Genomic DNA, 288,358 nt, shown 5'->3' on the forward strand with positions numbered 1-288,358 from the left:
GTACGATACGCCTTAAACAAGTTGGTGTCAAGCAAAGTTGTGAAGATGGAGAAGATCCGCCGTGTTTAAACAGCCACGTTAAAAAGTTGCTTTGAAAGCAAAGGTAACTTTACTGAAGTGTCACAGAGAAACAGAAACTGAATAAAGCTGAATGGTGCGCAACGGGAGCCATGTATGGGACGTTCAGAAAATACGAAAGTAAAACTCTATCTAATGATTTGACCAATAGTTCTATGTAAGTTTGCTGTTGCTTGAAGTTAGTACACGGACGGACCAGAGCTGTGTATCCAGTCACTCAGTGACCTTACGGGCACGGAAACGAAGGATGAAAGATATGCGACCGAAATACGAATTTCAGTTTTCCGATCTTACTGCGGTTCCTGGATTCAGTTGTCGCGCGAACACTAAAAATGACTGATAATGATGCAAGTGCCCGACGCATAGAAAATCAACTACTAAGCTCAACGGGGGAAAGGCGTCTGAACGTAATTCTGTACCTCGCGGTTCTACAGAAATTTTGAGAAAGAACTTACTCTTCGTCTAGTAGCAGTTTATCGTATGTCGCTGGAAGAACGACGTTCCAAATGATTGTAAAAATGCGTAGTTTTGGTGTCAGTATGTAAATTCCTTTAAGACGAGGTATTTGATACATATATTCTCAGTCGTTTTAAATCTCGTAAAAATTTCACTTATTTTATTTTGTGAAGATGGCAGACAAATTGCAGAAAATAACAGTGGACTCCATACATCTGTCACACTGACATATATTCAAAGTAATTTAACATGCACAGAAAAACGCTTACGTTGATACTTACATAAAAGAATATAAAGGTAGCCTTCGGGCAGCTTAAATGTGAAGAAGGGACATCGAAAAGATGCACACAGCTGTAGGATTCTATCGCCGACGTCACTCAGACGCAGAATTTTGGAACACATTTTACGATCTACAAGAATCAAAATGGACTCCGCAAAGAACTGTCTTGTGCAACCCAGTTCGCTCTGTTCCTCAACGACACGAAGAAGGCTGTAGATATGTAGTTTGATATACTGTCAGCTAGTGAACAAAATACGAGCGAAAGGCACATTTGTTTCAGATTGAAGAGAACACAGCATTCCTACTTCATAGAAAGAAATCGGCAGATGTAAAAATAGTTTCAGGCCTGCCTCAAGAGAGTATCGTAGGACTATTTACTGTTCACAATACACACTGTTCAAAAAAAATTTAAATCACCTACGTATTTGCGTTCACTTGTAGAATTAGTTCAAAAAAATGTTCAAATGTGTGTGAAATCTTATGAGACTTAACTGTTAAGGTCATCAGTCCCTAAGCTTACACACTACTTAACTTAAATTATCCTAAGGACAAACACACACACCCATGCTCGAGGGAGGACTCGAACCTCCGACGGGACCAACCGCACAGTTCATGAGTGCAGCGCCCCAGACCGCTCGGATAATCCCGCGCGGCTTAGAATTAGTTTCAAGGAGAGAAGGAAATGAAAGCGTAAACCTTATGAAACAAACATAAACGTTACTTTACTGTGAAATACAAACAGAAACAATATCCGAAATAAAGCCAAGTCTGCTCCCTCAGAAAAGAAAAATACATACGGAAAAAATTGAAAGATACGGCTATATTGATGGTCCCACAAGCAAGTGAGGGAAGAAACCCTAACATAATTCTACAAAACAATGGCAGTACCATACATACTATACGGCAGTAAGACTCTGACAGTAACAGCTGGAAGTGAACGAAGGGTACAAGCTGCGGAAATGAAGTTTTTAAGAAGAGCAGCTGGCTACAAATTATAGATATGATTAGAATTACAGCAATTAGACAATAACTGGGATGAAAAGGCATAAATGAAATGATCAAGGAATACTGAAATAAATGGAGAGATCATGTCACAAGAATGGATAAAACAGAATGCCTAAAATAGTAATAAACTGTATGTCAGTAGGGAAAATGTCAATAACGAAAGCTCCTCGTCAGGCCGTGAAGGCCCATGGGATGTCTACGGCCGCCGTGTCGTCCTCCGCCTTGCCACATCATGCGGATGCCGTACAGAGGGGCATGTGGTGAGCACACCGCTCTCCCGGCTGTTTAGCAGGCTTTCCGGATAGTACAGCCGCTACTAATCGGTCAAGGAGCCCCTCAATTGGCATCACAAGGCTGAGTGCTCCCCGTACCAGTCGATCCAGCAAGGAAAAAATCCTTGGCAGTACCGGGACTCGAACACAGGCCCTCCACATGGCAGTCATCTAGACTGACCAGCTACGGAAGCGTACCTCAAAAGGATAGTAGGTAGACGAAAAAAGAGGTGGAGTAAATCACCAACAATAGAGGCACTGAACAAGAGGACGTAAGAGGTAGATGCCTAACACCAGAAGAAAGAAGAATAAGAAGAAAGTCAATCAATTCGACTGTGCATCTCTTTGCACACTTGTGAGATCAAAATGTCCTGCTGGGTGACGTTCCATGCTGTGTTGCTTAGCTTCGTGCATTGTAACGTGTTTGACTCCACCTTGGCACGCTATCGACAAGGTGTGTCCCTAGAAGAGACAACCGAAGTGCTGCTTGCTGCTACACGTAGCTCGGGAAATGATCATTACAGTAAACTAAGAGATTCGAGACAATACAGATCGCTCATCCGGCGCTCTATTCGCGACTGGAACGGGAAAAAGGGAATAGTGACGCTGCCGCACGAAGCACCTTCGCCACACACAGTAAGTATAGACGTAGCAATTATAGATTAGTTTGTCCTAGTTTTTACGCACACATTACAGTAAGATCCGCCTGACGGTGTTTCAAACTATTTTAAAATAGTGCACATGCTTTTAGTATGAAGACGCAAGCATACTAGAGTACAGTCGCAAAGGCGACACGAAATAGACCAGGGAGCCTTTAAGACATCGAAAGAATATTTTCAATTTGAGTAGGTAATCTCGCTAAAGAACGTTTTGCTCTTACTTAATCTTCAAATGGTTCAAATGGCTCTGAGCACTAGTGGACTTAACAGCTGAGGTCATCAGTCCCCTATAACTTAGAACTACTTAAACCTAACTAACCTAAGGACATCACACACATTCATGCCCGAGGCAGGATTCGAACCTGCGACCGTAGCGGTCGCGCGGCTCCTGACTGTAGTGCCTAGAACCGCTCGGCCACACCGGCCGGCACCAAAAATGTAATGGCTGTCAAAAGGCTGTTAGAGACCCATGTTAGTGTCCCAGAATTCAGAATAGCATAGCAAAATCGTAAATGTTGAACTACAATCTCAAGTACTGCTTTACTAAAGAAGATACCGAAATACTGCTCCAGTTTACTTCTCGTACAACTACAATGATGACTGATATGGATATCAGTGGCGTTGAGAAACAACTCAAGCCTCTAAAGTTAAACAAGGCTCCAGTGCCCAATAAAATTCTGTCAAAATTTGCAGCTGACCCATCTACAAGAAGAGTAACAAAGGTAACCCACAGAACTATCGCCCAGTCAAATCGACGTCCATCTCTCGCAGAATACTAGAACATTTCGAAGCTCAAGAGTAATGAAATATCTGGGACAGAATTACCTCCTCCATGCCAACCGGCATAGATTACGAAAATATCGATGCGAAACCCAACTTGCCTTTTCTTCTCACATAACGTACTAATACCCCTAGATCAAGGCAATCAGGGGGCTGCCATACTTCTAGACTTCCTAAAAGCATTTGCCACGGTACCACAAAAACGTTTGTTAACAAAAGTACGACTATGTTGGGTAGGGTTAGGCCACATATATCGCCTACCATTACTTCTCTTTTTATCAACCTCCTGGTTTGTGAAATCAAGTTTGAAACCAAATAAATATCACTAGAAACTATCTGCTTTGGATTCCATAGGCCAAATCGCTGCTTAAGCTATGCTGATTTGCGTTATGAGAAGAAATTTTCCAACAGTGGGTTCCTAATATCGCCTACTGCTCATCCTATTATCGCCCACCAGGCGAAATTAGGAGCATGTATTTAAAAATGGAACAACACATATTGGCTTAGCTTTTGTAAGTGGATTTTAATCTGGTGCTCTAAAAAAAGGATTTAAATTAAAGTAAGACAAAACTAAACACTTTAGAATTTATTGGAAAACAACACATTGTACAATTAAGTGGGAGCATTTACATCAGAAGTATGTAAAACAAGTTTATGAGTTAGTTATTCAGACAGAACGGTCATATGTACCTTTTCCCCTCACCACTCACCGCATCACAAAATTAATGATTCCAGTTGAAATGCGAAGAGCACATCAGCCATTGTTCTCCACTGAAATCGTCAGAAAACTTATTAAAAAATGGACACGCGGTATCCGCGGAATCGTCATCTAGATCCAGATCGAGGTCATCCTCGGTGTCTACTAGTGAAAGTTCACTAGCAACATCACCGTCAGAAGAACGTGAAGTTTTAGACGTTCTTTCAACTTCAGTTTTAGTGCAGGTGGCAGGATCCCTCTTTCGTGTTGCTCCACTTGTTGAAGCCTCATGTTTGTGCCTTTATAAGCTTACGAGTTTTCCAGCTTTTTCTTATAAGACGAACTGATCAACGTCACGCCCCCTCCACGCTTTAGTTTGAGAGACACTGATTGTAGTTTTGGTACAGCTTTTATATCCTTGGGCGAGACTGCAGGATGAAGTGAGATGGAACCAGATGAGGAATGCGACTCGAATTGAGGTCCATCTTCAGCAGCAGACTGAATATGGCTGTCAACACTGTTTGAAATAGGCCTACGTGCTAGATCAACTGTGGCCGTATTTGCAAGTGGTTGACACCCACACTGAGCTTCAGAAATGGGCTTTGGACGGTTATCGTTCCCTTCGTCAATAAAATCCGCTTCAGTAAATTAAGTCGTTACAAGGATAGATACTAGTGACACGAAAATTACTTAGCGCATAACTCATGGTTGCTGCTCAAATATTGCGACTTTCTACATTGTATCACAGTTCTTCCCTCGTTACTGGAAATCCACTTCTCAGTATCTTGATTGTAGAAAGTTTGAAATGGCTACATGAAAATAATATCCAGTGATTACATTCTATGCGTGGTATGAGGTGGAAGAGAGACTGTTATGATGTGATTTTTTTCTGGCAAAGATTATAACTTCAAGGCTCCTTCGTGTGAATAGTGTCCATCCAGGATTGAAACAACTGGGTCTCCTGCAGAAGGCTTCACAAAAGAGGAAAATGCTTCATCCACTTACCAAACAAATCATACTGAATCCAGTCTGATGAGTGAAATCCTGGAATAGTTCCAAGAGGAGCTCCATTAATTAGCGTCAAATCCTGCTTTTTTCCTGGAGAAAATTATCATCGGAAGGACATACTGGCCGGCAGATAACATACAGATCACAACGGTGTTCAGCTTTCCCCTCTCTGTCCACGACATTTTGAAGGTTGCCAATTTTTCCTTCGTACAAATCACTTTCACATTTTTATTTTAGCCAGTTGTGATTTTAGTTTCGTATACATTAACTGTTCTGGCAAGGTTGAACTTATTTCATCAAGTTCCGCTCCGAGAATACAAAAAAAGACCTGAAACCGTCTTAAGTAAAACCTAAGATTCTAGCTCTTCTCAGCGAGTGTGGTGTTCTTATCGTTAGCTGGGAACAATTTCTTTTCAAAAAGAAGTTCAACCACTTTCGACCTGTCGTGTTGGCTGTTTTAGAAAAGGGATGGGCAGGTTGTTCCCCAAGGCAAGCTGGAAAGCCATCTGCTTTACATAATTTCGAGTCAAACCAAAAAAATTCTCTTCGATTTCCGCGCAGTATTCGACCAGCTCTTTCTCTAACTCAGGTTTCTTTCCAAGTTTCCGTGTTACAACCGCAGCTTCCTCTTCATTGACTCCTTTCCACATCTTTTAATGTACTCTAGAATCATTAATATGGGTGCATCAAACGTCTTTGACACGCACAGACGTCCATTTCATTTTTCTGGACAGCCTGACATGCACCCTCAAGATTTGACATGCTCTAAGTCTGTCTCTTCTTTTCTCTTGGCATCTTGTGTACAAGCCCTACAACAACAAAAATGAGGAATTTAATAAAATAAAATCAATCTTAAGAAGAAAACAGGTTTGGGATAATGGAGAGATAAATTGGTTAACGAATTAAAATAGGTACTTCCAATATCGCCTTGGGGCGATATTAGGACCCAGTTGAAGGGCGATATTGGGAACGCAGTTCAGTCAACCAACATACACACGACAGTTTTTCACAACTTTTCTCACACAGTTGGAGTCCTTATTTAACATACTTTCTAATGGTATAAACGAAATTGTTACGTGTAAATCCTTACCCGGTAGTTCCCTCGATTCACTGCAGGCAGTAAAAATGTTCGAGACAGCCTGAAACACTTCAGATGCCGTACTGCTTCTCAGGAAGGTTGCAAATAGCGCTGTCTGTGACAAAACCAAGCTCCAAATTATTACAGAAACTCGCAGATGGCAGCTAGAAAATACTAGTAGGCGATAATAGGCACAGGAGCGATATTTGGGGCGCTTACACCATAAAACAAAATTTGTGACTCTACTGAGGTTTTGGTGGCAGGGAGGACGCAGCACGTTGTCTTGGATGGATAGTCCAAACAGATGTAGAAGTAACTTCAGGCGAGCCCCTAGTAAGTATGCTGGGACGTTTGTTGTTCATACTGTATATTAGTGATCTGGCACACAATATTAATAATAATCTGAATCTTTTTGCAGATGAGACAGTGGTCTACTAGCAAGCACTGTGTAAAAAATAAATGCTGCCCAAATTTCCAGTCAGATTTTGAGACGTTATGAAAACTTTGCAATTTGGTTTAAATGTTCAAAAATTTAAAAGCGTGCAATTACAGACGCCTAATGGTGGTGTTGTGTGAATACAATATCATTGAGCACAACTGGAATCCGTCAACTCATACATATACGTAGTTGTAACTGTTTGTGGGGATATTAAATGCATTGATCACATAGACTTACTCTAGATAAAGCAGGTGGTACTCTTCTGTTCATCGGTAAGCTACAGGGAAAGTGCAGTCTGCCTACAAGTAAGACTCCTTACAAGTCACTTGTGCGTCATATCTTACAACATTACTCAAGCGTGTGGAGCCCATGCCAGTTATGACTAACGGAAAATGTTGAATGTTGACAAACAGGGACGGCAGGAATGTTGCTACATTTCTTTGAACCACGAAGAGCGTCACAGAACGCTGAAAAACTTGAATTGGCAGACGGCTGAAGGAAGGAAGATTAGAGTTTTACGTCCCGTCGACATCAGGGTCATTAGAGACGGAACCAAACGCCTCAAGATACGTGCATAGTATCTCAGTGAAGCCTATTTTCAAAGTTTCAAGAACCAGTATTAATCGGAAAACCTAGAAATATATTTCAGTACCCTAGGCACCTCTCCCGTAGGGATCACGAAAACAAGGTTAGACTAATTACAGAGTGGACAGGGGCATCTAAGCAATCATTCTCCCGCGTCCCATACGCACTTGTAACGGGAAGAAACTTAACGTGTGCTACAACGGTAAGTACCTTCCGTCATGCGCTTCACAGTAGTGTGCAGAGCGGATATGTGGATGTAGAACTAACTACACTACTGACCATTAAAATTGCTACACCACGAAGATGACGTGCTACAGGCGCGAAATTTAACCGACAGGAAGAAGATGCTGTGATATGCAAATGATTAGCTTTTTAGAGCATCACACAAAGTTGGCGCCAGTGGCGACACCTACAACGTGCTGACATGAGGAAAGTTTCCAACCGATTTCTCACACACAAACAGCAGTTGACCGGCGTTGCCTGGTGAAACGTTGTTGTGATGCCTCGTGTAAGGAGGAGAAATGCGTACCATCACGTTTCCGACTTTGACAAAGGTCGGATTGTAGCCTATCGCGATTGTGGTTTATCGTTTCGCGTCATTGCTGCTCGCGTTGGTCGAGACCCAGTCACAGCAGAATATGGAATTGGTGCGTTCAGGAGGGTAATACGGAACGCCGTACTGGATCCCAACGTCCTCGTATCACTAGCAGTCGATATGACAGGCATTTTATCCGCATGGCTGTAACGGATCGTGCAGCCACGTCTCGATACCTGAGTCAACAGATGGGGAGGTTTGCAAGACAACAATCATCTGCACGAACAGGTCGACGACGTTTGCAGCAGCATGAACTATCAGCTCGGAGACCATGGCTGCGGTTACCCTTGACGCTGTATCACAGACAGGATCTCCTGCGATGGTGTACTCAACGACGAACCTGGGAGCACGAATGGCAAACCGTCATTTTTTCGGATGAATCCAGGTTCTGTTTACAGCATCATGATGGTCGCATCCGTGTTTGGCGACATCGTGGTGAACGCATATTGGAAGTGTGTATTCGTCATCGCCATACTGGCGTATCACCCGGCATGATGGTATGGAGTGCCATTGGTTACACGTCTCGGTCACCTCTTGTTTGCATTGACGGCACTTTGACCAGTGGACGTTACATTTCAGATTTGTTAAAACCCGTGCCTCTACCCTTCATTCGATCCCTGCAAAACGCTACATTTCAGCAGGATAATGCACGACCGCATGTTGCAGATCCCGTACGGGCCTTTCTGGATACAGAAAATGTTCGACTTCTGCCCTGGCCAGCACATTTCCAGATCTCTCACCGTTTGAGAACGTCTGGTCAATGGTGGCCGAGCAACTGGCTCGTCACAATACGCCAGTCACTACTCTTGATGAACTGTGGTGTCGTGTTGAAGCTGCATGGGCAGCTGTACCTGTACCTGTACACGCCATCCAAGCTCTGTTTGACTCAATGCCCAGGCGTATCAAGGCCGCTATTACCGCCAGAGGTGGTTGTTCTGGGTACTGATTTCTCAGGATCTATGCACCCAAATTGCGTGAAAATGTAATCACATGTCAGTTCTAGTATAATATATTTGTCCAATGAATACCCGTTTATCATCTGCATTTCTTCTTGGTGTAGCGATTTTAATGACTAGTAGTGTAACTTCATGGAGCGTGGCTCGCGACTTGACTGTACGTATGCGCCCGCAGCCGCGGTGTACGGCAACCCGCTGTAGTCTTCTGTATGGTGGTTTCTCTGGCAGAAGGGGCCGTAGCGTCCTAGAATGAGTTTGTAAAACAATTTTAAGTCTCATTGGCTAGCACCAGAATTGTGGCAAAAGAGAATAATTTCTGGGACAGTGTGACTAAGGAGGCAATCGATATTAGATTGACGGATAATTTATGAATAGTGGCACAGGCTTTAGTCTGAGTAAAGCGTGAAAAACCAGCACTTAGTTTTCATTTCAATGATATCTTCCTCTCTTTGTCTACATCTACATCGACATACACTGAAGCGCCAAAGAAACTAGTATTGGCATGCGTATTCAAATGTAGCCATATGTAAACAGGCAGAATACGGCACTGCGGTCGGCAAGGCCTACATTAAGAAAACAAGTGTCTGGTGAGATCGGTTATAGCCACTACAATGGTACGTTATCAAGATTTAAGTGAGTTTGAAAGTGCTGTTATAATCGGCGCACGAGCGATGGGATACGGCATCTCCGAGGTAGCGATGAAGTGAGGATCTTCCCGTGCGACCATTTCATGAGTGTACCGTGAATATCAGGAATCCGGTAAAACATATCCGACATCGCTGCGGCCGAATAAAGATCCTGCAACAACGGAACCAAAGACGACTGAAGAGAATCGTTCAACATGGCAGATTTTTTTATTTATTTACAGCCGGACGCTGGTGTCCGAGCGGTTCTAGGCGCTCCAGTCTGGAACCGCACGACCGCTATGGTCGCAGGTTCGAATCCTGCCTCGGGCATGGATGTGTGTGATGTCCTTAGGTTAGTTAGGTTTAAGCAGTTCTAAGTTCTAGGGGACTGATGACTTGAGATGTTAAGTCCCATAGTGCTCAGAGCCATTTGAACCATTCTTTTTTATTTATTTATTTACACGTCACGTTCCGTAGGACCAAATTGAGGAGCAAATCTAGAAGGTCATGGAACGTGTCAGTATATGAAATTACAACATAAAAGTAATAACAGATAAAAATAAATGTTCATGAACCTGAATAAAGTCAGTCCATAAGTTTAAGTAAACGCTATCAGCAATACAATAAGAATCAGCTGTAAGGGATCCGTGATCCCACAGGCATAGATGCTGGTACCCGACACCCAAGTCGATAGTAGACAGGAGTCGATTCTCGAGCGCTGCAGTAGGCAGTGAGATGAGTGTCGCGTGAGCAGTAGTATGGGAGAGTGACGAGTGAGTGGTAGTGCTGGAGAGACGGGCAAGAATGGTGGTCGAGTAAATTTACCGAAGTGTGACAGATGAGCGCGTCCCCCTAATCGTCGTGGGGTGGACCCTCGTCGATACCGATTCGCGAGTGATGTGACACCAGAAGTGACAAGTGCGGAATTTCGTGTTCGCGTCAACCGCGTCGGCCAGCAACAACCATGGATTGCAGTGAGGATTGTTGTGGATGTTAACCATCATCATTGCGTGTGACGAAATACCTAAAGTCAGCAACCAATAAGAGATGTAATTGTAATTAGATGTGTAAGGCCAAGGTAGCAACTGCCTCAGAATTTGTGTGTTAGTAGGAAATATATATCAGTTTGTACATCGCTACCTTTGTGGTCCTTAATAATAGACAAACTTTCAATCATTCCACTATTCAGTCGCAAAACAGCCGCACTCGGTTGAAATACCCCCAAAACCACAGCAGGAAAACCGATAGCCTTTCTTCCATTAAGCACACGGTCATATAATGATAATAATTAACTGTCTGGTGGCTTCGATAAATTACGCAAAATCCAGTAAAGGAATTTAATCGGGGGTGTTTCACAGCTTAATTTTTCAAGTCTTCCGTAAACTGCTACAGATTTCAATGCAGGGCCATCAACAAGTATCAGCGTGCGACCCATGCAACGAAATATCATCAATATGAGCTTTCGGAGCCGAAGGACCACTCACATACCCTTGATGACAGCACGACACAAAGCTTTACGACTCGCTTGGGCCCGTCAACACCGAGATTGCACTGTTCATGACTGGAAATATGTTGCCTGGTCGGAAGAGTCTCCTGGTCGGACGAGACTCGTTTCAACGTGTACGGGTATGGGGACAACCCCATGAATCCATGGACCCTGCATGTCAGCAGGGGACTGATCCAAGCTGGTGGAGGCCCTGCTGGGGCTTGTGCAGTTGGAGTGATACGGGACCCCTGATACGTGTAGATGCGACTCTGACAGCTGACATGTAAGTAAACATCCTGTCTGATCACCTGCATCCATTCATGTCCGTTGTGCATTCCGACGGACTCGGGCAATTACAACTGGACCATGCGACACCCCACAGATCCAGAACTGCCACAGAGTGGCTCCAGGTACACTCTTCTGAGTTTAGACTCTTCCGCTGGCTACCAAACTCTCCAGACATGAACATTATTGAGCAAATCTGGTATGTCTTGCAACGTGCTATTCAGAAGGGGTCTCCAACCCCTCATACTCTTACGAGTCTATGAATATTCCAGGAGAATTCATGGTGTCAGTTCCTTCCAGCACTACTTCAGACATTAGACGAGTCCATGTCACATCATGTTGCCGCCCTTCTGCATGCTCACTGGGGCCCTACACGATATTTCGCAGGTGTACCAGTTTCGTTGCCTCTTCAGCGTAGATACTCCGCAAGCCACCGTACGGTGCATAGTGTAGGGTACCCTGTACCACTACTAGTCATTTCCTTTCCTTTTCCACTCGCAAATAGAGCGAGGGAAAAACGACTATCTACGAGGGTTGGAACTTTAATAGTAGCAACTATTTATTTACAGCTCGCACAAAATAGATACGTGTTTCAAAGTTTTGCTGATCTTCAAAGTAGTCACCAGCATTGTGTATAGCCCGCATCTCGTGGTCGTGCGGTGGCGTTCTCGCTTCCCACGCCCGGGTTCCCGGGTTCGATTCCCAGCGGGGTCAGGCATTTTCTCTGCCTCGTGATGGCTGGGCGTTGTGTGATGTCCTTAGGTTAGTTAGGTTTAAGTAGTTCTAAGTTCTAGGGGACTGATGACCATAGAAGTTTAGTCCCATAGTGCTCAGAGCCATTTGAACCATTGTGTATAACTCGTTGCCAGTGATGTGGAAGTCGTAGGATACTCTTAGCAGTGCCAGTTGTGTTGACAATTCGAGCGGCGCGGTCTATTGCCCGACGAATTTGTAGCAGCTGAAGCGAATGCCGTGGAGTGTTTCCTTAAGTTTAGGAATCGAGTTGAACTCACGAGGGCTTAAGTCAGTGGAGTGCAGTAAGTGATATAGCACTTAGCAGCCCCACCAGTCAAACAAACTAGTAGCAGCTTGCACTCTACGTGCTTGAGCATTGCCCTGCAAATGATGGTCAGCTCCTGCAGAAAGTGCCGTCACTTCTGTCTCGATGCTGTTCATTTTTGGAACACAATCTACGAACAGCTTAGAGACAGAAGTGATGACACTTTCTGCAGGTTCAAAAAATGGTTCAAATGGCTCTGAGCACTATGGGACTTAACTTCTGTGGTCATCAGTCCCCTAGAACTTAGAACTACTTAAACCTAGCCAACCTAAGGACATCACACACATCCATGCCCGAGGCAGGATTCGAACTTGCGACCGTAGCAGTCGCGCAGTTCCGGACTGAGCGCCTAAAACCGCGAAACCACCGCGGCCGGCCACTTTCTGCAGGACCTGACCATCATTTTGCATGGCAATGCTCAAGCACGTAGAGTGCAAGCTGTTACTGATTTGTTTGACTGATAGGGCTGCACTCCCCTGACTTAAGCCCTCGTGAGTTCATCTCGATTTCTAAACTTAAGGAAGCACTCACGGCACTCGCTTCAGAACTGCTACAGATGCATCGGGCAATAGACCGCGCCGATCGAACTGTCAACACAACTGGCACTGCTAAGAGTATCCTACGACTTCCACATGGCTGGCAGAGGGTTATTCACAATGCTGGTGACTACTTTGAAGGTCAGTAAAACTTTGAAACACGTATCTATTTTGTACGAGCTGTAAATAAATAGTTGCCACTATTAAAGTTCCAATCCTCGTATATACCTCCGTACGAGTGCTAATTTTTCGTATCTTATCTTTGTGGTTAGCTTCGAATGCCGGTTCTCTAAATTTTCTCAATAGTGTTTCTCTCTCTCTCTCTCTCTCTCTCTCTCTCTCTCTCTCTCTCTCTCTCTGCTCATAGATAAATGTGTACTAACTCTTTGCAACCCAAATTTTTTGTTGCATTAGAAAAAAAGTAAAACATTGTTTTTGACTTGTAAATTCTTCTATCAACACAGTAAACATGAAGTTCCATTTTTTTTAACTAAATCTGTTATGGATCCATACTGACTCGACACTCATTATTCTTTTGGTGCTGCCATCTTGTGACATAGTTTACACAGTGGAATGCAATGGTACCATGTGGAACCAGTGGGATTTCGTCGACATATCTGAAAACATTATTGGCTCCAAATGGACACAATGGGCTGGAAAAGGTTGATACCTTTTTGGTAAAGGCTATTGCCTTCGTCTACAACAGTTACCTTACTTAAGACTACTTTACGTTTTTGCATAGCCTTTCTGTTGGTTTTGAATTTCTGTTGGACAAAAATTTTGTTGTTTTACGGCGCTGGGAAGCAGTCATTAGGAAGGCGCACAGCGAGTAGTGATCACGCATTGGTTGGAGTCCGAACTGGGAGCAGCGAAATCTGACGACAATTAGCGAAGATGACGAAATGTTGTGCACAGAGAAAATGACGATTTGGCTGCAAACCCAAAAACCTGTAAACCATTGTGAGCATGTGGGTGCTATTCTGTCGTTCTGCGCAACGGATTAATCTGAGATGTACCCTTTACCCAGTAGCTCCTGCAAGATGCAATTTCCACCCCCACACTACTACAGAAGTCAGACAGACGCTCCTAACGTTCTAAAGAGAAATGCCTGAAAAACTTTCAGCAGTAAACATCTTCTGGAGTCGTCCGCTGTAAGGAAATGACACAAAAATTCACAAAATTTCTTACATAACTAGTGGGATACTTGGGTACTGGCGTAGTGCTAGTTAGTGTAAGAAGAACATGAAACTAACGAAAATTATTATTTTATTTTGCAAAAATTCTGAGAAATCACAATGGCACTTTTAGTTATGAACTGAACAATTTATTTCCAGGTTCTTTTCGGAATGTGAAGCTACCTCTTAAGGATAGGATTCGCTAATGAAATTTCTATACAAAGTTTAAGATTGTTATTGACTTGGTAGAATGGCTGAGAGCCGCACCTACTCAACTTGAATAATTATCCGTTAGAATGTTGCTAGGTACAGTCGAGGCTGTTGCGTGTGAAATGCAGTGAAGTGTACTGTTGCGGAGGAAATATGGGGCTGGCAAGAGCTGTAGCACACAATACTGTAAGCTGCGATGACTGCTGTCTGCGTGGCTCGCTGCTGACAAATAAGATAACTCTCGTTCTATCTAGAATTACCCTCGCCAATCAAACTCTCCCAACGCCTTGATGAAGTCAAGGACTCCTATTCGTCCCTAGTCTAACTATTGGCATGGTACACTGGTCAGATAACCAGTCCACCACGATGCTACTCAAAAATTCGCTCACAGGCGTTTAACTATAACTCTGTCCGTTCACACCGCACAGTAAGTGTGGCGGCCAACACAGTGAACAATGCTTAATCGCAAGGACTCAATATAGAGTCGCACTCTGATTCACTCTCGACAGAGGTGCTCTCCCAGTGAAGTACTGAGGAGAGACTTGTTCCTTGGTCTTTGAGTAGAAGTACGAGCGCACACGCTCTCATTACGTTTTCTCACTCCAAGAGTGACAACGGAACGGCCCCTCTCCACGCCAGACGTGAAGGGGTATATCTTTCGGTCTCTTCCATTGCTCCTTCAGCTCAAGGCGTCAGGAATATCATCTGGCAGTCAGCATTGCTCTTCTAAAGCATCGGCGTTTGGCGTTTGCTGTCTCCCTGTGAAAACCTCTCAAACTGCATGCTATGTTTGTAAAGAATGCATAGGCTGGACGCTCCCACACAATGTAGCAGAATTTACTTTTACGCCGAACGCAGGGCCGTTCTGCCTTTCACTCGGGCAAATAAGGCTTTGGGCCTTCTGTCTTTTGAAAAATTATTGGTATTTTTCAATCATGGGCCTTCATCCGTCTTAAAATTTAAATTCCTTACTTGTTAAATCTTACATTTTTTGGGCCTTCAGCCTCATTAAAAAAAATATTTAAGGATAAAGCCTTGCGCTTTCTGCCTTGTAAAAATTTATTGTAGTTGTGTTTTGAGTCATAGGCCTTCAGCCATTTTAAAAGTAAAATTCCTTATTGTTAAGTGTTGGATTGTTTGGGTCTTTAGCCTCATTTGAAATATTATTTAAGGATAAAACCTCGCGCTTTCTGGCTTTTGAAAATGTAGTTGTATTTTAATTCATGGGCCTTCAGCCGTTTTAAAAATTAAAGAGGTTGTGTCCTTAAGCCATAAGATTGTGTTACATATTCAGTCAATAGTTAAGCTCGGAAATTTACGCTGTAATGTTCGGGCAACTAAATAAAGTTATATGTGTTCATGTGTAACTGACAGCCGCTCATTTTTGGCCCCTTTCCACAATTCCAACTACCTGTTCTGTCCTGCGAATCTAACCAGGCGTTTCACACGCTCTATGAGACGTGAGCTGATCATTTCGTCTCCCAGTGGGATAAATGTCTTAAGGCGTGTAGTGAGTTACTTCTGAATGAAACCATTCCATGGTCCTGTTGTGGTGGGTGTTCGCTTTTCACCAACTGTCTGCCCCTCATATAATTCTATGACCTTGTTTTCTGCGAGCGACGTAAAAGTGGCACAAATTACATTCGCAATATTCTTGCTTTTATTAAATGGCCGTCTTATCATTTTGTTTCTGGAGATATAATAAACGTTCGAATTCACAAAATCTTCGAAAGAATAAGTTGCGCAATAACTACAGTTTCCCTTGCAATTAAAAATTTTCAGTTAATACTGACTTAAAAATGTGAACTACGCAATTCCTTTGTAGAATTTGGTACATTGTGGGATTAGGGGAAAAGCTCAAAAACAGTTCCCTTCACATCTGGAAAGTAGCAAGCATAAGGTTATCGTCCACCGTCAACAAATAGGAAAGAGGTTCGAATCTGACTGGGGTCTTATGAAGTGGGGGATGCCACAGGGTTCTGTCATGGGACTCAGATTAACTCAACTTTCTTTCTCAAAAGTGTTATCGTGAAAGACGTGGGACGTAATAGCAATGATGTAACTTCAACACGAGGCTTCCGGAGAACAAATTAACGTGCAACTTTAGAAAAAGTAATCAGTACACATGCGACAGCATGTGCTACCAGTATGTTCCAAAACGCCATGCATAAAAACCGGATTTTTCTGGGGCTCATACTTTGGGTTCTATTCATGATAGAAAGATAGGGTCACGTGTTTTGGATAGCTCATGGGCTATGGAGCGTTTGTATGCCAACAGAAGGATCGTCTTACTGTTAACTACCTTACAGTACAGGGTCAAATTGGAATATTGCACATTTCCTTCATCTTAGGCTAATCTTTTTATTCTTTTTGCATTAGATGTGGTCTACAATGCGCCTTAAGGTGATTATGGAGGCATGAGTGGTTCCTGAGAAACCTCGAAAAAATAGTTTTCCATCACTTTTTCCCCATCAGCAGCGCATTTCTAAACAACTAACCGCAGAAAATTGCTCAATTTTAACGGTATATTCTCTAGGTATTTATTTAGAAATGCCACCTTCTCGTTTTCAAAAATGTTTACCGCTATCGAGAAACGCCTCAAAAATATGGTTCTTAGGTGGCAAACAAAATATGGTTCTTAGGTGGCAAAAATACTGCCACCACCTATCAGCCATCTATGTGGAAACTTACCAATATACAGCAGTTCCACTAGCTACAGTTACGCTCCCCAAATGTTTTATTTTTCTTTTCTATCTTCTGTTACAAATGTAATGCATGTATCTGAGTGTATGAAATTGTTAAGTACTTGTCCGTACTGTATTTCACAAAACTTTATTATTCAGTGTATACTTTTCAGACCATTAGTATGATAGCATAATTGTGTGTGGTCATCAGTCAAACTAACCAGACTACCTGAAAGTTCAAAGGAATTTTTCAAAAATTTTGTTCTATTTTTGGTTCTGGTATTGTCCTATATCAAAACAGTGGCTGAATGTGGGATGGTGACATATCGGATGTTATCGATTTGCACCTTTCCGCGCTCAGTTCACGTGGGTAGCTTTCCCAACAGCAGGTACTGCTGAGAAGGGACACTATCCCAAAAACATTGCTGACTGTGGGATGCCCTAGGGTGTCCCTCTGCTATCTGATAATGAAGCTGTAAACCGCCACGTGGGGACGTGTAGCAGACCAGTGAGGAGTGCACCAGCCACACAGCTGCATTCTCACCTACCGGCTCTCTTCCCACCTAGACGTGTTTCCTAACTCCTCTCATCCTCTCCTAGGGCATCAGGCCCTCAGTCTGGCTGCGGCAGCCTCCTGATGCCCTGGAGCACACCACTTGTATCATTCAATTTCAGGACTTAGGGACAATAAACTCTGAATGTGACAGTAAATTTTCTGGTTATGGTTTTCATTTCAAGAAATGTCCTGACTCACCTCCATCCTACATTGGCCGTCACTGCACAGCTGCTGGACAGAATGTACCACTCGGCTGGGTTGACACATACTTTTCAGATATAGTTATCACTTAAGGATTCTAAGACAGAAAGAGACAGCTGGTATACTGCGCCATTTCCATCACTTAGCACTCGACACACTCTTTTGCATGTGTCCGCAAGGGGTGATACATGCCGCCGGTGCTGCAAGATGTTCGACTGCATCCGGCCCTTCCTTGTCATAGCAGCAGTCTCTTAGGTCCAGCAGTCACTGTCTGCACGCTGCTCACGCCACAAGACATGCTGCTGTGCTGACCAGCCCAGCACAGCTCTTGCCAACTTCACTGGCATTGGGGGCCAACGGCATGTCTCACCACCACCTTGCCGTCCGTCAAGAGTCCATACCGGCGGCACCCACTCCATCATTGCCGATGCCTCGTGCCATGCTGCTGACCTTGCCAACACCAACGATGCCACATCTCTCCATCCAACACGGGAAAGACGGATATTATTCCCACTGCCATGTGCTGCCACCACTGGACATTGGCGGAATTAGGATTTTCTGTTAGTTAAAAGCTGAGACATTCTTTTCTTTTGTAACACCTTTGGTCTCTAGAAGTTTCGGCCTGACATGCGCTCTGGGGCGAATTGATCGCAGGCTCGACACGAAGCCACCGCTCCCAGTAATGCTGACAGAGACACTGCTGTCATCATCCAAGAACAAGTAAATAAATTGTATGTACAGAAAATATAATTATAGGAACACATAGATAATGTAGTATACCAGCATGAATGCAAAATTAGATATGAAGACAAAATACTGCAGGCACTTCTAGAGCCACTGCGGTGGAAACGACGGCAAACGTACCAAATGTTGCCAGTACCATGCACTTTCATTTGTTCCTTCCTTCTCGGGAAAACACCGCGAAAGTGTCAACGCCTTTCTGCACAACGTCTGTGAGGTGGAGCACATCTGCTGCTGACCAGACAGTTTTCCATTACATATAACCAAATTCAAACTATCGAGCAACACTCACTCTGTAGATGCAGTGCGTTATTCAACAGGCTTTGATGTCCTGTTGAAGAGGTTATTTGAGTGCTACTCAAATTCATGGCTTTTGCAGACAGAATACAAATTGTGTCCTGCTGTACATACACGCTGGACAAAGATGCCACGCACAATGAGGGTCTAACCGTATAAGCTGAGGCAAGGTCCACAGACCGGGACTGAATTTAAGGCAGCATTTCCCATCTCAATACATGAAGCCGTGAGATTGTCTGAGTTACATGTGGAAGCATGTCGATTTATTTCAGTCCCTGCGTGCAGCCCCTGTGCTGCATCTTTGTAAATGACACACACTGTCAGCAGTGTGGAAAACTGAACCACATAACTGAGTGCTGTCACGCTCCTTGTTGTACGAAATATCATATGATAGCACATACCAGTGATAGCTGCCCAAAAAATTGGAGACGGAGCTTTCCACAGCAAAATGCGCTGCAAAGCAATAGGCAAAATGACAGGCTGCAATGGGGAAATGCAAATGTACAGTGGAGAAACGAGTGTAGGGCTCGCCCTACCACTCACTCTCACCCCCTACAAGAACCATGAATCCAGCGAGAAAGGGAGAAATCAAAGTGGTGTTAAGTAGTCTTAGAAGGCAAACTCAAAGGAAGGACTGCATAATGTCGATACATGTGCTGGGGTTAGTGTTTTATTTATTTTTTTTTTTTTTTTCATAAAATGACAAGTGTGCACTTGAACTGATAATCATTTCTGTAGCATCTACTTTGGTTGTTGCTGCGGTCTTCAATCCAAAGACTGTTTTGATGCAGCTCTCCAAGCTACTATATCCTATGCAAGCCATTTCATCTCCGAATAACTGCTGTGACCTACATCCTTCTGGATATGCTTACTGTACAAATCTCTTTGTCTCCCTTTATGATTTTTAACCCCCCCCCCCCCCTCCACTTCCCTCCAAGTACTAAATTGGTGATCCCTTGATGTCTCAGAATATGTCCTACCAACTGATTTCATCTAGTCAGGTTGTGCCACAAATTACTTTGCTCCTCAATTCTGTTCAGTACTGCCTCATTAGTTATGTGAACTACCCACCTAATCTTCAGCGTTCTTCTGTAGCACCATATTACAAAAGCTTCTAACCTCTTCTTGTCGAAACTGTTTATTGTCCATGTTCTGCTTCTGCATATGGCTACACTCCATACAAATACTGTCAGAAAAGACTTCCTGATGCTTAAATCTATACCCGATGATAAATTTCTCTTCTTCAGAAATGCTTTCCTTGCCATTGCCAGTTTACACTTTATATCCTCTCTACTTCAGCCATTATCAATTTCGCTGCCCAAATAGCAAACCTCACGTACTACTATAAATGTATCATTTCCTAATCTAACTGCCTCAGCATCACCTGATTTACTTCGACTACATTCCATTATCCTTATTTTGCGTTTTCTGTTGTCCATCTTATATTTTCCATTCTGTTCAACTGCTCTTTCAAATCCTTTGCTGTCTCTGAGAGAATTACAATGTCACTGGCAAACCTCAAAGTTTTTATTTGTTCTCCCTGAACTTCAATTCCTACTCCAAATTTTTCTTTGGTTTCCTTTACTGCTTCTTCATTGCACATATTCAACAGCATCAGGGATAGGCTACAAGTCTGTCTCGTTCCCTTCTCAACCACTGCTTCCCTTTCGTGTCCCTCAACTCTCAGAACTCCCGTCTGGTTTCTGTACAAGTTGTAAATAGCTTCTTCCTCCAAGTACATTACCCCTGCTACCCTCAGAATTTGAAAGGGAGTATTCCGGTCAACATTGTCAAAAGCTTTCTCTGTCTACAAATGCTATAAACCTAGGTTTTCTCTTCATTAACCTGTCTTCTATAATAAGTCCTAGGGTTAGTATTGCCTCACATGTTGCTGAATTTCTCCAGAATCCAAACTTAGCTTCCCTAAGCTCAGCTTCTACCAGTTTTTCCATCCTTCCTTAAGGCATTAATTTTAGTATTTTGCAACCATAACTTATTAGGCTAATATTTCGGTAATTTTCACACCTGTAACCACCTGCTTTCTTTGGAATTTGAATAATTACATTCTTTTTTAAGTCTGTGGCTATTTCGCCAATTTTGTACATCTTGCTCTCCAGATGGAAGAATTTTGTCATGGCTGACTCTCCCAAAGCTATCAGTAGTTCTAATGGAATGTTAGTTTAGGTATTTCAGTCCTCTGTCATATTCTTCTCACAGTATAATATCTCCCATCTCATCTTCATCTGTGTCTTCTTCCATTTCTATAATATTGCCCTTAAGCACATCTCCCTTGTATAGACACACTATGTACCTTTCAGCTTTCCCTTCTTTGCTTAGGACTGCTTTTCCATCAGTGCTCTCGAAATTCATACAGGTGGTTATATTTCCTCCAAAGGCCTCCTTAATTTTCATATAGACTGTATCTATATTTCCCCTAGTGATATATGCCCTTTAGTCATTCCTGTTTAGCCATTTTGCACTTCCTGTCAGTATCACTTTTTGACATTTGTATTCCCTTTCACCTGCTTCATTTACTGCATTTTTATATTTTCTCCTGTCACCAGTTAAATTCAATATCTCTTGTATTACCCAAGGATTACTACTCGGCCTTGTCTGTTTACCTATTTGATCCTCTCCTGCGTTCACTATTTCATCTCTCAAAGCTACCCATCCTTCTTTTACTGTGTTCCTTTCCTCTGCTCTTGTCAATCATTTCTTAATGCACCCCCACCCCCTTGAAACTTTCAACCACTTCTGGTTCTTTCAGTTTAGCCAGGTCCATCTCCTTAATATCCAACATTTTTGCAATTTCTTCATTTTTAACCTACAGTTCATAACCAATAAATTGTGGTCAGAGTTCACATCTGTTCCTGAAAATGTCTTCCAACTTAAAATCTGGTTCCTAAATCTCTGCCTTTCATTAAATAATAAATCTGAAACCTTCCGCATATGCAGCCTTCTTTCAGGATTCTTAAACTAAGTGATAGTAATGATAAAATTATGCTCTTCTCAGAATTCTATCATGCAGCTTCCTCTTTCATTCCTTTCCAGTCCTCCATCACTATTAAATTTTTGTCTCCTTTAACTATCTGCATAATTTCTTTTATCTTGTCAAACATTTCTTCAATCTCTTCATCATCTGCGGAACTAGTTAGCTAGTTGGCACATAAACTTGTACTACTATAGTGGGTGTGGACTGTGTCTATCTGGGCTACAATAATGTGTTCACTATGCAGTTCATAGTAGCTTACCTGCACTCCTATTTCTCATTCATTATTAAACCTACACCTGACTGATGACCTCAGATGGTAGGTCCCTTAGTGCTCAGAGCCAAACCTACACCTGAATTACCACTATTGATTCTGTATTTACAACCGTATGTTCATCTGTCCAGAAGTCCTGTTCCACCCGCCACTGAACTTTGCTAATTCCCACTGTATCTGACTTTAAGCTATCCATTTCCCTTTTCAAAATCTCTAATGCCTGAGTAAGGGTTGGGACATTCCACACTCTGATCCTCAGAACACCAATTTTGTATCTTCTGATAACAGCATCCTCATGAGTAGTCCCCACCCAGAGATCCAAATGGGGGACTATTTTACCTCCAGAATATTTCATCCAAGAGGATGCCATCACGATTTAACCATACAACAGAACTGTTTGCTCTTGGGAAAAATTACGGCTATATTTTCCCCTTGCTTTCAGCCATTCACAGCACCAGCACAGCAAAGCCATTCTGGTTGATGTTACAATGCCAGATCAATCAATCATCCAGGCTGTTGCCTCTGCAACTACTGAAAAGACTGCTGCACCTCTTCAGGAACCACAAGTTTGTCTGGCCTCTCAACAGATACCCCTTTGTCATGTTTGCATCTAAGGTACAGGTATCAGTATTGCTGAGTCATGCAAGATTCCCCACCAATGGAAAGGTCCATATTAGGAGATTGTTGGTATTTTACCACCCTTGACACGTGCTCTCGCTACCATCAATTGCCGACTGCACCGTATGATTGACTGAAGACCACTTTTGTGGTTTCTTCTGGATTGCATGAGGTTTTCTGTATGCCTTTTGGTCTAAGGAATTTGCCTCCCACTTTATAAAGATTCTCTGACACACTGTAGACAGGTTTGTCATCCACTGTGTGTCCCATGTACGTAGATCATATAGTTTTTACAAGAACAATTGAGGAACACGTGTTGTCTATGTTGCAAATTGCCCCATTAGGCTTGAAAAGAGAGAAGTGTTCTGCAAAACCACAAGTTCAATAACTGGGACATATCACCAACAGAAAAATTCTACTGTCAGAGCACAAAAAATGCAAATACATTCCTGTTTATTTACAATACTGACTGAAAAGTGGGGTACCAACTACCTCATTCTACCACCCTCAGAACATTTAAAAAGTTTAATAAAAATTTTCATATGATTTGATAAATGCCTGGAGAATATACCATTAAAATTTGAGCAATTTGTTGCAGTTATTTATCATTTGGATTTTTGCCTCATACAGGATTTTACATGCAGAAGTGGGGTAATTTTGGACCTCTTCGTCTTGGAAATGGATAAAGATATAAGCAAATTTTCAAGTTTCTTCGAGATTTGGATTGTAGAAACGTATCCCAAAAATTTCAACCATTTGCTGTGCATATCCATCTTGGAAACCTTGACTGGGTTTTGGTCTGCTGGTGACAGTGAAAATACGAGTACAGTAAAGAAATCCTATTTTGGGTGGTTTTCCAAGGAATCGCCCATTAACTAATGGTGCCTTCATAACTCCTATCAAGCGTGGAAAGAATAATGTGAGGTACCTATGAAGCAAATTAAGGATGTTTTGCAAGTTTGCCTTTGCTGATCCACCCAAATTTTGTAAAGCCCCTTGTTCTTCCAACAGATGCTTCAGATTATGCCTCAGAGTTGTCCATAGTCTGGTGAATAATGGAGAAGGAAGGTCAACCATAACCCATATTTTATGCTTCTTGACAGATAAACTCAGCAGAAAAACTACAATACTGCTGAAAATGAGTTGTTAGCCCCTGTTTATGGAGTAAACTATTTCAAATGCTATTATATGAGTGAAAATTCCCTGTGGTCACTAATCACACTGCCCACATGTTGTTGTTAAGTTTAAAGCGCCACCCCCCCCCCCCCCCCCCAATCTGCTTGACTTAGTGAGAATTGAAACTGTCGGAATACGATTATGATGTACAGCACAAGCCATGTTGTTTATACCAGCTTGCTAATTGAAAGATGTAGAATGTCACTAGTATTCTTTCCATTCAGATTTCATCGCAGAGGATGTTATCACCACTAGCATTCGGAATCATCTTTTTCTATTTGTATCACTGCCGCCTTTTCAGATTAATACCATTGTTTTTCACCAATTGGGTGTAGCCTGATTTAATCAGTACTGACACATACAAAGTAGGTCCCTGAGTAATTGTAAAACTAGACACTTTAAAAAATAAATAAATAAAATAAAATAGAATGTGGTGTAGATGCACAATATACTGCACTGCCAGAACCACTACAAGCTTGGACAGTTGATCCTGATTGCTTTCTTAGTCCACCTCAGATCCTTATTGCATCCTTCTAAAAATCCCAAACTGCATTACTGGTAATATATTTCATTAATTTAATGAATATACCCATTATGACACCCCTTTATTACAAATCTATACCAACTTTTTTGTAATCGTGTAACAAATTTGTAAACTTGGTCAAAGTTCAGAATTACTAGTCTCTGCCAATACCCTGTTACCTCTGCCTAATTCTGCAATTTTAATCCATCTTCTCCTACTGATTTAATTCACTATAACCATATTACGAACATAGTTTAACTTACAAACATTCAGTCACTAATCAATTTCTTCACATGCTGTAGCATAATGTTTTGTTTTAGGACTGACATATGTTAACTGAAAGGTAATGTTTGCAATGAACATCTTATGTTTTCCAAAAGCTGTGCATTTAAATTTTTGTTAGCATTCAAATCTAGCATATACTGGAATGTTCAAATCTTAAAATGTAATCCTGATAAAATTCCTATATTATAGTTTCATAGACACAATTTTTCTGATTACAAAAGCAGAAACTTCTTGCTGGAATTTGGGAACTCCACTGGCAATGAAACTTCCACAGCATAAAACAATACATATCACTTCGCCATTTTTTGATTATACAGGATCTAGTTAATCATGGTAACATCTCTAAAATATAAGTCTTTAATTTTACCATTTTGTCATATACATACTATGTGCATCTTGATATAAGCATTGCTTATAAATCGTGAGGCAGTCAGTATTATGCATTCAGTCAGTACAACACTATGGCATTCAGTTTGTCAGTGGTGTTTCATGCTGCCACCCGTAAAACTTTGTTGGACCATTTGTCGAATGTGTGAGTTGCTGACCTGTGATGTACTATCATACTACTTTTCAAGACAACTACTTCAAAGCAATGAAGGTAAATGATCTGAAAAATAAATTTGACAGTGTTGTTTTGAACCATTATTAATTATTTAATTCACCCAATAAGTTTTGGAAGAAGTGTGATGAACATATGCAAGACTTAAGAGGCCTCCAAAAATAAGATAGTAACTTCGAAAGTCCATTACTTCCATCGAGTATTCAAATTCTTCACACCAGGATACGATACACACTTGTACCGTACATGAAATGCGTATTCACATACAATTTATTACTGTGAAATCAGGGTTGCTTGTAACCACACATTCACTATTATCTTGCACACAGTTTGTTTGTAGACCCATGTTTACAGCAACATTCTTGCTTCTACTGCCCTGTACTTGCACCCATTTCCATTTTAGCTATGAATTATGATGCACCCCATATAATCACAGCAAACTGCATAAATAAGCTCAGGTAGACAGAGCGAACTCTGCTTGGTGGAGTGTGACGACAGCACGAATGGATGCATCCTGATGGCCTTTGCATGTGCATATCAGTACTGCAGCAGGTGTATGTATATCATCTTATGCGGATATTTTAATACTGATACATATAAACAGAAAATATATACTGTCTGATCAAAGCATTAGTCAATCACACACCAAACTGGTATGTTACTTGACTTGTGCAACATCTCATGCACAAGCTGCTTGTATAGATATGAAGACCCATAAAATACACTCCTGGAAATTGAAATAAGAACACCGTGAATTCATTGTCCCAGGAAGGGGAAACTTTATTGACACATTCCTGGGGTCAGATAAATCACATGATCACACTGACAGAACCACAGGCACATAGACACAGGCAACAGAGCATGCACAATGTCGGCACTAGTACAGTGTATATCCACCTTTCGCAGCAATGCAGGCTGCTATTCTCCCATGGAGACGATCGTAGAGATGCTGGATGTAGTCCTGTGGAACAGCTTGCCATGCTATTTCCACCTGGCGCCTCAGTTGGACCAGCGTTCGTGCTGGACGTGCAGACCGCGTGAGACGACGCTTCATCCAGTCCCAAACATGCTCAATGGGGGACAGATCCGGAGATCTTGCTGGCCAGGGTAGTTGACTTACACCTTCTAGAGCACGTTGGGTGGCACAGGATACATGCGGACGTGCATTGTCCTGTTGGAACAGCAAGTTCCCTTGCCGGTCTAGGAATGGTAGAACGATGGGTTCGATGACGGTTTGGATGTACCGTGCACTATTCAGTGTCCCCTCGACGATCACCAGTGGTGTACGGCCAGTGTAGGGGATCGCTCCCCACACCATGATGCCGGGTGTTGGCCCTGTGTGCCTCGGTCGTATGCAGTCCTGATTGTGGCGCTCACCTGCACGGTGCCAAACACGCATACGACCATCATTGGCACCAAGGCAGAAGCGACTCTCATCGCTGAAGACGACACGTCTCCATTCGTCCCTCCATTCACGCCTGTCGCGACACCACTGGAGGCGGGCTGCACGACGTTGGGGCGTGAGCGGAAGACGGCCTAACGGTGTGCGGGACCGTAGCCCAGCTTCATGGAGACGGTTGCGAATGGTCCTCGCCGATACCCCAGGAGCAACAGTGTCCCTAATTTGCTGGGAAGTGGCGGTGCGGTCCCCTACGGCACTGTTTAGGATCCTACGGTCTTGGCGTGCATCCGTGCGTCGCTGCGGTCCGGTCCCAGGTCGACGGGCACGTGCACCTTCCGCCGACCACTGGCGACAACATCGATGTACTGTGGAGACCTCACGCCCCACGTGTTGAGCAATCCGGCGGTACGTCCACCCGGCCTCCCGCATGCCCACTATACGCCCTCGCTCAAAGTCCGTCAACTGCACATACGGTTCACGTCCACGCTGTCGCTTAAAGACTGCGATGGAGCTCCGTATGCCACGGCAAACTGGCTGACACTGACGGCGGCGGTGCACAAATGCTGCGCAGCTAGCGCCATTCGACGGCCAACACCGCGGTTCCTGGTGTGTCCGCTGTGCCGTGCGTGTGATCATTGCTTGTACAGCCCTCTCGCAGTGTCCAGAGCAAGTATGGTGGGTCTGACACACCGGTGTCAATGTGTTCTTTTTTCCATTTCCAGGAGTGTAGAACTGACTTCAACATAGATGTAAGGACTGTAAGAACTGACTTCAACATAGATGTAAGGACTGTAAGAACTGACTTCAACATAGATGTAAGGACTGAGGACAAATTTTCTTCACACTTAAAGAATCTGGTAGCCACAAATGGGCTAAATCTCAATTTTGATCAATATACAAGAATTACAACAACCTCTGCAACATGTATTGACAATATTGTAAGTAGCTATAATCATTATGTAAAAGAAAAGTTTCTTCTAGATTTAGGAGTATCAGACCATAAAGCGCTATTTGTATCACTACCGAAGCAAAATTCAGTCTGCACAACAAAAAGATGTAGGAATTTCAGTCAAGAAAATGTGGAAGTATTTTGCAAAAAACTAAGCCAAACCAAGTGGACAGTCAGCAAACACACTTCCACAAGTGACAATTACAATAACTTTTTAACTGAATTCTTGGGTATATTTAATGAATGCTTCCCTTTTGTAACAGTGAGGACCAGGTCCCAAAAAATAGATCCTGGGTAACAAAAGGAATTAGAGTGTCTAGTGCTACTAAGAGGAAACTGCATATGGAGGCAAAAGTAAGTCGAAGCCCTCAATTTCTTAAGTATGTAAGCACATACAAAAAAACATTCGACAAAATAGTTAAACTAGCAAAATGTACTGCAAATAATAACTTCATTTCAAATGCAAAAAACAAATCAAAAGCTGTTTTGTCTGTTATAAGAAGTGAAGTTGGCAGTGAGGCAGAGAGAAAATGCCCTTCTAAAATAGTGATAAATGGTAGAGCTGTTAGAGAACCCAGTGCCATTTGTGAATCATTCAATGACTTTTTCAGAAACTGTAACAAATTTGGTGACTATGAAGGCTTTCACGACCGGATAGTACTGTTGTTGATAATTCTTCCAGGTTATATGGCCGTGGTCCATGGAATACTTCTGTTCCTAACGTTTCGTCCAACACTACATTGGACATCCTCAGAGGTATGTCTGGTCCTGTTGAGTCCTGCCGACTGGCAGGACTGGACAGGACCAGCCATACCTCCGAGGATGTCCAACATAGTATTGGACGAAACGTTAGGAATAGAAGTATTCCATGGACCACGGCCATATAACCCGGAAGAATTATCAACAAAAAATTTGGTGACTGTTCACCACCAAAAACAAAGCCCAATATGACAGACAGCAATTGCCCATGTTTTAAGTTCTCTCATGTTTCCATCTCAGATGTCATCAAAATCATAATGTCCCTAAAAAATTCAAAATCTGCAGGGTTGGATGAGGTCCCCACTGAAATAATAAAAATAGTCCGTCACAGTATTGCATATCCACTCTCTTTCATAATCAACCAATCTTTTGATGAACGATGTTTACCAGATCAATTAAAATATGCAGAAGTTTGGCCCATACATAAAAAAGGCAAACAAGATGAATTAGGCAACTATAGGCCAATCTCACTGTTACGAATTTTCTCAAAAATATTTGAAAGAGCTGCATGTGATCAGATTGAAAATCACAATTCATCTAACAGCATTATCTTAGGCAATCAATATGGTTCCAGAAAAGGCCGCAGCACAATCCATGCAATAAATGAATTAAGTCACAAAAGTCAGCGGATGTCTTGATGATAGAATGTGTGTGTCAGGCATCTTTTGTGACCTGTCCAAAGCCTTCGACACAGTAAATCATGACCCGCTTCTCCAAAAACTGGCACACTATGGTTTTCAAGGCAAATCTCTTAGCTGGATGTCATCATACTTGGCAAACAGAAAACAAAGAGTACTTATTAACATCAACGGCAAGAAATTTCTCTCTGGCTGGAACACACTCAATTAGGTGTTCCACAAGGTTCAATATTAGGGCCACTACTTTTTCTGTATTATATTAATGATATGCCATGTCAGGTCCAGTCTGATACTATCCTCTATGCAGATTACTCAACAGCTGTAGTCTGTTGTAAAAATGAGGTAGACCTAATTCGTCATATTGAGCAAACACTTGGGGAAGTGGAGGCATGGGTCAAAAACAATAATTTGACATTAAATTTTACAAAAACAGAAATTGTTCATTTCACCACAAAACAATCTGCACAGTCTATAAGTGAAATAAGGTATATGGACAAAAAATTAGAGACTGCAGACTGTGTCAAATTCCTTGGCATATTAGTCAATAAAAACCTGTTATGGAGTCACCATGTGGACAACATACTGGGTCAGCTGAATAGCCTTGTATATATTATATCATCTTGTATAGTATTACTGATTTAGCTGTTAGAAAAACTGTATATAATGCATATTTTGTTTCAGTCATTAGGTATAGTATAATTTTCTGGGGGTCTGAAAAAACTAATTTACTTAGAGCTTTTAGACTACAAACAAGAATCAACCGAGCAATGGTGGGAGCAAAACCAAAGCAACATTGTAAACCTGTATTTGTAAAACTAGATCTAATGAGCATTCCAAGCATATACATCTATGAAACTCTCACTTTCACGAAAAGCAATCCACAACTTTTTGAGGCCAACTTCTTCTTGCATCAATATGATACTAGATATAGAACGAGCTACATGTTACCTACCCACCGTTTAAAATCATATGAAAAAAACCCATACTATGTGGGCATGAAATTTGTAAATAAAATATGGAAAGATATGGATGACCCAAATGTAAAAGGTACCAAAAGAGACCTGGAAAAATATCTGAAAGATAAATGTTACTATAGTGTAGAAGATTTCGTGAATGGCAACAACACATTATAATTGTAATTAAAATACCTCTTTCAAGATGTTACACCATATTAGTTTATTGTCTATTTTTAGTATTATTATATATATAGTGTAAAACTGACAAGTCACCTATGTCAGAATCTTTGATTGTATAAGGCATGTTATGTGATAATAAAAATTGAATTGAACAGCTGCTGGAATGAAATGCAAAAGGAATTTTGTTAATGTGTTAGTACAGTTGAATATTGAATATACTTATGTAAAACTGGTATTTAAGAACTAACTGCCAAGAGGGCATTCTTTGTGCAAGTGCTGTAACCTTCTGGTGTCACACGCTCATATTATTATTATTCTTTCTTTCTTTCTTTTCTCAGATGTTAGGTCTGGTCAAAAATGGAAAGTGATGCGGACCTTGATCAAGCGTGACTTCCTTTTAACTGTACGGTATATGTTATATTGCATTTAGGAACTTTCGGGTGATTGAACATGTATCAATAATTACGGATTTCTGTAGTTTTGTGTGTGTGTGTCTATATATATATATATATATATATATATATATATATATATATATATAAGTTTGGATGTAGCTGTATTGCATTAATGTACTGGTGGATATTGTGTGGTATGACTCCTGTAGTTGATAGTATAATTGGTATAATGTCAACTTTATCCTGATGCCACATGTCCTTGACTTGCTCAGCCAGTTGGATGTATTTTTCAATTTTTTCTCCTGTTTTCTTCTGTATATTTGTTGTATTGGGTATGGATATTTCGATTAGTTGTGTTAATTTCTTCTTTTTATTGGTGAGTATGATGTCAGGTTTGTTATGTGATGTTTTATCTGTTATAATGGTTCTGTTCCAGTATAATTTGTATTCATCATTCTCCAGTACATTTTGTGGTGCATACTTGTATGTGGGAACGTGTTGTTTTATTAGTTTATGTTGTATGGCAAGTTGTTGATGTATTATTTTTGCTACATTGTCATGTCTTCTGGGGTATTCTGTATTTGCTAGTATTGCACATCTGCTTGTGATGTGATCTACTTTTATTATTATTATACATTGATGATTCAATTTCTTTCTTTAGCAGGGAAGTAACTGCTGGCCTTTACTTTCTCTTTACTTCACCTTACAATTGCATGCTTTCAGTGGTTTAGAATTTTGTTTCAGATCTTTAGTTCCAAAATACTCAGTACTTTAGTTGGAAACAGTTTTCTGCTCAATAAAATAACAACAAAAAACAATGTGATGCAGTCTGTAAAATATTTAATATTTTCTGTCCACAACATTACAGTAGTGAGTTGTTCTTTGATAAACCTATGTTAACTTCTACAGTTTTGGAAAATTATCATTAAAATTATTTGTATAGCTCAGCTTTTTGAACCTGTTAAAACAAATTAGATCTATTGTTCCATAATCTGAGAATATAAATACAAATAACTGCACTCAGCATTATCAAAACTTTTTCTTAATCTTAGATTTCATGATCTCTTTCACAAAGAAATTCAATATACTAAATAGCAAACTCAGATGCAGAAAAATTTAAGGTACAAAGTAAATGCTGTATATTTATAGCAAAACACGGAAAACATATAATAGAAAAATACTGTTCTCTCTTCACATTTTAAATAATGTGAGTAAACTTTATGTGCAGTACATTTCGTGCAAGTATATGTAATCACAATATCTCTTTGTGAATTCACAAAGTTCTTATATCCTACCCTTTGCTATATTTTCCTTTTTAACAAATAAAATCCTGATATTGGCTTTTTCCCCAAACATGAAAATTTTGTACCTACCTAAAATGGAAAGCAATCTACCACCAAAAACAAAGATGGAAGGAAAATGATAACAATGAAGCAATCAATGAAAAATAATTTTGCAACTTCTTTAAAATCAAAAATATTAAATATTTTTAAAAAATACTGTACAATGAAATGGTAGAAGATGCAATCTTCCATCAAACAGCTTTTTTAACTGCAAAAACATATTTACTTAACTTAGTCTCATACATATGTTTTTGGAATATAGATTAATCTTTTCTCTTACAACCTGAGATGTGATGATGTTTTCTACATTCTATAACATTCAGGATGATATGCGAGTATACTAGGCTACAATTGTTATATAGGACAACAAGCACCAAAGAATTATTGATAAATTACAATTTTAAAAAAATATGTAATAGTACTAGAACACAAACTGTTCAATGCTTTCTTCAACTACTAGACATGCAAATAAGCTAAAAAGGACAATTGGGGGGGGGGGGGGGCTTTATTTCACTGAGAAACATCAATGAATAGATCAATATTTACGTTTAAATGCTATGCCTTGTTACATTTTTCAGTATTATTTCCATATATGATTCAAAAATAAAACAGGACCACAAAAATCATGAAAATATTGTGATACAAATACTTATAATTTAGCTGCAGTGACTACTTTTGCCATCTGTTTTCTGAATTTTAAAATCATTCCATACAAAGAAATAACAAAGAAAGAGTATGACAAAACAACAAATATGGAAGACAGAACTAGTGTTGCCAGTTTTATGTCTTACAATTCTGTATACAATGTAATTCGAAAGGAAAAGGATATACGAGCTGAATTTAGTCACTTTCCCCCATCAACACCTGTTTACTAACTGATGAAAGTATAAGATCATAAAACTTTCCACATTTACATACATATTACAGGGAGCAAACAAGTGAAAGCACTTTCAAATGTCGTACGAAAAAGTTAATGTTTGAGAGCAATCCAAAACGGAAAAAGAACAATTGTTGCAATTTACCTGTAACACAATCAGTCAAGAACATTCAAAGCTCATGTCTTAATTATAGGACACAATTTATGGAAAGTACTCACTTTCAGGAGGTGAAATGTGCTGTACTGTCTAGAGACACATTTAAAAGAAAGATCTTTGCCCACCCTTGTCCTCACTGCAAGTGGGTCCCTCTCATCATGGGGTGAGTGTGACTTGCCCTCCCTTTTTAACCTTCCCAATTGTGTGACATTGTGTTGACATTTCTAGACATTCTGCCTCCTGGAGGTAAGTACTACCCTGCTGGTCATAATTTATTACTTTTCTTGATTTTCTTTGTGACAGAAAGAAAATGTATTTCGATGCATATTTATGATGGAGAACATGAAAAACAGCATTTGTTGTATCTCCTGTATCACTGTGAAGATCAATTTCAGACTTTTGTGTGAGCTACCATTAACACAGGCATGCCATGAACGTGAGTATTAGCACAAAGAATTACTCTACATTCACAGAGACACTGGCAGTCAACAAAAATTATACAGCAAGGCACGTGTGCAAACATTTGAATAATTTTTTTCCTCCACTGGTGCAACCTTGTGTTGTTTAGACATCAAATACATTACATGAACTTTCAAATTTTAAAGTTCATGCTCCAATGATGTAATGGTCAGCAAAACATTCATAAACTACTGGCATACAGAAAAATTTCCAACACACTTAAAACATATAAAATTTCCTCAAAAGTTACCATAGGTGTCCTTTGGTCCAATTTCTAATATCTAAAACACTCAAATGCAACTATGAACAATTTTCAAAGTTAAACAACCTCAAAATATTGATTACATTATCAAATTACTATAGTAACCCTGTTATATATGTACTCCATAAAAGTCAAAATGGAAACTAACAATTCATTAAAAAACTGCAACAGTTACATTTTCAACTAGAATTTAACCAGTCTAAACTTGCTCAATACAAAGTAACAGAATTTGCAGTTACAAAGAAAGTGATTACATTTTAGAAAATCTTAAGGATTTAGGAATGTGTTTTTCTTCCCATTTTCAAATCATTCTTTGGTGAAAAATTTTACTCTTTCTATCTAGCAGCTTCATTTCTTTGCAAGAAGTAATCAAAAAAAGGAATGAAGGAAGGAAAATAAAATTTACTTCTAGTGGCAGTGTCATGAAAGTGGAGTGAAGGATTCAATTTGGAATGGAAATCATTTGTTTCCTTTTTCAAGGATTTTGACCATCTTAAGCAATTTCAGGAAACTGTTGAAAATCAAAATTTGGTGGTTGCACCTCCCAAATAAGAGTCCTGTGCCCCATTTCTGTAGTAATCCATAGTGTCCCCCAGGAAGATATCACTTCCACAGTACACCATCACTTCTATGATATATACGAACAAAGCATGAAACTGTCAGATCACTCATTAACACGGAAAACTTGTGCCAATGGGGGATTTTTTAAAATTTTGAATAAAAAATTATATATACTCTGAGTGCTTAAGTTTATATTTCAAACACCTTTCTGAACAGTTACAAACATTTAAGTGCCACACTTTAATGAGCAATTTTTTTTCTATTTCAGGTAAGTTTTCACCTCTGACCAATATTATTTTAAAAAACAATAGACATAGAAAAAATTTAAGAATGCTCCTAGTTGCTTGCTAAGCTAGTTTCACAGCAAATTAAAAGGCATAATGAGAACAAATGCTTTCATTTAGGCTAAATACTAGATACAGTTAAATTATCTGTAACAAACCAAGCCTTTTTATGGGATTTAGCATCCCCAAACAATGGAGCCATGTGAAATCATAACGTAATTATTACATTCACCACACATGATTTGTATTTATTTTTATTTATCTTTAAACTATAATTTGATGTTACTGTAATGATTGAAAACCATCTCTACTCTCTACTGTTCAATGACATTCAATGCCTTTGTTTCAGTGTAGTGATTCCTCAGCAACTGGCCACCTTCCTCTCTCTCTCTCTCTCTCTCTCTCTCGCTTGTTGTCTTTATCTAAAACTTACGCACACATTTTTAAGCTTTTCATGATATTACAAGGCGATAATCATAACCATGAATTCTGAAGCCTTAATGGATGCATATTTGTAATATAGATGTCTACACTTAGTGATACAACAAACAAGGGTACACTATACACTATATCAGATAAAATTCCTTGAAGCAAATTACTGATGTATGTGGAATGTAGCTGCAAGCAACACCACACAAAGGAATCATCTCACTAAAAAAAAAAAAAAAAAAGAGAATCAAGCTCAAAAATATTTCAAATTCTGATTGTATCAGTACATATTGTTACAAGTGCCAGCAAAGGATTCCATGAAACTGGTGTAGCACATGACTCAGTTTCATCACATAACTGCCATTAATAAATATGTGTAGACCAATGGAAACTTTCTAGTGGGAACAATTCATTGTTCAAAAATAACAATGGCACAATTTTAACTGCTCACATGAATGCAACAATTTTTGCAAGTGAAATGTAATGTATATGGCCAGAAATGTTATCAGAAATTATTTTCAGGATAATTTACTGAAAAAACTGACAGTGAGATCAAATCTTCCTGTTTTTGTTCCTAAGATGAGACTGGCAATTGAGATCCAATACTTATGATGTTTTTGTACAATTCATTGATCCAGTTTTCCATCAGAATTCTCCATCATATATATCTGTTCCCTCTCCCTATTACTCACACCCTGTATGGTGTCCACAGAACGAGTGTTCTTACTACCTTCATTTTCTCAGTAAATTGAAATTGTTTCATCCTCACCTTTCTCACAATATGACATCAGTTTCTAACATTAGGTACCACATGAACACAGGTGCCAACTATACGAGAGCAAAAATTGCAGGATTTCCATGTACCATAATGAAAAGTTTTGTGTGTGCATGGATCTTTTCCATTAGTTTGTATTGTTAAATGGTACATATATTCTGATGGAAAAATTCTTATGGATATAAAGTAAAATCATACTTGCAAAGGATTATGGCCTTTTTAGTGGCAAACCACATGAGATACATTGTAAAAGAAACTCGTTGATTTGACTGACAAGTTTAGGCCAATGCAGAGAGAGACAGTCCGTTACCATACACTACATCTGAAATATGATACTGTGACGGTCACATTTTACACGATACAGCCTGTATAGTTAATTCAAAATGGTTCAAATGGCTCTAAGCACTATGGGATTTAACATCTGAGGTCATCAGTCCCTTATAGTTAATTACTAACAATACTTGAGCCACAGACTATTCAAAGAACAGAAGCCAGTCTGCAATGAGCTTTGTTTGACAGCCTCAACAGCATGTGCTTACCTGACAAAGAATTCACATTCACTAAATCTTCACAAGCTAGGCCATTTTGCAAAGAAGAGAGAGAGGAGGGGGAGGGAGAGAGAGAGAGAGAGAGAGAGAGAGAGAGAGAGAGAGAGAGTCAAATATACCACACAAAAAAAAAAACAAGAAATTTATAACTGCAACAGCCGTTTTTTGCAAAATTTTCCCTAGATGGAATCTAGAGATGTTCTTTATATCTTCCTTCAACATCCCAACTTAATTTCCAAAAAAACACGAGTTAGTTTACAGTGCACAATCTAAGGCTGTCAACAACTTATCCACAGATGCATTAAGATTTCCAATTTGCAGAAGGTACAACTTGTACACATTTTAGTTCCATTTTCACATGCTACATAATAAGCATTCAAATAAAAGTACCGCCATGTTTCTACTGTGAACATGTAAGTTATCTGTGAACCAGAAATAATCAGACAATTTTTTAATTTCTTTTTCAGCTGTGATGTATAATTTGAACATCACAATGCTTCATTTGGCACTATTCTGTAGGAACTGGTATGCTCCAGCTTTTCTCTGGCCTGTGATTGACTTAGCCAGTTATAGAAGAATCTGCAGTTTAATGTGGGCTCCAAGCCATTGCCATTATGAGTGACACTAGAAATGGAAGCTCCAATATCACTGGTAAAAAAACTGTAGTCCATACTGTAGTTCAATAAATAAAACAAAATTCAGAAACTTACAGGGGGGAGAGGGGGAGGGAGATTTGGGTTGAATGCAGAAGAAAAATTTATTTTCCTTGAATTGATGCAGTTGCACAGGACAATAAGTACTTTAACAGTAGAAAATAAATACTTGAACTCACATAGACAAAGGAGAATCTTCAGAAACAGAAACTACTTGGCAAGAGTCATGAAATTGTCTACTGAGAACAGAGAGCAATAGCAAACATATGATAGAGAGCGAAAGTTAGTAAAGAAATTTACAAGAAATACATGAAACATTGCTATAATAAGCAATAGAAAATCCAGGTTGGAATCTCAACAATATTATGAAGGATAGATTGCTACTCACTGTAAAGGTGACAGGTTGGGCTGCAAACAGGCACAACAAAAAGACTGTTATACCTTGAGCTTTTGGCCAAAGACTTCTTCAGAAAGGTGCATGCACCTGCACCCACCCACCCGCCCACTGTCTGCAACTCAACACACAATCTTTACAGTGAGTAACATTGCTATACTGTAACAAAAAGCTTCTACCCAGGTTCAAAGTGACTAAAATTCATGTACAACCTGATTCAGTGAATAAAATTTTTCAGATGAAAATTTTTATGATATAGCTTCTTGGGATGTAGACTTTGGAGCAGTTCACAGATGAATTACGTTGGCCAAGCAGAAATGAAATTTAGGTATTAAGAAAATTCCTGGTAATAAGTCTCAAATACACAAAAACTGACATAGCATGTAAACTAAGAACTTTGAAGTTTTTTATGATAAATGCATTAAATTAACACTCCTTGTATAGTGTAACACACAACATGCTAGCTTGCACAGTGGATTGATGATCTTGGGCTGGTACAGCCCGAGTGTGGTTTTTAGACAGTTCCCCACATTCATTTTGGCAAATGCTGGGCTGGTCCCAAAATTCTGCCAGAGAGTATTAATATACAAACAGTTAGAAGGCGACACACACAACAAATTTTACATGATTCAGACAGATGGCACGCAGAAATTCCCTCTATTATGTTACCCGACAGCTTGTGTCAGGAAGGTCACCCAACCACAAAGTTACATAGTAAAATAAAACTTACCAAACCATGGAAAAAGCAGACACTGTATTAGACAGGATAAGCACCAGGGTGAAGAAAGAAGATTATGGAAAAACATCATGGTTGTAATTTAATAGAGAGAAAGAATTTCTTTCTATAAAAGTAAGCCTCCTGGTTACATCTTTATGCACAGTAGATCGACCTCCACAGCACATCTGACTCCCCTCTAAGCAGGGCAGGGGGTTTGGGGGTGGGGGGAGGGGTGGTTTAGAGAGAACTGAAGAGGTGGTAGAACACCAGAAAACTTAGCAAACAATTGCTGCCTTCACATGAGTGTTCCTAGATTAATTTTGTATTAAAGATATTAATGTTGAATTTAACAAAGTTCTGTGTCCAATTATGAATGCCACAATTCATTGCCCAGCTTCCTGAAGCTGAAACATACTTGCACTCCACAAGACAGTAAGCAAAATTTTTCTACTTATCTGAAAGTCACAAACAAGCACTTACATGCAGCAAAAAAGGACATTTATCTGCGCATTTTCAAACTGTTACAGAATGTAAAGGTACTATGAAGAAGTAATTGATTTTAATGTAAGCAACAAGTGGCACTGCAGATTACATGAGCAGCTGTGATCAATTAATATTACACAATGACAAATCTTTAACAACACTGCTAAGCCACTTGCACCACAAAACTGGCTACAGTTAACTGTAACCAGTTATGTATGAACTGTTCTCAGTATGTACTATAACCAGTATATATGAAGTCTAATTGTGTTCAAAACTAAAAATAAATTATGTTAATCATGTACCATTTCTTGTTGTCCCTTGCAACCAAAATTTCATTTTAAAAAAGGTTTCGCATATGTATCTATCAAAACTAAAGCATGGGTGTATGTCATTTTGTACATGACGTGAAGTGGGCGGGGGGGGGGGGGGGGGGGGGGGGAGGAAGATAGGAGAAGAAGGTGGGAGGAGGGGTACGAAAGAAGGGCAGACAGTTAGAGCAACAGAAGGAAAAAAATCTGTGGAGCTGTAATTTTTGTTCATAAATCGACAATGTATGTTTCTGTAATGTTTAACGGACTTCTTACACTGCTCTAAAATGCCAAAAGAAATAAATTAAATTAGCTACTTTCTATTTTTATGTAAGTATTTAATAAAAACAACTACAAAATGACATTTTAGTTGGAGTACCTCTCACTTCAGGCAATTTTGACTAATCAGCTACTTAGTACTGATACAAGCAGTAACAACCCAGTTAGTCTTGTATCACAATCTTTAATTCTAGTAATGAATTATTGAAATATAATCTTCATTGACAAGCTGTCTTGTGGGAAATAGTTCTTAAGCATTGAAGTACAAAACTGACAAACACTGATATCTCACTGCAGATGTCCACGAAAAAGAGAGTAATAACTTACACTGATGTCACAAATGAGCAAATATATGTATTAAACAGCACTGGTAAAATGAACTATTATAAGATATATTCGACATTCCCTTATAAAATAAATTTATGCTGCCCACAAAACCTCTAGTAAAAATCAACACAATATGAGCACCAATATAAACACTGACATATCACTGCATAATATTTGTGTATTTATTATATCAGAAATCCAGCAAAATATGGATATTTAATTCTGATCATCATCTTATTCTCACCCCCACATACTAACACTTATATTTGAAAACAGTAAGTAGACAATTCACAAATCTCTGGAAAATTTTTGGAAGTAATACAGCAAACTATCTGGTGTAATCAGTGGCCATAAAATTGAGGCAAACAAAACACATCTCTAGTACCATTACAAAGTTGTTCATTTTCTACAGATAAAACTCATGATTAAATTATTACTTATGATCACTGTGATCTTCACAAACATTACAATCCCACCTCACATGAACTTCAGGTGTCAAGTTAACAATATGAACATGTACTGCTTGAAATTTTTCAAACTTTGGAGGAATGGGGCATAGCCGGTACTGAACCTCATCCCCTGGCAGTGGCACAAATTCCCCTTCAACACTGGAATATAAACAAAGAGAACATATTAAAAGCAATTTCTACTAAATTACATTCGTCAAAAATTAAAAGAAATTTTTAATGAAAGTTGCTTATTCTTGTACTTTGTGTGTGCTGAATACTAATACAACAAAAAGGCTATTTCATCCCCCATTGTTTACAAGCAGCACTCAATATCTTAAAAAATTTATTTTCAATAATTTTTGCTTCTTTGTTAGAAAAACCGTTTCAACTGATGATAATATGACATCGAATTTCAGTTGCAGAGATTGTGCTGTTTAATATATGTCATCACTGTTATGATAAACTCTCTGACTGCTCTTCTATTTCCACAACCACCTCCTAGAGCCCAACAGAATTCTAAACATCTGATCCTGGCTGGCATTGGCAGTAGTCTTAGCAAAATGCTCTGTCATCGTCTGAACAATGTCTCCGGGCGTAGTTTGAAAACACTTGTTTCCACACTGTTGCTACTGATAAATGACTGAGTTTACCGGAAGTCTTACTGATGGCTTCCTGTACTCTTGTGGAACAAGTTGAACAGTTGATGGTGTTCAGGAATGCTTGCCATGACCTTTTCTTGCTCACCTTAATTACACATTGAGCCTTGGCTCTCGTGATCCAAAAAGCTGAGAGGTTGCATACTGCTGGGCGGTACTTCAACAGTTGAAGAGCCACACACCTATCATGGACTGCTGAGCAGCACTCATCAGTCCACCAAGGTACAAGTTGCCTCCTAAGATGACCTGAGGATTTTGGAATGGATATGTCAGCAGTATGATGGATCACTCATGTAAAGTGGGCCACCCATTCTTGGAGACTTGTGGTGTTCAAACACAGTATCCAGTAAACCCTGCTGACCATCCACATTTTGGTGGCTTCTGTTCACGTAATGCTCCACTCAGTGGATCCACAATGGTAAGTGGTCACTGGAATGAAGGATCATCAATTGCTTCCAACTCAGCTGAGTATGGAACAGTGGGAGAGCAGAAAGAGAGATTGATGGCAGAGGACAATCCAGTAGCAGCTGGGAAATGAGTGGAGCTGCACACATAGAGAATGCACAGCTCCTAGGACATCATGAGGTTCTCTAAGACATGACCCCCAGTACAAGTATAGCTCGAGCCCCATAATGCACTATGGGCATTGGGACCTCTCAGTACGAGAAATGATCTTTAAGATCTGTTACAGCCTTAGAGTCAGTCACCTTGTGTGAGAGTAAATATAGCAAGCAAACAGTGGTCCTCCGACACACACGAATTTCAACAGCAACCACTTGCAGGTTAGTAGCTACGGGGAGAGCAGAGGAATGGGGTGCGTTATCGACAAACAACGTGACCCCTTCCTTGGCCCTTTCGCATCAGGTCAACCTTGTGATGGGATGTATAGCCCCAAAGCACAAGGGCGTCAGACACTTTAAAATGCATTTCCTGCAAATACAAGCAGAAGGGAAGTTCCTGTGCTACCAGTTTCAGTTTATCCACATGTGTCTTGAACCTGTTAATGTTCCACTGTAATATGGGAGCCATCTATTTTGGGAGTTGCACTTTCATCCTGTCTTTCAGTCATGTAGGTTAGTCCGTAGTGGGTGGGGCCAGATGTGTGCCCCAGGTCAATATCAAGGTCCATCAGCTCTGTAGATGAGTCATGACAGATGTCACAGACAGATGTTGATATTGTCAGACTGCTTGCTTCCTGTCTCCATTGGCAGCTGATTCTTTGTCTTAGACATTAGGTTTTTGCCTGTGGAGGTTTCAGAGCCACAGCCACAAGAGGTGGTAGTGGCAGCACTGGACAATGGACCAATCTGAACCTTTGGAGGAGCAGGGAGCTCTGCAATGCTGGCAACCATGGCCTAGTACAATGTTCTGGGAGGAGCTGGTACAGGTTTTGAAGGAACTACCACAGCACAAGTGCATTAACAAATGCAGGTTCTAGTGCTAACACAAACAACCACCTTCTGTGTAGCAGCATTGGTCATCTGAATTAGCTGTTTAAGAACAGACGCAAAAGAGGTAGCAAACTTCAGGGGTTGCATGGCCTTGTAGATCTTTTCGGCTTTGCCTTACGAAATACATTGTTTTTATCTTCTGTGTCTTCTTTTCTTTAATGAAGACACTGCAGACCCCAGACAGGGTGATCCTCAGAGCAGTTTACACACTTCAGAGAAGAACAACAACCAATTCCCTAACAGGCAGCCTTACCACATTTGCCACAAGTGGCTTCTCCCTCACAACCTAAGGTGCTGCCAAAAGAGCTGGAGTGTAAAACAGCACACTGGGTTGGAGAAATAAGGCTGCACACTGAGGCGAAGGAAACCGGCCTCAACCTGCTCTGGTAGCTTTGGACTGCTGAAAGTCAGTCTAAACAAGTCTGATTCCACCATCTATCCTTTTCATTATTTTTACACATCAGCAATGCCTTCTTGGGACCACTCAGCTTTCAGTTCTTTACAGAGAATGTCAATTACAACTCTTTGTTAGGAATTAGAGATTTCTACCAACAGGGTCTCCATTTTGCATGCATTTGACGAATTTTAACACATTGCATATGGCTCACGTAAATTTGCGTGTTTCCATGTCCAACTGTTGAGAACGGATCACGTAAATTAACATTTTTCGTTCTGCAGGGATTTTCTGAGAGCTGTTGCTCATGCCAGTAACTACTTCAATTTAACAAAAAGTTATACATGAATTGGAGGGTTCAATGTGGTGAACAACAGTATGAACTACTTTTTATCTTTTGTTTTACCGCCAACAATCAGTACCACAAAATAGACAGTACTGTAGTTGTTGCCTTGTGTGGTACGACACAAAAAGTTGACAGAAAGAGAGATTCTTGCTGAACTGTTTGTGGACAATTGTTCTGATGTTCCAAGTTATTCTTACGATCTTACTGACAGTGGTGGTAGAAGTGAAGAAGAAAACAACATAGCTATAATCGACCAAACTGTGATAAGTGTGAACGATTTAGGTGATGAAGCTTCTGACAGTGAAAGTTGGCTGACAAAGGACAAAATCATTATGTTAGAAACATTTAGAGGCATTCCAAGGGTAAAAACCCTTCCAATGATATCAATAGCCTTATAAGCACCATGGAACTATTTCCAGGGGATGAACTTTCGTCAGATGTTAGTACAATCAAACATGCATTAAAAACAAAACAAAAACCATTATAAAGGATCTCCCAAGTCTCCCAAAACTATAAATATCACTGCTACTGAACTTAAAAAATTTCTGGGCACGATTATCTTATGGGGCAAATAAAAAAAAAGATCATTTGAAGGACTATTGGTCAACAGATCCTCTAATAGATGTACTGATTTTTGGCAAGCTAATGAGCAGAGATCAATTTGAGCAGATATGAATTCCTTACAGAGCGGTCAGGAAACCAGACTCTACAAAGTTGAACCTGTGCCAAAGTATGTCTTAGATAAATTTCAGACCGTATACAAACCTGAATAGGAGCCTTCTCTTGATGACGCAATGATACCATGGAGAGGACAGCTTCTTTTCCGAACATATAAGTCCAGAAAACTTATCAGATTGGCTTGCTTGTTCACATAGTTTGCAAAAGTGTAAGTGGATATATATCCGATCTAGAAGGAAGAAAAATGCTATTCTCTCTGTACTTTCACCTCACCTTGGCGTGTGGCACCAATTTTATTAAGAGTCCATTTGTAGAATGAAAGTTCGAGTCTCGGCCCGACACACAGTTTTAATCTGCCAGGAAGTTTCAGAGTCCATTTGTTTTTTTTTCATCTGTTTCTCATCGAGCTTGTATAGCTGAGCTGAATTTGCACACAGAAAAGAATGTTCCAACAATAGTAGTACTTGGAAAATGGAAACTGCACACTGATCTTTTGATAATGGTCATTTGAAAGCATTAGCAGGACCACGAGGTGTCATAAAAGAGACAGTTATATCTTTCAACTCATGACACACACTTATCTGGCCCACCCATCACTGACTGTCATACACAAAAGAAACGAAGTGGCTCACTGTAAAGTCTTCTAAAGTATACTGTGGTCTCTACATTTCTCATACAGTAACAGGCTGCATTTCGTGAAGAATCATTCTTTCTATGTATGTGCCACTCCGGGATGCAACACAGTAGTGACTTGATTGAATTTGTACCACAGACTTCATAGCAGACCACTCCTTTGTCTTTTTCAAATGGAATTCCCTTAATGTATTTTCATTTAGAATTAAGAGTTTCATGTTCACTACTGTTGTTGATATGGTGTGTACAAATCCAGTAACATTTCTTATAGCATCAACAGCTTCGTGCTGTATATTAAATCTTGTTGCAAGATATTTACAGAGACCTCCTACCCAATCACGTGCACTTTTTGCATGACCTGTTGTAGAAAATATCCATTTTTTGTGTTAATTCCTGTACTACAGTGTTGACCAAGCTCATAGCTGAAAGCTGTTTTTAAAATGAGATGCTGCACCATCAGTCACATACACGTGTATAGGAAATGCATGGCCTCTCTAGATGCTGTGTCATCAATTTCATACTGACAGTTTAGCATGAATGTGCACTGTTGTGTATGAGATCATCACTGACAATAGCAAAACAGTGTGACGTTCCAAAGAAGTGAGCAACACTCGTGGATACTGATACCTGTGATGTGTGCCAGTGTTAACTTTGAATTTTGTTCTGAAAAGCAACAGGCTGGTTCTCAGCAAAGTTGAAATGAAGAACTAATGTGTCAGTATTCTGGGATATGGCTGATTTTATTTCTGCTATGGCCTGTGTCTGCATCCTCCGGGTATGGTGGTGAACTGTTCCTTTCATGACCCAATGCCTAACCTCTGTAACAAACTTCTGTGGCTCTGCTGTCTTCTTCACCAACTCTCCTCCTTCCCATAATGTGTATGTTGCGTCATCGTCTGTATCCTGGAGGTGTATTGCTTCCACAGTCATCAGCACCAGGACACATTGCACACACCCGAAACCAGCATTTATCTTGCAGCTCTTGACATACACACAAAAGCATCAGGTCCATCTCTGTGTACTTCTTTCTTGTGGCACTGCTTATGGCAAAACAAACAAGTTTCAAAGTAGTGCAGTAAATATATTTGCATGCTTCTTCCACTGGCTGACACTTTATCCATTTTGGTCATAAGGAGTAGAATTTTGGGAGACCAGTTTTTGAATTTGGGTTTTCCTTTTTCATTGGGATATATCCTTCTCTTATTGATCTTGTCATATATCTTTTTACCTTTTCACTTTTTCACCATTTTCACTAACAGAGATAACATAGCCTGATTAGGACTTTGCCTGCTACCATCATTGTCATCACTTAAGCAATATTCCTGATCAACAGTAGGCGTATCATCTTGCAACGAATGCCCACAGTAAAAATCTGGACATGCCCAAATACCTTTCTCATTCTTTATTTTAAGAGCTTTTGAAATCAAATCATGTGAGGAAATGGGTATGTATTCCTCTATCTGCTGCTTAGAGCTACCTGGTACCAGTATCACAGAGTAGCTACCTGGTATCAGTGTCAGTAACTGTACCTTCTCAGTATAGGTGGCTGCTGAGATAGGAGTATTTAGTTTTTGAAATGATACATCACATTTCAAGCACATATCACAGTTTTCGGGTTCTGCACCACACATGCATCTGCATTATACACTTCACAGAATTTTGAAGATGTTGCTTGTGTAAAACTTTTTTCTATTTCTCCCACTTTTCTTTTTACATACTGTTATCTTCTTGTGCTTGCCTTTCCTGGACATTTAAGGAGGGATGTAGTAGGGGCTACAGCAGAAATGCTAACATACAACCCATCAACTACTTCACACCCAGGAATATAAACATCTGCACTGTCTTCTGCAGTTTCACATTCGAGTGATTGTGATCATTCAGGTGGATTGTCACTAAATTTCATCTTGTAGTGAGTGCAGCAATTCTTGCACAATGGATGTGATGCTAATACCATTACTTGAGAACCAAGATAATTCTGCAATACCTCTGACAGATTTCCAACAACTGTGTTTTTCACTTTTCTTAAACACCATTTTCTTGTGTCTTTTTTCATAGTCCACACACCTCATTCTTTCACTATACTGTATTTCCTCCCTGACATTGCATCTGACAAAAAGTTCAAACTAAACACAAAACTCAATGCAGAATAGTGGATGTTCTCACTCATTTGTTACAAACAGAAGAGTGCTGGAAACAGTGTTGCTAACATGCATAGTTTACACTAGAAATTCAGTGATGTGAAATATGCAGAATGTTAAAAAAAATTTAACCCTTAACACAGAAAAATATTGCCCACTGTGTTTGCACTGACTACTAGCTTATTAACCAACCAATATTTTGTGTAACTCTAAAAGTTTTCAGATGGGTGTTTTTGAATAAATAATTCATAAAAACTTGTAAATATGCAATTTTTTACATTTTTAGTCATAAATATTTACATACTACAGATAGCTGGAACACAGAAGATACTGTTTATATTTAAATCAGTAGTATCTGGTAATATGACAGAAAAGACAGTGTTCTGTGACTTTCCAAATTAGAAAATAAAACATTTTTTTAATTGGAAAAATTAACCTAAATTTCATATTTTCATGTTGAATTTGTAAGTTAAAGGAAGCCCATAAATGGGCGGGTATCAACTAGATTTCAGCTCAGAGGGAGCTTTAATGCAAAACATCTGCCAGGTCTCCAGTACTTTTTGTTTGTTAGTTATATATTTTTTTGTTCTCTACTGTTCTAAGAGTTATTTAGAAAATATCCAGTTTTCAAAGGGCCTTACCATTTTCAAAAATTAAGATGAAATAAAAATACTTTCTGTATGATTTGAGATGAAGTCACCCTTTCCATTTCTGCAGCAAAATGGCACTGTGTCTTTGTAATATAGTGTCACCTTTCTTTAGAGATTTGCCTGTTGTTTTTAGACAGACACTGAGGGAGACCTCTATGATTCATACTGCACCACAAACTCTTGTTTTCCTTTCTAGAAGTGTTTTGGCAATATCTGTACTGTTGTAGCTCAGTTGGTAGAGCACTTGCCCGCAAAAGGTAAAGGTCTCAAGTTCGAGTCTCGGTCCGACACACAGTTTTAATCTGCCAGGAAGTTTCATATCAGTGCACACTCCGCTGTAGTGTGAAAATTTCATTCTACAAATGGACTCTTTTCAACACTATAGTGTTTCTTTGTATGTTTGTTTTTGTTTTAGGGCACAAAAACAACAACGATCATAAGTGCCCGTGTCAAAACTGTAAAACACAAAGACAGAGAGGAATTAAAAATGACTACAAGTCAATCCCAATCGATGGAAGACAAGACAGCTAAAAACAGGGACAGGAGTAAAGATCTATAAAATGTGCCATAGAGAAACTGAGGTCCAGAACTAAAAATTAAATGGCCTTTGTCATATTGCTACGACAGACAAAAAGTTAAATGTGGTCAACAGCCCACACATTGTTTGCTAAAATGGCCGATAATTCAGATGGCAAACACAAACGAGAATGTAAAGGAGTTAAAAAAAGGGCATTCCGTCTGGCAAAGGTTGGGCCCAATGCGAACAGAGTGGCAGGAGAGCACCACTTAACAAATGGTGATGGCTAAAAATTCAGTGCCCAATATGCAACCTAGTTAAAATGACCTCCTCATGGCAAGAGAGCCAAGGGGAGGTTGCCCAAGCTGCTGGGAGGGACTTAATAATCTGGAGCTTGTTCCCATGAAGAGAGGATCAGTGGTGATGCCAAAGTGACACCACCCGCTGACAGATGGTAACACAGAGATCATCGCAGGGAATGTAAAAACTAGCAGTCTTAGGAACAAGGACTGCTGCCTTGGCAGAAGTGTCAGCAGCATCGTTTCATGTCAGAACAATGTGACTAGGAACTCACATGAACATCACAGTGGCTACATCGACGGTGAGAAAGTGACAGCTTTCCTGGACCTGTTGCACTGAGAGACAGACGGTGTGCAGCACACAGAGGCCGAATGTACTGCATGCCTTTTATACAATGCAAAGAACTCTGCATAAATACTGAGCAGTGTTCTGAAAGCTGATACTGACAAACGTCGGCGCCGATGATGAAGGCACACCCGACACCACGGTTAGTCTGAGTGCCATCAGTGTACACGAAGGTACTATTGCAAAGTTCCATGTGAAGGTTATGAATCTGAAGGCCACAGAGCGAAGCTGGTGTACTGTCCTTGGGAAGCTAATGTAGGCCAAGGTGAACACAGGCTGCCACACGGCATTGTAACACTCACAATTCTGAGAAGAGAAGGGTATTGCCCAAGCCTCCCCCACTCATTTCCGATGGAGGAAGGCAGGGTGATAGTGGGAGGAGCTTGAAATTTCCACAAAATGGCCGCCCAAGATGCTGGAGATAGAAATAGGGTCCATGATGACATCATTTGCTGCTGTCAGGCCAGAAATTGGCAAATGGATCTGGGTCCCAGAGAGCCATTGGAGGTTGGCCCACATGACGGAGGAGGGAGTGGAACTGTTAAAAGAACTAGTGAATGAAAACCAGCTAGCTTTTTTGCTATCCTCAAGAACGCGACGTCATTGTGCACACATCTATTTATAATGAATGCAGTTTGCCACTGTAGGATGATGATTAAAAACACAGAAAGTATGTCTCTGGGAGCTAAATGCATCGCAGCAGGCCTCAGTCCACCAAGGGAACAGGACACGGCATGGTAAAGAAGAAGTACAAGGAATGGAATGTTCTGCAGCAGCAACTGGGGAAATCTTGTTCACTGAAGATCACCAGGGAGGAGTAAAGCCTCCGGTCAGTCTTAGTAAGCTGCCATTAAGGTGTGCATGTAGGTGGGGTAGGAGTCAGCAAACTAATAGCACACAGGACATGGTCACTCAAGTATGTGTTAGAGAGAGCAGACCACTTGAGACAATGTGCAAGTTGGGCAGTGCAGAAGGATAGGGCCAAATGGGAATAGGTGTGCGAAGAATCTGAAGGAACATGGGTGCTCCTCTGTTAAGGCAGGAGCTGTTAAGCTGATCAAATGATGAAGGGATGTAAACGGTACAAAGGGAGAAGGTCAAGTGAGGAAGGAAAGGGTGAACTGCAACAACCTGAAGACGGACAGTCAGAGAGATGGGTTGACTGTGACATCATCCCGTATGAGCAGCATGACTCTGCCATGACATGGAATGCCAATCTCAGGGGGAAGGTCAAAATGGACCAAGAAGAAACACAAAACCTCAAAGCATTTGTGAGGACGCAATTTTATTTCCTAAAGGCAGAGAACAAGTAAACATCGTGAGTCTAAAAGCTGCCGTAAATCCATTTTGTGGGATCAAAGGCCTCTGATGTTCCTTTGGAAAGTCATGATGAGGAAAAAATGAAGGGATGTCACCTCAGTGGCTGCTGAGTGCCAGCTCACTGCTACATGGCACACAGGATCCTGCTCCATGAGGTCCACAGAAGCATCGGTTTTCTTCTGCTGTCGGCCCTCGGAGTCCAACGCACCGGTGTCACGGGTGCCAGCCGGGCAAGGTTATCACGTGGTGACACCATCAAAGAGGATCTTCGAATCAGCAAAGGTGAAGATAATTTGCCTTTGTTTGACTTCTTCGAAGGCATTCCGGGTAGCAGAGGAAGACTGGATGGAGGGATGTTTGAAGTCTTCACAGGAGTATTCCTTCTGTCCTTTCTGGTCTGCCGGTTGTGTAGCTGGTGACTTCACCCTGTGAGACAAGTGTCTGGTGGCTCATTGCAAAGCAGGACGAAAAGACAGCAATGCTACCATGACATTGGGCGATTTCACAACCTCAGAGCTAAATTTGAGGTCGCATGTATGCGTCGCCATGTCCTTCATGGAGCGAGATGTAGCAAGAACAATACTGTAAATGCCAGATGGGAGAACACAGGGTTTGTGACTAGCCAATAACTCACGAGTGACCGGGTAAGGCACTTTTTGCTTTACCTGCATCTCCTGGACAGGCAGCGCATCAAGATACATGGGAAAATCTCAAAAGGAGGCAGCACGGTCACCACTGTAGTTGACAAAATGGGGTGAAGGAGGCAGAAAATTTCCCTCGTGCACATTGCTACCACAGCGTACACAGTTGGCTGGGTGTCAACAAGACATTCAACTGTTGTTGAAACGATTACACTGGTAGCAGCACATCAGGTTCGGAACATACAGTCGGACTGTGATAACTTCATAGCCTGCTTTGATCTTGGACAGAAGCATTGCTCTATCAAAGGTGAGAATAAGAGTGCGTATGGGCACTAAGGAGGCTTTTTTTTAATAGAGGTTTTTACCATCCTCAGGATCCAGGTGCTCAAGCCAAGATCCCCAGTCCCTGCGACACACAACACTGTACCACTGTGTCGCACAACGGTCGCTGAACCATGCTCAGAGCTTGCGGTGACAGAGGACTGGCATCGCTTACCAGGCCCTAGCTCAGCAATCCCTATGTCGCCAACTCCATACCTAACACACGAATACTAATCCTCTAAGGGCAAATGTGGTTCAATGAAGTAAGATTTTGATGAACATATTCGCAAAAGTTCAAAAGTTGGTTGGTTTGACTAAAAGAGGGGGGAAGGGACCAGACTACGAGGTCACCTGTCCCTTGTTCCAAATAAAACAAACAAGACTGACGACACAAAACGGAATGAAAGGAAAAATCACAAGAACGATGAAAGGCAACAATGTGTAAATGGACAAAAGGGGGACAAGAAAACCAAAGAAACACAAGAAATGGGATGAAGAGAGTAAAACAACTAAGCAGATTACCATGGCTGGCTGACCATGAGAATAAAAAGGAGAAGCCAGCCACTCTGCAACACATTAAAACCTCTACTCTAAAAGTACTAGGGTGGAGGACACAGAGGGGCAAAGGGCATGTGCTAAAACTCAGATTGAATGATAAAACCCATCCACATGAATAAAACAAACCTAAATCAGCCAATGAGGCATTGTCAGATAAAATTAGCGACAACGAGTCCCGTGACCCAAGATTCTGTCACTGGGCAGTCAATGTGGGACACTGTACCAGAAGGTGGGCCACTGTCAATTGGGTGCCGCACTGACACTGAGGTGAGTCTTGACGGCACAGGAGGTAACCATGGGTCGCCCAAGCATGGCCAATGCAGAGCCGGCAGAGGATAACTGATTCCCTGTGAGAGGCCTGCATGGAAGACTTCCACAAATTCATAATCTCCTTAATGATACACAGCTGGTTGTGCATACTGTTATGCCATTCCATCTCCCAAAGCTGAAAAACCCTGCGGCATAAGTCAGAACGCAGGTCAGGTTGAGAGATGGTTTCTGCGTAACCCATTTGGTCAGCCTGTCAACAAGTCATTGCCTGGGATTCCGATGTGACCTGGGCTCCAGACAAACACCACTGAATGACTGGACCATTCCAGGGCATAGACGGACTCCTGGATGGTCGCTACCAAAGGATGACGAGGATAGCACTGGTTGACAACTTGTAGGCCGCTCAAGGAGTCAGTACACATGAGAAATGACTCACCTGGGAATAAGCGGATGTGCTCAAGAGCGCAAAATATGGCCGCCAGCTCTGCAGTGAAAACACTGCAGCCATCGGGCAAGGAGTGCTGTTCTACGAGCTGCGACAATAAAGCAATGAGACTGATGTGAAAAAAAGTTGCTTACCAATTTAGTCAAGTTTAGTGTTGTCTCCTTCAAAGTAGTTCCCTTCTGATTGCACACACTTTATCCAGCACTTATACCATTGATGGTAACATTTCTGGAACTCATCTTCTGTGATATCCTCCAAGACCCTCGTCACAGCTTTTTGGACATCTTGGAAAATGGTGTCCTTTGACTGCCGTTTTGACTCTTGGAAACACAAAAAAATCGGACGGAGCGATATCTGGTGAATAAGGTGGCTGTGGTAGTACTGAAATTTGTTTTGAGGTTAAAAATTGCTGTACTGACAGAGCAGTATGGGATGACACATTATCATGATGCAGAATCCAATTATCAGCAATGTTGGCACAGACACGAAGAACTCTTTTACGAAGTCTTTCTAAAATTTCTTTGTAGTAATATTGGTTAACGGTCTGTCCAGGAGGCACTCACTCTTTATGATCAATTCCCTTGGAATCAAAGAAGCACACAAGCATGCATTTCACTTTTTACTTTGACATGAGAGCTTTTTTAAGATCTGGGTGATCCCTTTAAGCACCATTGTGAACTTTGGCGTTTTGTCTCTGGATCGTACTGAAAAAAACCAACTTTCATCACCAGTGATAACACGGCTCAACAATTCTGGATTCATTTACGTTTGCTCTAACAGATCAGCTGCCACATTTTTCCGTATTTCTCGCTGTTGTGGTGTGAGATTTTTGGTAACCATTTCTGCACAAATCTTTCTCAAACCAAGATCTTCACTTATTATTAGATGAACTGTTTCTCGACTGATTTTCAGTTCTTATGCAATCATTTTCACAGATAATCTTCGATAAGATCGTAGAGTTCACGCACCCTGGCCAAGTTGACATCCGTCTGTGAGGTTGATGGTCGTCCACTGCTGTCTTCATCTTCAGCATTTGTTCTGGCTTCACTAAACATTTTATGCCAATGAAAAACTTGAGCTCTTGACATAACCTCCTCTCCAAAAGCGTTCTGAAGCTTACCGTAAGTTGTCGTCGTGCTTTCACCCAATTTAACGCAAAAAGAAATGACATACCGTTGCGCAATACTATGCGGTTCCATTTCCGTGACGAGAGACACAAATACATGTTAACTTATTACAGCACACCTCACGACTGAGCAGTTGCATCGAAGTACCGCTTGTACTAGAAGCAACTTATAGACCAAGGTCAAAGATATTGTGCCTATGCAAGCCTGCAGGGTTGCCACATCTTGCAACAAAAATCAGTCTCATTACTTGATTGTCACACCTCTTATATGTCCGCCATGAGCATAGGCAAAGCCCAACGTGATCATCGGCCATTGAGCCATCAGTGTAAACCACTCCATGGCTCCAGTGTTGAGAATCCAGAGCGGAAAGTTGCAGGGTTAACTGAGGCCTTAGGGCCAAGTGAAAGGTCCAGGCGAAGCCACGGCCCAGGTGTACATAGTGGAGGTGTACGTGAATGGACCTCATGTATAGGAGGTAAAAGGAAGGACTCCAGTTCAGACAGAAAGGATGCACGCGAACCGCAATCGTTAGCCCTGACCCGGGCCGCCGACGTGGGACATGGGCTGCCACGGGTGGGAAAAGGAGTTGGTAATTCGGGTGCGCAGGAGAACTATGAATGTGTGCAACGTAACTGGTGAGCAGTTGTGAATGCCTAATCTTCAATGGAGGGATTCTGGCCTCCACAAAGACGCTGGTCATCGGACTCGTCCTAAAAGCTCCCGTCGCTAGGCGAACGCCACGGTGGTGCACTGGGTCAAGTAAATGCAACGCTGAGGGTGCCACCGAACCATAAACCAGAGTCCCATAGTCACGGAGGGATTGGACAAGGGCTCTGTAGAGCTGCAGCATCGTACAGCGATCTGCACCCCAATTGGTGATGCTCAGGCAGCAGAGGGCATTGAGGTGCTGCCAGCACTTCTGCATACGCTGACGAAGGTGAGGAAGCCAAGTCAATCAGGCATTGAAAACCAGTCCTAAGAATCAATATGTCTCCACTACAGTGAGTGGATTGCCATTAAGGTGAAGTTCTGGTTCTGGATGAACAGTATGGAGCCAACAGAAGTGCATGACACATGACTTTGTGGCTGAAAACTGGAAACCGTGGGCTAGAGCCCATGACTGCGCCTTGTGGATGGCACCCTGTAGGTGCCGCTCATCAACACCAGTACTGGTGGAGCAGCATGAAATGCAGAAGTCATCTGCATACAGAGAAGGTGAGACGGACGGCCCTACAGCTGCTGCTGCTAGACCATTAATGGCCACTAAAAATAGAGAGATACTCAATACAGAGCCTTGTGGGACCTCATTCTCCTGGATATGGGGGAACTATGGGAGGCACCTAGTTGGACATGGAAAGTACGACGCAACAGGAAATTTTGGATAAAAATCGGGAGCGGGCCTCTGAGACCCCACTCGTATAATGTGGCATGGATATGATGTTACCAGGTGGTGTCATACGCTTTTCGTAAATCGAAGAAGACGGCAACCAGGTGTTGTCGTCTGGAAAAGGCTGTTCGGATGGCAGACTCAAGGGACACTAGATTATCAATGGTAGAGCGGTCGTGGTGGAAGCCGCCCTAACATGGAGCCAGTAGGCCACGTGACTCCAGGACTACCCAACCACCAACACGCCGTATGTTCCAACAGCTTACACAAGAATGTCAGTGAGGCTGATGGGCCGATAGCCATCCATGTCAAGTGACAGCAGAGGTGAAAGTTTCCCAGTCTTCCTTGTTTAGAGCCCATGTGGGCAGGTGTCTGTGGGCCTGACGCCGGAGCAGTGACAGGAAGACGAGGAAGTGGTCACTACCACAAAGGTCATCATGTGCTCTCCAGTGGACAGATGGGAGAAGTCCTGGGCTGCAAATTGATAACTCCATGGCCGAATAACTACCATGAGCCACACTGAAATGTGTGGCAGCCCCAGTATTTAAGAGGCAGATGTCAAGTTGTGACAGTAAATTCTTGACATCTCTGCCTTCGCCAGTAAGCACGGTGCCACCCAACAAGGGGTTATGGGTGTTAAAATCTCCCAAGAGTAGGAAAGGTTTAGGGAGTTGGTCAATCAGTGCAAGTAATACATTCTGGGATACTGGACCATCTGGAGGAATATATACACTGCAGACAGTTATTTCCTGCTTCATCCTTATTCTGACAGCCACAGCTTCAAGAGGGGTTTGAAGGGGCACAGTTTCACTACAGACTGAATTTAGGACATAAACGCAAACTCCACCTGACACTCGATTATAGTCACTAGTTCCTGTAGTATCCCTTAAAGACACAGAGCGCAGGGGTCTGCAATGCCAGGAGCTAGGTTTCCTAGAGGGCAATGCAGAAAGCAGATGTAAAGCTTAACAGTTGCTGTAGCTCAGGCAGGCAGTGGAAAAAACTGCCGCAATTCCACTGGAGGATAACATCATCGTGAGACTGGGAAGGCATGGAACATTCAATGAGGCAGTTTATGCTCAGGGTCACCTGCTGCCACCGACTTTTTGCCTGAGCAGCCTATATCCATTGTGTCTGAGGGTCAGGCGAGATCTAGGTCCTCAGCATACATCAGAATCTCCACCTCATCCACAGACGCAGAGCTTGTAGGTAGCGGTAGTGTGGATGCCACCGCATTCCCTTGGTCTCGGGGATCTTCTTTTTGGATTTCTCTCACTGCTCCTTGGGTTTCCCGGGCTGGGAGGATTTCAATGATTCAGTCTCCGGGACTGAGGGTGGGCGTGAAGCCCTACGACCAACTGCTTTTGGGCTCTTTAGCCACTGGTGTTTGTCTTCTTTCCCACAAGCAGAAACCTGGGAAGGGAGGGACCCACGGGACCCCTTTCTTTCGTGCGAAGCCAAAGAAGATTTACGGTTCTCCGGCTCAGAAGTGGGAACTGATATCCCCGATGGTTGGGGGTGTGTTGCTCCCAAAGTAGTTGGTGCGGGAGCAATAGGGAGGGAAGTGCCCCCCCACCATCAAGGTGGCAGGTGTAGTCTTCTGGTTCTGAGAGGTGTCAGGAATGCGAGGAACTGATGGGGCGACACTTATTCTTGTAGCGGCAGCATAAGAGGTGGTCATAGCCACAGGATGTAGGCGCTCAAATTTCCTCTTAGGCTCAGTGTAGATCAGTCGGTCCAGGGTCTTATATTCCATGATTTTCCTCTCTTTCTGTAAAATCCTGCAGTCTGGAGATCAAGGTGAATGATGCTCTCCACAGTTGACACAGATGGGAGGCGGGACACATGGAGTATTGGGATGTGATGGACGTCCACAATCTCAACATGTGACGCTGGAAGTACAGTGGGAAGACATATGGCCAAACTTCCAGCACTTAAAGCACCGCATTGGGGGAGGGATATATGGCACGACGTCACAGCGGTAGACTATCACCTCGACCTTCTCGGGCAATGTGTCACCTTCGAAGACCAAGATGAAGGCACCGGTGGCAACCTGATTATCCCTCAGACCCCAATGGACATGCCAGACGAAATGAACACCTCACCACTCTAAATTGGCACGCAGCTTGTCATCAGACTGAAAAAGAAGGTTCCTCTGGAATATAATACCCTGGACTTTGTTTAAGCTCTTATGGGTGTGATGGTAACAGAAACATCACCCAACTTGTCACAAGTGAGCAATGCCCGTGACTGGGCAGAGGATGCTGTTTTTATCAGGACTGACCCAGAGCGCATTTTGGACAAGCTCTCCACCTTCCCAAACTTGTTCTCCAACTGCTCCACAAAAAACTGAGGCTTCATGGACACAAAAGATTCCCCATCAACTCTCGTACATACGAGGTACCGGGCTGAATAAGCTTCACTGCCATCCTTAGCCTGGCATTCCTCCCATGATGTGGCCAGGGAGGGAACGATTTGGCGTCATATGTCGTAGCACTGAAATTAGACTTTGCCCACTTAGAAACTACTGGCGGCGGACCACCAGCAAGAGATGACATACCATGCTTCAGAGCCACACAGCCACAGCAAAGGCCACTGCTGGGAGTCCCTATGCCCCAGGGTGACAGGCATCTACTCCTTGGTATACATGGGGAGTTAACGGCGCACACATCAGCAGATCCACAATGCTCATGAATATTCTATGAAAATATCCACATTGTCCACTTGCTCGGTGTTAGAACCTACATAATATCCACGACAGACACCAACATTTGATATTTCCTCTAGAAAGTTTTATCACAGAAAGTTAATTACTTTGCATGATAATTCTCAACAATGAAAGTATTTGTAACTGAAGGGAGACAGCAGTTATACATAACCTGAGCGTATAAACAAATTGGATATGCTACATTCCACACAACCTTCATCATTTTCAACCAGTTTTAAACAGATTTCTGATTATACAGTCTTAGTTTCTTCAAAGACGTATTGTTTCAGTTGCTGATGACAAAACCATGCATATGCACTTGTAAATAGTCTCTGGCTCATGTTCTCAGTACATCACTACAGTAAGCAGCATGACAAAGTCGACAGTCACATATTTTACACTGAATTAAAGTGACCTCCAGAGAAAAGTAAAGCAACTGTATGTATGAGTATGAAGAGCTTGGATGGCAAGCCAGTACTAACACCCATACTTCCAGATGTCAGACACTCAGATCAGCACCTTACTTTTTATGTCAATGGAGTATCAACCAGAATTCGAATTTAGTTCATACTACGAGCTATCGTCCAAGAGAATGGATGTAAACAATAAACCAAAGTAACACTAGGACTACGGACCACAGGAAAAGCTTCTGTGGCAAAGTTGGCAGAGTGCTAGGTCGTCATACCACGGTTCCTGGATTCATACCCCAAAGTGTTATTTTTTACTGTATCATGCTAGAAATGGGAGTACTGATACTTCTACATATGTGATGCAATTGTTTCTTTGTTCTACTGTTCCGAACGTTTATGTTTATTTCATGGTACTACAAATGCCTACCTGTTTCATCATGTGTGGTGTCTGTTCTGTTGCACACGTCCGACAGAACACCACTCTATAGGTTTCCTACTTTCAACTAACAAAGTGAAAGCAGCCTGAGAAAAGAGCATCACTATAAACTTGGAAAAAATGAGAGAAGAAACATGAAAGCTCAAAACAGTTGTGAGGATGCTATTTTGTTTCCTGAAGGCAGAGAACAAGTAGACACTGCGGGTCTAAAAGCAGTCATAAATCCATTTTGTCAGCAAAATGTCCTCCCATATAAGAGTTCCACGTGCAAACAGTAATAGCAAATTTTCATCAATTGGGTTTGAACATGGGACCTTTAGCACAATGACCTCACACTTATCTACTCTCTCACTTGAGATCTATGAAACTATCACTCATAGATATGCTCTTCCTTTGCTACAGAGTTCTAGTGTTACTTTTAATTACCGTTTACATATGTTCTACTGGATGACAGCACATAGCAAAAACTAAATCGGTGTTTTGGTTGATTCTCTATAGGCATAGAATATTTGGTACTGACCTGAGTGTCTGACATCAGAAGATTTGAGTGTAAGCAAAGGATGGAGAGTTAAAAAGAATATATAGGGTGTGTCTAAAAGGGAAATGAACTTTAAGGTAGTATTATAGAAAGGAAAAATACTGATGTAGATGTGATGAGAGATATGATACTGCAAGAACAATCTCACAGATAACTGAAAGACCTAACTTGAAACAATGTCCCTGGGGTCATGAAATTCCTTAAAATTACTGAGATACTTGTGAGACCCAGTCATGACAACTATTGCACCTAGTGCGCAAGCTATACGAGACACGCAAAATACACTCAGACTTCTAATAACGTAATAATTCTAATTCTAAAGAAATCGTGCTCAAAGGTATGAATATTCCAATGAAACACAGGAATGTGCAAGGCAATACTGACCCCATGTCTTATCTTCAAAGATAGGCAAACCTCCATTTATAGCAGTTGTAAATGTACTGAAAGATTTTTGCAATGTTGTTGAATGCACTCTGAAATTCTGAAAGCTATAGTGGCAAAATACAAGGAGCGAAAGGTTCTACACAGACTGTACAGAAACCAGATTGCAGTTTTTAAGAGGTTAAGGACTTGAAATGGAAGCAGTACCAGTAGCTGACAAGAGAGTGACACAGGGTTGTATCCTATCTCCGAAGTCATTCAATACATACGGCAAGCAATACAAGAAATCAAAGAGAAATTTGGAGACGGAATTAAAGCTCAGGGAGAAGAAATGAAAACTTTGAGTTTTGGTGATAACATTGTAATTCTGTGAAAATTATTTGAAAGGAGAGTTGAACAGAATGGATAATGTCGCGAAAAGAGATTATAACATGAGCTTCAACAAAAGTGTAACAAGGGTAATGGAGAGTAGTCAAATTAAATCAGATGATGCTGAGGGAATTAGAAAATGAAATACCAAAAGCAGTATATGAGTTTTGTTACTTGGGCAGCAAAATAACTGATGATGGCCACAGTAGAAAAGATGTAAAATGCAGGCTGGTTATAGCAAGGAATGCATTTCTGAAGAAAAAGAATTTGTCAACATTGAATATAAATTTAAGCATTAGGCAGCCTTTCTTGAAAGTATTTTCCTAAATGGATCAAATGGCTCTGAGCACTATGGGACTCAACTTCTGAGGTTATTAGTCCCCTAGAACTTAGAAACAGTTAAACCTAACTAACCTAAGGACAACACACACATCCATGCCCGAGGCAGGATTCGAACCTGCGACCGTAGTGGCCTCGTGGTTCCAGACTGCAGCGCCTAGAACCGCATGGCCACTTCGGCCGGCGTATTTTCCTAGAGTGTAGCCTTTTAGAAAATTGAAACGTGTACAAGAGGCAGTTCAGCCAAGAAGAAAATAGCAGCTTTTGTGAAGTGGTGCTATAAACGAATGCTTAGAGTTAGATCTTAGATCGATACATCACATAACTAATGAGGAGATACTGAATCAAACTGGTGACAAAAATTTATGGCAGAACTAAAAGAAGTGATCGGTTGATAGGACACATTTTGAGGCATCAAGCAATAGTCAATTTGTATTGAATGGGAGGAGGTGCAGGGGGAAAGGGGGTTAATACTGTACAGTGAGACCGAGGGATAAACATGGAATACAGGTTCAAACATGCACAGATTGCAGTAGTAGTCAACAGGTTTGCATAGGAGAGACTAATTTGGAGAACTTTATAAAACCCTATTCAAACCAAGAACCACAGCAACAGGTTACTTCTTAAACATATCTAGGAACAAGAAGATGCTTACCCATAAGGTGCAAAACAGTCATACTACACTGACAACAGATATGAAACTGCATTTATTGCTAAAGAATTATTGGATAGATTTAATATATTGTGAACTGGGGTAACTGTTTCTACAGCCAACAGCCCATTTCTTGACATCATACTGTACTCAAGCCCATCAGAAAGCACGAGCTTCTGAGCTGTGATGGCTTATCAAAAATACTGAGCAATCCAGTAATAAATACGAGCAGTATAAGCACTATTACTGTAGGTAATAATCGAGTAAGATCAAGCACTATGGCCAACCGAATGAGGCAGAGTGGCTGTTAAGGCACTACCCCCTTATTGGGGAAGGGATGGAGGGGGTTCGTCCATCCAGCTATCCTGATTTGGGTTTTCCCAAATTATTTCATGCAAATGCTAGAACGGGTCCATCAGCAAGCCACAGCTGGCCACCTGTCATATCCTTATAAAAACACACTTATATTCTATGTGCGTGCATATTGTGTGTTATTTATTTTCACTGTGTTATGATGACAACTCTTATCATCATTGTGAGATGATTCCGGGCTGAATAAATAAATGATTAACATCACGATCAATCCAGTTAATAAAAAGAAAGAAATATTATATTCAGAATTCTGTATGCTTACTCTGAAATATGTACAAAAATATCTTCTCCACCGTCATTGGGCGTAATGAAGCCATGACCCTTAGATCTGCAAAACATTTTCACTTTTCCCGACTCCTGCTTTTCTCCAGCCCTTGCCGATCTGCAAGACAAATATAGCCTATCGTGAATTATATTCTAAAACAAATACACAGTACACCAAGAACTTTGTTATTTTACACTTACGTTGAGTTCGTTCTGGTGCGTCTTGTAACAATTGGGCTGGGAATTTTCAAATTATCGAAATCTAATTTTATAGGAGAACGAAGCGTAGTTTCCGTAGATGTCTGGTTTGTTTTGGGTGCATTTAAAGATGCCATTGATTCTGAAACAAGAAATCGGCTGTAAGTCTAATATGTACGTGGTAACAAAACTGCTGATGCTCGTATTTCACAACTACATCATTAAAATAGCTTGCGAAATAAGTCGAAAGCTCTTTCTGCATTACTTGTCTCACAATAAACAACACACTCATACTCTAAATATGCAACCAGCTTAACTACTACACATTTATTATTAAGCCGCTGCATACATTTGTGCAGGAAGACAATGGATTAAAGTTCACTCCTGTACCAAATTTCAACTAAATAGTAGGCAAACGCACTACAGTATGCAGATCTTCAAAATAATTAACCTCTGACATATAACGTCAAACACACGCTTATAAACAATCACTCAAAGATATAATAGTTCCGCGAGCAAGGTAATGTAAATATCGCATGAAATGTAAACAGCTCATCAAGCGATCCAATGTAAAGTTCTCTAAAACCAATTGCACCAAACCATGAAGGTTTTACAACAGTATTTCTTTGTAATTCGATGGAAACTATAAGTCAGTATAAGCATAAAACTTTTTACCGTGAATGGTAACTCAATACGGATGCGGCTTAATTGGAAAACCAAATCTCTCGTTTATAAATTACATGTATTCTGCTGAGAGTGGAATAAAAGAATGTGAGTGGAAAGATTTAACCCACCGAAGAATTCCAACAGCCAACGAGAGGTGGAGCTTTCAGAAAGAAAAACATGTGACTTGATAACTGCGTATCTCACATCCCATACAACTTCATTGCGTAACAGTAGTGTTTAAGAGTTTACTTTTATTAGCTGTCCCAGTGTGAGTTGTTTGAATTGTCACAGAAAAGTTAATTCCGAGGTGCAGTGAAGCTGTTATTATTGATGCCTTCACCGGGTGGAGGGTGGGGGGAAATTGAGTAGCAAGGGAAGTGGTGATGCGAGTGAGAATCTTCCATGGTATTAGAGTGTCTGTGCGCTAGACAAAAAATTGCTGAACAGTAGGAAAGATACAGGGCCCATAAGACAGTGACTGACAGTATTAGAAAAAACTAGACACCTTAACGAGGAGGAGAAAGGTAACAAGATGTGAGAAGTGGTAGCAGGAAACAGGGCACATAGGATGAGAGCAGTATCAGAGAGCTTAGCCACTGGTTCAAAAAACAGGTTTGCTTCGCTACCTAAGAATGTCCCGAAAAGGTAGGAATGGCCAACGCAAAACATACTTTTCACAGGCATTTTACATATAGATGTAGAAACCAGTGGTTTCAAAAAAAGTAGGAAAGTATAGGAAAGTTTGCTGTCAGGTAGTAGGCCTAATGGTGGATCAGGGGTCGGCCAGTTGTTTCAGGAACTCTCTGTCCAAAGATTTTGGAAAAGCGGATCGCTTTGCTCTAGTGAATGGAATGCGAAAGATCATTCACAGGGACTATGGCTACAGTGTGGACATTTAGCTGGTAAAGATATCTTCAGCAACGAGCTGTACAACTGTTGAATTTATTCAGTTTTGAGATGTTACGATCGTCAGCTCAACAGAGTTGTGAGTTGGGTCAACGTGGAATTATATCACCTGCCTCTGTTAGGTGCTGGGTTGAACATAAGCTTGGTTCCTGTTGATGCTACTGAGAGGTAGGATTTTATAACTCATAATCTATGTCTCAAGAGGAATGAGAAAGAGAAATTCACTGGGTCAACACCATAATCTATGAGGGGCGACACTGACAACCATGGACTTATACCTCCAGTCAGTGGTACAATGGCAACACATTTTTTAGGGTAAATTCAGATTTCCAGCTACTAATATTAAAAGAAGTGAATATAACTGATTTTTTATGCCTAAACTATGTGAAGATTAAAAGGCAATTAAAATATATATTACATCCAAGTATGAGAGGTTTAAAAGATAAAATCATTTAACTTCCGAACTCTTTAGGTGAACTACAGCCTGCAAATCATGTAGATGTAATATGTTTCTGAACATCATTTGACCAATGATAAGTGGCAATTGAATATGAAAGGATCTGCAACAAAAATTATGGACTCCAGCAACACAGCTACTGACAACATTTCCATAGATGCATCGATACTGCAAAGTCATAGTGTAATTCCCATAGTCAATGGCCTATCAGACCACAGTGCTCAACTGTTGCTCTGTAAAAACAGAGAACATACAAAATAGAAAAATAACTGCAAAATTACTAGGGTAGTGAATCAACAAGGTACAGAGAAACTCAAGAGGAATTTGCAAAACACAGACTATAAAGACATACACAACACCCCTGGTGTAAATGAAAAATATAGTTATTCTGCAACATAGTCGTCGGTTACTTTCCTTACGAAATTATTCAGTGGAATCATATTGAATTCTCCTAAACCATGTATTGTAAATGGGGCCAGTACACCATGCAGACCAAGGAGAGAAGTCTCTACTTGGCATAAAAAGACATGGGTGGTGACAGGTTTAAATCACATTACAAATTGTTCTTTACAATTTTAAGCAACCTCGCCAGAGCATCAAAATGTATTATTTTCAAGAAAAAATAAGCTCCTACAGCAAAAAAAGTATTATTTGAAACAGAGTAAAAAATAAGACAGGAAACACAAATCAAGAAAAGGAAGATATTTCTTTAAAGGTTCATGACCAACCGACCAATGATAGTGCTAAAGTAGTAGTAACTTTTAATAACTTTTTTTATGTCAGAATGAGATTATTTAAGCGGTTAACATTTTCGTAGCAGACATCCTACAGTTTCTAACAAAAGTCTTACAAGACAAGTTTGACAAGATTCAATGACATCTAATATCTCCAAAAGAAGATTTCAATTTTATCAATGCTCTTAAAAATAAATGTTCAAGTAGCTATAACGAATCGATAGTAAGATAAAGAAATGTTGTCCAGCTGAACTTGGTAATTTATTGAGTTAGTTGTGTAAGGAATATTTTTCAGCAGTATTTTCTCAGAGATATTTAACATGCTGTTATCAAACCACTTTACAAAAAGAAAACAATATGTCAGTTATGAACTACCAGCCTATATAAATACTGTCTGTATTTGCCAATAGTTTGAGAAGATAACGTATGATAGCCATTATACACACTTAACACAAGGAAACATGTTCAATAGGAACTCGTAATTGTAAAACAACAATGGAGTGGTATAAAACAATGTTATTTGTGGTTGTCAGACACATACGTGCACCCACTTGAGTATTAAATTAAATGTACATGCTTGGCGTCTTTTCACATCGAAGAGACCACTCTCCATGGGATCCATGGAGTAAGACTAATGTTATGCAATGCAGTAACATGATTTAATCCAACCAAGTATTATAGTTTATGTATTTTCGAAAAGTAGGCACTTAAATGTACTAAATTAATGTTTGTAGAGTAAAATTACAAAATCAGAGTGCTAAACTGCAGTTGATTACATAATTTACTTATTTGAAGACTTCTTGTTTTGAACTTGAGCTTACCTTTCTCTGCTATATTGAGATTTAAATTAATTGAAGAGGTCAGTGGAAAAAAATTGTAACTCTCAAGAGCTTGATTTAAGATATTGCATATTATGTGTTTGTTTAAATTCAAAAACAGGAATTTAAATTAAATAACACAAAGGAAATTATGTAACAGACATATCTTTCTAGTGGTTCTTACAGAACTTCTTGTTACAAGCATGTGATACATTCAAAAACACAATGTATAAAGAAACCACACGAATCCTTTCACAACTGGCGGTTAGCACTATCTTGCATTGAATCTTTCAACTGTTACAGTGTTGAACTTTACACATTTTCCAGCCAGAGCCCAGTACCACAAAGAAATTAGACTAAGACAATTGATATGTGATTGCATGCTTCTCATCAGTGTATCTATACCTCCTAAATCTCTTTCTTTCACACAGGTACAGTCAATAAGAAGAGTTAATTATGATGTTCTGTGTCTCAATGGACACTAGCTCCCTAGCCAGTAGTTCCACAATTGGCAGGGCACTTATGGTGAGAGCAGTAATGGGGAAGGGGGGAGGGAGGTTATGGGCAGGTACTGCAGAGGAAATTTCGTGGGCTGTTCTAAACTGAAGCCTACACTCACAATTTTTGAAATATTCGATGGAGCCCATATGTGTATGGTGACCATTCAGAAAGATCTGTTACTTTTCCTTAGTATCTAAAAAATAATTATCCTGAATTTGTTTTCGCCTAGCTTATTAACCATTTGCAACTTTCAGAGACTTTGAGTAAAACTACACATTTAACTTTTTACCCTGTTAAAATTTGTTTCTTTTGCCGAACTACAGCGGAGTTTACACAGTTTCAATCACTAACATATGCAGACACAGTTGTCTGAGACTTCTGAAATGGTGGTTTATTAAGTTAATTAAGGTAGGAACTGAGGAGAAGTATGGACAATAGCTTATGAAACAAATCCTTGATACAAAAACGAACATGTAATGTCTTCACTTATGCTGTTCGAAAAGCTGCAGCATTTCTTGTTCCATCAGCTATTTATGGCACTTAAAAATTACATTATTTCATTGAAAAAGTCTGTAGTTAGTGGAATAGCACTGTAGATGGTGATGATTTGCATAATAACCGTATGTAGTTTAGCATATCATTTTACAAAATCTTGTTTCGATGTCTCAGACCGTTTAGGAAATATTAGGAATGTTGTGGTTATTTCACTCTGGCTTTATTACTGGAATGAGCGATCGCAAATGAGTGTGCTACATCATATTAATTTTCTCGAGATCGATGACAGATAGAGACCACCTCCCAATCTAAAGAAAAATTCGATATGTCAGCTAAATTTAATATGCAACAACTTATAATGTAATATGCACCAAATTCAAAATAATAGCGCCCTCTACTTTTCCATTGCAAACATTTTCGTATTTTGTGCAGCTGTCTTACTTCCATACAAATATCACAATAACTGTGACCATTAACAAAATGATAGGCACATCGTCATAAAGTTGACATATAAAGCTGCAAGTAACCCAAAAATGAATTTTTTTACCTAATCGTTTTTGTATTTGGAAAAGATTGCAAGGCTTGCCTCTCGATTCTGTCATCACCAAGCGAAAAGGGGCAAATACCGTCAGCCTCCCTAATAAATGCATGAGCTCATCCAGCGCTTTGGACGAAAATTGGCTACCTTATCCTACCCATACTCTGCCAAAGCCCCGCCTCAATTCCATAATACGCTAACATTTAGAAAACTTTTGTATCTTCCACGTCAATAACACCACACAGACAGTTTGGGGACACATTCCACCCCAGAGGGTAATGAGGTGACGACAGGAAAGGTATATAGCCGCCCCTAAAATGAACCATGAGAAATCTGTTCATAAACATACGGAAACTAGGCAGATGCAGGACAAAAGCACAAGAGGAATGAAAGGTTTCTTTCTTCCTGTTATAGATTCCCCAGAGATTTAAATATGTACGCCTTCTGTATGGTGTCTTCTCGTGTTTACAGGCTCCAATGGTATTCAATGCCTTTGCCTTTTTGTGGGGGATCCTCTGCCCCACCCTTCTCACTGGCTTGCTTAGGTTGTGGAGTACCTTTGCATATTATTCTTTCTCACTTAGTATGACTTCTGCAAAGGCTAGTTAGTGCACATGGCTCTATTTTCCTTTTATCCCCAGGTATGTCCTTGGGGTACCCATTTTCTCATTTATTGCCCTCCACTGGCTGATCACTTTGTCCAGTACTATGCTGAACAGAATGGGTGACAATCCATATCACTGTTTGACGCTGGTCTTAATCCCAAACACTTCCAATAGTACTCTTCTGAATCTCATTCTTGCCTGAATCTGTCAAAATTCCCATTATTATTTCTCATGTAGCCCTGACTAGTCCTCTGCTCTTGAGTATCTCTCAAAGAGTGTGCTTGACTACGACTACGGAGTCATATGCTTTCATTAATTCCATGAGGGTTTCAATTGTCTTTTCGTTCTGTAAGGTTCTGTGTTCTATCTGTTGTTTAAAGGTAAATATTTGTTCAATGGATCCTCTATCCCTCCAAAATTCAGCTTGGTAATATCCAATTATACTTTCAATATCTTCTTCTAATATCTTCAGCAAGTGTTTTGACAGCCCTCAGAGCTGATCTCTAGTAGTAATATTCCTCTGTAGTTGTTTACATTCCTCTTTTTCCCATTCTGATGTATTTGTACCATGATCACATTCTTCAATCCTTGTAATGACTTCAAGTCTGAACCTGGCAGATAACCTTGATCACACTGCCTACCTCCTTGTTGCCTCCCCACTTTATCATCTTGGCTGCTGTTCTGTTTACTGTAGTTGCCTCATTATTCTTTAGATATGTTATGTCTTGTGTGGCACACCATTATTCCTGAGTGGTCAACGTGGCTGACTACCATGTGGCGGGGGGGCAGGTTCAGTTCCCTGCCACATCAGAGATTTTATACACTCGAGCACTTGGTGTTGTGTTATCATCATTTCATCATCACTGAAGGCAAGTTACCGAAAAAGCATCAAACAAAAAGACTTGCATTAAGTGGCTGAACAACCCCAGATCGGGTTTCCTGGTAAATATGCCAAATGATCATTTTATTTTTTTATTGCATGTGCAATATCATCCCATGTTGGAAGGTGTGACTCGCCTTTCTTCTGTGTCTATCCCCAATTCCAGCTCATCTTCAGGTGGTCTGCAATACAGCAGGTCCTGAAATTACTGTGTAAGTATCCCATAGTTCTCCATTCACCAATGGCCAGTTCCTTTATCTTGTCACTGACATCATATACAGTCAGACTCTTTGAAATTCCCGACAAAATTTGTTCTGTTGTTTTCCCTAAAGTTTTTCTCTCACTCGTCCATTTACTGTTTCATCCGCTGTCTTCTGACCCATCATATTATTCTGGTGGCTTTCTTCAAAACTCCTAGCGAAACATCCAATTTTTCTGTGTCCTTCTTGCTGCTACAATCTCTCCAGGCACAAGACTATCAAAAACGAAGAGTTTTGCCCACACTGGCTCAGCGTCTCTTTGCAGAGTCCATTAGATTGTAAAAAAAATTGACAAGAAAGAAACTAAAAATAATAATAGACACTAGCCTAAAAGGAAACACATTTTCTAACCTTGAGGAGGCATTCAAAGTTTTACAGTAGACATATAACATGGATCCTATAGAAAGGGGTCTTTTGGATATGGAATGCCAGAGACATACATTGCTGCACTTCCTCCTATGTTTGTGTGGCGACATAGCTGTAACACCGTGAGTAGGGAACACTGCATGCCGGATCTGTCAGTGTCGTGTGGTTCTTCTTCCTTTTACATTTATTTCAGTGGTCTGGCTACACCATACCATGGCCTTGTATTCAGTTCATTGTTCTAATTTTATTGTACCTTGACACTGTCTGTCCAGCCATGGCTGGTTAATGACACAGAATTCGTAATGGTACAGTGAAATATTTTGAATGTTCTGATGCGTGAAGCAATTTTATGAGGTTGGAAATTTTAACTGACTACATTTAATGCAATGCTTATAATTCATAAATTTAGCAATCATATAGAAGCTGTTGACTGTCACATGGTTTTTAGTTGTTTTTATCTCTGCAGTTGTGAAATCTGTAAGTTTCTTTCAGGTAAAGCAATGAATAAAAGTATGAGTTGATACAACACTATATATTACCACATGAAAATCGTCATAGATATAGGCATTACCGTTTAATGCTGATCAGATCTTATGTGATTTCTGGAAGCATATTCATGCAGCTTAGTTTACATGACAACACTGGCTTACATGCAACTGCACTACAAGCCACTGTGCATTTGTGTAAATTGTTGGTGAAACTAAACAGTTTCACCTTGTTCCACTTTTGGTGACAGTATGCAACGTCTCCAGAGCAGAACATTGAAGACTGTATGATTTTTACTAAAATGAAGTGTATAGTACTTATTGCTCATTAGGCACGTAGACTGAACAATGTAGCTACCATCCCTGACAACTCCAATTACAGATAATAATATTTTTCTTGTTCTATAGAAGAAGTGATCGTAATAGCTGCTACATCTTCTGTCTGTCTTATTTTTGTTTTCACTGTTCTTGGAGACAGAGTCATTTAGATTGAGGCAGTGTGTATGTTGTAATGGTTAACATATGTATGAAATGTTAGCCATGTTATTATTGAAAGTAACCTCCTGATCCCTTGTGTCAATGTTTTGGACATTTGAATAATTTCTAACCATTTATAGCTGCCACACACCCAGAAAACAGGACATCGTTGGTGTGCGACAATCAGCCGCCATTATGCAGCAATTTCAAATAATACAAAATATTTCTAGTGTTTTTCCACAGCAGCAACCAAAAAGTGGTTTACAGCGTTTCATTTAGTAATAGTTACATGTTGTTGTTGTTGTTGTTGTTGTGGTCTTCAGTCCTGAGACTGGTTTGATGCAGCTCTCCGTGCTACTCTATCCTTTGCAAGCTTCTTCATCTCCCAGTACCTACTGCAGCCTACATCCTTCTGAATCTGCTTAGTGTGTTGAATTTTTACCTTCCACACTGCCCTCTAGTACTAAATTGGTGATCCCTTGATGCCTCAGAACACGTCCTACCAACCGATCCCTTCTTCTAGTCAAGTTGTGCCCCAAACTCCTCTTCTCCCCAATTCTATTCAATACCTCATCATTAGTTATGTGACCACCCATCTAATCTTCAGCATTCTTCTGTAGCACCACATTTCAAAAGCTTCTATTCTCTTCTTGTGTAAACTATTTATCGTCCATGTTTCACTTCCATAGTTACATAGGAAAGAGTTTATTATATTACAGTGTCAGTATATGCAATATTTTAGATTCACGTTAGATACAGCTTTGGCCTTGATTAAAAACGACAGAATCTTAAAATATAAAAATTGTTTGGGCGCCTTGTATGATAAAAGTGAACCCACCAACAAACAGTAACATCAAATCCAGTATTTTATTCTTTTTACATCCTCTTATTTCATTGGCATACATACAGATGTCTGACTTCTATTATATGCAAGTTTGCGTAATTTTTAGGCAGGATTAGTGTCAGAATATCAGTTAACGAACCTGTCAGACAGAATAAAATGAAATAACTAGTTATGCGAGTATTAAGGTTAGGTGTGTTGGTAAAGTGTGAACAAAGTGGAATGTTGTGTTGGGAATGGAGAAAAGTGTTCGATTTTTGGAAGTTGCTAAATGTGCAACACCATGTGCTATCTAATATATGTTCCAAAATGCTACACATAGAAATGATATTTTTATAGGGCTCGTATCTCGAGTTCTGATGGTGATAAAAATGTAGAGTCTAGTGTTTTTACAATGAAATGAATACCCTTAGCTGCTTACAGATGTTGACATACGTCAACGTGGACATATAAAAATGTGTGCCCCGACCGGGACTCGAACCCGGGATCTCCTGCTTGCATGGCAGACGTTCTATCCATCTGAGCCACCGAGAACACAGAGGATAGCGCGACTGCAGGTATTTATCTCTGGCACGCATCCCGCGAAACCCACATCTTCAATGTATTGTCCCGCACTACATTGCTAGTGCCCCCGCCCATTATACTCATTACTTGCGGCGCGTAGCCGGACCCCCTAAAAGTTTGGGCACTATTTGTGCATTCGCACAGAAGAAGAAGATGGTCAAGTGGCCGGTGAGTCTTAACTATATATATACTAAGATGGTATCTGTTCTTTCGGACATGTCCGAATATACAAGTGTTTTTGGTAGCTTTGGGCTACAGACCATTTGTATACCCAACAAAAGATCGTCTTGCTGTCACTATCCTACAGTATAGTGTCACAGTTCGAAAATTACATACTTCCTCCTGCTTAGACAAATGGAGCACATCGTTTTGTTCTGTTTGTATTTGGTGTGGTCTACGATGTGTCTTAAGGAGTTTCTGGAGGCACCATTAGTTTCTGGACGGTTCCTTGGAAAACCAAATAAGGGTTGTTTTACTTGTTTTTGCACAAGAATAGAGCTGCAGGGTTCCAAGATTGTTTTTCACAGCAGATACCTGAAATTTTTGGAATATGTTTTGAAGATCCAGCTCTCGAACAACCTTCAAAATTTTATTCATATTTCCATCCTCTTCTGAGATATGGAGGTCCAAAGTTACCGTACATATACACATAAACTACATAAGTAAAATCCAATGTGAGGCGAAATTTAAATAATAAATATCCCTAGAAAATAACTCAAGTTTTAGCGTTATATTTTCTAAATATCTTTCTAGAAGTGATATCTTCACTGTTAAAGAACTCTTTGTCTGTTATGGAGAAACACCCTGAAACCACGACTGTTGGGTAACAACACTGAGTCGCAGATTCCAAGACAGACAGAAAATAAGAGTAATTTTTACGATATATACAAATTTTGAAAGCTGAAGTCTTTATTCAACATTCGTTTATTAAGAATGTCACATCAGTGTTTCCATTCAGAAACAGTAGTACACACATTTAAACTGTACAGATCACCCTTCAACAAAGTAGTTTGCAAACCATTACCTACATAATATGGTGTGCTCAAAATAATTATGACTTCTGGACTGCAGTCTTGAATCTGTCCGCCACCCAGCATTTATGCTTCTCCATGTTCCTGGCTGGTAAACTCCACTATTGGCATGCTCCATGTATATTAACTGTTGTTATGTATGTCACTGGGATAGCTTAGTAGGTCTGGCAGTTTTGTCACATATTTGTGTGCATAATGGAATTGGCTTTTCATAGAAGTGCAATTCGGAAACCAGAACTACTAATGCATTTTCCACAAAACAGTGAGCTATATTCCTTCTTTGAAACTCTGTGGATCATGCCATAACAATGGCTTTGTTAAATATTGTGTTAATAGAAATGTGTCATCACCAACTAAAACACAATCTTCTAGCAGACTGAGGCTTCTGGACTCTACTGCATTCAGTATGATTTCTAATTTCAGTTCTGGCGACAATGCTTTGTGCATTATGCCTTCTTTCTTCCTTATTATATCATTGACTCTGTTTAGAAGAAAATGAAACTGGTGGTATTCTAAGATGATTAAAATAACTTACAGCATCTTCCACTGCAATTTCTTCCAGCAAAGTCACTGAGCAACCGAACTGTTTATCCACTCATGTACCCAAACACATTTCACATTTCTTTTCTTATGCAAAAATTACACACAAAAAAACCATTAACTCTACCACAACTTGTGCAGCTGCCACGTGACTGCAACACACACAAATCGATGAAACTGAACAGTGTACAGTGCTGACACTGAGTCTGCCGTCATATATGAAACCATTTACTTTCAACTCCATTTATGCAACTAAGTGTTGTCACGTTACTAGTCTGAAATTCACAACAGAGGTCATTCTACTATGGTGCTACCCTCTGTTAACAAGTAATATGATCTGACCTTTAAATTGCATAACTAATGATGTGAAAATGGCTTCAATATTATCAATATGTTATTGGTTTTGCTTTCCTGGAATAAATAATTCACTGATCTAGTATATCATTGTTGCAGAAATTTTGTTTGATTTAGCGTTTGGTGGAATGCTACCATGCTGCCATAAATACTACAAATGATGACTACACAAAAAGAAGGGGTTAAGTCCATTTTGTAGACTTTTTAGTGGTAGCAATTTTAATTTTTGAAATGTTACAGTGTAAGTTAAAAACTGCAGTAAATGACCATGCCCTACTATTTCTTAAACGTTTTTAAAAATATTTTTAAAAACCACACTCTTATGTCTCTTTGTCTGAATGTCTACTTCTGAAATCAGATTAAGAATTTCAAAATCTAATGTGATACTGAGAACATGTTTCACTTTATAACCTCCATGCAGCTCCTACAACAAAGTTCAATTCATCTGTGTCTCCAGTCATCTATCATATGTAATAGTCATGACATTTGGATTTTAGGATCAGCACTGTGTATCAATTTACTGTTCTTGTTTCCAATGAATTTGTATAAATCATAATGATGATACCGCAGTCTAACGTAACAGTCGCGACACTCACTGCTGTAAAAGTTGTTGCCGTTTGACAGATGTAGCGACACTAGCGCTCCAAGTAGCAGGTAAGGTGAACGTCAGACGCGTCGTAAGCATAATGTTTGTTTGCATCCATTTCCTACGTAATTTCCGAATTATCTGAGTTATTTTCTTGCCTCCAAGGGTTTGTGCAGTACCAGAAGGCATATATGTTTCTAAAAATGGTTCTAAAATACGCGCAACTGTGGACAAAAGCCATGAATAGAGTGGCAAGCTACAACACATTCGTGAAGAAACACTTGTGACATTGGACAGAATTGCAGCTTACCACGTTGATATCAAAAGTATATAAACACACAGATTCACATGTAAGAAGCAGATACATGTACCTGTACATGCAAAAGCGATCGACAACTCGTTTATCGTTCTGTAGGCCTACTGTGTTTGTCATTGTCGCCTGTTGCCACAAGTGCGACCTTCATCTTTATATTATTTTAGGTGGGACAAGCAATTGCCAAATAGTGGGAGAAATATGCTGAAAACATTATAATGAGCTTATTTGAATTACATTTCATGAAAAAGCAAATATTTGAATAATTTTCAAACAATCTGTCAGTGAACAAGGTGCTAACAAAATAATGTCATCACACGAAAGAAGCAAGGAAAATTAAGTGACTAACAACAGAAGTGAATGAAATACATACCAAAGAAATCAACAGCCCAAATGAGCCAACTTCTTCAGTTTCTTATTTGCCTTCTTGTTGTTAGAAACTAAGTCTTGATTCCAATATTTGAGCCGGTAAACGAGTCTCACTTTAACAAATATCTTGATCAACAGCAGCTTAGTTTCTTCACAAGAGCCAGGAGGAACACTTAGGATAGTCATCAACAAGTCCACATATAATTCACCACAGTTTTACTTGTGAGAATGTTCATCAAAAACTGAAGCCATCTGATTTTCACAATCCCTCAAAAATAAACAAATATTTTCACTGCAAATAACCAAGCTTCCAAATTTGTCTTCATAACTTTTGAAATGACAATAAGAACTGTCGAATCCTTGTGGCAGTGTCCTCTTCATCGTCAGTTGAGGTGGCTTATTTGGAATGTCAAACAGCGTGGGTACTGCATTCCACACGAGTTTGTTATTGTCTGCGTTCATGAACTGGGTCTTTCTTCATAAGGTCTTCTCGTCTGCTATTAACTAGCCATTTTCTGCTCCTAAAACGAAACATTCATCATTTATACACATATAGTTTGCAAGTGAATCCTGACAATACAGTTTAGTAACATGATGGTATATACGTCTCAGGATCCTTAGGAAACCCAAAAAAGACAGCTGCGGTGTCTTCTTCCTGTTGTTCCTGCAATTTATTGCGCTACAAACGCTCCCGATGGTAAAAACCATTGTATAAATCAAAATAAACAATCACTATTCGCTTTCACAATCGCGCCGAACTCACAGTTTAACCTACCGGCCGCTTGGGGCGCTGCTGGCGCTGTAGGCAACAAAATCGAGGCGAAGTGTCGCGACTATTATGTTAGATTGTGATGTTACTTCCAATAATTATTCACCCCATGGTTACCAACACATCAATAAAGGTATATTTAATCATAGTTTTTATTTACCACATTCTACATATTTTACTTCAATCTTATACAAAACACTTAATACAAAATGGGATCGATAAAACAATAAGTTCACTTCCAGAAATAGACTTTGTTAAGTACTCTTGGGGTGCTGTATCACAGAACACCTTCAGTTCCTGCAACTCATGATGCTTTTCTTCAGCAATGGGTAGCAATTCTGAAACATTGAACATGTGATTTCCTGTTAGCATAGTATCTCAATAGGTTTATCGCTATAAAATAGAAACTGCTATTTTATTAATTTGTCCATCACTACATTCTTTAATACATTAACTTTATAACAGGACAATGGGAACAAAAACTCTCCATCTGCAAGATCTGCTTCCTCTGCCATTTGTCCAGCAGGAGCAGTGAAAGCTGATGTAGTGCAAGGTCCATTGTAAGTTCACAATGTGAGATAAGCCTTGTTTGATGATGTTCTCCCTCTATCTCCTTAGTAATTCGTGATCGAAATGGGCATTGTAGTTGGTATCCTGGTTGCAATAAAACATTCCATTCACATATCAATGAGCCATCAACTTCAACACTGTAAAAAGGTATGGGTTTTGCACATGCACCTTTAAATATGTCCATTGAGTCCTTTGGAAGCTCAGCTTTTCCAGTAGTTCGCAATCTCAGCTTTATGTCTAATGAGAGCTATTCCTTTGTCACTTTCATGATATGTACGTCTTCTGACTGGAAATGACACATACATAGATTCAAAAGGCTTTGCATGATGGGCAAAATAAAGGATGATCCTGAAAACGTTGTGGTGTAGTTTTTGTTTGACCCCCACATGAGTCAAAAAAGATTTCTGTTTTTTTAACCTCTGGATCCAGACTCATAGTGAGGTAACTGTGCAGGAAAGAACCTACATCATTTGAAACTTTCAGATTCCGTATTAGTCACTGAGAATTTGTACCTGTCATAGAATTACTAATATTACGAACTACATATTTATATTATTTACACTGTTGTATATGGCATTTCTAAAAATTCTTCTAGAGAATAAAATGGCTTTGTTAGCAACAAATTGTGTAATTTTTCCTTGAATGATTTGACTGGGATGCTTTTGATACATTTACAGTTTGTTGTATATTTTGATTGCTACATCGATATGACTAATGTTTGAGATTGTGTTTCTGGTCTGTTTTGTGGTAAGAGCAAGTAGTACTCGGTCTAGTATTATAATCATGTTTTTCATTTTTACACTTAAATTTGGTAGTTCAGTGGGTGTGTGGTTAAGACATTATAGAATATATAAATGAATTACAGTTAAAATCTTATACGTAGTGAACAAAGGCTTGCAATGAGTTCTGCTACATGCTCATGCCATCGCTCTAACAGCTTTATTGCGAATTATAAGAATTTCATTTATTTATTTATTTATTTATTGCTATTTACTCGAAGTATGTATCTGAATTTTAAAATAAATTTTACGAAAGGCAAAATATGCTGTCAGTACATATTCGGAGGTGACACATGACATCAGTCTCTTCAGTAAGTATATCGCTCTTGATAACCTAACTGTTACATGTTCTACATGAGTGGTCCATATTAGTTTGTTGTCAAGTGTAATGCCTAAAAGTTTTACATTTTGTTTTTCTATACTTGTAGTCTTTGATAGACTGAAACACATACTCCACATTTTATTTACATTTAACAGTATACCATTTGCAATGAACCAGAATGTTGCACTTTCTATAGCTAAATTTATTCTTTTGATAAGGTGTTCAGATACAATGCTTACTGATGGAAAAGTAGTATCATCTACATACATAAGAAAGGTCTTTACATTTCTGTTATCCAGCTAACTCATTAATTTGGCACACTGGACTCGCATTCAGGAGGATGATGGTTCAATCCCACATCCAGCCATCCTGATTTAGGTTTTCCATGATTTCCCTAAATCGCTCAAGATAAATGCCAGGATGGTTCCTTTGAAAGGGCATGGCCGACTTCCTTCCCCTTCTTTCCCTAATCATATGAGACTGATGACCTCACTGTCTGGTCTCCTGCCCCAAACAACTCAACATCCAACCCCATTAATTTCTACCAGGAATATCAGAGGTCCTAATTTTGATCCCTGTGGTTCTCTGTGTTGAGAAACTGTGTTCGATAACTGACTCCTGAACTCACCACCTGCTTTATTTTATTGAGGTATGATTTCATTAGTTTTTAGACTTCTGCCACAAATTCTATAGTATTCTAGTTTGGAGAGCAAAATAGGGTGCTCAAGACAATCGATGACGTTACTAATCATGGAAGATTTCCTGTATATGAGCATGGTCCTCGAATGGTGAAAAAATGTCTCTAATTAAGGGTTCAACAGCTTGCATAAGTGATTTTTCTTTCCTGTAACTACACTATAGCATACATAACATCTTGTTCAGTTCTAGATATTCATACATTTGTTTCTACATGATGCTTCTAAAGTCTTTGGCTAGTACTAGGATGAAAGAAACTGGTCTGTAGTTCACAGGAACAGATTTTTTTTCCATTCGTAAATACTGGAGGCAGCTTGGTTAATTTGAGCGGACCAGGAAAAACACCTCTTGTAAGATCAAAGTTTATGGAACATCTTAATGGAGCTACAGCGTAATTTATGATTTCTTTCAGTAGGTTAATTGAGATATTAAAAACATGTCTACTGAATGAATTCTTCAAGTCTTTGATAATTTCAAGAATTTCATCTCGGTTTACCTCCCTAATGTTGCTTAATGAAAGGCTAGGTCAATTACAACTTAGGTTTGCGTTCTTAAGGTAAGCCCCACACACACACACACACACACACACACACACACACACACACATATATATATATATATATATATATATATATATATATATATATATATAGAGAGAGAGAGAGAGAGAGAGAGAGAGAGAGACAGAGAGAGAGATTTTTTTAACTTTTTCATTCCCTCTACAGACTTACAAACTATTGTGTAAATGTATCCTTTGTTGAAACTGCATTATCAAAGTTTCTGACTACATCTTTAATATTATTAGTAATTGACCAGTCTGCTCTGAATTGGTTTTTGACCAGGATGCTTTGGGCTGATTTGTACTTTTTTCATGAAATTAGAGTTGGATGTTTGTTTAGCCAACTATAACTCTTTCTTGTACAGTTGATTTCATAACAATTATTAACTATTCTTAGGCCTTTTAACAGCAGAGGTTCATTCTTAAACGCTTTCATCAATCTAACACAAAGGCACTACGATAAAATAGACTACCAGTATTTAATAACCTAAAAATTGTCTTAGATGATTTTGGAAGAGGGGTAGCTATAAAAATGGAAAAAGATGATGCAACAGACAGGTTGTAGGAATAGTGAAACCTAATGCAAGATTCAGCCAAGTCGTCGGCAGCATTGACGAAGAATCTGAAAACTTATCATCAAAAGACTATACAGTGATAATAAGAGGTGTAAATGATGTATATCATAATGAAACAGTTGCTGCAACAAAAGCATTGAAAGAGTCATTGGGTAAGCTAACATATAATAATGTAATAGTGGCCAAAACACTTCACTGGTATGATCGAATAGAACAGACATGTTTGAATAACGAAATAAAAGGAACAAACAAGCTCTATGATTCGATATGTAAGCATTTGAGAAATGTAATAGTGATTGACATCAATGATATTTTGGTCTGTAGCCATAATACTTTGTGCCCCTTAGTAAATCTTGTCGTCATAACCGTGCTTGCTGTACAAGACATGGTTGACACCTAAATGTCTTAGGAAAATCACTTCTAAGCAAAAAAGTACTTGAGACTGTAAATAACAGATTAAGCTGTGCACATAAACCAATACTTTGGCTTCAATTTAAAGAGTCAATACAGGAAAACTCCCAGCTGTGACCAAGCTCAACACAAGTTAGATTTTGTCACAACAGTTTGTAGTGAGCGGTAAAGAAAATACAGTAGAAGGAGCCATAAGTATCCCCTCCCCCTCCCCAACACCAAAAATGATTTAATGTCGTTACATGTTAATGTACAGTCCCTAAGAAATAAGCTTTATCAATTACAGTGCTGGTCAAATAAAATGCATTAATGAGCACTGGCTCCAAAACTAGATATAGACTATGCGTGTCATATGACTACACATTATTCAGAAATTAGTGTAGAGCCAATATTGCACAATGTGGAGTGGCAATTCACATGAAAGAAAATTTAAATTTGCAGTATTCAACAATAGACCTAAACAAGCACTGCTTTGAAGGTGTGTTTGAAGCAGCTGCTGTAATACTGCACACACACAAAATCATAATTGCTTCTGTGTACTATACACCAACTTCTTATAAGGAATTTCATATAGTTCAACTGAATGCGCTAATCAAAAGTTCACTAAACACCAAAAGTTATTGCAGGAAACTTCAGCACATTAGAAGAAGCATAAAAATGTAAATAACATGATTGACTGTGTAAAATCACTAAACTGCTACTGTGTGAATAAAAAAGCCTTCAGAGGGTAATTCATAATGAAAATAGGGGTTAAGTAAAGTATGGCATGATAAAGCTGGAATTATCTGATCATTATGGGATATGGATCAGAATAGGCAGTATGAAAGCTGAGATTACAGTTAGTCACATACAGAGTAATAAATGAGAGCAATACTGAGCAATTGAAACATGAACTGAAGGTAGTAGATTGGCCGAATATACTGTGTAATATAAAAAATTTTGGTTAATGTTTCTCTGTGTTTTGATCTATAATTAAGAATGCAGTAGATAGGCACTACCTGCTTCTCACAAAAAAATCCCCGCCCCCCCCCCCCCTTCCATCTCACAGCAACAAACAGAAAACTTAGCACTCTAATAAGTAGCACACTCCAAAGCTTGAGCAAATAGGGATACTGCTGCTTATTCACAAAAATAAGAGTGGCAAAAGTGAGGAAGCCAAGCAGCACTACATGTCCCTTAAGAGTTGTCAAGCAGCTTGGAAAATTATAAAAAGTGAGATCAATATAGGCAATGGGCAAACCACATACCCAGTAGATTGCAATATCCTTAATGAGAACTTTATAAACTGTGAGAGCTCCCATACTTCATTTAATACAAGCAGTCCTATTGATTGTTCAGTTGCTTAAGTGACAAATCCCAGCAACTAAAAAATTCTCTTAGTAAAAATCACCTCAAGTAATATCACCAAATCTGTAAACAAACTTAAAAACTCAAAAACAGAGGATGCTAAGGGATTAGTAACAGTGTTATTAAATATACAGCTTTTTCCACCATGATACCACTAACATATCTTGCAAATTGTATTCTTGATAAGGTGTATTCCCCAGATGTCTCAAAATGACAGTTACACTCCCACTCTATAAAAAAGGTGAAAGACAGAAAAGTTCTGAACAATCATAGACCCATATCAATAGTTCCCATTATATCAAAAGTCATAGAAAACAGTGCATATACGCAAATTTATAATTTAGAAAGTAATAAATTACTGAGTAATAGACAGTTTCGCTTTCGATCTCAGCTATCAACAACAAAAGCAGTAGATTCTCTCCTTGGTAACATTTATGAAGGATTTGAGAACAAGAAACTCACTTGTGCCACACTTTTAGATTTAAGAAAATCCTTTGACTCTATTAGATATGAGATAACGATAAAAAAAGCTAGTGCTGCAACATACAAACAGGCTACTTAAGTAGAACCAGGACAAAGCTGCCAAAACGCTTTAAAGAACAAAAGATAATGACACTGTCTAGTATATATATCTACAAATGTTTAATTTATGCTAAAGGAAACAAACAATTTTAACTTGAGATCCCAAGATCATGTCCATAATACTATAAATATTAGGAACTTATATCTTCTGTACTCAAGACTGACATTAACACGTAAGAGCCATAAGTACCTAAGTTGGGCAATCTATATCAAACTCCCAAAGACAGTGAGCGATCTGTCAATGAGTATTTGTACACATACGATACAAGTGTGCTTCAAATGTACGCCATACTACTCAACTGATGAGTTTCTAAATAGTGACACAAAAGAGATACGCAGTAAGCAGCCAATAACTACGTATGAAATATGCCTATATCTATGAGATTGTAATGTACAAGCACTTACACTTTTTTCTATATAGAACTATGGTACTTAAGGTAAAAAATAATTATAAATGACACTGTTGTATAACATGTGATTAATGTAACATATTATTACTATTATTGTTCCCATTATTATTATTATTATTATTATATTACCACTGTATAGTACCACTATGTGTATGAATATTTTATTATCACCATTATTTTAGCATATGTATCTACTTGTCTTGCATATTCATATTTATGTAATTATATTCGTTTTATGTATTGACTGAATTGATGAAGCCAATTGTATGGCAATCATGCCAAAAGGCAAATACAGATTGTGTACTATTCCATTCTATTCTTTAGATTCTCCAGTTTTTGGGTTTTCGTTTTCTAGTTAAATGGTTTTTGTTTGGGACAAGAAGAGCATTTATGATACTAATTACGTAATTGGTGAAAATTTCATAAACAAGATGGGCACTGGAGACATGCCTTAGAAATAATGTGCCCCACCCTGCTATGCTGAGAAGATGCACTAGTTTCTTCAGGTTGTATTTTCTTAGTATTAAAATATTTTTAGATTTATTTACGTTTGTTCCTGTCTACTTTTATAAAATTTGTTAACTCTATTGTTAACATGGTGATCCAAGAAAATAAATTCTTTCACATTGGTGAAATATATACCATGAGGACAGTCAATAAAGACATTATCTAAGCATTGTTTTAGCTTAGTAGGTTTTGAATTAACATAATGAAAATTGTGCTTGCGTTAGGATATTCAGTAACTTTTTTTACATTAGATTTGTTACAAGCTGTGTCAAAGCATGAATTTATACAGGGTGAATCACTAACTATTGCCACTTAGAATAACTCAGAAAGTATGATGGTAGCTGAAAAGTTTATGCGACAAATATTGCATGGGACAATGGGGGCCATAATATGTTGTTACTAGGTAGGGTCGCTTCAGACATATGAACTCAACTTTGCTTTTTTTAAAAATGGGATGCTATAATTTGGTACTTATTTTCTGATAGCTGCTATCGAGATGAATCCAATGGTAACAGTAAGGTCTTTGCAGATCAATGAAGGTAAAAAAAGGTGGCATGAACGTCCATTTACAGAAGGTGTTCGAAGTGATGACCATTGGTATCAATGCAGTGCTGCAATCTTCCTATCATGGATTGAGTGGTATTCCGTATCACTTCGGCACTTATCAAAACACATGCTCTGACAATTCTCTCTCACATATCTTAAGGAGTAGTTGGAATGTCTTTATAAACAATGTCTTTTACGAATCACCAGAGGCATCAAGTCTGGTGAACCAGCTGGCCACGACCATAGACTTACTAAATAAAAACGCCACGACACATCTCCGCTTCCAATCCAACAATTTGGGAATTGTCTCTGCAACTCATTTCTAGCCATCAGCGAAAAATGTGCCAGACACCCATTGTGTCGATACCACATTCTATTTAAGAGACCGCATATTGTCAATAACGCTTACAGAAATTATTAGCGTTGATGCAAGATAAAATACGGAACCAAAATACGTTAATGTGAAAGGCAATCGTATTTGACAAGAGATTAGGAATAACTTTGAATTTCTGGTGACTGGAAGGTCATAGTAATGCTTGAAGTTTATTTCTGTAATATCATCTAGCGCAATCAGTCAAATTCTGTAGATACCTGTGAAGCCGTTGTATCGACCTGGCAAGGATCTGTTCATGCAATTAATGTAAAATAGTTTTTTTACGCTTTGTGATAATTTGTAAAACTGGCATGTATTTTTAGACCTCTCATTATTCATTACACATACATGACATATTTTTTTGAAATGGTAGCGTTCCTCCAAACTGCTATGTAATGGACCAATATATACTATATTTTCAAATTAATGAAGTAAGCAGTGTCGTAGGGAATCCGCTGTTAACCATCCTAAAGTGGTACAGCCTATACAATGATTCTTTCGTGTTAAAAGACTCCTTAAAAACTGATCCTGAGGTATGTTATACGCACCTGCGTATCGAAAAATAAGCAATGCACACTAACGCCTTGTGGCTGGCTCCTGAAGCTCTGTCAACATTTGAATGGAGAATATTGTCCGACTGGCAATACTTGACATCAAACGTTCAGCAGCTATTGACAAACTGAGGTCCATCAATACTCCTTGTCATTATCCTTAGTATAGACGACACGTCAATAAGCGCCATCAGGCCGTCAATAATTGGCAATTTAACAATATTATTGAACATATGAGTGGCACCCTTAGGCCTACACGAAATTTAATTCCACAACACAGGAAAGAAGCTAATCTCAATTCTGCTCTGTGTTGGCACAAATCACGAACGTCGACAGTACAAATGAAAAATCAACAATGACACTACATTTGACAATGTCAACGATGAGACTTCCATAAAACCAAACAAAAAAATCAGTACATCTCAGAAATCCACACCTTGCAGGATTTCTCTCCCGTCCGCGATTTGATGAACTCGACACTTTTCCCCAGTGTTCACCATATTTTTATCTGGTTATAACTTTGAGACTAAACCTATAACATTTAGCTAACATGAAGTAACGGAAAGTATGTCTCATGAAGTACGTAATGACGCCAATAACTTAGTTTCGTCAAATTTGGTCTTAACCCGATCTTTCCATGTAGTCTTAAAATGCAGTTCATTGCAAATTGGTCAAGCTGTTGCTACAAATACATTCTCATATACTCATTTACGTAAAATCTATGGAGTTGCACATGTTTTCTCAAACCCACCAAAATTGTGAAATGCTTGATTGATGTGATAGTCTCTTTAACATAAATGCTTTGACTGCGCGGGAAGTCGTACAGTATTGTGAAAAAGAGTTGTTTATGTGTTGGCAGTATATATGTAAATATTTTCGCATACGAGTTTGAAAAGTAACAATGCCGGAGGTACAATTAGTGAAAGTGATCAGCTGTAATTTTCAGGTACTTACATGTATTATAATATTCCAAAACTGTTCATATTAATGTTTTCACTCCTACACAGCTGTTTAGTCAGTGCTATCACAGACTTATTTCCCGAAGGATTTGAACTTACTTTACATGACAAGATTCAGTTACTGTGAATGTGCCTTGGCAAAGTAGTTTTACACGTACGTAGTGCACATTTATTTTTATCCGATCTGCTATGTGTATATATTCAAGCTTGATGCCTCAAATTTCTTCGTAAAAATGTCATTCAGTAACTAGGAGTTTTTATACACCATCCATTGATGTTTGCCCCCCACCCCATCCTTTTCAGTTAATATTTTAATCAAATAATATTTACCTATTTGTGCATTTTACACGCTCTTGATGCAATGCAATAGATTATAGCTTACATGATAATTTATATATGTATGGAAATTTCAATTATTATTTACAAATTGATGGTGTGCCATTGTGAAAGCAACTTTTCCCTACCTAGACATTTCGTAATTTTTGGCATTTCCGTGAACACACATTACAGTTTGCCACTGGCTAACGCATTATGTTTTATAATTCCTTGTGTTTTATCTGCACTTTTCTCGTGAATAAAACTTTTACGCCATTGTTCCAAATAACAGGCATTATCTTGATTCTTTAACTCTCACCAAGTTCATTTCTTACTTTTGATGTTCTTACTATTGGTCTTATTATTCCTTAATGCGTGAATGGTTTTTTCGTCATATACACATATGTTGTTGATTTATCTACTCCTTCTGTCATTAATTCTTGAAGTGTCTATTTGATCTGAAGGTGGTTATTGTTTGGATTGGGTTGGACATGGTCCATAACGTCCGTTACATGGATGAACATTTCAGTGTTAAAGAAGTCTTGAAGTACCCGTACTTTGCCCTCTCCCCTTGCCAATCTGTGCAAAAAAGAAAATAACGTGATTTTCTGGAGACCTTGTGTTCACTTACAAAAGATACAATTTTACTTTGCATTTCCTTATGGCTTTGTTTGAAAATCATATTGTGATGACGGTAATAGGCTACAGAAATACAGCTGAAATTATGTATGTCATCAACAAGTATTTGTTATTCATGTAAACTTGATACAGTCAGATCAAAAAATCAGTAGGCTCTACAACTAAAGAGCATTTATTTTTAAAGTAGGCTAGTTGTGTTTCAGTAAGTTGACGTATTCATGTACGGTTAATTTTGACCATAAGTAGGATTTAGTTAATGTGAAAACATATGCTGGCTACCATTAATAATGATTGATTGGCTCTAATGAACAATATGATCCATCATTGTTTTCTTTAAAGTGGATGATTATGTGTTGTGTAATTGGCCTTGAAGATGTATTTGTATGGTTGTAGTTGTCATGTCGTTCGTATTATTTAACAATACGTTGACAATATTAAGTAAAGGATAGATTGCTACTCACTGTAAAGATGACTCGTTGAGCTGCAGACAGGTACAATGAAAAGACATTATAAGTTTTGGCCAAAGCCTTCTTCAACAAAGAAAACACACACATTCACACAAGCAAGCACACTTCATGCAGACATGATCACTACCACTGGTAGCTCTGACTGGAATGTGTCTATCACCTGAATAGCTATCTAGAGTGGTGCAGGGAAATGGGGAGGTATGCAGGGTATGGGTCGGGGGAGAGAAAATGGTGCTGTCTGGTGGGATGGCAGAGTCTAAATTGCGACCTGATGAGACTTCCAGGCGCAGCGTCAGGAGGTGGGGTGTGAGGGGAAAACAGGAACTGGAAAGGAGAGGAGCAGGGAAGGGGAAAGGACAGGTGGATGCATTGCCAGAGGATGACGCACAAGGGTGGGGGAACAACAGAGGGAGTGGAAACTGTTCAGTGGAGGGTGTGGGGACAGTAGGCTACTGTAGGTTGAGGCCAGGATAATTTTTGGAGTGGAGAACATGTAAGGGTAATGCTCATCTGCACAATTCAGAAAAGCTGTTGAGGCACAGTTCAGAAAAACTGGTGGCGGAGGGGAGGATCTAAGTGGACTGGACTGTGAAGCAGCTGTTGGTTTCAAGCATCCATCCTCTAGGTGGCCCATGGCATTAGATTGTGCCATGCAGATGCCGATTGCTTTATCCCAGATTTGTTTGTAGGTGATGCCTTCAAAGGAGAAGTAATTTGCTCCACTATCTCTCTGCAGTTCCGGTTCTTGTACCACACAGTGCCATGCTCGCACTATTGATGCTAACTTCCTTTACACTAACATCCCTAATGCTAATGGCCTTGCCACTATTGAACACTATATTTCTTAACGCCTGACTGATTACCAAACCTACAACCTGCTTCCTGCTCACTGGGACCAACTCTATCCACACCCACAATACTTTTCCTTTGGAGGCATTGCATACAAACAAATCTGGAGTATGGCAGTGGGCACACACATGTAGCATTCTATGTCAACCTATTTGTAGGCCATCTGAAGGAATCCTTCTAACCATCCAGAAATCCCCTTACCTGGTTCAGGTTCGTTGATGACATCTTTGTGATCTGGATCGAGGGAATGTACCTCCTATCTACATTCCTCCTCAACATCTTCTCCCCCATTCACTTCACCTAGTCCTCCTCAATCTGACAAGCCACCTTGAAGATGTCTACATTTGTACCTCCATCCTTGTCAAACCAACTAACCACCAGCAATACCTCCACTTCGACTGCTACCACCCATTCCGTACCAAGAAGTTACTTCCAAACAGCCTAGCCACCTGTGGCCGTCGCATCTTCTGTGAGAAGTATTCCCTCTCAAAATATACCAAGTGCCTCGCTGAGGCCTTCACAGACCATAATTACCATCCCAAAATGGTACAGAAACAGATGTCACATGCCTTTTGTCTCCAGTCACCCACTACCTCCCACAGTCCCACTTCACAGCCTGTGCTGTCTTGATCTTTCCCACCAACACCAGCTTTTCTGAACTGTGCAGGTAGGAACTCTCCCTGCAATATATCCTATTTACAATAAACCTTCTTCACTCAACCTTTGTTAATCACCATCCTTCACCCACCTGTCACTTTCCCTGTTCCCATTGCAGCACTACGTAGCTTTCTATTCCACCGGTGTACCCACTGTCACTTCTCTTCCGCCCCGCTCTTGACCTAAACTTCCGACTGCAACTTCCGACTGCACCTAGCTGCCATACCCTCTCCCTACCTCGTGTTTGTATGCTCCCACAATTAGCTGTTTACTGTCTCCTGTCCTACTATCCCTCTCCCTCCCCATCTCAGCCTTCTCTTTATCCCCACCATCCAGACTGCTCCTCCAATCGCGCATTGTTGCTTGCAGTATGGCCTTAGCAGCCAGAGACAGTGTGTGTGTGTGTGTGTGTGTGTGTGTGTGTGTGTGTGTGTGTGTGGTGTAACCCAAAAAAGGCCTTTTGGCCGAGAGCTTACTTGGTTAGCAACCTTTTTGTTGTGTCTGTAAGCGACCAGCATCTCCAGTGTATGTTGAGTAGCTATCTATCCTTTTCACAATGTTGTAGTTAGTTTTATGTTCCATGATAAATTGTAATGTTGTGGAGTGAGTCATTTTACATTCATATAACAAATTAATTTGTAAATATGGCTACATGCTGACTTTTACAAGGTGGTGGTGTTCTTTCTTTCTCTCTGTTTTTCTTCTTGTTCTTGTAACTATACAGGAATGAGTTAGTAATTTCTACCCGCTAACTTTCACACATTACAACAATAGAAATTCTTCTGTGGAATAGAAAGAGTTGTCAAGGAGAAACTTTTTCAGTTTATTTTCAGATTGTATGTTGCTGTCTGTCACACATTTTATGTCAGTGTGTAAGTGAGCAAAGATTTTATGTGCAACATTATGCACCCCTTTCTCCCCTCAAGACAAAAATACTGCGGAATAATGAATGTCATTTTTCCTTCTGGCATTGTAATGCATCATTGTTCCATTTGAGATGTAGTGGATTATTTGCAACAAACTTCATAAGGGAATAAATATGCTGTGAAGCAGTAGTCAGAATGCCCAGCTCCGTGAACAGATGTCTACAAGATGATCATGGATGAGCACCACATATTATTCATGCAGCACATTTTTGAGCAATGAAGAATTTCTTTCTTAAGGATGAGTGGGAATACAGAAGTGTTGGATTCCAACTGCTTTGACCCATGACGTCACCAGAATGGTGGAAACGACCATTCTCAACGTCTCCAATATGGCGCCCATGATGTCATTACATAAACGACAGCAAACACGAAAATACATATAAAACCCACACACCCATCTTGGGATTACGGAAGTGTCCGATTCCACCTGTCTGCTTTGACCCATGATGTCATCAGTATGGCGGAAATGGATATTCTACGCGTCTCCAGTGTGGTGCCTATGATGTCACAACATACACACGGCAAAAAACATGAAAATACGTATAAATAAGACAATAACATCTCCCTCCAAAAATACAATCAAACTAATGGGACAACCACAGGAAACTGGGGGTTTTAGGGAGGGGATAAGCTAAACATAGCATCAGACACTTCCCTTGACCTATATAGGTCAAAAGCAGCTGACGATGCCACAACCAACGCATACTGCAAAAACTACGGAAATTGGAATCGGACATTTCCCTTGACCACAGCTGACAATACCAGAACACCAATACCTACATACAAAACTTCAAAAATTGTAATCGGTCATTTCCCTTGACCTAATATAGGTCAACCATAACTATTGATACAAAACAACAAACACCTACAACTACGAAAAACAGAACCAAAAGCACAACGCCTCAAAAATTCAGAAGTCAAACATCCCTACGTAAATGAAAACACATTCGATACACAAGAAGTACATGAAACATTACAACTCGAGAAAAAGAGAACCAAATAAACAATTACTGCCCACCAACAACTTTCAGCGCTGCAGAGTAGCTCGTCCATCACACACACGCACACACACAGGGTGCCATCAAACACAAGATGACATGTACAAACACAACCAACTCAAACTCTTAAGCTCCGCACCGTAATGGCATCACACACCACAACACTCTTTCGTCATGGGCCAAAGCAGACGGGTGGAATCGGATGCTAGAACGTTATTCTGTATATTATTATTTAACGAAAATATGCAAAGTATGTCATCATACGGATTTGTCTTTCTCCAAGATTTGCAATGATTCTAAGTGGAAATGTAGCTGAGCTAAGTTGGTTTATGAGTTCCAAAATGTGCTTTTTCCAGTTTAAATGCTCTTCAATATGGACACCTAATAATTCACCTTCTCAAGAATGTTGGAAAATGATGTCAACAGTGTATCAGGTCAGCAGTTATTGGCATCTCTCCTATCATCTTTCTTAATTAGGGATTTGACAGTGATATATTTCAGTCATTCTGGAAAAATGCCTTGAGTTAGCGATGCAGTACGTATTTCAAATAAGACCAGCCAAATTGTATGGGAACAAATCTTTAGCACTCCATTGGAAACTCCATCAGTTAAGGCCTTTGTCAGCAGTACACACACACACACACACACACACACACACACACACACACACACACACACACACGTCTGCAGTCTCAGAGAGTTGAAACTACGCTGCAAGCAGCAGCACCAGTGCATGATGGAAGTGGCGACTGGGTGGGGGTAAGGAGGAGGCTGGGGCGGGGAGGGGGAGGGATAGTGTGGTGGGAGTGGCGGACAGTGAAGTGTTGCAGTTTAGACGGAGGGCAGGAGAGAAGGTGGGGAGGGAGTAAGTAGCAGAAAGGAGAGAAATTAAAAGACTGGGTGTGGCGGTGAAATGACGGCTCTGTAGTGCTTGAATGGGAACAGGGAGGGGGCTGGATGGGTGAGGACAGTGACTTACAAAGTTTGAGGCCAGGAGGGTTACGGGAACATAGGATGCATTGCAGGGAAAGTTCCACCTGCGCAATTCAGAATAGCTGGTGTTGGTGGGAAGGGTCCATATGCCACAGGCTGTGAAGCAGTTATTGAGATGAGGGATATCATGTTTGGCAGCGTGTTCAGCAACAGGGTGGTCCACTTGTTTTTTGGCCACAATTTTTCGGTGGCCGTTCATGCGGACAGACAGCTTGTTGGTTTTCGTGCCTACATAGAATGCAGCACAATGATTGCAGCTTAGCTTGTAAATCACATGACTGGTTTCACAGGTAGCCCTGCCTGTAATGGGATAGGTGATGTTAGTAACCGGACTGGAGTAGGTGGTGGTAGGAGGATGTATGGTACAGGTCTTGCATCTAGGTCTATTACAGGGGTATGAAGTAAGGGATTGGGAGCAGGGGTTGTGTAAGGATGGACGAGTATATTGTGTAGCTTCGGTGGATGGCGGAATACCACGATAGGAGGGATGGGAAGGATAGTGGTAGAACATTCCTCATTTCAGGGCACGGCAAGAGGTATTCGAAACCCTGGCGGAGAATGTAATTCAGTTGCTCCAGTCCCGGATGGTACTGAGTTACGAGGAGAATGCTCCTCTGTGGCCAGACTGTGGGACTTTGGGAGGTGGTGGGAGACTGGAAAGATAAGGCATGGGAGATATGTTTTAATACAAGGCTGGGAGGATAATTACGGTCAGTGAAGGCTTCAGTGAGACCCTCGGTATATTTTGAGAGGGAGTGCTCGTCACTGCAGATGCGACGGCCACGGGTGGCTTGGCTGTACGGAAGGGTCTTCTTGGAATGGAATGGGTGGCAGGTGTCGAAGTGGAGGTATTGCTGGTGGGGTTAGTTGGTTTGATATGGACGGATGTACTGATGTAGCCATCTTTGAGGTGAAGGTCAACATCTAGGAAGGTGGCTTGTTGGGTTGAGTAAGACCAGGTGAAGCAAACAGGGGAAAAGTGAATAAGGTGTCCTCACCTTTAATCCAGATAGCAAAGATGTCATCAGTGAATCTGAACCAGGTGAGGGGTTTAGGATTCTGGGTTTTTAGGAAGGATTCCTCTAGATGCCCCATAAATCGGCTAGCATATGATGGTGCCATGTAGGTGCCCATAGCTGTACCGCGGATTTGTTTGTAGGTAATGCCTTCAAAGGAGAAGTAATTGTGGGTGAGGATGTAGTTGGTCATGGAGACTAGGAAGGAGGTTGTTGGTTTGGAATCCATAGGGCGTCTGGAAAGGTAGTGTTCGATAGCAGTAAGGCCATGGGCATTAGGAATGTTAGTGTACAGGGAGGACAAAGTTGATGCAAGGAACGCACTACCACAACAGCTTCCGATTCCTCGGGTGTCGAATGCTTTCCTACATCCACCGTTGTTCCCCCCATTTAATGACGCTAAAGAAGACTGGGAAACATACTTACATCGACTGAAACAACATTTCACGCCTTTTCATGTCACGGATGACTTGTTTTTTGTCTTTCGTCTCCCCAGACACTTTCTTTCTTCTCCACAAATTGGCACCGTTGTCCGATCCTGTGACTCACTCTTTCCAGGATATATGCCTTTTGCTGACAAACTATTATTCACAATGCTACCATGTGGTTGCCTTTTGGCTGGAGTTCCTCCAGTACCATAAACAGCCTGGTCAATCGTATCATTCCTGTGTCACGGACTTGGAGGGTCTCAGCCGTCGATGTGGTTTTATGTGCACCAGTCAGCAGTGTAAGGCTTCGTATGTGGACTCCCTGATCTGCGATGTGGTGGTTTAGCTAGCTCCCGATCCTGAGGTCTGCACTGCGGTGTTGAGACTTGATAACCCATCCTTGGAAGAGATTCTCGGCATTGCCCACTCATTTGAAATTGCTCAGGCGGCTAACAAGCATCTCATGGTGCGGCCGCAAGTGGCAGCGATCAATGCGTCTCGGTGGGTTCTGCCCTTGCGACGTCGATGTGGCCCAGCCATCAGAGGCCAGCCCGTCAGGACACCTCTTTGTCTGACGTCTCTATGGCATCGGCGCTTCTGCTCGCTGGTTGCGCGTCCCACTTCCATCTTGCCCACAGTGCTTTACCGTATATTCTCGAGTTGATTGTCCCCACTGCTGGAAAACGTGCACGCTCTTTGACAAGGAGGGCCACATGCGAATGGTTTGCCGTAGTCACTCGACACGCTCTAGTCCTTCCCCTCCTGCGCCTCAAGATACCGTACATGCTCTACAATCGGTCATCCCACTGGATGACCCATCAGTGCGGAAGCTTTTCTTCACACTCCGCCTTTTCACTGAGGATGTCAATTTCCAGGTCGACGCTGGGGCCACCGTCTCCCTGATTCGAGTATTTTTGGTCTGGATGCGTTTCAACTGTTTGGCTTTTCAATTTCCAATGAAGTTAAGGTCGTTTCCATGGCTGTTCCTTTTCAGGACTTGGACGATCTGTGCTCAGCTTTAGTGTCATTGCTTGGAACGGATCTCGGATGTGCTTCAGATTTTCAGGCACACATCACACTTCAGCTGGATGCGCACCCTCGCTTTTTCCGGGCCTGACCCCTTCCGGTGGCCTTACGGCCAACAGTAAAGCAGGAACTTGATCAGCTCCAGGCTGCTGGCTTTCTGGAGCCTGTGACATACAGTGCCTGGGCGACACCATTGGTGGTCATACGGAAACCCAGTGGGTCCCTTCTGCTGTGTGGGGACTTCGGCGCTACTGTCAATGCTCAGTAGACACTTACCCCATTCCTCGACAGGAAGACCTTCTCGCCAAGCTTGCCAGGGGAGAGTACTTTTCAAAGATCAACCTGGCTGAGGCACAACACAAGCTACCCATGGATGCCAATTCCCAGAATACCTTGGATATCAACACACCTTTCAGATTATTCATGTACAAGCGCCTTGCATTTGGTGTCTCTTCAGCGCCAGCTATTTTCCAACAGTTCCTGGAGCAGCTTACACATCCTATCCTTGCCTGCGTGAATTATCTGGATGACATCTTGGTCACCGGGTGTTCCCGCCAGGAACATTAGCAAAACCTTAGCGCCTTATTTCACACTCTACAGTCTGCAGGTTTACACTGTCAGCTGGACAAGTGTTGATTTTTTCAACCGGAAGTGGAATACTTAGGCCACTGGCTTAGCAAAGATGGCATTCCCCCTTCGGGCTGTAATGTTGCGGCCATTGAGGCTCTTCCTCGTCCTGAGGACTTATCTGAACTCCAGGTATTTTTGGGCAAGGTTACTTATTACTTGTAGTTCTTACCCCAGGCTGCCTCTGTAGCCCAACCCCTCAATCACTTGCGTCGCAAAGGGGTACCTTTTGATTGGACTCCTGCCTTTGACCAGGCTTTTCTCCGTTTAAAGGCGATGCTAAAGTGTGCCCCTTGCCTTACCCCCTTCTCTCCAGACCGCCCCTTGGTTGTGGCGTCTGATGCGTCAGCTCACTGCATTGGAGCCGTCCTCGCGCATCGGAATGCCGATGGCTCAGAACAGCCCATTACTTATGCATTTAAGACATTGACCCCAGCACTACAGAACTACTCCCAGATTGAAAAGGAAGCCCTGGCGATAGTGTTAGCCATCCAAAAATTTCATACCTATCTCTTTGGGGCAAAGTTCACCCTCCTGATGGACCATAAACCCTTAGTTATGCTTTTCGGACCCCACTCTCACCTTTCAGAGCGGATGGCTCAACATCTCTAGCACTGGGGGTTATTTTTACAGAATTACGCTTACACCATCCGGTATAAACCCACCACCCGCACTGCTAATGTGGACGTCTTATGGCTCCTCACATTTCCACGGCTACACGCCGAGACCCTATCTTGCCATAGGTTCTCTACTACGTGGTCCATGGGTGGCCTTCCTATGTTACTAGTTGGATGCAGACCGACTTCAGCCCGTGGCATCACCTGTCCCACAGGCTCTCCATGGTCGATGATGTCTATCTGTTGGCCACAGAGTCAGATGCACATCGGGTGGTCATTCCTCCATATTTGCGGCATCAAGTGCTCAGTTTGTTACACCTTCCAGAGCGGACGGCTCAACGTCTCCAGTGCTGGGAGTTATTTTTACAGAATTACGCTTGCCGCTGGGATGTGCTGAATGGTCTGCCTCTTATGGCTTCTCACATTGCCACAACTACACGCCGACACCCTATCTTGCCACAGGTTCTCCACAACATCGTCCATGGGTGGCCTTGCTATATTACTCATTGGATGCGGACAGACTTCAGTCCGTGGTGCCACCTGTCCCACAGGCCCTCTGTGGTCGATGATGTCCTTCTGTTGGCCACAGAGTCGGATGCCCATCGGGTGGTCATTCCTCCGGATTTGCGGCATCAAGTGCTCAGTTTGTTACACCGTGGGCACTGAGGTATGTCCCGCATGAAAGTTTTGGCTGTCCGGCACTTGTATTGCCACAGCATTGATGGTGGTATTGACCGCCTGGTTCACAGGTGCACTGTGTGTGCACATCACCAGGTAAGCCCCCTCAGTCATTTGCATCCTGGCCTGTGCTTCGCCATCCCTGGGATCACATCCGTCTCGATTTTGCGGGCCCATTTTTTGGGTCCATGTGGTTACTTATCATTGATGCCTACTCCAAATACCTATATGTCGTCCGCCATGGAGGCCACATTCATGGCCCTGGCTCAGGTTCTCGCCATTGAGGGCCTGCCTCACACATTGGTCTCTGATAATGGCCCCCAATTCACGGCATCCTCCTTCTACGACTTCTTTCAGGCCAACGGTATCAAACATATCCATAGCCCGCCTTTCCATCCTTTCTCCAAAGGCGCGGCAGAGAGGCTTGCGCGCACATTTAAACAGCAGTTGATGAAGGTGGTTGAAACATCTCCAACCATGTTGGCCCACACCCTGTTCTTGAGCACCTATTGCACCATGCCAATTGACGGACGTAGTCTGGCGGATCTCCTCCATGGGCGACAGCTGCAGACCCTGCCCCATTTGCTGATGCTGTCCCCATCCCGCCCCCACTCCCGGCCCTCTCAGCGTTATGCCCCCAGTGCGGCCGTGTGGGCCTGCATGTCTGTGAGCAATGCATGTTGGACGCTTGCCATGGTTGTCGCAGCCCATGGGCGGCTTGTGATGTCAGTGCAGACGGTGAAAGGGTTGGAGCGCCACTATCATAACCTAACCAGATCTGCCCGCGTACCCCCCCCCCCCCCTCCCGACACTTCCGCTGATGCCTCTTCCTCTGCTACCTCCTTCGGGTACAGACGTGGTCCTCAAGTCGCCGTCACTGCCCCCAGTTGACGCCTCCCTGCTGGGTTGGCGGCTCCCTCTGCCGCCATGGCCTCTGTGTTGGTCGTCATGGACACCTCAGACGTCTCTTCCTCCCTGCTAATGGCGGTTGACGAGCCCGGGTCTTCTCCCATCTGCCAACCGCCGTGGCTTTGTCTGGGGCGTTTCCGCCCCTACATGCAAGTTTCAGGGGGGAGGGATCTGGTACCGAGTGCCACGGGTTTTGAATCCACGCCAGACTGCTTGGACCTCGATTACCACTAGAGTTCTCTGCAGCCATCATGCCGTAAGCCGTGGCTGCACACGCTCCTGGTCCACATATAATGTGAGGGTGCCACTGTGGAGAAAATGCTCCCAGCAGCCAATAGCGATGTACCCTATCATGTATTTAAGCGCCTGCCTCTCACTCAGCGAGGCAGTCTGATATTCGCGTGAGTCTCTCGATATCTTGCTTACAGACATCACGTTTACTTTGTTTATTTCCGTGTATGAGTGGACAGTGTTGATTTCGTGAGGTTTTCGCGTGTGATCTCATTGCTTCTTGGGTGTTGTTGTTCTTGGTGTCTTACTCGGTCATCTGTCGTTATGTGTGTTCATCCTTTCCCATTCGGTCATTTTGTTTATTCGCGGGCCACTCCCGTTTGATCCCGCCATGCTTTTGTTCATAGCATGCCCGTGACTGTTCTGGTCGCGGTTACAACAATGTGGACTGTCAGTTCATTGAATTTTATTTTGCTACTTTTTGTTGTTGTTTGTGATGTATTCTGTTGATTGTTACTTGAGGTGTGTGTCTCTGCTATGTTTATGATGCCATTGCTCTTTCAGCACAGTATCACATTATTTACAAATCCCAATTGTTTATATTGTTTATAGACCTGTTCGAAATAGCTGCTTCTCTCTGCTTCTTTTTGCATCTCAGTAATCTGAAAAATGATGTTAAACCCAGGTACTGTGCCAGCCAAACTTATAAAAGACGAATTGAAAATCTCGTTATTTTCATTTGTAACACCCATACAAACAGTGATTTTATAATTGTGAACGGTTTCATAAAACAGTTTGTAATGTATGGCATAATTAATTTTCTGTATTTGAGTTTTTATAAATTCTTCCATTACTAATATTTAAAATTCAATTGTTACGCTGCAATTGAAACCTTTTAATGCAATCAAAAGAATGTTTTGTTGTCCCTTTCTTTGGTGTTGTGCGGTGAGTAGTTGGTACTTTCTCTAGAGTGTCTTGCTTCTCTCCTTCCCATTTAGCATTTTTCATAGTGTCTTTGAAACTTACTGAAATATGTTCATCATCACTTTTAGGATCCAAAGCATCAAGTAACAAATTTGCTCCGTGGGAATTTTGGAAAATGGCTGTGTCCTCTTCCAAGAAAAAATATGTCAATGGAGGCAGTGTTTATGATGGAAAGAGCTTGTGTTATAAGTGGAATAAACATAGGTAAGGTGTAAAAAAGTTTTGTTGAATGTCTAAATGATAAGCATCAACAAAAGGTAAGTGAGACTTATGCTTCTGTACTAGCCATTCCTCATGGCAAATATTATGAAAAGGGATGTGTGTGCATATTTTTGTAAGTGATTACTTCACAAATTAAAATATATGGTAATTCTTTTTTCATGATCTTGTAATTTATTTTTCCCGTAAGAAATTTATAGTGTTTTCGCAAAAAAATCAGTTGATAGTCAGTGTTGTCAATTTCATTTATGTTATTATTATTCCCATTCACTCAGAAAGAAAGTATTGAAAAGCAATACAGTGTTTAGATGACATTCTTGGTGCTACTGAGGTGTTTTCTCATTCTTAGAGTTCATGCGATGATTCAGAAACACAGCTAGATTAAATCATAAAACATTGCAGATTTCAGCATATCTGAGCAGTTAGTGGTTTCTATTTGTGGAGTGAGCTATCCCTGTTGAAGATTGTTGATGTATGCATATATAACAGAACTTCTTGTTATTTGATATATTTCACAATTGTGGTAGAAGTCAAAGTGCAGTTATGGTGTTTTGCATGCTGCAGTTGTGGACTGCACAAAGAATGATGATGAGAAGTGAACACAATGAATGCTGGGTGCAGTTGTCACATTCCAACCTAACCTCGGCTTTGCTGTAGGTCAGCCTGTCCGCTCATCTAGTTTTCTTCCATTCACATTCGTTGGCTTTGCCAACTTGCAACCAAATTGTCACATTCCAACCCAACCTTGGCCTCGGGCTTCACCCTGGGGCAGTCTGTCATCAAAGCAGTTTTCATCTTGCTCCCCATATCGAAAACAACTGCAGTCACTCACTCCCATCACCCAATTACCAATTGCAGCTTGAAACGGAAGAGACACGTACATCGTAACTGCATTTTAGCCATGCTGATTGGCCTATCACGCACACACACACACACACACACACACACACACACACACACACACACACACGACTGCAGTCGTGTATGTTAGTTATGTTTGTGTGTGTGTGTGTGTGTGTGTGTGTGTGTGTGTGTGTGTGTGTGTGCGTGCGTGCGTGTAGGTGTGTGCACACCCATGCCCACGTGCGTGTCTGTGTCTGGTGTCTATTTCTGACGAAGGCCTTACTGGCTGAAAGCTTTATTTGTGACAGTCTTTTTGTTGTGTCTATCTGTGACTCAGTGTCCCCACTATATGAACAACTTGTCTGTTGCATGGATTGATCACCATGGTCTCATTTCATCAACATGCTATCTGTGCCTCGTGAATAGCTGGCCACATGGTTGGATTTCCGTGATGGGCCAAAACCACAGGCAGTTTCTGAGGGTATCTGTAATGGATTGGGTTTGCCGATCTGAAGCCATTTGGTTCCCACTAATGTGAAGGCCCTGTCCGTCGAATCTAGTCTCACTGATCTGTCCGTAGGCCGGGTCTGTTTGTATGTGGTATAATGCAGCGGATTTTCAAGATTTATCCATGGACTCAGGTCTGTGGTGCTCCTCAGCAGGCCATGGGTGATGGATCTCAGAAATTGAGACTGTCTTACTGCAAGAACATTGTACAGTGTGGCATTTTATAGACATTTTATTTGTTCTAATACATTTTGGCACTTTAAAAGTAGTGTATACATAAGTATGGACAATAAGGAGAAAAAGAATGTGTCAGTCACTGGTGATTTGCACACTATGTACTCATATGTTTCTTGAAAGAAAAATCACACAATATATATAAAATAATAGATATAACACAATGAGTAATAGCCGAAAATAATGAACATAGTAGAACCAACATTTTATAGGTGGTCACCTACAGTGTTGGTTTACACAATTCTTGCCCGCCTTATACACTTCTTTCAGGAGGCCTACTTTTTTCTGAGTTTGTTTCTGAAATCAGTGAAGGTATTTTAAATCTGTTTTGCGACTCCAAGGCAATGAGTGTTTTTGTCACCAAATGTGTTTCGTTTTATTGAAATAAAAAAACATCATTGGTCTTAATGAAACACGTATACCATTTGGTTTGCTTTCTCCATCTAAAAGCAGTTCAATACAAAAGACGTGTTGATGTTAGCACTTAATATGGTGTTTCCTCACATGAGGAAACACCATATGCTTGCAAGTTTTTTTTAGATATTTCTTTTTTTGCACTATTGTTTCTGGTGCTGTAGCTGCAAAGACAGCTTGTTAATTTACCCTTGAGATTTCAAAATTTGTCAGGGAAAAATGCTAAAACTTTCTAAAATCAGGGATTTTCACTTGGAGAAACGTGTGGCAACACTGTCAAATCTCCACCAATTCTCGTTGATCCATTTGGCTTTATGTACAGTCACAGTTGATGTGCCCATTGACTGGTCTTCACTCACTTCCAATTTCGTTCTTTGATCAGTCTCTAAATTTCATCTTGGACTTTATCTATCGTCGCAAATGATACTGGTCTGGGCTTGAAAAAATTGAGTGTGGCCCTTGCCTTCAACTGCAGGACTGCTTTGTAAGTTTTGCAAGTGCTTAAGCCAGGCTGGAAAAGAGCTTCATGATCATGGCAAATTTCTTCTTGGCTTCTTTAAAGCTATTTTTTGCTAATATTTAAACTGGAAACATTTAACCAATTCATGTGTAACAGATTGGCTGTCCTTTGTGATTTGACAATTGTTAATATAACTTTTTGGAGTTCCATAGTATTTGACCACTATCATCATTTTTGTCTATATGTTAATCTGGCCTCCATTGAATGTTTTCAGTGTTGAATTTGAACTGAAGTATTCTGGAGATCCAAGAAATTAACAAGCATCCAGGTTTATTAGTGAGCATGTTGCATCAGTATCCAGCAGGAATTTCAGTGTGCAGCCTTTGCTTTACAGTGGTTTGTAGATTTTACGTGCATCTTCACTGCTACTGATTTCGTTATTGCAGGTTTCTTCACCCAGTGCAACTTCATTTGCTTCATTGTGTGGGTTTTTGGTCCATGAGTTTGAATGCCTTCTTGGCAGTGAATCTCCACAGACAGATGGTGGATATGTGGCTGGTATTCTTGCAGATATTGCAAACTGCATTTCTGAGTTTGCAAGACGCGATGTTTTACCAAAGCTCAAATTTAGTGTGGACTTCAATGCGAACGTTGTTTCGCAATCTGGCAGAATATCTAAAGAGATTCCGGTAGTATGGAAAGTACAGCAGTGGAAAGACACAAACAATACCTTCACTGTGTGATAGCAATGATAATGTTAGCAGTGATAGTGCCATTAAAGCAGAGTTACTGAACAGTGCCACAAAAGCGGAGTTACTAAACATGGTTTTGTGAAAGTCCTTCACCATAGAACACGAAGTAAATGTTCCAGAATTTGAATCAAGAACAGTGTCAAGACGAGTAACTTAGAAGTATACAGCCGCAGATAGCAAAGAAGTGTAAATCAGTTAATAAAGACAAGTACTCCAGTCTAGATTGTATACCATTTAGGTTCCTTTCAGAGTATGTTGATACAATAGCTCCTTACTTAGCAGTCATATGCAACTGCTCTACATAGGTGTTTCTCTTGTAGATTTATGCTTACCAATTAGTAATACTATGTCCAGTTGCCGTATCCACCTACAAAATCTTGACCGTTGTCCATGATATTGTAATTGGATCTTCGTAATAACTCCGAAGTAACAGAGAGCAAGTCCTTCCTCTTACCAAGGAACAGGAAAAACATCTTATTTTACATTTGAAAATCAAAAATACATGATGGTAGGAACAGGCTCTATGCTTGGCTACTGCTTCACCTTTCCTCTTTGCCTTTGAAGAAAATGAAAACACCGAGCGAGGTGAAGGAGTGGTTAGCACACTGGACTCACATTCGGAAGGATGACGGTTCAATCCCACGTCTGGCCATCCTGATTTAGGTTTTCCCTGATTTCCCTAAATCGCTCCAGGCAAATGCCGGGATAGTTCCTTTGAAAGGGCACGGCCGATTTCCTTTCCCATCCTTCCCTAATCCGTTGAGACCGATGACCTCGCTGTTTGGTCTCTTCCCCCCAAACAACCAACCACCAAAATGAAAACATAAAAGCAAGAAATGCAGAAGGTACATCACTGTATACTGTTGGAAATAAATCTCTTTATTTAGGGAGACAGTATACAGTAGCCTTATTTACATTGAGGCTCATAGTTCAGTCACTTGGTGCTAGTCAATCGAGTTTTAATACCCTTATGTTACTACAATTATATTAACAAAGCTTCATTTCTTTGTCCATTGGAAATTCATACACATAAATACGCTAATACGTGTACATAAAGTCTGGGAACACTTTCAATTATTTATTGCATAAGAACTAAACATTGTACAGATGTCATACATATTGCATTTTGAAGAGAAACTCGGAAAGTTTTTTTACAAATATTCTATAGGCAAACCATGAGTGACCCAGCAGACATCAATATGGTAATTGAGTTCTTGGGATACCCGTCCCAGCATCGCATTGTCGACTGTGGCAGTCGCTTCCCATATTCTCTCCCGGAGCTCTGCTACATCATGTGGTGGAGGCAGTACATACACCAGATCTTTAATGTGTCCCCACAGAAAAAAGTCACATGGAGTGAGATCTGGTGATCGGGATAGGCCATTTCGTGAAACAGCTGTGCCCTTCCGTAGCACGGCCGATCCATCGATGCGGCAGCTCCATGTTCAGGTACCCACGGACTTCCCGATGAAAATGGGGTGAAGCCCCATCCTTCTGAAAGATGAACAGAGAGTCTGATTGCTTTTGAGGCATCAGCCATTGCTGCAACATGTCCAAGTAGGAACTCAAACTCAAGTCAAGGAAGTCAAACTCCAACATACAGAAAGGTCGCTCCACACCTGAACTCGCCACGTTTGCGACTAGCGCTGACTGTCAGCAAATCACCAAACTACACTGTGGCAGTATACATAAAAAAAAAGAAACTTTCAGGGTTTCTCTTCAAAATGTCGTATATGTGATATCTGTACAATGTTTGGTTCTTGCACAATTAATAATTGAAAGTATTCTCAGACTTTATGTACACCCTGTATTTATATTACATAATTGCACATCCATATTGGGCTACCATCTTAGTTTGTTATTTATCTTTACATTTGTTAAGCTGTATGGTGTGAACAGGGGGAAGATTTAAATTTCTTAAATTGCTCTTCCACCCTGTTTTAAAAATTGTTTTTTCTCATTTGCTTTGGGTTCATTGGCAATTCTGAGAAGGTGTCCTATTGGCACACGCTATCTCATTGTTTGCTGTATTATCGCCAGCAGCAGCTCATTATTTAACGCGCCCGTCACAGTAACGCAAGTGCCACCTGAGTAGTAGCTCTGCCCGCAAATCCATTGTAATGTCGTTCCAGGCTTATGAAGTCGTTGTTTATGCCTTCCGGTCTGGAGACTGAATACAACGGATTCAGCTCCAGTGCTCAACTTGCAATACACCAGTACCTCCTCTCGCACCTGGACGAAGTTTTCTGCCAGTGAAATTGAAGGTAAGGGCCACACTGCAGGATTTGGCATTGTCTTCCGTTGTGCATTGTAGCTCTGTGGTACTCACACATCGGTTAGTGGTTATACGGATTTCCTTTGCTTTCTCCATCGCATACGCATTGCACTCACTGTATTCACTTTGCTACGCTGTGGCGTTTGCTCTTATCACGGCTCAGCCATTATTTTCACTATTAGCAGGACTTACTATTTTTATATCACTATACACATGTGAATGTTTTACTCACCCGTTGCGTTTCGCTTCACATACATACGTTAATGATTTCGCTTCAAGAAAAAAATTTCGCATAAAATTGACAGCAATACATACATTTTACATAGACATAGACAGTAATAAAGTTGACAAATAAATGTACAATTCACTTTCAAATTTCATATATGGACTTTATGGCAGGCACAATCTTATACACTAATATTTAAATTAGAAGGTATCTTTCATTTATTCTGAATATTTGCATTTTCTTTTCTCGTCTTGCAGAACCAACCTCCTGCTCATTTTTATCTTCACAACTACACATAGAAGCTAAGACTCGAAATAAGGCTTGCATATCTTCCCTTGTCACTTCTGGCCTATGCCTGTCAGCATCTGCATCTGTACTATGCATACTTACTTTCATTTAAAATATTCCTTTGCCTCGAGGTGTCATTAATTTCGTCTACTGTAATCAACGTATTACTTGTAATGAAATGTACTGTATTCACAGGCGTCCAATGCAACAATGGCACGTCATGCCCAGCATCCAAATAATCACCGCTTGATGGTTCCAAAACACTCCTTGTTACATTTTGCAAATTCAAGTCAACTACATTGGCATCTTGGTTTTGAAATGACATATCCTTATTGTTTTGTCCATCCATTATAGAAATCTTTACACCTCAGCAGTTTACTTCCGTGCTATTTCACGCACGACAGAATGCATATACAGCTATATGTAATTGTAATCTCAGTTGTTGTTCACTCAATATGCTTTTCGTACTGATAAAGAAATGTCATTCTCTCTACTTGATTGCAGTTGTGTTAACCTATGAAGCTTTAGGTTCTGGATTTTAGGAAATAGGGTCTTGGATTTTCTAATAGGTCAACTAGGAACACAGTTTCTACATGCATTGCACGGTCCTACCTTATTGTTGTTGTGTAACTGATACTTCCCTCTATTGTACTTTTAGTTGTCCACTCTTGGTATTGTAGTCTTCTTCCTTCTAATTTATTTATTATTTCTTTTCCTTTCAGTTAGTATTTTTCCAGTGTTACATCATCGTCTCCATCATGTCATCAGAGTACATGGAACATAAAGAAATTATTAACATACATGTATATTCATTGTCTTAACAATACTAGTACCCACAGTTTTGCCCACTACATACCGTACCTGTCACTTGTCACCACTTTATAATATAATAAGTAATAATAATAATAATAATAATAATAAATGTTTAGATACATGGAAATAATGAGATTAATTTTTCGGCATTTCATACAAGCACAATAAGCTGGGCTATGCCTGTAAATGTGTAAAGAATCTTTTCATATTAGTTCTACTTAGGCGAAATAGTCTTGCCCTTGTTGTAGATTTATGCTTACTAGTTAATAATACTACGTCCAGTCATCGTGTACCCTACAAAATCTTGACCGTGTCCATGATATTGTAATCAGATCATCGTGATAACACCAAAGTACACAAGTGGGCTTCATGGATTTTTATATATTACAGTACTACTTGGGATAATGAGTCATGCAACTCCACTGGTGAAATAATGCTATATTATTTTAAAAAAATAAACTTTTCACTCATCCTCTCAACCAAAATGGCTACCGCCAATTACACTCTAAAATAACGTGTGTCTGCCTTCATTCATTAACAGAGAGCAAGTCCTTCCTCTTACCGAGGAACAGGAAAAACTTCTTTTTTTTTAACATTTGAAAATAAAAAATACATGATGGTAGGCGCAGACTCTACGCTGGGCTACTGCTTCACCTTTTCTCTTTGCCTTTGAGAAAAAAGAAAAAATAAAAGCAAGAAATGCAAAAGATACATCACAGCTTGCTTCTGAGAAGAAAGGTTCTCAAGATGTGGAGTAATAGCAGAAACAGCCACCCAAATTTCGTTGCTTTCAATCAGCTGTGAATGGTAGATTGATTTCATAACTGCTGAAACTGAAAAGCCAATCTTGCACAGGTACATTGTTGCATTTTGGTTCAGCATTAGGAATTCCTTGCTAATATATATCTGAAACTCCAACAAAGACACCTGATTAAATTTACTCTCCTGTGAAGTATCTCAAGTGAGATCAGTAAGTTGTTCTTGGCCCTCAGTGTTTTGACAGGATGGTCCAGGAGCATTTTTGAATGAATTTTTAATCCAGTTAAATTTATCAAAGTCATTGCAGAAATATTTTCCAAAGTGAACTTAAAATGTTGCAAGATGATGCAGGAGGCAGGTTTTTATCTCCATTCTTCCTCTCTGGTGCACACCTGATGGCCGGCCCAGGCGTTTGACACATAGGAGATGACTGGATAACGCATAATTCCCAGCACCAGGTTGACAGGGTTTGCACGTACCCCCTGATACAGGCCACGCCCTGGAAGGGGTGACTGCCTGAGCTGTTACATACCCAATTGCCAATTGGTCCCACTTTTCTGAGTTCGGGAGGTGCAGACGGGGCCCACATTTGGAAGGAGTGCGTATTCGGAGACACTTGAAATTGTGGGGGATTTTTTCACAATGAGCCAGTCATCATCTCAGTCTACCTCTACTAAACATAAATGGAATGTGGCTAAAGATTCAAAGACTCTCTGGTGCACCTCCGTTCCTTATGGTATCAGTTACCAAAGAAAGTCAGTTCTGTGCTACAGTTAATTTGTTTATTATTCAGAACGGTGTTGATGCGGTTGCATGCCCTGTTAAATCCTGCTCTTGCTTACATAATGGGAGTTAGCTTCTGGATACAAATTGTGATTTTAAAGCCCAACAACTGCTTACAACTTTGCTCTTCCATGGCTGTTCTGTTCGTGTCGAGGCCCATCATACGCTGAATTCTTCGTGTAGTGTTATATACATTTGGATGCCTGATGGTCTGACCGAGGGAGAAATCTGAAATTATTTCTGTGAACAGGGCATCACTACAGTCCACTGGGTAATGAAAAAGGTTTATGCGAATTTAGTGTTTACACACACACTTTTTCTCACATTTGCGAAGATTAAGGCAGTCTGTGAACCCATCACTGTTTGACCATACATTTCAAACCCGATGCATTGCTACCGGTGTCAACATTATAACACACTCACGTGTCCTGTCGAAACACAGCCAGGTGTTTTACTTCTGGTAGAGATCCTCGTGAGGGTTGTATCAATTGCAATGGCATCCATGCCACCTCCTCCCGCGAGTGTCCTGTGTATCTTGATGATCAGGCCATTCAGGAGATCCGGGTGAAGGGAAAAGTACCCTATCCAGTCGCTTGCAAGTTTTAGGCTAGTTGGCGGCCCTCCATCTTGCCGTCCGGCACTTACAATAACGTTCTTGCTCCTCTATGAAGGACATGGCCATGCAGGCTTGTGACCTCCAATCCAGTATTGCAGTTTTGAAATTGCTCAGTATCACGGTAGCATCTCTATCTCCTTCTCCCACAGCTGCACATCAAGACATCAAATCTTCACCCCCAGTGGTGAAATCATATGCTACACTACGGACAGGCTGGAAAGGACAAAAGAAATACCCCTGCAAAGGTATTTTAGATTCCTCCAGACAACAAAATTGTTGGTCTGTGTAAGCCAACTGTAAAGGCCCTAAGGAATCGAACAAAGATGATTGGTCTTCTCCTTACCCAAGTCAAATATCATCTTCAATGGTGCGCCACATGAAAACCTCTCCTGGCCGACCGACTGAAAACCTCACCCAACCAACCGATGTCCATTTTGCTGGTGCACACCACGTACTTGTCTGCCCTTGAATCCATGGGCTGGCTCAGGGAGAATGCCGCTGCCTCTGTAGACTTCATGGAACAGGATCCTCCAGCCACTGCACCCTGTAGTAGTGAGTCTTTGAAGGGCGGCACTCAGCGCCCACTGAGGATCCTGGTTCCCTCCTCCACATTCTCCCTTATGACTCCGATGGAACATTTGTGGCATTACATACAACATGGAGGAATTACGGATGCTCTTGGAATCACAATGTCCAGTTGTTTTCTGCCTCCAAGAAACAAAATTGTGTTCTCTTGTGATCACTTTGATCTCTCGCATTCCCTTCCAATCTGTTTTGACCTTCCTCTGTAGGATGGAATTCTATCTCACTGGGGGGTAATGCGACTCATCCAGGATGAAGTCCATAGCTACATCATCTCATTGAAAACCCGGCTTCGAGTTGTTCCAGTCTGCATTTTCCTTCCTCACTTCGCCTTTTCACTTTGTAACATCTACATCCCTCCGTCGTTCGCTGTCACCCCTTTTTGCAGCCTTTTGGCCAACCTTTTCAGTCAACTCAATCTCATCTCTGTCAATGCTGGATCACCTGTGTTCCTTTCAGACTCCACACACACACACACCTATTCCCATTTTGGACGTCTCATTGTGCACTGCCCAGCGTGCCTGCCATTTCAAGTGGTCCGTTCTCTCTGACACATACTCGAGCAACCATTTCCCATGCGCTGTCCATTTGCTGGCTCCTACCACACTTGCGTGTAAACCCAATTGGCAGCTAAGACTGACTGGCAACTTTTGACGAAAAACATTTCCCCAGTTGTAATGACCAGGTAGGGTACCTTATGAATGTTGTCCTCACTGCTGCAGAATGTTCCATAAGTCACACTTCTTGTTTACCATGCTGTGTCCTGTTCCCCTGGTGGACTGAAGCATGCCGCAGCGTGATTCAGGTGGGGAGACATACTCTCCACATTTTTAATCGTCATCCTACGATGGCGAACTGTATTCATTACAAACAGTTGCAAGCACAGTGTCATCGCATTCCTCAGGATAGCAAAAAAGCTAGCTGGATTTCATTTACTAGTTCTTTTAACTCTTTCCCTCCTTCTTCCGTCATGTGGGACAATCTCCGTCAGCTTTCTGGGACAAATGTCCATTCTCCGATTTCCAGCGTAACTGTAGCAGATGATGTCACGGTTGACCCTGTTCTTATCTCCAACATGTAGGACTGTTATTTTGTGGAGATTTCAAGCTCCACCCACCTTCCCTCCTCAGACACAAGTGGAGGAGGTTTGGGTGATGTCCTTCTCCTCTGAGAATCGTGAATGCTACAGTGCTGTTTTTACTGTGAGGAAGATAGACCATACCCTCCCTTCATACCAAACCCAATCTTCCACAAACAACTGGACGATGTTCACATTCAGATATACCTTTCTCTTGTGGGCAAGTGTTTTCTAATTTGTACATACAATCGCATTTGGGGATCAGACCAACCTCCTCTGTTTATACTGATCCCTTGTCTGTTCGAAACTAGACTGTGGGTGTTTAGTTTATTCCTCTGCCCGTCCATCCATTTTATGCCGTCTTAACACAATCCACCATTGTGGAGAACATTTGGTCACTGGCACCTTATACACTAGCGTGGTTGAGTGTCTCTGTGCAGAAGCTACTGAGCTACCACTAGTCATACCAGCATGATGTCCTCCTCAGCAGAAACTCATGCCGTGTGTCTGCCATGCCCAGCCACCCATCCTATGCCCTCTTTATATATGACTCCCATGACCGCCAGTTTGGAGTGCGCCCTTCTTCTCTGTCACCTCTTGGAGTTCACTTTCGGCTACTGCTCCAGCAGCTTAACTTCATGCTACCTGTCATATTCCCAGTGGGTGTGAACCTTTCACCAGTTTGGCTTCGTATGGCGGCCCGTGTTCATCTTGGACTTCATTCACTTCCCAAGGACACTACTCCAGATTTGATCTATTGCTGTAAGTTTTTTGACCTTCACCCGCAACTGAGTGATGGCACCTTCATGATTGGCTATGGTGTCTGGTGTTCGCTCGTTATTGGCACCAACTATTTTTAGTACTGGCCTCTAGAACACTGCTCGATTTTTACAGCAAAACTCTTCACCCTCTATCAGGTCCCCCAGTACCTCTGATGACACATGCTTCTTAATTGTGTCATATGCTCTGATTCTCTCTGTGCTCTTCAGAGCCTCTGTGTGCTTTACACAGTAAATCCTGTAGTGCAATGGGTCCAGGAAAGCTTCCTCTTGCTCACTGCTGAGGGAGCCTGCGTGATGTTCATGTGACTTCCTCCTCACTTCGGTCTGACAGGAAATGAGGCTGCTGATGCTGCTGCCAGGGCTGTAGTCATCCTATCTCGGCCTACTTGTTCTCCCATTCTTTTGGTTGATCTCCGTGTTGCTGTCTGTTGGCGGATGGTGTCACTTTGGCATCACCACTGGTCTTCTCTTCACAGGAACAAGCTCCAGGGAGTTAAACCTCTCACCCAACGGCATGGCCAACCTCCCTTGGCCCTCTCATAGCAAGGTTATAGTTTGCATATTGGCCACTATTAGCCTCGCCATTTGGCACATAGCTATCCCCCACCCCCTTCTGCTCATTGTTATCCACCTTTGATGGATTGCCATTTCCTGACCCAATGTCCTTTTTTTTTAACTACTTACTTTCCAGTGTATGTTTGCCATCCGAGTTATTGGCCGTTTTAGCAAATGACGCATGAGCTGTTTATCCTTCATAGCAGTATGGCGAAGGACATTTAATCTTTGGTTTGGGAACTCTGCTGCCTCTATGGTGTTTTTTGTGGACCTTTCTCTAAGGCTAGGCCTTTGTTTTTAGCTATCTTTCCTTCCATCGATTGGGCTTAACATATAGTTGCTTTTGACTTTTTTTTTACTTCTTGATGTTCTAATGTTATGACATGGGCAGATATGACCTCAGTTGTCAAAATCTGTCTCGCACAGACTCTGGAGGCATAAAATTGGTGCATGATTGAAATACTGGATTTTCAGTCTGTCACACACTTTTCTTTAAAAAAGTGGGAAAATTAAAGTGAAATGAGAGTATTGGTGTATGCCTATAGTCCGATATTGTCATTTATTTCTTTGTCTATTGTTTCTTTTTCAGAAAAGTGTTTACACACACACACACACACACACACACACTCACTCACACACACATATGTACTTTTGTGGGAAGGAGCCACATGCAAACTGCGTACCAATCAGTCAGATGATGTATTTTGTAAATTATTCCAGGGCAATGCTATAATGTTGAGTCATTATCAGAACAGTTGGTGCTGACTTCTATGTCACATAAGCTGAATAACTGTCACCTTGACCTTAAGCAAAGAAATTTGTTATATTTCTTCATATAACATTTTTATGGTTATAAACGAATTTTTTAAAATTTTTATGTTGTAGGAAATTGTGGTTCAGCGTTTGTGACAGTTTCTGTATCACATTATGGATCATCAGAATTTGAAACACTTCTGCCATCATCAGTTTTAATGGATCGACAACAGACTAAAAGTGGGTCAGGAAAAACATCTGTGCTGATGTTTTCAAGAGGTTTGTGAATTGATAAACTTTAATTATCTAAATTCTCTGTTTGTCAAGAAAATATACTACTGTGAATTTGTAATAATAGCACCTTTAGGTTTGTGTGACAATATTTGTGTACATTTATACTTCAAATCAGCTGCAAGATGTATGACAGAATGTATACTATCACGTAGTACGATATTTGTCTATGTGCTCTCCTGATGATGAAGAGATTGAAACAGCATATTAGGAAATAAAATAAATTGTTCAGATTGTTAAGGGGGCAAAAACATAATTGTGGGTGGGGGCTTAAATTCATTTGTAGGAAAAGCAAGAGAAGGAAAAATAGTGGGAGAACATGGAGTGTGGGAAAGCAATGGAAGGGGAAACCACATGGTAGAATTTGGCACATAGCATAATTCAGTCCTTGCTGATACATAATTTAAAAATCGTGAAAGAAGGTTGAATATGTGGAAGATACCCAGAGACACGGGAATTTTAAGACAGAGATTTCAAAACTAGATTTTAATTTGCAAATCTTTTCCATGGGCAGAAAGGGACCATGACCATAGTTTATTTTTTATTAACTATAGATTAAAATTGAGTAATTGCAGGAAGGGAAGAAATTAAGGAGATGTGACCTCTATAAATTGAAAGAATCAGGTTAGGTAACGTCTGACTGAAACAGGCTTTTGAGAATGTTAACTAGATTACACTCTTTGAAATTCTTGAGGTAGCAGGGACAAAACACAGAATGCAAAATGTTATCAGTGGATTTGAAAGGGAAGCAGTAGTTGAGAAGGGAATGGGACAGGGTTGTAGCCTATCTGCAGTGTTGTCAGCATGTACATTGAGCAAGCAGTAAAACAAGTGAAAGAGAAATTTGGAATTGGAATTAAAATTCAGGGAGAAGCAATGGAGACTTTGAGGTTTGCCAATGACATTGTAATTCTCCCTGTGATGGGAAAGGACTTGGAAGATCAGTCGAATGAAATGAAAAACCTTTTGAAAAGTGGTTGTAACATGAATATTAACAAAATTGAAATATTGAAATGAGGGTAATGAAATTTTGTGAAATTAAATGAGATTATGCTGAGGGAGTTAGATTAAAAAATGAGATACTGAAAGTGGTAGATAAGTTATTTGGGTAGCACAGTGACTGATTGATGTTGCTCAAAGTAGAGATAATATAAAATGTGAGCTGACTATAGCAATAAAAATATTTCTGAAAGAGAGATATTTGTTGACATTGAATAAGTATTTATTTTCTGAAGGTACATGAATGGAGTATAGCATTGTATTGAAGCAAAGTGTGGATGACAATACATACCCACAAGAAGAGATTAGACGCTTTTGAAATGTAGCACTGCAGAAGAAAGCTGAAGCTTAGGTGGGTGGATTGAGTAGAAGATTAGATGGGTGGTACTGAATTGCTTTGAGGCGGAAACAAATTTATGGTACCACTTGACTAAAAGAAGAGGTTGGTTAACAGGAAACATCCTGAGGCGTCAAGTAATGGTCAGTTTATTAGTGGAAGGAAGCGATAGAGGGTGGAGGGAGAAATTGTAGGAAGAGACTAAGGCTTCAACACAGTAAGCAGGTTCAAATGGATGTAGTTTGTGGTTATATAGAGATGAAGAGGCTTGCACAGCATAGACTAGCATAGAGAGCTGCATCAAACCAGTCTTTTGACAAAAGGCCCAACAGTGACATATAATAAATACTTGTTAACTATGTATACATATTTTTTTTAACATGATAACAACACGTGTCTTAATCTGGCTCACTTCAAAGTTTTTAATTTAATATTGTGTCTTAAATTCTGTTGTAAAGTCATTATATTCCACAGACAATCCATCAGGCCTTTTATTTAAATTATGTGGAGTACATAAATAATTTTTTTCTCTTTTCAAATTGGTTTAGGGTAAAGAAGTGATTATTTCCCATATAATTTGTTTGTTTGAAAACTTGAGTAAAAACTACAAATAATACTTGCTTTCAAATTAAGTTGTTTCTATATCTAATTTTCTGCAATTTGATTATTGATTTCGCTCTAATGGGTCTCCTGTTTTTGGCTACCATTTTTGCTTAAGGCTGTTTACTCCAAACTTTTCATGTCTCTCTTCCTGATAAAGGAACATAAAATTCAAAATACAAATATTTTTGTGATCTTTTGTTGATGTGTAGACCTAAATTTGCAGCTTGATGATAAGTAGAAGTTTTTCTATGACTGCAACATACACATACAGATTCGTTGTCTTGCTACCAAACATTAAAGAAAAAAGTCAACACATTTTATGTCTGTTGGAAACCCTTTGGGTCACATCATTTAAAACTACCTTCTCTTAACCAATTTTCTAGGTTTACTATTTATGTGCCTGTTGATTGATCAATGCCTCAAAGATACAGTATTATTTATCTTTATTCCTTTGGTTATTGGTATTCGATCCAGAACTTTTCACTGTCAATTTAAAAAGGAAGAAAAGACATGCATAATGTTAGCAAGAAATCTTGATTTAGACAGAGAAATGGGCATGAGTTTCCACAAGTATTGAAGGTAAATTTCTCATCTTAGATCAACAGCAATGAATTTGGGATAGCTTTTTAGCTGGATGGAAGAAACAAATAAAACAACAAATTTACATTCATTATCTTTGATATACACAATCTTGTTTATAACTTAATTTGAAAAAGTCAGTTTGTAAAAGTCTGTTACGTCTTTTGAAGTTGATGTTAATCACAATGCAATACCTTGTATTCCCATTAGCAAGACAGTTTTATTTATTTAAAAATTTCATATAGTTTTAGCATCAGGGTATTCATTACTATCCAATGTGTGTTTTATTTTACAGATAAGTTCTGTGAAAATGTGAGAGAAAAGAAATGGGGTATCATAAAAATTACTTGTACACAACCATTTGATACTCATGTTCCATTTGGTTTGAGTTTTATCCACATAATAACATTTGAAAAAGATACTGTCTTTGCTGATACGAGTGGAAAAGAAAACAGGATTATGGCAAAAAGGAACATATACAATAAAGCAAGCATTTCCAGGTATTTTTTTTGTCATGTACATTATTTTAGTTTGCAAATTCAGTTGGTTCAAACTTTCTCAACTTGTCTGTTTAACACAAAAGGGATCTTTGTTTTATTGCACCTTTTCTTATTTGTTGCAGTTTAATGTGTGTTGTGGGGCAGTATAATTAAAATGACGTGTCTCGTTGACTTTTGTAATAGTGATTCATATTTTGCAATAAATGCTCTTTAATGTTTTGGTGTACTGCACTTGATAACTTGGAGTACAAATCAAGTCACTTGCATTGATTGCCAGTGAATTTTATCGTACTGTTTATCTTTCTCTGAAGATTGCAACGGTCTATTTGGAATTCTCCTTTTGTTATGTTGGCTGATAATTATAACGTGGACTTGTGTGTAATGTCAATGTGCAAAATATGTGTCAGGGTGGCTGTTCAGACGTTGAGGGGGGGGGGGGGGGAGAAAGAAAAACGTCCCTGAGAATTCCAGGTATGGGGAGGAAGATGGTGTCAAGAAGCTCCTTATAAATTAATGGTGATGGTGGAGGGGATCCTCATCCATGAAGTGGAGGGGGGGGGGAGGCATACCATGGTAATGACTCTTTTTCCTCTCAATTGACCTACACACCAGCCATAAGCAGTAGTTTAACCACAGTTTTTAAATATTGATAATTTGTTTGGATTAATATTCATATAATTAACACACTTTGAGACATTAAGGATTTTAAAATTTGTTACTTACAAAACTCAGTAAAATTCAGTTTCAATGTTTGCTTAAAAATACAGAATTTTGTGAGATGTTGTGAAATTCCTTGAGATTTCCCCAATTTTGTCAGGTAAAATGTTAGTCACTGAGAATTCTAGCTTTTGCCGAATAATCGTCGTCCTTTGTTAGTATTTATGTGATGAAAGTATCAACGAAAATAATTGATTTTTGAAAACACAGTGTAATTGGATAGTTTAAAAAAATCTGCACACCGAGCAGCAGGGGGAGAACACAAGTATAAAAGACATTATTCTTATGCAAGCTTTCGGAGCTAGCGGCTCCTTCTTCTGGCAGAAAGGTTGAAGGGGAAAGAAGACAGGTGAAGGAAAAGGGCTGGTGAGGTTTAGAAAAAGGGGTAGAGCTCAGAGAAGTCACCCGGAACCTTGGGTTAGGGGAGACTTACCAGACACCAGCACTCTATTGGAGCACAAGTGTGTGTGTGTGTGTGTGTGTGTGTGTGTGTGTGTGTGTGTGTGTGTGAGAGAGAGAGAGAGAGAGAGAGAGAGAGAGAGAGAGAGAGAGAGAGAGAGAGAGATTGTACAATTCAACGAGTCATTTTCCATTATTTGTTGGTCTTTTTATGTGCTGATTTAGTGTCCTACAATATTCCTATACTTTGTTTTCCATCCAACTTGTACATTGTAATCATGCAGTAAGATCCCTATGTAGTATTTCAGGATTTCCACCATTCTGGTACCCACTATTTTCCAGAAATTGTCTGTCTTTTCAGAATTCTTGTCTTTTTTTTTTATTTTTTATTTTTATTTTTTTTTTTGTATGTGTCAGTGGAATAAGATGAGGGAGTGAGCAACCACATAGGTTAATAGGTTATAACAGGAGGATTTGTTAGGTAAAACGCTTGATATAATTCATGATACAGGATGGATGAGGTGCACCTAGGAAAGTTGACCAGGCCATTAATGGCTAGGAAGAGCCATCACATCAGGTTGGAAGCTGCAGGCAGAGAGTGAGTGCCTTCTGAACCAACTTCGTGCTCATACCCCCAGGAATTCACATGTCTGTCTTTCCATACTCCTCATTGGTTGCTATAGATGATACTTGTAGAGTGGTAGTTTCTAGCTTGTGTGAACTATTTTAGGCCTGCAATATTCATCAATTCCAAGTCGTGGGAATGGTCCTGCAAGCATAAGCAAACACCGATCTTGAGCGAAGGGAAAGTTAATAATTTAAATCTCACTAAAAGGCACTCGAACTCTCCAAATAAAGTGATCGCCTGTTTGGCATGTACATTAATAAAAGTATTAATTTTGTTTCCACAGCACACACAGTCTGTCATCTATTGGTTCGAAATTTGAGATTTTGATATTGGCAGCAGAGGATGTGTCAAGAAATGGAATGCTCTGCATTGCTCTCTTTTTTGATTTGTTCTGAAAGAAGCAATATCCATCTGATTCAGAAATGTCATTTGAAGCAGGTTTCTTGCAATGGTTTTACTAGAATTTTATATTCTTCTGAGCATTAATCAATTGTTTCATCTTGTCAGATTGTATTAATGAGTTTAAGAGTACAGTTCCTAAGAAAGTCCTTGAATTGGGTTTAAGTTTGTGAGACCTTTTGGGATTTCCAAGATGTTCTGACTCACCATTAACATGGTGTCACATCTTCCCCAGAATCCAAATTGAATGCTTGTTTGGATCTTTGGTGACAGTGGTGTCTTTGGAAGAGTTGCTACTTAGGTTATTAATTAGATTTCATTGTGTTATCATGCTTGTATAGCTTTAGTGTGTTTTGGAGTAATTACTGTACTCCCATTACAACTAGGATTGTCAGTTCTGGTAGGCCTTAACTTTGGTCTTGATAATGGCAACCTTACTTTATCTGGGCTTTGGGATAGTGCACACACACACACACACACACACACACACACACACACACACACACACACACACAAGCAAATAATCCTAATAAACATCTGATATGACTTATTAGATTGAATACAAGAATACCTTATTACAGAGTTCCCAGGTATTCAGACTGCAGACATGCAACTGAGGTTATACACGTTACAGTGTGCCACATGGCCACCATTCATATGAAGGCAGGCTTCAGCTCAACTGTGTCCATTTATGTTCAAAACTGCCAGATGTGTTCCAAATGCACAGAAAAACTGACAGTTTCAGGTTGGAGGATCTAGGTGGCTATGGTATTGGCGACCCCAGACTGATGCTCTTTTTGTCGAAGATTCATGCTACATATTCCCAAACAGCAACATGAAAGTGTGCTGGTGCATCACATGCATGTACCACACATGCATTCTTTCATCCTAAGGAACATAATCCAAATAGTCTGTTAGCTTTTGCATAACTACACTTGTGCAGTCTCCAAAACTGTGTTTATTGGGATTATTTACTTGTTTCATTACACCTGTGACGGAGTGGCTGGGGAGAGGGAATGCACCGAGAACACATGCAAAAGAAATGTCAGTATATGAGCCTGGAGTCACTGCTTGCTAGTTAATACATTATGTTTAAAGACTAGCGGCTGAAACATTAAAAGCCTGATGCTTCTTTTGCTTATACTCTCACTAGTAAGGTGCAGCCCCACCATCATATGTTGTTGGAGTGTTGTTACCTTGTCAAATACATATTTTGGATTACAAAAAGCTCTGATATGAAATGACATCATTTATTATACACTGAGGTGACAAAAGTCATGGGATAGTGACATGCATATATACATCAGAGGATAGTGATATGCACATACACAGAGTGTAGTAGTAACACGTACACAAGGTATAAAAGGACAGTGCATTTGCAGACTGTCATTCATACTCAGGGGATCCATTTGAAAATGTGTGCGATATGATTATGGCTGCGCGATGGGAATTAACAGACTTTGAACGTGAAATGGTAGTTGGAGCTAGACACATAGGACATTCCATGTATCTTTCAAGACCTATAGTGTCAAGAATGTGCCAAGAATACCAAATTTCAGGCATTACCCCTCACCATGGGCAACACAATTTCCAACAGCCTTCACTTAACAACCAAGAGCAGCAGTGTTTGCATAGAGTTGTCAAAGTGCTAACAGACGTGCAATGCAGAAATCAGAGTGTGACATATGATGAACGTATCTGTTAGAACAGTGCGGCGCAATTTGGCGTTAATAGGTCATAGCAGCAGACAGTCAACATGAGTGCAGAGGGCATTTTATTATGGCACCATCTATCTGCAAATCATTGCGCGTGCATGATTTCCACGCCTGTGCATTCTTCATGTGCGTGTTCTTTATACAGGCGTCACTGTGCGGATATCATTATTTACACCTAGACACTAGTAAGGTTGAAACACCGAAGATGTTGGACAGTTGCTCAGAGGAAATGTTGTGTAAATTGCACGTCATCTGGTGGCAAGCCCGTGAAAACCATTTACAACGTATCTGCTGGGAAAGCTTGAAGAGTCACAAATAATGCGAATCATTTAAGATGAAATAAAAATGGTCTGGAATGGAATTGATCCTTTATTGCCAGTGTCATTGTTGGACCATTAGCTCCTTCAGGAGGTGAATCATTAAAAGCAATCTTGCTTACAACAGAGTGCCTGAAAAATATTAACAAGAGAACTATCGCACAGTTATTCACCTATTCATCACAGAAATTCAATATGGCAGTGTATTATCTTTCATCTCAGATGCTGTACTAAACATGAAAAAGCCTGAGCCAACTGTAAAAGTGCTTTGTCTAAATATGCTTGTTGTGTCTTGTTTAGCACATGGGTGTCACAGGGTGGCAGAAGAGATACGTAGCTTGTTTCAGAATGTCGACTAATTGATTTCCAGTATTAAGATCTTTGTGAAAACTCCATACAGGATTCAGATATTGAAAGACATTGCGCCAAATGTGTCTGTGTCCCCTGAACCTTTCATAACAAAATTGGGGACATGGATTTCAGCAGCAGTTTACTACCCTTTAAATTTTCAGAGTATAACTAAGTTGTTCATTGCTCTGTAGGATGAAGCGTCTTCAACTTTAGCAGCGAAGAAACTTCGCAAATGACTTGACTTCCATAGCAGCCAAGTTTGGTTTCCTATCACAAATGAACTGTCAGCTTCAAGAAACATAACAGTCTTACGAAATCAGTGAAAATTGTGGATGATTGTGTGCAAGGATTGGAGAATGTGCCAAGGAAACGGGGTTTGTTAGTTATGGAAAAGTGAAAATATTTTTTTCGAAAAATTCTGATCTTGACAAACTTGGAAATATTTCAAAAGTTCTGCTAGGTGACAGTTCTTTGCAGTAGAAGTAAACCCGGCAATAGTTTAATGTTTTAGATTTGCTCCAGTTACCTCTGTATATGTGGAGAAGTCTTTTTCTCAAATGAAAAATGTATTATCTGACAGGAGACTCAACTTTACTCCAGAAAATTTTTCTGTATTGCCTTCTATTCTCTATTGTAACTATTTGTAATGCCTTTTTTCATGCATATTTTAATGGTTTATAATGCCTAAACTTCCAGACCCATGTTTTGAGGGGTTAGAAAAGGTGTAGTTTAAGGAGGGACCAGGATGACACAGATTGGATGGGTAGTGTAACACTTCTGAAAATGTTGTAAGTACACACGATGTAGCCATACGTGTGTGTGCTCGCGTCCTTGTGTGTGTGTGTGTGTGTGTGTGTGTGTGTGCGTGTGTGTGTGCGTGTGTGTGTGTGTGTGTGTGTGTGTGTGTGTGTGTGTGTGTGCGCAAAAATTTTGCAATACTCTTAATCTACCGTAGATGCAACCACAACGGAGGGGTATCTGTTGAGAGGCCAGACAAACATGTGGTTCCTGAAGAGGGGCAGCAGCCTTTTCAGTAGTTGCAGGGGCAACAGTCTGGATGATTGACTGATCTGGCCTTGTAACATTAACCAAAACGGCCTTGCTGTTGTGGTACTGCGAACGGCTGAAAGCAAGGGGAAACTACGGCCGTAATTTTTCCCGAGGACATGCAGCTTTACTGTATGGTTAAATGATGATGGCGTCCTCTTGGATAAAATATTCCGGAGGTAAAATAGTCCCCCATTCGGATCTCCAGGCGGTGACTACTCAAGAGGGCGTCGTTATCCGGAGAAAGAAAACTGGCATTCTACAGATCTGAGCGTGGAATGTCAGATCCCTTAATCGGGCAGGTACGTTAGAAAATTTAAAAAGGGAAATGGATAGGTTAAAGTTAGATATAGTGGAAATTAGTGAAGTTCAGTGGCGGGAGGAACAAGATTTCTGGTCAGGTGAATACAGGGTTATAAATACAAAATCAAATAGGGGTAATGCAGGAGTAGGTTTAATAATGAATAAGAAAATAGGAGTGCGGGTAAGCTACTACAAACAGCTTAGTGAACGTATTATAGTGGCCAAGATAGACACGAAGCCCATGCCTACTACATTAGTACAAGTTTATATGCCAACTAGCTCTGCAGATGACGAAGAAATTGAAGAAATGTATGGTGAGATAAAAGAAATTATTCAGGTAGCGAAGGGAGATGAAAATTTAATAGTGATGGGTGACTGGAATTCGACAGTAGTAAAAGGGAGAGAAGGAAACATAGTAGGTGAATATGGTTTGGGGCTAAGAAATGAAAGAGGAAACTGTCCGTTAGAATTTTGCACAGAGCATAACTTAATCATAGCTAACACTTGGTTTAAGAATCATAAAAGAAGGTTGTATACGTGGAAGAATCCCAGAGATACTAAAACGTGTCAGATAGATTATATAATGGTAAGACAGAGATTTAGGAACCAGGTTTTAAATTGTAGGACATTTCCAGGGGCAGATGTGGACTCTGACCACAATCTATTGGTTATGAACTGTAGATTAAAACTGAAGAAATTGCAAAAAGGTGGAATTTAAGGAGATGGGCCCTGGATAAACTGACGAAACCAGAGGTTGTACAGAGTTTAAAGGACAGCATAAGGGAACTATTGACAGGAATGGGGGAAAGAAATACAGTAGAAGACGAATGGGTAGCTCTGAGGGATGAAGTAGTGAAGGCAGCAGAGGATCAAGTAGGCAAAAAGACAAGGGCTAGTAGAAATCCTTGGGTAACAGAAGAAATATTGAATTAAATTGATGAAAGGAGAAAATACAAAAATGCAGTAGATGAAGCAGGCAAAAAGGAATACAAACGTCTCAAAAATGAGATCAACAGGAAGTGCAAAATGGCTAAGCAGGCATGGCTGGAGGACATATGTACGGATGTAGAGGCTTATCTCACTAGGGGTAAGATAGATATAGCCTAGAGGAGAATTAAAGAGACCTTTGGAGAAAAGAGAGCCACTTGTATGAATATCAAGAGCTCAGATGGAAACCCAGTTCTAAGCAAAGAGGGGAAAGCAGAAAGGTGGAAGGAGTATATAGAGGGTCTATACAAGGGCGATGTACTTGAGGACAATATTATAGAAATGGAAGAGGATGTAGATGAAGATGAAATGGGAGATGCGATACTGCGTAAAGAGTTTGACAGAGCACTGAAAGACCTGAGTCGAAACAAGGCCCCGGGAGTAGACAACATTCCATTAGAACTGCTGACGGCCTTGGGAGTGCCAGTCCTGACAAAACTTTACCATCTGGTGAGCAAGATGTATGAGACAGGTGAAATACTCTCAGACCTCAAGAAGAATATAATAATTCCAATCCTAAAGAAAGCAGGTGTTGACAGATGTGAAAATTACCAAACTATCAGTTTAATAAGTCACAGCTGCAAAATACTAACGCGAATTATTCACAGACGAATGGAAAAACTGGTAGAGGCCGACCTCGGGGAAGATCAGTTCGGATCCCGTAGAAATGTTGGAACACGTGAGGCAATACTGACCTTACGACTTATCTTAGAAGAAAGATTAAGGAAAGGCAAACCTACGTTTCTAGCATTTGTAGACTGAGAGAAAGCTTTTGACAATGTTGACTGGAATACTCTCTTTCAAATTCTAAAGGTGGCAGGAGTAAAATACAGGGAGCGAAAGGCTATTTACAATTTGTACAGAAACCACATGGCAGTTATAAGAGTCGGGGGGCGTGAAAGGGAAGCAATGTTTAGGAAGGGAGTGAGACAGGGTTGTAGCCTATCCCCGATGTTATTCAATCTGTATATTGAGCAAGCGGTAAAGGAAACAAAAGAAAAATTTGGAGTAGGTATTAAAATCCAGGGCGAAGAAATAAAAACTTTGAGGTTCGCCGATGACATTGTAATTCTGTCAGAGACAGCAAAGGACTTGGAAGAGCAGTTGAACGGAATGGACAGTGTCTTGAAAGGATATAAGATGAACATCAACAAAAGCAAAACGAGGATAATGGAATGTAGTCGAACTAAGTCGGGAGATGCTCAGGGTAATAGATTAGGAAGTGAGACACTTAAAGTAATAAATGAGTTTTGCTATTTGGAGAGCAAAATAACTGATGATGGTCGAAGTAGAGAGGATATAAAATGTAGACTGGCAATGGCAAGGAAAGCGTTTCTGAAGAAGAGAAATTTGTTAACATCGAGTATAGATTTTAGTGTCAGGAAATCATTTTGTCAGGAAATCATTTCTGAAAGTATTTGTGTGGAGCGTAGCCATGTATAGAAGTGAAACATGGACGATAACTAGTTTGGACAAGAAGCAAATAGAAGCTTTCGAAATGTGGTGCTACAGAAGAATGCTGAAGATTAGATGGGTAGATCATGTAACTAATGAGGAGGTATTGAATAGGATTGGGGAGAAGAGAAGTTTGTGGCACAACTTGACTAGAAGAAGGGATTGGTTGGTAGGACATGTCCTGAGGCATCAATGGATCACAAATTTAGCATTGGAGGGCAGCGTGGAGGGTAAAAATCGTAGAGAGAGGCCAAGAGATGAATACACTAAGCAGATTCAGAAGGATGTAGGTTGCAGTAGGTACTGGGAGATGAAGAAGCTTGCACAGGATAGAGTAGCGTGGAGAGCTGCATCAAACCAGTCTCAGGACTGAAGACCACGACAACAACAACAACATTAAAAGTTGATCTGAAAGTATTAAATGTTGATCTGTACTTACATTTTTATAATATAAAAATCTTTTTCTTTGTGTTATTATGAATTGCCAGGTATGTAACAATTTCTCATGCACACATGAAACTCCATTAGACTCTCAATCACACAATGGGCAATGGATCTGGAGCTAGAGAACACACGCACAGTAATAAATATTTCTGATGTTGGTGAACATGCCAGAGGTAGTAGAAATAATTCATCAATTATTATATAAATCCACAACTGTTTCCATAGCAGTCTCTGGGTGAATTGTAGCAAAATGACTACATTTCTTTCTATCATCAAACAGTTCAACTTCCCAACAGAGTCCTTTCCATCATCAAACCGCTCGATTCTCCATCAGAGCTTCTCAGAATTTCACGTGATGTACCTGACTTTTTCAGTAAAATAAATTTTCTGAGAATTTATTATTTTTCCAGCTTTTCGAGACAAATCGCCACCTTGTTTACATTAGTTGACTTTTGTTGCTTGGCAATGTAGTCATTAAAACTTGTGCAATAGTACCCAGTACTGCTTAAAGTTTGCGTCAGCCGTTCTGGGCATCCCCCACCACTAACTGCTAGCAACCAATAAGATTCATTCTCTCTCTCTGAGCGGCTAGCTGCGAGTTACAAATTAGACTGCGAGAATCTCTCTCCTGCATGCTGTGCTGTTGTATTTTTCAGCAGTGCAGTTTCTGTCACAGAGTGACCGAATTATTCATTTTTTCCACTTACAGATTTGTGGCTGAACATGCAGCTGTAAGTGCTGTAAAATCAGAAGTGTCTAATAATAAAAGGATATTACAGCTGAAGTGGTTTTATTCCTCAACATCATTATATTTAATGTGCATATGGAAGAATGTTACGTTTATAACTCTGAGAGTTTAGGGATAATGTTAATTTCTCACAGAACTTTAAGATATGTTTGACATTGGTAGTGCTATCACCTAAAACAAGTCTAAATCATGCAACATCTTCAGCTCAGAGTACCAACCACAATCTGTCAAAATGTGGCAGCACAAGTATGGAACTCTAGTGGCTCTTCTTCTCCAAGGAGGAAGTTGTGGTACAAAGGGCAAACTGCATACAGGGCTGAGCTAGAATTACCTCATTTCGCCTGAGTGTCTGGAAAGGGGTACTTAACAGTCAAATGGTTGATTTGGCCAACAACAATGTAGAGTGTCAGAGACTATGGGGTCAACTTAAAAAAAAACCTCGGTTAGTGATGAGGAGTTAGTGTTGAATTGATCCTACAGTGCAATCTTTTGTGCCTGGTAGTGGCACCCTTAATGAGTCTTTTATGCATTAGATCATGGTCCAAGGCATATTTTTGTTTTTAATGTTTCATCTCATAATACTGGAGACCTCATCAAGGCTATAAAGACTCAGATATAAGTTTCAAACTTAAAAAGGCTCAGCAAGCTGAACTGTTTGTACGTATTCACACAGTTGGGAGATTGTGACATCATCAGATCACAGCTTGAAATTACGGAGTTGGGCTGTCGTGTTGTGTTATGAAGTTTGTAGTGGAGCTTTATTTTTCATTAGCTTTATTTTGCACTAAGGCCTGCAACGTGTCCAACTTCAATCCTTATTCTTTTATATTAAAGTTGTTTTTCTGCTTTTTGAATTTCTACGGCTTCTCTGTACACCCTAGCTTAATAATCATGAGATCTTGATAAGATCGTAGTATTGGAGAAACGAATTTGGTGGTTCCCTGGTCCCCTATGCACGATCTGCTACTACTGATCTATCTGTGTTTTCCAGATGACATTTGCTCTTGTGTTCCATGAGCTGGCTGTTAATGCTTTTCTTTTACACTAGATCTCATTTGCAAGGGTTTTTATGTATTTCAGCTCGGGCAGGCAGTGGGTGTGGATCTTTTGCTGTGTTCAAATATTCACGCACCTTTCTTGTTGGTTTAAGTACTGTGTTAATACTGTTCCTTCTTAGTACTCAGCTGATGTGATCTGTGACTGCTTCTAGAAATCAAAGCTAAAGCTTCCTAGTTGTTGGTTCTGTATCACCAGAAATTCTAGATCTTTTAGGATGTAGTTTCCTATTTATCTCCTTGTCAGAGTACTTTTTTTTCTGAAAGTAGTTTTTAAATGATTCAGCTATTCCTCAAAATATTGTTATTCACATATGCTTTTAGCCTGGTCCACCAATTGATTTGATCACTACTCTCTCCACTTGGGATGGTGATGTCACAGCCAGCCGCTGTGGCCGAGCGGTTCTAGGCACTTCAGTCTGGAACCGCGTGACTGCTATGATCACAGGTTCGAATTCTGCCTCGGGCATGGATGTGTGTTATGTCTTTAGGTTAGTTAGATTTAAGTAGTTCTAAGTTCTAGGGGACTAATGATCTCAGATGTTAAGTCCCATAGTGCTCAGAGCCATTTGAACCATTTGTGATGTCACAGTTGGAAGGTATTCTAGCAAATGATATGGTAAATCTTTTTGAACATTATCTGACATCAGTTTACTTTCAGTGGGACAGCAGATTGTATGATCAAGCTGATGACATGGCTATGTGGAGCCTAGTCAGTGCAGTCGTACAGAAAAATTTGGAGAAACAGTCCTTCAGATGGTCAGGAAGAAACCCTCTTGCTGGAGTCAGTGTATTGACGATTCTTTCATTATATGACCTCTTGGAGAAAAAGAACACTCTGAAATTCTAAATTTTCTGAGTGAAGTTAATTCCAGTGTAGAGTTTACTATGGAAAAAGAGAAGGGAAGTCTTATTTACTTTTTATGTGTACAGGTACTTACAAAAACACATGGATCTGAAGGGCACAAAGTCTAAAGAAAGCTCACTGACTTTGACAGACATGTTCACAAAAATGCGTCACCATCCTAAACAGACGAAAGGAGTGACAAAAATGTTGATGGAATGGCTAAAAGAATTTTTGAATGACAGTGGTGGAGGAAGAGCTTAATTATTTAAGAACTAATGGGTACTCTGACAAAGATATAAATAGGGCACTACACCCTTTTAGGGCGCTTCTAGTGGAAAAGAATCAATTACAGTGAAAAAGGACATACACTTCCTTAGGCAGTATACAGTCCCTTGCTGTATTCATGTTTACATATAAGAACTAAAAAGCAGCATAAACACCCAGTTTAAGGAGCACAATAGCAGTTGTTATCTGGGAATCACAAACAAATTGACAGTAGTAGATTGTGCACTAGAACTAAGTTTCTTTGATACTGTGGTTTTATCAGGGTCCTAACGTTTGTATTCTAGGATGTTCAGAGAGGCCACAGAAGTTCAAAAGCACAGAAACAACACAAGAAACAATTTTCGTCTGGGAAACACAGATAAACCAGCAGTAGTAGATCTTGCTCATGTACCAGCGAGTCACAAATCAATCGACAGTAGCAAATTTGTTTTTCCGATACTATGTTTTTCTTAAGATACAGTGCTACTATGCTAAAATGTACAGAGAGGCCATATAAATTTGTAGCAGATCTTGCTCATGTACCAGCGAGTCACAAATCAATCGACATTAGCAAATTTGTTTTTCCGATACGTTTTTCTCAAGATACAGTGCTACTATGCTAAAATGTACAGAGAGGCCATATAAATTTGAAAACACAGCTTTTAACAGAAAAGAAGAATTGAAATTAGACAAGTTAGGATCATATTGCTAAATAAAGCAAAAAGCACTAACTCTTCCGCGCTGACTATAACACGTCGGTGTGACTCAACAGGTCTTGTGCAGCCATCTGAATGATGTCACAACACGATGGTTGCCTGGACATGCACTAAAGATCTTGCTATCGTTTGCCTACACCACCATCATATCATTGATTGCATGCATTCGTATAACCAGTTTGTCATGTTGGGCTTGTTTGAGTTTATAACTGCTGTCTGTGTCTTAATAGCCTCTGAAGATGATAGCCGTTATCAGGAGAGAAAATGTTAGGTACAAAAATGAGCCTTAGATCACACCCTAATCTCCATAAAACAAAAATTGTAAAGGAACATTATTGGATTGTTGAAGGGTGTGCACCAGCTTTTGCCCTGGCTTCAGGAGTAGGGCTTGTTCTGTAAGCATCAGTCGCAAATGTTACTGCATTGTGATGCAGGGCTTTCCAAATTTCCAACTAATGTACAGTTCAGGCTAATTCATACTACACTCATAATAAGTTGCAACCAAATTCTAGCTCCCTAGTTTCTCCTGTTGAGGTGCTTGAAAACGTTCATGACCATGATTGCTTTTAGACAAGGTATTTCAGGCGTGGCAGCCAGATGAACTTTGCATTGATTGTGATACCCAGAAACTGTACAGAGTTGTCAAAATGGAGAATAGACATTAAGGTCAACTGTGTTGTGCTGGTTATGATAACAAAGAAGGTGACACTTAACATGATTCTTTGCGGGACACTGTTCTCTGGTTCAGATATATCTGAGGCAGTGTTCCAAACTCTAGCAACTGAAGGACTGCTCAGTAAAACAGCTCTGCCGTAAGGTGGTAGGCTGGCATAGAAATTCGCACTGTGAAGCTGATTCAGACTGTTTTACCATCACCTCGCCATACTAGTTTCACCTCACGCAAGATGTGTCATTGTGTGCTCATTGTACCAGCTTAAAATAGGCACTGTTTTAGCATAATGTATGTTTACAGAACTTTTACCAAGGTCAGCTATAATTAAGAAAGACTTAAGAAGTCTTTTCCTGAAAAACATATTTTTGCTTACATTTGTTTCTTCCTATCAGGCTATGCTTGTAGCAGTCAGCTACTGGTCAAAACGCAAAGTATGTCATATTGAACCATAATTCATTAGACAGCTCATTGCAAGTTTTTTTTCAACCTGCTCTGTGGGTAAATTGTAACTTCCTGTTACCCTCTTTGCAATTCTTTTAACACCTTCCCATATGCTCCTGTCTTCCTCTCTCTTCTTATCTCTTAATGAAAGGTTACCTCTAATATAGTTACTCTTTCTTCTGATCTCAAAGTGAAGAGTCTCACTGTAAGTGTTTTAGTAGTGCTGTCAGTTTTGTTAGAACTTGTTTCTGGAAAGTGCAGTTGTTCATCCACAATTATTAGTTGATATTTAATTTTTAACTTCGCCCCCCCTCCCCCCTCCCCTGCAGCAGTTTTTATATGAGCTTTATTTTCAAGTATTTTTGTCTTTGAACTTACATTGTAGTCTGTCACTCAAAAGCCTCATTACATGTGCTTATTGTAGCACCTGAATTTTTAAAAGTTTTTAAGTTAATTTCTCTCCTTTCAGGCCACAGTCAGATGTTATTCAAAAAGTAGCTGCAGCTTCACCACGTTCGCTGGAGCTCATGAAAGCTTGTATGAACCTTCATAATTCCGACAACAGAGAGAAGATATCAGAAACAGTCGATTGTGCTAAAGAAATGCCATTAAGAGAAAATGTTTCCAGAACTGAAAAGCTATCAAATGGTCTGTCTGGTACAGATTCAAGGCGCAGCAAATGCCCAATTTGTTGTGGTGAGTTATTTCCAATCATGTCTCGTTACTTAAGAATAATGGTATATAAGAATATTCTGCTGAAGCTGTTGAAATGATCAATAAATTTCGTGATACCGAGATTTTCTCCCCCACTTTTTATGTCTTCCTTCAATAAAGTCTCACATTATATTCTTGTGTTACTTTTTGAACCATATAAATCAGACAACTTGATGCTGTAAAGGGCACTTCTTATCTTAAAACAGAGTTTTGAATTTTGTCTTTATACTTGGTGCAAGGCCAATAAAATTCTCATTCACATATTGCTAGCTATTGATTTGCTATAGAGAAGTTATTTTGACATGGTTTGCTTTTATTTCTTTCAAGTATTACCCATAATGCATCTAGTTCACTTTGTTGAACACTGTCTTAGTGAACCACTTTCAAGAAGTAATAGATGATGATCTATTATGACTTATTTAGCAGAATTCGTGATCTTTGCACAAAGAAATAATTATTGCACTGTTTGCAAAATAAAAAGCTATGAAAACTATAGCTTATTATGCTCGAGAAACCATGAGAACAGGCTTGGAAAAAAGGATATGAAATGAAAGCTTATGTGATGTAATGAAAGTGAATGAAGTTATCATTCTGTTTATCTCAGCAGCTTGTAATTCAGTTAAATCTTGTTGTTTGTAGCTCTTCCATAATATAGGCTATAAAATGTATCCTTACTTTTGATATGTGTTCATTAATTTCTTTTGATTTGTAGGTTCATATGAGGTAACAGAAATTGAAGCCCATGCAGCACAGTGCACTGGTGTGTCAAACAGCAATTCAGCTATTGAAGAGAATGATGAAGTGGTAGGTTTTCATATGATTAATAATTTTATTAATCAAGTGATTGTAACATACAAATGAATGGTTCCTCTTTTAATCATAAAAGAAAAGATTCAAAGCATTAGGAAATGCAAATGAAGAAAATGTTGACTGTTATATAACAACGGGTAATGGATAGTATAAAGCTCAGTTTGTATGCTACCATGAACCATGGACCTTGGTGAAATGGGTGGCTTCCGTGTGTCAGTGAAACATGTAGTCATTGTGTAGGTACAATCCCACTGAAGGATTATCTGTGGAGAGGCCAGGCTAATATATGGTTCCTGAAGAGGGGCAGCAGTTGTTTCAGTAGTTACAGTTTAATAAGTTGTGGTAGCAGTACACTAATCTAAGTTATTTACAAACAAATGAGAATACTGGCAGAAGACAACTTGAGGGACGATCAGTTTAGATTCAGAAGTAATACTGACTTTACAGGTAGTCACAGGAGAAAAAAGCCAAACCTACATTTATCTGAAGGCGGCAGGGGTAAAATACTGGGGGGGGTGCTATGTACCACACTTGACAGAAACCAGGCTGCAGTTGAAAAGCACAAAGGGGGGCAAGTAGTTAAAACAGGGTTTTATAGCCTGTCCCCATGTTATTCAGTCTACATTGTTCAAGCAGCAAAGGAAACAGTGAGGGAATCTGGTACACAGTTATTTGCCTGGACCATGCTGAAAAGGTTTTCCAGGGCCGCTAGTAAAACATGCACAAGAAATCACAGTGGCGACATTTCATTCAGAAGATAATTCTGATTGTTAATTACTGTGATTGTTGCCATAACTACTACTGTTTCCCAGATACCTATTTTCTCAATTTGCAGACTGTGTAATAACACTCATGGTGTAGAGCATCACTGTTTTTGCATTCAACAGCTTTACCCTTTCTAGGTTTTTTTTTCCTGCAGGTCATCAGTTTAAACCATCAGAAAATTATGTCTGTAAAATATGCAATTGATGCAGGAGAATGTTGTTCTGCTGGATACTTAACTGCTGCTGAAACACAATGTATAGTAATTGCTCAACCACGACACACTTTCATTTTATCAAAATGTCCTGGTCCTATAACATTTCCTCATAAGTTCCAAGCAATTTTCAATTTTTTTCATTGTCAAAATCTCACAGCTTAACAACAGGCTTAGTGAAGACAGTTCAAGATGGCAAATTACTGTCTACAGCGACTTGTGTGGGAAGAATATTGTACTCGGAAATTGTTAAGTGGTTTCTAACATTCTTCAGAATAACAGTTATATCAGGCATGAAATACAGTTACTTAATGCCATCCTTATGATTATCTCAAATTTATCAGGTGTGAAATTGAGCTAATAAATGAAAATAGGGAAATAGCTATTAAAATGTAATATGATACAGAATTTAAAGCTTTTACGTAACTGTGTTACAAATCAAGTAAACTTAAGCAGTGATCAGGAACTTTCCTCTGAATGAGGATTAATCTTGTGAATGTTGCATTACATGTCCACCCCGCTACCTAATACACTACAAGCGACAAAGTGTTGACTTGAGATGTTCACTTACATCAAAATGATCCTTACAGAAGGAAACATATATACTGATCACTATCTCATTTAGATCTCTATGGGCAAGTTATGACGACATTTTACACATCTTCCCATTTTTTGAACTACTCATACACAATTTTTCAGGAGTTTTTATAGCTGTATTTGTACAGTGTGGTGCTACATTATTTGTAACTGTTTTCCAGAATGTAAATTCCAAAACAAGGTATCACTTTAAATGAGCTTTACAGCAGTAGGAGCAGCATACTAGTCAGTAATGTGACAGGCATCACAGGACTCAAACGGCAGTCTTAGCAGGCTTTCAGATTGTTTGAATATCGTCTTTTTATTTATATTTTTAATACTTAAATTAATGAGGGGGGAAAAGGATGTTATGAGCTTAAAATGACATAGTTAATTATTTAAGATGGTTTCCAGAATACAGTCAAATACCCTATTGAACAATCGGGATTTCAACATTATTGAAGCTGCTTGGATCAAGTTCTCTCTCATTGTCAACGCTCATAAAAGCAGGCTACCGATAACAGTTGAAAGCTTCAGCTGTGTTTATTGACCTTACAACAGCATATGACAGTTAGGAGACAGCATGATATTAAAACTCCTGACAGTGATTCTCTACAAAATTACCAGCAACATGGTAAATGCCATGCTTTCTAATAGATGCTTCCAAGTGATCTTGGATGATAGATTGAGCACTCAAATGAAGCTGAAGAATGGCCGCCCACAGGGATCTGTTCTGGCTCCACTAGTATTCAGCCTTTATATAGTTGGTATGCCTGATAACCATTTCATGAAAATTTGGATATGCTGATGCTTGGGCTCTGGTAATAAGTTGTAAATATATCTTAATGTAGGACCCAAAAATTGTTGGGAACTGTCTTTGCCATTGGGGATTATAACCCAGTGTCACAAAGACCGAAGTCTCTACATTTCACCTCAACGGCAAGTTAGCCAACAGAGAACTCAGTATTTACTTTGAAAACAAACTACTGGCCCACAATTGACACCAAAAATATCTAGGTTTCATAATAGATCACTGAAGCTTCAAGACTCATTTGTCAAACACAGCTGCCAAAATTAGAACTCGGAACAGTCCCTTACAGAAACTTGCCATAACTTCATGGGCGTCTTCAAGTGACACATTACGGACTTTAGCCTTAGGTCTAATCTATATGGTAGCAGAATTTTGTGCACCAGTGTGGCTCAACAGTACTTGCACTACTCACATCAGTGTTCAACTCAGTCAGACTGTGCACCTTACTTATAACAGGCAGAATAAAAGTATCCCCAAACTCTTGACTACCTGCACTAAGCATTGTAACTCCTCCTCCTCATCAGTGGCTATAGAAATTACTCATAAGAGAACTCCAAAAACTTAAGTTAAAGAAAGACGTAAAAAAACCTCTAAAAAGTAAAAACAAAGTATTTCTCCTTGAAGTTTAATATAAGTATTAATATTTTGATCCAAGTGTTGTCAAGTTGGGTGACCGCTAAGTAAATAAAAATAAATAAATAAATAAGAAGTTAACAGCAGTTGTCCTTTCTAGCATATTTTCATAATTGCTGGGTATAAGCCTCTTCTTTTAGGCATCATCTCTTCCAGTCCTGCGCTTCCCGCATCAACACCTCAAAATAGCTAGTGAAGTTATAATTACTTATTGTATAAAATATAAAAACCAATCTGTCATTAATTAGCCTAACATTGAGAGTTACCTTTTTATTTTACATCATATTTTTACATAACTATGTACGAGCTTAGTTTAATGCATTAATCTATCTTATGAGGCCGATGTCCTGCAATGGTTTGATGACGGTGTGCTATCTCATGCTTCATTAAACCACAAGCACGAGTTGCGCAATACATGCTATGTGGTGCACAGTGCATGATCAAGTATGGAAACCTGAATGGGCAGTCGTGTGAGGACAAGTGTCTTCCAACGGTTGTGTGTATTTTGGTGTAAGTTGATAAGACATAGACTCAACAATTTGATATTATTGTTTTGATATTTGCCTGTGTTGACTACGTAGCTTACTTGTATTTAAATTTCATACTTCATTATCTTTAGATGTATTCTGTATTTTATTTGTTAATTTATTTAGCAGTCCCATCTTTTTCGCTAAAGCAGTTGAGGTGTTTCTTCTTTTTAATTCACACATCTCTTCGTTGATTACATTTTAGTATATATTCAGCCAATTTAATTAACATAAGCAATAAGCAGTGGCAGTAATTCTACTTCAAATCAGAAGAAAGTGGGCTGCCATTGCGTTCTCTTGCCTTAGGCTCCATAAACTATCAGGCCAAAATCAAAGTTGAATCACACTCACCCTTTTTCTGCTTCGTAGATGCTGAAATGGGTGACTCCAAAAGACAAAAATCTTCATTGTTGGTTAACCACAAAAGATAAACATATGTTCTCATGGGATTTTATTTACATCATTTTGAGCTCTACAATTTGGTAATATGCAGGAACATAGCTAAGAACTGACCCGATTAAACCAGCTTCCAAATTAAAACAACTGCATTAAAATTGGATCTTTCATTTGGAAGCCACAATGCCACAGACAGATACACATGTTAAACTTACAATTCTCCTCTGTTTGCATCAGGGTTTCAAAAGATTGAGAACAACCCTCTTCTACAAATCTATCAAGACAATCTCAATAGGAGAGAACAAGACCACACTCTAAACATTCACCATCAAAGAGTCCAATAATTTGGATGAAAATAGACTCAGCCTAGTTGATCACCAAAAGAGGACTGGACTGGACCAAACAGGCACCCACCTGCCTCTCATTATATAAGCCTTACCACACCACCTGGATTTGACAAGCCTTGCAATATCTGGTCTACCCTAAATGGAATACAGACAGACTGTGGTATAGGTGCTGACTTGTTGTACAGAGGGGGAAAATAGCTTCTCCCAAGTTTGATTATGGAGCTGCATTACGTGCATTAAAACATACAGTTGAAGATTGTTCATTGATAGCCTTCACTGGTGACTGCTCTGAATTCTGCATGCTACCAAAAAGGCAGTGAAATCAACAACATGGATGTCTGGCTGTCATCGCATTCCCATATATTTTGTGGTTTTGTTGTTTTATATTTGTATTTGATGTATGTATTGTAGATTTAAAGTTGCAAAAATAAAACAATGATGCTATTTTTTAACATAATCACCCTTTATTTCAATACACTTTTCTCATCTGTGAATTAACAACCCTATGCCTTTCAAAAAGGAATCTGATTGTTTATCATTGAAATGTCCCATTACATCAGCTTTAATTTCATCATCAGCATCAAAGTTTCTTCCTCAGATCTTTCTTCGGCTTGGAGAGATACTAGTCACTTGGGGCTAGACCTGGACTATAGGGTGGGTGGTCAATCTCTTGGAAGCCACATTCCTTTACTGCAGCCTTTGCAATTGCCACCACGTGCACTGGCGCATTGCCGTGGAAATAAACACCATGCGACAACCTTTCTCACCTCTTTAGTTTGATGGCGTCACGTAATTTGTGCAGAAGCGAAGCATAGTATTGTGCGTTCACAATGGTATTCCTTTATTTGAAATTAATTAAGACATTTCCTCTGAAATCCAGAAGATTGTTACCTTGACCTCCTTTGTGGTTTGACTGACCTCCGCCTTTCTTGGTGGAGCTTCGCTGGTTCACACCATTCGAGAGATTCTCTTTTGGACAGAGTACTATAATAAAAGCCATAATTTCATCCCCTGTAACAATCGATTCCAATACTTCTGACTGGTTGCTACGGCAGAGTTCCGAAAGCCCGGTGCAAGAAGTCAGACACTACTTCTTCTGCCCTGCGGAGTGAAGTCGTGCACCCATCTTGCACTGATCTTTTTCATGTGCAAATGATCATGCATGATCCGGAAAACATTTGTTTTAGATAACCCTAACATTGCTGCAATTTCCTGAGTTTCAACTGCCTGTCACTTAGAATTTCACTTTCAGCTATAGCAGTGGTTTCCTCAGTCACCGCCTCTACAGGTCGACCAACTTGTGGATCTTCAGCAATGCTTTATGTGCCTAACCGAAACCTTTTAGACCATTCCTTCACTGTGGAGTCTGAAGTGGAAGCATAATCATAATCATAAATGCCTTACAAGCGAACATTGATTTCAGCTGGTGCAATTCCTTCTTTTGTCAAGGACTTTTATCACTACACTGTGTAGACTTTATTGATTGCAGCACGCAATGCCTTACTCAGACGAATGTCATCATTTGACTTAGGCTAGCAGCGAGCCGCAGTTTATGTGCACATCTACTGACAGGTGTAACTACATCCCTTCCAAATCATTTTAGACTTCACACTTGTATTCAAGGTCAGGCCAGAAACTTATGGGATATACCTGGTATATGTAATTCTTGTGTGATGCTACACCATATGCTAACTAAATAAATTACAAAGAGCTAAATTATTGTCTGAGCTCTGCTTGCCACCTAACACATTCAAGTTCTGGAATTTAGAGAAAGAAGTGGCTGCAGAAATTGACTTGCAGGGAGAGATAAGAAAGATTTTGTGCATATAAAAATAAAATGGGATTATAGCTGTCAAGGGAGTTGTGCAACCCATTTACAAATCTTGTTCAGGAAGCTTGCCCAAAGACATAAAAAATAACTGTTTTTTCCTTAAATCGGTCAGAAATTTTAATTAGTATGAGAGCAATAAAGTTGAACTATAAAATTACAGAATGAATATCTCAATGAGAACAGTAATAATGAAGATATATTTTTATAAATATTAACAATGAACAAGGCACAGATATGGTTTTGTTCAGAGCCTATTAATAGCTACCACATTGACATGCCGGAGACATCAGTGTAATAATAAAGATGTCATATTATTTTGTGAAATAAATTGAATTCAAAGTTTATGAGGTGTCTCAAGATGTCAGTGAGCTATTTTCTGTATCATGTCAATAATACTTACGATTGCCAAGTTAGGATCCTTCACTCACATTTTGTTGAACTTGTAAAAAAATAATAGTAAAAAGATAAGTTTATTTAAATTACTCTCTGTAATTTTCACTTTCAGATGTGTCCAGTATGCAAGTGTAAATTTAGTTCGGAATATATTGCATCACATGCTGATGCTTGTGCAGAGAAGCGACTTGACAGGTAGGTCGAGTGATGATATCTTAGTGTCCCCTAATGTGTAGTGATTGACAGTTTCCATTGATCAACAAATGTACTCATTTTTCACAAACCTTAAGAACAAACTTGTATCAGAGTGGTTGGTTCATCTTTTACTAGTTGTAGATCAGCCAGCCACAGCCATCTGATGTCTGTTGTTCTCATCGTCCATTGATTTGTACATTGTGATTTGTAAATCCCATCATGCATGATAGCTCTCAGGGATCTGGAATGAGTCAAGTTATACTTTAACAAGCAGAAACAGCCACTGAGGAGTAGTTCTGTGAAGTATACTAACAAATGACTCTGACTAGTGCTAAGCTTCTCACACTGTTAATTATGGAAATCATTTTTAATTTACTTTATATTTTAAAAAAATAATTTTTTGAGTACATAATGTAATTGAGAGAAAAAAACTGCTCAGAAGCAGTGACTGGAGAACACACGTATAAAAGGTATTACATATGAAGCTTTTGGAGTCAGTGGCTCCTTTTTCTGGGAGAAAGGTTGAAGGGGAAGGAAAAAGACTGGTGAGCTGAAGGAAAAGGGGTAGAACTTGGAAAAATCACCCATAGGCCCAGGTCAGGTGAGATTTACCCAACTGGATGAGAAGGAAAGACTTTACATTTACATATATGTACAGTTATATTAAGAGAAAAACATCTACTTGGAAAGAAAGCACTGCCCCACCCCCTTACACTCCGCAGCTGCTATTTCTTTTATCCAGTTTTTCAAACAAAGCATTTATGGAACCTTACACAGACAGCTATCAGGTGTCTATGTACTAACAAAAAAATTTGTGTAATATAAACACTACAAATACCATTAGGGGAGTATGCATTGGCCCATGTCCATGAAAAGGCTTTTTGCAAGATATTTCATTATCAACTTTACGTACTATTCTTTCTGCAACCTTGTGTAGAATAAATACTTTTTTAATCATAGCTGCATTGTCCCTACAGATACTGCAATAGTATTGATTGCACACTTTTGTTTGGCCTCTTAGCAGATAATGATTTGAGTGGAAGCTTGCGATCGGCTCGTAGCTCATTGGTTGCTGGGACACACACCGCTTCCTCCCAGAGCTGTCAGCTTGTAGCTTATAAAAGGAACAAATGTATAATGGATTAATGTGTCGCAGAAGTGACATGAAAGTTGATGGCAAGTCGCTAGAAGGACAATCAACACCCTCTCAGCTCATCTTTATAAGTATCGTAATACTAACAATCACTCGGCACACCATCACTCGTGGATCGACACTATATTCACAACGGTTACTTATTGTTCCAGCACACAATACCGCTACATAGCTAATACTGGCAATGAGGGTAAACATTCTGGAGCAGCACAAAGTCACCTGAGTTACACCGATCACAGACGGCAGAATAAAGCATGCAAATAATAGTGCAGTACATTGTAAAAATATACCAGCAACTACTTGTGCTGGTCAAAATAATTTTAAATGTTGGACCTCTTCTCCTTTAATATAAGTTTTAACAAAATCCCAAGATTCTGTATAGGTCTACACTTTTTCAAGTTCTACATGTGGACTGGTATAAGTTTATATCTTAACTGATGTGAAAAAATTACAGACAGTAACAAACAAGTTGCTGTGCACCCTAAACACAAAATCATGACCACAATTTATCTTAAACACACACACACACACACACACACACACACACACACACACACACACACACACACACACACACACACACACCTACCTCTGAACTGATCATAACATCCTTCTTCAGTCTAGGGCCACAGCTAGGAATACAGTACATTAAATGACTGGCACATTTTTCCACTTTGACTGTTATTTATTCAAACTTTTTCTTTGTTTCATACTAGGTTTGGCCTTTTTAGGTCATTAACCAGTGTTTACAGTATGTGAGAGCCTTTACCTGTGGCAGAGTTTGTGTAGTGCTATCTAATTACAGGGTGTATATGACCCGGGAATTTTTTCATCTGGGAGGAAACCGGGAAAAACCCGAGAATTTTTCGGAATTTTGGGAATTTTTCATTGTTTTAGTTTTCAGTTAAATTTTTGTAATTTTTACTGGTAAGAATTGATTCTGTAGCAAAGAGTGCTACTGTATCCTGCTACTGGAGAATGATACTGCAGCAATGAAACATAAATGAGAGGACAAAAATCTTTAGTTGCGAAGGAAATGCGTCATTTACAACAAGAAAACACCGTGCACACACAAGCATCTGCAAACAGCAAAAATATGTCAAAGGCGTTAGGGTGAAGACTCTGCAATACTTTATAACAGTAAACTCCTTTCTATGAACGGGATGTCACAACTGCTTACGTTAGGTTCATTTGAGCAGTTGCCAGTGGCCTCATGTGCATGTGCAGTTGACTTGCATATGAGCAATACCTTGAAGTGTGGCTGTTAGCTGTATTGGCAGTAGCAGCAAGCAGCCAAATGCTAATAAGAAAAATTTTTCTCGCACTAATATCTGCCAGATTCGCGCAAGTGCCGATTAAAATACATTCACATAATTACAGAAGGCAAAAATATATTATTAGTTTCAGTTTTTGGGATTTTACTTTATTTACAAGTTTTTAGCAGTCAAGCATTGCAGAACAATGAAGTTATTGTTGTCAGTTTGCTAAAGAAAATTGGCTTTATTAATCTTTCTCGCCGAGACAATCAATTTATTTGAAATGAAGTTTTTTATTTCACAGCGCATGTTTTCATCTTCTGCCATGTATGGTATTATGCCATAATAAAGAACCAAACATGAGATAGTACAGTACTGCTACTCCAAGAAAATTTACATCCCAAAAACCACACTGAAAAGCATGTATATATTAATTCATTGTGAATCTGGACAAACCAATATGCACTTCAGGCCGAATTATGAACTTTAGTATAGTTTACAAAATTTCGATGCTCTTGGAGTATCCTCTGATGTCCTGTTTCTTTTATGGCGTAATGTAAGATCTCTTTATGCTTTGTACATACAAACATGCAGACTTCCTACATCACTACAGCTGCGTACGCGCAATAATGCCTGTTTTCTGGCGCTCTCTGGCAACTGCTAAATCGAACCTATTTTTAACAGTCTTGGGATAGTATTGTGAATGATGGTTTGAAAAGCATTACTTTCAAAGTAAATTACCGTTTACGCAAGATGAATTATATTATGTGTGAGAAAGTGGGATGAATTTCTTAAATCACACAGTGTTTGACTCATGTTTTATACTGAACACTTTGAGGACGAACCACATTGAAGAATTTCGAGCTCGGAAGACCAGACATTTGTGTGGTTATTTGAAATTTATTGGCACATTTTTGTGATGTACCTTAAAGTATAACACACACAAAAAAGATCAATATTACATATGAAAGCTTAGCAACCATTAACTTTTCGTCTTTGTGTATTCGCGCTACGTAAGTGATCTTGCTGCTGGCTTACCACAGCACGTGTCCTATACTGTGAATATCTGCTGTCATTGACTGGCAAGATCACGTGCCATGAGATATGATTGGCTTACAAAAGGGTATCGCAATCTCAGATTTCAAAGCTCTGGAAACTAACGTGCTGTGTTCGGTGCAATTCGAATTTACACTTTTGTAATGCGAAAATATGCAGCGTATATGTTGCTGATATCAAAGATCTTTCCAAATCTCTCCTTTTTTTCATCAAAGGCCGTTCCAAAACTTCTCTCCTCATTCCCTCGTTAAGCATTCATAACCTTACTAAAACTGTTTCTAGCTGGTTTTTGAAGAATACTTCCTATTTGTGACCTGTAGGTCATCATCATCATCATCATCATTTGTGACATGTAAAATGTCAGTGTTATGAGCTTGTGTGTTGCCTTATTCACTGTTGTGGCACAGCATTCAGGAAGCTGTTCAACACAACATCCGCTAATATGAACAGCCTTGCACTTAACAGCACTCTTTACATAAACAGGCACTTTCCCTTTAATCCTGCTGGTTCTACTATGGTATCATATTAGCTTATATCTAAGTTTTTTTAACCCACAATAATTTTGTTTGCTAAATTAACCAATGTTCATTATTTAAGTTGATAATTATTCATTGTTCTTGTTGTTGCATACATAGGGATCAATTCTTTCACACAACAAAGGGCTTTCTGTTTTGGGAAAAAACACACACACACACACACACACACACACACACACACACACACATGTTACCAGAATTTTTGGTTTGAACAAGGTTTTTTGGGAACAAGACCACTTTGGTGTGGAGGTATGAAGAATGTCAAAAATGCGAGTACTACTGATGCATTGTGGGCTAGATACGAACAGAAGTATGGATGGAGTGATCAGAAGAGTGAAGGTCAACATCCACAAAGGTGGCACACTGGGCTGAGGAAGACCACATGAAACAAATTGGAGAGACTTAGATATAAGCTAATATGATACCATTGTAGAACCACCTTGGGTAACCAGAGGGTACTTGTGTAAGCATTATTCTTAACACTGCCTCTTCCAACATCTTTATGGCTCCAAACCCAATACCTCTTTCTTTATGTGTCCAACCTATTACAGTGATACCTTCCTGTGCCAGTCTGTTTATGAGCCATCTAGAGGAAGCCTTTCTAGCTTCCCAGACACTTTGTCTTGTTCAAGTTTATTGATGACGTCTTCATGATTTGGACCCAGGCCCAAGATACTGTATCCTCAATCCTCCACTGTCTCAACACCGTCTCTCCAATTTGTTTCATGTGGTCTTCCTCAGCCCAGTTTGCCACCTTTGTGGATGTTGACCTTCACTCTTCTGATCACTCCATCCATACTTCTGTTCATATCTAGCCCACAATTCATCAGTAGTACTCGCATTTTTGACATTCTTCATACTTCCACACCAAAAGATCACACCCATATAGTATGATCACTCATGGACAGCACACATTCAGTGGTGAGAATTCCCTTGCCCAGTATGCTAAAGGTCTCACTAAGATCTTCACAGATAGGCACTATCCCCCCAAGCTTAATCAGCACACAGATTTTCTGGGCCATATCCTCACATACCCCATGTCCCCCCACGACTCCCGAGAACCAGATGCAAAGGAGAACCTCCCAGTATCATCCAAGACTGGGACTACGGAACCTTGATCATTTACCAGGGCTGCAGTTATGTATTGTCACGCTCAGAAATGTGAAACACTACCGACAGTCCTTCACATCTCTCCTGAAGTGGGATTTTGCCACCCAACAAACCTATGCAATATCTAGGTCCATCCCTACGCCACAAGCACTCCCAACCCGATGTCACATGGGTCATATTCCTGTGTAATAATGTTTTTAATTCACCCACCCAGTTCCATCACAGACTTACCATATTCCTACCTGTGAAAGTAGCCTGTCATAAACCTGTTCTGCTGCTATTTTGGCACAGCATTAATTGTGGTAATGACAACTGTCCACATGAATGAATGACGACCGCCAGCTGTGGCCAACATCAGAGTTGACCACCCAGTGATGGAAAACAGTGCTGACCACATTCTCGATTTCAATGACAGATGCACATCCTGTGCCATTTGGATTCTTTTCCCCAACTACTGCATACAGACTGAAGATAACCTTGCAATGCATTATTCATTCCTGTGATCCTCCTCCACTCGAGTAACCATTGCCCTACATCAACCTTTACCCTGCCCCAGGGCTGTAACTTTGGTCATCCTGTACCCACACCCTCTTCCCAACAATCTCCCCTTCCACTGTTCTTCCCCCCCCCCCCCCCCCCCTCCAATCCCTAATCTCTGTCCTGCTTCATCATGTGCTGCATGAACTCACTAGTAGTAACCCATGTGTATCACATTCTTATTCAGTGCACCTGTTGCTTCTCCCTTCTGCATTTCTATCCCATGCATCTTCTGTCTCCGCCGAGCTGTCAGCCACCCTTCCCTAACCCTCCTTCTGCTTCCTCACTTCCTTTCTCTCCTCACTCACTCCACCCTATACAACCACTTAGCCCAGTCCACCTGTAGAACTACCATCCCAGCAATGCCATCCCAGTGCGCGCTCGCATCTGTGAGCAGTTGTGTGTGAGTCGTTACATGCACATGGATAGGTGTGCATGCGTGCAGTCTGTAGCTCAGAAGAGAATTCATCCGAAAGCTAGAAAAGTTTACAGTCTTGTCTGTCAATGACTCGATGCCTCTGTTATCAGTAAGCTAGTACTTTTACTCCTGAATTATTTACATTCTTTCCACCTTTTCCTTTCACTCTGTCTCATCTGTAATTTTTTAACTTAAGCTTACAACTTTTCCTCAATCTTTGTTTGCCCCCCTTCCTGGCCGTAACACATGATACATCTTAGCCTTGGTTTTGAAGACAAAGGCTGTAGAGTAGGAAGTGTTTAATCCTCAAGTAGGCACAACTGTGAATAAAGTGCATCAACAACAAATAACATTGTATTGTACTGCTCGATTGTTTTCGTACAACTGCAAGCCGATACTATTCCTTCATTAATGCCTCATCTAATGTAATGATAAGTTTTGTTGTCATAAGTTCAAGTGAGCAGTAGTAATATAAAATAACAGTGAACCAGGTGAGAAAATATTCATGGACCATCAAGAAAATGACCCAGCGTCCGAGCTAGCAGCACAATCCCACAGTGAGGCAGTTGTCTACAAGATAGTTAGTAATCAATCATTGTTGAATTAAACTTAGATTAAATTGTGCTGTTGCTCATATATGTTTACCTTCGTAACACAAAGACAACTATTCTTTACATGTGTATACAGTACGCCATGCTCCCATTTCTTTTACAAAAATCGGCGTACCCACTCCAGGGTTACTATGAAATTGATGGCAACAGTCAAAGACATAAATATGTCTCTTTGTTGGTTGGCTTGATGTGTACTGAGGTGTGGAGCAAGCCTAATGCTGAACCTTCAAAATTCTCCCTGCTGTTGTACTTTGAGCCATAACCAATCCCACAAAACATCCTTTTGCAAGATTGTCAAGACTGACATCCGGTACTGCTTCACCATCGTTTCTCAGATCCCTTAAATGTAAACCCCACCTGAGACCACTACTTAATCATAGACTCTTGCGTCTCTGAAATCTGATGACTCCATAATTATCACCCTGCCCTCAGGGGCTCAGCACTCATTTGCTGAGCAGAGGCTTGGCGACCCCAGAGTTCCTGACTGGGGACTGATAAATGCTGCCGATCCTGTGTTACATAAGCTCTGGGCATGCCTCAGGGACCACCATGTGGCATGGCTCTAGAACATTGTGTGTCACAAGGATCATAGATCTTGGCTTGCCTGGCCAGGTCATAAGAAGGGTAAAAAACTCAATCCTTAGGTGTGCTGCACCCCTTTGAGATGCATGGCTGTTGAGGTGGAACAGTAGTTAGGGGGGCAACCTATGGGGACTGTGCCGCATCTCAGTAGTAGTATAAGGCTTACCTGGGCATGTGGGGCTCTGTCTAGGTGGACTTCTGTTTCCCTAGTTGCTCATTGGACTGAGATGGAACCTTGAAATTTCCTCTTCTTCCTCCCAGTGAAATGGGTGGGCCATTCGTAGGTAGCAACACCTGTGACGAACCAAGCTGGGATAATTTTAATACCCCTCTTGTTTTGCCATCTACTTACTTAAATTCGTGTTTTCATTTTTGAACTAATTATCATTAACGTACATCAGTATAATCTGTATTTTCATAAAAGAGAAAGGTTGGCCCTCAGTTTTAAAGAATATAACACCAGATCTAATTTTGTTCAAGTGGCTCTGAGCACTATGGGACTTAACTTCTTAGGTCATCAGTCCCCTAGAACTTAGAACTACTTAAACCTAACTAACCTAAGGACATCACACAAATCCATGCCCAAGGCAGGATTCGAACCTGCGACCGTAGCGGTTGCGCGGTTCCAGGCTGTAGCCCCTAGAACTGCATGGCCACTCCGGCTGGCGATCTAATTTTGTGCTTAGTTTTATGTATGTAATTAATTTGCTAATTTATTTCAACTATTCCTAGTTAGTATCTTTCATTATAGGGTGAAATCAGTAATTGTTTCTTAACTTAAATTCTCTTGTTGGCGTATAAACAAATATAAATTCTGTAGTAATTATAAACATTTGGAAGACAAAATACTAGTAATCTTAAAGTATCTGTTTGGCTCTATCCGGAAACATGTTAGCAGAGCCAGCCCTTAATTAATTCCAGAGCAATTAACAGTTTTGTCAAAATTATTGTTTGCATAATGATATTTGTTAATTTCATGATTTAAACAAATAATTTGGCCTAACTCTTGCAGTAGAAGAAACTGTTAAAAAGAACCACTGTTTCGATGTATTCAGTTACCATATTTACTCGAATCTAAACCGCACTTTTTTTCTGGTTTTTGTTATCCAAAAAACTGCCCGCGGCTTAGAGTCGAGTGCAAAGTAAGCGGAAGTTCTGAAAAATTTTGGTAGGTGCCGCCACAACTAACTTCTGCTGTTGAATATATGTAGTGCTACACAGACATGCTTTGCAGGCACAAAGATAAATACTGGCGCAAAAACCTCTGCGTCAGTAAATAAATTATAAAAAAGGTGGAAGACGAACTTTTTTCTCCACCCCGAGTTTCGACCACTGCATTTTCATACATTATCCAACGAAGCAAATACAAATTCCGTATTGTTCATCTTCGAATGTAGCAGCATTTCAATGTACTATGGAAATCCAACTGGCAAGACTGTTTGGGATGTTTGTCAATATGACCAACTCTACGTTTTGAATTTTTTCCTATCTGTGAGAAGAGATGGTTGCTAATAGGAACTCTTATGAATTGTGAATCACTTGCAGTATTCTCTTCACTATAAGAATAATACAAATTTAAACATTTTGTCATGTATTCTTTCATATTTGCTGCTGTCTCATTTAAATCTTGTCTGCCTAATAAACTACGAAACTACAGTGAGACAACAGCAAACGCTGTATTATGTCATGTTTATATTCGTATTATTCTTATGCCTAATAGTGATACAGTCAGAAGTGAAGCATGGCAGTTGACTAGATTTTTAAATCTAAGATGACTAATTTATGTGCAGAATGTAATGTACTAAAGAGGCATCTGCAAAGATTTTCAAACGGAGAAAAATTTTCGCTAAACTGTCGTCTTCTATCATACTCAGTCTATTATTTGGTTCTTGTTGATCATTATCAAAGAAAGCAACAGTGTAACAACAAATAGCAGTCTCTTGCCATTGTTTCACTGCGAGCGGCGACATGTTGTTAACACTCATTATCAGAAAGCAACAAACAATGCATGACACAGTACAGTAATGCATTTTCAGCTTAGAGTGACGTAAACACCTACAACAAAGAGAACGGCACTTACCAGATCAAAGAAAAATAAGCAATCGATTCAAACTAGACGAAACACGTGAAAAAGGAAGGGTACCTGAATAAATACAGACGGAGTGCCTGACGCATAGCAGTGGCTATCTGGTAACGCTTAACTGCTAAGCTTATGACTCAAACCAAACTACTGTAGCTGTATCGTCATTCATTCGATCTAAATTGTGTCTCATATTACAATATACCAACTTTGTTTCGATTTGGATGTGCGTCCTAAAACTTTTCTCTCCCCTTGAATTTCGTGTCTCAAATTTCAGGTGCGTCTTAAATTCGAGAATCCCCCCACCCACCCATGATTTCGAGTCTCATTTTTCAGGTGCCGCTTAGATTCGAGTAAATACGGTAATTTAATGAGTTAAGTTTCAATTGTAATTTCTGTAAATTAAACTAAGAACAATGTGTAGTTTCAGCACGTATTTTTGTGAGGATATATAAGAGCACGATTTTTAGTCACGAGACAGTCAGTCCATGGCCGAGTTTCAGACTAGGAACCGGTTTTGCTTAGAATGACAACAATGCATCAACTTAACAGTGAAATAAGTGTTACACCAATAGGCCATGTGCTAAACCAGTGACAGTGACTGTTCAGTTTATTTGAAGGACTGTGAACTATGTGGTTTTTTTTACGCTCGCAGTATTCAACAGTAAACTATTGTAGCAGCATGTGGAGATTCACCTGCAAACTATTAATGAGGCATATGGAAAGTTCAAACAATAGTGCACTGGCAATACCTGTATAACTGTGTTTTTTTTTTGGGGGGGGGGGGGGGGGGGAGGAGGTTGTGCAAAGTGAAACTAAACTACGTAGAAATACAAATATGTAGCTGTCTTCTACATTGTTTACAGTTGTCAGTGTCCAAAATACAAACCTCATTTTTCAGCCAGTGTAGCAACACAGTACGTCGACACCAAGGACAACAAATGAATAAATAAAGCAGGTGGAACCGCTACACACCCTATCTAACAAGAGGGCTTGTATGCCAGTCCTCCTGGCTCAGTGATTTTTTCAGTATATTGTAACAGAATGCATGCTGCTGGCCAGTATATGTTTTCAATTGTGAAAGGAAAATAGGACAGCTTTGAGAAGGTTTCACCTTTTTATATTCAAAAAGGTTTAGATGATATCACAGGTACACTGAAATTAGTCAAGCATCTGCATAACAGAATGTTGTTGGTTGAAACTGTTAGTTCCCAATAAGCAGCCAACATCTGGAAAGCTAAATGCTTTGGGGAATATGCCATAGAAACAGAGCTAGAAAACTCCTTGAACTATAGCAAAGGTGTTGTATCATGTAGATATCTGGTTGACATTCTTGAGGGGGGAATTGAAAGATAGTGGGCTGAAGAAGGGATCATTGATGTACAAAATATATTAAAAAGAGTGGATGGGGACCTTGTAAAATCTGACTCCTTTATCATTATTTTCAATAGCACGAAACTCGGGGAACACATTAAGGCAGGTTTCCTTCGTCTAAGCATACTGCGTATGTCTCCACCCCATTGCACTGTTTTAAATGTCAGCGCTTTGAGTATGCCACTGTACGATGTAAGGGTGAAGCCACTTGTGGCAAGGGCGCCCCTGACAAAGTTGGTTGCTCCTCCTCCAAAGTGTGTAAATTGCTGTGGGGATCACCCTGTCTGAAGTAGGGGCTGCTGCAGTGTCTTCCTTGAAAGGATGATACAGGAGATTAAAACATTGAAACACATCACATATGGTGAGGCCAAGAAGATCTGTAAGACCATGCTGCCTCTCACTTGCACTACATCATTTGCTTTGACCCTTAAAGTCATTTTGATGGACAACTTCTACACAAATGGAGGTTGCTAGTGTCAGCACTAGTACCTGCATTTTTAAGTGCATTTGCCAAGATGCACTTGTTTCAGAGCTCATAACTTCCAGAGAACATCAAATGAAGTCACACTCACCACCACTGCGGAGCTCCCGGTACTTTCAAATGCAGAGCCAGGAGGGGGGGGAAAAAAAAAAAAAAAGGAATGCCTCCACCACTGCTTCTGCAGCTCCTACAAAACCCTCCCAAATCAAAAAAGCAAATGGGTAACTTCCACAGCAGATGAAAACAGGTGTTAGACCATCAGACCATGTCGATGTCATTCAACTTGCTGTTCTACTGCTCCTTCTTTGGCGCCCATGGACTGCGAGGTATGGCTGTGGTAACCATCTTGCCCCAAGGCTGAAACTCCACCTGTCCCGAGCTCCCCACCCTGGCAGAAAGACAAGGTGGAAGTGCAACCCATGTGATAAATGACTCCCATACTACAGGGTTCGGGACTTGTGGAGCAACTGATACTACTGGCACAGGCACACCCCCTGTTCTTGTGTCTACAGGAAATACACATCGATGCCCCTGCGCTATGGAGTTAGACCTTCCACCAAAAGGATGACCTGACAGGGCACAAAGAGCTAAGTTTGGGGCTGCTGTGCTTGTCAGTAATACACACCACTCCTCTACCCTCTCCTTGATTACTGACCTACAAGCAGTAGCTGTTGCAGTTCATGTGGGTCAGAAGATCACTGTCTGCTCCTGCAGGCCTCATTGCACAACTTCCCCACCTATTTCTTCTACCGGATTTCAGTGCCCGTAATGTATTTTGGAACTCAAACTATATTTGCCCCAGTGGTCTAGTCTTGGAGAATCGTGATAACTCAGGAGCTGTGCATCTTCATAACAGGTAGTTCCACCCATTTCCCAGCTGCTACTGGGCCGTCTGCAATCGTTAACCTCACTTTCTGCTCCCCAGCCCTTGCAGACTCAGCACAGTGGGAAGCAACTGACGACCTTCATTCCAGTGATGATTTCCCACTGTGGATTTACTACTGGATGGAGGATTGCTTAAACAGAAGCCACCGAAATTAATGGTCCACAGGGCTAACCGGACGCTGTTCATCCAGCTGGTTGTGGGTGAACACTGCGACAGTCTCCAAGAACTGGTGAATCGCATCACAGGAGTGATCTATCATGCCACTGGCTTAACCATTCCAAAGTCTTCAGGTCATCTTTGGAGGCAGCCTTTATCTTGATGGACTGATGAGTGCCATTCTGTGATCCAGGACAGGTGTGTGGCTCTACAATGGTTTAAATGCTGCAGATGACCTCTTAGCCTTTCGTGTCACAAGCTCCATGGCTCAACACATAATTAAGGAGAGCAAGAAAAGGTCGTGACACGTGTTTCTGGACTCTTATCAACCGGCCACTTGTTCCACAAAAGTAAAGGAAGCCATCTGGAGGATTTCCGGTAAACACAGCCACTTACCAATAGCAGGAGTGCCAAACAAAGCCCAGAGACATCACTCAGGTGATGACAGAGCAATTTGCAGCAACTACTGCCAATGCAGGGTTGCCACAGGTCTGGAAATCAGGGAATGTCAAACACATCAGGGAAATTTGGAAAGGAAAAAAAAAAGCTGGAAAAATCTCGTTTTTGTCTCATCAAATGAAATGGTTTGTTTACCAAGGTGTCATGCATTGTCGCTGGCTGGATGCAGCTGAGTACGTTTGCCACTTCCCTACTCCCTCTTTACTACTGCTTCTCCCCTTCCTACCAATCCCCCCAGCGTGCAGTCAGTGCTGCCACCACTTGTTGCTGCTGGCCTATCAGCTGCTGGTGAGAGGCAGGGAGGCATGACAAGTGGTTTGCTTATATCTGATCCTCAAAGACTGTAGACACAGTGGCCAAAAACAGCGGTCATGTGTGCATGAGTTGTATCTGAATGATTGTGAGTGTGCGTGTGCTCTCATTTTGTGACAAAAGCTATGGCTGAAAATTTAGTTGTGAGATTGCCTTTTCTACATGCCTGTCTGTGGCTCAGCAATCATCTTAACAGTGAATTGCTACCTATCCTCATTATTATTGATTCTCAGTGTATTTGAAAAAGTTATCTGTTGCATGGATTGATCACTGTGGTATCATTTCATCAGCATGCTGTATGTGGTTCATGTATAGCTGGCCACACAAGTAGATTTCTGCGACGGGTCAAAACTGCAGGCCCTTTCTGTGTGTATCTGTAATGGATCGGCCCTGCCAATCTGAAGCCATTCGGTTTCCACTAATATGCAGTCTCTGCCTGTTGGATCTAATCTCACCACTCAGCCTGCAGGCTAGGTCTGTTTGTGTGTGGCATAATGCAGCGGATTTTCATGGTTTATCCATGGACCCAGGATTGCGGTGCTCCTCAGCAGGCCAGAGGCCATGAACGATGAATTTCAGGAATTGCAACTGTTTCCCCACAAGCACATGTACATTGTGATGTTTTATAGATGTTTTATTTGTTCTAGTAGATTTTGACACTTCAAAAGTAGTTTATATGTTAGGAAGTATGGATGATAAGAAGATAAGTATACTATGTACTCATATATTTCTTGAAAGAAAAATCACACAATACCTGTGAAATAATAGATATAATACAGTTGATAATAACTGACAATAACAAACATAGTAAACAAACATTTTATTGGCAGGCACCTACAGTGTTGGTTTACACAATTCTTCCCCCACCTAATACACTTCTTTCAAGTGGTCTACTTTTTTCTGAGGTTATTTCTGAAATCAGTGAAGGTATTTCGAATCTGTCTTGCGACTCCAAGGAAATGCATATTTTCATCACCAAATGTGTTTCGTTTTATTGAAATAAAATAACCTCAGCAGTCTTAATGAAACACACATACCATTTGACTTGCTTTCTCCATCTAAAAACAGTTCATTACAAAACATGTTAATGTTAGTACTTAAGAGTTTTGCCGATGTCAGGAAACGCAATCTGCTTGCAAGCTTTTTTAGATATTTCCTCATTTGCACTATTGTTTCTTGTACCATAGCTACAGAGACAGAGTATCAACTTACGTAGTAACTTACCCTTGAGATCTCAAAATTTGTCGGAGAAAACTGCTAAAACTTGGGTGGAAATCAGGGAATGTCAATTGGGGAAACTTGTGGCAACCCTGCAATGTCATCCAGGATCCGGCATTTCTCCATTACCATGTGGCTGTGGAGATAGACAAGTTGAACTTAAGATCCCACAATTCTGAGTCTTGCAACTGGCATTTCTCCTTGTGGGAGCTGGTATTGGTACTGTCCGAAACTCATGATGCTACACCCGGTCACGACCACATAAGAGTACTGCATGCTTCAACATTTGCCACCAATATCAAAGGAAGTGCTCCTCAAATGTTTTAATTTGGTATTGCAGACAGGTCACTTTCCCAACTTGTGGAGAGAGGCAATTTTGATACCTCTGCTCGAACCAGGAAAGGATCTCATATGTCCCAGTAGTTACTGGAGTGTCACCTTAACTAGCTGTGTGGGAAAGACATTGGAGCAAAATGTTAACTGTCATCTGGTCCGGTTGTTAGAGATGAGGCAACTTCTTAGCCGCTCTCATTATGCATTCTGGAGATTTCGGTCAACTTTCGGCAACCAAACCCTGCTGGAGGCTGCTATTCAACAGGCTTTCCTACATCAACAACACCTCTCAATGTCTTCTTTGACATCAGTAAGGTGTAAGACACTACTTGACGACACAGTGTTCTAGAGCAACTTAATCAGTGTTGCTAACATGGCCACCTCTCCATCTTTATATCGTCTTTGTAAGCAGTTTTCAGGTTGTGTGTTGGTGACTCGTTGTCAGATCATTTTGTGCAGGAAAATGGTGTTCCTCAGGACAGTGTTATGAGTGTTACCCTCTTTGCCATAGCTGTGAACTGTATCACATCTACTGAATGGAGTCCTGTACAGTGCGCCTTATTTGTGGACAATTTTGTTGTTTTTTATTCCTCCTCCCATGGTGCAACAGTGACCGGTGAATTGCAATTTTAGGGTTGAAGAGTGGGCTGCAAAGACAGGTTTTCAATTTTAAGTGTGATGGTATTCTAAATATTTAGTATTTAGGTTTTTCGGTTTCATTTTTTTTTTTTACTCCAAACTGTTGTGGTTACCATACTTGCAAGGCCTGAAAACCAGAACCCAGGTGGCATTATCATAACTAGACTGTGTTTTATTTTTGGACCAAAGGACAGTAGCAGATTTGCCGACAGAACTGCCCTCTCTTTTAAGTGACACTGAAAATTTTTAAGGTGATCAGTCCACATTGTTTCTGGAAATTGTAGGGAGATGTTCTTAATGTGTTAACAAGGTGACTGGCTCACCCATGTTTTATGTAAGGGGTCAGCTATTCTTATTTCCCTGTGCCATTGTTTTACATCTTCTTTTACATGTGTTTTCATCCCATTTGTAGCACCTTTCAATGTATCTCCTTTATTTTGAGGCATGTTATGTGGAGCGATTGTATGGATCAATATGAGTGAGGTAGGAGTGAGTGGATGAGTGAGTGATTGTGCCAACAATTTTAGCTCTTTTTTTTCCTTTTTCATTTTGTTTAATATTTGTATGGGCACTGATAACCTTGCTGTTGAGGGGTCATACAGCCCAAAACAAGAACAAGAACAACAGTATACTGACTGGTTTGATGCGGTCCGCCACAAATTCCTTTCCTGTGCTAACCTCTTCATCTCGGAGTAGCACTAGCAACCTACGTCCTCAATTATTTGCTTGACGTATTCCAATCTCTGTCTTCCTCTACAGTTTTTGCCCTCTACAGCTCCCTCTAGTACCATGGAAGTCATTCCCTCATGTCTTAGCAGATGTCCTATCGTCCTGTCCCTTCTCCTTATCAGTGTTTTCCACATATTCCTTTCCTCTCCGATTCTGCATAGAACCTCCTCATTCCTTACCTTATCAGTCCACCTAATTTTCAACATTCATAGTACCTGATTAATAAAAGTATGTAAGGGTATGGCTGCATCAGCTCTGTGGTACCTTTCTTAAAGAATCTACCATCAAGGTTCGATTCCCCTGGTTCAAACCATCCAATAATTGTACTTTAAAAATGCATGCTCTTCCCAAAGACTCGCCTGAATGCAGGGATCTCCTTATTTTACTGAAACCACTCATACCATATTCTACCATCTTCTGAAAATCATAACCCAAACCACCCTGACCATCCCATAATTACTTTATTCATTGCACCCTCTTAATATGTATCTGGTGGATCAGCATCTGTGAACTGTTGTACAGAAAGATGTCTAATAGATTCAGACACAAACATCTTTCTAGTCATCATAAATTTTTGCTTGTCCCACTTCCACTGTACACAATCTTAGTAAGCATTAATGCCACTCCATCTCTTATCAGTGTTCCCCACATACTTTGTGTACTTTGCACTAAACACTGCCTTGACCAGTAATGACTGGGTATCAGATTGATGACTTCTATTCTGTGTACCATAATAAATGTCATACATTCCATCGATTACCTCACCACCCAATATACAAAGAGATACCGTGGATACCTCTGGTACTTACAATATCATTCAACACAAGTAAGGAGTGAACTAATCAATGTCTTCAACGTCGCTATGGTTTTCCAAAATCCTCATCCTCCCCTCCTTTGCATTACTATTCCAACACCATATATGTAGAATAGCTTTTATCACTTCTTCACTACAATATTTGCAACAATTCGGTCATACTGTACACTCATTCCATCCTTTTTCTTCCCATATGGTTAGGGACAATAAAATTATGGGCCAAAATATAATGAAAAAAGAAATGAAATTGATGGTCTCCATGAAATGTTGCAGTTTCTCTGATCACATATAAAAATATCATTAAACTGAGGACAGCAGATAATAACTGGTAGGTATTGTATGTTGAAACGATTTTGGCTTTTTTTCCAAGGTATATAATCTTAAAATGACAATTCTTTTCCCCATGTAAAGCACCACGGCTCTGTATGTGACATCGAACAAAAACACAGTACAGTACATTCAATGAACTTTATTTATGGTAACAGTTTCAGTTGCCAACATCACATTTCCAGATTATTTCATACATTAAATCCTACCGTAGTCGGTGCATATTGGAGAGATCTTTAATGCGGTGCATCACATAAACTCCATATTTTTGTAATGCTCAAATATAAATATGGAAACCACCAAATATGATACTCATCTGTTCCATTTGTTGCTATCAGCTGATCACAGCATAGAATATGTGACAACAGCCAAACATCAGTATCATCATATATGATAAAATAAACTAAATCACGTTCCATGAGGGGTATGATTACTTTTTATGTAATCATCTTGATTGGTTTCACCAACTTGTAACTAAATTATCTCTTGTTAACCTAATGTAAACCTCGGACTATGCAACAGATCAGGCTGTCACTGCAAACTTCGATCACAAAAAAATAAAAATAAAAAGAATAAACACTGAAACAAGCATTGTCAATGTTCTGTTTTACTACCAAAACACATTTGCGTAACACCATGTCCAGTGTGTGATTGGCTGATAGAATCAACCAAGCATATGTCATTTTGATTTGTATGCATTTGAAAGTGAAGTGTTGCATTTGGTAGTTTTCATTTTTGTACTTTGTATACCATGAAAACCAGCAGTTTAATTTATGCACCACATTAAACATCTCACCAAAATGCATTTTTCTTCTTTTCAAAAAATACTGGAAAATGTGATGACACCAGTTAAAACTTTGCTTCATTATTGTGGGAAAGGAATTTTTGGTGTTGAGATTACTAACACTTTTTAGAAATTTGTAGGCTCCAGTGAAGGACACACTGAAAAACATGGTTGTCCTCTCAAACTGGGCTAACAAGAACACAGAGCTCTGCAAGACTATGTTTACAGCTGTAGGTTCTTGTTTCAACCTTAGGATGACAATGATGACATGGCAGAGTCTGTTAAGTATACCTGGAATGGCAGGTCTCAACTGTGTAGATATTCTGAAGGGATACAAACCCCTTCACAATTTAGTGAAAAAACAATTTTTCGTGCCAGCAGAAAATGCGGACATTGTCAAATGTCTGGTGTTGTGCTGGAGTCAGTTAACCTTCCATGTCCAAATTTAGACTCCCAAGACAGTGTATGAACACTATAGTGAAGTATTGACAGATTTGCGACATAAGAGCACTTTGAAGTTAGGACAATACTGTCTTTTGAAAAACTTTCGAGTTTGGAGAGTTATTTTTTCTTTAATTGAGTAGATTTAATTGTTTTAATTGTATGTTTTCTTCTCTTTTCCCTTCTGCCAATGCCAGAAATAAACTTGATTTTGATGTCAAAAAGCATAATGTATTTGATAGGTATATTTTAATTTTCAATGTAACACTGTAAAATAATGGAATAAGGAAAAAATAAACAACTTGCTGTGCCTCAGAAATAAGCTGTGAGAAACCAGTACCAAAATTAGCAAAAAGTAAGACCGAAATAGGAAAAACTGAAATTGGTCATAGAATTTTTTCTCCCCTACATGAGGCTCTTATCCTATTCTTGTCCATCTTTTTTTTTTAATATATCCTTCCTTTTTCACTTCTTTTGTACTTATGTTTTTATGCTGCTCCTCCAACATTTTTCCTGCAGTTAAGGACCTCTTTTTGTCTTGTGTGAAATATTTCCAGTGATCTCTGACTCACCTGCTACCCTATCCACCAATTCCAAGTTCTCAGGTTTCCAGACCTAGCCTGGAATAGTAAGATATTTTCTCCCTCACATTGTCATTTCAACAAGTCATCCTTGTCCCAAGATCTTGGCTGACTTAACTTATATGGTTGACTTTACTTATATCTCTAAGCCTTACCACATGGTTTCAGAAGGTGTCAGTTTTGCATCTTTCTACATGTTTTTTGCATGCACTTGATAAGTATATTGTTTCTTTATGTGCGATAAAATAATATTTTACTTGACTATACCATAGTTGCTTTTATTTGCACACTATTCCAGAAATCAATTTTCATCTTAATGGTGTGTTTGTTTTATCTTCATGTGTATACCTTTTATTTTATGTAATTGAATATACCTGTAAAAATGTGCTCTTTTTCATTTTAGTACCACAAAAAGTGCAATCTCAAGCCCTCAGGCAGGACGACACAAATCACTGAAATTTGTAAATGCATATGAAGAGCAAGGCCAGAAAACACCTCCGAATAAGGAAGAAAAAGACTGTGATATTAAATTTAGACATCGAGTTATAGCTTTCCTTGACACTGAGAATGTGTTGGCAAAGTACATGAAACATATAACAATTGGTGGTAAGTTATTCAGTTTTTGATATACCAAATTTACTCAGCAGCAACATGTTCTCTGGAGTGCTTTCTGTTATATCTTAAAATTAGTTCAGATATAGTGATGTGAAACACTCCATGCAAAATATTTACTTTACTTAGCTATAGCCAAAAGGTGAATACAAGTAGTTTCCATGTAACAACTAATAAATACTCTATATAATGGAAGGAAACATTCCACGTGGGAAAAATTATATATAAAAACGAAGATGAGGTGACTTACCGAACAAAAGCGCTGGCAGGTCGATAGACACACAAACAAACAGTTTGTTGCGAAAGCTTGAATGTTGTGTTTGTTTGTGTGTCTATCGACCTGCCAGCGCTTTTGTTCGGTAAGTCACTAATAAATACTCTATGTGATCAAAAGTATCCAGACACCTGGCTGAAAATCACTTACAAGTTCGTGGCGCCCTACATCGGTAATGCTGGAATTAAATATGGTGTTGGCCCACCCTCAGCCTCGACGACAGCTCCCACTCTCTCAGGCATACGCTCAGTCAAGTGCTGGAAGGTTTCTTGGGGAATGGCAGCCCATTCTTCACAGAACACTGCACTGAGGAGAGGTATCAATGTCGGTTGGTGAGGCCTGGCATGAAGTCGGCATTCCAAAACATCCCAAAGGTGTTCTATAGGATTCAGGTCAGGGCTCTGTGCAGGCCAGTCCATTACAGGGATGTTATTATCGTGTAACCACTCCAACACAGGCTGTGCATTATGTACAGGTGCTCAATCATGTTGAAAGATGTGATCGCCATCCCCAAATTGCTCTTCAACAATGGGAAGCAAGAAGATGCTTAAAACATCAATGTAAGCCTTTGCTGTGATAGTGCCACGCAAAACAATAAGGGGTGCAAGCACCCTCCATGAAAAACCTGACCACACCATAACACCACCACCTCCAAATTTACTGTTGGCACTACACATGCTGACAGATGACGTTTACTAGGCATTCGTCATACCCACACCCTGCCATTGGATCGACACATTGTGTACCATGATTCATCACTCCACACAACTTTTTTCCACTGTTCAATCATCCAATGTCCACACTCCTTACACCAAGCGAGGCGTCGTCTGGCATTTACCGGTGCAATGTGTGGCTTATGAGCAGCCGCTCATCCATGAAATCCAAGTTTTCTCACCTCCCGTCTAACTGTCATTGTACTTGCAGTGAATCCTGATGCAGTTTGGAATTCCTGTGAGATGGTCTGGGATGATGTCTGCCTATTACACATTACAACCCTCTTCAACTGTTGGTGGTCTGTTAGTCATCAGGTGAGGTCAGCCTGTACGCTTTTGTGCTGTACATGTCCCTTCATGTTTCCTCTTCCGTATCACATCATAAATAGCAGACCTAAGGATGTTTAGGAGTGTGGAAATCTCACGTACAGACATATGACACAAATGACATCCAATCATCTGACCACGTTTGAAGTCTGTGAGTTTTGCAGAGCGCCCCATTCTGCTCTCTCATGATGTCTAATAACTACTGAGGTTGCTGATATGGAGTACCTGGCAGTGGGTGGCAGCACAATGCATCTAATATGAAAAACGTATATTTTTTGGTTGTCTGGATTCTTTTGATCACATAGTGTAAATAATGTGAAATCAGTACAGATTAGCTGTTGTTTTCCTTTGGGACTAACTGAAAATTGTAAATATTAGTGGACTCTCAACCGGGGAGTCTCGCTTTTAAAATAAACCTTTTAGTCTTGCATCCATGTAGTAAGCATAAAACAGGCATTATCACTAATATCTGATTTCTTGAAGACAGTAATGGCAATTGTCGACATGGGCAATTTGACTGTTATTTACTTGGTCATAAATAGTTAACAGAATGTGTTGATTAGGAGTTGTGGGCACTTTGGCTTTCATATGAAACAGCTACTGAGAGAAAGATGTGATTTCCACACAGTGGTATAAAAAAGAATAGGGTTATTTAACAGTTCTATTGTATAAGTACATTCTTCAAATTTTTCTCCAACTCTCTGATGTAAAGTGATCAGTCATCATGTTTGCTTGTATAGTGGTTCATTTACATTACATTATTTCCAGTATTTTATCTCTTTTCATAGTGTGTAATCATTTTTTCAACCCCATGCCTTCTCATTTACAGATGTTATCATGTCTCATTCCCATTCTGTTACAAACATAATCATGTACAGTATGGCAGTTATTGAACTATACAAAATGAAATCATCGTAACTTCTGAATGGTTTGCGTTACGACATTCAAACTGTATGGTTGGCAGCGGGGCATGATGGGAATTAGTTTGCGCAGTATGGTTTGGTTTAGTGATGAAGCTCACTTTGACTTGGATGGGTTCTTCAGTAAGCAAAATTGGCGCATTTTGTGGGACTGAGAATCCGCATTTCGCAATCAAGAAGTCACCCTCAACTGGTGACAGTGTGGTGTGCAATGTCCAGTCACGGAATAATCAGTGCAATATTCCTTGATGGCACAGTGACTACCGAACGGTATGTGAAGTTTTTGGAAGATGATTTCATCCCCCTTATCCAAAGTGGCCCTGATTTCGACAAGATGTGGTTCATGCAAGATGGAGCTCAACCCCACTCATTGATGTAGGAGAGTGTTTGATGTCCTGGAGGAGAACATTGGGGACCGCAATCTAGCTCTTGGAACCAAGAGGCCACTGGCTTGGGCCTCGATTGGCTGCCATATTCTCTGGATCTGAACACACAAGACTCCTTTTTGTGGGGCTATATTAAAGACAAGGTGTACAGCAATAACCCCAAAACCATTACTGACTAGAAAACAGCCATTCAGGTAATTCAGTATCGATGTTCCGACACTTCAACAGGTCATGCAGAAATTCAGTATTTGTCTGCGGCACATCATCGCCAAGGATGGCAGGCATATCAAACATGTCATAACCTACCTCTGAATATCTGTAGTAACGTTTACATGTTGAGTAAAGTGTGTGCACACTGTAGTTTGTAACAAATTTACGTTCAGTAATTGTCACTCTGTATTTTTCTTCTATCTTGTGGCAGCATAAAAACAGGCTTCCTGCAGAACAGTGTTATATGTTGGTAGACAGATGAAGAAAGTCCTCCTTGCTTTAATCAATTCTGGCATTATAAAAGAGAATTAATGTACAGTATAACAAACTAAGCAATGGAAAAAACTATGCATTATGAAAAGATAGATTGCTATGCATCATATAGTGGAGATGATGAGTCGCAGGCAGGCACATCAAAAAGACCATTCAAAAAGTAAGCTTTTGGCCAAAAAACCTTCTTCTGAAATAGTTAAAACACAAACACGTGAAGCGCGCGCGCCCACACACACACACACACACACACACACACACACACACACACATGTTTTGTCTATTTCAGAAGAAGGCATGTAGGCCAAAAGTTACTTGTTTAGTAGACTTTTTGTGTCTGTCTGCAACTTAACATCTTCATTATGTGGTAAATAACAAACCAATATTGCTGATGTTTTTCTGATATAGCTTCTTAGAGAATACTCTTAACACAAACATTAGGCTGTAACTAGAAGAAAAGAAGCATCTCTCAAAGTATCAGCATAGACTTCAGAAGAACCCTCAAGTGAAATATAAATTGCTTTATTCATACATGATGTCTTGCAGACAGTAGATGTAGGTGAAAAGGTACAATCACTCTTCGTAGACTTCCAAAGACTTTACAGACTATATCACATTGTCAACAGATACCCAAGATACAACATACACTATGTGATCAAAAGTATCAGGACACCCCCCAAAGACATATGTTTCTCATATTACATGCATTGTGCTCCCACTTAGTGCCAGGTACTCCATATTAGCAACCTCAGTAGTCATTAGACATCGTGAGAGAGCAGAATGGGGCACTCCGCAAAACTCACGGACTTCAAACGTGGTCAGGTGATTGGGTGTCATTTGTGTCATATGTCTGTACGTGAGATTTCCACACTCCTGAACATCTCTAGGTCCACTGTTTCTGATGTGATAGTGAAGTGGAAACGTGAAGGGAAGTGTACAGCACAAAAGCATACAGACTGACCTCATCTGTTTACTGACAGAGACCGCCAACAGTTGAAGAGGGTCGTAATGTGTAATAGGCAGACATCATTCCAGACCATCACACAGGAATTCCAAACTGCATCAGGATCAACTGCAAGTACAATGACAGTTTGACAGGAGGTGAGAAAACTTAGATTTCATGATTGAGCAGCTGCTCATAAGCCACAACATCATGCCAGTAAATGCCAGATGACGCCTCGCTTGGTGTAAGGAGTGTAAACATTGCATGATTGAACGGTGGAAAAGCGTTGTGTGGAGTGACAAATCATGGTACACAATGTGTCAATCCAACGGCAGGGTGTGGCTATGGCGAATGCCTGGTAAACATGATCTGCCAGCGTGTGTAGTGCCAAAAGTAAAATTCGAAGGTGGTGGTGTTATGGTGTGGTCATGTTTTTCATGGAGGGGCTTTGCAGCCCTTGTTGTTTTGCATGGCACTATCACAGCACAGGCCTACATTGACGTTTTAAGCACCTTCTTGCTTCCCACTGTTGAAGCGCAATTGGGGATGGCAATCACATCTTTCAACATGATCGAGCACCTGTTCATAATGCACGGCCTGTGGTGGAGTGGTTACACGACAATAACATCCCTGTAATGGAATGGCCTGCACAGAGTCCTGACCTGAATCTTATGGAACACCTTTGGAATGTTTTGGAACGCTGACTTCATGCCAGGCCTCACCAACCGACATCAATACCTCTCCTCAGTGCCACACTCCATGAAGAACGGGGTTGCCATTCCCCAAGAAACTTTCCGCACCTGATTGAACATATGCCTGCGAGAGTGGAAGCTGTCATCGAGGCTAAGGGTGGGTCAACACCATATTGAATTCCAGCATTACCAATGGAGGGTGCCATGAACTTGTAAATGATTTTCAGCCATGTGTCCAGATACTTTTGATCACATAGTGTGCAAAGTACCAAGTGTGCTCCAAGGAAGCATTATATTTTAGCCCATATCAAAGTGTAACAGAATTGTCTGGTAATGCAAAATGAGAATTTTTATAAGAAAAACAGTGATGTTTGCAAAACCCTGCTTGGTAAATTCAGAGAACCTGCATTCAAAAAACTCTGTGTGACCATTCTGCTGCCTGAGGTGACAAAAGTCATGGGATAGTGATATTCACATGTACAGGGGATGGTAGTACTGCATACACAAGGTGTAAAAGGAAAGTGAATTGGCAGATCTGTCATTTGTAAATGATTCATGTGAAGGAAGTTTTTTGACATGCTTATGGTCTCACGACCGGAGAACCCATCATTGACCAGAAATGGTTATGTTCATCTATCTGGAGACTATTTGCAGCCATATTGATAGACTCTGAAAGTGGAATTGGAACTAGAGACATGGGACATTCCATTTTGGAAATCGTTAGGAAATTTAATATTCTGAGACTGATAGTGTCAAGAGTGCCCTGAGAAAACCAAATTTCAGGCATTACCTCTCACCCTCACGCCATCAACAACACGGTGATAGACGATCTTCATTTAACTACTGAGAGCAGTGATGTTTGCATAGAGTTGTCAGTGCTAACAGACAAGCAACATGGAGTGAAATAGCTGCAGAAATCAATGTGGGATGTACGACAGTTCAGCGAAATTTGGCATTTATGGGCTGTGACAGCAGATGACCGACAGGAGTGCCTTTGTTAGCTGCACGACATCGCCTGCAATGCCTCTCCTGGGCTCGCGACCATATTGATTGGAGCCTAGATGGCTGGAGAACTGTGGCCCACTTAGATGAGTCCCGATTTCAGTTGGTAAGAGCTGATGGTAGGATTTAAGTGTGGTGCAGACCCCACAAAACCATGGACTCAAGTTGTCAACATGGCACTGTGCAATCTGGTAGTGGCTTCATAATAGTGTGGGCTGTGTTGACATGGAATGGACTGGGTTCTCTGGTCCAAGTGAACTAATCATTGACCAGAAATGGTTATGTTCGTCTACCTGGAAACCATTTGCAGCCATTCATGGACTTTGCATTCCCAAACCGCAATGTCATATCACCGGGCCACAGTTGCTCATAATGTGTCTGAAGAATATTATGGACAGTTTGAGTGGATGAATTGGCCATCCAGATCACCCAGTGTTAATCACTTTGAACATTTATAGGACATAATGGAGAGGTCAGTTCATGCTCGTCATAATGCACCACCAACACTTTCAGAATTATTGACAGATATTGAGGTAGTATGGCTCAGTGTTTCTACAAGGAGCTTCCAGTGACTTGTTGAATCCATGCCATGTCGAGTTCCTCCATTACGCCAGGCAAAAGGAAGTCTGCACAATATTAGGAGGTATCCCGTGACTTTCGTCACCTTAATGTATTTAATCCGATTTACTCTCTTAGTCTTTTGTAATACCACATTTCAAAATTTTCTATTCTATTCTTGTCCAAACTCAGATAACACTTACTTGCACCTTCATTTACATTCGATGTTATGAAATATGTTTCCATCAGAAACGCTTTTTTGCTATTGACAGTCTGCATTTTATATCTCGTCACTTATTTTGCTACCCAAATAGAGAAACTGTTCTCCTACATTCAGTGTCTCATTTCATAATCTAATTCCCTTAGCTTGCCTGATTTAATTTGACTACATTCCATCACTCTTGTTTTACTTTTGTTGATATTCATGTTATAACCTATTTTGAAGGCTCTGTCCATTTTATTCAACTGATATTCCAACTCATTTGCTGTCTCTGACAGACTTACAGTGTCATTGGCAAAACTAGAAGTTTTATTTCTTTCCCCCTGAACTTTAATTTTCTTTCCAAATTTCACCTTGGTTTCTGTTTTCTCGATGAACAAATTTAATCTATACTAATATTATAAATGCAGAAGTAAATGTCTATTACGTTTTCATGACCACACTGCTAAACTGATTCTGACGAAATTTTTTATGGCCATAGGAAGTGGTTGTACTATCTTTTTGAGTATTACTACTATTTTTGAATATAGTATACATGATTGGGATGCAGACAATACTTGGATGGATGATGGTGTATTGTAATGTTCATAATGTATTCCTTAACCATGCAAATCCTATGTTTGTTTGTGTGCATGGTTTCTGAAATTAAATTTTAAAAAGAATTGCTATAACACCTGTTGAAGCTGGACAGTTTTTATGGCGAAATATTGTGGAAATACAATAATAAACTTCAATTGTAAGTCCAAGAACCATATTTAAAATTATTACACTAGAAAAACCTTATTACATATATTATTATATACAATATATATTACATATATTATTTATTTTACAGTATACCTCATAAACATAAGTATGACTTAGTGCATAGTTCTAAGAGAGCTTGAGCTGTGAAAGTTACTAAAACCCAGCATCCCTCAGGGCAGTTTCATTTAGATGCAGAATGCCACACAGTCTTAACAGCTGGAGAGACATTAGAACAGCCACGAGCTTGTCACATTTTAGATGTTGCTCATCACACGTCTCTTAGAGCTTCTGAGGTAGTTGAATACTCAAAACGATAGCATCATTTAAATGGTGTATGACAAACACAGGCTGGTTGTGCCTTTGCTTATAGAACATGGGAGGCTTTGAGTGAGGCTGCATTTGATTATGATCCATTATTTGACTATGTTAATCATCAGCTAGCCATCTTAACCTGTTAAGTGGGTAGTTTACACGCGTGCGCATGCACCTCTTCCACAGTGGATAATATACGCCAGCGCACCTGTTCGCGGTGGTGCTGCGCACTGTTCTCACGTTTCCATTGTTGAATTTAAATTGATATTGGGTGGAAATGAATAAAATATATTGCAGAAGTTAACAAAACTGTATTTTCACAATATTACATATCGTTTTCAGTGTGAAACATTTTAAAACAAGGTGCTGCCCACAAGGAAACTTCACATTCTGCGCACCAGTATGAAGTCTCTTTGCGAAGGCCTTTTCTCGTACACACCACACACCTCCTTGTTGGTCTTTTCTTCGTTGTGGGTGGCAGAAGGTCTGGAAAATGCCTGGCTGTGAGGCGTGTTGCTTTTGGTGTTCGAGGTGGGCGTCCTACTGATGTCCCTTGATGTGATGAAGATATGGTCAGCTGTTCACCAAGACTAATCAGGAAGCTCATTCTACTTTCTTCACCACCATGCTTCTTGTACAGAATGTATGCATTGTAGCATGCAATGTCCAACAAGTGGCGGAAAAGCTTCTGATAGTATTTTTTCAGCCTGCTTCTGGCCATCTGGTAGCTTTGTAACTGAGAATCGCACCTATCCACGCCCCCCCCATATTCTTGTTGTAGTCAGCGACAACTTGTGGCTTTTGAACGACTCCCTTCTTCGATTTTACATTTACAGATGTATCGTCATGGAAGGTGCTGACCATAACAACGTCTCTTTTGTCTTTCCATTTCATTACCATCTGCTTGCCTTTGTACCCTGTTATGTACTCCCCTTTCTTCAGTTTTTCGTTTTTTACAAAGTCAGGGAACCCCTTCCTGTCTTGCTGCATTGTGCCGACAACATCGGTGTTATTGCTGGTTAATTTGTCCACCAAATCTGTATTGGTGTACCAGTTGTCAAGATAAATACAGTGGCCTTTCCCAAGTAGATCGTGTGTAAGCTCCAAAACAATTTGAGAGGTTATTTTTTCGTCTGGATAGTGGCTACCATAATTATTGTTCTTTCGAGTGTAAACAATAAAGTCCGATACATACCCGGAACTGCTTTCAGAGAGTTCGTACAATTTGATGCCAAATCTGCTACGCTTTGATGGAATATATTGCTTCCATCCAAGCCATCCTTTCCAGAGCAACAACGATTCATCAACGGTGATGTTCCTTTCTGGCATGTACACTGATCTGAATTTACGACACAGATGCTCCATAATGGGGTGAATTTTGAATAGTTTTCTGCTGATAGTGCCTAGTGGATCATATGAGGTATTGTCAGCAAAGTGGAGGAATTTCAATAGAAGATGAAACCACTTTTTACTCATCACTTTCCTGAAGAAAGGTGTGTCAACTGATTCCCTCTTTGAAAAGTACATTTTGTGGTCTGGTTTGTGAAGAATTCCTTGAAGTACAAGCATTCCAATAAGTGTTTTTACCTCGTCGCGTGTAGTATTCTGCCAACTGTGAACCCTGGAGCATGCTGCTAAATTGGGATGAGAAGCTATGAACTGTTCTGCATATAAGTTCGTCTGTTCAGCTATCATTGTGCACAAAGCATCATCCACAAAACACATAAAACAACTCATCACATCGTTTTGTTTTAGAGGCACAACTGTACCACTATTACCACTGAACAAATATTGAATACGATTTGAACTAGCACACACAAATTCACTAGGTACCGTCTGCTGCAGTAGTGTCTCGTAGTCAGATATTTCCGAATCGAAGTCACTTTCACTAGCCTCAACATCTGTATCGTGAAAACTTTCAGAACTGTCACTGAAATTATCGTCACTTTCTAAAAGCAGCTTCTCAATCTCCGAATCTGATAAACGACTTCTTTTCGCCATTGCAAAAGATCACTCACTAACGCTGCAGTAAACACAGACGACAAGGCGCGCTTTTGCGGCTGCTTCACAGGACGCATTTTCTCTACGCGTGCTCGGGTGGTCAATGTCATAACTAGCCTAGAACATGCTGTGTTGCGTGACAAGAGCTGCCATCTAGTGGACGAAGCTCAACTAATACCACAATGTAAACGGCAGGCCAATAACTCGTCATTCCCACTAGCTACTAGCCACAGAACGCAGTGGACGGATATATCCGTCGAACCCACTGTGTAATAGCAGAGCATGGACGGATATATCCGTCATGCCCACTTAAAAGGTTAACCAGAATGGATCAAAATGTAGACATTGAAATGTGTTGGAATGGAAGGAAGAAATGGTTGGCTGTAGTTGTCTGGTGGAAAAATCTCATTTCCATTACTAGTTGAGCCAGGGGAACCCCTAAAAATACTACTTCTGTACAAATTTAATGAATCAAGAGTTAGAAGAAAATATAATGCATGCTTTCAAGTGAATCATCATCATCATCATCTTTCATTGTAACAAAACTACTGATATGGGAGTGCAGCTGTGGATAACAGCTAGTAAATAATATGAAGATAGGCTACAGCCCTCTCTCACTCTCAACTCTATTGCTGCCTCGCTTTCATGTCCTTCAATTTATGCAACTGCAGTTTAGTTTTGGTCCAAATTGTAAATAATATTTCACTCTGTATTTTTATCCATGTGACCTTCAGAATTTCAAAGAGAGTATTCCAGTGAATGTTGCCAAAAACTTCCTGTAAATCTGCAGTTGCTGTAAATGTGTGTATCCCTTTCTTCAGTCCATATTCTGAGACAAGTCGTAAGGTCAGTTTTGTCTACATTTCCCCATTACCTAAGTTGATTTTTCCCAAGTTTTCCAGTTCTTCTGTGTATAATTTGTGTCAATATTTTGCAACTATGGCTTACTAAGCTAACAGTTCTGTAATAATCACAACTGCCTTGTTTTTAATTGGTTAATTATGGTGCGATTTCAGTACAGCAGCTGTGGCGATGAAAGTCGTGCACCTGCAGACACAGGATTGGAAAATGTTGCACTCAGTTAAATTAAAGGAGAGCTTTTGGACAAGTGCATGGCTATTGCCTTGCAGCTTGAAGTCTGAGAGTGTTTTGTCAGTTTCGTATACATGTATGCCAGGTGGAATAGTTTTGTGATGCTATGTTCTCTCAAGGATATCAATTATTCTGAGGGGCTGTCAGAGACATATAAAGTTATCTTCCCTCATTCAGTGCACGAATGGATTAGAATATAAGTTGCTGCTTTTGATAAAAAGTACCTTGTGCGAGGCACTGCACATTGGCTTGTGGCATATGTACAGAGTTAGTCATAAGTACCTCCAGGAGTTCAGAAGCAACTGTTCAGAAACTAGAAGACATTCAGAAAATAGATACAGCTCAGTGAATGGAGTATCTCTCCAATTTCTTAACTCACATTACAGATGCTCAGTATTGGCACCATTTGTGATATGGCAAACATCAATACAATAATCAATCTCGGATGTGTGATTTGAATGAATTTTTCATTCTGCAGCAGTGTGTGCAATGTTTTGAAATTTCCCGGCAGATTAGAACACTGTGCTGGACCAAGGACTCACACCCAGAACCTCGCCTTTTGGTGGGAATGCTCACAACAACCAAGCTATCCATGCATAACTTGTGATCCACCCTTAGAGTGTGTGAATGCTGCCACATCACTGCTCACTGTCATGGCACGGTTATAATGAATCAGACCCACTGCATCTTACTGGTCCATTTAACCAGTGCCATCACTGCTTACTATGAACTTTTCCCAGTAGTGATATCGAGCTGATTTGTTTTTCGCACTGCAACCATCGCCATGTCCTGAAATGTGAGGTGTGATTGGTTACTTTGTGGTCACTCCAGCAGTGCCACCTTTGATGCTGCTTGCACTGCACTTGATATGTGAACATCTGCAGGTAATTACTCCTGGCGGACAATGAACAGTGAGGCTGCTGTGTAAATGAACAAGGCACCCAATGAGCAGCAACATGTCATGTGCCAACAGCACCTGTCAGTGAACTTCCCATAATCCTCATAGCCTCACCTGGACTTGCATTTTGGGCAGAATGCATGTCATGAAGAAATGGGTTAGGCACCAACATAGAAAATTGTTTCCAGAATGAATCAGCCATTTTGATTATAAATCAGACATTCCCTTTAATTCCAGAAACAACATACTAGGATGTGGCTAAGCTGTATCTTTGTGGCATCCTTTCTTCCAGGAGGGCTAGTGCCACTAGCAATCTAACAGTGGTTCTGTGAAGTGTGGAATATACTCAAGTAGTACTGGCAGAATTGAGTGCGAATTATGAGGCACACATTGTCCACAGTGGCAAGCTATCGGGTTTGAGTCCCAGTCTGGCACACACTGATGCAGAGTGTAAATTATTCTGTAAGGTATTTTCAAGGCTCTACATAAGTCCTCTGTGGTATCATTTCCTCCAGAAGTGCGAGTGCAGCAAGATATGCAGAAGAGAGTGTGTGAAGTTTGGAAAGGTGGAAAATGGTAGTAGTGGCATATATGAAGCTGTGAGGATGGGCTATAAGTTGTGTCTGCCCACTAAAGACAAGACCTTCTGTTAATGTTCTAATGTTATACATAAAATTTTATAGTTAGGAATGTTATCTTTGGTGACTTTCATATCTTCATCAGTACTGTGTGTGTCACCATACAGTGTTGGGCGGAGGGTACTCTTCATACCCCTATTATTTTCCACCTTCTGTATTCCATCCATGTGGACAGTGCATGGGGAAAAACTTCAGAAAACTCTTGTATAAGGCTGAATTTCTCTAATTTTGGTGTCGTGATCATTGTGCAGATGTATGTTCAGTTAAATGGTAACAGGCTTCTCGACTCATTTTGGTGCGTCAGTTCCTGGAACTTTGTGAATAAGGCTCTGTGCATGTCGCAACACCTTTCTTGCAGTGTCTGCTGCTGTAGTTCATTGAACATTTCTGTGGCACTCTTACACCGACCTACCAGTTATTGCAACTCTTCTTTGAATCTTATCTTTTTCACTGATCGAACTCGGTTAGGATCCCAGGCTGATGAATAGTACTCCAGAATTGGACAGACAGGAGTTTTGCCAGTGAGCTCTTTCATTCATGACTTACACTTATTTTCAAGGATTCTTCCAATAAATGAAAGTCTGCTACATACCTTTCGCACAGTTAAATTTTATGTGAACATTTCGCCTTAAACCACTCCACGCAGAAACTCCTAGGTTGTGTCTGATTCCTGTGATTGATTGTCACTTGTGTAGTTGAATGATATTGAATTCTTTTTTTCTGTTTACACTTATTACATACATTTTTTATCTTGAAAACCAGCATCCATTCTTTGCATCACATACTGATTACCTACAAGTTTCTGCATTTTGTAATAAGTTTATAAGGTATTACTTAACTATACCACATCTGTGTTGTCTGCAAACAGCCTCACAGGACTGTAGACTTTGTCCACCATATCATTTATTCATTATACATATGTCATGAATGGTTGTGGCCCTGTCACACTATGTTAAGGTATGTTGGATGCTACCTTCAGTTCTGACAAGACCTCCCCATTAAGAATGATACGCTGAGTTCTGGTGGCAAGGTAGTCTGAATTAGAGTTCCATATCTATTTGGAATTTCTGTATGCACGTATTTTGTTTACTTTGTGACTGGGGAACTGTATCAAAAGATATCTGGAAATCGGGCAATGTGGCATCATCCAGAATGAGGCCATCTTGAACCTTCTGGGTCCCAAGAATGAAATGAGCAAGCTGAGTTTCTCGTGATCAGTCCTTTCTGCAAACCATACTGATTTCGTATGTAGAAGGTGTCTGGTCTCCAGGAATTACATTATACAAGCACACAGTATATGTTCTATAATTCTGCAAGAAATTGATGCCAGACTTGAAATTTTTATAAATGTGCCTGTATTCTTTGTAGCTATTTACATTTTATGTGTTTCTGTTGTTATTCCATTCTTTTTAGCAGTATAGTTTCATTTTAATTAATCTTCTGTGGTTATAAGCTAGTTTTCTCAGGTGGAGTGGATACTTTTGACACAAAAAAGTTATGAAAGACAACCTCTCAATATGTATAAGGGAAGCATTGTACAGTGTACTGGAATATAAACAAAGTGCTTATGATTGTAGCTCATATTTGAATTTTTCTTCTAACATCTTTCATATGAGAACATACAGACACTCAGCTACACATTGTCCTGATCTGCACTTTATTGAGACCTGTGATAGAACATGCGTAACAGATTATTTGGCACTAGAGGAATAGTACAGTCAACCTTTTAATTTTTGCACACACATTACACTCATGTCTACATTAATTTGTTACATAGTCCAATCTGTAATTAGTGCCTTTTTTGCCTTGTACTGCTGCTTCAATTCTTCGCTGATAATTAATTCTAATACTGTTATTGTCGAAGGAAACTTCCTTTGCTTGCACTACTCTGCTCCTTAATTTTGTCTTTTCTTTGGTGTGTTATGCAACCATGCTATTATTAGCAAACTTCTTATTCTTCTGCTGTGTCTTTCCCAATTTCAGTGTTTAACAAATATATATACCACTCATCACTTTCAGCTGCAAAGAAAGTACAAAGAAACTGGCGCATTACATTTAACGCTTGTCTTAAGTATTCGTTACTGCCAGATTTGCTATGTAATCTCTGTTCTCCTTTAACTTTTTTTAATTGTGCAGGTTTCTTTGATTCTATGATACATACATTAAAGTTGAGTGGCGATAGGCTGATCCCAAGCCCTAAATCATTTTTAGTATCAGCTTTTGTTAGTTTAACTTTTACTGTTTTTTTATTTATTTGTTTTCATCTTTGAGCATTTTGCATGCTACTGATGTCAGTAGTTTATACAAACTGAATAATATATAATGGGACATGTAATAATAAAGAAAGCAGTTGAATCATGTAGATTTGCAATCAAACATATGATTAGTATAAGTTAAAATTTTGCTCTTTCTTGGCACAATTAGAAAATTCCTCTGTGCCATAGAAAATCTTCTTCGTAAGCCAGTTTTGTAGAATATTTCTACAGGTATTTAATGAGGTAGTATGTACTTCTGGCGGCAGTGCATTGAACAGTTTTACTCCAATGTATGTATAGCAGTTGTGAGTCTTGCTTAGACTTGTAAAAGGTTGGTCAATCTTTTCTTTGTGAAGTGTGTTGTGACAATGGAATGATTGCCTTAATCTGTAGTGCTCTTGGTTTTCTTTTGTGTAGGCTAGACAACTAAGTATAAATAATGATGATGAGAACATGGAGATAAAAGTCTACAGTTCATGATTCACCCAGTGTGGTTCACATAAAATACAGATTTATTAAAGTAAAAATTAAACTTCCATGGCATCTTGCAGTCAAATGATGAAGTAGTGGCTCAAATAAGAGTATTTGTCTAATCTATAACTTGGCTGAAAGGCACAGAGAGTACTGACATTCCTTTACTGTGGGCTAACATTTGCTGGACGCACAAGGAGATAACCAACGTATCATGTGTAAACAAATGTCATTTTCAGAGTGAAATTTTCACTCTGCAGCAGTGTGTGCACTGATATGAAACTTTCTAGCAGGTTAAAACTGTGTACTGGACCGAGACTTGAACTCGGGACCTTTGCCTTTCGCAGACAAGTGCTGTACCAGCTGAGCTACCCATGTGTGACTCATGACTCATCCTCACAGCTTTACTTCTGCCAGTACTTTGTCTCCTACCTTCCGGTAGAGAACTTGCCCATGAAAGGCAAGGGCCCAAGTTCGAGTCTCGGTCCAGCTCAGAGTTTTAATCTGCCAGGAAGTTTCAAATGTCGTTTTGTAGTTGTTAGTGAATCTTCTCTTGTAATTTTTTTAAGTCAGTGTCTTGTATGAAAAACATTACTACATGGTTTAGCACGGCATCGTTTCTTTATTGCCTAACCATAGCTTTGTCTTCCTTTATTTCCAACTTGTATCTTTTGCTTCTTGTTGATTTCATGTCCATTGTTATTCTTCATATCAGTTGTAGTCAAGAGAAGTTCATATAACATCAATTAAATTGTAATTTTAAATTATGTGAAGGGCGGGGGTGGAAGTTCGTCCATAGTGAATATGGATATCTCATCCCATATCATTAAAAAACTCAACTTTCCCTGCTTATTGAGTTATTCACAGTCATTCCTCTGTCTTCATTTACATTGTTATTTATATGTAATTTTGTTTGTAGTATTTTCATGCTCTCAGGTTTTTAAATTTTATTTAAAAATGTTGACAATGATACCTGCACACACCTCTTGTGTTTTATTAGACCTTCACCAAAGCAACTGTGGCTTTTTCTCAATTGCAGTTGTTGGCAAAGTTGCTTAATTTCCCATCCAATCATCAGCATTCTGATCTCTTAATTTGACTCAGTACACATTACTGAGCTCTTTATCCAATGCTGTTGTATAATGTGTTGTTGCTGACTTGGAAAGTTGCTTGGGTTTTAAATTGTGGTTGTTTTTCTGTTCAGCTCCCTTTTTTTTCCCCCACATCTGCTTGACAATATAGAGTTTGTCATTCTTAATGAGAGACAAAAAGTTATGACTTTTCTAAAACACAAATTGATTTATAGTGTACTATTAATGAAAAAAGAGAATTATACTAAAGTAAAGTTAGTTGATTAATAAAAATAAAATTAAATTAAAGAAAATATTCATGGTAGACAGCAAGGTCGTATTAAGCACCTAATAAGTTCCAGATGAACCTAAAATTGTTGCACATAATTCAAGTTATCTTGGCAGGCAGGAAGTCAAAAACTAATTCTCTAGGATGTATCACCTATTTCTCTGAATTCAGACTAGGAGGCAGGCAAGGTAACTGTTCCTTCTAACACTTCTTGACAGTTTTCTCAGAAAGATCACACATGCCTGAATATTTAAGTCAACTGAAGCATGCTATTGTCCACTGATCACTTAAAGGGCTCACTGTAGACTTTCTACCTTTTATCAACATCACCTTTTTGTCAAATGATGTAAGAAGTGCCAACATCCAAATCAGATCTACTAAAAGATCACCTAACAGGCTTGTCTACTAACATTAAAAGTACAGCAGCAAAACTCCAAGCAAAATATGGGGGCATCAGTAATGTGAAGGGAAAAAAGGCACTTTGGGAATGAAAACAAAAACATCAAATAAATTACCAAATATAATGAGTTATCTATAATTAAAATACACATTATGTACAAAAGATAAATGGTAATGAACAATTTACAAAAGAAACACAAAATTTAAAACCACAACATTGGCAACAACTGCAAGCAGGACTTTTAAAGCAGCTGAAACTGTAGCACCGCAAACAAGAACACGTAAACACCCTTGGTGGACAGATGAGTGTGACCAACTGATAAATCTCAGACAACAGGCATGGCAATACTGGTTGTGCAACAAAAATCAAAAGACCCTGGAAGATCTCAAAGATACCAGGGAAACAGTCACAAAAGCAATACGAACAGTCCGTAAACAACACGAAGACAAAAAATTGCAAGACATAGAAAATGATTTCAAGAAAAACAATTCCCGAAATTTCTACAGAGTATTCAAACAAAAATGAACAAAGTACTCTCCTCCATCACTCCAATTCAAAAATGAACATGGGGAAATTGCCCATACCAACACCGAAAACTGTGAAATTCTTGCAAAATACTTTTCTAAATTACTGAATTGTGAAAAGCCTGCAGAAAAATTTGAGTTCCATCACACATAACGAAACCCAGACTCAAAGCCACCAAGTTTACAGGAGATTAAAGAGATAATTCAGTCACTGAAAAATAACAAAGCATCAGTAGAAGACCAAATCATCGCAGAATTATGGAAAAATGCAGGAGTAAATCTTATTGCAAAACTCAAAGAAATTATACATGAAATCTTGAAAACTGAAAAAATCCCCACAGATTGGAAGACAGCAATCATACATCCTCTGTACAAAAAAGGAAGTAAAACAGACCCCAACAACTATCGTGGAATCTCTTTATGGTCAATAACATACAAAATTCTGTCTAAAGCCCTACTAAACCAATCAGAACCTCAGCTGGATTCAGAATAGGTTGATCATGCGAAGAGCAAACCCTTAACTTAAAAAACTCAATGAAATATTTGCGTAGTACTTCAAACAAAAGTTATATCATCACGTTTGTCGACTTTAAAAAAGCATATGACAGTATAGACTGAGAATCCCTTTTTGAAGTATTAGTAGAATTTGGACTAGATCAAAAGACAACAAACATCATAAAAGAAACACTCACAGAGACCAAATCCAAAGTAAAATTTATGGGAGAATTGAGCACAGAATTTGAAATAGACGCAGGAGTATGACAAGGGGATGTACTGTCCCCAGTGCTCTTCAGTTGTGCTCTTGAAAAAGTTGTTAGCGAATGGAGAAAAGCAGGTGCACCAGCACACACACTGGGACCAAGACATAAGGGCATAGAATTAGACTGTTTAGCATTTGCTGATGACATGGCACTGATCGCACAAGACATTACTGATGCACAGAAACAGCTAGAATTATTACAAGAGCAGGCAGAAAAAATAGGATTACAAATTTCATTTGAAAAAACAAAATTTATGGCTTACATCAAAGATGCACCTTCTGATCGCAAAATTGGTAATAACTACATTTCTCGAGTTAAAGAATTTAAATATTTAGGTGAATGGATTGCAGAAAATTGTAATGAAAAGAAATCTGTCAGATCAAGAGTCCAGAAAATGGAGACGGCGTTTCAAGTAACAAAACACATTTACAACAAAAAGAGTCTCTCGTGGAACTGCAAAATACGACACTACACAACAGTAATTAAACCTGAAGCTCTCTACGCATCTGAGACACTAAACCTTCAACACAGAACACTAAAAGAGGAATTAGAAGTGAAAGAATGTAAAATAATGAGTAAAATCCTAGGACCAAGAACTAAAGATGGTGTGCATTACCCGAAACCCAATGCACAAATGTATAAAAATATCTCCAAAATAACAGACACAATGCGCATGAGAAGAATCCAATTCATGGGGAATTTAGAAAGAATGGACTCAAACATGTTAACGGACAAAATCCATACGTTTTTAAAGAACAAAACTACAAGACCGAACTGGTACAAACAGACGGAAAAAGACCTGAGAGAATTAGGGTCTTCAAATCTACATGATAGAAATGAAATCAGAAAAATCACAAACACACGGGGTTTTGAGGAAGAAGAGAGAAAAACGAACCGACATACATGGTCTACGCAACAAAAGCTAGTCCATTCGTTGTTTATGAAGGAATACTGGGTGAAAAGGAAGGCCAACAAATGTTGATTATGTGTGGTCCTAAGTGATCCATATGCGAAGAAGAAAGAAGAAGAAAATACATGTCCCAAAACAGTGTCCAGTGGCTGCATATGTAATTTAAAACCTGATGATCCAAGGTGGCCTGATAAATAGGATTTCTTTAGGCAGTTGAGGAAAACAGTTGCAAATCAGTACACTTACGTTAAAATCTAGTTACAAGAATATGTTGCCAAGACATAAATCCACAGAAACACAGAGGAAACAACAGAACCGAGCTGCAAAAAAAGGCAGAACTTTTTGATCACTTCAAACAAATTGATGGCAGAAGCCGTGGATGATATTTTTTTCCCAATGTAAAGCACAAAACCATAATGACTTAGCATATAAACATGAAACAAGACCTCTAAACAGTAGAAATCAAACCTGAAGAAGTTGACTTCAGCAGAGATTTCTTGGTAGGATGATAGTAGCCAATGGAATGAAGGATTACAAACAGCCAACAAGAAGGCCTAGCTGGCTGTACAGCCTTTTGTAAATAAGAGATGAGTGTAGCCTGCTAAGGGAATTTCTACTGCATAATTACAGTCTTTTCGCAGCAGTTTATTTTAGAAAAGGTCTAAAAATCATGAAAAGCTACAAATGTATGGGATTGTTGAACAGCCATAAAAAAGTTATGCTCTATTTTTAGAGTCAAAACTTAAGTCAGAAATACTTTCTCCGTTTTTAAGGTATTAAAAAAAAAGCTATACTACAGTATCAAAAGACACACATGTTCCACAGAGTTTTATCCCTGATTAATAAGTTTAACATTGTAGCTGAGCTTTCAAACTTTGTTTTTCTGTTTGAAGTTACTCCTAGTATCACATGAGTGAAGTAGTCATCAGCAATAATGTTATTTGACTGTTTTTCATGTAGTCATGTTCAAGATGTACTTGTTTTCACCCATCGTAAGAAGAGGCTTACCCATTCAAAACTAACAGGTTAACATGGAATCCAAACCATCACACAGTGATATTTGTGTACATAATAAATTGGTCAAAGCAAAAAACTTAGCAAAAAAATTTTCTTGGTAGTCTCTACTTTTCTAACTTTATTTATTTGTTCTTAAGTGAATTTTTACTGTCAAGTGAGTGTCTAGTGACTAAAATGCAATTTTAATTCCACTTATTTCATTCTTTTGCAGAACTACGAAGATTGTATGAACAAACAACAAAAGAGTCCCTTCAGAGTCACGAAATCAAAAAGTTTGCTGCAGTTGTAAGAAGTTATCTTAGAGCGTACACGGATTCAGAGGTAAAAAGCAGCAGCAGTAAGGTTTCAGATAATCAGGATGTTATAGGAAGGCATCCTGTATGTAGGAGAAATCTTCTAAGTTTAGAAGATTCCGCAAATGCACAAAACAGGGATGATTGTCAAGAAGATGATTTCATCAGCAGAAATGTTATAATCCATGCATCACCCACAACACCGACCAAAAGAATTGACTCTCTTCACACACCTAAAAGAAAGAATTTGGAGAGTGGACCTTTTAGGAGGAAACGATTGGCTAATGGTATGCACAGTTCAGATGCCACTTACGATGGTAGTAACTCTGAACCTAATACAGTGCACACTATATTGGAGGACGTCGCACACATGGTCCAGTGCCATCTGTGTGAAGGTAAAATAATTTTATTGCATTATCACAGTAGTAGTTACAATGTTGACATGTCTTTGGTTTTTCTTTTGCTTACTGAAGAAAGTTACAAAGCTGGGGAAAGAAAATTTCTTCAAGGGTTCGCAGACGTTGTTGATCTTCCATAGTCCTCACGTACTCAGGACAGCTCTGGTACCTTCCCAAAAAAATATATTAATTTGTCAATCTTCAAGTGAAAGAAATAATTGAATTTAAAAGAAACTGATAAGGCAAGAAGGTCACAGTGATAAATTAATGGATCGAATGAAACTTGAACACACTTCGTTGGATTTGTAAATGGTTTATTTAGTCATGGCGTAGTGGTTCAACGAGTTTAGTGTATGTGAAGCATTGGGATTGAAATAGTGCTCATCTTGCAAGAGATTAGTGTCTTAATTTCATAATTCTGTTGCTGAAGTCATAATTTTCGCATTAGACAGTCAGAAGAAGATAATGGAATTAAGGATGCATATAAAGATGTGTCTCATTTTTCTTAGGCTATGTGCAAATAGGACCGATTATGACAGAACTTGGCTGCTTGTTTTATTTAAATGTTTTGCATAGTTGTGTCTACTTCACAGTGGATACAGTAGCTGCTCTTTTGTTAAAAATATGTATAATTGAATGTTAATGTCTCTCATCAGTCATTTCATGCTGTGAACATCAATATCATTAGTGACATAACCACAATTTATGGCATAACAGAAATCATTGCCCTGTCATTATTGGTACCAATTGCTGCACTCCAGACTGAAAAGGGGGAGGGGGGAGTACATTCTGATTCTGGAGCCCCAGTTTACTGTAGCACTTACATTGTGGTAAATATTGCATATCAAAAAATTAATGCCCCAGAAGTGTACAGTACATTGGGATATCAGTCTTAATAGTAATCTGAAACACCATGTATATGCATAAAGAAAGTGGTGTTGAGTACAGCTTAAATTTAAATATACTGAAAATGCAATTTTTTGAGTTTGTGTTTCTCAGTCGTAAACAATAAACAGTTATTCGTATTTATTATTTTCATCTCATATTTATGAATTTTGTCTGACAGCCTAATAGTGCAGTGGAACAGATATGCTGCTTGTTACTTCAAATGAGATTACTGTTGGTTTCATTGATCGTGTAGGGGCCCTTCCGTATATAGAAGGTATCTTTGTGAAGAGTCATCAGATGCATTGTCTCTGGTATTTTGTTTTTGCACTGTGAAGCTGGAGTCAGCCCAAACAAATTTTGACCATTAAGTAGTCGTGAAGCCCATTGTCGACAGAAAGCATCAGTTTGTTTCCCGTTACAAACAAAATTATTTTTACATCAGAATTTTACATGCCCATTCAATTGAGCTGTCCCACATTAGTCTAGCGTGATATTTGGTTTAGTGTTACGTATTAACTGAGACAGTAAAACATGAAGAATACCCGCCATGATACCACAAGGCAGTAGCAGTCAGTGTAGGCGAGGACAGTGCTGTTGCTGCTGGAGTACCTTCTTGATATCCATGTGTTGTAAAATCTTAGGACATGTTCTGAGTGCAAACCTGATCAAGTATATTGAACAGAATTATGTCCACCATTCCAACCGGCATGGATTCTGAAAACATCTACATCTACATCTATACTCTGCAAATTACTTCAAAGTGCATGGCTGTACCAATAATTAGGGTTTTTCCTGTACCATTCAGTTATGGAATGTGAGAGGAATGATTGTTTGAATGCCTCCATGCATGCTGTAATAAATCTAATCTTATCCTCACTATCCCTCAATTGCCTCAGCATCTCTGTGGCTCTCTCCCACATATCAAACAAACCTGTTTCCATTCATGCTGCCCTTCTCCATATACATTCAGTATGACCTGTTAGTATTATTTGGTGTGGGTCCCACATATTTGGGCAATATTGTGGGATGTGTTGCACAAGTGATTTGTAAGTAATCACTTTTGTAGAACAGTTGCATTTCCCCAGTATTCTACCAATAAATCAAAAAGTCTGTCACCTTCTTTACCCACGACTCAGCCTGTGCGACCATTGCTTTTCATATCGCTGCAAAATGTTGTGGACTGGTATTTGTATGAGCTGACAAATTAAGACCGTGACTCACTAATACTATAGGCATAGGATCCTGCACTTTTTTGTTTTGTAAGGTGCACAATTTTATGTTTCTTTACATTTAAAGCAACTCACCAATCTTTGCACCACTTTGAAATCTTATCAAAATCTGACTGAATAGCTTCTTTCAGGCAAGCATTTCATTATAGATAACTGCATCATCAGCAAAAAGTCGGCAGTTGCTGGTAATATTGTCCATAAGGTTATTAATATTTAACATGAACAGCATGGGTCCCAATACATTTTAATGGGGCACACCTAAAGTTACTTCCACATCTGTCAATGACTCTCCATCCAAGAAATTCTCAATCTGGTCACAAATTTCCCTTGATACCCCACATAATTCTGCTTTGATAATAAGCATAGATGTGGTACTGAATCAAATGCTTTTCAGAAATCAAGAAATACTGCATCTACCAGATTGTCTTGATCCAAAGCCTTGGGATGTTTTGCGAGAAAAGTGTGAATTGGGTTTCACATGATCAATGTTTTCGGAATCCATGCTGGGTACCGTGGAGGAGCTCATTTTGGTCGAGATATCTCATTATGTTTGAGCTAGAATATATTCCAAGATTCGACGACAAATCGATGCCAAAGATACCAGAAAATAGTTTTGTGGATAACTCCTACTACCCTTGTTGTAGACAGGTGTTCCCTGTGCTTTCTTACAATTAGTGGGCACAGTTTGTTGGTCAAGACATCTACAATAGATTATAGCTTAGAAAGGTGCTAACTTGGCCGCAAATTCAATATAGAGTCCGATATGGATTGCATCGGGGCCTGATGCTTTATAAATTTTAACCAGTTCAGCTGTTTCTCAATGCCACTGACACTAATACTTATTTCATTCATCTTTTCAGCAGTGTAAGGATTGAATTAGGGCAGTTCTCCCGGGGTTTTCCTTTGGGAAGGAGCGTTTCAAAACAGAGTTAAGCATTTCAGCTTTTGCTTTGCTGTACCCAATTGCATTTCCATCTCGTCCACCAGTGTCTGGACACAAACCATAGTGTAACTAACAGCCTCTACATGCGACCAGAATGTCTTCTGATTTTGTGAAAGATCATGTGACACAATTCTGCTACGTTAGTCATTGAAGACTTCATGCATTACTCTCTTGATGGCCAAAAGCATTTCATTCCGCATCTCTGTAGCTCCTGTCTTGTATATTTTAATTAAAGTTCAGTCTTGATCCCAACGCTTATGTCTCAATAACATAGGTGACCGGTTTCGGTTATATTTATATAACCATCTTCAGACCCATGGCTTCCTTGGAGGATGGTAGAGGGAGGTCTCCTCAGCTACTACGAAGTCAACTGATCAGTTGATCCATGACAGGCAATCCAGAGTCCAGGGCGGGGGAGGGAGGCACGGATCCACCCAGAGGCAGAGAGGGCCGGCAGCAGGCCCTCGGGGAGACGGCAATTGGGGGCAGGGATGGTGACTCGAGGACCACGTCCTTACCTGAAGGAGGTAGGGACAGAGGCGGCGGCACGAGTCCTGTGGCGGCACGCAGGAGGAGCTGATTATGATGGCGGCGCTCCAAGCCTTTCGATGTCTGCACCGACGTCACATGCCGCCCATGGGCCATGACGACCGTGGCAGGTGTCCAACCTGCCTTGGGTATTTGGAGTAGGCATGAACAATGAGTAACCACATGGACCCCAAAAAATGGTCCGCAAAATCGATATGGATGCGATCCCAGGGCTGGCGAGGCACAGGCCAGGGTGCAAATGACTGAGGGGGACTCGCCTGGTGATGCGCACAGACAGTGCACCCATGGACTAGGTGCTCAATATAGCCATCGATGCCGGGCCAATACACATGCCGCGAGCCAAAACCTTAATACAGGACATACCCCAGTGCCCACGGTGTAACAAACTGAGCACCCGAAGCCGCAATGCCAGAGGGTTGACCACCCCATGGGCATCTGACTTCGTGGCCAACAGAAGGACATCATCGACCATGGAGAGCCTGTGGGACAGGTGGCACCAGGGGCTGAAATCAAACTGCATCCGACGAGTGACGTAGGACGGCCACCCGTGGACCACATAGTTGAGAACCTGCCGCAAGACAGGACTGCGGCGGGTAGCCACAGCAATGTAAGCAGCCATAAGAGGCAGACCATCCAGCACATCCCGGTGGGCAGAATCAATGTGAAAGCAGAGGACCTCCTGTTAGTCAAAGGCAGGGCCCGCTGGGACAAAGCGTCCGTGTTAGCATATTGGGCAGTGGGCTTATACCGGATGGTGTAAGCTTAATTACGTAAAAACAATGCCCAGCACTGGAGACGTTGAGCCATCCACTCTGGAAGGTGAGAGTGGGGTCCGAAAAGTGTAACCAAGCGTTTATGGTCCGTCAGGAGGGGAACTTTGCCCCAAAGAGATAGGTGTGAAATTTTTGGACAGCGAACACGAGATCGCCAGAGCCTCCTTTTCAATCTGGGAGGAGTTGCGTTGTGCTGGGGTCAACGTCTTAGAGGCATAAGCGATGGGCTGTGGAGCCATTGGCATCCCGGTGCACAAGGACGGCCCCAATGCCGTATGCCGACACATCAGCCGCCACAACCAAGGGGCGGTCCAGAGAAAAGGGAGTAAGACAAGGGGCAGACTAGAGCATTTCCTTTAAGTGGAGAAAATCGTGGTCACAGGCAGGGGTCCAATCAAAAGGTACCCCATTGTGACGCAAGTGATTGAAGGGTTGAGCAACGGAGGCAGCATGGGGCAAGAACTTTAAGTAATAAGTAACCTTGCCCAAAAACACCTGGAGTTCAGATAAGTCTTTGGGACGAGGAAGGGCCTCAATGGCCACGACATTACGACCCAAAGGGTGAATGCCATCTTTGCTAAGCCAGTCGCCTAAGTATTCCAATTCCAGTTGGAAAACAACACTTGTCCAGCCAACAGCGTAAACCAGCAGGCTGCAGAGCGTGAAATAAGGTGTTGAGGTTTTGCAAATGTTCCTGGCGGGAATACCCGGTTACCAAGATGTCATCCAGATAATTCACACAGGCAGGGATAGGTTGTGTAAGCTGCTCCAGGAATCGCTGGAAAATGGCCGGCACCGAAGACACACCAAAGGGAAGGCGCTTGTACTTATACAATCCGAAAGGCGTGTTGCTAACCATGAGGTTCTGAGATTCGGCAACTGGTGGTATGCCTCAGCCAGGTCGATCTTGGAAAAATACTCTCCTCCGGCAAGCTGGACAAGAAGGTCTTCCTGTCGGGGAATGGGGTGTCAACGAGGGACTGAGCATTGACTGTAGTGCCGAAGTCCCACACAGCTGAAGGGACCCATTGGGTTTCCGTATGACCACCAGTGGTGTCGCCCATGCACTGTAAGTGACAGGCTCCAGCACGCCAGTGGCCTGGAGCCGATCAAATTCCTGCTTGACCGCTGGCCATAAGGTCACCGGAAGGGGCTGGGCCCGGAAAAAGCGAGGCTGTGCATCCGGCCGTAGGGTGATGTGCGCCTGAAAGCCGGAAGCATATCCGAGATCCGGTGAAAACGACGACGCAAAAGCGGAGCACAGATCGTCCAAGTCCTGAAAGGGAACAGCCTTGGAAACGACCTTAACTTCATTGATAATTGAAAAGCCAAACAGTTGAAACGCATCCAGGCCAAATATATTTGAAGCCGACAGATGGTCGGCGACAAGGAGCCGGGGAACATGCTTGTATGTCGCCTGGACAACAAACTGCCCACGAAGGGGAGTAGAACCGTCTCCGTAGGCGACCAAATGGCGAGAGGGAGGCGACAACGCAGGAGAGCCCAGCCGGGTATATGTTGCCATATTAATCAGGGAGACTGGCCCCAGTGTCGACCTGAAAACTGACATCCTCAGTGAAAACGGAGTGTGAGGAAAACCTTCCGTGCTGACGGGTCGTTCTGTGGGACAACCGATTGCAGAGCATGGACTGTATCTTGAGGCCCAGGAGGGGCAGGACTGGAGCGAGTCGAGCGACTACGACAAACCAATCGTATGTGGCCCTCCTTGTTACACAGCGTGCACGTTTTCCAGCGGTGGGGACAATCAGCCCGCGAATGTGCAGTAAAGCACTGTGGGCAAGATGGAAGTGGGCCGTGCGACCAGCAACGAGGGGCAACCGAAGGCGCCGATGCCATAGAGACATCGGACAACGAGGAATCCCGATGGCGCTGGCCTCTGTCGGCCGGGCCACATCAACATCGCGAGAGTGGAACCTGCTGTGACGCCGCGTTCGCCGCCACCTGCGGTCACGCCATAAGACACTTGTTAGCCGTTTGAGCAATTTCAAAGGAGTGGGCAATGCGGAGAATCTCTTCCAAGGAGGGGTTGTCGAGTTTCAACGCCACAATACGGACCTCAGGATCGGGAGCCAGCTGAATCACCACATCTCAGTTCAGGGAGTCTGCATAGAAAGCCTTACACTGCTGATTGGTGCACGTAAAATCGCATCAATGGCTGAGACTCTGCAAGTCTGTGACTCAGGAACGATACGATTGACCAGGCTGTTTATGGTACTAGTGGAACTCCAGCCAAGAGGCGACCACATGGTAGCGTTGGGAATAATAGTTTGTCAGCAAAAGGCAGATCTCCTGGAAAGAGAGAGCCACAGGATCGGACAACGGTACCAACTTGTGAAAAAGAAAGAACGTGTGCGGGGAGGCCCTAGACAAAAACAACGACTGCTGCAAGATGTCGTCCGTGACTTGAAAAGCCGTGAAATGTTGTTTCAGCCGATGTAAGTAGGTTTCATAGTCACGTTAGTGTCATTAAAGGTTGGAAACGACGGCAGACGTGGGAAAGCATAGGACACCCGAGGACTCTGAAGCTGTTGTGGTAACGTGTCCCGGGCATCGACTTCGTCTGTTAGCAACTGCAGCGACTTTTGCAAGATGTCTAACTGGAGCTGCTGCTGCTGCTGCATGAGCTGCTGCTGCTGCTGCATGAGCTGCTGCTGTTGCTCCAGCAGACAGACCAACTTCGCCTCCATACCAACAGTGACCACCGTTTACTTTGTCGCCAAAATGTTGTAACTGCGGCCGGGATGCTCGCAAGGTAGCAATGACAGAAAGCGCGGCAGGACCCGCGGAGAGGCCCGCGAACAACAACACAACAGGAGAGGACGGACACGACCAACAAAGGACAGAACAAACAACAACTAGATCGAACAACGGAGTCACAAGGAAACCTAACAAACACGTCCACTCACACAGAACAAGAAAGTAAGCTGTCGTAACGCGAGGTGAGGTGTCAACAGACGTACGCAAGATTAGACTGGCAGGCTGAGTGACAGGCAGGCGCTTAAGTACTCTATCGGGGACGCCGATATTGGCCGCTGCAACCACGTGTTCCACTTTTTTTTTTTTTTATAATAAGAGGTGGAGCCCCTCCACGCCCACACCGGCATGATGGCCAACACAGAAGGTCTACTGCCATCTCTGCATAAGGGTTAGTATTCACTAAAGTGAGGTGTCGCAGGATGTGGGTACTGCGATGTTTGTGTACGTCTGGTTAGGATTAACCATTAATACGCGCTCATCTGGAGATAGATTGGTCGAAATCTGACGAAGGGTAGCGGTTTGAAGGGCAGAGGAAAAAAAGTGCCAAAGCAAGAGCCAAGGGAAAAAAACCTCTGCGAAAGTTAGGTCGGGCAGCAAGAGCAGTAGCGGTTGTCTTGCTGCCTGCGATAGGTTGTGCAAGGATAGGCTTTGTTAGTAGTGGGTATCATGCATGTCGATACCTTGACGTTGTGCGTTTGTGCTGCTCGGCGGCTGGCGCTGGGTGCTGGTACAGAGTCCTCGTTCAGCGTCCTGCAACCTGCAACAGTTAGGTTTGTTATCGGTCTTGTGTCCGATAGGTCATATACCGGAGGCACAGTGTGAGGGAGTGTTGGCAGATTGTTCGTGCGTCTGTGGGTGAGCTTGTCGGTGTCCCTGCTGTGGCCTGTTGGTCGGCTCTAATAGCAGCTGGTAGTTGCCAGTCAGTGTTGCTGATATGCAGGGGCTTACCGACGTTTGTCGCTGTTTGCGTATGTTAGTTTACCATAGGTGGTTATGCCCTAGCTAATGTGTTCCACTGTGGCGCCCTCACTCTAAATGCGGGCCAGGAGGCGCGCACCGCCACAGCTTACGGCGCGATGGTGCAGAGACCTCTATGGGTCTTCGACGTCCATGATGTCTGGCAGGGATTCAAATTCCGCGGCTCGCGGTACCAGAACCTTCATCGTTACTATTGAGTCACTTGCAAACACTGCTGCCATACATTTTTTACAGGTCTAATGATGTCATTGTTGTTGCAGTTGTCCTCAGTACCATAAAACCATTATATCACACAATCCTCCCAATCTTTATTCTCACTAGGAACATGCCATTGTCAAAAACCTCTGAAAGGATTTCAGATTTGTCCATTTTTCTGAACAGGACCATCTCTGAAAGCAAGAGGAACTTCCAGACAAAAAGATAACTATTTGAAATATCAGAATACAGTCAGAATGCTAAATAAGCAAAAAGTACATGAAGGCGATCAAGTTTGATACATTGACTACTCGTGTATGCACCTAAATACACTGCTGGCCACCAAATATGCAACGCCCTGAAGGGAGCATCTAAATCAGGTGAAATTTGCAGCATGCATTTGTGGCGACGAGAGGTGCACATGAATAGCACTCCAGTGCAGGCGCACGTCACGGAAGCCACTAGCGCCACCTGCAAACGCCGTACGCTTCATAGAAGAGAGTGAGCATCTTTTGAGCATGTTTTGGTATGCGACCGAGAAAGAACAGTTGCCTATAGGGATTGCAGATTATCCTTCAGAGAAATCAGTGATCGAAGGGACCGATTGCGCCCACCTCATAGCACCGCTACATGTGATGACAAGACATATTCTGCGTGTGGCAGTGATGGATCACGCTGCCACATCACAACAAATTTGGTCTCTTGCCGCAACAAGCATTGTCTGTACATACCATTCGCCATTGTTTGCAGCAGAATGGACTGTCTGCAAGGTGTCCATTACTGTGTTTACCACTGAGTCAATGCCACAGGCATTTTGCACCAGCAATGGTGCGATGAACGATGGACATGGACAACCGAGCGGTACCAACAGATCCCAATTCTGCCTGCACTACCACAATGGTTGAGTTAGCGTATGGAGACGTCATGGTGAGAGACTTCTGAACTGCTGCCTTATGCACCACCATACCGGTCCTGCACCCAATATTATGGTTTGGGTGGTATTGGATACCACTTCGGGATCCCCTTAGTACGCACTGCCTGTACACTAAACTGAAGTGTTGGAGCCTGTCGTCATCCTGTACCTTCAGAGCTTTCTGATGGCCCCACATTGGAACAAGATACATCTGGTCAATGATTGCATTACGACTGGCCCAGGATACACCAGATCAACTTTGGCAATATGTGGAAACAGACTGCTATATCCCAACGACACATCCAGAGCCTCTTTGATTCAATGCCAAGGTGGGTAGCAGCAGTTATAGCCAGCAAATACTGACTACATCATCTTCCTCACTTCACGTGGTGCTATATTTTCAGTCATATGTGATCTTTGCTCGGGTCCTTCTTGGTGTTACATTTTGAATGGCCACCAGTGTAGTAGAAGTAGTTAAAATATATCACAGCAGATGACATCCACAGACAGATTGTAGAAAATGATTTATCTTGAGATCCATCCGTAACAGATGGCATGCGAAACATGAGTAAACTCGGGGAGCCATCTGCAGTGTGTTAATTAATTCCATATGGTTCTTTGTAGTTTTTGTTTCCAGCATCACACATTATTGTTAACATGAGTGTAACTCTATACAAAGCATATATTTTTATATTGTATTTGTGAAAAATATTAGTGAGTGACGTATGACACATGTTTAGATAACAGCAATTATAATCGTGTTATATTCTCAGCATTGGATTCGGGGAAGTATGGTCAGAAAAATGAATGTATGTAATTATTCTTTCATTTATGCTTCCTGTTTAAAGCACTGACAAGTTGTAGTATTAAAAAACATGCATTTCTGCTTTTTCACAGAGTTCTTCAGTATAGCAGACATAGGAAATCATTCTTCAACCTGCATTGTTCCTGCTGATATTCATCAGCTGAATTCAGAAAGAGAGGTAAGACATCAGCCAATCGTTCTTTGATAACAACAAATTACAGAAACTCAAGCATCCATTTATTTTACTAGTAGGTAAAAAGCGAGTACACGCGACAATTGAACTAAATACAGAAATGCTGTTACCTCCAACAAGTATCACATGAATTAATGGAATAGTTTAGTAAGATGTTTAACTGTGATGCACTCATACATTGTACCAGCCGTCTGACTCATAGACACACACTGGATGAGCAGTGCACAAGGTCTCATTGCATTTGATCAGAGTATATCTTCAAAAAGACGTAGAAGCACAATACTTTTACAGATCACCGAGGAAAGGTCTATTAAGAAGTGTTGATTTGTTTTCACTGCCCCAGGCTTAATTGGTGTGGTTATCTACACATGTTTGACGTGGCTGTCAGAGTGCAGTAGCAGATAGGCCACAGTACAGTAGTCCACTTAGCAGTCTAATGCTACAAGTGCCATGCAGAACCTGGTCCTCCTATGGAGTAAAGATGCCACATTGAGAAACTCTGCTAACTGAATGTTGCAGGTCATGGAAATTAACAGTGCAGACACACCACTGTTGGTTGCCTAAAGCATGGAAAAATTCAGTTTGTCAGATTATTCATGGCAGAATATTGTATGTAAAGGCTGTTAGTGGCTTCAAAGTTAGTGCTCAGGCACTCATGGACAAGACAAACTAAAATTCAGGGTAGCAAAACAAAAGCAGAAGTGCTGAGCTTCATTCAAATTATCCTTTGCAAAGGTAAATCCCATTCAAGTCTCATGCCACTGGAAAGGTGAGTAATATAGATAACACCAGTGACGTTGAGAAACTGCTAAAATTAAAAAGGCTCAGTGGCCTGACGGAGACACTATCATTCTCTACAGAATGTGCAATTGCATCAACCCTTCTGTTAACCATAATCTATCATAGGTCCCTTGAAAAGAGAACTGTGCCCAATAATGGAAGAAAGTACAGGTCATGGCTGACTACATGAAGGGGGGCACAAGTGATCCTCAATATCCTTGACATACATTTGTTCTAGAATCCTAGAACATGTTCTGAGCTCAGATGTAATGTTAGAGTTGGACAAAATTCATTCAGATGACGGATAACCAGTGTAGGTAAAATTATTATTCATTTACACCAATAAAAATATTTGTTTTTTGTGAATAAAAGGATGCACAAATAAAATATAATAACATCAAATCCAGAAACATTTATTGCTCCATTTCTTTGTCACTTATTGGACAGATGTGCTTTTTATTGAATTTAGATTACTTTTTGGAACCTGTTTTCTTCTACCATTTCACCAGACAGTTTATTGCAATTTGGAAGATTTCCCATTGTGGCATTGAAAACAATCAATTAAAAATATCCACAGATGCCTAAGAGAATCTTTTGAAAATTGCCTTTATTTCAGAACGCACACACACACACACACACACACACACACACACACACACACACACACACACAAAGAACTACCTACTGGTTACCTTCCAAGAATTTATTACCTCCAACTTGACTTAATTACGTTTCCACAGGTCCGTTCCCAATAAACCTGTCAGTAGAAGAAAGAACGGCCATCCACAACCTCAAGACAGATCCTGGTATAATCATCCTCCCTGCACAGAAACCCTTCCCCATTGTCACGATGAATTACAGTGATTACGTGACAGAAGATATCCACCATCTGAGTCCCCCACTTACTAACCCCCCTCCTCCCAAACAAACTGTGATTCCATCCAAGAAATCTAGCATAACCCCTAGTCAAATCCTTTGGCTAATCCTAGAATCTCTCCCTCCCCCAAAATCAATCTCCCTCCTCCTGCTAATGGTAACCTCCCAAAACTGGTAAACCTAACAATCATGAACACCCAATTGTAGCTAGTTGCAGTGATCCCACTGAAAGAATTACTGCCCTTTTCGACCAATACCTCCATCCAATTTGGAGTAGCCTAACGTCTCATATTAGAAATACAAACATTTTCGTCATTGACTTTCAAACCATGCCCGCCCTAGTACCACCTAGGCCCCTACTCATCATTGTTGATGCTACATTCCTGTGCAACATCTCCCTCCTCCAAATTCCAAAACTACCACTTCATTCCGTATACATCCAGCTAATTACATACTCATATAATAGAGGGAAACATTCCACGTGGGAAAAATATATCTAAAAACACAGATGATGTGACTTACCGAACGAAAGTGCTGGCAGGTCGATAGACACACAAACAAACACATACACACACATGAAATTCAAGCTTTCGCAACAAACTGTTGCCTCATCAGGAAAGAGGGAAGGAGAGGGAAAGACGAAAGGATGTGGGTTTTAAGGGAGAGGGTCATTCCAATCCCGGGAGCGGAAAGACTTACCTCAGGGGGAAAAAAGGGGTATACACTCGCGCACACACACACACATCCATCCGCACGTACACAGACACAAGCAGACATTTGTAAAGGCAAAGAGTTTGGGCAGAGATGTCAGTCGAGGCGGAAGTACAGAGGCAAAGATGTTGTTGAAAGACAGGTGAGGTATGAGCGGCGGCAAATTGAAATTAGCGGAGATTGAGGCCTGGCGGGTAACGAGAAGAGAGGATATACTGAAGGGCAAGTTCCCATCTCCGGAGTTCTGACAGGTTGGTGTTAGTGGGAAGTATCCAGATAACCCGGACGGTGTAACACTGTGCCAAGATGTGCTGGCCATGCACCAAGGCATGTTTAGCCACAGGGTGATCCTCATTACCAACAAACACTGTCTGCCTGTGTCCATTCATGCGAATGGACAGTTTGTTGCTGGTCATTCCCACATAGAAAGCTTCACAGTGTAGGCAGGTCAGTTGGTAAATCACGTGGGTGCTTTCACACGTGGCTCTGCCTTTGATCGTGTACACCTTCCGGGTTACAGGACTGGAGTAGGTGGTGGTGGGAGGGTGCATGGGACAGGTTTTACACCGGGGGCGGTTAGAACTCCAGAATTTCCTCTCCAACCTCAGCTCCTTTGGTTCCATCAGATTCAACTGGTCCTACTCCAAATCCCATGCCACTTTCCTTGACGTTGACCTTCACTTGTCCAATGGCCAGCTTCACACGTCCGTCCACATCAAACCCACCAACAAGCAACAGTACCTCCATTATGACAGCTGCCACCCATTCCACATCAAACGGTCCCTTCCCTACAGCCTAGGTCTTTGTGGCAAACGAATCTGCTCCAGTCCGGAATCGCTGAACCATTACACCAACAACCTGAAAACAGCTTTCGCATCCCGCAACTACCCTCCCAACCTGGTACAGAAGCAAATAACCAGAGCCACTTCCTCATCTCCTCAAACCCAGAACCTCCCACAGAACCACCCCAAAAGTGCCCCACGTGTGACAGGATACTTTCCGGGACTGGATCAGACTCTGAATGTGGCTCTCCAGCAGGGATACGACTTCCTCAAATCCTGCCCTGAAATGAGATCCATCCTTCATGAAATCCTCCCCACTCCACCAAGAGTGTCTTTCCGCCGTCCACCTAACCTTCGTAACCTCTTAGTTCATCCCTATGAAATCCCCAAACCACCTTCCCTACCCTCTGGCTCCTACCCTTGTAACCGCCCCCAGTGTAAAACCTGTCCCATACACCCTCCCACCACCACCTACTCCAGTCCTGTAACCCGGAAGGTGTACACGATCAAAGGCGGAGCTACGTGTGAAAGCACCCACTTGATTTACCAACTGACCTGCCTACACTGTGAAGCTTTCTATGTGGGAATGACCAGCAACAAACTGTCCATTTGCATGAATGGACACAGGCAGACAGTGTTTGTTGGTAATGAGGATCACCCTGTGGCTAAACATGCCTTGGTGCACGGCCAGCACATCTTGGCACAGTGTTACACTGTCCGGGTTATCTGGATACTTCCCACTAACACCAACCTGTTAGAACTCCGGAGATGGGAACTTGTCCTTCAGTATATCCTCTCTTCTCGTTACCCGCCAGGCCTCAATCTCCGCTAATTTCAATTTGCCGCCGCTCATATCTCACCTGTCTTTCAACAACATCTTTGCCTCTGTACTTCCGCCTCGACTGACATCTCTGCCCAAACTCTTTGCCTTTACAAATGTCTGCTTGTGTCTGTGTATGTGCGGATGGATGTGTGTGTGTGTGTGTGTGTGTGTGTGTGTGTGTGTGTGTGTGTGTGCGCGCGAGTGTATACCCCTTTTTTACCCCTGAGGTAAGTCTTTCCGCTCTCAGGATTGGAATGACTCCTTACCCTCTCCCTTAAAACCCACATCCCTTCGTCTTTCCCTCTCCTTCCCTCTTTCCTGATGAGGCAACAGTTTGTTGCGAAAGCTTGAATTTCATGTGTATGTTTGTGTTTGTTTGTGTGTCTATCGACCTGCCAGCACTTTCGTTCGGTAAGTCACATCATCTGTGTTTTTAGATATAATTACATACTCACAAATAACTTCTTTTCTTTTGAGGGGAAAATATACATAAAAACCCGCAACACAGCCATGGGCACCTGCATGCCTCCCTCGTATGCACTATCTTCTTAGGATCTAAAAACCCCAAACACCAAGTTTGTTTCATTTTCACTGAAGATACTTCCCTGATATGGACCCCAGTGCAATCACACAATGTCCTCATTCCTCCACAACTTTAACACCTTCTCTCTCATTTGTTTCACATGGTCATCATCAGCCCAGTGTGCCATCTTCCTTGATGTTGATCTCCAGCTCATGATGGCACCATCCATACTTCTATCTATATCAGGTCCACTAAACATTAACAGTACCTGCATTTTGGCAGCTGTCATCCCTTCCAGACCAAAAAATCAATCCCATATAGTCTGGAAACTGGTGGCTAGGACTTCTCCAGTGATGATATTTCCTTTGCCCAGTATGCTGCAGGTCTCACTATGGCCTTCACAAACAGGCACTATCCACCAAATCTAAGTTGCATAGTTCTCCCACCCTATCCTCATATATCCCCCCCCCCCTTTTTTTCATTCTTCCACCATCAAGAACCTGGTGAAACGAGGCGACCCCTCCTCCATCACCTAGTATCATTCCGGAGTGGAACAACTTAATCATGTCCTTCACCAGGACTTTTACTATCTATCATTGTACCCAGAAATGAGAAATTTCTCACTCACAATTCTCTTCTAAAGTGTTCTGCCGCCCGCCCAACCTACACAATATTCCGTTCCATTCCTATGCCGCACTCATCCCCAACATCTTGCCACACGCATCATATCCCTGTGGAAGAACAACCTGAGTGCAAGATATGTCTGATTTACCCACCCATCACATCCTGCTTCAATCCTGTCACAGGCTTACCCTATCCCTTCAGAGGCAGGCCCGCATGTGAATGCAGCCATGTCACATACTAGCTCTGCTGCAATTTCTGCTCAGTAATTTATGTAGGTGTGGTCGTCAACCAACTGTTAGCCTGAATCAATGGCCACAGCCAACTTGGCCAAGAGCAGAGTTGACCACCCATTGAGAGAATACGCTGCTGAGCACAATGTGCTTGATTAAAATGGCTGCTTTGCAGGCTGTGCCATAGAAATCCTTCTCCCCAGCACCAGATTTTCTGTACTACCTAGAGGGGAGCTGTCCCTGAAATGCATCCGTTGTTTCTGTAATCCATCTGACCTTAGTCTCCAATAAACAACTGTCTCAGAACCCCAACTTCACTCAGACTGCACCTCATCCTCCAGATCCACTCTTCCACCTCAGGTCACTGTTCATTGCTCAAACTGATCGGTGGCTGTACCCGTGTGTTGCATTCCTATCCTTTGCATCTGTTGCGTCTCCCTCCCACATTTCTGTCCCATACACATGCTGTGTCTCCTTCCTGAATTTCTACATAGTGCATCTGCTGCTGCTCCACATGCATATCCTGTCCACCTGCTGTCCTCCCTCTCGTATTAATATTATCCTGTGTACTTGCTTCCTCTCCTTCTGAGCTGCCAATTACCCTCCCCCAAACTTCCCTCCTGCTGACCACCACCCTTCTCTCCTCACCCAGTCCACCTGGCACAACCCCTCTACCCCCAATCTATATTCAGAACTGCAGTCCCAGCATTGTGTATTCACTTGGCTCAATAGAGATGCGTGTGTGTCTGTGTGTGTGTGTGTGTGTGTGTGTGTGTGTGTGTGGACTGTAGCTTGAAAGGGGATTTGTCTGATAGTGAATTTTCAATCTTTTTTGTGTACATGTTGATGACTCAGTGCCCCTACTATTCAGTGAGTTGTTGCATTTACTGCTAAATTATTTAGCTTCAAATCATTATCTTCTTCGGCAAAAAATTGAGAAATCTTCAATTCTTCTCTAATGTTTGGTAAGTTCACTGCAGTTTCTTGTCAGTTCCACCTTCCAAATCTGATTCAGAATCAATAAGTGAATTTTCTCGTCCTATCACAACTTCATTTTCAGTCAGTTCCATTTTAAGTCGTTCTGGGTGGACACTTCCAGATGGTAGCCATTTCTTTGGCTACTATATATCAGACATTTATTATGGATCATGGACGGCAATCCAAATGTACCATTTATTTTTAAATTGAAGATAAGCTACAGTAGCTGCTTGCTCTCCATTTGGTGCAGAAAAGTTAAAAACAGTCTTCAAATTCTGTCACAGCCTTTATCCATAGGATGCTACCAGTGTTCTGCAATATTTGACGGGACTATCCTCCTGTTGTACAGTCCAAAATTCGTATACCAGTCAGGCAAAATCAGTGTGATTATTGAAGCAATCATCTCACCAACTCAACAAGCTGAAGATACCCATTTGGCAAAACATCATGTTCAGCTGCGCAAAGAAGTCTGTAACTTCCTGCTGAAAATCCTCATCCAACAAGAATCATCAACCCTTCAAGGCCTTTTTTAAGGGACAGAAGGCTTGATAACCACAAGGTCAGGACCATACAGCAGGTGCTACAGTATCTCCAACTTGACATTTTCCATATGGGGGGCTTGACTGGCAGATTGATTGACATCTCGTGTCAAATCATGACCAACATGGAGCTTGGCACACCATTCTACAGCACTGGTTTTCAGTAGACATTCTGCCCTCTACACATTCTTCATTCTTTGATGGGTGACTACCGGTGTTTGGTCTTCAGCAGACAAGAAAAGAATAACAGCACATTAGTCCTGTTTGGACACATTTGGTGATAATATTGCTATAATTAACGTTTCCACATTCACCGCATGTACATCGGAAAGACACAAATGCCACTCAAATCCCTTGCCTACAAGTCGGTGTGTATATAACCACATTGGGGTCTTGCTATGTTGCATATATGCTGCAGCAGTGCCCTCAGATCGAAACTTTCCGATTGCCCCTTAAATATTAACAGCATTGCAGGTAATGTTTGAAGTACTGTTTGAAAAATGCTGCACAGGTATTCAGTCAGATCCCAATAAGTTTTGAAAGTGGTGCAAAGATTGGCGGCTTGCTTCAAATGTACAGAAATGTAAAATTTTGCATTTTATAAAAGAAAAAAGTTTAGTACGGTGCAGCTACCAATCAGTGAGTTGCAGTTAGAACGATCAGCTTATACATATATCTTGGAGTAAAAATTTTTAGAGGTATGAAACTGAATAGTTACATAGGCTCTGTCATGGATAAAGCAGGTGGCAGACTTCAGTTTATTAGGAGAATACTTGGAAAAAACAATAAGTCTATGAATTAGATTCCTTATGAATACCTGTGCAACCCAAGCTAGAATATTGCTCAAATGTTTGGGGCCTGTACCACATAAAACTAAAAGCAGATAAAGAATGGCACTTGAATAGTCACTGATTCTTTTGACTCTTGGGAGAGCATCATGGAGATGTAAAACTTCGTTGGTAGGCACAAACTATCTTGTAAAAGCCTATTTACAATGTTTCAAGAATTGACTGTAGGTGATTATTAATACACTAAAACCTGCTACATATTGCACCCATAGAGCTCATGAAGATAAAATTAGACTAACCACTGTGTACACAAGTGCACGTAAGTGATCATTCCCCTAGTATGTGGTACAATGGGAAGTACCCTGTGAAATACACTTGACAATGGTTTTTAGAGTATGGGTGTAAGTGTAGGAGGTACATGCCAGTTGGAGGGCAAAGTTCAGACTGTCGGTGCTCTCATATTCAAATTTAATATGGGACAAAAATCACCTTCCTGGTATGTCTGACATTAATTCTTAGAGGTCAGCGATAGCTGCTATAAATTCAGCAAGGCACTGTCGCTCCCCACTGCTCCATTATGGTGCCAACACTTTGATAGCCTATTTAGGGACATGAATGTGCTGGACTGATCACCAGTCCTCTGAACTCATTTTCTGTTGAGAATATCTAGGATGTCAAAAGAAATGTGCATGTTTCAAACTCACTCTTTTCTTAATTACTAACTATTATTTACCCATCAGAATGTCCTGTGTGTTCTTCATATTTTCATTGTTTTCAGTTATTCCTTTTATCAGATTTTCATTGGACCACCACACACGTTGTCCTAAACAGATAGTTTTGTTTAGTGCAGTATATTTTATCAAATTCCCAGTAAAATTTCCTTGAAACTTTTGCCTTTTCTGCACTTGTTGCTTGATTTCATTTGACAACTCTTTTCTTTCGGGAATGTTGAGTATGAATATTTTTTTATGAATCAAGATGAGCATACCAGATTAAAGTAAACAGCAAGTTTGTTATAACATGACAGTTATACAGACAGGGACAGCAGTAATTTAGCAATGAACTTAGACGAACAGCAGGAGACGTTATGTATTGCTGATCATATACAAGTATGTTATTTGCTCAGGTATTGATATGCACAAAGAAATGTCTACTGCTCTTCTTATCAGTAGACAAAATTTGAAGAGGAATTGAATTAATAAACACAAACGTAATTTGGTGGTGTCTGAGGCAGTGCTATTCTGTCATCAGAGGGTTTTATATACATGTCACATCACTTCCATCTGGCGTTCTACGGATCAGAGCATGGGATGTCAGATCCCTTAATCGGGCAGGTAGGTTAGAAAATTTAAAAAGGGAAATGGATAGGTTAAAGTTAGACATAGTGGGAATTAGTGAAGTTCGGTGGCAGGAGGAACAAGACTTCTGGTCAGGTGAATACAGGGTTATAAATACAAAATCAAATAGGGGTAATGTAGGAGTAGGTTTAATAATGAATAAAAAAAATAGGAGTGCAGGTAAACTACTACAAACAGCATAGTGAACGTATTATTGTGGCCAAGATAGACACGAAGCCCACGCCTAATACAGTAGTACAAGTTTATATGCCAACTAGCTATGCAGGTGATGAAGAAATTGATGAAATGTATGATGAGATAAAAGAAATTATTCAGGTAGTGAAGGGAGACGAAAATTTAATAGTAATGGGTGACTGGAATTCGAGAGTAGGAAAAGGGAGAGAAGGAAACATAGTAGGTGAATATGGATTGGGGGTAAGAAATGAAAGAGGAAGCCATCTGGTAGAATTTTGCACAGAGCATAAATTAATCATAGCTAACACTTGGTTCAAGAATCATGAAAGGAGGTTGTATACATGGAAGAACCCTGGAGATACTAAAAGGTATCAGACAGATTATATAATGGTAAGACAGAGATTTAGGAACCAGGTTTTAAATTGTAAGACATTTCCAGGGGCAGACGTGGACTCTGACCACAATCTATTGGTTATGAACTGTAGATTAAAACTGAAGAAACTGCAAAAAGGTGGGAATTTAAGGAGATGGGACCTAGATAAACTGACTAAACCAGAGGTTGCAGAGAGTTTCAGGGAGAGCATAAGGGAACAATTGACGGGAATGGGAGAAAGAAATACAGTAGAAGAAGAATGGGTAGCTCTGAGGGATGAAGTAGTGAAGGCAGCAGACGAACAAGTAGGTAAAAAGACGAGGGCTAGTAGAAATCCTTGGGTAACAGAACAAATATTGAATTTAACTGATGAAAGGGGAAAATATAAAAATGCAGTAAATGAAGCGGGCAAAAAGGAATGCAAACGTCTCAAAAATGAGATTGACAGGAAGTGCAAAACTGCTAAGCAGGAATGGCTAGAGGACAAATGTAAGGATGTAGAGGCTTATCTCACAAGGGGTAAGATAGATACTGCCTACAGGAAAATTAAAGAGACCTTTGGAGAAAAGAGAAACACTTGTATGAATATCAAGAGCTCAGATGGAAACCCAGTTCTATGCAAAGAAGGGAAAGCAGAAAGGTGGAAGGAGTATTAGAGGGTCTATACAAGGGCGATGTACTTGAGGACAATATTATGGAAATGGAAGAGGATGTAGATGAAGATGAAATGGGAGATACGATACTGCGTGAAGAGTTTGACAGAGCACTGAAAGACCTGAGTCGAAATAAGGCCCCGGGAGTAGAACTACTGATGGCCTTGGGAGAGCCAGTCATGACAAAACTCTACCATCTGGTGAGCAAGATGTATGAGACAGGCGAAATACCCTCAGACTTCAAGAAGAATATAATAATACCAATCCCAAAGAAATAAGGTGTTGACAGATGTGAAAATTACCGAACTATCAGTTTAATAAGTCACAGCTGCAAAATACTAACGCAAAATTCTTTACAGAAGAATGGAAAAACTGGTAGAAGCCGACCTCGGGGAAGATCAGTTTGGATTCCGTAGAAATGTTGGAACACCTGAGGCAATACTGACCTTACGACTTATCTTAGAAGAAAGATTAAGGAAAGGCAAACGTACGTAGCATTTGTAGACTTGCAGAAAGCTTTTGACAATGTTGACTGGAATACTCTCTTTCAAATTCTAAAGGTGGCAGGGGTAAAATACAGGGAGCAAAGGGCTATTTACAATTTGTACAGAAACCAGATGGCAGTTATAAGAGTGGAGGGTCATGAAAGGGAAGCAGTGGTTGGGAAGGGAGTGAGACAGGGTTGTAGCCTCTCCCCGATGTTATTCAATCTGTATATTGAGCAAGCAGTAAAGGAAGCAAAAGAAAAATTCGGAGTAGGTGTTAAAATCCATGGAGAAGATATAAAAGCTTTGAGGTTCGCCAATGACATTGTAATTCTGTCAGAGACAGCAAAGGACTTGGAAGTGCAGTTGAACGGAATGGACAGTGTCTTGAAAGGAGGATATAAGATGAACATCAACAAAAGCAAAACGAGGATCATGGAATGTCATTGAATTAAGTCGGGTGATGCTGAGGGAATTAGATTAGGAAATGAGACGCTTAAAGTAGTAAATGTGTTTTGCTATTTGGGGAGCAAAATAACTGATGATGGTCAAAGTAGAGAGGATATAAAATGTAGACTGGCAATGGCAAGGAAAACGTTTCTGAAGAAGAGGAATTTGTTAACATCGAGTATAGATTTAAGTGTCAGGAAGTCGTTTCTGAAAGTATTTGTATGGAGTGTAGCCATGTATGGAAGTGACTACTATAAAAATGGACGATATATAGTTTGGACAGAAAGAGAATAGAAGCTTTCGAAATGTGGTGCTACATAAGAATGCTGAAGATTAGATGGGTAGATCACGTAACTAATGAGGAGGTATTGTATAGAATAGGGGAGAAGAGGAGTTTGTGGCACAACTTGACAAGAAGAAGGGACCAGTTGGTAGTGCATGTTTTGAGGCATCAAGGGATCACAAATTTAGCATTGGAGGGCAGTGTGGAGGGTAAAAATCGTATAGGGAGACAAAGAGATGAATACATTAAGCAGATTCAGAAGGATGTAGGTTGCAGTAAGTACTGGGAGATGAAGAAGCTTGCACAGGATAGAGTAGCATGGAGAGCTGCATCAGACCAGTCTCAGGACTGAAGACCACAACAACAAGAACAACAACTTACTTCGGTCATCACCCATGTCTTGCTTGGACTCAGAGCTGCCTCTAGAGTTCATCATTTTGCAAAATATGTTGTATTTCTCTCAGTTTGGTCATTGCAATAGGCCACACATTAGCAAACATAATACCAGAAGCTCATATTTTCTGTCGTTTGTGTTTTTTGTATACTGATAAAGTGTGCTAATGAGAGAAATTTTATAGTCAGCCAAGGATTACAGTCAAGTGGAATGAGCTTTAACTAACAGTATTGTAATGTCAGCAAGTCTGTAATTCATCATTCTCATTGCCTCAAGTTATAAAATGCTGCAGATAGATAAATTCATTAAGGGGGAACATACATGAAAGCAATAAATCTTGTGAAAAAATTTTGTTGGTTCGTCATTTACTACATAGTATTAAAATTTCAATTCCTGAATATTATGATACAGCGCCGCTCCTTAGTGTGATAAAAATAATAATTTGCCGAGGGTTACACGGTGCCACACCCCTTTCTTGTTCTGTATTTCTTCATATTATTTATTCCTGCTTGTTTAGAAGTGGTTGCAAAGGAGTAAAGTTTACAAAAGCTGTGTATAGATCTGTTATTACAATCTGCAACATGCCTCATTCCAGCAAAGTGTAATCGCTACATTTTAGTAATTTTGGTAGACTGCGAACTCTACAGAGGCTAAGATTTGATCAAGGAGCTTTCATACTGTTGACATTGAAGGATATTGATAGAAGGAGAATTGCTGCAGCTGATATTATTGCTACTCTGTTTTAAAATCAGATTAACCAAAGAAGACAAGCAAAGAAAAGAACGCTTGAGGAGAGGAGGAATATGCGTATGGTTTTCACTAGTTCACCAACTTAATGTAAAGCCTGATTACAAACACTATCCAACCTTTAATTCACGTTTCCCTTAACTCACATTTTGGAAACTTTATGTACCTTTTCCTTACAAATCACTGATTATTTAATACAATAGTGAGGTATTTATGTAAGAGATAACCCTTAAAATTTGTGCTTCCCCCTCCCCCCCCCCCCCCCTCCCGCGCTCTCTCTCTCTCTCTCTCTCTCTCTCTCTCTCTCTCTCACACACACACACACACACACACACACAGTGCGTGTGCATACGTATTTGGAGAGCTGTAAAAATTCAGCAAAAGAAGGTATCAAAATTCTGTTCTACAGATATTTGTAAAAATGGTGTATCAAATATTGTACAAAAAATGCTTTAATTTCTTTCTGATAGATTTTTCAAAAAAGGGACATTCGTACTCACTTTGTTAAAATAATTTAGTTGTTTATAATTAAAACTAAAATGCCAGTAAGCATCAGAACACGTGTGTATGCATATAACATTTCTCAACAACTGTGCCAAATGTAGTTACATTGCCGGCTGCGGTGGTCTCGCGGTTCTAGGCGCGCAGTCCGGAACCATGCGACTGCTACGGCCGCAGGTTCGAATCCTGCCTCGGGCATGGATGTGTGTGATGTCCTTAGGTTAGTTAGATTTAAGTAGTTCTAAGTTCTAGGGGACTGATGACCACAGCTGATAAGTCCCATAGTGCTCAGAGCCATTTTTTTTTTTGTAGTTACATTGCCCTGAGAACTTTGGGCTATAAGGGTTCCCCCCCCCCCCCCCCCCCCCCATCAGTACTGCAGTTCTGCATATGTCCCCTCTTAAACACTATAAGCAGGCCAAATAAATGAGTTAGACCAATTGAGACCAAGTCTAACCGTCCTCAGTTTTTGTATTTAGAAATTAGGACAACGATATTGTATTGCAGACCCTCTCAGTGTTCTAAGTGTATGTCTCTTAATATTAATATAAATTTGTTTTATTTTTTCAAAAGCAATATTTATTCTTTCTTTCTATCTATCTTTTTTTTTAGATCTGTCCAATATGTGATGAACTGATTGCGAAGGATTGTATTGAGCAACATGCTGCTCTCTGTGCGGAAAATAAATTTGGGTAGTGCCTGATTATTAATTGTAATTGTTTCCCGAATTACTATCATGTGAACGTCTTCCGGAGAAATTACCTGAACCTTGTGGCCTTGTGGTGCTCTACATACAACATGTTTAATGGAATTGTAATGATTTTTTTTGTGATAGTCTTAAATATTTTATGTACATGTCTGTGTGTGAGTTACTGTGCTCGCTGTCAGCATATTCACTAAACTTTTATGTATTTGTAATTATTTAGCACAAATAGTTGGGAATATATGATGTTGGAGTTCAGTCACGTAAAATTTTCTAAATGATATTATAGTCGTCTTTTGACAGTAAAATTATTTATTTGTACAATCCACTATTGCATTCAGTTCATGGGGCCACCATTATCAAGTGAAAACACTTTCCAAATTCTGAACAGTTTCCAAATTCTGTGTCTGTTAAAAAAAAAAAAAAAAAAAAAAAAAAAGAAAAAGAAATTGGAGACCTTGGTATTAAGCACTGAGTTGAGCTCTGTAAGGTCATTATCTCACAAGAGCTTTGTTGCCAGATTTTGTTATTCTTTTACTATCCATTTAGTAACATGTACAATTGGTTGTGGATGCTTCTGAATGGATAGTTTGGCACCAACTGTGGGCTAGGGATATGCTTTGTGCATGAAAGCCCACGAAGATGGTGAGAAGAAAAACAATCAGCGAAGTAGATGTGATGGCAATAGAAGTAGTACACCACAGACCAGCTGTAGTAGAGGACCAGTAACTCATAGCCAGTCGCAGAGCTGTCCTGAAACTGTAACAGAACCACCTGAACAAAGGTTCTCCAGAAGCAGCCACTCGCTGCAGTGTAGAAAAAGCTCAATCCTTGGGATGAGCAGGAAGAGAACGAAAAAAACACTGCGACAAAGCTTGTAGAGAGCTAAAGGCCCTGCAGAGCTCAGCTTCACTCATAATACCCAGGGCTCTGTTTGTCCGTGCGGTTCGAGAGAGTCTGTCATCTTTTTCAGGATATCCAGAAGCTGAAAGTATTTCCATTTGATAATTACCACACAGCCAAAATTGCAGTAGTGGGTGTACAGATAACAATTCTACAATCAAAACAGGACCATGATGTCATTTACAAAATGTCTCAATATAGCTTATCATAGTGTTTATAATCATGTGGAAAGTTTTACTTTGTTACAATACTATGACAACCAAAGAATTTATGTAGAGTATATATTGCACACTTTATAAAAGAAATGATGTAATATTTTGTAGTTTTCTTGTAAATAGCAAGGTATGAACCATAGTAAAATGCTTTATGACTTATATATATTCATTTGACCCCATTCGTGCTCACTTTTGTCATTACATTTTTCAACGTGTATGAAAGTTCAAAAGAACAGAAAAATAAAGCACATTTTTTCAGATTTAAAACTTTCTGATTTCAGTTACTAGATAGCAGCCTGTATATTAATGTTATGACCATGATGCATGTAAGAATTCAGTATAGTAAGATATTGGCTTTGTTTGACCCGTAATCATTGTTTGACCCATGATCAGAAGCATTCGGCAATGTTTGCAAACTGGTTTTACTGTGCATGTGCAGCAGTGAAGAGTTTCCAACTACTATTGGTTTTTACACTGCTTGTGTGCATATTCTGTATGTTTTGTTGTTTGATCCTGTGCAAAACTTCCTTTAACTCTGCATTAGATTTCATTATTCTGGAGCTAAAGTGCCATATTTGGTAAGTAACATATTTTAATTTGTGTGCTAAGAAAATCTCGTGTTTAGATGCTCTGATACATAAAAGGCCCATCAAAATCATGTCATTGTTGGTGCAACATGGTGGAGTACAACTCAGGAAATGTGACATCATTGTAGAATCCTGTTATCTTCCAACTATCAATGTTAACAATTCCAAATTAAGCTACTTTTCAAAGTTTTAAGGCACAAATTCCATGCTTGCACATGTATAATGCTCATAAACAGTGTAAGGAAAAGATATATTGCTACTCACAGTAAAGATGACCCTTTGAGTTGCAGACAGGCACAATGAATCTCATTCTGGTCCGAGCTGCTGGAGATGGCAGTTTTGTGTGTGTGTGTGTGTGTGTGTGTGTGTGTGTGTGTGTGTGTGTGTGTGTGTGTGTGTGTGCGTAAGAAGTGTGCTTGCTTGTGTCAATGAATGTGTGTGTGTGTGTGTGTGTGTGTGTGTGTTTCCTTTTCTGAAGGAGGCTTTGGTCAGAAGCTAATGTGTAAGTGTCTTCTCATTGTGCCTGTCCCCAGCTCAACATATCATCTTTATGGTGAGTAGCAACCTATCTTTTCCTTATATTGTTGACATTGCAGGGTGGAGTTTCCATTGCATAATGATCAAAAAATAGCTACAGAAAGCACGTAGAACTAGAGTACAGTTTTAACTGGGCGGAACAGTGCCCAAAACTGTGTGCACATCTTGACGTATATAATAGGTGCATTATGGGGTAACATATGTCATGATTGACAATGATTTGGTGTGATTAAAATCCTCCACCCACTCCACACACACACACACACACACATACACACACACACACACACACACACACACACACACACACACACACACCAGATTAAAACATTGGCATAGTTAGAAAAGCTATGTATAAAAAACATTCATTCAAATAGATTCTGCATGATGGGGTACCTCTTTTATTCTTGCATGTGGTTACGTTACATTTCTTTGAGACAGTATGTGAAAAAGATGACATTTTAAGAAGAGTTGTCAAGCAGCAAATCATTAGGATTCTTGTGAAACAATAAGAAGACAATGCATTTATTTTTGTTAACAAGTTGTACCTTGTTGAAAAGGTTTTTTTTAAAGGTACATGGAGATTCGTAGATTCATTTTTATGTTTTTTGCTTTACTATAAGCATTCACTTTATTACTATTATTTCTAACAGACTTTGATGTTCTCTGTATGTAAGCACTGTCATGATGTGAATATTGGAAGATCTTTCACATATGTCTATTGTATTGATCAATGCCTTCATGGTTCCTTTATAAGTGGGAACAGAGCCTGAGCTAGACAGAGAGTGAGTAACCAGAACATGAACTATTCTATTAGAACAGACATAGCACAGTGAACAGTCTCTGAGCTTGTGCTAAGTTATGGATGAGTGTAGCATACTTTGTTCAAGTTGTAATTTAATAATGTGTGTTTGTAGTTTTTTATTAATCTGGATCCACAAGTCTAAACATGTAATTTCTAACATTGAGTACATATCAGGAGTTTCAGTTTCCACATCATTCTCATATATGGTTTTTAGACATTAAAAGTTTAGGGATGTTATTCTCCATAATTTCAAGATGAGCTTAATCAGCATTTGTGTATGATGCCAGTCAGTTTTATAGAGGAACTGTAGCAAAATAACACTTACAATTTGTCATATAAACTTATCTGTTCTTTTTTAGTGTGTTTTAATGAAAACAAGATATCAGTGGTGTGGATAATTATATTAAAAAAACTGTTTTTAAAATATACTCACACTTCACACTTGAAAAATGTAGTATGATAAAACACTGTATGCTGCCAATCTATAATTTACCAAAGAATAACATTTTGTAAATTTAAGACATAAAGGGTTGTAATTGTGAAATAATGTGAGACCTAGAGAAGCTAACACACAGAAGTCGAAATATTTCTTGTGAATGAAATGTTTTAGTCCATGTTAGTGTAAAGAACAACCCAATTTATATGATGAATGAACCCAAACTTGGGAAGGAATCAGATTTGGAAAAGCAAAATTTGTTTAGCAAACCAGCAAAAATAACTTATATGTTCTGCAAGACAATTAATACTTGCATCACTAATAACGTTGAAATCAGATCCGAAAATTAAAACAGGTACATAACAAATTACTAACAGAGTGTGAATATATTTAAATTCTCTTGGCATATCCCGGTTACAAAAAGTTCATTTGTTTCCATTAGATGGGAAAATTGCCTGCCTATATACATTTAACTTTGCAGCTTTTGCTCATTTTGATGATGGAAGAATTTCCTGTGTCAGGGTTCTGACATTTGGAAACCACAATTGGCCATTTCTGATACAGCTTTCAGTAACTGATCACCGTTGGCCATTACTCACTCAGCTTTCAGCAACTCAGAAATGACTGGAATTGGGAGAATCCTCTGCCTGAACACAACTTCTGCTCTGTGCATTATCATGCCTGGTCCCAACATTTCCTCGAATGAACCAATTACTGTACCGCAGTTTCCAGTTGCAACAAAAAGCTTAAATAAGAGAAGTAAAATCTCAGACATTCAGGCATGGGTGTGTGTGTTGTCCTTAGCATAAGTTACTTTAAGTTAGATTAAGTAGTGTGTAAGCCTATGGACCAATGAACTCAGCAGTTTGGTCCCATAGGAACTTCACACAAATTTCCCAGACAATTAAGCAATTCGCTCAGTAGAATATACTCCAAGCTCCTTACCTTACATCCATCCACATGTCTTTTGGTTTCATTTCCTGTTTCTCCTGACAACGAATGCATATTAGTAACAAACAGTAGAGTTTCCCTATGTTACATTCTGTTCTGTTTTAAATACTTTATATATTGCATCTTTGGTTTAATGTGGAATATGAGCCAAAAGATTGCACTTCTTTCACGTGGCATTTTTAAGTTCAATGCAGTTCTCTTTCTCTGTGTTTAGTGAAAGATGCAAAATAAAAGCTCTCGACCAACGCCCCCCCTCCCCCTCCACCTATTTTTTACTTTGACTTAAAATCCTGAGTTCTCGGCAGACATTATGAATATTCCTAAAAATCTGAAACTTCATTTATGTCTTAAGTAACTCCATACCACCTGCAACTGTTAACTTTTTGGTTTATTTGTATGCTGCTGCATAATTTCAGTCTTACGTTAGGTTATTTTCAAGTACCATTTGTTGACTATTTGGTCATCAAAAATCTGCAATGGCAAATGTTGCCACACTGGTCTGTTGTATGTGTTGCATAGAAAGCACGCCACTTAGGCTAGTACTTCAGTGCCGATATCATATGTGTAAATAAAACATTCCAGGTAACACAGTTGGTATCACATACAATAGTACAAGACATAATCACACTTGAGGTACAGACATAATCACAATCGACTGAATAGCAGTTTATATGAACAGTCAATTCCTGCACCGTCAGTGTGACTGCGTTTTACTGTTATATGGGATTTTAACATTGTGACACAGTACCATGCCAGTAGTGTGAGTTGAAATGTTTTAATTACACATTTAAAAAAATGAAATGATTGTGTGGCATTGTTGGACAGGAGGTTCCATCCGAGGAAGTTCGGCCACTGGGTTGCAAGTCTTACTACAGGTGACACCACATTGGCCGAGTTGCATGTTGGTAATGATGAAATGATGATGAGGACAACACAACACCCAGTCCACAAGCTGAGAAAATCTCCACTCTGGCTGGGAACTGATCCTGGGACTGCTGCATTGTAGGCAAACACATTACCACTTAGCTAAGCAGGTGGACAGTTATACGTATAACAATATGAATTAGAATAGACAGTCTTATCTGAGTGAAATGTACCAATTGCAGTTATCATCACAGACTCAGTACTTGTCATTTAAGTTTTCAGTTTGTCAAGGGGGTGCGCCATTTCTGTAAAATAATAACCTATATTTTTACCTCTCTACTATTCATTTTAGGCACTCTCTGAACAATTTTATAATTAACTACTAAATTATCAAGTCCACACCTTAAATGTAACTGTTTATTATGACAAAGACATGCACAGATTTTGTTCCAGCATTCCCATCACAAAGACTGACCTTCACATGTTTTCAGCCAAGCCCATTATATAAAATCAGAATAATGAAAGTTATAAAAGTACATTGTTGATTCTCTGCATTTCGTAGTTTAGAATCAATGTTTTACATATCTGGATTCTTCGGTCATGGTTTAAACATGGTCTTGACAGATATTTCAACATAAAATAAATATATTGATGCTTTAGAGCCTGTAACTTTAGGTAAGTATGTGGTTTCAGTTGGGTTAATAGTTAATTATAAAAATTATTTAATAACTTTTGAATTCAGCAGATTCTAATGTTCTTAACAAGCTCTCAGTATTAAGAAGTTGTGTGCTTCATAATTCTGGGTGGTTACAATTAAACTTTCTCTACTTGAGAAGACACCATGAAAAACAAGTGATCATAGGACAGTGAAACTTTAGGGAAATCTTTGTAAGCACATGCGGGAAAGAAATAACGAAGAAACCACTGAAAGGAACATATGGTAATTACCACATGAGAGGGCAACATTTGTTAATTGCATACCATATTTACATTCCAGGTTACAAATGTTGCTCAATATGATAACCTTCTGCATCCATAACAGCCTGGAACCACACTACAGACTGCTTTACTGCTGCCTGAAACATCTCAGTTGGGATGTTGGCCACCTCACTCGCTATGCTTGTATTCAGCCTCCAACATGTATTAGTGTCCTATTGATAAACCCTGTCCTTCAGGTAACCCCTCAGCCAGAAATCACACGATTTCAAATCTGGTGATCTTGGTGACCACACAGTTTGGAATGATTGGCCAGTGGTTCGGTTTTCTCCGAATATGTTACGGAGTAATCGAACAACCTCACAAGGAATTTGGGGTACAGCTCCGTTGTGCATCAAAACAGTTGAGTCCAAAGCGTCTCTTTCCAATAGAGTTGGAATCACATATTGGTGAATCAGATTACAATAACATATGCCATTCATATTCCATACCCTTCATCCATAGTGTCAGAGTTCCTTCAAGAAGAATGGACCAATCATGAACTGGGCTGTGAAGTCACACCACATAATGATGTGTTCACTGTTCAGGGGAACTTCATGAATGTTCATTGGCAGTGACAATCCCCAAATGTGACAATTGTCATGCACTGGTTGACGATCACACAGTGAGTCCAGCATTCCCAGTCATGGCAACAGTTTGTGGTACAGTTGGTTGTTGACCTCGCCCAAGAGCAATTCCCAAATTGGAGGTTAATTTGAATTTCTGAAGCACATTCTTCAACCTCAGTGTGGAAAAAGGGCCTCTCCGTATTCCTTTGATGTGTCAGTACTCACAAACAGAAACAGCACTATTGCTGTTTTGATAAAACAGCTTTACAAGTGTAGCACTGCTCACCCTGTCCGGACCCAAGTTGACTGTCTGCAACTGTAATGTACATAGATGGACATGTTTCAAGCCTACATCGCCGTACCGGTACCAGCACCTAACAGCAAGTCATGACACTAACCCTACTAACAATGCAAATCCATCAGTGCACAGTTTGCAAGTCATTTCTATTAAGTCTGGTACCCATATAGTAAATAGCTTCGCATCTACACTGCCTCTAGTAGCAAAAGATTAATTATAACCACCCTGTACTTGTGTTTGTGTACGTTCTGAATTGGGCTACATGGGTAATGAATAATACATATTGAATTTATAATGAAAAATAACCAATTATGTGCCAAAGTTATTGTTTTGTACATCGAGATTCATGTATAAACCAGGTAATCAGCAGTAATGTAGCTTTAGTGTACTTTTACAATGGCCATTTTGTGATACAATAGTCTGCAATTGACATGTTATTGAAGTATTCTAAATATATTGTCCCATTCCAGCAGATTGACAAAGGCCTTGCCACATTGGTAACACCAGTTCCCATCGGATCACTGAAGTTAAGCACTGTTGGGATGGGCGACCATTCTGTCTGCCGGCTGCTTTTGGCAAGTGGGTGCCTTATATACAAACTAAGGAGCTACTTGATTGAGAAATAGCAGCTCTGATCTCGTAAACTGACATATGGCCGGCAGACCGATGTGCTGACCACATGCCGCTCCATATCCGCATCCAGTGACGCCTGTGGACTGCGGATGACACAGTGGGCGGTCGATACCGTTTGGGCCTTCATGGGCTATTTGAGCAGAGTTTAGTTTAGTTTATTGCAACAGATTACAACATCCCCCACACCCCCTCCCCCAAGTATTGCACATAACACTTATGGGCAAGACTCTGCCAGGCCGTGCATGGAATAGAAATGGGAAATACAACTTAGGGTTTCTCTCAATGAAATGCAAAGCAAATTTAGTAATATACAGTTATTGTGTGTTTACATCACAGAAAAAATTTTTAATTGGTAAACGATAATGATGAATTTATACAATCTGTCTTAACTGGTGTACAAGTGTTCTAGTCCACATGATTTAATATAATGTGGTATTAGTCATAAAAACTAGTGCCTGGTTATAGTTTTACTATTGAAATCTCTGTAAATATTTCACAGATGTCCCTCTTTCTTTACATAGCTTGCAAGCAGCTCGGGAACTTAAGTACACGAAGCTTCACCACCTTGAGTCCCACTTCTCACAACTTTGGTTAGGCACTTCACACCTCAACTCAGTCTCTGAAACTTTGCATTATCCTCATTAGTAAGTGTCTGGCTAGAGAACAATTAACCTTTTTATATGAACACTAACAAACAAACAAAGTGTAATGATAGGCTTACTACTTCTCTTTATAGGACAAAATTCAATATAATGAACTCCTGACAGCACGTAGTCACAAGAATTCAAATCAGTTGCTTTCCAGTTCACCTTTCTCTCTCCCCATATATTTTTATTTTCATTTTCATTTCAGCCTCATGTCACACTTTCCACCTTCTAATACCATGTCAACCTCACAACATCCTCACAACGACCCCATTAAGTTTTATTTACATTCCCTCCGCAAACATGCCTTCGCCCTAGCCAGATTACGCTCCCATATTTTATTTTCCCAGGCCTGTCTGACATTTGGCATTACCCCCAAAGGCCTCACACTTAAAGTTCCCATCTCTGGCTGTAACCCTTCTTTCCATCAGTCCCTATACCAGTTCCAAACTGAACAATCCATTGCCCTCACCCACCTAATCCTTCACCTACACATCAACTCAGCCAATGAACACACCCGTCAACTCCTATCCTTAATAAAAGTCCTCAATCTTTCCTCTCCCACATCCACACCGGCTGTTCAGAGCATCCTCCTACAGGCCAACTGCAAATTAGAACAGCATGCCACCCTCCACCTCAAAAAACTATCCAATCTCCTGGTTTCCCACCTCCGGAAAGGCAACTCACTCACCCTTCACAACCTTTCCAGCAAACCTCAACCTCCTCTAATTGCACACAGACCCAGTCTCTCCCATCTACTCAATCTCCCACTTCCAGCTCCACTCCCCCCAAAACCTCAAAATTCAAAACCTCAAAATTCAAATCAACACAATCTGGAACCACAACACCCTAATTCAGTAGTTAACCTTTCCTCCAAACCTCTCTCCCAATTCGAGACCTCTGTCCTATCAAAAGGCCTCACCTTCAGCCCCACTCCCAGATTCAACCAAACAGCCCTCGTCAAAGATTTACTGTCCTACACTCATACTCTCTGCTGGAAATATCACTTTGCCATGAAGAAAAATGATCCTAATCCTACTCCTAATGATCCAACTCCCCAAGACACTATCCAAATTGAACCCTGCCTGGAACAGTTCCGTCCTCCGTCACAGCGTGACCCACCTCCTCTTCCTCAAAATCACCCTCTCCAAACCTTCCAGGAATTTCTGACTTCCAGCCTTGCCTCTCAATCCTTCTTAAAAAACCTTAATCCTACTCCCAACATCACCACTGCTGAAGCCCAGGCTATCCGTGATCTGAAGGCTGACCGATCCATCGTCATTCTTCCAGCGGACAAGGGTTCCACGACTGTGGTACTTGATCGTTGGGAGTATGTGGCTGAGGGACTGCGTCAGCTTTCGGACAACACTACTTACAAAGTTTGCCAAGGTAATCCCATTCCTGATGTCCAGGCAGAGCTTTAAAACCTTTCACCTGACTCCATCAACCTCCTGACCCCACCGACACCCTGCACCCCTACCTTCTTCCTAAAATTCACAAACCCAATCATCCCGGCCGCCCCATTGTAGCTGGTTACCAAGCCCCCACAGAACGTATCTCTGCCTACGTAGATCAACACCTTCAATCCATTACATGCAGTCTCCCATCCTTCATCAAAGACACCAACCACTTTCTCGAACGCCTGGAATCCTTACCCAATCTGTTATCCCCAGAAACCATCCTTGTAACCATTGATGCCACTTACCTATACACAAATATTCCGCACGTCCAGGGCCTCGCTGTGATGGAGCACTTTTACGCCGATCACCTGCCACCCTACCTAAAACCTCTTTCCTCATTACCTTAGCCAGCTTCATCCTGACCCACAACTTCTTCACTTTCGAAGGCCAGGCATACCAACAACTAAAGGGAACAGCCATGGGTACCAGGATGGCCCCCTCGTACACCAACCAATTTTTGGGTCACTTAGAGGAAGCCTTCTTGGTTACCCAAGCCTGCCAACCCAAAGTTTGGTACAGATTTATTGATGACATCTTCATGATCTGGACCCACAGTGAAGAAGAACTCCAGAATTTCCTCTCCAACCTCAACTCCTTTGGTTCCATCAGATTCACCTGGTCCTACTCCAAATCCCATGCCACTTTCCTTGACGTTGACCTCCACCTGTCCAATGGCCAGCTTCACACGTCCGTCCACACCAAACCCACCAACAAACAACAGTACCTCCATTATGACAACCGCCACCCATTCCACATCAAACGGTCCCTTCCCTACAGCCTAGGTCTTTGTGGCAAACGAATCTGCTCCAGTCCGGAAGCCCTGAACCATTACACCAACAACCTGAAAACAGCTTTCGCATCCCGCAACTACTCTCCCAACCTGGTACAGAAGCAAATAACCAGAGCCACTTCCTCATCCCCTCAAACCCAGAACCTCCCACAGAAGAACCCCAAAAGTGCCACACTTGTGACAGGATACTTTCCGGGACTGGATCAGACTCTGAATGTGGCTCTCCAGCAGGGATACGACTTCCTCAAATCCTGCCCTGAAATGAGATCCATCCTTCATGAAATCCTCCCCACTCCACCAAGAGTGTCTTTCCGCCGTCCACCTAACCTTCGTAACCTGTTAGTTCATCCCTATGAAATCCCCAAACCACCTTCCCTACCCTCTGGCTCCTACCCTTGTAACTGCCCCCGGTGTAAAACCTGTCCCATGCACCCTCCCACCACCACCTACTCCAGTCCTGTAACCTGGAAGGTGTATACGATCAAAGGCAGAGCCACGAGTGAAAGCACCCACTTGATTTACCAACTGACCTGCCTACACTCTAATGCTTTCTATGTGGGAATGACCAGCAACAAACTGTCCATTTGCATGAATGGACACAGGCAGACAGTGTTTGTTGGTAATGAGGATCACCCTGTGGCTAAACATGCCTTGGTGCACAGCTATCACATCTTGGCACAGTGTTACACCGTCCGGGTTATCTGGATACTTCCCACTAACACCAACCTGTCAGAACTCCGGAGATGGGAACTTGCCCTTCAGTATATCCTCTCGTCTCGTTACCCGCCAGGCCTCAACGTCTGCTAATTTCAAGTTGCCGTCGCTCATACCTCACCTGTCATTCAACGACATCTTTGCCTATGTACTTCCGCCTCGACTGACATCTCTGCCCAAACTCTTTGCCTTTACAAATGTCTGCTTGTGTCTGCGTATGTGCGGATGGATATGTGTGTGTATGCGAGTGTATACCTGTCCTTTTTCCCCCCTAAGGTAAGTCTTTCCGCTCCCGGGATTGGAATGACTCCTTACCCTCTCCCTTAAAACCCACTTCCTTTCGTCTTCCCCTCTCCTTCCCTCTTTCCTGATGAGGCAACAGTTTGTTGCGAAAGCTTGAATTTTGTGTGTTTGTTTGTGTGTCTATCGACCTGCCAGCGCTTTTGTTCGGTAAGTCACCTCATCTTTGTTTTTATATATAATTTTTCCCACGTGGAATGTTTCCTATATATATATATATATATATATATATATATATATATACACACACACACACACACACACACACACACAAAGAAATTAGAACAAATTGTATTCTATCAGATTTTGTGTCAGCAAATTTGTAAGCATTGTCATATGCAACTCTGTCAGTTTTGAATGGACCATGGTATACATGCAAAAATTTCTTTAATTCATCGTTAACTTTACTAGACTTCTCATTTGTTTTCACCAAAACTAAGTCTCCAATCTTGAAATTGGATGGTTCTAAATTTCGGTTATGTGGCTCATTCTTCTTCATTTGTTTCGCTTGTTAAACCTTCACTTTCTGAACTAGTTCACTAACCACTGGAAACAGCTTCTTCTCTAACAATATTGGTGGGTTTTCCTTGAAATATAAGTCCATTGTCTCTATGTGTGCTGTGCACCTGAGTTCAAATAGCGACTTGCACTTTTCAGTTTGTGACATTGATTATTAGTATCTCGTGCAGTGCCATCTAAAACATACTAGAGCTACTTTTTGTTTTCTTATTTATTGGTTTAAGATGGACAGGGGCTATGCCTGTTGTATACAGATGCATGGGGACTTAGCCAGTGTCTGTAAAGAGCTGGATGCTGTGTTGGCCACTGTCGACAGGCTTCAGGCTGCTGCCCTGGGATGTGGTGGCACACTGGGGCATCTGAGGCGATTGCTTTGGCAACTCTGGAGCCTGTAGCATAGTCTGGGATGCCTGATGCCACTGCGCATCCCAATTTGCATGACTCGGCCAGTTGTCAGTTACACGACTGGCGAACAGTGGCAGGATCACAAAACTCTCTGGGCAGAAGGCAACAGTGAGTAACAGCCATAAATTTGCCCTTTCTGAAAGTATATCTGAGTTAGCGCAAGATATCATGCATGTTGGGACTGTGGCCGACCTTCCTGACATGTCCAGACAAGTATAGTGGGTGGAACTGCTTGTCTTTAAGAGTGCCAATGTTAGGTGGGGGACAGCGCCGTCATGGAAATAGAGGGTAGATCTGCAAAGAAGGCCAGTGATCACCCTGTTTGCTTGCTGCTGGTGGTGGTGGTGGTGGTGGTAGTGTGGGGGTGGGGGAAGGTGTGTCATCTGAGATAGGGAGTAGACACTGCTGGCAGTGACTGATATGATGGGGTGCCCACAGCTGCAGGTTGTGGCTCATGTTGGCATGAATGGTGCCTGCCACATGGGTTCTGAGACCGTCCTCAGTTCCTACACATGGTTGGCTAACTTTGTGAGGACAATTAGCCTCGGTTGCAGGGTTGAAGTAGAGCTATTGTTTTGTCATCATTCACGGAACAGTAATCTTGGATGCAGATTTCTTGATCTCCACTTTCAGGTAGAGAAATGAAGGACCCCCCCCTTTAATATATCAGGCATGCACTACACTCGGGAAGTGGCTACAATGGTAGTGAAGTATGTGCTGTGTGTATATTTAGGTTTTGTACGATAGAAGAATCCATTCACAGCCTGATACAACATTTTCTGAGTCTAGACAAGTAGCATTTGTCAAAGCCTATCAGAGAAATAAAATGTTGATATAGTATCAGTTAAGTGCATGAGCATATATGGAAAGGTTCAGGAGCTTATAAATGGTAACAATGAGCACACAGTATTTGGGACAGAAAGCTAGCTGGAACCAGAAGTTAATAGCAATGAAATTCTAAACTCCAACTGGAATGTTTATCACAAAGATAGGTCGAATGCGAGTGGTGGAGGTATGTTTACAGCAATAAAAAATACAATAATATCTAGTGAGATTAGAAAAATTCAGAAAGCAAAATCATTTGGGTTAATATAAGTGTTCAAGGTGGATCAAACATCCACTTTAATAGGCCATTCTGCCTCAGCAGCAGTAGTGGTGCAACAGTTGAAGGGAAACATGGAGAATATTTTGCATAAATTTCCTGGTGATGTTACAGTTTTAGATAGGAATTATAACATACCAACCATAGACTGGGAGACTCAAGTGATTAGGATGAGAAGTAGGGACAGTGAATCATGTGAAATTGTTCCAAGTGCCTTATCTGAAAATCACATTGAGGAGTTAATCAGAGAACTGACTCGTTAAGATACTAAAAGACACTGCATGTTACACGCTGATGATAGAATTCTAAGGGCACAACATGCTGATGACATTCTGTTTGCAAGAACCTTTGTGTGTTCACACCATTTCAACTGAGAATCAATATTCATTCCTAGAAATTTTGCATTTTTTTACACAGTCTATAGAGGTGCCATCTACAGTTAATTTAACATTGTCATTTTCCCTCTTCAAACTGAAATTCATGGCATCAGTTTTCTTTATGTTCAATGTCACTTTATTGCTTATTGACCAAGTGTAAACATCCTTGAGAGTTTCATTTGCTTACTCTGCAATCTCTTGTTTTCTCAGTGACTATAATATTGCTGTCATCAGCGAAGAGAATTTTTTCACCATGGGTAACACTAATATGCTACCTTGCGGAACCACTATATTAATGTATATTGGTTCTGATAAGTGTTTTACTAAATGTTTAGATCTGTTTGAAGTATGTACCCTTTGTACCCCATCTGCTAGATATGATCGAAACCAATCATCAGCTATCCCTCTTATTCCTAATAGTTCTAATTTATTTAATAGAATCTTGTGGTCGCCTGTATCAAAGGCCTTAGAAAGATCCAGAAATATGCCTGTGACACACTCATCTTTGTCAAGGGCATCAAGTACAACTTTTGTCATTTCACAAACCAAACTGTGACTTGCTTAAAAGGTTGTATTTATTCAGGTAATTCATTAATCTGTCTTTCATAATTGCTTCTATTATTTTTAACAATGGTGACAGCGGGAAAATGGGTCGCTAATTTTCCTTGTCTTCTGCATTATCTTTCTTAAGCAAAGGTACAACTCTTGCCTGTTTTAACTGCTCTGGAAATGTTCCGCATGTGTATAACCTCTATGCATTGTTTCAGTACACACATTGGTACTTCATCTAAGCCTGCTGACTTTATTTTTTATTTTTTGAATAGTTTTATTGTCTTCATTCTCTGTTGTTGGAAGTAACATCATTGTATTTAGTGCAACATTATTTACAGGTGTTATGCTAGGGTCAACTGAAAAGTAATGCCTCCACCTTCATAACTCTTCAACAGTTGGCAGCATTGGTATGCAGCAGGTACTGGCTTGTTTCATAGCCTTTTCTCTACAGCTCCATTTGGCAGGAAGCCTTAGCATTGAAAAGTTGTGTTGTTACAGTGTAAAGTATGAAACCCTGTGCAGAGGGTCGCTCAATGCAGTTTAAGAAACTTCCAGTAATTGAATTCTTGACAGCAGAAGGCATTACCCCAAAGGAGATTCATCAGAGAATGAAAGCAGTTTGTGATGATTGTGGTGATGTGAGTACTGTGCGTCATTGGGCGAGTAAGTTTAAAAATGTTGAGGCGGGAACATCTGACCTGCATGACAAACATAGAGTTGGATATCCTGTGACAGCAACCACTGAGTTTCACAAGCAAAATGTCGCTCGGATTGATTCAGGATGATCGTCGTATCACTCAGAGAGAAATTGCAAGCACAATTGGCTTTTCACAAGAACATGTGGGTCACATTATTGCTTTGCTTGGCTATCAGAAGATCTGTGCACGATGGGTACCCCGGATGCTGACTCCTGAAATGAAAGTGCACAGACTCGAAATTTGCCAGGAACTCCTCTTGCATTATGAGAATGAAGGTGACACCTTTCTCCATTCTGCTTTCATTCTCTGATGAATCTCCTTTGGGGTGACACCTTCTGCTATCAAGAATTCAATGACTGCACGTTGTTTAAATCACATTGACCGACCGTCTGTGCAGGGTTCCATACTTTACACTGTAACAACACAACCGTTCAATGCTAAGGCTTCCCGCCAACTGGAGCTGTAGAGAAGAGGCCACGGAACAAGCCAGTACCTGCCGCATACCAATGCTGCCAACTGTTGAAGAGTTACGAAGGTGGAGGCATTACTTTTCATTCAACCCTCATATTTGTTTTGGGGAATTTTTGTTGTAACTTCTCTGCAATACTTGAAAAATACTCATTTACATTTTTGCTAAGTGCTGTGGATCATTTATTATTTTATTCCCCTCCCATAGCATATGTTATTCTGTGTTTGTTTGCCTCTCCCTGTTTCCTTTTTTATAACATTCCAGACTACTTTGCTTTTATTCTCTGCATTATATATTATTTTGTCATTAAATGGCCTTTTTGCAGCAATCAGCACCTTCCTATAGATCTTTTTGTATCTATGATAGAAATGTAAGAATTCTGTATCATTGTGACTCTTTTCATGGAACTGAGGCATTTAAGTGTTTGAGAGGACTTCTTAAAACCTGCTGTTATCCATCCATTTTTGTGAGATGTCGATACGGATATGCATACTTTTGGAAATTCCTTTTCAAAGTTCAATTTAAATAATGTGGAGAATTTAGAGAACTTCATATTCACATTGGTTTCCTTATACACTTCATCCCAGCTTTGTTATGCTAGTTCTTTTGAAAAATCTTTTATTTTGATTTCTGATAGATGTCATTTATAGGCTTGAAGTTTAGGGAACGATTCGACACCTGATTTTACTGTTGTTATTTGACAGAGATGGTCTGATAGTCCAAGATCTTTTACATCTACATCACATTTTTCCCTGTCCATATTTGTCGCCACATGGTCAATTACTGATGCAGTCATTGTAGTAACCCTTGTTGCACTACTGACCAATAGAGGCATGTCAAAACTTTGAAGGATATTTATGAGCGTGCTGCTGGATTCATTTATGATATTAGTGTTGATGTTATTGTCCCCACACAGAATCATGTTGACCTTTGTATTTGAGACTTTATCTAGAATTTCTGTTAATTTATTGAAAAAAGTGTCCACACTACCACTGGGAGATCTACACACACAAAATGATTAATTTCTTGGTGATATCAAGTCCTGTTAATTCAATAACTGATATTTCAAAGTGTTTGTGTTCACTTTCTGTACTGAGGTCACATCTTGATTTGATCGTTTGAGTTTGAACTGCGTCATCTGTAGGCCACATGGGCAGTAGCTCTGACAAGTAATACACACCTGACACATATAGGAGAGGACCCTACCATTCTCAACCCTATGGTCCAAGTCCAGGAAGTTACAGCCTCGTTTTTCACAGAACCTTTAAAGTTTCTGGTTCAAGCTTTCTACTCAACTCACACCCAGAGGGTCCTTATCAGTTTGAGGGACAATGCTGCAGATTGTGAGCTTTGTTGAAACAATCCAAGTATAACCTCAGGGCCCAGACAACAGGTGTATCTAGACCAGAGTTTGCTCCACATACTGCAAATCATTGTCCCTCATTTTTACCTCTTTTCCTCTCATCAATGAATGATCTCATACCTCACCATGAGAGTGTAGCATGTAAATAAATGTGTATCATGAGAAAGTGCCTCCCATACAAGCATCCTCAGCTGTTCCGCCTAATGCCTCATTTCTCTGAATTCTCATGGCTCCTGGTACGCAGCAGACTGACACTGCTTACCCTAAATTTGTAGATGGATGTTAGCAACATTGTTGTTGAACAAAACTTGAATAGCGAGTGCAGACATCATCTGCTCCAATGATCTCAAAATTATATGTGCAAAACACTGTTAATTCTGCTCAGATATTTAGAGAATGCCATAGAGAAATCTTATTGTATTGCTGAATAATAATAGATGATTCAGTCACAGTGTTTAGACAGAAATGATGCGAAGAAACCACAGAAAATGTATAAAGCAGACAGCATAATGGTAAATGTTATTCTTTCTTAAACATACTCCTGCAGAACTTTGAGTCTCATTTTCTCTTAAAACAAATGAGCGCAAAATTGAACAGAAACAAGGATAAGGGATGTATAACTCCTGGGATTAAAACCTTGTGCTAGAAAGTGAGAGCTGTACTCAATTCAGAGAAAAAGCAACAGTCATGATTTGGAACTCTATTATCGCCAGTCTCGTTAAATTCTCCACTCTTTCATTAAGAAAACACCACTCACGTTCTATGCTCAAAAAATAAAACACTCCAAGAATAAAGAAAAAACTATTTGGAACATTATCACATAAGAAACAAGCACACAGTGCTACAAATGAAATAGAGACCACACAGAAGAGCTCTGGCAGGAATAGTGATACTTTCAGAACATCAGCCACCAAATCCAAAGAGTACCTCCTCTTGGTGGCCACAAACACTGCACCCAACAATAAACAAGCAAATATATATGGTAAGATTTACTAGTGCAGACACTGCATGTACCATCAACACACACAAGTTTCCAAAAAACAAACCCTCAGGAGATTTTATCAGGCAACTAAAAAGTAGTAATTCTGTTGTCCTTGATGGTGTTACACACAGAATATTTAAATCTTGGGTGACTTGCCCTCAAGTTATCCCTGTAATCGATCAATGTATTGGGGCATATTTCTTCACAGACTTAAATATGTTGTCACAATGCTTATCTTCAAAACTAAAGACAAGCACCCAGCCTCCAATTGGGCACTTATTCATTCCTGTCTTTTTTTTGAGGGTTTGAGAAATTCATCTGTGATGTACTATTGACACATTCAACTGAGCAGAATTTGGTAAGTGCCATACAGACTAGCTTTCAAGAAGTGTTCTTCACAGAGAAAGCAATACAAGTTCTTATAAATGCAGTCCTGTCAGAGCAAAATAAGAGAAATTACCCAGTCGGTAGATTTAGTGATCATTCCAAACTCTTTGATTGCATGGATCACAAAATTGTGTTGTGGTACAAAAGGTATGCCTCATGCATGGGTAGAATCTTACCTTCCTAACAAAAAGCAGATGGCCTCATTAACACACTGTGTCACTGACATGAAACAAATTTCAGAAATGGGGAACATAAAATGTTGAGTGCCATAAGGACAATTACTGAGACCATTCTTGCTTCTAACCCACATAAATGACTTTCCAGTTACTTTAAAGGATGGTTCAAGTACTATAATGTTTGGCACACTCAGCAGACACAGCTCAGATGATAGCTGAAGACATCTATAAGTGCTTCACATCTAATAGTTTGTGTTAATCTCAACAAGTTTCATACCATGCAATTTAAAACCAGAAATAAGACCTCTAGCACCAGAAGTTGACATTAATGGCCATACACCAAATGAAATACACTGTGCAAATTTCCTTGAGGGTCCAGTTGGACAACAAGTTAAAGTGGAGTCAAGACATGGATAAAGTAATGAAGAAACTCAGTTCAGCTAGTTAGGCCCTTAGAAGCACCTCTCAGTGTGTTGACCTAAAGACAAGAATGTTGGCTATTACACAAATTTTCACTTCCTGTTGTCTTATAGACTCATCTTCTGGGGCAATGCACCTAAAGTAAATACAGTGTTTCCTCAGCACACATGAGCAATAAGAATTCTGTGCAAGGTAGGTAATTGTACCTATTGCAGAACTCTTTTTAAGTACCTATGAATTATTATACACACTTTCCAATCCATGTACTTCTTAATAGTCTTTGTTGCTAATAAAGAGAATCAGTTTCAGCTGATCTTTGATTTAGACAAGTACAAGGATAGACACAATAATAAATACACTGAGGTGACAAAGGTCATGGGATATCAATATGCTGTGGTGGCCCAGTGTAGTGCTAAGCTCTCTCTATATAGCTTAAGCGTTTTTGTGGACTTACTTGTTGAAGAATGCTGGTTCTGCTTGCTTGCAGCACTGATGTCTTCTGCTAGCACCGGACGCTTCTCTGAAGAATTCACTGCTAGGAAGGGGAAATTTTCACTCTCTCGCTCTCTCTCTTCTTACTTAAAAAATACGCTACTCTTGGAATATCATTCAATGCACCAGAACATAATTAATTCCACTTTGTACAAAAAACCAACTAAACTTTATGATGTAAGCTCACACATTACAGGGCACCCACAATCAGTTAATTACACATTTTTTAACACAATTAATACATAAGCTTTTATCATGGCTGACTATCCATGCCCAGTCCACGTACTCTCAACAGCAGTTCAACATCTAATAATCAGTCACTATTTTGAGTCTTTCCATTTGTTTTTTAACAATACAATGCTACAATACACTTTGCAGCCAGCCACGGAGCTTCCGGGCCGTATTTGCTTATTCTTGGCAGGTCGCGCTCAACAGTTGCCAGCGCCAACGAATTATCTCCCTTCCAGTTTCGCCTGCACAAAAAATAAATGGGTGCAGCATCCCATGCTCATCCTTATGCCCTGCTTTAAAATAACGCATGTTCGACACGGCTGGAACACAAGTGTCTCCAGACTTTTGTAAAATTCTGGGGGCACTACATATCCCTCCCCTTAGCTCGAACACTCGTTATTTTGCACATAACATATATTGTAATATTTTTTTTCTTAACATTTATCTTGTTACTTTGTACTACATAAAAACATTAGGTACAAAAACTCACTTCCATCTCCGGTATTTCATTAAGCTGTTGGTAATATCTTTCATAGACATAGTAGTAGGATAAACTAATAGTACAACAAGTATTAGCTATTTCCAATAGATTTATCTACTCTTGTTTCCAGGATTGAGCCAAAATAAATCCCTCCCCTTAGCCAGTTTCAAAGTTCAGGTGTTATTCTGAGTAGAGTCTTTACTTTTTTTTTAAGAAGCTGTTGCAATGATAACCACCGGTTTTCTGTGTCTGAAAAAAATTAGTTGTACTGGGGGTTCTCTCTTTTTTCTATCTCCTCGCACAGGACTCGTCTTTTTTATTTAAAAAATTTTAGAATTCAAATTTACCAGGACAAACTTTCCACTACAATCTCAGGTCACTATACCACCCTTTCACTTTGGGTTCCAATCTATGTAAGGGTTGATACTATGAAAACATCTTCTTCCTCATCCTTGGGTAGGTACACCCCTTCCATTTATACTAAACTATGGTACAGGTCAATCCCTTTTTTGGTGCCCCTGCCTGCACAGTATAGGTCAGCATCCTCTGGGTCTGCCTACCTGCCTCTCTCTCTCTCTCTCATTACATGTATATAGGATGCGCCCTCCCTATCTTCTCTAACAATTATTCATAATCTTGCCTCTTTCGTACTCCTCTGCACACTATTTTATTTAAAATTTACTGGTAAAATTTCTATCTACCTCTCCTTTACTCCTCCTGAGTCCTTCAGCCTACCTGCTTAAATTCTTCGCTTGTTCATTGCTTACAGTTCACTTATATAGCCTTAATAACTAAATATGTTTCGTCCATGGTTGTAACTTTATTTCTTTTCTTCGGGCTATTCGGTCTGCACTATCCCATTATTCATCAGATACTTATTTGACTTGATACCTCTGGCTTAATATCTATATCTTTTTATCTCCATTCATATTACTTTGTACTACTATAGCTATGAACACAGGTGGATATACACTTCGTCCCCCCTTGTTCCTTTAGCTTAAGCTTACTATACCATTTCACTTGAGATGCGCAACCATCATTACTTAACACATGTGCTCGAGCCCTTCCTGAGCACTACTTCCCCCCTTATCTGTGACGGTTGTTACATCTCTCTGTGTATTACTTGTCTGCATCTTTGTATTTAATTGTTTGAGTGTGGAAGTGTGATCGCGCGTCCTGATTCTTTGGCCCACTAAGGTTCTTAGTTGAAGATTTATAGAAATCACGGCAAAGAGAAGGACTTCAGCGATAGAAGTATATGAATGTGGACAGAGGGAAAGACAGATTGGTACTCTTAAGAGAAGTAAGAAAGGAAATAAAAGAATTGGTTGCTAAGATCGAAGAAGGAAAGAAGACAGCCCCAAAGACAGGAAACCCTTCCCACCCCCCTTCCCCAGGATCCCCACTTCGCCGGTACTTAAGTGAGAAGCCGGAGGAGGTATGATGTTCGACGTCTTCTGCAGAATGGACATTCTCACCGTCACCTTTGAAGTCCCCGAAGAAAAGATCTTAGCAACTCCTGTGGAACGGCAAATGATGAAGAACCAGTCTCACTTGTTTGCGAGGTTGTATGACGGGTGTGGTGTGTAGGCCGTGTCTTTGCCTATGCTACCCACCCCTTTCAAAATTAGATATAAACCCTCCCCAATCACATCACACTTTACAAAAAATATAAAACATTCTATAAAAACAGAAATTATATACACTATAATCAAATAGTTATTAAGTTAGTCACTTCACTCTATATTTCATACACATGTTCAGTTTATGTCATCTAGGTATTATTTTTCCTAAACAGTACCACCATATTATATCTCCTGTTAGAATGTTACCCTGTTAGTTTTATCTCATGCTGAGAGGTTACTGTTTATTATGACTCCTTAAATGAGTCATAATTGGTCTCTTTTAATACTAATATGATAAGATAGCTTAAGTGCTATAAATAGGTTACAGGATAGTCGAAGATTTGAAGGGAGTTCGGTGTAGGAAAACTAATGTGGAAGTAACACTGAACCCAACTTGGGAACCGGCGGATGTCACTCCGCCCGTTGACACAGAACGTCAACGTCCCTGGGGGTTTTGTACCTATCGTTTTATATCCTTAACATTGTACATTCCCATTTCCTCTATTGGTTGATCTAAATATTTTGCCATTGTCAAATGCCAGTCAAAATACTTGTGTATTGTACCCCAGGCATTACTATAGTATTTAGGATCCCACAAATCTGAGATCAACTTCTCTTGTGCACTTGAAGACCAATATTTTTCCTTAAACTTTCTCTGAAAATCTTCCCATGATGTGAAGTTTTCAATATTTACTGTGCCACATTCTGAAGCTTCACCCTCCAAATAACCTACTGCAAACTCTATTTTCTTAGCATCCTCCCAACTTTTAGGTATGGTTTGGTTAAACCATTTTAAGAAATGGGTGGGGTGTACCTCACCATCTGGTTTAAATTTAGGAAACTGTCTCGACAAGTCTGAATTTGATCCCCATCACAAATCAGTTATCATGTCCTTATTTAATATAATATTTTGGGAAACTGTGCCTTTCTCTAGTTTCTCCTACATAAGCTTGAATTCTTTCCTCAAAGATTCTAAGTCTTTCTTGGTGTTATCTAAATCAGAAGTTACTATAGGCGAAGAGATATCAACACATAGTTTCTCTTCAACCTTTCATCCTATTAATTCTTCTACTTGTTCTTCTAAGCCATTCAAATTTATAAGTTCTACAGTCATTAACTTTTCTTTGAAGCTCTGTTGTACGGTTTCCACCCATGAGGGGTGACCCATGAAATTTGCGCCTGTACTGGGGGGAGCAACTTATCTTGTTTCTGGACATTGGTTTTTAGCGTAGTTAATTCTCGTTCGACCACATCAAACGTAACATTACATACATTTTTCAAAGAGTCGTATTTTTTGTTAAATTGTTTTTCCAAATTACGACATTTAGTCCGCATCATATTCTAATTTTTGAACTAACCCTTTTTGATGAGCTTCATTTCTTTGTTCTAAATCCTTAAATAAAATATTTGTATGTTCACTCAGAGAATCGGAAAATTCTTTTTTCAATTCTTTTTTCCATTCTTGCATCTGATTACTTAGGCTATTAACTTGAGCCTCTAGTTTTGTGTTTTGCAAATCTAACTTAGAGTTTACTTCTGCCTTCAGTTCGTCCTGTTTTGTGTTCTGTGATTCAAACTGCACTTTGATAAACCTCATTCATTTGCCTAAATCTGGACCCTGTTCTTCAATGCCTAGAGCCCCGACAGACTCTACGGATTGATGTTCTTTTTCCATTGTGTTTTGTTTTGCCTTTAATCTAGTTATCATTAAAAGTACACTCACTTATTTCCACAACCCCCCCACACTTCACAAACAATTGAAGGTCAGTAGTAGCTCACCCGGCATTGGTGGAAGGTGGCGTCAGCACCAGTGTACAGCGGCGTCAGCGTCGATGGATGGCGGCATCGGCGTAGGTGGACGACGACGTCGGCTTTTGTGGACAGCTGCGTCGGTGTTGGTCTGATGCAATGTCGGCATTGGTGTACGGTGGCATCGGCGTTGTGTACGGCGGCAGCGGCGGCAATTTGAGACTAACTGCAGCGTTGTGCTATTTTCTTGATTCCCTTAATCATTTTAATAATTTCACTGTTTGTCAACACGATATTTCTGGATAAGTATCGTGGAATCACACTTCAGCCACGCTGTTATCGGTTGCTATGGCAACTCCCAACTCTCTCCTCTTTTTTTAAATATATCTTCTTCTTTAATATTTCCCCTTCTTTCTCAGGTCCTTTCTTTATGGTCGCCACGTTCTTGTGGTGGCCCCATGTAATGTTAAGCTCTCTCTGTATAGCTTAAGCGTTTTCGTGGACTTACTTGTTGAAGAATTCTGGTTCTGCTTGCTTGCAGCGCCGATGTCTTCGGCTAGCACCAGACGCTTCTCTGAAGATTTCACTGCTAGGAAGGGGAAATTTTCACTCTGTCGCTCTCTCTCTTCTTGTTTAAAAAATATGCTACTCTTGGAATATCATTCAATGCACCACAACATATTTATTTCCACTTTGTACAAAAAAACAACTAAACTTTATGACATAAGCCCTCACATTACCGGGCACCCAGAATCAGTTAATTACACATTTTTTAACACAATTAATACATAAGCTTTTATCGTGACTGACTATCCATGTCCAGTCCATGTACTCTCAACAGCACTTCAACGTTTAATAATCAGTCACTATTTCGAGTCTCTCCATTTGTTTTTTAACAGTACAATGCTACATTACTCTTTGCAGCCGGCCACAGAGCTTCCGGGCCATATTTGCTTATTCTTGGCAGGTCGCGCTCAACACTTGCCAGTGCCGACGAATTATCTCCCTTCCAGTTTTGCCTGCACAAACAATAAATGGGTGCAGTATCCCATGCTCATCCTTACGCCCTGCTTTAAAATAACGGGTGTTCGAAATGGCTGGAACACAAGTGTCTTCAGACTTTTGTAAAATTCTGGGGGCACTACAATGCACATAGATAGATGGCAGTAGTATCGTGTACAGAGGGTATAAAAGGTCAGTGCATTGGCAGAACTGTCATTTGTACTCAGGTGATTCGTGTGAAAAGGTTTCTGATTTGATTATGGCCCCACAATGGGAATTAACAGACTCTGAATGCAGAATAGCAGTTGGAGCTAGACACAAGGGATATTCCATTTCAGAAATTGTTAGGGAATTCAGTATTCTGAGAACTACAGTATCAAGGGTGTGCTGAGAATACCAAATTTCCGGCATTACTTCTCACCATGGACAATGTAGTGGCCGATGGTCTTCATTAAACGACCGAGAGCAGTGGCATTTACATAGTAGCCATTGCCAACAGACAAGCAACACTGAGTGAAACAGCCACAGAAATCAATGTGTGATGCATGACAAACATATCTGGTAGGACACTGCAGGGAGATTTGGCATTAATGGACTGTGGCCGCAAATGGCTGATGTAACTGCCTTTTCTAGCTGCATAATATCACTTGCAGCGCCTCTCCTGGGCTTTTGACCACATTGATTGGATCCTAGATGACTGGAGAAGTGTGGCATGATCAGATGAATCCTGATTCCAGTTGGTAAGGACTGTCGGTAGCATTCGAGTGTGGTGCAGGCCCCAGGAAGCCATGGACCCAAGTTGTCAACAAGGCACTGCGTGGGGTTGTAGTGGCTCCATAATGGTGATGGGCTGTGTTGAAATGTAATGGACTGGGTTCTCTGGTCCAACTAAATTGATCATTGACTGGAAATAGTTATGTTCAGCTACTTGGAGACCATTTGCAGCCATTCATGGACTTCATGTTTCCAAACAATGATGTCCTTTCACTGGGGCACAACTATTCACAATTTGTTTGAAGAATATTCTGGACTTTTGAGCAAAGAATATGGCCACCCAGATCACCCAACATGAATCCCATTCAACATTTATGGGACTTCATTGAGAGGTAAGTTCATGCTCAAAATTCTGCACCAACAACACTTTCACAACCATGGACAGCTGTAGAGGCAGCATGGCTCAATAGTTCTGCCCAGGACTTCCAACAACTTGTTGAGTCTATGCCAAGTCGAATTGCTACACTACATGGGTGAGAAGAGGTCCAACACAGTATTAGGAGATATCCCATGACTTTTGTCACCTCAGTGTAATTTTCTTGTAGGTTTTGTCTCCTTGTCTAGAGTTCAGAATGGAGTTATGTACTCTGGTGGAAAATTATTCAACTAAATCGACAGAGGGTTCTTTCCAATGTATCTCTTGTTACACCTTTTTCTCATTCCATAAATGTATGGAACACAGGAAGTGATTGCTTTCGTGTGTCTCTGAATGCTGTAAATAGTCTAACCTTGTCACGAACCCCTAGGTGCTTCATATGAAGTTATAGTACACCCCTAGATTCATAACTTCATTGGTTCTAGGAACTTTCATGGGATAGCTTGTGTCTATCTTCAAGTATTTGCCAATTCAATTTCTCAGCATCTCCATGAATCTACCCCATGGGTCAAGCAAACTTGTGGCCATTAGTGCTGCTCTTTATGTGCATTCAATATCCCATGTCAGTCCTAGTTGATATGATCCCCATACAATTGAGCAATATTCTAGGATGGATGGCAAAAGTGCTTTTTACGCAACCGTCTTTGCAGACTGATTGCATTTTTCTAGTATTTTACCAGTGACCTGAAGTCCGCCACCTGCTTTACCTACGACTGAACCTATGTGATGATTTCATTTTGTATCCCTAAAAATTGTTACAACCAAATTTTTGTATGAGTTGACCATTTCCAAGTGTTTAGCTTTCTAGCACTAGCTCTTTTTATTGCAGAAATACAAACATTCATACACACAACCACACTGAGATCCAAATCAAAAGCAGTTGCCTGAGCTGATGGAAGGGGGAGGTGGTAAGGAAGGATACAAGGAGGGGCAGCAGGGAAGAGGCAGGTGGAGTCATGAATCCATGAATCCATGGTTGTACAACAAGACAAAAAGAGTACTTAGGCTAGACCAAAAGGAGATGTGAAGAGGGAGGAGGAGGGGGGGGGGGGTCAAAATGGAATGGTGAAAAGATGATGAAGGAAAAGAAAGTTGAAGATGAAGACAGAGAAAGAGAGAAGGGAGAGGGAGGGAGGGGGGAGAGAGAGAGAGAGAGAGAGAGAGAGAGAGAGAGAGAGAGAGAGAGAATGCCAGCATGGGAGGAAAGGGAGATTGAGAGGAGAAGGCAGTGCATGGATGGAGAAGGAGTGATGCGGACAGAAGAGAGGAGGAAAAAGGTAAGGTGAGGCTGTGGGAACAGGTTAGTCGAGGTTTAGTCCAGGGAGACAGCAAGACCACAGGATATGTTGGAGAGACAATTCCCATCTGCACGGTTCAGAGAAACTTCTGCTTGAAGTGAGGATCCAAATGGTGCACATAGTGAAGCAGCTGTTGGAAGTTCACCTGTGAAAGCAGCCATATCATATATCGGCAATACTGCAACTACTGTACAGCAGCCTTTGTAGGCATGACAAGTGACCAACTATATACACACATGAGTGCCTACTACTAAACTTTGGCAAACTGCGAACTTCATTATCCACTTCCACAACACAAATGACTTCAACAGCTGCTTCACTATGCAGGCCAGGTTATTTGGATACTCCCTTCCGGCAGAAGTTTTTCTGAACTACACAAGTGGGAATTGTCCTCCAGCATATCTTGTGCACTCGCATCCTCCTGACCTAAACCTCCACTAATCTCTTTGTGCTGTCTCACCTTACCTTTTCCTTTCTCTCTTCTGCAGACAACCTTGTAGGTAGGGCAACCACAGCTATGAGTAGTCATTTTGAGTGCTTTGGGTGTAATTAGTCCTACCCATTTCATGGCACTGAAGATGTAACTTTTAGTGCCACAAAACTGGTAGTGATCCAATAATAAATACACAAGATAGCTTCTCTCTTCTGTCCACACACCCCCACACCCCATCTCTGCCCAGATCGTGCCTGCCTCTCCTTCCCCTCCCCCCCCATGGTCAGTCTCTCTCTCTCTCTCTCTCTCTCTCTCTCTCTCTCTCTCGCTCTCTCCCCCCCCTCTCCCCCTCCCCCTTCCCTTCCAATCCCTCTCTCTCCATCTTGACATTTATTTTTTCCACCCTCCCTTTCTCCCCTTCCTCCTCTCCTTCATCTTACATCTGGTTTTTCTCTACCCTCTGAATTCCTTTCATCTTGTGCACAGGTGAAGTCATCTGTCCAAGGACCTGCCTCTTTCCTGCTACTCTCCCCCCCCCCCCCCCCCCACCACCACCATACCCCTGCTCCCTTACATACTTCACCACTCACTCCCCACCTACATCAGCTCAGGCAACTGCTTTCCACACTCTAGTATCAACAATCTATGGCCACTGGGGTGTACATTTGGGTGTCTGCATCATTGCATGTGTGATTGTGTGTATTTTTGCTAGAAAAAATGCTAGTGAACTTTTTGGAACATTATTCCAGGAAACAGTGACCTAAAGGAACTATAATTTATTTAGTAAGCAGTGTTCTCAATGCCAGCACAGACAGACCTGCTCCATACTAGCAGTTTCTACTACCACCAAGGAGTGTAGATCTGACGATGATCTCTGCAGTAGATCGAAACAAACTTATCTATCTATGAACTCGCCCATAACGTCCTGCTTCTTTTAAACACTAACTGAACTTCCTATTAGCTTTTGATACATTAAAACACTTCAACCATAAGTTTTCACCTTCTTTTTTTTGACTGTTTTTAACAAATTCTCAGTTGCTCTCAGTATCATCTGGGGGAGCTATCCCAGCTACTCCTCTGTTATACCAACATGCAATTACATAGTTATAGCCAAGAAAAAGTCCACCACTCTGATCCGACTCCCCCTCCTCATCAGATCCTCATAGTTCCTCAATCTTGCCTTGCTGATGTACTCTGCCTTCCACATCCCCAAAAACTTCCTCCACCCTCCATGAGGCAAACAACCTCTGAACTCTCATCCTATAACACTGTTGCCAATCCTTCTGCCAAAATTCGGACACCTACAGAAGACTCAGTACTTCTAAAGGCCTCATCTTTACAACCGAATCTAATTTCAACAATGCTGAAATTGTAAACAGCCTTCCTTCCTTTAATCATTCTTTGATGCAGAGACATTCATTTGCGGCACATGCCACTGACAACAGCTGACCAAACTCCCATATAGAACCTTGTTTAAAATGGTTCCAGCCTCCCACCTTCTGTGAGGCTCCTTCTCTTCCACCAAGAGATCTCTTCATAATTTTTCAGAAATTCCTCACTTCTAACCTTGCATTACTCTCCTTTCCTACATTCTTCCCTCGTGAGTCTAACATCACTCCTATCAACCACAATGTTATCTGTAAACTGAAAAAGAATCCAGATCTTATCATCCTTCCAGCAGACAAAGACTCCACTATAGTAGTCATTAATTGTGAGTATGTGGCTAAGGGTTTCCACCAACTTTCTGACACCTCTGAATACAAACCTTACAACCACTCTTTGAGTCCTTATGTCCATCCCAAAAGACACTTGTATCCATCTCTCTCCTCACACCAGCAACCCTCACACTCCTGCCTTGTACCTTCTCTTCAAACTCCACAAATCCACCTGTCTCTCTACTATTATCACTAAGTCCAATGGCTCAACAGAAAGAACATTCTCCTTTGTTGACCAACACCTCCAAACTTTTGTCAGTTACCTGCCATCCTATATTCACGACACTGCAAACATTCTTCATCACTTCACAACGGTTCCTGTCTCATTACCACCCGAACCCTTGTTAGTCACCATGAATGTGGTGTGCTGACACACCAACATCCCCCATGCCCGTACAAATTGACCATGGGACACTACCTTTCCTAATGTCCTCCTGACACCAAACCTACTATCTTTTTCCTAATCCTCCTAGCTAACCACATGCTGACACACAGTTACTTCACTTTCAAAGGCCAAATCTACAAACGAATCTGTGGTACTGCCATGGCTACTTGTATGGCACCATCCTATGCCAACTTTTTTTAAGTGTCATCCAGAGGAATCCTTCCTATCCAGTCAACACCCAAAACACGACTGGTTCAGATTCAATGATGACATTTTTATGATCTGAACTCATGGCAAGGTCAACTTCTGCTCTTTTCTCTGCAACCTCAACATCTATTCATGAATCCACTTCAGCTGGTCCTCCTCAGCTCATCAAGCCACCTTCCCAGATGTTGTTCTCCACCTCTCAGAAGGCTCCATAAATATGTCTGTCAATATCAAGTGAACCACCCAATAATATCTCCACTCTGACAGCTGTATACCGTTCAGTATCAAAAAGTCTCTTCATTACAGCCTCACCAACTACTGATGCCACATCTGCAGTGGAAAGCAGGTATTGTCGAGATATACTGACAACTTTTTCTTTACTGTCTTTACAGACACACAATATCCCATTCAGCTCATCCATAAACAAAACTCACACGCCATCTGCTCCTCTAACACCAATAAACCCTTTAAGCAGCCACCGATCAGCATTCCTCTGACCACCCAAGTACCCCCATTGCCTTGAAAAGCTCAACCACTTACTCCACCAGGGTTTCAGCTACCTCTTGTCATACCCTGAGATGAGGCATAGCCTACCCACATCCCCCAAAGTAGTGTTCAACTGATCACCAAACCTACAGAATATCCTTGTCCATTCTTATTTCAATCCTACTTGCAATCCTGCACCCCAAGGGTTACTCCTTTGTAGTTGGCCCAGGTGTCAGATCTGTTCCATACATCCACCCACAAACTCCTAACAGTCCGCTCACAGGATTTCCTCCCCAAAAAAAGACAGGGCCACATGTGAAAGCAGCCTTTAATGTTCATCATTCTATGCAGGCATGAAAAGTAACCAAATGTCTACTCACATGAATGGCCACATCCAAACTATGGAACACTGCAAACTTAACCACCCAGTTGCCAAACATGCTACACACCACAACACAAATGAATACAAACAGCTGCTTCACTATATGGGCCATTTGGGATACTACCTTCCAGTACAACTTTCTCAGAAAAACATAGATAGGAATTGTCTCTCCAGCATGTCCTGCACTCTTGCAATACTCCTAGCCTAAACCTCCCCTTTCTCCCCTCCCTAAACCCCACCTCTACTACTTCCTTCAACTTTTTTGCTCTAACCTCTGTACTCTTTTTGTCTTGTTGTGCAGTCACGGAGTGATACATTCGAAGACATGCTACCCCTTCACGTGTCCTTCCTTAGCCCCTCCCAACTTCCATCAGCTCAGGCAACTGTTTTCAAAAATCAGTCTTGCCATGGGCGCAGGAGTGTATGTTTGGGTGTCTGTGTGATCACATGTGTGTACTTTTGCTAGAAAAAGAGCTAGAGCTCAAAAGCTAGTGTGAATGCTGTTTTCTGTTATCTGTTTCTACACATCTGTCCTCTATATGTGAGTTGCTGCCTTTATTTTATTTTACTTATTGCTCCATCCAGGAATTTCCATTATTGTCACTCATACTGCAGTTATAGAATACTATATTTTTTTGATTTGTGAAGTGCAAAATTTTACTTTTTTAAACATTTAACTTTGTACTACTTTGAAATATTTTCAAGATTTGAGTAAATTTTTGTGCTGTATGTTTCAGACAATACTTCATTATGCATAACTTCAACATCTGTGAAAATTCTAAGGTTACTAATAATTTGGTCTACAAGGTCATTGATATATAGTATTTCAAGTGTATATTGTAAAGAAACACCACAGTGCTTTACTAAACATGGTCCTTGGGGGACCTACAGTTTTGTGTGGATTCTGAACCATGGTGTATATGAGCATTGTATTTCTGGAATAATTTTACCTAAAACTGCACTCATAAAGATAGGATCCAGTATAAAAATTGTTAGAAGAAGACCTAAGCAACAGTCAAACAAAAAAGACATTTCTTATAAAAACACAAAAATATTAACTACAATTCCTGTTCCCTATATTATTATTCAAAATATAACCAAGCTACAGTTTATTAATTGTTACACTTGCAAATAATTTCCTTCACATATGCCTACCACCTCTACAAATACAGCGTGTTCAGAAAGTACCAACACAGGACATTAAATATCCTATGGTGACTCTCGTGCTCCCAGTCAGTCAAACGTCTAAGACCTGTAGAGGGGAGTAAGGACATAATATTTAGAATAGAAACCCATCCAGAAACATATTGATTCCATTCTATGACAGTTTCAACTTGTATGTGTAATGCATGCACATCTGCTGATGAAAAGAGGAAAGTCTCAAGAGTGCCTTGTCCTGGTATGCAACAAGGTAGACAGGATGATGAGTACTACATCATATGGTCACTTGATGTCACTTAATGTCTGCCTTGCTGTGAGACCCATTCAATGCCTGTGCATCTCCGATACATTACACATGGTTCGGTACACATTTTCGAAATACACAGGCATGTTCCTTGTGTATGGCGAAGCTCGAGGTAACGAAAGAGCTGACAGTCAGCTGTATCACAAACATTTTCCACAGCACAGCACCTCACACACTTTTTGCTCAAGATATGCAGTAGCTCTGAGAAACAGGTACCTTCACCATGAGGAGACAGGGCTGCAATGCTCTATGCAACTCTACCTGCCTTAATTTGAAGATGATGTACTGCATCATGTTGAAGGGAAGAAAACCATTGTGCCACACATGTTGAAGGATTTCAGCACTGGTTTGGTATTAATGTGTAGACAGGTGTTCCGGACATTTCTTCTCTAAGTAACCGTCCTGCATACTTGACCTTCCTACAAAACATTTTAGACCCATTCTTGTAAGTTGTGCCACTGAATGTCTATCAGGAACTGTGGTTTCAGTATGATGGTGCACCATCTCACTTCTCATGTTCAGTTCAGAGAAATGTCAGCTGACAAATGGTAAAAGGTGGATAGGCTTTGGTGGTCCAACTGTGTGGCCACCGCGATCGCTGAATTTACCTGCTATGGAATACTACTTGTGGGGTCATGTGCAAAGTTTAATTTATGACACTACTGTAGAGACAGACAGAGGAAGATCTGCTGGCACGACTTCTTGCTGCTGCACTAGAAACTGAAGAGACAACAGGTAGGATGGAGAGTGTGTACAAGGACATGATTCATAGGTACAATGTCTGTAACAATGTTGGCGGTCAGCACTTTGAGTGACTGTTGAGATGCATCAGTAGTGTTCCGTATGTTCAGTATGCTGGGTTCTTTTTTGTTTTGGAATAATGTAAACAAGTAATATGTAAGCATTAACAAATGTGTTTATGTGGTAATTGGATGTTCCTTTCAAATTGTTAATAATTGCTAAAACATTTTCTACTCACTCCCCTTTACCAAGTCCTACAAGTTTGTAATGGGAATTTCCGAACACCCTGTATACACAGTGTACAATGCCATAAGCAGCTGCAGCAAGGACAGGTATGCACAAGGAACCTGCGTTAACCTGTGAAAATCTTCCTACTTGAGGACTTTGTTCACGCTCATTCAGTGCAAGTTTACGTAAGTTATGAGACCGTTATTTTGGATGCACACTGGGCCAGGTTGAACTGCATACTGATTATAACCACATAATTTACTTTATTTATTAGTCCTTTTTATCTGTAACAACACTGAGTGTGACAGATACAGATATTATTATTATTATTATTATTATTATTATTATTATTATTATTTTAATGTTCTAGCACTTGACTTATCATTTGCCTTCTTGCTTCCCATTACAATTCTTTTGTACAATTTTATAATCGCTCTTTATTCACGGTCAATCAACTCTTGTGACACAAAACACATTCTGGGGACAAGAGTGGAGATCTTATACAAGTGGGTAGCCAAACAGTCATGCCCAGTAGTCAAGTGGAATAGGAATACTGTTCCTCTTCTCGGTCCGTCGGGTGTTACTGAGAAATTTTATTGGATTATTTAAATTATTCTTGAAATGTTGTTAATACTGCTTTTCACTGCAAAACAAGTTAGTTTTTCCAGTGTGTTTAATTTTAGTGCCCTTTTTCAGGAAGAATACTTAGTACTGATTCATTCTTAATTGAAACAGCAGGTTCATGTGGACCCCTATTTTGATGGGTATGAAAGTTCTACATGTTATCAAATAATGGAAAATATGCGAAAGACTAAAAAACTGAATTAGGACAGATTGCTATTCACCACATAAAGAAGGTCTTCACCAGCAGGCAGGCATGTTTAAAAGTAAATTATTGGTCAAGCTATAGGCTTTGGTGTCTTGTCAGAAGGAGGGGCAAGGGAAGACAACCCACTGTCACATTCATTTCTGGGCACTAAGGCCCAACTGCAACTATACATTCCCACTTATAAAATCTCTGCCAGGACGTTCACATTTAATACCATGGCATGTGACAAATAATTACATGGAGATGACATTAGCAAATACTACTAATTTTTCCATCAAAGGCTGTTAACCTATTGGTTCAAACTGAACATTTACTTCAACATTTACTTTCATTACTATCCAGTTTCAGCTAATGGCCATTTTCATACTTAGCAGCAAACTCCAGTGTTACCGAACAATAAAATCCATAAAAGCTGTGTCATTATAATAATTCAAATTCTGTTGTAACTACTTAGATGTGCATTGATTTTTATGTAAATGTTCAATTTGTTCAAGAAAACAATTTTTGGTGGACAGAATGGTTCAAGAATTTATTTTTATTGATATTTAGTACCTGGAGTAGAGTTTATTTGCTCCTGATGGTTTACTATTTCACAAAAAATAGTGTGTAAGAGGCTTTTTGTATGCCATCTCTCAGCAAGACTAAATCTTGCTTTCATTAGGTTTTTTTTGCGTTCCAACACATAAACAACAACAATGTTTCCATGTAATTTCGGGACAGATAAGTGAAAATTAAGAAATATAATAAAAGCAAAATTAGGTAATGCTTTATTTCCATTGTCTTTAGTAGAATAAATACAATTACCTGTACACTGCATAGCAATCTCAAAAATAATATTGTCGTCTTTTGCTGTCTTCTTCATACATAATTTCTAATATTCTTCTGACTAGCAAACATGAAAACAGCTGTAAATTTTAAAGTCTCTGAAAATAACATTTTATACGAATCTGTACACATCAATGACTTTAAGGACAGATTTACAATTTAAACACAATTATCCATATTATATACGAAGAATAAACATAAGGTATTTTGAAAGTTTTATGCATTTTATTTTACAATATCACTATCTTTTCAACAGAAATTAAATATCAAATATCTTGATCCCAATTACCCCCCCCCCCTCTCTCTCTCTCTCTCTCTCTCTCTCTATCATACAAAGGCTATGCCACTAGGGCAGAGGTCCAGCATAATGATTAAAATGTAACACAAAAATAAAGTAAAAGAGGTCAAACAAAAATAAAGCTATCAAAATTATTGGCAATTAGAGAAAGCTCTTCAGAACTTAGTTATAGACAAAAGAAACAAGATATTTAATCTCATGGAATGTGAAATATTACAATTTTATTAGCTCTGCAATAATACGAAAGATAGATATTAACCTGGTGAAGTCTGTATTTGCATGACTCTATCGCCTTGTTATGTACGTACTCCATTACTCAGCAATACTGTACCATAGATGCTAACCCATCAGAGGAATATCTGTGGAGAGGCCAGGTAAACATGGTGTTCCTGAAGAATGCCATAAGCCTTTTCAGTAATTGCAGGGACAACATTCTGGATGAGTGATGGGTCTGGTGTCGTAACGTTAGCCAACATAGTCTTGCTATGCTGGTATTGTAGATGGCTGAAAGCAAGAGGAAACCACAGCTGTTGCATTTCCTGAGACATGCTGATCTAGTGTATGGCTTAATGATGGAATCCTCTTTAGTAAAATATTATAGAAGTAAAATAGTTCTCCATTTGGATATACAGGTAAGACTACTTAGGAGGAAATTCTTATCAGGAAAAACAAACAAATCTTGTGCTCTACAGTTTGGAGTGCTGAATTTTAAGATATCTTAATTGGGTAAGGTTAGAGAGAGTAAAAGAGAAATGGACTGGTTGAAGTTAGATATACAGGGAATGGCAAGACGGAGTTTGTGAAACCAGATATTAAACTGAAAAATACTTCCAGGGGCAGATGTGTACTCTGACTATAATTTATTTATTATGAAAAGCAGAATAAATTGAAAAAAACTGCAGAAATATGCGAAATTGAGGAGATGGTACCTAGATAAGTTTAACAAGCAGATGCTGTTCATGTTTCAAAGACAGCATTATGCAACTGTTAACACAGCAGGAGACAAACTGGTAGTTTTGAGTCACGGTGTAGTGAAGGCAGCAGAGGAGGAACAACAGAATGAAGCAAGGCTACACAATAATCACTGGTTATTACATAAGAAACTGAATTTAATTAGTGGAAGTAGACTCTATAACAACATCACAAGTGAAGCAGAGGATACTGAATACCAATGTACACAAAAGGAGATTGACAAAGTGCAACATGGCAAAGCAGGAGGAAAGGTAGATAAGAATTGCAGATATGTTGAGGCATGCATGATTCTGGGAAAGATAGGTTCAGCCTATTAAAAAAAAATGAAGAAACGTTTAGAGAAAAGCAGCTGTGTGAATGTCAAGAGTTCTCCCGGCAAACAAATAAAGGAGGGCTATACAAAGGACAGAAAATTGAAGATTGTATTACGGAAAGGCAAGAGGAAGTAGATAAAGATAAATTGACAGATGTAATACTGCAAGAAGAATGTGACAGATCATTATGAGACCCAAGTAAACCTAAAGGAAAAGGATCAGAAGTACACAACATTCCCCCCAATTCATTGATATTCCTGGGAGAACAGCCATGGTACACTACATAGCACACAAGATGTACGAGACAAGTGAAATGCTGAAAATATTATGAAAAGAATACATTGCTACTCACCCTACAGAAGAGACACTGAGTCACAGACAGCTACAATGAAAAGACTGCCATACATTCCGGCTTTCAGCCAAAATGCCTTCTTCTGCATTAGAAAACAAACATTCTCACAAGCACAAATCAGACACCCAGTCACTGTTTCTGGCCACTGAGGCCGGTGTGCGGACTGCAGCAGTGCCTCATCTCATGAGGGTGGTGGGGTATGGAGGAGGCGAGGGTGAGGAGGTGGAGGGATAGGAGGTTATGGGTGAGAGAAGTTTAATGCTACTTGTGGAAGTGTGCAGGGATGTAGTGGAGAGAGTGTCATGCTGCTGGATGTGGAAAAAAGGAGAGAAGGGGACAAGTAGAGGAGGGGAAAAAAGATTGGTGGGTGCGTTGGTACAACAGAAGGCTGTGTAGTATGTGGTGCTTGAGTTACAGCTGTCTCTTGGCCACAGTTTGTCAGTTGACACTCCTACACACAGACACCTTGTTGTTTGTCATGCCCATGTAGAAAGCAGCATAGAGGTTGCAGCTTAGTTTGACGATCACATGACTGCTTTCACAGGTGGCCCTACCTCTGATGGAATAAGAGATGCAGACTGGAGTAGCTACTGGTGGGAGGATGTATGGGACAGGCCGTGCAGGTAGATCTATTACAGGGATACAGGCCATAAGGCAAGGGGTTGGAAGCTGGGGTGGAGTAGGGATGGGCAACGATATTGCCTACTAAATTTGGTGGGCTGCAGAATACCAGTGTAGTAGGGATGGGAAAATAGTGGGTAGGATGTTCTTCAATTCAGAGCTGAAACCCTGGTGGAGAATATGATCAGTTGCTCCAGTCCTTGGTGGCCCTGAGTCACGGGAGGAGTGCTCCTTTGTGGCAGCACAGTGGGAATGCGAGAGGTGACTTGGAGAGATAAGACATGGGACATCTGTTTCATTACAACAGTGGGAGGGTAATTTTGTTATGTTTATTTGTTATATTTCAAGAGGGACTGCCCATCACTACAGATGCAATGGCCATGGGTGTCTAGCCTGTGAAGGGACTTCTTGTATGGAATTGGTGCAGCTGCCGAAGAGGAGGTACTGTTGGTGGTTGGTAGGTTTGCTATGGACAGAGGCACTGACAATGTAGCCATCCTTGAGGTGGAAGTCAACACTAAGGCAGGTGGACTCTGTTCGACTGAGGACCAGATGAAGCAAATGGGGAAGAAGGTGTTGAGGTTCTGGGAGGAATGTAAAGAGCATGTCCTCTCCCTCTGTCCATATCATGATGTTACGTTATGGGCAAAGGGTGAAGGTGCTGGTCCAAGTGAACAGAGATTCTCTCAGTGGGACACAGTAACTAGCCACAACAGGGCATCCTGGGTGGTTGGTTTATGGACTTCAGGAAGCATGTAGATGATAGGAGTGCAGGGAGCGGCAGGGGTGCAGAGACAAATAGACTCAGGGGAGAGGTTCTGGGGTGGGCCTAAGAATCTAAGAAGGGACTGGAGATCCTGTTGGATTTCTGGAATGAACAGCAATTGAAGGGAAGCATTACCTATCCAAAACACTGAGACTTCCACTGACACTTTCTTGTAAGATCATCAATTTTTTCTCCTAACCATTTGCATCCCAAAAGTTGCTTTATATTAATATACTCTGTTCCATTTTTCCACCTAGAAGTCAATATTTAGTGATGTACATTACTCTTGCATGGACTTCAACACTGGAGTATACAAGTCTCTATGCAAGAGATGTGGGGTAGAGGAGAGGAGAGTAGACACATATTCCTGTGTTCATATATGCATAGAAAAACTTAAGAGTCTTTCACTTATATGGTTGACAGTCATTTTACACTCTTTCTTGATGTTAACAAATCAATGTCTAATTGATTCAGTTCTTTTAAAATCTTATAAAAATATGCACATAAACATGTACAAAATGTGCAGCTTTACACAGAACACAAGTATAGTAGTAGACATACAAGAGAAGGAATGAAGGTCATAATGTTAACAAGAAATTGTAATGAAAATCAGCTTTGATAATGAGCATATTAACTAACTATCATTACATACAATAACAAAGTCAATTCAATTATTGCCAAACCAACTTCTTCAAACATTATTTCATAGCTACACCAAACTAAGATGTTTGACTGCTGCTCTTTGTATCAAGATTTATCTTTCTAACTGCAAACATGAAAACGCACTTACGAAATATGGCAATATATCAGTGAGATAAGAAAACATCTTACATGTCACAAGAACCATCTTCTAGGGCTTTTGCACTCTGAATCTCAAACAGATACAAATTTTGTTTATAAAATAGTTGAAAAAAAAAAACAGTTTAAATTGTGATGGTTATTTTATTTAAAATGAGCAGTTTTGGCCTAGTCTTAGGCCATCTTCAGAACAGCACCATCAGCTGATGTTGACAATGTCCAGAACAGTCAGTACACGTCAGTCGCTGAAACTTTTCTTTGTTTGTTGATAACATTAAATCCCTTGATATAATTTTATTGCTCATGCTCATGCATCTCCAAAGTACATGGAACATTTAAGTAACAGGCTAACTCAGACCCTTGAGGAAATTATATTCTTTTCATTGAATCAATGCTATCTCTGCATGATTAAGGTTTACTTCATATTAACTTACTTTCTCAATACCAGCCTTGTTATCTCAAGAAAAGATTTTATGGCTTCAGAAAGTATTAATAATGAGATTATGTAACATAAGCATTTAAGCTCTGGCTCTTTTTCTAACTATTCCAACCAGTAAGTTCCATTATCATTAATAACAACATTAAAGACATAATGAGCTACTAATTTGTGCACTGCAGCAACATATCTGCTTTTTAAAAACTAATTTATTAATGCTTCCTCCTTCTTCATTGAACATAAAATCACTACCTTGCAGATTCAATGCTTTCGTTACCTTTGCAGTACATTATACTTTGTGGTTGTATTTTCCTTGTGATGTCTACCACTTACATATAAACTTATGTCTTTAGGCAATGTTGCATTCCTGTGCTTTCTCCCCTCCCCACCTTTTTCAGGAGGAGCTTCATTAGAAAATTTCACCACAACAGGAAAATAATTATTTATACAAAATGTATCAGGTAGTTACATAATGTAAAATATACTTACATATCCTTACCATACAATTACCTCAACAATAACATAACTGATAGGTAAATATTAAGGATAATTACAAATAAATGTAAAATAAAATATGCTGTTTACCAAAATATATTCATAGATCATGCACTGATACCAGCCTCCTATAAGTAACATAGCGAACAAAATGAAATGGCTGTACCAAAAGAGTAATATTTGTACTGTTAACAAATGCTGTTAATAATGCACAAGTAACTCATTTCCATTGTTAATATAATAATAATAATATATAATAATAGAGTGCAGATATATTCATTCTGTACAGTGTGTGCTAAATGCATTAAACCTGCAATAGTTTTCAACAAGATAGAAACTATAGTTAATAGACAAGTTGCAACAGTAATGGAGGGAAAAGTCTGTTGTAAGATAGATATCTTTGTATTGTCTTAAAAAAGAGGATATCACAAAGATATTCTTTAATACCATGCACACACCAAACTATTTCTTCTCTCAAAGCAGTCTGGTACAAATATCAGCAACAATCCAGACAGGAGATCAGTACGTGCTTATAAAGGAAAAGTAATGGAGAAAGACAAAGTAAAAATGTGGCATGAGAATAAATTAATCTGTGTAGAAATAACAAGTCGTTCAGTGTAACTGTTTCTAACAAAATGCCACATTTTAATTTTTGCTTTACTTTTCCCCTTCTTACATTTCATTCTAAAATTCTTGCTGCCATGCCCAAAAGTGGGGGTTCAGTATATTTTTCCATTTGTGCTATTGACAAATATTTCTGTTTTGAGACTATTCTTTTGGCACTCATCTCCTGTTATTAGCAAAATCCACTTTGTAATTACTCTGTTTTGCTTAATGGTAAGCGCTTCATCTCTCCACAAGTTGACAGCCGGAAACTTTTATTCATGCACAATTGATAAATCAAGGGCTACACCACCACCACCACCACCACCACCACCAGTCAGTCAAGTACATGTATATTATGGAGATTCAAGAGCATTTCCAAACACAGACACCAACATTACCACCAAAAAACATGTACAAAAGATTCTTGCACTCATAAGATATTTCAAAGCCATAGCCTTCACCAACAACAGCATGCCAGGATGGTCCAAACTTTTTATCCATTGCCTCTTTAATCATGCGAGCAGCCATCTATAGTCAATGATAAAAGAGTTCTCAGAATGTGTTAAACAAAAACAATACATGTTATGCAAAATGGAAAACAGAGACAACTCCACTAATTATGAGTTAATTAGTTTTATCAAAAGATAGCACAAAAGTGAACACACATTATACTGGAAATGCATCAAAGCATAAGTTATTTTCTAAAAATTTATTTCACACTGCTCTGATGAACACACACTAGAATAAAACTGAGTTATGCAATTGCTTGGTTACAATGTCATGTTCTGCAGCTCAAATCTAAACAATTACAAGAAAAACATGTTGGCAATACTCTTAAAACATTTACAAAATGGGATCAAAAAGATTGATGAATGGTATGACTGTCTCTTCAGAAGCAGAATGACTATTGGCCTAACTGAAATGTATCTCAGCTAGCCTTACTACACCTTTAAACACAATCACAGCTATGCTGAAAGAGTTCAGTAAGATTTACTCTGCTGGTAAGAAAGAATAACACTTATATTACACTTGAAGGGCAAAACATAGTTGAAGTTTAATATCTCACCAGCATAAAGATCATTGAGGAGGTGGGGCACTAGCTCGGCTGAAAAAGGAAGGGTTAAGATATAACCCATGGTCTTTTTACATGAGCCATCCAATCATTTTCCTGAAGATATTTATGGATATGGGCATTCAGTTACTCACAACCCAGGTTATGAAGCAACAACCTGGGTTGTGAGTAACTAAATCCACTTTCCCTTCTTCCCTTTCTTTCCCCTCTCTCCTCCCTGATGAAGGAACAAAGTGCCGAAAGCTAGGAACATAAATTTTCTGTTCTGTTTTGTGTATCTATCGGCTGTACTGAGCTGAAGTAAGTACTGGCCAGCCCCTCTATCTCATTGTTAGTATAAGAATAGTGTTTGTAAGATATTCTGTCTTGTCATTACAAGGAGGAGGAGGAGGAGATTAGTGTTTAACGTCCCGTCAACAACGAGGTCATTAGAGACGGAGCGCAAGCTCAGGTGAGGGAAGGATGGGGAAGGAAATCGGCCGTGCCCTTTCAAAGGAACCATCCCGGCATTTGCCTGAAGCGATTTAGGGAAATCACGGAAAACCTAAATCAGGATGGCCGGAGACGGGATTGAACCGTCGTCCTCCCGAATGCGAGTCCAGTGTGCTAACCACTGCGCCACCTCGCGCGGTTTGTCATTACAATTGGGGAAATGTGCGTCAAAGGTCGCCAGGGTGGGGTAAAGCGTCTAGTCAGCCTTAGTAAGCTGCCATTTGCGTGTGCACATAGGTGGGGTAGGAGTCAGCAAACGGATAGCACATGGGAAATAGTCGCTCAAGTATGTGTCAGAGAACAGGTCACTCAAGACAATGGTCGAACTGGGTAGTGCAGAAGGATTGGTCCAAATGGAAACAGGTGCTTGTGGAGTCTGAAAGGAATGTGGGTGTTCCTCTGTTAAGACAGAAGAGGTTAAGTTGATTGAGAAGATCAGCCAAGAGGGCACCTTCGGACAGGGTCTAGGAGAACCCAAAGGGAATGGTGCAGATTAAAGTCACTGAGCAGCAGAAAGGGGTGAGGTAGCTGCAAAATAAGTTGGAGGAAGTCTTCCCTGGTAACATCGAATGATGGAGGGATGTAAGCGGTAGAAAGGGAAAAGGTCAAGTGAGGAAGGAAAAGGCGAACTTTAACAGCTTGAAGGGGGATAGTCAGGGAGATGGGTTGATTATGATCATCATCCCATATGAGCAGCATGACTTCCCCATGATATGGAATGGCATCCTCGAGGGGAGAAAGATCAAAACAGACCAGAAAGAATTGCGAGAGCTCAGAGTGGTCATGAGGATCCCATTTTGTTTCCTGAAGGCAGAGAACAAGTGGATGCTGCAATTCTAAGAGCAGCTGTAAATCCTCTTTGTTGGATCGAAGACTGAATGTTCCATTCGAGGAGAGTCATAATGAGGAACAAATGAAGGGGTGTCACCTCGGCAGTTGAAGAGTGCCAGCCTTCAAAGACTCGCAGATGCAAAGTGACAGCCTTCAAAGACTTGCTGTTACAGGGCACAGAGGCAGGAGGTTACTGCTTCACAAGGTCTACAGAAGCGTCAGCATTCTCATGCTGTCGGCCTGTGGAGTCTAGGGCAGAAAAACGGATGATGGTGCACACCACCTACACAGATGTCGCCAAGGTGAGGGTATCACACAGTGACACCATCAAAGAGTATCTTCGAGTCGGAGATGGAGAAGACTGTTTGCCTTTGTTTGACTTCTTGGACCTTTCCGGTTGGCAGAGAGAAGCTCAGATGGTGATTGGCTGGAGGGACATAAGAAGTCTTCCTCAAAGATGAGAGAGGGATAGGTTGGAAAGGTATAAAGGAAGGCCAGGTCACTTGTGTGCCAGTATCAGAAGAGACTCATCCATAGAAAGGACGTGTAGGCAAAAATTAAGTTGAAGGCAGTAAAATTAGTCTAGAGGTCTCCTTATTTTCACCAAGAAAGGAACTAACTGTTGCAAAAGTTATGATTTTGCTACAACTTCTACCTTCATATATGTCTATAACCTCATCTTCATTGTGCAAGAGTGTCTCTCATCGCCGGCCGAAGTGGCCGTGCGGTTCTAGGTACTGCAGTCTGGAACCACGAGAACACTACGGTTGCAGGTGCGAACCCTGCCTCAGGCATGGATGTGTGTAATGTCCTTAGGTTAGTTAGGTTTAACTAGTTCTAAGTTCTAGGGGACTAATGGCCTCAGAAGTTGAGTCCCATAGTGCTCAGAGCCATTTGAACCATTTGTCTCTCAACTTGGTGTCTGACTGACCTCACCTTACTTTTGAACTTTCCTGAACCTAGCCCTATCTCCTCCCAGAGGAAGGAACTGAAAGTTCCACAAGGTAGGCAGCATGTCAATTTTACTTTTATATGTGTCTACTGATCGTACTAAACATTGTGCCTTCTGAAGTAAGTACTGACCAGCACCTGTATGATGTAGTTTATTAATTTTCTTGATTGAATTTTCCTTTAATTAAAAAAGCCCTCATATTATGGAATTCCAAACAAATAAAAATGACTTACATGTACCAGAAGTAGGCCTCAATGGGATGAGGCTTCATTATAAAGTTTCTCAGCGCCCAGATGGATAATAAACTGCAGTGATACCAGCATGTGGATAAGTTAACCATAAGGCTCAGTTCTGACTGCTTTGTACTTAGAAATCTCTCTACTGTATTGACCTGCACAAAGGAATGCTAGCATACTTTCACTCAGTTCTACCCTATGACATAATTATCTGTGGCATTCCAGCTAATTTGAGAAAGTATTTATTGTACAGCAGTATGCAATGTAAATATTGGATAAATGTGATAATCAAAAATTTGGCACGCTCCACTTCATGCAACTATGCTAACACATAGCCCACACCCCACACTGGTATTTGTGGCTAATGACAAGTATGAAATTAGGGTGAATCTGCTATTCAAAACCACAATACTAGAAGTAGAAATAATTTACATAGAACTATGCATTCCTCTCAAGGATTCAGAATGGATTTTATATTCTGGGGAAAAAGTCTGCAACAGGTTTTCAGTGGACATTAGGCAGGAAATCGACAATCCCCAAATATTTAACAACAAAGTAAAAGAATACCTCATTACCCATTCCTTCTGCGGTCACCTCATTACCCATTCCTTCTTCATGCTATCTGAATACTTGGACTCTGCATAACCCTAACATCTGTTTTAGATTTATCCTGATTTTGCCAGGGTATAGATGGTTAATTGTGAGCTGTGTGAGGTTACATACATGCTTTGTTTAATTTATTAGATGAAAACAGCAACGGGGTAGTATACGAGGTGGAGCAGTGGCTTTTCTCAAAGCAAGTTTTTTTTTTCTCCTAAAACAAATACACACGTGCGCGCGCGCATAGAGTAAAATGTGCCCATATAGTCACGTGTATTAGTGTCTGCTTCTGGAATTTGTGCGTGCTGTGGTTTGAATCCACCTTGCAGATTAACAACTTGGTGAATCAGCCAGCCTGTATGTGCTTTTTACGTGGCTTCTCATATCAAATTAAATAAATACCAAGGTCAAATACATGCTATGCAAATATTTAGGAAACATCATACACTTGAATCTGAGATTTCCTTTAGATGCATACAGATGGCGTACATAAGCTCTGTCCCAGGTATAGAGTAGTAGCGTCAGGAAGGATATCCGGGAACCAACTGTCACTTTGTTGTTGTTGTTGTTCTGGTCTTCTGCCCAAAGACTGGTTTGATACAGCTCTCCATGCTACTCTATTCTGCACAAACTTCTTCATTTCCAAATTACTACTGCAACCTACATCCTTTTGAATCAGCTTACCTGCATTCATCTCTTGGTCTCCCTCTATGACTTTTACCCCCCACACTACTCACCAATAGTAAATTGGTGATCCCTTGATGTCTCAGAATGTGGCCCATCAAATAAACCTTTCTTTTAGTCTAGTTGTGACACAAATTTCTTTTCTCCCCAACCCTATTCAGTTCCTCCTCATCAGTTCATTACCTATCCATATAATGTTCAGCATTCTTCTGTACCACCACATTTCAAAAGCTTCTATTGCTGTCTGTTTAGACTGTTTACTGTCCACACTTCACTTCCAGATTTACATACATATTCCAAAAAACACTTCCTAACATTTAAACCTATATTCAATGTTAAAAAAATTCTACACTTCAAAAATGCTTCTCTTTCCATTACCAGTCTACATTTTACATCCTCTCTGCTTTGGCCACCATCACTTACTTTACTCCCCAAATAGCAAAACTCATATAACACTTTAATAGTCTTGTTTCCTAATCTAATTTCCTCAACATCGCCTGATTTAATTTAACTACATTCCATTACCCTTGCCTTGCTTCTGCTGATGTTCATCTCACATCGTCTCAATACATTGTCCATTATGGTCAACTGCTCTTCCTAGTGCTTTGCTGTCTGACAGAATTAAATCATCGGTAAACCTGAAAGTATTTCTCTCTTCTCCCTGAACTTTAATCTCTTCTCCATATATGTCTTTGGTTTCCTGTACTGTTTGCTCATTGCACAGATTGAATAACATTGGGGATAATCCACAACCCTCTCTCACCCCGTCCCTCAACCACTTTTCCCTTTCATGCCTCTCAACTACTATACATCCATCAGGCTTCAGAAGTTGTAAATGGCCTCTCACTCCCTGTACTTCATCCCTCCTATCATCAGAATTTCAAAGAAAGTATTCCAGTCAACACTGTGAAACACAATAAACACAGGTTTGCCTTTCCTAAACCAATCTTCCATGAGAAGTCATAGGATCTACATTGCCTCATGTGTTTCTACATTTCCCTGTAATCCAAACTTATTTTCCTCAAGGTTGCCTTCTACCAGTTTTTTCATTCTTGTAAATAATTTGTGCTCTCATTTTGCCAGCGTGACTTATTAAACTGGTAGTTTGGTAATATTCATGCCTTTCAGCATCTGCTATCTTTGGAATCAGAATTATTACATTCTCCTTGAAGTCTGAGGGTATTTCGTCTGTCTCATACATCTTGCTTACCAGATGGAAGACTTCTGTCATGGTTGGCTCTCCCAAGGCCATCAGTAGTTCTGATGAAATGTCGCCTACTCCCAGGGCCTTGTTTTGACGTAGGTCTTTCAGTATTCTGTCAAATTCTTCTCTCAGTATCATATCTCCCATCTCATCTTCATCTAGGTTCTCTTCCCTTTCTATAATACTACCTTCAAGCTCACTTCTTTTGTACACTTCCCGGCATCCCATTTGAGTCAATTGATGTATCGAAGTACTGCACTGAAAAGGTGTTTGAATGCTGTGCAGGTGTGGTTAAATTTAATGGAGCTAAACTTCTAACTGTTGTTATTTATAGATTCCCAGACTCCGATTTCACAACATTTTTGCTAAAGCTAGAGGAGGTTCTTGGTTCACTTTATAGAAAATACAAAAAGTTTGTTATATGTGGTGACTTCAATATTAATTGTATAAGTGATTGTGCAAGGAAAAGGATGCTGGTAGACCTCCTTAATTCATATAATCTTATGCAAACCGTATTCTTTCCAACTAGAGTGCAAGGGAACAGTAGAACAACCATAGACAACATTTTTGTTCATTCCTCATTACTGGAAGGGCATTCTGTTAGCAAAAAGGTGAATGGCCTTTCAGATCACGATGCACAAATTTTAACTGTAAAAGATTTTTGTGCTGCAACACGTGTTAAAATATAGTCATCAGCTGTTTAGGAAAGCTGATCCAGTTGATGTAGAGACCTTTGTAAAACTTATCAAGGAACAAGAGTGGCAAGATGTTTATAGCGCTGATACAGTAGATGTTAAATATATTGCTTTCTCAAGACTTTTCTCGTGCTCTTTGAAAGCTGCTTTCCATTAGAACGTTCAAAACAGGGTACTAGCACAAACAGGCAGCCTGGGTGGCTGACTAAAGGGATAAGAATATCTTGTAGAACAAAGTGGCAATTATATCAAAACGTTAGAAACAGTCAAAATCTAAATGCAGCAGCCCATTACAAACAGTATTGTAAGGTGCTTAAAAATGTTATTAGGAAGGCAAAAAGTATGTGGTATGCAGATAGAATAGCTAAGTCCCAGGGTAAAATTAAAACCATATGGTCAGTCGTACAGGAAGTGGCTGGTCTGCAAAGACAGGTTGAGGATATAGAATCAGTGTGTAGTGGGAATGTCCGTGTTACTGATAAGTCGCATACATGTACAGTATTTAATAATCACTTTCTGAATATAGCAGGTGAACTAAATAGAAACCTAGTCCCAACAGGGAATCATATAGCGCTCTTAGAAAAAAGTGTTCTGAGACTGTTACCTGAAACGCTCCTCCATGATACTGACAAGAGGGAGATTGAGTTAATAATTAAATCACTAAAGACCAAGAACTCTCGTGGATATGACGGGGTACCTAGCAGAATACTGAAATATTGTTCTACGTATGTTAGTCCAGTACTTAGTCATATCTGTAACTTTTCCTTTAGGAGTGGTCAGTTTGCTGACCGATTAAAGTACTCGGTAGTGAACCCACTTTATAAAAAGGGAGACAGGGATAATGTTGACAATTTTAGACCTATTTCTATGCCATCGGTGTTTGCTAAAGTTATTGAGAAGGTTGTATATACAAGGTTACTGGAGCATTTAAATTCACATAATTTGCTGTCAAATGTTCAGTTTGGTTTTAGAAATGGTTTAAAAACTGAAAATGCTATATTCTCTTTTCTCTGTGAGGTTTTGGACAGATTAAATAAAAGGTTGCGAACGCTAGGTGTTTTCTTTGATTTAACGAAGGCTTTTGACTGTGTTGACCACAAAATATTACTGCAGAAGTTGGACCATTATGGAGTAAGGGGGAGTAGCTTACAATTGGTTCGCCTCTTACTTTAAGAACAGAAAGCAGAAGGTAATTCTCTGCAATATTGAGAGTGGTAGTGATGTTCAGTCCCAATGGGGTACTGTTAAGTGGGGCGTTCCCCAAGGGTCGGTGCTGGGGCCACTGCTGTTTCTTATTTATATAAATGATATGCCTTGTAGTATTACAGGTGATTCAAAAATATTTCTGTTTGCTGATGACACCAGCTTCGTAGTGAAGGATCTTGCGTGTAATATTGAAACAGTATCAAATAATGTAGTACATGAAATAAGTTCGTGGCTTGTAGAAAATAATTTGATGCTAAATCACAGTAAGACTCAGTTTTTACAGTTTCTAACTCACAATTCAACAAGAACTGATATTTTGATCAGACAGAATGGGCATATTATAAGCGAGACAGAACAGTTCAAGTTCCTAGGCATTTGGACAGATAGTAAGCTGTTGTGGAATGCCCATTTCCAGGATCTTGTTCAGAAACTAAATGCTGCTTTATTATTTTGTGGTGTAATTCTTCTGATTTCAAAAAGGGTATTTTTTGCTAAAAACGGGCATGTGGAATGCACTTCCTTGACTCTTGTGCAGAAAGGAGTGCAGTATTCTGCTGCATCCATTTTCAATAAGCTACCACAAGAACTCAAAACTCTTAGCAGTAGCCCAAACTCTTTTAAGTCTAAACTGAAGAGTTTCCTCATGATTCAGTCCTTCTATTCTGTCGAGGAGCTCCTGGAAGAGCTAAAAAATTAAGCAAATTCCAGTGTTACATTGTTGATTTTCTTTATTTAAACTTATGACTTGTCACCTGAATATGTTTTTTTATATTTCATTTTATTTGTTTCTACTATCGTGTTATAATTTCATGTATTGACTCGTTCCATGACCATGGAGACTTCTCTTTAATTTGGTCCCATGGAACAATAAATAAATAAATAAATAAATAAATAAAAATAAAAAAACAGCCTATCTATATATTCCTTCCACCTTTCAGCATTCCCTTCTTTGCTTAGTACCACTCTTCCATCTCAGCTCTTGATATTCATACAGCTGCGTCTCTTCTCTCCAAAGGCCCCTTTAATTTTCCTATAGGTAGTATCGATTTTTCCCCTAGTTATATACACATCTATAAACATACCCTTACATTTGTCTTCTATCTGTATTGGCTATTTTGCACTTTCTGTCAGTCTCACTTTTTTAGACATCTTTATCATTTTTCTCTGCTTCACTTGCTGCATTTTTATATTTTCCCCTTTCGTCAGTTAAATTTAACATCTCCTACTATTGAAGGATTTCTACTAGGCCTTGTCTTTTTACCTAACTGATCCTCTGCTGCCTTCACTATTTCATCTCTCAAAGCTACCCATTTGGCTTCTACTGCATTCCTTTTCCCTGCTTACGTCAGTCATTGACTAATGCTCCCTCTGAAACTCTAAACAACCTCTGGTTCTTTAAGTTTATCCAGGTCCCATATCATTAATTTTTTTACCTTTTTGCAGGTTATTCAGCTCTAATCAACAGTTCATAAGCAATAAATTGTGTTCAGAGCCCCCATCTGCCCCTGGAAATGTTTTACAGTTTTAAATCTGAGTACAAAACCTCTGTGCTGACATTATATTATCAATCTGAAATCTTTTAGTGTCTCCAGGTCTCTAGAATTGCCAAAAACCATATAATGATGCTTCCCTATAGAGCAATGAGAAAAGGCAAGGGAGAGGAGGAACGACAACAACAAAATACACATACAAAGTAATCTCAAAGTAATTATTTGAATCATGAGTTTGTGTAGATAAGTGCAAGCAACAATTTGTTGTTATTAACACACTTCACAGTGTATTCAGAAGTGGTTACTTCTGCTTGTTAATATATACCTTGACTTGTTCCTCATCCATGAAAACTCTCTTTTGTGAACAGATATATGGAACATGATGTATCAATGAACTAATACTAAAATGGCCAGGCAAAACACATGACTTGCAAGAAAGTAGTTATGACACTGATGCTTGCTTCATCATGTAGATAATGACATAAATATTTTTAGGAACAATTTTAACAATATTCCTCTGCTTTATGGAATGAGATAAGTGTTGTACAGACTGTAAAAAACAGGTTGTTTTTCTTTTGTTGGCATCATTATATGGACAATGTGGAGCCTATGCCACTTGTTCCTTGGCATTCCCAGAATAGGGCAGGGCCTGTTTCTCTTCTCCCCAAATGCTCTCCCTGACGATACCTATTTCATGAAAATCAATTAAGAACAAGCATGCAGAAAATGCTTGCTATGGACTCTCTTGACATTAAAAGGCAAGTATCTGAAGTATCACAAATAAGAGAAAACTAACAGAGACAATCACAAATTATTTGGGCAAAAAGTTCTGTAACCCCATTCAAAAATGCAAGTTATTCGATGCAGCAAACTGAGTCTTTAATAAAATGAATCCTGCTCCTTAACAGTATAGTGTCATATATAGCCAAGATCAGCAATTCAGATTTTTGCTATGGTTGTTCACAGAACTAAGACTTTCTCTGAGGTAGCACCACTCTGGAACAGCCAATATACATTACAAACAAAACTACTATCGGTGCTCATGCATAACCTATACGAATACTTATCTCAACAAATCTTAAATATTCAATTCAGGTTAACTACCTATGAGAGTAATGTTAACTACATTATCACAAGCAAAAGATGAAATAAATAATAACTCACAATATACTAATAAAAAAACAATATATAAAGACTCACATTGTTGTCGAGAAGACAATAAGCTGTGACTCAAAGCTCGAGTGGAAAGAAAAGATTCATCACTGCAATCAGATTGTAAGAAATTGCATAAGAACACTCTGAAAAAAAACTTTGAAAAGTAAAAAATAAATATTCATGCAGACGTGTTTTTATAGTTTGTGAACAAAAAAGCAATTTGTTCTTTCAGAACCATGCTAATTACTACAACTCCCAAAATAAATTTCAGTATTACATAATATTCCCAAATATATTTAAAAAAGGAAGAGAGCAAAATAACAAAATATGAGAAACATCAGCTCAGAACATGCAGGCATCTATAAGAAGTAATAAAAACAAACAAAACAAAGATTGCCATGCCACTGCACACTGTATCACACACAAATTTTGTTTGTATGCAAAAGTAACATCTCTCTTCATCTGAGCATTTTAATAAAAAGTCAACAAAATACTAAAGCAAAATAGCTCCTGAAGCAGGTTTCTTCCTTTTAATCACAGTGATGTCACCAGCAATGAAGGAAAAGTTCATGCTGAACAAGGATAAAGTAGGAAATCAACCACGTCTTGTAATATCCCTTGGCCCATGCTAGCCAGTGGTCGTGGATCGATCAGCTGACGGTTCAACGACCCTCCTACTATTATTAGTCTAAAGTTAATGTATATCGCAAGGTGGTGCGTTTCACCTGCGCAAGAAAATCATAATGTGATGGGACTTCGTTACAAGGCAGGATAACAAGAGGACATGTAAGGAAGTGTGTGCAACGAAACGGTCATTGTTATTGTATTTTTTGCGATTCACAAGCAATATGTGATGTTAATGTGGAGTTTAGTAATGGCCATAATACAGTCTGTTGCTTTTCAAAAGCAATTGCGCATATTTAATTTTGATCAAAGGATTCTGTGATGAACTATTACATACTACAAGCATGTATAGGACTTCAAACAATTGGTGGTCAATGTTTGCTGTAGAACCTGCTTCAACAACACGGTCAAAAGAGTAGAGAAAGTTTCCTCTGCTAAAAGGAACCCATTTCACTTGCAGACAATCATCGAATGACCAAATGGTTGGTTGGTTTAAGGATTAAAGGGACCAAACTGCAGAGGTCATCGGTCCCTTTTTCCAAAATACTAAAAAATACCCACAGAGAATAAAAAATGTTCAACAGAATAGGAGACAGACGACACAGAACAAAAGAAACAGACAAGGACCAGAGAAAACGAAATAAAATCACATGGAGTGTGACGGTGGTTGGCCGACCATAGGAACAAAAAAAATGGAAAAGCTAACCACCGAAAACACATTAAAAACTTAGTTTAAAACCGTAGACCAAAGGCCAGAATCAACACAAAACAATAAAATAAAACAGAAACACTCAGATTAAAGAATAAAAACTCCCTGCCCTAATAAAACGTAAAACTAAGGCAGCCATAGCAGGGTCATCAGATAAAACGGCAGGGAGCGTATCAGGCAGCGCAAATGTCTGCCTGACCACAGCGAAAAGGGGGCAGGCCAACAGAATGTGGGCCACTGTCAAAGCCGCCCCGCAGCGACATACAGGAGGGTCCTCCCGGCGCAGTAAATAACTGTGTGTTAGGCGGGAGTGGCCAATGCGGAGCCGACAAAGGACGACTGATTCCCTGCGGTTGGCTCGCATGGATGACTGCCACACAGTCGTCGTCTCCTTAATGGCACGGAGTTTATTGGGTGTGATCCGATCGCGGCATTCAGCGTCCCAAAGCGCAAAAACTTTTCAGCGGAGGACTGCCCGCAAATCAGTCTCTGGGAGGCCAACATCCAGAGATGGTTTACACGTGGCCTCTTTCGCCAGGTGGTCAACATGTTCATTGCCCGGGATACCGACATGACCGGGGTCCACACAAAGACCACAGAGTGGCTGCAACGCGCAAGAGTATGCAGGGACTCATGGATAGCCATCACCAGACGAGAACGAGGAAAACACTGGTCGAGAGCTCGTAAACCGCTCAGGGAATCGCTACAGATCACGAAGGACTCACCTGAGCAGGAGAGGATATACTCTAGGGCTCGAAAGATGGCGACTAGCTCAGCAGTGTAAACGCTGCAGCCAGCCGCCAAGGACCGTTGTTCGGAATGGTCCCCTATAGTTAGCGTATACCCGACACGACCAGCAACCATCGAACCGTCGGTGTAAACAATTCCAGAGCCCTGATACGTGGCCAGGATGGAATAAAAGCGGCGGAGGAAGGCCTCTGGAGGGACCGAGTCCTTCGAGCCCTGTGCCAAGTCGAGCCGAAGGCAAGGGCGAGGAACACACCACGGGGGTGTACGCAGGGGCGCCTGGAAAGGGGGTTGAACAGGGAAAAACCCAAGCCCGCAGAGAAGCTCCTTGATGCGTACGGCGATCGGCCAACCCGACCGGGGCCGACGGTCCGGCAGATGGACGACCGACTGCGGGAACAGGACACGGTAATTTGGATGCCCGGGCAAGCTAAAAACATGGGCAGCATAAGCAGCCAGTAATTGTTGGCGTCGCACCCGCAGTGGAGGGACACCTGCCTCAACAAGGACGCTGTCCACAGGGCTGGTGCGGAAGGCAGCAGTGGCAAGTCGGATCCCGCTGTGTAGTATTGGGTCCAGCACCCGCAACGCAGAGGGGGATGCTGAGCCATAAGCCAGGCTCCCATAATCCAGACGGGATTGGATTAACGCCTGGTAGAGCCGCAACAGGGTAAATCGGTCGGCGCCCCAGCGGGTGTGGCTCAAGCATCTCAGAGCATTTAGATGCCGCCAACACGCCTGTTTAAGCTGCCGGATATGAGGCAGCCAAGTCAACCAGGCATCGAAAACCACCCCCAAAAACCTGTGTGATTCCACCACTGAAAGAAGTTCGCCGGCAAGATAAAGCCGCGGCTCCGGGTGGACAGTGCGTCGCCGGCAGAAATGCATTACGCAGGTCTTGGCTGCCGAAAACTGGAACCCATGAGCTACAGCCCAAGACTGCGCCTTGCGGATAGCACCCTGTAGCTGACGTTCAACAGCTGCAATGCCAGTAGAGCTGTAATAAAGGCAGAAGTCGTCAGCATACAGGGAAGCAGAGACAGAATTTCCCACGGCCGCAGCGAGCCTGTTAATGGCTATTAAAAACAGGCAGACACTTAAAACAGAACCCTGTGGCACACCGTTCTCCTGGACGTGGGTGGAACTATATGAGGCTGCGACTTGCACGCGGAAGGTACGATACGACAGAAAATTTCTGATAAAGATCGGCAGAGGGCCCCGAAGACCCCATCCATGAAGCGTAGAAAGGATGTGATCACGCCATGTCGTATCGTACGCCTTCCGCATATCGAAAAAGACAGCGACCAGATGCTGACGGCGGGCAAAGGCAGCACGGATGGCCGACTCCAGGCTCACCAGATTGTCGGCGGCGGAGCGGCCTTTACGGAACCCACCCTGAGATGGAGCCAGAAGGCCCCGAGACTCCAGTACCCAAGTCAAGCGCCGGCTCACCATCCGTTCAAGAAGCTTGCAAAGAACGTTGGTGAGGCTAATGGGGCGGTAGCTGTCCACCACCAAAGGGTTCTTACCTGGTTTCAGAATGGGGATAATGATACTCGCCCGCCACTGCGACGGAAACTCACCCTCGACCCAAATACGATTGTAAAGGTCGAGGAGCCATCGCTGGCAGTCCACTGAGAGGTGTTTCAGCATCTGGCAGTGGATGCTATCTGGTCCAGCAGCGGTATCAGGACAAGCGGCAAGGGCACTGCGGAATTCCCACTCACTGAATGGAACATTGTACGATTCTGGATGGTGGGTGCGAAACGAAAGGCTCCGACGTTCCATCCGCTCTTTAATGGAGCGGAAGGCCTTAGGGTAATTCGCAGAAGCGGAAATCATAGCAAAATGCTCTGCTAAGTGGTTTGGTTTGCAATGACGTCGGAGTCAGTACAACTGCTCCATTCAGTGAGAGCGCAGGGACGCTGACAGGTGGCCGATAGCCGTAGACGCGTCGAATCTTGGCCCAGACCTGCGACGGAGTGACATGGAGGCCAATGGTGGACGCGTACCGCTCCCAGCACTCCTGCTTGCTTTGGCGGATAAGGCGGCGGGCCCGCGCACGCAGCCGTTTGAAGGTGATCAGGTGTTCAAATGCAGGGATGTCGCTTGTGACGCTGTAGCGCCCGCCGGCGATCTGTAATCGCTGCAGCGATCTCAGGCGACCACCAAGGCACAGTCCGCCGCCGAGGGGACCCAGAGGAGCGGGGAATGGCAGATTCGGCGGCAGTAACGATGCCGGTGGTGACCGATTGAACCACCGCATCAATGTCGTCATTAGAGAGAGGCTCAAGAGCGGCAGTGGAGGAGAACAAGTCCCAGTCAGCCTTATTCATAGCCCATCTGCTAGGGCGCCCAGGAGAGTGACGCTGTGGTAGTGACAGAAAGATCGGAAAGTGGTCACTACCACACAGGTCGTCATGCACACTCCATTGGACAGACGGTAAGAGGCTAGGGCTACAGATTGAAAGGTCAATGGCGGAGTATGTGCCATGCGCCACACTGAAGTGTGTGAAGGCACCATCATTTAATATCGAGAGATCGAGCTGCGACAATAAATGCTCAACGATGGCGCCTCGACCTGTTGCCACTGACCCACCCCACAGAGGGTTATGGGCGTTGGGCGGCGGCAATTGGGCTATCAGCGCAGCCAGGACATGCTGCGAGACATCACCATCCGGTGGAAGATAAAGACTGCAGACGGTAACAGCCTGTGGCGTCCACACCCGAACAGCGACAGCCTTTAAAGGTGTTTGGAGAGGGACAGACTCGCTGTGCAGAGTGTGAAGGACATAGAGGCAGACGCCACCCGACACCCTTTCATATGCTGCCCGGTTCTTATAATAACCCCGATAGCCACGGAGGGCGGGGGTTCGCATTGCTGGAAACCAAGTTTCCTGCAGAGCAATGCAGAAGAAAGGGTGAAGGCTGATAAGTTGTTGGAGCTCAGCTAGATGGTGGAAAAAACCGCCGCAGTTCCACTGGAGGATGATATTGTCCATGGCTGAGAAAGGCATGAAAGGACTGGGAAGGCAATTTATGCCGCTTGTTCACTCACTGCCACCGATTCAGTACCCGTACGAGAGGCATCCATGACGTCTGAGGGACCAGCGGGATCAAGGTCCTCAGCGGACGCTAGAATCTCGAGTTCATTCTCAGACGCAGAGCGCGAAAGGTGCGGTGGGGTTGGTGCCACCGCAAGTTCTGTGGCCTTAGAGGTCTTTCTCTTGGACTTCTCTCGCTGAACCTTGGGTTTCACCAGCTGGGAAGGCTTCACCGATTCAGTCTCCGGGACAGAGGAGGATCGTGAAGCCCTACGCCCGGCCGCTGGTGAGGACTTATGCCACTGGCGCCCGTCATCCTTCCCGCTGGTGGAACCCTGGGAAGGGAGGGTCCCAAGGGAACTCTTACGGGCGAGAGTAGCCGAAGAAGTTAGACGCTTCTCCGGCTGAGAAGCGGGGACGGATGTCCCCGATGGGTGGGAGGAGGTTGCTCCTGAGGTAGGTGGTGCAGGAGCAACCGGTTGGGTAGAGCTCCCCACGGGCAAGGGGGCAGGAGGAGTCTTACTGCTTATCGAGATGGCTGGAAGTCTCAAAACTGATGGAGCTGGCACAGTTGTTGTAGCAGCTGCATAAGAAGATGTCATTCTCACAGGATGGAGTCTGTCATATTTCCTTTTGGCCTCAGTATAGGTCAGCCGGTCCAGGGTCTTATATTCCATGATTTTGCGCTCTTTCTGAAAGACTTTGCAGTCAGGCGAGCAAGGTGAATGGTGCTCCCCGCAGTTGACGCAGATGGGAGGCGGGGCACATGGAGTATCGGGATGAGATGGGCGTCCGCAATCTCGACATGTGAGGCTGGAAGTGCAGCGGGAAGACATATGGCCGAACTTCCAGCATTTGAAGCACCGCATCGGGGGAGGGATATAGGGCTTGACGTCACATCGGTAGACCATCACCTTGACCTTTTCCGGCAACGTATCACCCTCGAAGGCCAAGATGAAAGCACCGGTAGCAACCTGATTGTCCCTCGGACCCCGATGAACGCGCCGGACGAAATGAACACCTCTACGTTCTAAGTTGGCGCGCAGCTCGTCATCAGACTGCAAAAGAAGATCCCTATGGAAAATAACACCCTGGACCATATTTAAACTCTTATGTGGTGTAATAGTAACGTTAACATCCCCCAACTTGTCACAAGCAAGTAACCTGCGGGACTGGGCGGAGGATGCCGTTTGTGTCAGTACTGACCCAGAGCGCATTTTAGACAAGCCCTCCACCTCCCCAAACTTGTCCTCTAAATGCTCGACGAAGAACTGAGGCTTTGTGGAGAGAAAAGACTCCCCATCAGCTCTCGTGCAAACTAAGAATTGGGGCGAATAACTGTTACCTCCATCCTGAGACTTACGCTCTTCCTACGGCGTGGCCAGGGAGGGGAACGTTTTCGGATCGCACTTCTGAGCATTAAATTGAGCCCAAGAACGCTTAGAGACTGCTGGCGGCTGGCCGCCAGCGAGAGACGATGTACCACGCTTCATTGCGGGTCATCCGCCCTGATGCCACCTACTCCGACCAAGGGCCCTCCCCACGGGCGCCACCCAGCCACAGCAAAGGCCACCTGGCAGGATGGCCGTTGCCGGGAGTCCCGATACCCCAGGAGGATAGGCATCTGCTCCTTGGCATACGTGGGGAGTTAACAGCGCAGGCATCAGTAGAGCGATCCCTGTGTTGTCAGGGGGCTACAACCAAGAGGGTACATGGCGGCCCCACCACAACGGACTGGCTACTGTGCTGGATCTTAGGTGCAAAAATGTCCAAGGTCGTCGTCGCAGTTAAAAGAAACACTGCAGAGTGCAGCGTGGTAATCGCACTCAGGGACGTATCCTCGCCCAAGAGATCGAAAACCATTGCAACGACGAGAAATCCGGCTAAAGGTCTAATTGCACGACGGAAACAGTGCACCATGTAAGGCGCCCTTCCCCAATTGGCTCGCTCTTCGGATAAAGTTAGAAAGATGGAGGTCAAACCCGAGAGGGGACCATCACATAAGGCCGAAACGTTGGAGACTCTTTTTAGTTGCCTCTTATGACAGGCAGGAATACCGCGGGCCTATTCTAACCCCCGAACCCGCAGGGGGGGAATGACCAAATGCGAAAGGCAGTGTTCCAATTTGAGAAGATCCTATAAAAGTTTTCCTTCTCTTACATTACAAGAATTTTACAGGCAAAACGTCTGAGGCAGCAGCTGCTTCTCCACCACGAGAGTAACTTGTCTATGTGTACGAAATTACGTACACTGTGGGGGTCGTCGATGGCGCACGGAATATTGTACTTTACAGACATACAAACAGAGATACAACACACACTAGTTCAATAACAATGAGTTTAATATTACCAGTTTAAAACATTAATTTCTCTTTTGAGCAGTAAAATATAATACAGTGTTTTGAAACAAGCCATCTTGACACCCAAATGCAGTAATGAATCAACCAAAAGTTGCCATACCACCCATTTGCTTTGACCAGTGACATAACTGTGTTGCGTTACATCATGATGATGCAACGTACTTGAATCAGGTCATGTCTGTATGTGGTGGGTTGTAGTATTTGGTGGCACACTCTACTGTTAGATGTTTATGTTTCAAAACTATTTGTCAGATATGCTAGTGAGTTTTTAATGTGAGTTGCATGTGTCAGGTTGTTATTGGGAGAGAGTGTGCTTGTTTGCTAGTGAGTTACTTTTATTTTGCAAATTATGGCTAATGGATGTGTACTTGCATTTGGAACTATTAGCACTGTGTGTTTCTTGTGGCTGGAGCATTAATATTATTTACCTTTTTTATATTTCTCAAACAGTCCATGGTTGTACTGCCGGTCCATACTGTCCAACGGGCACAATATTTTGGTGATCAGACATGTTGTCATCATCAGGTGCGCTGACAAACTGAGCTTCTGAGGGCGGGCGACCATCTTAAGTCCCCTCCCCTGTGAGGCGTTCTCTCCGCGGTCCGCGCCCGCGCCGTGTTTCAGCAGTCGCTGAGATGCTGGCATTGACGTCTGTGGTGGTGTCGGTGTTATTGCCTTGTCTGCTCTGGTCGCCCATTCATTTTCTTTGCTGAGTGCCTTTTTAATTAGGCTCAATGCTGGTTCCCATTCCTTGCTGAGGTTACAGCAGCAATCTTGGTTGATGGGTCCATCCCTAGTATGAATTTCGATAGCCTCTCTAACACTACTGTCTCGGTATTTAGATATCTGTGCCAAGATCCTGGTATGTTGGTAGTCCATTTCGTGATTTTCAGACAAACAGTGCTCTGCAACCACCGACATGTTGGGCAACCTAAGTCGAGTTTGCCTCTGATGTTCTCGGCATTGATGGTGCACACTGTCTGTCCAATGTAAGTCTACCCACACTGACACGGAATCTGGTATACGCCGGCCTTCCGCGAACCGAGATCGTCTTTGACACTTCCCAATAATGCTCATGTTTTATTGGGTGGGCGAAAGATGGTTCCTACTTCGTATTTCCTCAATATTTGTCCTATTTTCCCTGTATACGATATATAGTCAGTGGCTATCTCTTCCTCCGTGACTTCATCTGTCTCCACATGCTGTACTGTAGACGTGGGGTGGAATATTCCAAGTACCCGTTTTTCCGGAATACAGTTTTGAGGTGTTCCAGCCCATGGGGCAGACTCTTTGCATCAGAGATTGTGCTCACCCTCTGCTCCAGTGTTTTTAGCACCCCATTCCTCTGCAAATGGGTGGTGGCAGCTATCTGCATGCAGATACAGGTTGGTGTGCATTTTTTTTCCTGTATACCCTGTGGCTCAGGGTGCCATCCTCTCTTCCTTTGACCATCACATCAAGGAATGGTAATCTTGCTTCTGCTTTGGTCTCCATAGCGGATTTGATGTTCGGATGTAAGGAGTTCAGGTGTGTAAGAAAGTCTAGGAGCTTGTTCCTTCCATGGGCCCAGATCACGAACGTGTCATCCACATAATGGAGAAAACAAGTAGGTTTCCATTTGGATGATGCCAAAGCTTCCTCCTCAAAGTACTCCACATAGAAATTCGCAACCACAGGCAAGAGTGGGCTCCCCATTGTGACTCCTTCTGTTTGTTCATAGTATTCTCCATTAAAGAGAAAGGGACTTAATTTTGCTCCCACACCAAGCTTCACGCCATAGCGGACATTGTCAAGGCAGTTGAACAGGTTGCTGCGCAACTACCACCTGAAGCAGCTGAAGAAGTACGCTGGGAAACCTGCTGTGTTCTGATGAGAACTAAACCAATCAAGTAAAATATTATCAGCAGTGGGAGGGCTGCCATTCGAGACCTGAGACAGAGCCCTGAGATTGTTTTCTTACTGGCCGACAAAGGCAATCCTACAATTGTTCTTTCCCATATGGACTACATTGAGAAGATGCAGAGTCTCCTGAATGATGAATCTTACAGGAAGATCAACACAGACCCCACAAAGAAGGTGGAGAACAAGACCAGGGCTCTTCTCAAGAACACGGATTTACCAGTGAGTGTCGCCAAGAAATTGGCACCTCAAGGATCTGTAACGCCAAGACTTTATGGACTCCCTAAAGTCCACAAAGAAAGGGTGCCCTTATGCCCAACTGTCAGCAACATTAGGGCACTTACATATTTGCTGGCCAAATACCGAGCAGAATTACTAAGCCCTTATGTAGGTAAATGATCTCATCACATTTGTAATTCTGTGGATTTTGTAAAATGTCTCAACAACTTCAAGCTGAAGGACTCAGATATCCTGGTGAGTTTTGACATTGTTTCATTATCCACCAGGGGTGCCTCTTTGAGAGTCAGATGAGCTTACTGCACAGAAATTTGACAAGAAGATGACCGACCTTTTCAGGCACGTTCTGACCTCCACATATTTTCTCTTTAATGGAGAATGCTATGAATAAACAGAAGGAGTCACAATGGGGAGCCCACTCCCGTCTGTGGTCACGAATTTCTATATGGAGTATTTCGAGGAGGAAGCTTTGGTGTCTTCCAAATGGAAACCTACTACTTTTCTCTGTTATGTGGATGACACGTTCGTGATCTGGCCCCATGGAAGGGACAAGCTCCTAGACTTCCTTACACACCTGAACTCCATACATCGGAACATCAAATTCACTATGGAGACCGAAGCAGAAGGAAGATTACCATTCCTTGACATTATGGTCAAACGAAGAGCGGATGGCACCCCGGGCCACGGGGTATACAGGAAGAAAACGCACACCAACCAGTATTTGCTTGCGGATAGCTGCCACCACCCATTCGCAGAGTAATGGGGTGCTACGAACACTGGAGCACAGGCCGCGCTCCATCTCTGACGCACAGAGCCTGCCTCATGAGCTGGAACACCTCAAAACTGTATTCCGGAAAAACGGGTACTTGGAATGGCAGATCAGATGCGCAATCCGCCCCACCTATACAGTACAGCGTGTGGAGACAGACGAAGTCACGGAGGAAGAGAGAGCCACTGCCTATATACCATATACGGGTGCACTACCAGGGAAAATAGGACAAATATTGAGGAAATATTGAGTAGGAACTGTCTTTTGCCCACCCAATAAAACGCGAGCATTATTGGGAAGTGTCAAAGACAATCTCGGTTTGCGGAATGCCAGCATACACCAGATTCCATGTCATTGTGGGAAGACTTACTTGGACAGACAGTGCACACCATCAAAGATCATTGTCGAGAACATCAGAGGCACACTCGAATTAGGTACCCCAACAAATTGGTGGTTGCAGACAATGTTTGTCTGAAAATCATGAAATGGAGTACTAATATACCAGGGTCTTGGCACAGACATCTAAATACTGGGACAGTGCCGTTAGAGAGGCTATCGAAATTTGTACCAGGGATGGACTCATCAACCAAGATTGTGGCTATAAACTCAGCAAGGCATGGGAACCAGCATTGAGTCTAATTAAAAAGAAACTCAGCAAAGAAAATGAACAGAAGACCAGAGCGGACGAGGCAATTACACCGACACCACCACAGACGCCGACACCAGCGTCTCACCGACTGCTGACTCATGGCCACAGGCGCGGTCCGCGGAGAGAACGCCTCGCAGGGGAAGGGGATTTAAGATGGCCGCCCAGACCTCAGGAGCTCAGTTCATTAGCACACCTGATGATGACGACATGTCTGATCGCCAAAATATTGTGCCCGTTGGATACTATGGACCAGCAGTACATCCATGGACTGTTTAAGCAAGAAATACGCTGTGAGAAAATGAATAATCACTTTTTTTAATCAGTCATGAACATGACAAAAAAATTTATGAGTGTGTCCTTGCACAAGGCTATGGGTGAAGATGTGTGTCTACAACCACGTTCCTACAGTTGTTTGGACTCACTGTGGAATACATGAGGTGTCGTGTGTCGTGAGTGGATGACGTTGAACAAAGCTGCTGCATCTCTGACCAGGGACCAGTACATGTGGTATTGTCACCAGGATAATATGTGGCAGTCCATCTGGAAGGGTTCCCAGTTTAAGACTTGTATGTTGGCCATTTGTGAGATTTATTTAACAATGTATTATTTTTGCTACTGGGTATCAATTGAGTTGTGAGCTCATGAGATGGGCATTAGCATGTGTACTGTTTTAGATCAGTTTTTGTTTTGCAGGAAAGTTTGCTTGGAATTATGAAGTAATGGGCGATGTTGACAGGGCCCAGGGTTTTTTAGCCAAAGTTTTAGTCACAGTTTGGAACAATAAAGTTGGAGAGAGGTGGTCCTCATGTGGGTTAGTGGGAGTGGGGGCTGTTAATCATCATTAAACTGAGTTTAAAGTTTTGTACAAACAGAGGGTACTGGGGAGCCATTAAATCCATGACAGTGAGTTAGATATAGTGGGAATTAGTGAAGTTCGGTGGCAGGAGGAACAAGACTTTTGGGCAGGTGAATACAGGGTTATAAATACAAAATCAAATAGAGGTAATGCAGGAGTAGGTTCAATAAGGAATAAAAAAAATAGGAGTGCAGGTAAGCTACTACAAACAGCATAGTGAACGCATTATTGTGGCTAAGATAGACACGAAGCCAATGCCTACTACAATAGTACAAGTTTATATGCCAACTAGCTCTGCAGAGGATGAAGAAATTGATGAAATGTATGATGAGATAAAAGAAATTATTCAGGTAGTGAAGGGAGACGAAAATTTAATAGTCATGGGTGACTGGAATTCGAGAGTAGGAAAAGGGAGAGAAGGAAACATAGTAGGTGAATACGGATTGGGGTTAAGAAATGAAAGAGGAAGCCATCTGGTAGAATTTTGCACAGAGCATAACTTAATCATAGCTAACACTTGGTTCAAGAATCACAAAAGAAGGTTGTATATATGGAAGAATCCTGGAGATACTAGTAGGTATCAGATAGATTATATAATGGTAAGAGAGAGATTTAGGAACCAGGTTTCAAATTGTAAGACATTTCCAGGGGCAGACGTGGACTCTGACCACAATCTATTGGTTATGAACTGTAGATTAAAACTGAAGAAACTGCAAAAAGGTGGGAATTTAAGGAGATGGGACCTGGATAAACTGAAAGAACCAGAGGTTGTACAGAGTTTCAGGGAGAGCATAAGGGAACAATTGACAGGGATGGGGGAAAGAAATACAGTAGAAGAAGAATGGGTAGCTCTGGGGGATGAAGTAGAGAAGGCAGCAGACGATCAAGTAGGTAAAAAGACGACGGCTAGTAGAAATCCTTGGGTGACAGAAGAAATATTGAATTTAATTGATGAAAGGAGAAAATATAAAAATGCAGTAAATGAAACAGGCAAAAAGGAATACAAACGTCTCAAAAATGAGATCGACAGGAAGTGCAAAATGGCTAAGCAGGGATGGCTAGAGGACAAATGAAAGGATGTAGAGGCTTATCTCACTAGGGGCAAGATAGATACTGCCTACAGGAAAATTAAAGATACCTTTGGAGAAAAGAGAACCACTTGTATGAATATCAAGACCTCAGATGGAAACCCAGTTTTAAGCAAAGAAGGGAAAGCAGAAAGGTGGAAGCGGTATATAGAGGGTCTACACAAGGGCGATGTACTTGAGGACAATATTATAGAAATGGAAGAGGATGTAGATGAAGATGAAATGGGAGATATGATACTGTGTGAAGAGTTTGACAGAGCACTGAAAGACCTGAGTCAAAACAAGGCCCAGGGAGTAGACAACATTCCATTAGAACTACTGACGGCCTTCGGAGAGCCAGTCCTGACAAAACTCTACCATCTGGTGAGCAAGATGTATGAGACAGGTGAAATACCCTCAGACTTCAAGAAGAATATAATTCCAATCCCAAAGAAAGCAGGTGTTGACAGATGCGAAAATTACCGAACTATCAGTTTAATAAGTCACAGCTGCAAAATACTAACGCAAATTCTTTACAGAAGAATGGAAAAACTGGTAGAAGCCGACCTCGGAGAAGATCAGTTCGGATTCCGTAGAAATGTTGGAACACGTGAGGCAATACTGACCTTACGACTTATCTTAGAAGAAAGATTAAGGAAAGGCAAACGTACGTAGCATTTGTAGACTTGGAGAAAGCTTTTGACAATGTTGACTGGAATACTCTCTTTCAAATTCTAAAGGTGGCAGGGTAAAATACAGGGAGCGAAAGGCTATTTACAATTTGTACAGAAACCAGGTGGCAGTTATAAGAGTCGAGGGGCACGGAAGGGAAGCAGTGGTTTGGAAGGGAGTGAGACAGGGTTGTAGCCTCTCCCCGATGTTATTCAATCTGTATATTGAGCAAGCAGTAAAGGAAACAAAAGAAAAGTTCGGAGTAAGCATTAAAATCCATGAGGAATAAATAAAAACTTTGAGGTTCGCCGATGACATTGTAATTCTGTCAGAGACAGCAAGGGACTTGGAAGAGCAGTTGAACGGAATGGACAGTGTCTTAAAAGGAGGAGATAAGATGAACATCAACAAAAGCAAAACGAGGATAATGGAATGTAGTCTAATTAAATCAGGTGATGCTGAGGGAATTAGATTAGGAAATGAGACACTTAAATTAGTAAAGGAGTTTTGCTATTTGGGGAGCAAAATAACTGATGATGGTCAAAGTAGAGAAGATATAAAATGTAGACTGGCAATGGCAAGGAAAGCGTTTCTGAAGAAGAGAAATTTGTTAACATCGAGTATTGATTTAAGTGTTAGGAAGTCATTTCTGAAAGTATTTGTATGGAATGTAGTGATGTATGGAAGTGAAACATGGACGATAAATAGTTTGGACAAGAATAGAATAGAAGCTTTCGAAATGTGATGCTACAGAAGGATGCTGAAGATTAGATGGGTAGATCACATAACTAATGAGGAGGTATTGAATAGAATTGGGGAGAAGAGGAGTTTGTGGCACAACTTGACTAGAAGAACGTATCGGTTGGTAGGACATGTTCTGAGGCATCAGGGGATCACAAATTTAGCATTGGAGTGCAGTGTGGAGGGTAAAAATCGTAGAGGGAGACCAAGAGATGAATACACTAAGCAGATTCAGAAGGATGTGGGTTGCAGTAAGTACCGGGAGATGAATAAGCTTGCACAGGATAGAGTAGCATGGAGAGCTGGATCAAACCAGTCTCAGGACTGAAGACCACAACAACGACGAGGAGGAAGAGGCCCTCTTCCACCTTGCAGTCCTATTTAGATAAGTACCTTTGGTGGAAGAATCTTCTGGACAATTTTTGTCCATTTCATTGTTTATTGTGGGCTGCAGGGCAACTGTATAGTCCTAAGGTTGTTAGTTGAACAGATTTTTGGATGTTGGTGGAGAGGAGAGGGTGTAGTCAGTTTGGTATGGAAGGTTGGGTAGTTTTGAGGGAGAAACAGTTAGGAGTAATTTAGGTTTGTGTGTGGAGTTTCTTTTTTCTTTCTTTCTTTCTTTTTGTTATTTAAGGTACAAATGTTATTTTTGCTAGTTATAGTTTGGTTTTGATATTGTGTTTAGTAAGGGTATTAGAGAGGAGATTTGTATTTTGGAGGTTTTGGGTATGGGAGGTATGGGTGGTATTAAGGATTTTATTTTGTTTTTTAAGCTGGGTGTGCGAGTGGGTATGTGTGCTGGTGTGTGTGTGTGTGTGTGTGTGTGTGTGTGTGTGTGTGTGTGTGTGTGTGTGTGTGTGATTGGCCAGCCTAGATTTATGCGAAGGTGGCTTTGATTGGCAAGTACTTATGGTTTTAGGGAGCACAACCGCTATGGTCATAGGGGCCCATTCTGTGGCTTAGCGAAGGGTAAAAACAGGAATGTAAATCAGCAGCACTGGGAACAAAACTCAAGGAGGGAAACTAAAAACAGAAGTAAACCTTAGAAAAGTGCGAGGGAAGGGGGGTTGTTTACCCTGAAAAGAGCTTCAAATGACTGATATCATCTCACTAACACTTATAAACTCAAGGAAGCAATCGGATGAGTGCGTATAATCTGCTAAAAAGGAAGATGTATCAGGCGACAGCTGTAAACAGGCACATAGCGGATTAAAATGGGGGCACTGAAGTAAAAGGTGTCTCACCATCCATGCTTGAAAGCAGTGAGGACAAAGTGGGGGAGGATCACCACTTAAAAGTTGTAGATGGCTAAAAAGACAGTGCCCAATCTGGAGCCAAATTAAAAGTACCTCATCCCAACGACGAGGCCGGGAGGAAGAGGTCCAAGCACGAGGAAGAGGTTTTATGTCCTGTAATTTATTATCCTGAAGTGCATACCAATGTGTGTGCCATAAAAAAAAGAGTAACACGACAACATAAAATGCTCTGTAAATCGGTAAAGGGAACCATGCGAACCGAAGGCCAAGGATGAGAGACAGCAGCCTTTGCAGCTATATTGGCTGCCTCGTTCCCGCATATACCAACATGTCTTGGGATCCAGAGGAATGCCACAGAGATGCCCCCAAAGTGGAGCATGTGATGGCAGTCTTGAATCCGGTGGATCAGAGGGTGGACGGGATAAAGAGCGTGGACGGTGAGAAGAGTGCTGAGTGAATCCGAGCACATAATATGCTGTATCCACTGATGGTGATGGCCGTATTGGACAGCCTGGAGAACAGCGTAAAGCTCTGCAGTAAAAACAGAATACTGGTAAGGAAGCCAAAAACTAATAGGGACGTCGTCAATAACATAGGCACTCCTGACACCAAATGTGGTCTTGGAGCTGTCAGTGTAAATAAATGTGGCATCCTCCATTTGTGCACACAGAGAAGCAAATGCCTGATGATGAGTTATAGGGAGGTACTATCCTTGGGAATCTTACAATGATCACAGAGAAGGCAGGTCAGGGGCAAAGCCTAGGTGGTGTCGTACCCCCATTTGTCAAGAAAGTTTTAGGAAATTGGAAGGAAAGTGAAAGCAGCAGTTGACGGAAGCAGACTCCTGGTGGTGGTAGAGAGGAAGGGCTGCCTGCATACCCTACATCCGAGGAGGCATCGAAAAAAAGGGCATGGGTCAGATGAGCAGGCATGGAAGACAGATGACTAGCGTAACAACTCAGAAGAGCAGCTCCCCGAATGGACAGTGGAGGTTCAGCAGTCTCAGCAAAAAGGCTCTCCATGGGGCTAGTGTTAAAAGCTTGAGATGCCAAAAGTAATCCATGGTGGTGGACAGAATCTAGACACCAAAGAATAGGTGGCCGTGCAGACGAGTAAACTATGCTTCCATAGTCCAATTTTGAGCACAATAAGGCACGATATAGGTGGAGGAGGGACCACTCAGAATACGGAGGGTGCTGAGAGACTGCAGACAGCGAGCCGAAATATATGAAACACGGGAAGATCAGCACAGTTTCCTGTCAAACATAAGTCCTAAGAATTTGGCAATATCTGCAAACGGAAGGTCAACAGGGCCTAGATGTAGGGAAAACGGATAAAACGCCATACAACACAAAAATTTACAGGTGGTCTTACTGGGAGAAAATTGGAAGCCGGTTTCAATGCTCCATGAGTGGAGGTGATCGAGACATCCTTGAAGACGTCATTCAAGAAGACTGGTCCGTTGAGAGCTGTAGTAGATGGCAAAATCATCAACCAACAAGGAGCCTGAGACATCAGGAAGGTGACAATCCATAATTGGATTTATGGCAATGGCAAACAGTACAACACTCAGCACAGAGCCCTGGGTCACCCTGTTTTCTTGGGAGAAAGTATGGGTAGAGTAGTGTTCAACCACATCTTAAATGTGCGCTCTGGACTACCTCTTTTCGTGGATGAAAAGAGGTAGTGACCTCGAAAGCCCCAAGAGAACAGCGTGCGGAGGATGCCTGTCCTCCAATAGGTATCATATGCCCTCTCCAGTTCAAAAAATATAGCTACCATTTGGCGTTTCCTGAGAAAAAAATTGAAGAGACCAACAGGATGGTCAACTGCGGAACGATGCTTTTGAAAACCACATTGGGCAGTTGTTAAAGGGTTTCAGGACTCCAGCCACCAGCCTCTACATCTACGTGATTACTCTGCTATTCACAATAAAGTGCCTGGCAGAGGGTTCCAGAACGGCAAGCGGGAAAAACAAGCACTTAAATTTTTCTGTGCGAGCCCTGATATCTCATATTTTATCATGACGACCATTTATCCCTATGTAGTAGGGTGCCAACAGAATGTTTTTGCAATTGGAGGAGAAAACTGGTGATTGAAATTTCGTGAGAAGATGCCGTCACAACAAAAAACGCCTTGGTTTTAATGATTACCACTCCAATTCAAGTATCGTGTTTGTGGCACTACCTCCCCTACTTCATGATAATACAAAACGAGCTGCCCTTCTAACTTTTTGAAGTCATCTGTCAGTCCCACCTGCTGCGGATCCCACACCACATAGCAGTACTCCAGAATAGGGCAGACATGCATGGTGTAAGCAGTCTCTCTAAGTAGACCTTTTGCATGTTTTAAGTGTTCTGTCAATGAATAGCAATCTTCGGTTTGCTCTATCCACAACACTATCAATGTGATTGTTCCAATTTAGGTTATTTGTAATTGTAATCCCTGTAAGAATAACTTCCGTAACATGAGTGACCTGATCAATGATGCAAGGAAACTGACAGTCATCAAATGTTGCTAGAGAGGATAAAAGTGTCGAATCGGCTTGGGAAAACTTCCAGCGTCTTGGCTGCATAGATGGCAGTTGTGGCTGTAATCGGACACATGGAAAATGGTCACTAGAGTGTGGATCAGCAAGAGCGAACCATTCAAAGTACCGAGCTAGCCGAACAGTACTGAGCGGAAAGTCCAAATGAGAGTAGGTTAATGTGGAGACTGACAAAACTGTAGGTTCTCCAGTGTTGAGGCAAACAAGATCCACTTGGTGGAAGAGGTCAATCAATAGAAAGCTTCTCGGACAAGGACGCGGAAATCCCAAGGTGAATCCAGAAAGGGAAAGACATACAGCAACAGCTTGGAAGGAACTGTGTAATTGGGTTGGGTGGTAATGGATAGTATCATGGACAAGAATCTGAAGTCCCCCATGTGCCAGAATGCCAGCAACAGATGGGACATCAAACCAGACTGATTGGAAATGAGGGAAGACAAATGATCATGGGGATGTAGTTTTGCTTCCTGAAGACAGAAGATGACTGGGGAGTAGGATCATACGGGGATTGACAGTTCATACCGATTGGAGCGAATTCCGTGGATATTCCAATGGGTAATTGAGCTAGAGTGTACGAAAAAAGAAAAAATCTCACCACAGTTGCCATCAACTCAGTGACTGCTGAGCGCTAGTGGCCAACAGCTTGGAATGACAGTCAGCCAGAGACAGAAGATCCTGATCCATAGGTTGTTTTGGGGCAGTTCCTGCTGCCAGTGACTGGCTGGTTGATCGGCCGTCAGCAGTGCGTCTCGCCAACACAGAAGACAGTCGAAGGCAGCTACCGCTTGGTGGCACTGTAGAATAGACACGCCATGGTGGAGAAGGAAAGGAATTGTTTTTCTTATAAGCCTTTTTGAAAGCTGGACGTTGAGATGAAGGAAGAGTTGATGGTTGTGAGGTCTGGGTACAGAAAAATCATCACGAGTAGGCTCTCTTTTGGAAGTCCGGGTGTCCAATTTTGTGGCCAGTGATTTAGCAGGAGACAATGCAGGTTGAGCCTTAGAGTGAGAGGGCGATAGTGCGGAGGCTGAACAGGCGATCTCTGGGCTGGCCGATCTGACAACCATGATGCTAAAGGTGAGATTGCAAGTCTGCATGGCTACCTCCATAGTAGGTCGAGGAGAGGCGAGAACAGTGCTTTATTTACCCGCTGGGAGCGAAGTGGGCTCTCTACTGTCTAATGACTTACGGGCAGCAAAAGTAGACACTTTTTCCTTCACTTGTATTTCCTGAATAATTTGTTCATCTTTAAAAATAGGGCAATCTCTAGAGGAAGCAGTGTGGTTGCCCATACAGTTGATGCAACGAGGGGATGGAGGTGGACAATCATGCTTGTGGGCATCCCTGCCACAGGTAACACATTTGGCCATATTGGAACACGACTGGCTGGTAGGATTGAACCTCTGACATTGAAAGCAATGCATAGGGTTGGGGATGTATAGCCGAACTGAAATTATCTCATATCCCACTTTAATGTTCGATGGAAGTTGAACTCTGTCAACCGTCAAGAAGAAAGTGTTGGTCGGTACCAATTCCTTTTCAACCCTCTTCATTGCTTCATGTACAGCTGTTACTCCCTGATCAGACAGGGAATTTTGAATGTCCTCATTTGATAACTCGTTGAGTGATCTTGTAATAACCACCCCGCATGATGAGTTTAAATTATGGTGCACATCCACCCGGACAGGGAGGGTGTGTAGCAGTGTAGTTTGAAGCAATTTCTGTGCCTGAAGGGCACTCTTTGTTTCTAACAACATGGTGCCATTTTGTAACTGGGAACAAGACTTTACAGGCACTGCCATTGCATCAATACCTTTCTGAATAATAAAAGGGTTTACTGTTGAGAAGTCTTGACTGTCGTCGGACTGAGTAACAACTAGGAACTTTGGCACTGATGGAAGAATTTCCTGTGGCAGAGACTCATCTAGCTGTCTCTTGTGGGAAGAAGTTACAGAAGTAGAAGAAACCATTGCGAAAGTATCCCCCATGATTATCGGCGTCTCTGACAGCTCGCTCCTTCCTAGTGGGGGGCCTCTCTGAGGGCACTCCCGCTCGCTCCTTCCTAGTGGGGGCCCTCTCTCAGGGCACTCCCACCTCAGGTGATGTTACGTGAGGTGGATATTGGTTTGTAATCATTCGTTACGTTACATTTTTTATATTAGTTACATGAGCGAGTTTTGTTTTATCATACTGTGGACTTCATTTTAACTCGATAAGGTAAGTGAATAATGAATTTGATGATTTGTGTGTGTTGTTTCTCAGCGTCATCGGCTTCATTTTAGCTATGTAGCTCTAATGTTATTTGCAGTACCAACCCCTTTGAATTGTGTGTGGTTTCCTGGTATTGCAAGCTTTGTATGAGCGATATTGGTCAAGTGAAATTTGTGGCACCGTGTTTTGGAATTCTGTGTGGGTTCTTGGTATTGTGGGGTTTATTTGAGCTATACACATCATTGTTTGAGCTGTACAGATCAAATTAAATTTATAATGGCAATATTTTTAACTGTCTTTTTCCTTTGGGTGTGCTGATTGTTGACGTTTTCATGTGCTTGATTTTTGGGTTAATATTTGTCTTGGAAGGGTGTAATTGTATTCAATTTTTGCCCACTCAAAATACACTACTTCCTGTGGTTGTCTTGTTAGATTCATTCTATTGCTATAATCAAATACTCCGTGTGTTATTTATGTATGCTCACAGGTGTACTAGAGACATCATGGTTGCCATAATTCATACGCCTCATACATAAAGATACAGCCAGCTCGATGATGTTATGGTGTATCTCTGTAACAATATTATATTTTTGTTAGATTTTTTAATTTGAAAGATAATTGCTTTATGACTGCAATGGTATCCTCCGTTTGGACATATCTGTCTAAGTTCTTTCACTGTCACCTTTTGAATTTTTTTTATAATTTACAGAAAAAAATTTCAAAAATGCCAATCCAGAAAAGTTAGATTTCTTTCTGTTGATTAGTACCATGTAGTACTATATTCTCTATAAAGGAGAGCTTCCACTTTTAAGTTGGGCAGGTTTTATTTTAAGAAATCTTTTTTTAACTTTCAAGGGTAATGTATGTCTTCACTGAAGTTGTTTCTTACTAATTTCTTTGTTACAATGTTGATTTCCATTGTCTTTGTTGCAGTTGTTTCTTATCACTTTCTTTGTTGCAGATATTTCTTTTCACTCTCATTGTTGCAGATATTTCTTCACTTTGTGTAGTTCCTTGTCAGTTTCTTTGCCGTGGTTGTTCATTGCAGGTTTCTGCATTGTAGTTGTTCAGTGCCAATTTGTTTACTGAAAAGGCTTCTAAGAAATCTGAGACCATGCAATGAGTTCTGGGTTTTCATGAGGAATTTGCCACTTGACACAGTTGCTGTCTGTTTTGTGAAAAGGACTGTTTGAAATGTCTTCTGACTGGGGCCACAGGTGAGTGAAGTGTGCATATCTATTTGCACATCCATAAAAGAGTGATATATAAGACAAACAGACTTTGTTCAGGCTGGGAATAAGTGTTCTCATCTGAAGACTATGTTTCAAAGTGAAGATGTTTCCAGTGATGACTTTTTGTGTTGTAAATGTTTTGACAGAATAATAACGATGATAGTATCTGAACAAGGTGAAGCCTCCCTTGGAGCAGATGATGCAGATTTTGCATCAATAGAGGAAGAATTAAATGCCCTGAACCAGTCAACTACAGAGGTAGGTGTTAATCCTGTTAAGAAACCGTGGTCAGTGAAGTCGAGTCATAAGCTCTATGCGTCAAGAAAGCACAGAGAAATTACTAAAACTATGGATGAATACACTACAGCAAAACTGACCACAATATTCAAAGTAGAAATTCCATCTTCAGAAGAAAATGAACCAAACCCTTCTTGCACCTCTTGCCAGGAATGTGTCACAAATATCAATTCAGTTTTTGATATTGTGCGTCCTACAGTGCAAAGGTGCAAGTTTTAACTATTATTCTTGAGGCAGTTTCAAAGAAAACAATTTTGAACCATGCTCCATCAGTATCAAAATACATGGCAGACAAATCAAGAAATGTGAGGCATGTAAAAGGAGTCTTTGGAAGACCAGATCCCTATTATGGTCATTCTGTAGAAGCAGCTCAAGTTCAAATAGTGCAGTCATTTTATCTGGAAGATAAATGGGGCTGTTCTCACTAGAGTGCCAACAAAAAAGACACTACAACTTAACAGTTGAAGGTCAAAAAGTTGTGAAAGTGAAGAGGTACCTGACTTACAGTATTAAAGAAACTTTTGCAATTTATAAGAGCAACTAAACAACTTCACATATTGGAAGATCAAAATTTTATGCACTACAACCTTAGTGGGTAGTTCCACACTCACCTAGAAATGACTTTTTATGTGCGTAATGCGTGAATTTTGAATTTTGTGTGGTAATTTTGAAGAACATACTGGAGCATGTTACATATGACACCTTGGTTGGGCATGTGAACTCATTAGTAGTCTACGACATAAAGCGAGACACTTGTTTGTTTCAAGAATGTGGTGACTGCCCTGGAAAGGGAGGGACTCTCTTTACAGACACTTGGCCTCGAAGACGTATCAGGTAACTCTACAGAAATTACATACGTGGCATGGGAGAAAAATAAACTAATTAAGAAAACTGTTGCCTTTGATAGTTTCATTGATGAACTTGGTAAATGGTCAGTGAAAGCAGTAACACACCAGCATCTGAAGAAATTGTAACAACAACACATTGCAGAATTGAAAGGGTGTGTACAGGCTGAAGAACTATGTTTAGTGCTTCATTGTGATTTTGCTGAGTAATGGTCTGCAATTCCCCCACAATAAGTACAAGGGTATCATTGGAGTAATGACCAGGTTTCAATTTTTACAGGAGTGACATATTTTCAAAACAAGGCCAAAAGTGTTGCAGTTATAAGTGATGACACAGGACATGACTCAGCACATGCTTTGCTAGCAACGTGCAAAATTCTTAAACTGCAAACAGGGGCAGAGAAGATCATCATTATTTCTGATGGTGTTTCGAGTCATTTTAAAAATCATTACCAGGTTTTTGAATCGAGTAAGTTGCTTGTGCCAACTGACTGGGTGTACAGTGCCACAGGTCACAGGAAGGAGCCTTTTGATGGTGTAAGCGGCCTGCTGAAGTATCTTGCTACAAAACAATCTTTCCAGACCAAATACACCTGTGATTTAGAATGCTGAGGATTTTACGAGAGTCGTGAAATCTTACACATCCAAAGAGGAAATCAAAGAATTCCGTGAGCAGAAAAAAGAACGATCCAAACAAACTAGTCCTATGAAAGAAATTCGGAAGACACATTTTTGGACTCAAAGGAAGGGCAAACTCATATTACACGCACTTTAAAGTGCAAGAAAGAAGAAATTTCATTCACTCAGCCAACACCTCAGAAACAGCAGGATAATATTCAGATTCACAACCTGAGAAGGGGGATGTTTGTGGTGTGTATGTACGACTGTGACTAGTGGATTGCAAAGATTACAAACACCAGTTATGATTTAAACGAAATTGTAGTGAACTCTATGCTACCACATGGACCAGCTGCTGGATATAGGTTTCCAGGCGAAGGACAGCAACAATGCCATCAGTGCTCACTTCCTGTTCACAATGTTTTGAAGATTGTAAGTGCTCCAGTTCCTATTGGTTCAACAGAAGGCATCATTCTACATCAAAGGAAGATACTTAAGCAGTGGAACACATTTTTAGTTCATTGACTGGCTAATTTCAGTACAAAACAGAGGTTGTATAAATTGAAACCTTTAAGCCTTTTGACCTATCACATACATTTTAGAACCATTTAAAATGCTTGAAAACTAAGTCTCTTACTCATCTTCCAAAACTTGGTTTTGATTTTTATGAGCCTGTTATGTGATATTGTGGTAATAAAACAGGTTTTATGTATGGCAAAAATTTCAATTGTACATAAAACCTGTTCAGCCTAAAAATGGAAGTTCTCCTTTTCAGGGAATGTAGAACTATATGGTACTAATCAACAGAAAAAAAATCAAAATTAAATGGATTGGCATCCATAAATTATAAAAAAGTTCAGAACCCTATAGTAAAAGAACTTTGACAGATAAGTCCAAATGGAGGATTTCTTTGTACTCATAAAGCAATCATCTTACAAATAAAAAACCCCAACAAAAATCTAGAACTGTTCCAGAGATACAGCATTTTACATTTTCTTCCAAAATTCACAACTTCAAGATGGTATGCACAGTGTCATCTTTGGAGAGCTGTTTCTTGGAGCAGAAATTTTTTTGGAGAAAACAAAAAAATGTGTGTTCCTTACTTCGTCCTTCATTTTAACATATGCTACATTCAATAACATCCGAGACTATGAAGGTAGGATTTTTTCCTAGCCTGCATGCATTGATATGGGCTATGCCTAATGCAGATCAGTATACTTTATGCAGCCAGCAGAGCCTGGAGTAAGTGAACTCGTATCTCTGAGCAGCAAATGCATGTCACTTGCCGCATCTCAAGCATGTTACCTGCAATGTTACTTTCCTTATGTTTACAAGTACTTTGGGATCAACCAAAGGGTCTGATTCCACCTGTCTGCTTTGATCCATGGTGTAACTGTGTTTTGATCCATGGTGTATCCGAGCTGTGTCGTGTGACGCCTTAGAGGCACGGCATGTTTTGAAATGGATTCTGTTTGCAGTGCACATGATGAGGTAAATGGTGGTGTACTCTAATGTGAAATGTTTATGTTTATAAATTGTTTGTGAGTGATGATGTAAGACATTAAACTTAGTCGTGTGTTTGATGGTTTTGGGAGCTTGTTTATGTAGCCTTGACAGTGAGTTATTTTAATGTTGTTAGGTATTCGTACTGAGTTGTTTTTGGTTTCGAAATTGTTAATTCATTGTGTTGTTAACGGTTTTTTTGATGTTTCGTTTGGTACTGTGTGTGGACCCTACAACAAAATTTACTAGTCATTCATTGATTGCTGCTATGCATGACAATATAGATTCTACAACTAAATTTCTCCAGCAATATGGCCTCTTGGCAGAATGCGTTAAGTGCCAGCAGTGCACAGAATTTATGAAATAGAGCAAAGTCTGTGTTTCTTAAACCAGGGACGAGTGTATGTAGTGGTGTTTTCAGTACTGGTTATCTTGGTTTTTTGGTTTGTGTGTGTGTGTGTGTGTGTGTGTGTGTGTGTGTGTGTGTGTGTGTGTGTGTGCGCGCGCCTGGATTTGTCAGCTGACTAAGGGTGTAAGCATGTTTTTATGTATTTCTACTCCTTGTTGTAGGAAGCGTAGTGTTTTTCTTTAAGTTCATAATTTTCTTTGATGTATGGGTATCGAAATTTCTGTTAGAGTTGTTCCTTTTTTATGATTTTGTGGTTTGCATTGGTAACTGAAGTTCATATGTATTGTTTTATACTGATAGATATCGTGGAGTGTGTTTTGGTAACAGCTCTGCTAGTTGTGTGGTCTTTGTGTCACTGCTTTTGTTTGAGCAATACAGGTTAAGTGAAATTTGTGATACAGTTTTTTGTGTGTGTGTGTGTGTGTGTGTGTGTGTGTGTGTGTGTGTGTGTGTCCCTGTTCAGTTTATTCTCAAGGATTTCAGATGTGTTATTTTTCGGTTCCGTTTGTTTTGGAATGATTAAATTATTCATATTGTTGTATATTTGGCTTTTTTCAGCTGTAAACGCCCTATTTCCTGTAGTTGTCCCTTTTATTTCATTTTCTTTTGGGAGTGAAATATTTTGCATTGTTTACATCTTTGTTCACGGGTGTATTTAGTGATGTTATGTTGACCACATTGCATTTGCTGGAAATAGGGGTAATCACCTTCTTGATGGCATCAGGGGTCCAAGCAGATGGATGAAATCGAAATTTTTGATATTGCCATAACATGTATCAAATCGTGGATATCACTGACAGACTATATATTATGTAAACATACCTATCACATGTCTTGCTGGTGAACTGGGAGGGCACAGGAAAACATTGCTATGCTTTACACATTGTGAAAGATGTTCAAACATTCTGGATAATATGGCTTGCCACTGTCTTGCCGAAGGTCAGCATTTAAAAAACACTGAACAAAATATCTGCCCTACATTTTTCAACTATTCTCAGTATGTTATATCCTAGCCAGTAATGCCAACCGAGCCCGCTGCCAAAAGGTTGGCAGCATCAAAGTCCGGACGCCGTCCGCATAAGCAGCGCCAGCGATACAGGAAATCGCCGCAAGTCTGCGCGCCACCGCTGGCTTCTGGCTTCTTAAGCACTGGAGTCGCGAGCGCTAGGACAGTTCTGTATTCGCCGCTCAGTTGTCTACTCGCCACCGAATTGTGTACTTGCTAGTGAGTTGTGTGTTCATCGCAGCAGAGTTGTTGTTTGTCGTCAGCCGACGCTGACCTAGCCACTCCGACTCGAACTAGACAGATTTCTGTAGACACCGAGTTCACTACTGTGTTTCTGTATCTTCATTAATAAAGATAAGTACCGACTTTTATTTAATCAGAGTGTTTGGGGTTTCATCTTTCTGTTTACTGTTCCAGCGGACCGGTCGGCCCGCTATTAAAAGTGTGGCGGTGACTTCGTAAGCCATTTCTACAGCCAAGTGTTTGTCGCTACGAACACCGCCACAAAACAGTACATGCTTATCTTTATAGGATTGTCATATCAGAGAATCATGCTGTAATTCATTCATGCTAACACTCCCACCATGCGTGCTAGACCAACATGGTCTTAAAAAATAGACTTATAATAAAATAATCCAATCCATTTCCAACCATTTCTGTAATCCACAACTACAATTGTGACTGTTGTCAGTTCACATGCCCTGAATGTTAAATACATCTACATCTGCATGATTACTCTGCTATTCACAATTAGTGCCTGGCAGAGGGTTCAGTGAACCAACTTCAAGCTGTCTCTCTACCGTTCCACCCTCAAACGGCATGCAGAAAAAACTAGCACAAGTATGCTCTGCACAAAATTATACCAGGTGGCTTCCCCTTTCGTTCCTTACCCCCAGTCCATATTCACCTATTACTTTTCCTTCTCTTCCTTTCCCTACTATCGAGTTCCAGTCCCCCATGACTATTAAATTTTCATTTCCCTTAACCATCTGAATAATTACTTTAATCGCATCATACATTTCTTCAATCTCTTCATCATCAGCAGAGCTAGTTGGCATATAAACTCGTACTGCTTAGTAGGTGTGGGCTTCGTGTCTACCCTGGCTAAAATAATGCGTTCACCATGCTGTTTGTAGTAGCTTACCCACACTCCTATTTTTTTTATTTATTATTAAACTTACTCCTACATTTCCCCTATTTGATTTTGTATTTATAACTCTGTATTCACCTGACCATAAGTGTTGTTCCACCTGCCACCGAACTTCACTAATTCCCACGATATCTAGCTTTAACCTATCCATTTCCTTTTTAAATTTTCTAACCTTCCTGTCTGATTAAGGGATCTGACAATCCATGCTTCGATCTGTAGACTCTTAATAACGACGTCCTCCTGTGTTGTCCCCGCCCAGAGATCCGAATGGGGGACTATTGTACCTCCGGAATATTTTACCCAAGAGGACGCAATCATCATTTACCCATACTGTAAAACTGCATGCCCTCGGGAAAAATTACGGCTGTAGTTTCCCCTTGCTTTCAGCCCTTCGCAGTACTAGCACAGCAAGGCCGTTTTGGTTACTGTCACAAGGCCAGATCAGTCAATCATCCAGACTGTTGCCCCTGCAACTACTGAAAAGGCAGGTGCCACTCTTCAGGAACCACATGTTTGTCTGGCCTCTTAACAAATACCGCTCGGTTGTGGTTGCACCTATGGTACAGCTATCTTTATCGCTGAGGCATGCAAGCCATGATTTCTCTTATTTTATCGTGATGATCATTTCTCCCTATTTAGGTGGGTCCCAACAAAATGTATTCACAATCAGAGGAGAAAAGTGGTGACTGAAATTTCATGAGAAGATCCCGTCGCAACGAAAAACGCCTTTGTTTTTATGATTGCCACTCCAATTCATGTATCATGTCTGTGACGCTATCTCCCCTATTTTGCAATAACACAAAATCAGCTGCCCTTCTTTGTACTTTTTCGATGTCATGTCCCACCTGATAGGGCAGACAAGTGTGGTTTAAGCAGACTCTTTAATAGACCTGTTGCACCTTCTAAGTGTTCTGCCAATGAATCGCACTCTTTGGTTTGCTCTACCCACAATATTATCTATGTGATCATTCCAATTTATGTTATTTGTAATTGTAATCCCTAAGTATTTAGTTGAATTTACAGCCTTCAGATTTGTGTGACTTATCGCATAATCGAAATTTAGCTGATTTCTTTTAGTACTCATGTGAATAACTTCACACGTTTCCTTATTCAGGGTCAATTGCCAATTTTCGCACCATACAGATATCTTATCATTTTGCAAGTTGTTTTGATCTGATGACTTCACAAGGTGGTAAATGACAGCATAATCTGCAAACAATCTAAGACGGCTACTCAGATTGTCTCCTATGTCGTTAATATAAATCAGGAACAATAGAGGGCCTGTAACACTTCCTTGGGGAATGCCGGATATTTCTTCTGTTTTACTCAATGACTTTCCATCTATTACTACGAACGGTGACCTTTCTGACAGGAAATCACGAATCCAGTAGCACAACTGAGGCGATACTCCATAGGCACACAGCTTGGTTAGAATACGCTTGTGAGGAATGGTGTCAAAAACCTTCTGGAAATCTAAAACTATGGACTCAATTTGACATTCCCTGTCGACAGCACTTATTACTTCATGAGTATAAAGAGCTAGTTGTGTTTCACAAGAACGATATTTTCTGCAACCGTGTTGACTATGTGTCAATAAATCGTTTTCTTCGAGCTACTTCATAATGTTCGAATACAGTATACATTAGAAAACCCTACTGCAAATTGATGTTAGTGATGTAGGCCTGTAATTCAGTAGATTGCTCCTACTTTCCTTTTTGGGTATTGGTGTGACTTGAGCAATTTTCCAGTCTTTAGTCATGGAGATTTCTGTGAGTGAGTGGTTGTATATAATTGCTAAATATGGAGCTATTTTATCAGCATACTCTGAAAGGATGCCTGACTAGTATACAATCTGGACCGGAGGCCTTGCCTTTATTAAGTGATTTAAGCTGCTTCGTTACTCCGAGGATATCTACTTCTATGTTTCTCATCTTGGCAGTTGTTCTTGATTTGAATTCAGGAATATTTACTTCTTCGTCTTTGGTGAAGGAGTTTCGGAAAACTGTGTTTAATAACTCTGCTTTAGTAGCACTGTCCTCAGTGACTTCACCGTTGTTATCGCACAATGAAGGTATTGATTGTGTCTTGCCATTGGTGTGCTTTATGTATGACCAGAATCTCTTTGGGTTTTCTGCCAGATTTTGAGACAGAATTTCGTTGTGGAAATTATTAAAAGGATCTCGCATTGAAGTATGTGATATATTTCAAACTTCTGTAAAATTTCGCTAATCTTGGGGATTTTGTGTTCTTTTAAATTTGGCAACAACGATCTGACCCATTTTGTGTACTATGGGGGATCAATGCCATCACTTATTAATTTCTGTGGTATATGTCTCTCAACTGCTGCCCATACTATCTCTCTGAAAACATTCCACAACTTTTCTACACTTACATGATCAGATTGTAAGGAGTGAAGAATGTCTCTTAAAAAGGCGTTAAGAGCATTTTATCAGATTTTTTAAATAGATATACTTTGCGTTTCTTTTTGATGGTTGTAGGTGTTACGGTATTCAGCCTAGCAGCAACTGCCTTGTGGTCGCTAATCCCTGTATTCGTCACAATGCTCACTATTTGTCCAGCATTATTTGTTGCTAAAAGGTCAAGTATGCTTTTATAACCATTTACGCTTCAAGTGGGCTCATGAACTAATTGTTCAAAATAATTTTCTGAGAAAGCACTCAGTAAAATTTTGGATAACGTTTTATGCCTGCCGCCAGCTTTAAACGTATAATTTTTCCAGCATACCGAGGGTAGATTGAAGTCACTACCGACTATAATTGTACGAGCGGGGTACTTATTTGAAATGAGACTCAATGGTGAAACGATCCAATTAATAATTTAGTCCGATTGTCAGGTATAACCTCTACCCATACTATTTCACACAAACTATCTACTTCAATTTTGCTACAAGGCAAACTACCTCTGACAGCAATAAATACTCCACCACCAATTGTAATCTATCCTTTCTGAACACTGTTAGATCGTTTGAAAAAATTTCGGCTGAACTTATTTCCAGCTTTAGCCAGCTCTGTGTACCTACCACTACTTGAGCTTCAGTGCTTTCTATTAGGGCTTGGAGCTCTGGTTCTTTTCCAACACGGCTACGACAATTTACAACTACAATACCAATCATTTCTACAACTACCTTACAATATTTTACCTGCCCACTTTTAGACGAACGTCCCTTCTGTGGTTCCCTGAGACCCTCTAACCTAAAAAACCACCCAGTCCCTTCCACACAGCCCCTACTACCCATGTACCCATCTCCTGTGTGTAGTGGACTCCTGACCTATTAAGCGGAACCCAGAAACCCACCACCCGATGGCACAAGTCAAGGAATCTGCAGCCTACATGGTCACAGAACCACCTGAGCTTCTGATTCAGACCCTCCACTCGGCTCTGCACCAAAGGACCACAGTCGGTTCTATCGACGATGCTGCAGATGGTGAGCTCCACCTTAATCTCAGAAGCAAGACTGGCAGTCTTTACCATTTCCGCTAGGCACCCGAAACCAGACAGAATCTGCTCCGATCCAAAGCGACACACGTCATTGGTACCGATATGAGCCACAACCTGCAGTTGACTGCACCTTGTACGCATCCAGACGCACCCTTTCCACATCTGGAATGACTCCCCCTGGAATGCACATGGAGTGCACACTGGCTTCCTTCCCCTCCTTGCCAGCCATGTTCCTACGGAACCCCATTACGCGCTGAACATTGGAGCTCTCAACTACCAGCAAACCCACCCTCTGTGAATGCCCAGACCTTGCGGGCCAAGAAGCTTCCTCTGGAACAGGGTGGATGACTGCATCCAGCTCAGAGACATCGTCAGCTACAGATAACGCTCGAAACCTATTCGTCAAACAAACTGGGGAGGCCCTATAATCGACCTCTCGGAAAGTTTTTTGCTGCCTGCCAGACTTTGGAATGATTTCCCACTCGGCCACGGGTGAGAGGTCAATCTCAGTGCAGGCAGTACCCGGGGTGGCCACAGCAGTGGACAAATCGGAGGATACGTGTGGCGTGCTCAATGTCCCTGGCATCCCCGCGTTCGATCCCCCACAGTGACGCCCCTTGGCAGCAGCCTCAAGCTGTGTGACGGAAGCCAAAGCAGCCTGGAGCTGTGAGTGAAGGGTCGCCAACTCATCTCGCATCTGTATGCAACAATCACAGTTCCTATCCATTACTGCAGTTGCTCCTGTTTTAAGCTTGTAAAAATATGTAACAAGCAAATGGTGTACTCGCCTTATTAGTAGCAGCAACTAGCGGTACTGCTCTTGCTGACAGTCTAACTGACACTGACACGTAGGAGACATCAATTTGATTTCATTCATTCATTCATTCACACAGGGATCATCTCACAATGATATAGGAATTGTCATCATAATTGAAGTAAAAAGGTCAAAATATGCATATACTTAGGATATATAAGTATGTATTTATGAGGACAGGCAATCAGATGTGGCCTTGTTGAAGGAATCTTCCTCATTTGTGCCTGGAATGATGTAGCAGAACCTAAATCATGATGGCTCGACCGATGCAGGTAAATGTTAACTGGCTGCACAAGTGCTACAGTGACAAATCAGGTAACCAACAAGACAAATTGCACATGTATATTGCTATTCATCAGTTCGTTTTGCCATTCATCGGGTCACAGCAAACAAAAAGGAACGCTCCCATGTAAATAAAACGTGTCAGATCGAATTTAATATTCAGTGACAGTTACTGAAACTACCATCTTACAAAATGTTTCCTCTGGACTAGGCTGATCCATTAGGTGAAAAAGTCTGAACGTCACACAGCTAATATAAAACGTGCCACTGACTAAAGTGAAACATGTCTCGCGAACAAAAATAAATTAAATGCAAAGCACAGATATGATGTGTCACAAAGGCTACGACAACTAAGGGTTCATGCAAATCTCACTCAGTGTTGATAATTTACAAACATCTTACATACTTCGTTGTTCGCAGCATGCTTCTCACATGCTGTTACACAAAGTTCCATTGCTTCCCCTCTCATCTCGTCAATCATATCGCAGTGCTACAGAACAGCATTCAAGCACAATATTAGTTGGAATGTCGCCTACAACAGTTTATGAATTACTCGCTGACGATGAACTCACCCTTACTAATGGATACGTATGGATAATTTTCTTTGTTTCTGCCTCTTCTTTCTTCCCTTCTGACTCGCTCATTATGACTTTCCACTTCTCACGCAATGTCAATATTTACAAACAGCCGACACTTGCACCAAACATGTGTAAAGTCGTTAAGCTATATAAAATCTTTGCCAGGCTTCACTCAGTGATCACTATTTTGTTTCTTTTTTATTATTATTTTATTTTATTAGCTTCTGGCATACAAACTTTTTAGCCATCACAAATAAATGTACTGACACATATAACAAGGTAACAGTTTTTTCTTCGTCATACATACTGTTTAGGGCATACATTCATATGTTTTTAGATCAATATTATTGTAACCAGATTACAAAACATAGTTGACTGCTAAAAATTTATTTGTTAGTTAAGTTCTTTAGGTAAGTTCAATTCATTTTACAGTTTCATGTCTTCTTTCGCTAGAAACCGGGATATGGCAATGTACTTCTGGTTGTTTCTCCGAGAATTGGGATCGTGCAAAGCGGCTGGCAGTGGCCAAGTCTTAAGAGCTCCTTTAAAAAGTCGACTCAGCCTTTCTCATAGCGTCTACACTGAAATAAGATGTGATTTACATCGCCAATTGTTTCCTCTTCACATTGACGGTAGGGAGTCTCCGATACGCCGATTCTATGTCAATGGGCAGGGAAAGATCCATGATTGAGACGCATTCTCACAGTGGACGTCATAATTTTCCTTGAATGTTTGAAGTTCGCAAACCATGTCTGTGTTGGTATGAACGTCTGTATACGTTCATAGCTTTTACCTCTTGTTTGTTGGCTTTCATTCCATTCTTCCTGCCATGAGAGAATCGCTTGTTGTTTTACTTTTAGGAGGTATTCTGTGTATGGGAGTTTAATATCCATAGGTCTTCCACTGTTAATCGCATCTCTCGCTAGTTGATCTGCTGTATCATAGTATATAATTCCGGAATGTGATTTGACCCATACAAATTCTATAATTTGGTCAGTCTTCTTAGCTTTGTGGTGTTGATCCAGTATGTCGAGGGCGTATTTACTAGTTCTTTTGTCCCAATTCCTGTAACTAATGGATTTCAGAACGCTTTGAGAGTCAGTGATTATTACTGCCTTGGGGATTTTGAGAGATCTTGCATATTTGATTGCCTCTATAATAGCGAAAGTTTCAGCAAGAAATATTGAAGCATCACCTGATAGTTGAAACTTCCTTTCTTCTGCAGATTCTGGACAGGAGAAAGCACATCCGGTATAATTTTCCGTCCCCATTTTTGAGCCATCTGTACATAGTTTAAGATATCCTGCCCACTTTAATGCCAGGTGCGATGTAGGTGAAAACTGCACATATCCTTTTCCTTTCCTTGAATAGTCGACGTGTGTTACATAAATATCGTGATAAGAGCTGTGATAATCATATAGGAACATTGGAAGAACCTCACTTCGATATACATTCTTTTGAAGATATTTCCAGTCTTGTACCACTTGTAGATATAAAAGCACTTGCAGATATAAAACTGCTGTTTCCTGACATTTCTGTTATTCCCGATTTGAGAGAGCGTTTCGCACTTTTTTATCAGTGGATGTTTAATATCTGCCAACAGCTGTAAGATATAACGGTCTCACATCATTGTTCTGCGAATATGTAGAGGCATTTCTAATGCTTCCAGGAGAAGGGCGTTGGTGGGAGAAGAATGCATAGCTCCAAGGCAGATGCATAAGCTTCTGTACTGCAGTTTATCCAGTAGTGTTAGGTACTTGTTAGCAGCAGTGTAATAGACCGTACATCTGTAATCTATATGGGAACGTATCAACTTGTGGTAGAGGGTGAGCAGAGAGTTGGGGTGAGCCCCCCACGATACTCTTGTCACTGATCTGATAAGGTTCAATGCTTTTTCACACGTACTAACGACGGTTTGAACCTGAGGTATCCAACTCATTCTGGAATCGAAGAGAACACCCAGAAACCTTGCCTGGGATTTTATTGGTATTTTAGACCAGAAAGTCTTATACTATGCAAGTAGCCTGGCATAATTTGGTTCGTGAAAGGAACAAGTACCGATTTTTATGCCGAAATCTGTAACCCACAGCTACATAATGTTTGATCCAATGTGCCCCTCGACTTTGATAGCCCACACACAGCCTGATCCATTCCTTTGGTCGACACATACAAACAAATATCATCTGCATACTGGAGGATTTTAGCTGGAAAAGGGATAATAGTCACCAGCTCGTTAGTATATAGTGCAAAGAGTAGGGGTCTGCGGATAGCTCCTTGCGGAAGACCTGTTGTAAGACGACGTGGTCCAATTAATTTATTTTGGAACCAAACCCATATGTGTCTTTCAGTGAGGAAAGTGCTGATTCCATAAATCAGTTGTGGCGGGATTGCAATAGTTCCCAACTTCCATAGCAACACAGGTATCAGGACATTATCATACGCTCCAACTATATCCAGGAATATTGCTGTTACATTCTCTTTTCTTGTTGTTGTGTCATAGATCTCTGAGGTTAACATATTTAAATTATTTATTGTTCCCTTGCCTTTTCTAAATCCATACTGATTCGATGATAGGGTCTGATTTGATTCCAACCACCATTCCAAGCGATTTTTTACCAGACGTTCTAAAGTTTTACCGATACAGGCAGAAAGAGAAATAGGTTTATATGATTTGGCCTGCTCTTCATCCTTATGTGGTTTCAGTATGGGTACCACTACTTGAGTTGTCCAGTCTTCTATTAGCTTGTCATTCATCCGTATTTGGTTAAATATCTGTAACAGTTTTCAGAGTGCTATGTCTGGGAGATTTTCTGTCATCTGATAGTGTATATTGTCCTTACTGGGAGTGGAAGTTAAGCTCTTTTTAATGACATTCATCAGTTGTTCATACGAAAACGGTGCCACGAGCGGATGATTGTAATCCCATTGCTCGGGGGGTGGGGTGGGGGGTGGGGGGGGGAGCAATATGGCTGCTCATCTGCGGAAGCTGGTGAGATTAAATTCACGAAGTCTTCAAGCCAAGCATCACTTAATGGCTGACGCATAGTGGAGTTTTTGTTTTTGAAAAATTTTAATTTCTTCCAAATATTAACATTGTTATTTAAAGATTCACAGAATTTTTGCCAGCTATTCTTTTTACAGTCTGTTAACCGCCTTCGAACTTTCGCTGCTATTTTCCAATATGCAGTGAAGTTTTCTACATTTTGTTGTTTACAGTAGTTACTGTACGCAAGTTTGCGCTGTGTTATGGCTCTACAGCACCCTGGTGTCCACCAGGCTGAAGGCCATTGCTTCAAAACGATGACTTCCTTTTTTCTTGGAATGGCAATTGTTGCAGCGTCTTCAGTAATTGAAATTAGCTGTTGGTAGGCCTCTATTGGAGCTAACAAATTGTTAAAAGATTGAAACTTCGCCTGAACTGTTGCAGTATACTTCGACCAGTCAGTATCCTTTATTTTCCACCTGCTGATTGGGTAGATAATTTCTACTGTATTTGTAGGTAATTCTATTGTGATTTCCAGACGGAAATCATCTGAGCCAAGAGGGTCTCATTTGACCATCCACTTCATTACACGGTTGAAGTCAACAGAGCACAATGTCAAATCGACGGCCGACGGTCATCTGTTTGGGTTATGTATCGTAGTAGGAGAACCATCATTAGGAGAATCAAATTGAACTTTTCAAAAAGTGTAACTAACTGTCTGCCATCTGCGTCATCTATTACACAACCCCATAGTGAGTGGTGTGCGTTGAAGTCTGCACAAAGGAGAAATGGCGTTTGAAGCTGGGCTACAATCTGATCCAGTGAAAGATCTTGTATTTTACACTTAGGTGGTTTATAAATGGTGACGATGGTGAATGCGCCGTTAGGAGTGTAAATTACAGCAGCAACTACCTGGCATTCTGTTGTCCTAGTAGTGATGTCCAATTTTTCAAACTTAATCGCCTCTCTAATCAACATGGCTACTCCTTCTCCTTTTCCGTCGTCTTTGTCGTTTCTGAGAACAGCGTATCCTTTGAACTGTATTCGTTGGGTTGGCTGAAACCAAGTTTTGCAAATACAAGCTACTGGTATGTGGTTGCTGCTAAGCTCCCAATAAAGACTTTCTCTGTCCGAAATGGCTGACCTTGCATTCCACTGGAGTATTTTAAAAGCCATTGTCAGATTTGTAGAAGTCTTCAACAGCATTATGTATAAGAGCCTGCGTCATTAGCATGTCAGTTTCATTTTTAAGAGAAAGAAAGATCTGCATTATTAAAGCACAAAGGCTGTTAATAGTAGTTTCTCGACCAGTATAAGATGTAGCCAGAGGAGTGGGAGGATATGGATTGTTTTGTATTGAGTTCTGTGGACCCTGAAACTCGTATAACATATCAGAATAACCCTGCTTGTATGGACTGCAAGTAAATGGTTTATTTTTGTAAGACCTGGGAGCTGCAACCGACATAACTGCATGCTTAGGTCCCTGTTGTAACCTTTTGTCCGTCATGTTCGAACCTTTTGGTTTCTCACATATTTTAGGCCAGTCACTAGGAGAGAGCTCTCGTGTTGTAGAAACATCAGCAGTGGTCTGCGCAAATGATGGTCGCGGTGACGAGACGGCAGTTGCGTAAGGAGCGCCATAGGCTTCACTGCGCTTTATTTCCATGTGCTGCTGATAAATTGGGCAACAGCAATCAGTAGCGAGGTAGTTTCCGTTGCAATGCAAACACCTGGGCTCCCCGGCATGTGACCACTGTGAGGTCTCGTGGGCTCTGTGCATTTGGCACAGTGGGCACTACTGCGACATTGCAAACTTAAATGGAAATACAAACTTGTTAAGGCTTTCGTGGCCACTTGTTGACAAACTGCCTATTGGCTTCTGTCTCGGGTTCTTCGGCCGACGTTCATCTAATGATTTTTCTGACGTTTCGCCAGCACGAGTGTCTGGCATTGTCAAAGCTTGACCCTCCATTGCCGGTGGTGAACTGGAGCCCAGATCGCGGCCGCAGACTATATGTACCTGGCGCGCCAACGTCCGAGGGCTTCTCCGTGGTCATTTCCGGTGTGGTTCTCCTCTTGCTACCTGCGGCGGTCGTTCGCTACAGTACGGGAAGCCAGGATCCGTTTACCTTAAGGCTTTCCTCTTTCTTGTTCAAACTGTTCGCGTGTTTTTGTATTTCTACAGCTTCTCTGAACATGCGCGTGTGATAGTGCTTCTCTACAGCCAGAATTTCCATATCAGCGAATTTTATTACGTGGTCGGTCTCATTCGGTGCGTGCTCTGCCACTGCCGATTTCTCCACCTGCCCCAACCTGCAATGTCACTTATGCTCTTTGATCCTGGTGTTAATGGATCGTCCAGTCATTCCGACATAAACTTTTCCGCATGTGCATGGTATACGGTATATTCCCGACATTGCAAGTGGGTCTCTTTTCTCCTTCGCCGATCTAAGACACTCTTTGATCTTCCTTGTCGGTTTGAAAATCGTCTTTACGCCATGTTTGCGCAATATACGGCCGATTCTGTCCATCACTTTGGGAATGTATGGCAGAAAGGCCGTACCCGACATTTCTTTTTCTGGTTCCTTACTTCGCCGAGTGTTTGGCTCTGTTACACTTCTAATATAATTTGTGGAGTACCCATTGCTCCTCAGGACAGTTTCCAGGTGTTGCATTTCTCGTTTGAGGTGTTGCGGCTCACATATTCGTCCTGCTCTCGTTACGAGCGTACTGATCATGCCTCTTTTCTGGCTCGGGTGGTGGTTTGACAGTTTGTGCAGGTATCGGTCCGTGTGTGTCGGTTTTGGATACACGCTGTGTCCCAGGTTTTCGCCGTCCCTAGATGTGCTGGTCACAAGGGACGGAGAAAACCTGGGACACAGCGTGTATCGAAAACCGACACACACGGACCGATACCTGCACAAACTGTCAAACCACCACCCAAGCCAGAAAAGAGGCATGATCAGTAGGCTCGTAACGAGAGCAGGACGAATATGTGAGCCGCAACACCTCAAACGAGAAATGCAACATCATGGATAATGAAAACATTTCACAAAGCAGTTAAAATGGCGGTGTGGTAACGATGGCAGCGCCGAAAACATGTAACTGCACAACGTGCATCACAACTATCAAGGCGAAGGAAATAAAGCTCATAGGCGGGAGCCTACACTAAGTTTTACGCAAATATAGGAAACTCAACGTAAATACTAAAAGTTCGTCACTACCAAAGGCCGCGGGTAAATGGGACACTGTTGTGTGGCATCGTCACATACGAAGAAATACACATAGGTGCAGGACACCAAAGTTTTGTCTCTGACAGAGACCTCAGGAATGACAAATAAAAGTAAAGGGAACACTCTGGCGAGGCGCCATTGCCACGAACTACAACAGTGCATGATAATTAAACGGGATTGTCCACATGGGCGCTTGGTGCTGGTACAAAGCAATAAAACGTACAGGGCATTTACTGTCTCACTGCACCTGGAATTTACAGCCCCCAAAAATCAGAACACAGCTCTCTAAATCGTTTTGGGAAAACTAAAGAGAAAAAAAAACAACACACGAGCCACAAACCATGGATTGTGAGTGGTTCTGTTCAGGAAGCTGTGGCACTTACAAGATATCTACCTGAAGCAATGCACAAGGCCAACTCATCTGATTTGTTCTCGAATAGTCATCATGCAGCAGTCTTCAGCTCCTTCTTGAAAGCACTGATCCAAAACGAAAACATTGGTTCACAAACGGAAGCACTGGTTTACAATGAAAGGAGGAACGTTTGCTTGGATGCTGATCAGCTATTCATCACTCATGCACACCGACTAATGTTTGCCTAGCATGTGAATGGGATTTCTTGGAGGAAGCGCCAGTAAGCACATTGTGGTAGCTGGGGGGAAGACATTCCAGTCAG

The 288,358-nt window shown here is 40.8% G+C and overlaps 3 protein-coding genes across 5 annotated transcripts; 1 reads left to right on the forward strand and 2 right to left on the reverse strand.

Annotated features, from left to right (window-relative positions):
* Window positions 1–38,883: 38,883 nt before the first annotated feature.
* LOC124784739 (cold shock domain-containing protein CG9705) lies at window positions 38,884–61,417 on the reverse strand. The gene is made up of 4 exons (XM_047254125.1): window positions 61,392–61,417; window positions 60,601–60,739; window positions 60,398–60,517; window positions 38,884–39,913 (listed from the first exon to the last, which is right to left on the reverse strand). The coding sequence occupies exons 2-4, from the start codon at window positions 60,732–60,734 to the stop codon at window positions 39,739–39,741; spliced, it is 429 nt and encodes a 142-aa protein (XP_047110081.1). The 5' UTR covers window positions 60,735–60,739; window positions 61,392–61,417; the 3' UTR covers window positions 38,884–39,738.
* A 21,771-nt stretch (window positions 61,418–83,188) lies between these two features.
* Window positions 83,189–198,169, forward strand: LOC124790801. Its single transcript, XM_047257811.1, has 11 exons — window positions 83,189–83,326; window positions 95,768–95,903; window positions 108,771–108,917; window positions 111,743–111,947; window positions 125,923–126,149; window positions 126,880–126,971; window positions 133,580–133,662; window positions 152,939–153,141; window positions 173,259–173,735; window positions 183,882–183,967; window positions 197,667–198,169. Exons 1-11 carry the CDS (start codon window positions 83,282–83,284, stop codon window positions 197,748–197,750), a joined length of 1,785 nt encoding a protein of 594 aa, XP_047113767.1. The 5' UTR covers window positions 83,189–83,281; the 3' UTR covers window positions 197,751–198,169.
* A 36,031-nt stretch (window positions 198,170–234,200) lies between these two features.
* Window positions 234,201–281,604, reverse strand: LOC124798328 (dynein axonemal light chain 4-like). 3 transcript variants are annotated; one of them, XR_007016937.1, is made up of 4 exons: window positions 281,463–281,604; window positions 281,297–281,380; window positions 248,933–248,994; window positions 234,201–238,798 (listed from the first exon to the last, which is right to left on the reverse strand). XR_007016937.1 is itself a non-coding variant. In XM_047261681.1 (3 exons), exons 1-3 carry the CDS (start codon window positions 281,532–281,534, stop codon window positions 238,634–238,636), a joined length of 321 nt encoding a protein of 106 aa, XP_047117637.1. In that variant the 5' UTR covers window positions 281,535–281,604; the 3' UTR covers window positions 234,201–238,633. The 3 variants fall into 3 exon arrangements, 1 of the variants encoding a protein (XP_047117637.1); XR_007016936.1 differs by lacking the exon at window positions 281,297–281,380 and having other exon boundaries at window positions 281,463–281,593; XM_047261681.1 differs by lacking the exon at window positions 248,933–248,994.
* Between the last annotated feature and the right edge of the window lie 6,754 nt (window positions 281,605–288,358).

Source organism: Schistocerca piceifrons, chromosome 1 (assembly GCF_021461385.2).
Source record: "Schistocerca piceifrons isolate TAMUIC-IGC-003096 chromosome 1, iqSchPice1.1, whole genome shotgun sequence".
NCBI classification, from domain to species: domain Eukaryota; kingdom Metazoa; phylum Arthropoda; class Insecta; order Orthoptera; family Acrididae; genus Schistocerca; species Schistocerca piceifrons.

Bases quoted from the DNA above. Each gene is read 5' to 3' on its own strand.
- LOC124790801 (XM_047257811.1), top strand. From the start codon at position 83,282: ATGCCGGAGGTACAATTAGTGAAAGTGATCAGCTGTAATTTTCAG. The intron at 83,327-95,767 runs GTACTTACATGT...CATCACTTTTAG, and splicing joins TGATCAGCTGTAATTTTCAG to GATCCAAAGCATCAAGTAAC. The intron at 95,904-108,770 runs GTAAGGTGTAAA...TTTATGTTGTAG, and splicing joins TATAAGTGGAATAAACATAG to GAAATTGTGGTTCAGCGTTT.
- LOC124798328 (XM_047261681.1), bottom strand. From the start codon at position 281,534: ATGAGCGAGTCAGAAGGGAAGAAAGAAGAGGCAGAAACAAAGAAAATT. The intron at 281,381-281,462 runs GTGAGTTCATCG...GCTGTTCTGTAG, and splicing joins ATACGTATCCATTAGTAAGG to CACTGCGATATGATTGACGA. The intron at 238,799-281,296 runs GTATGTAAGATG...CATTGACTATAG, and splicing joins AGCATGCTGCGAACAACGAA to ATGGCTGCTCGCATGATTAA.
- LOC124784739 (XM_047254125.1), bottom strand. From the start codon at position 60,734: ATGGCATCTTTAAATGCACCCAAAACAAACCAGACATCTACGGAAACT. The intron at 60,518-60,600 runs GTAAGTGTAAAA...TTTGTCTTGCAG, and splicing joins CGCACCAGAACGAACTCAAC to ATCGGCAAGGGCTGGAGAAA. The intron at 39,914-60,397 runs GTAAGCATACAG...TTTATATTCCAG, and splicing joins ATTTTTGTACATATTTCAGA to TGTTGAAGGGGAATTTGTGC.